The sequence below is a fragment of the Ammospiza caudacuta genome, chromosome 1, assembly GCF_027887145.1.
Source record: "Ammospiza caudacuta isolate bAmmCau1 chromosome 1, bAmmCau1.pri, whole genome shotgun sequence".
NCBI classification, from domain to species: Eukaryota; Metazoa; Chordata; class Aves; order Passeriformes; family Passerellidae; genus Ammospiza; species Ammospiza caudacuta.
Window position 1 is genome coordinate 119,405,073 of NC_080593.1, and position 288,358 is coordinate 119,693,430.

General features: G+C 40.0%; 2 protein-coding genes across 3 annotated transcripts; one reads left to right on the forward strand and one right to left on the reverse strand.

Moving 5' to 3' along the window:
* The first annotated feature begins 38,061 nt into the window (after window positions 1-38,061).
* BHLHE22 (basic helix-loop-helix family member e22) lies at window positions 38,062-38,961 on the forward strand. The gene has a single exon (XM_058818853.1). It carries the CDS (start codon window positions 38,062-38,064, stop codon window positions 38,959-38,961), a length of 900 nt encoding a protein of 299 aa, XP_058674836.1.
* Window positions 38,962-50,013: 11,052 nt separating this feature from the next.
* On the reverse strand, window positions 50,014-172,024 carry LOC131562528 (cytochrome P450 7B1). 2 transcript variants are annotated; one of them, XM_058812323.1, is made up of 6 exons: window positions 171,867-172,024; window positions 68,712-68,863; window positions 61,785-62,381; window positions 61,133-61,339; window positions 54,864-55,042; window positions 50,014-50,799 (listed from the first exon to the last, which is right to left on the reverse strand). In XM_058812323.1, exons 1-6 carry the CDS (start codon window positions 171,962-171,964, stop codon window positions 50,512-50,514), a joined length of 1,521 nt encoding a protein of 506 aa, XP_058668306.1. In that variant the 5' UTR covers window positions 171,965-172,024; the 3' UTR covers window positions 50,014-50,511. The 2 variants fall into 2 exon arrangements, with proteins under 2 accessions (XP_058668306.1, XP_058668315.1); XM_058812332.1 differs by lacking the exons at window positions 68,712-68,863; window positions 171,867-172,024 and adding an exon at window positions 67,171-67,225.
* Window positions 172,025-288,358: the final 116,334 nt, after the last annotated feature.

The following is a 288,358-nucleotide window of genomic DNA, read 5'->3' on the forward strand; positions in this document are numbered from 1 at the left end:
CCAGAACATCTAATCATCAGGCAAAACATTTCAAAAATTGCTTTATACAGATACATGATTTCTACAATTTAAGATATTTAGATATTTCAGTGAAAAAAACCCAAACATGGAAACAAAACAAAACAAACCAACCAAACAAACAAAAAATCAAAACCAAAAAAACCCGCATACACACAAAGACAGAAAAAAATCCAAACCTAAAACACAAGCTTTGGTTTTAGCCCCAGGGTTTGTGTTGGTTTGTTTGGCTTTTTTTTTTTTGTGGTTTCGGAGGAGGGGTTTGTTTGTTCTTGTTTTGTTTTGTTTTTTGGTAAGATTTTCTAGAGCTGGCACCTCACTGGGACAATGGATCCTTCCTGAGTGCCTCTGTGTGTTTTATCATTGTGTTCAGATGCAGGCAGATGTCACCTGTCATTCATCTATCTATCAAGACAGACAACACACAGGAAGATGTGATAAGCTCAAGAATTACAGAATGAGGAGCGTAATTCAGCTTTAGTTCTTCACCAAAAACATAAGCCATCCCTTTCCCCCATTTTATTTCCCTTTTAATGATCTGAGGAATCTTTGTTTTGTATGAAACATACAAATGTGCTGAATTTGAAAGGTATCCTAAATATCTATTCTGCTTGTAAACTTCTTAGTATCATCACATTTTTAAAATAAAATAAATACAATCTGCAGACACTCAGTGATTAGAGAAAGGATAAACATTCAAAAAACTTGGGAGACTTCTATGAAAATTATGTCATTTTGTCCATGGATATTTATAAATTCAATTCAGATTTATTGCTTTGAAAAACCTTTTTTTTTTTTTTTGTTTGCACATAAGTATTGCCTTTAAGTATGCTTCTATTTTAAACAAAACTGCAATGGATCAATAGCCATAAGGTTTAACAGATTCCTAACAAGAAGTTACATGTTCTGTGCTTTTATTCAAAATTTCCAATCTGAGTACATTCAAAAAACATACACACCAATCAAGTTACCTGGACCAGAATTGCAGACCTAAATATTATCTAAAGTTTGATCATCACACTACACTACACATATTTTGTCATCTTCTCACTCCTGTTCTGAGGCAGCAAAACAGTTATTCCAAATCTAAACTGTTAGTAGGCAAATAATGCAATTTACATCCAATTCCATAATTCAATTCTTCTTTGTGCAACTTCAGAAATTTTCCTCTAGAAAATGTGGACTTAGAAAAATGTGAAGATATTGACTGTGTAGGAACTTCAGTCTAAAATATTGATCCCTAAGTGGGTGAGTTGCCCATTCCTTTAGAGGTCATGGAAGCATTATGGACTTGTATTATTTGCTCAGCTAATGTAAACTGGAATATTTTATTCAATATGTGTGAAAACATCTGACCAAGGTGAAATGTGTCACAAAGTGATATGAAAGGATGTCACTGGATAAGAAGAAAGAACAAGATACTAATTCAAGTTCTTAAATGAAAACTATATTTAAACTGCATCTGTCTGTAATGATATTACTGTTGCTGTTACTGAACATTCCATTTTGTCAGTAAAACAGCAGCAGATAGAAGCTTCCCCTGATTTTAACATTTCCCCCATACCTCTCAAGCCTGAGGGTTGCTTTTCCCTTCCCACTACTGCCCAGGACCTCCCTCAGCACAACACAGGTTGTTCTGTTTCTCCAAGCAGGTACAAAATTGGGGCTGTCAAGGCTTCTTCCACCCACTGCTTCAGCTGACAGTCCTTCAGCTACAATTCAACCTCCAGCAGATGAACTCAGGCTTGCCTGGAAACCTACCTCCCAATTTATACTATCTGCTGTGGGTTTAAAAATAAAAGGTAGAATTTGAGGCAAAGTTTTCAGAAGAGATCTGTACAGCAGGACAGCTGATGCTGCCTTCCTTAGTCCTCATGCGACAGTTTGTGCCTCACTCAGCCTCAGATCACTTTCTTCCACAAAGCTGCACCTAACAATTACTTTTGGTGTCTGTTGCAGAGCTGTCAGCTCTGCATCAGCTGTCAGGAGGCTGAATTTCCCTCCGTCTGTGTCTCATCCCCACGGCCCTGACTGACAGGCGTCCTGCAGTGTGTGCATCTGACTGCCCCAGTGTGCTGCCAACCTGCTTCTCCCCAGATCAGGCTCACACCCTGGGGGCTTTAAGCTGCCTGGTGATGGAAAAATGCAGGTTGCAGTGAGGGCCAGCAGCGCAGGGAGGGATGGAACAGCACAAGCTGCTGACAGAGGATCTTATTCCACTCCTAGATCCCTGGGTACCAGCTTCCCTTTCCCCCCTTGTCACCTGAGCTCTGTGAATCAGGTGCACAGATCTCATCTTTGTCCCTCCAAACACTGCCAGGACTAAGCAGTGCCAGCCGTGCCACCCTCTCTGCACTGTCTTGGAGCTGTATGTCACAGTGACCTAACACAATATATTTTGTAGAGCTCAAGACAGCTTTTAAAATGATACAGTATTAAATGTGTGATGATATCACAATGAAGAGAATAAGTAACTAATTGCAGCATAGTCCAATTCTTTGAAAAACACTACTTTTGTCTTTGAGATGGAACAATTTTCTTTTGCAACTTGCAGAAAATAGGTGTGGGTTCTAAGCACTTGTTTGCACTAAAAATCTTCAGTATCAAATCTAGCTACATGCATAAAAACCACACAAATTATTGGCTTCTTGTGCCAATGACAGTCCAAAATGGCCCTGCTGTTCCACCTTACCTGTGTGACTCAAGTGACTCGTGAAAGACTCAAGAAATGTTTGTTGCTCTCTATTTTTAACAAGTAGGTTTCATTTGGCTGCAAATCAGATACAAAGTGAGATATTAGCAGGAAGGGAAAAAAAAGGCCACTCAAAATAACATGACAATGCTGCAAGCTTGTTCTCCTTATATCTATTTCATATCTACTACAATCTAAAGTCAAGATGCAAAAAGGGTGGGTTTAATTTTCTTTTTATATATCAGCGTACATATGCACCCATGCACACACATACACACATTCCAGTTTTTTTAAGATTGTGAAATATCAGATTATTTCTGCAAATTGGTTGTTAAGTATTTAAAAAGAAAAAATAGTAAGACAAATTTGTCTTCCACAGCACAGGTGAATTAAAAGACACAGGAGCCCTCCTCTAACCCCTGAAATCTCTCTGCTTAATTCTACACTAACATTGGAATTATTGTTTCCTAAAAGTGGCTCAGCTGTTATAAGAAAAGTAATAATTCTGTATCTCCAAATATAATTTTGATGTCATTATTTCAGAAGATGATTGAAATAACAGGAGAGAGCCCATTTTCAGCATTTAGTTGCATTTGCTGGAGATTTTTCTAACAAAAGAATGACAGCTGCAATAAAAATCATACTGGTGCCAAATGCTTTCATTGTTTGCCTTTTTTTGAAAAAATCTCTTTCAACTGAGAAAAGTAAGGCTAAAGTTGAAGAAAACAATTTTTTCTTTTGTGAATGAGTGGGTGTGTAAATTACTTCTCACTCTTCCTTAAATCACATTCCCCCCCTCTTTTAAATGTGGTGGGGAAAACCTTAAAATAACTGATGGGCAGGGAGACACCAGCTTACTCCTTTTTTTTTTCCCACAGTTAAGCAAGATTTACATTTTACTTCATCTCACAAATTCTATAGGGCAGCAGGGGTGGAGGCAGGTCTCACATGGGACCAGAATGGGACAAGTCAGGGCTGGGCAGGTGTGATTAAATCCAGTGTTTGCCACAATGGGGGCAGGACAACCATGCAGGAGCAGGGTTAGAAAAAAGGCCCAGACCCATCAGCTGCACTGCTCTGACTCTGGCACAGGAGAGGGAAAAGCAGAAAAGTCTCAGCAATTCCCTGGAATAGCAGGAAATTCTCAGCAATTCCCTGGTTGGGAAAGCCGAAGGACCTGAAGCTGCTGAACAATCCATACTTGATCTACACTGAAATCATACTTGATCCATAACTGAAGGGCTGTTTAATTATTTTCACCTTAAAGAAAATGGGTACAATGGAAAATGCTAAAAGCCCTCTTGGAATGCCTTTGGAATAAAATCCCAAACCACCTAACACACAGCCAGTTTGCAGCAGAGCTTTGGTGAATACAACAGTCTTGCTGTGAACTGGTGCTTTTCTGGTCAGCTGAGCTACTGTTGTCAGGGAGATCGAAGTGGTTTTCAGTCCATCTCCCTTTCCTAGTTCTTGCTCATCTTAACACCAGGCTTGCACAGTGCTCTGCAAAGGTGTTATTATCTCATTCTTGAAGATGGGGAAAGCAAGGTGTGGGCCAGCAGGAGCACAGGTCAGCAATGGGCTTTCCCCACACTCACTGTGTAGCTGTGGGTTTGGTTTGCTCACATCCAGACAGGCTTGTGAGACCAAAACACTTGTCTGTTTTTCTAGCTGTGCTAATATGGGCCCTTGCAGCTCATTTTTCACTCTTACCAGATTTAAATAATAAACTCTGAAGATCCAAGGCAGTTGTGCCCAGGGCTGCTGTGTCAGATGAATCTGGAACAGCACCAGAGAGAGCAGAAAAACAGGGCAGAACAAAGGGAATTGACAAATTAGCTCTTTTTCTGGGGAAAAAAAAAACTCACATCAGCTTGCATGACTTTACTTTTAAGCTGGCCAATTAAAATAAACAAACAAATAAAAACCTGACAGTTTATTGAATAGCTCTAGGCACAAAGAGTTGCAGTCCTCAGTTTTGACAAGTTTGGAAGAGAAACACTGATTCCAGATCTTTTCAGTATCTCCTCTCCTGACACATGGGACACTTTGTGCAAAACAGAGGTGAAAGAATAAACCAGAGTGATTTTTCAGAGGTGAAAGGGTCCAGAGGCAGAAGTTGTGGCTGGAAGATGTGACTTCCAGTGAAGCTCTTCTGAGAGCAAACCTGCAACAGCAGCACTTCCCTGGGGCTCTACAATTGCTATCCCACACACTGAGCCTGAACCAAGCCCTGTGGGACCTCAAACTCAGCAGTGCCAGGAAGCCAGGGCACCAGGCACCCCAAGCCACAGCCACAACAGGGCCACCAGGCACTGTCATGAGCCACCAAGGGGTAGGGCAGGACTGAAGAAAACAAAACAGGAGCTAGGAACATGATCTGACAGGCCTGTGAATTAATCAGCATCACCCACCTTCTCTGTGGGGTCTTCACTTTGCAAGGTATTGCATTGCTTATTAGAGGGGATAAGAAAAGGAGGGAAGCATTTGCAACAGGAGATGCAGCTTATTCAAGCTTCAGGAATGGCTTGCATTTGGGAACTACCATTAGATTTTTGCATCAAATAAGAGCCACTCAAGTCCCTAAGAATGATGTGGTTGTTCTGAAACACTGAATCAAGACTGGGTGGTGGGTTTATTTAAAGAAAGCCCAACCGTTGATCAGGAAAGAAACTACTTGGTGAAATTATGAGCTGGCCAGATAAACTGGTTCAAAGATTCCCTAGTGCCACTGCTCCTTTCCTTCTTGATCTTGGCTTCTGGATTTCTGCTTTAGTTCTTTCCCAGTACAGAAAAAGAAGAACTTCTGTCCAGCAGCTTCCAGAGAGGAGGACATGGCCTTTCCTCCAAGCAAAGAGATGGGTCTGAACTTCATCATCAGTCACTGAAAGGCCTTTGTATTTGGAATTAAGCCAACCCTTAAGTGAAAAGGGGTTGGGAAAACTGAGGTTCTACAACCCCTCAACCTCCCACCACTGGAGCCACAGAAAAGGACAGTGTCCTTCTCTATGCTCCCAGAGGAAAATGCTCCTTAGAAACTCTGATCTGTGCTTTACAGGTGCTTTTGTTGATGTTGGGTGGCCTAAATTCTTTGCTACAAATAATAGAGGAAAAGGATTTCAAACAGAGACTCAAGTATCAAGTTTATATTTCCTCTGCCATCAACCTACCACAGACCCTTCTTAATTATAATTTTATCTGAAGTTTCAATTAAGACTAGGAACACAGTGAACTATTTTTCAGGGTCCATTATCTCCCCAGCTTCTCACCAAGCTGCGGCCTTTAGAGAATAGGCTTTAGAGAATCTGGCCTTTTAGAACAGGCTGCCCAGGAAAGTGGTGGAATCCCTACCTCTGGAATTGCTCAAAAAACATGCAGATGTGGTGCTTAGGGACATGGTTTACTGGTGGACATGGCAGTGTTAGGTTAACGGTTGAATTCAATGATCTTAGAGGTCTTTTTGAACTTTAGTGGTCTTCTCAATAAATGCAGTGGTTTACAACAGAGAATGGAAAGAATGAGGCTGCAACTTTGTGAAAGCATAAGGAACAATTTGTAATGCCTGTGCAGCTTTAAAATGGCAAGGAAAGGAGAACGCAGGAATATAACATAGAAAATCAGCTAGCTACCCTGCAAACATCTCCTAAGGCTGCCTAGCTAACATGCACTGGAAGAGGTAATCTACAACATATGCCAGAATTTCCTAATCTTGGTCTGGCTCCACAATAGTAGTCCTATTTATAGATTGCAAAATTAGAATAGATCAGAATGATTTTTTAGTCTGATACTCTGTTTAAGAGAGATTTGAACATTCCCCTACATTAATTCTTGATACAAATCCAAGAGTCAATTTAGCTAGTCCATTAGTTTTCAACCTTTTACAATTTGCATACCTTTAAACTTTCCAATAGATTTGAAGATGCTGGGTGCAGACTGACAAGCAACATTCACGTCTGAGTTACCTCTCTAAGATCCCTTCACAGTCACCCCTGGACCACCAAGTGCTTACATTAAATGTGTTAAACACATTTTAAAAAACAACATAACCAAAAACCACAAACATGTATACCTTTAAAAAAGTATCCAATCTTAATTTAAAATAAATTAAATGAAAATTTTAAGTTGAGGAAGAAGGAGTCCTTCACAATGTTGTTTAAGAAATTACCATCATGGATAAAGGCTTTCCTTTTCTCAGGTGAATTCCTCTGGTTTCATGTTCCAGACAGTATATGCTGTGTCTGTTTGCCAGCTAGGCTGCAAAGCCCTCCATTACCGTGCTCCTCTCCTGATGTGGACTCTCAGAGTGATTGCATTGCCCTTTTGCCTTCCCTTTGATAAGTTAAATGGATTAAGCTTCCCCCAGCCACACTACAGGGCATATTTCCCCGCCCATTAATCATTCCCCATTATAATGTAAACAAAACCAAAATGTATTCAATAAATTCTTCGTTTTTCTCTGTTCATACTTATGTTACTGTCTGGTTTAAAAGACAATTTTATCTGACTAAGTTATAGATCATTAAGCTGAAAAAAAGTTTGCCCGTTACTGCTGTTTTACCATCTTGCCCCATCTTGTCTCATTAGCAGGAACTGATTGAGCATGAAGGTGTTCTCTGGCTGTCAGTAGATAAAGTAGGTGCTCTTGGCTTTCATCTGTTCTGAATTCTCCTTGTCTCATTATCTTCACAAGGTCAGATTCTTTGACACCAGGACTGCTTGCTTAGCACTCCATTCTGGTAATTACTTGCCTGGCAACCTTAACCATAAGTAGATTGCATGTATATGGCAGCAATGAAAGTATCAGCATACAGGCCAACAGCCATATATCCATATAACACAAATACCATTAGAAATGTGTTCGTTCTACTGATGTAATTGCTCTGCTTCTGTATTATCATACTGCTGCAAGCATGATCTACACATTAAAATGCATGGTTTATATTACAGCACTGAAACTGAAGTTGCAATTCAGTGCAATTCAGTCTTTTAGGACTAATCTCATAGCTTTCCTTCCACAAAACTCACAAATAGTTTATATGGAAAAGGTTAAGCTACACTTCTTCTCTGAATCTTCTTTTACCTTCTCAGAAAGACATACTCAACTTCTGAAATTATGAAGTTGGTAGACTTTGGGAAAGTCTGGATGGTGACAGCCATTACTGGTGCAAAGACTATCCTCAAATCAGTGCACAGTCTTCGACAAAATAAATGCACTTCCTTTGGTCTATTTATTGTGAGAAGGCAGAAAATACATTCGGTGATGGATGCCTCATACAGCTCTCCTTTTTATTCCATTTTACATTCACAAAATTACTTCTTCTACAACAAATCTTATTTACACAGTTCATCAATAATAGTCAAATTGTATTTGAGTCACTGACTTCTGCAAAGTTGTAACAATAATATATATGTTGTTTACGTTCAAAGAAAATCCATGAAGAGTATAAAAATGTGAATGCCTCACATTTTGGCAGAATGTCGAAATAAAAATCCCTTCATACCACTGCAGTTCAAACTCATTTATACCACATTTAAACACGCTTCTTTTGTTAATGCAGTTCATCATCTGATCACCTCTTTCTTCTTAATGTGACAGTGATGTTTAGATTAACGAAAAAGCTTTCAAATCACCTATTCAATGTAATTTCAAAGGTGGTGAAGTATCTAAATAAAAATCTGTCCATAAGGCACTGGGGGTAGGTATCACGTTGTACTTGTGTTGTACAATTTATTGATGATGGTCACATCATCCACATTTCACAGATGGAAAAACTGATGCCCGGAGAAATTAGATGAGTTGGCACTAATCACACAGCAAGTTAGAGATAAAAATTGTATCTGCTGCCTCCTAGTTTCATAATCTAATCAGTCTAGCTTGTTTTATTTAAAGACCTCTAATAGCCACAGCCCCATATTCAAGTGCAAACGCATGGACTCATTTCTTCTATCAGGAAGCACTTGGTTTTCTTCCAGCTGTCTCCACAGGTCACAGCCTTTCCTCCACGTTCAGAGCATTTCCTACCACCCTCTTCCCTGCTTACCACCTGCAGCCACAAAAAAATCCATCCTTACCTTGTACTTGTCTGCAGTAACAAGGATTGCTCCCCAAACAGAAGTCATGACCTCCTTCCACTCAATTCAAAAGTCCATTTAAAGGCAGCTGGGAACCCCCTCACAAATTACCTCACAGAAATCCAGGTTCCATTCCTTGTCACCTTTAGATGCACCAAAGCTCTCTAAATCAGGCTCTGCTTTGTTTACCAATATGGAGGTACAAACAGGAACTGAGTCCCTTAGTTCTCCATGTACAGGCTTTAGTTTTTGCCAAGTCTCTCTACCATTTCTTTGGAAATCTCTGCCAATTGTCTTTAGCACATTGAGAGCCAGAATGAGCCTTATCACCTTAAGCCCCAGCTGCATTTTTGAGAACCACTTTTTTCCCAGATGTAAGGAGGTGTTCATTGGAACATGGTCTGTCTGTGGGCAGTGTGTATCCTGACATCCCCAGAATCTGGTCCAGCCTTTAATGCCTTTCACTGGATGCACTGGTGCCACAAAGCACAGGGTGCATATGACAGAGAACACAGTCTCTTGTCTTATACTGAAAATATGTAAGCATCCATTACATATTCACAGAGATACTAACATATTTGAGGATTCTTTTTGCCTTGTACCTTTTCATGCAGCTTTTACTATCAAATAGGGAGATTTGAATTTAATCAGATAGAGGACAATATACTATTATCATCAATACTTAATACTAAAAAGATGAAAATTCTTACACAGAAATGTTTGGCAAAAAAATGAATTGTGAGACCTCCATGGTACAGAAAACAAGGTGTAACATGTACACAGTCTCCTGGCAGATGATCCACTTTACCCTCTGCTCTTTCCCATGGATCCTGAGGACATCACTTCCTTCTGTGCTCCTCCTTTGGAGACTAGCTAGCTTCAATCCTTCCCCTTCCCCACATCTTTCAACTCAGAAGGACTTCTGAATCCTTAATTCAGTCAGGAAGGAGTTTTAGTCTTGCTCACAACTGATTATCACATATCCTCTTCTGCCTTGGAAAACTAGTGCCCTGGGCACATGTTTTGAGTTTATTTTGGGGGTTTTTTTGCCACTAGCTAAGCAAAGTCAGCCAGTTAGTGCTTGGCAGTGCTTTAGGTACTCTATTATCACATACTTACCATCAGCCTAGGCAGCAGCCAACTCTCAGCATGAAGATTTTTTTCTTCTTTTAAACTTTACAGAAATATATACCTCTCTGACACATGGCAGCCACAAGAGGGACAAATATATCGTGTTTTCCTGAGGCTTTGTGGGATGGTGACCCTTGAGGAAACCCAAAGGCTGAGACAGGGAGCTAGGATTTAATCTGAATATATTAGAAGTGGAAAGAGTGACTTATATTAGGAAGAGAAATTTGTCAGGAACTAAAAGAGAAAAACTTAGGGTGACAGCCAAGGATGAACATTTTAATAGCTGCAGTTTGGCTGAAGAGAAGTCATGGGGAAAAAAAAAACAGTGAACTTAATGATTAATATGTTGCATGGAACTGTGTCAAAGGCCTAAGAGAAGTCAAGACATTCACATTTAATTTAGAGCTGTGCAAGAATCTCTGCTAATAGTCAATGAGATAATAAAATCTACTTTTTGCCTCTCAGTTCTTTTAGTCCAGGCCCTGTTTCAACACTTATCCTGAATTACAATCTCTACAGTAGTACTGCTCTCCACCTACTTTGGGAAGTTCATTGTGTCACTCCAAAGACATACAAATTAAGAATTAAAAACAAATCCAAAGAAAAAGCACAATTTCACAAAAATAGCAGGACAGCTTTTGCCTCCTGTCTTCATCTACTTTTAGGAAGTACAACAGGTAAACCCATGGTCTAATTCTGCTCTTATTTCCAAGGCAGGCCAAAAAAACTAAGCTAGCTATGATGGCAGATACTCATTCATCAGCAAGTAATGGAATATCAGCAACTGAGGTCTTTGTTCCTAAGAAAAAATACATGTTTTTCACCTTTATAGGTTTTGTATTAGTTAACACTAAAATTGTTGTCACAAAGGAGTCACAGTTCACAGAGGAGGAAATATGTGATTAGGCCTCATGGTGGGAATTTGACATCTCCTGAGCTCCCTGATAAACCCTTATCTTCCATTTCCCTTTGGGAAGTTGGAGTCATTCATAGTTGCAGTACAGTGCTGAGTTTTAATGGCTCATTGGCCATTCAAGGAGAGAGAGACAAGTGCTGATGAACCTCAGAGCTGTAGTCCTAAATACCATCACAAGGTTTTTCTATGAGAAAAATCTCTATGTTCAAATTGAGGGTTTTTTTTCCCTAATCTGAAATGAAAACTGTAAATGTTGGTACTATGAGGGAAAACAATAAAAGTAATTAATATCAGGAAAAAAGCGCGTATTTCAATAAGGTGTTTTTCTTTGAGATAAAGAGATAGAGCTCTTTCATCAGCCAAACTTTTGGCTATTTCTAGGAAAACCTAACATTCCAATGAGTTCTTTAGTGTCCAAGCCAAACTCAACCCCAAACTAGGGAATATTAAGTACTACCATACTTGTAGGTCTTCTTTACCATTGCATCACAGGAAGCCCTGAGCTGTGAAAACCGTGGTTTGTCCTCAATCCAGTGAGAGAAACACCAGAATCTCTGTCTGATGAGAAAACTGTGTCTCAGAATCCTGCTGCAGTGGCTAGATGTGCATCCCGTCTAAAGGCGTTTATTACAGGACCTTTAACTGCTATTCCTGTTCCCTCACCAACTGTAGAAAGATGATCTGACTGGGCTGCACTAATTGCAAAACCCTGGGATTGTCAATTCCATGGTGATCTGATCTGTAAGGCTGCCATAGATAAGATATTCAGCTCCTGGGAAGTCCAGACTTCCACACAGCCTGTGCAAAAACCACCGACATCACTGAAAGCAAATTGTTTCCTTTAAATCCTTCATAGAGGTGAGATCCTAAAGCAAAAGCTTGTTTTAACTGGAAATCTGAAGCCAGATGTGCTCTCAAACTGCTGAAGTCAGTGGGGTTTGTGCAACACAATATCATGCTGATTTCAGGGGAAGTTTCTCTTGGTCTACATTTCATTTTTATTGAGACAAAGATTGTATAAACTTTACCCATTGTGGTTAAAACTGAGCTCCTGTGAAGAATATCCATATTAACCTCACAAAACACCAAAGTTCCACTTAGGACACTTTGTCAGATATAAGTGATGCATGAGTCCTCTGGTGGCACTCTGCACAAGGGTCAGCTCATCCCACATAGCATTGATGAAGTGTGATCCTGTATCCCTAAGTTTAACCTGGAACTGCAGATCCAGCTATCTCAGCAGATTCCTTAGATGCTGCCTCTGCAGCACGTTAAGAGTTTCCCACCAGTATTAAAACCATTGACCCAGCCCAGGTTGTTTTATTTCCTCATTTACCCACGGAGAAAGACTCTTATATTTTTTTATTTTTTGTGAAGGACGATGTATGACAAGTCTTACTGGGTCTTCTTCAATGTAAACAGGCAATAACTCTTAAGGTCAAACAAGTACAGATTCTCAGGAATGAATAATTAATAGGGATATACAAAATGTCAGAGCTCAAGTTTCTAGGATTTGCTGAAACACAGACAAATGGAAATCTGACAAAAACAAATTGTGCTTAATAACCCTTAAAGACATGATTCCTGAAGCATCCTGCAGTACTCAAGTCTCCCCCTGTCCAACTTCTTTCATCTTCATTTACACCTGACAAAGGCTAGTGAAAATAATGTTTGAACTTTAAGTAATAAAATCAGTTATAAAATCACTTACTTTATCACACATTAAATGCATTTGCCCACTCTTCCTTCTTTTTAACCTTCCTGACTATTTTTAGTGACTGCACAGCACCACTCTCTGCCAAAGTAGCCCAATGCCACAGGGGTGGTGTCTGCAGGCACAAAAAAGAAGGACCTTATTTGACCTCTGCTCTCCAAGGTGATGCCAAACCTTGTGACTACTGATGACACAACACTGAGCCCCAGCTACCAAGCCAGAGACATGAGATAATTTATAGACTCTGGCTAATTCAGCTAGGTGGATTATAGTTGACTCAGAACCAAGGGCAGAGTGGGATCACATTATGGGAAATCAAAAACTGGTGTATAATTCTTGGCTTATGCCTCTTATGCTCATCTTTAAACCTGCTATGCTAGCCTGACGTTTGGTATCAGTCCAACTTTATCATCAGTCCATAAAAACTGAGCTGCTTTTGAATTATGTCAATGCCGAATTTGTCCCAATGAAAGTGCAGAATCAGGCCATCTACTTATAATGAAACAAAGGGAGAACATTTCACTGTTGCTATTTATTCCACACTGACCTTCTGGAGATTTCTTGACCAGATTTATAGATCAACCCTCCAACTCAGAGCTCTAAAACCAGAATATCCCATGGAATTACGTGGTTGCAGGCAGTGGGCAGTCAAACTGGATATGTACAAAGTAAAACTAAGAAATATTGAGAAACAAATATTCAGAAGGGAGATCACACATGTGAAGTCTTCTGCTTTCAGGAGAAAAAAGCCCCACATCACAAAGATGTCAAATGCTGTAAAAACTTACTCCTCGATATGTGCAATTTACCATGGAAGTGTATTTAGGCACATTTTGTACGCACTGCATTCAAGGAAAAGGCATTTTGTCATGAACATCACTTAGCATATGCATGGGAAATACTTGCCATACTCATCAGTATTAACAAAAGAATGAATAATTACCCTAACACAGGACCATTAAGAACAGAGAAATATGCAGAACATTCAGAATATCTAAGATGTGTCTCAGCACATGACATTGACAGTTGATCACCTGGGCAAATTCTACAGCATTTATCCCATGTTTTCAGCGCATAGGGTATAGGTGACAGGTTCAAGCAGCACCCTGGATACCAAAATCTCCTCTTGCTGTGAGCAGACACAGTTGGTCGGTCAAACAGCCAGCCAGTCAATCGATCACATATACAACCTATTTATATATATAGACAGAATCAGCCTTAGACCTTGAACTGCAAAATTGGAGGCTCCCAGGCAGAAAGTTCAATGAATCCTTGGAGACTGAACGATGCATGGAGCAGTAATTGTGGTATTCATTGTCCAATGCCCCACTTCCACACCGTGGATTACAACTGCCCCTCAAAATGTCCCCAGAACTTATTTTGGTTTAAAGACTAACCAAAAGTTGAGGAGACACATAAAGAAGACATAAAGGGTGATGTCTATGGGAAGAATAGTAACACTTGAGGAGAACCTGAGTAAGAGACAAAGCTTAAGAGCTCCATCATGCTCTTTCAGGCAGACTCTGTACTGCACAAGTGAAGCAAAGGCTCAAGCCCATGATCAGCCACTGTGACAGCATGTTCCTTGGTGCACTTTTGGTCTGTGCCCAGCAGCAGCAGCCTGCACTGCCTGGGCATGGCCCAGAGCACAGCACTTGCCAGGATGCATGCCCAGGTGGTGGGCTGGATATAGCCACCCCCTGTTTCAAGGGGGACAGGAATTCAGGCATGTGGAAGGGAATGTATCATGTTGTGTGGCCTCACTGCCAGAAGCCTGTCCTGGACTATTTTTCAGCAGTAGCAAAGGCATGGCTGAGTCAAGCTTTTGCCAAAAGATGTGGGTTTTTTCCACATCCTTCTGTTTGCCTTTGTATGTCAATATGGCATGAGCTCCCATGGTCTGCATCAGCTAGATGTGCAGTGGCAAGTCAGCTCTACCCTTCAGAGACTTCATACCTAATCTGGACCCCCAGCAGAACCCTTATCCTCAGTCTGTGACAGATCATTCCAGCAGTTGCTCATTAGCTCCTCTCAGATAGGTGACACTTTAGACCAGTATTTCATGTTTAGCAGTTACACAATTTTGAAGAAAAAAATATTTCTTCTCCCTTTTCTTGTTCAAGTCCTAGTTTCATATCTTCTACATTTCTGTTAGAAAACAAGGAATACAATATTTCCTCTTTTTCTGGTAATTCAAAATTACATAGAAACTGGAGCTCCAAACTGAAAAATATTCATACTTGAGATAAATAACTAATATGTTTACTTTGCATCATAGATTACAACATTTTGTTTTGCCTAGCTTAGGTAATCATTTTTTATGTTGTAGTTTGATTCATTATATTGACATCCAGATAAAGGAAATTAACATATTGGAATAACATAACAGTAAAATTTTTCCATGATGATTCCAGTCAATGTGCTTTTACACAGTTACATTGGTCAGAGATCTTGCAAGGCTGCTCAATTTCAGATATGGATAAAACTTTGTTTCCAGATGTCAAGGCAATATAAAGAAACAAAGTTTAACTTAACCAAGTGACAAAGAGTGCCCAAGAAAAATAATCAACTTCACACTAAATCGTGGGGCTTTTACTATTTATAAATCTGGATATTATTACTTCTATAAATATCCAGTCCTAGTTAAGTTGCTAGTCTCAGCAATATCCAATTACAAGTTCTACAATCTGTTACCTATTATTACTACTGAACATTTCACCTCACAGATTCACAGAATAGACTCTGATTTCTAAATTCATCTTTACCTTTCTAAAATGACTGTCACCACATTTATCATGGAAATGTCCATATCAAGGTTAGGAGCAGCCACATTATCACCCCAAAAGCAGGCAGGTTTTATATCCATCTCTCCCAAACTATGAGGGCTTTAAGAATGCTTAGAGGTGGAAAATATGGGATGAGTCTTGGATTTGCACCTTGCTCGGCCTGAGCCATGGGCTAACAATCTATTTTGGGATTGGCCAATTTCCAGTTGAGCTCTGGGATGGTCTCAATCACCGCCAGCCATGCCCTGGGGACATCAGCATTTCCAAGGCAGAGCCAGCCTTGGGCTGCTGAGTGGAAGCTCCTCCCTGGTAGAGCTCAGGATCAGGAAACCCTGGGGGTAAAGAGAGACACAGAAGATTTGAATCTGAATGGGACCCACGGAGGGAGCAGCGTCTGCAACCCAGTTTACTTTCCCAAGTCAGGGCCCCTCTCTGCTACTTGGAGGCACAGGTGTGCCTTTAAGAAAACGTTCACAGCTTCATTGCTGGATAAAGAGATGAAAAAAGATCATTTGCATTTGGCCCTGCAGACTAAACGTGGCTTGTTTTCCTTCTTCTTGCCTATGACTTATACTGACATATTATCTGTTAGATAATATAATTTCAGTTTTTGCAAGACTTTTAACCCCACTTGGTTTTCAGCATAGCAAGTGAAACACCAAGGCTCAAATGGTCCTACAGAAGCAGCGAACCTTAAAATCAAATTAAAATCCTGTCTAAGTACAGTTTATTCACTTTAAATAGTTATTATAACAGAAAACATCTCGGCTTAGTTGTTTAAAGCCCTTCAGGAGCTGGAAATGCCTGCTTCTTTATGAAAGAATTGTCTTCTGTTCACTAGCAGCAGTCTGGAAAGCTTCCAGACAGTAGCAAGAATTAGTGAGGAGGAAACATGTTATAAGAATGGGCCACAGATGTGAACGTTCACTTCTCCACTTTGGTGAGCTGATCAATTAAAGGTAGTTAGCAGTTTCCTGACTGGTGCTGTCTTGAACATCTGCAGGCCACAAATGCAGCTGCTTCCCATCTTCTCCACCCCATAGAGCAACCAAGCTGCTGCTGCTGTCTCCTACAAATACCAGTCATCAAAATGGTGTAGTATCAACCACCTAAATCTGAACAGAGTATTTAGGAACCGGTATTAAACTGAAGTGTTGAAAAGATATTTGCCTAAAGCATCTTTAGTTGAATGTTTTGACAGCTACATTTTATATTGAAGTCACTCATTCACCATCGATATGCTTATCCAGAAGGAACAGCGTCACCTGTAAGGGTGCAAGTAGACAGATGACCCATAAGTGTTTGTTTTGGGGAGGCTGACGAACCACTTTTTAGTGGTAATATTACAAGGAAATTATCAGTAAGCAGAAAAGCGTCTGAATCACACAGACACTTTTCACAGTTGCTGGAAGGCATTATACTACTGCTGCCTGTCTTCATAGTAATGTCAGCCCTATGTGTAAAGGGGGTAGTGAGAGATCTGTTTCCTGGCTCAAAGCACATACAGTACAATACCATATGCTCCCATCAGAAGGAACCGTGGGTGCTCACAACTAATCAAGATCAATCTCTCAATTAGGCAGATCACAGGGTTCAAACACAAAGGAGAAGTGGTAACTCCCAGCGATGCACTTACTCTCTTAGCCATGTTGTTTCTGTGTTACATTATTGCTGAAAGGCTTAGGTGGAGGAAAAATGTGTTTCAAGGAGGAGGTGTCACAATATGTCATTTATAAACAGCGTTTCTATTGCATGGTGTGCAGTTTATAATGCATCCACGTGGACAGGTGCAGATACACGCAGGCGGCTTGGTCGGTGCTCTCAAAGGCTGGATCCAAGCCAGCTCTAGTCTCGAAGCTGTTTAGACACAAACCAGCAATATACACAGCCTGTCACCAGGCCTCACTGACTTGAGCACAGAGCAATGTTAACACACTTCTATAGACCAGAAATGACTCATGTCTGGCCAGATCCGAGGATGAGGAGACAAATCTTACATCCACATCCACTCCCAGGAGGGAGCACCCATAGATTCACCTCAACCCCCTCAACTTGTTAAGGAAGACGACAACATCTGAGATACAGCCAATGAAAGAGGGTATTTTCAAACTCAGACAGAATTTAAAGTGAAGTCTTTGCTGTGGGGATAAATATCTATGTAAGTCTTATCTCCCTCTGAGGTGTGTGGACATAAATATCTATATACGTCTTAACTCCCTTTGAGGTTTGTCTTGAATTTTTACAATGTTCATAGACATGCTGATAGAAAAAAAAAATATCAGTGTTGCATGTCTTTCAAGCATATGGCACTCCTTAGAGCCAACAAGGCTTTTGTATGAAAGATGAATATGAAATCAGGACAAGATTTTAGTATACCAAAGTAAATTTCCCCCAACACTGTGTACAACAAATAAAAAGATAAAAGGAAAGGTTGAAAATCTGTAAGGTGATCAAGCTACCAGTGAGTTTAACTCAGGTCCACAGGCTACCTGAAATAAAAGATACAAAACAAATGAACAAACAAACAAAAATCCTCCTCAGAGATCGCACCAGTCAGCTGGCCAGAAAAAAATGCCAAAGCAACAGTGTACTGGTGCCATCTGGCTACTTCTCCTCCCTCCAATGGCTCCCTGCCATATTCCTGACCAGGATATTGGAAGAACCAGACACAGGCCACATCCAAAAAAATCCTCACAGGGTTTATACTGGGCCCAGTGGATGCTGGAACAGGTTTCTGGGAGTCATTGTTATATAAATGTCAAGCAGTGTGAACATGCCTGAAAGAGCTAATAGCTAGTACCAAACCTCACTACATTAAAGGCACACTGGGACTTGACAGCAGTAAAAGCAGCCCCTTATTGAAGAGACTTCAGGTTTACGGGCTGCAGCATGCTGGGTTTTCTCCTCTGTGGCTACTTTTCATTTCAAACTTCCCTTTCACACCCAAAATGGGACTCTCACCTTGAAGACAACAAGACCTGGGGTCACTTTGCCAGGAACTAATCTTTACCTTAGCTGAAGAAAACCAGGTTGTGATTATCAGACAGTTGTATTTATTTTGCTTGATATAAATGTAATCTAGGGATTGAAAGCAAAACACTACATATTCAGAAGATAATTCACAGTTTTAGATATCAACTGAAAATCAAAATATGCACCATTTGCAGTCAGCAACATTCGCGAACCACATGTATGGGGTATGTACAGCTGGTGTAGAATTTAATTTGAATGCTATTTATGTGCTATGCATGCTGCATATAAAGCAGACTGTCAACTGTTCATTTCCAAAAAAGGAAATAAAAGATACAAAAATTAAACCTGCAAATTCCAGAAACCTTGAGTTTCCAAAACAATAAGGTCAGTGTAATGTTTAATTCATTTTTCATTTCACTGATTTTTTTAGCCAGTTTAATAGAACCTTTTACTCTTTTGGTGTATTTCTCTAAAGCATAGTGCACTTTGTAATTGTTTATATGGGGTTATAAAATTCATAGCTCTCTGAGGCACAGGAATAACCCCTATTTAGTCAATATATATTTCTTGGATTTTTTCAGCTTCTAGTATTTTAATGCAAATAATTTATATCTTAAATAATTTTAGTGCTTTTAAAAGAGTGAGATTGCTAGATTTTTAAGAGAGAAATGTTATTTATTCAAACCGCATATATAGCACAGGCCTTTGCAGTGCTAGTGTCCTGGCACTGCTCTAATAAATTAACAAAACACAGTACCTCCAGTTACTGCAAATTTTACTCCATGCTCATTTGATCCCAAATAACACTACAGAAAACTGCACCCCACTATTTTACAAGCTGGCTTGAAATGACCTAAGAAGAGCTTTTACAATTCACTTTATTTAAAAATAAAAAAGAAAAATAAGAAGACAAAAACAACCTGAAAACTTTTTGTTTTCCCAGTCCCATTCTCTTTTATCCTCTCTACAATTATGAATGGAATTTAGCCCTATGAGGAGTCCATACCATGATCACCACTGCAGAACACAAGAAAATATATGGAAAGGCCTCTATTTAATCTAAAAGACATTGGAAAACCTCATTTAAAGACTTATACAGGGAATAATAATAACAACAACAACAACAGCAACATAGACCTTCGCAAAAATGAATTTTACTAGAGTCAGATGTATGGTATCTGTGACAGTAAATAAAATAAACCATGGCCATTTGATGACCCTGAAAGCAAATGGAACAGTGCAGTTTGTATCAATATGCCCAAACTCTTCTCTATCCAAAATGAGGTGGCCCATCCACAGTGCTTATTGGGAGTCATTGTCACCTGCCAAGAAATGCTAGACATTTGCTGCAAGAAACCCATTCCATGCAATGACCTCAGTGAGAAGGATGAAGGATCACTTTTTTTGTCTAAAACATGATAGATGACAAAATGGATCTTTTTTTTTTTTTGCCCATCCTTTGCAAAAGACATTTTATTATCTGTCTTAAGTTGATTTAAAAGAATTTTTACTTTGGCATAAACACTAAATATATGCTTGTAGGCCAAAACCCAAAATTACTTCCTTAAGCAATTACTGAATCTTGGTATTTTATTTCCCTAAACTATTCTCAGTGAACATAAATTTGGTAAATCTCCATAGGAATTCACACTCATTGGGGAAGACGACTAGCAGAAAAAAATCTGTTATTCAGAAGAGCAGGTTTTAATTTACTCTGATATGTTACAGGTAGGATCCTGTGGGTGGTAGCTCTGAAGGCTAAAGCAGCTCAGAAAGGTAGCAGGTCTTTAAGAACAACATCGTCTGAGAACAATGCTTCGCACCAATATTCAAGGGGGAAAAGGGTAGGTGTATTAGGATACGGGCTTGGCTAAACAGGGAACGTATCACAGAGCTCCAGAGCATAAAGGCAGTATATGAGAAGTGGAATCTAGAAGAGACTACAAAGGAGAAATGTATAAATGTTGCCTGGACATGTCAGGATGATGTTAGGAAAGCCAAAGCTCCCTTAAATTTGGCCTTCCTGAGGGATGTGAAGGCAACCAGAAGTTGCCCTGCCATTGTGTTATAGTAATAAAAGGTTGAACAAGGAAAATATGAGTCTATTTCTGAATGAAGCAGGTGATCTCATGTCAGTGGACACACAAAAGGGGCTGTTTCAACCTCCCCAAAGGAACAAAGTCTTCAGGAACCTCAGGCCTATTCAACAAGAGAGAAAAGCAAGAACAAGGAAGACTCTCTCTTGGTGAAGGAGGAACAGGTTAGGGAACACTTAAACAAATTAAACAGACACTATGAGTCCTGCAAGAACCAGCTGATTTCATCACAAGGTCACTCTTGATTATCTTTGCAAGGTCTTGTAATGTAGGTGATGTTTCAGCAGAATGGAAGAAAGGAAGTGTCACTCTTATCTTCAAGGAGGGCAAGGCAAAGGGCTGGGGAACTACACGCTGGTCAACCTCACCTCAGTCACTGAGAAGATGATGAAAATCTGCCTGGAAGCCATTTTCAAAGAAGAAAGTAATTGGAAGCCATAAGTATAGAATTATGAAGGGGAAATCATGTTTAACCAGCGTGATGGCCTTCCAGAATGAGACAGCAGGCTGATGGATGAGGGAAGAGAAGTTGTTGTTGTCTACCTTGATTTTAGTAAAGCTTTTCACATTGTTTCATTGTCATCATCATAGACCAACTGATAAACTAAAAGTTAAGAAAGTGGAAAGTGAGATGAATTGGAAATTGAGTAAATAACTGGGGCCAAAGAGTTACGATTGGCGGCATAAATTTCATTTGTGGTCAAATTATTGTCGGTATACCACAGGCACAATGGTGCCAATACTGTTTAGCCTCACTACTGACCTGGACACTGGAAGACAGTGCACTCATCAGGTTCACAGATGGCAAAAAACTGTGAGGTGTGTCTCGTACGTCAGTTTTACCATTCAGAGGGACCTAGACAGGCTGGAAAATTGAGCAGAGAGGAAAATGTTGAAGTTCAACAAGGAGAAATGCAAATTCGTGTACCTAGGAAGGAATAACCCCAGGGACCAGCACATGCTGGGGACAACCATCAGGAAAGCAACTCTGTAAAGAAGGATCTTGGGGTCCTTGGACAGCAAACTGAGTAGGAGTCACCTGTGAAGCAAAACCAGCCAACACTATCCTGGACTACATTAGGAAAAATATTGGCAGTAAGTTGAGGGAGTTGATCTTTCTCCTCCATTGAACATGGGTGAGACACATGTAGTAATTTGTCCAGATCTAAGCTCCCCAATAGAAGAGGAGATTAATTTACTGGAGTGAATCCAGTGCAGGGCCAACAAAGATGATCAAGGGTCTAGAGCATCTCTTGTGTGAGGAGAAACTGAAAGAGCTAGGACTGTCAGTCTGGAGATGAGAAGGCTCAGGGGAGTTCTTATCAACATTTATAAATATCTGATGGGGAAAAAAACCACAACAAACAAACAAAAAAAAACCAAAAAAAAAAAACAGAAAATAAAGAGAGAGCCACACTCATTTCAGCAACAGCCACAGATAGGGCAAGAGGCAATGGTTAGAAACTGAAAACATGAAACTCCATCTAAACACAAAGAAAGCTCACACATTTTTTTACTGTGAGGCTAGTCAAAGATTGAAATAATTTGCCCAGAGAAGTTGTGGAGTCTCTACCTGTGAGGCTACTCAGAAGGCAACTGGTAATGGTTATATTGCCAGTTATATCCTATAACAGACCCTGCTTGAGCAGGGAGTTTGGCCCTGATGACCTCCAGAGGTCACTTTCAGCCTCAACATTGTCTGATTTGCAAGTTTCAATAGCTAGCAACAGACACTGAACACAGTTCATTTAGAAGTTGTGTAAAATGTTAATGGTGAAGATAATTAGATTTTTTGAAAATTTTCATTTACTCTGATACCTTCTCAGCAGCTGAAACCTCTGAATTCAGTGAAAATGTAAGCTTGAAAAAGCTGCTTCAGATCACACAGGAATTATGTTATTTCTAACAAGTACAGAAAAGGAAATCTGCAGTCTAAGTCAAGCAAATTTAGACCAAAGTGTACAGCTTCAGAAATAAATGTAAGGCTGCTTCTCTTTCCTTCTTGAACTAAACCTGTTCTAGAATCCTCATAGACTAACATAGATTAAATTATGATAATAGTGTTTTCTGCTTTTAAACTCTGTGAGCAGCTGAACACCAGTTCTCTGGTCTGCAATGCATATTTAAGTATAACTTGCAGCATATTTAAAGTGCACATGCAAATCCCTGTAGATTTAGCAGGTGTATTTAAATGAATATGAATTCCCCGACACGATGTAGATGAGGGTTACATTGCAAGACATTTTGTGTAAAAGAATTTCAAGAGTTGACAAAGAGGCTTACTCTATTCTACAGTCTGTAAAATACAGGAAAGGTATTTCTATAGCTTGTAAAATACTGTAAAAGTTCAAGATTACTAAAACCATGGTAATATCCTGCCCACATCATCTTGAACAAAACTGATGAGTTGATTGTAACTCTGTCAGTTTGACAAAGAAAAAGGGATGGTTTTATTAAGGGGAAAAAATGGCCAGAGAGCTGAACACTGTTCCAAGTGCAATTTAGGGTCTACTGTAATCTTTGGATACATAAACAAGGAATATCGAGCAGAGGAAAATAACCTGGTATTCAGGCTCAGCATTCAAACAGCCAGTCAATGACTGATCCCCCCGAAGGAGTGCAGTGGGAGCACAGACTTCAGTTGTGCTGCTCCTCCTCAAGGAGGCAGCTAACAATACAGAAAGAGTTCAGCAACTAACCAGAAGACTCCCTGAGGTGTGTTTTATTATGATAAACTGAAGGGTTTGACTTTAACAAGTGGGAAGTTGACAACTCAATTAACATTAATAAGAATGGTCTTCAGTCTGGCCAAGAGAAATGCAATAGTGAAATGCTAAGGAGCTGAAACTAACCAGGTTCAAACCAGGAGAAAGTGACATATTTTAAAAAGGGAGAACAGCTATCATTGGAGCAATTTCTCTAAGGTTAGCCTGCATTAACAGAGAAATTGAAACATAAGGGCTTTCTTTTCCACAGACATGATCTAGTTTAAACAAATTAATTCACTGCAGTCTTATGCATTGCATGGGAGGTCCAATTAAATGCTTGCAGTGGTTCCTTTGAGCTTTTTAATCATAATCTGTAGTTTGTGACGCTCCTGCCCTCCCCAAGACTGTCATATGCATGTAAATGCTGCTCACACAAGTGCACATGCCTACCACAGCTATAGGAGGATGAATTGCACACTCCCTCCATGGCACTGTAGCCCACATGTTTTATGCTTCAGCATTTGACTTTGGCCCAAAGAAAGAGAGAACAGCTGTTGTTTAGGCTCATTAAGAGCCAAGGAGCCCAACAGAGGTCTGTTCCACGCACTGCCTGTGCGGGAGCGGATCGGTACGGCGCTACGGGAGCACAACCCAACAGTTGCTTCCAAAAGCCATGTGCCAGCACCATCTACAACACACTTCCTCACACCTTCCCTTAGACAGCACACACCATCCCCATCTTCATCACTGTCCTATGGTTAACACAGCAGAGACCTTCAAATACTTGCAAATGAGCTAGCAACTTACTTAGAGAATTGATGCTGAATTAGAGCTGCATATTTGTCATTTCAAACTCTGGGTCTACCCTGACACAGCCTTTTCCTGACTGTGCTGTATTTTGGGACTCGGTCAACTCTACCTGCTGGTCATTGCCTGAAAATGTCTTGTGCAAAACAATTGACTTAATGCCTCTTGTCTGCTCTCCTCCTGGCAGAGCATGTGTCCATCTGGATTTACAACCTCCCATGACCACCAGGCTACCTCTCATGACACAACCAATATCCTCACTTATACACAGACTGTTTTTATCAAGTGGTGGCAGCTCCTAGGGCATTCTGATTTTGCTTATCTCTCTCTTTTATTTTCTCAAGTATCAATCTCCCTTGGTTTATAGCAGATTTTTCTGTGTTGTTCTTGCAAGTAAAATCTAAGGTTGTATTAGCCCTGTTTCATTGCCACTATTCTGTAATAGAAATACTAAACATGGTAATAAAATGGCTGTGTATCCTTTTTCTACCAATAGGTATTTATTACTTGAGTGATAGTTCACAACAAATGGACTGAAGAAGAATAATGCTCACCTAAACCTGCACTTTACCACAAACTGATAAAGCCATATCCACATAGCTGAGACTGAGACTCTAAAATGTGCCTTCTGTTCCAGACACACCAGCAAAAATTACCTGAAATACCAAAATCTCCTGTTTAGTTGTAGCAAGGCTGTCTCTGAAATGGGAGAACAGAGAGGTTTCTCAAACACTTCAGTGAATAATCTGTGTCAAGTTTGATATAAAGGGATAAATCTCTGCACCAGCTGTGTCACCTGTGGGGATAGCCTTTATGTTCTTTTGCTTTAATTAGTCTTTATGTTTTGTAGAAATTCCTTAAGTGTTTGAACACTCAAAATTTCTTGGCAGCCATTAAAATATCCCTCTCATCTTTCTCCTGTATTTTCCAGTTCCAAGATTATTTCTTCGGATGTGTTTTCTTCTATTTTGATAAACCTTTTTCTGTAACTGCTGAAGAATCACAATACAGGCTGAAATAAAATCTTGTGAAATTGTGAATTAAATATTGTGAATATTGTGAAATAAAATCCTTGCTGTTTAGGTCCCTTCCTTCAACTGACAATAATTTTTGTAAATAAACTGTTCTGACTACCCTATGCTAATATTCTTCCTTTTTTTCTTCCAGGGTTTCAATGCAGCAGCAGTTCTGGCAGCTGTTGTCCACCTTCCATTTGAAATTGGATTGATTTCTGTTTTCCTGACAGCATAACATAAACATGATCTAGCACTAGACTTTGTTACACTGCATTTCTATTAACTACTGAACCTCAGTCAGGTTTGTATTCAAACTGCAGCATCACTGATTTGGAGCTGAGAGAACAATTTCTGTAATCCCAAAGTAGAAGGTGCCAGATCCTTCTTAGTGATGACAGTAAGCGATGCATGGTCAGTCTCTGATTATCATTGATTGCAAAGGTAAAAAAACAAAAATCCAAGGGCTGAAACCAATTACATTGAGTCTCTGTTTGTACCTAAATTTGCTGACCCTCTGTACTGTCTGGTTTGTCCAGTTCAGTAGTACAAAGTTTCCTTCATCATTTCACATCTTGAGGAAGTTGTGCAACCTTCACTTGTCAGCTGAGATTATCCTAGTGATGAAGGTTCAGCTTTAAGGCTGTATCTGCACTCCCAAGCAGAGGGAGTGGGAGTCCCTAGTCCCCCAGATGAAGTGGCACAGACTGATGGATACCCACACTGCTAAGGCCAAACCCACCTTCAACAGGATGGCTTCACCCAGGGCCCTGAGCCCTTGGCCTCTGTCTCCTCTACCCCCTGGTAGCCCTAAAATGTAATTGCTACTTTGTGTTTATTTTGCCAGTTTACAAAACCTAAAATAATATGAGAGATGCAGTATAGGCATCATGCACAGCCTGTGCACCATCACACTAAGAAAAAACCAGAGCATGCTGGCAGGTTTGGCATCTGGAAAGACAAAGCCTTCCAGGATGGCCTGAGATGGCTATCCAGCATGAAAGGAGCCAAAGCTGTTTGCAGGCCATATTACCCTGTGGGTATGACCTGGCAGGAGCTTCTATGGGACCCTTAGAACCACAGATTAGTTTGGGTCAGAAGAGACCTCTAAAGATCAGCTGATCCAACTCTCTCTGCCTTGAACAGGCACATCTTTCACTGGATCAAATTGCTCAAAAGCTCATTGAATCTAGCCTTAAACATTTCCAGAGGCACCCACAAAAGTTCTGGGAAACCAGTTCCAATGTCTCATCACACTGTTCACAAAAAATTCTTCCTTATGTCCAATCTAAATCTACCCTCTTTAAGTTTCAACCTGCTGGACACACTTCTTGTGATACAGCCCAGGCTACAGCTGACTTCTTGGTCTTCAAATGCTCTTTTTTGAGTCCTGTCCACCAGGACCCCCAAGTCCAACTCCACAGGGTGGTTCTCAATCTGTTCATTCCTCAATCTGCACTGAGATTCCAGATTGTCCTGACCCAGGTGCAAAAACTTGCATTTGGCCTTGTTGAACTTCATGAGGTTCACATGGGCCCACACCTCAAGCCTGTCTCTTCCCAAACTGGTTTGGAAGTGACTATCTGGAATGGTTGACAGCAGAAGCAGGGTGTGCACTAACAACTACACTGTGTGCACAGCTCAGGCTCAATGCCTGCCTTTTATTTTCTTTTTCCTGGAAGCATGGTTGGCCTGCTAAATATCTAGTGAACATATCTCTTGTATCTTACATGTATTAACATCTTTCCCTTAAAAAATAATTGGGGGGGACCCCAAAAACAAAAAGGCACTTTATTTATAGTAATGTATGTGAAATCTCTTTAGGTTCTGTGATCTATCATTTTCAAATCATCTTTGAGAACGATGTAGTAGGTGCCCCCCAGGCTGCCTGCAGCCACTAGGATTTCCCATCTGGCCCACCATCTTTCCTGCAGCAGACGGAGACCAGATGTTCGAGGAATTAAATTCACTGGGACAGCTGAACTCCAGCATGAGAGTCTTCAGAGCCCAGCTCAGAGAGAAGCACACCACCACTGTGCCCATGAAGGCTGGGATGAGGACAGGAGGGCTGATAGCATTGTTTCTACCCATGCCCAAGTTTGTATGTCAGCATCCAGTCTGAAATCTTAAACGTGCTCCTTGATTTCAGATTTGACTTCTGGGCACACAAGAAAGTTATCATGAGGCAGAGTGCAAATCACAATAACCCCTTGAGTGCCACCTGGTCCTGGTTGAAGCTCCTGATCCCAAACTGCATAGAAAGTTATTTAGTATTGATATAGGATGAGGCTCTGTAGCTACAGCTTGTAAACAGAATTGAAAAGATTCAAATGTTTCAATGTGTGTTCTATACAATATATTTTACTTTACAGTCTATTTGCCTCCTGCTAAGTAGTTGCCCATTTAAGGTTTTAGGATTTTTGCAGCTGATATTGCTGCTGCTGCTGTTCTTGTCAAATTATCTTTGAGCTCAACACACATCCCTCCTCTGCTCAGTTTTTGTGTGGTCTGACTTGTCTCCAAAGGAAGGGTCCTAGTCAGGCTCCTCTCTCTGCTGATGAAAAGCCACTAACACACTTAAGGGCTTCAAAAGCAGACGTGATTTATAAGGTTTGGTGATGTCTGCCTCCCTTTCTCCTGCCACCTGCTGCCTACAGATACAGAGTTTAACCTTCTGCAGCTGCATTGGGAAGAGATTCAGCTCTTAACCAGTTTTCTGCCTGACCCAAGATCCTGGGTTTGCCAAGGCTGCCAAAATCCATGTCATAACCATCTAACAGGGGGCTGGCAGAACTCTGCTCCTCTCAGGGCTTACGTCCAACTGCTTGTCATTCCATGCAACCACTGTACAGGACAGCCACAGGCTACCACAGGCTTGTGCCAGAGCTCTTAGAGACATACTCCCTTTGTGAAGAATGTGGGTTTTGGATAGGGTGCTTTGTGTACAGACAGGAGGGCAGGGCAAAACAGGTTAAAAAGCTCAGAAATGTTAATAAAACAAAGGATGAGGCAGGTGTGGTGTGTCTAACAACCCTTCCTAAACAAGCCCTATCTGGGGTGAACCTCTTGATGAATGAACCCAGCAAATGCAAGGCAGAGTTTCTTGGACTCCTGGATTGCAGGATTTCTACCCACACAGCAAAGTGCAGCCATGTCTCCTGCTGAAGGCCCCCAGATAAGGATGTTGAACATGGACACCCTTGGTCCATCCTAGAACCAATTTGATAATGGACAGATCCCAAATGCAATAAATTGCACTTCATGTGGAAGAAATGCTGTGAGAGCTTTAACTGAATGACATCAAGACTAAGAAAGTTTACTAGAAAGGTTCAGGAAATGTACTTTAGGGTAAAAAATAAAGTGGCTTAGTGTAAGATTCTGATATGGTTCCCCCAGGGTCATTTGCACATCCCACAGCCTTACACCCTGGGATTGTACCAGTGCCATCAAGTTCAGCCTCTGGCACCAGCTGAACAAGCACTGCTTGCGCCAGTTTCCTGGTGGGAGTGATTGATGAGAGCTGGTTGAGCTTGCTCTGTCCAGAGCAGGTGTGGAGCAAATTTGCCCTGACTCAGTCAATTAACTTTATCAGAGAATCAGAATCAACAGCGTGAATATGATAACAATGTGTTGCAGGGTCCATGCTTCTCACTGTGCCTGCTCTCATGCTGATGGAATAATTCTGAGTTTATGGCCAAAAATGAGGCCCAAGTCTTGTAATGTGTGAGCACTTGGGTCCAGATTCATCCCATGCATGAGCTTCTGCTGTTACACTGGATAATTCCTGCAAAACTTCCTATGACCACAGCTAAGAGAGGAAGGCAGGGAATCTCCCACAACCTATTTGGGAGTCTAAAGAAATGTGTCTCAGGGAACCTCTGGCTGTTCAAGCACACACCTCTCCAAGTCTGATGGCCTGTCAGACTGCCATAACGTTGACCTCAGTGATGTCTCAGAAAAACTGCATGCCATTCTTCACTAAAATCTTTATTTCAGGATTATAGACAAGAACTCAGGAACCAACCACTACATTAATGGTGGGCTTCTTTCCTGTGCTAACAAGGCTGATGTTTTGTGTAGCTGTGTGCAGGGTCAGGGATGTGAAAAGGGTCCATGCCCTTTCCCTGGCAGTCTCCCAGCTCACAAGTTCCCAGAAGTAATCTTACATGTTTTGTAGATCAGATGCATCTAGTCTTGCCTCCAGCCTTGCCACTTCTTTTCATGCCCATTTAAACTCAAATAAATCTGTTGTCCAAGCAGTTACCAGTGAGAGAAATGGGACAATTATGAAGTAAATCAGTTTGAAATATGTTCAGATCTCCATGCAAATGTGCCTTTGCACAACTGACTGTCACCTTGGTGGATTCAGCCTGCAGGTGCATGGAACTCCTTGCCTCCAGCAGTCCTCTTCTGGAATAATCAAATTACTCTGCAAAGGAAGCACTGGTAAGTCTCTGTGACAGCCTAAGACAGGACTAAGGATGCTAAAAGCTTTTGTCAGACCTCAACTATTCTCTGGTCACTCAACCTTACCCTCAGAAAGGAAGTTGTGTATAAGCTTAGTGGTACCTGGACAGTTCTTGGCAACTGAGGCTATGTTGCAAAATACTCTGAAAGACAAAGTTCCTCACAAAACTGAATGTTATGGGTTTTTTTCTCCATGGATAGCATGTGGTCTCTGTCTTTAGCCCACCTTGGTATCTGGCTCAGCTCTTCAGTGGGTGTACTATGCCTGGGTTTGAATGAAGGACTAACTGGCAGCAACAAGGCTGCCCCAGATGTCAGAACTCAGCAGCTGGACCTCTCAGGAGCTCAGCAGGGTCCACACCTCACTTGCTGATGCTTCCCTGACTTTTCTTCCCTGGTCCTTGAGGATGCAGTGAACTAGACTCCTTTAGCTTGCACCAGCAGGCCTCTGCCCACACAGTCAGCAAAGTGCTGGGACCATAGCTGGCAGCATTCTCCTCTCTGGATGGAAAAACAAGTTCAAATCCCATTGCAATGGTTTGGCTCAAAAATATTGTGAGTGTCACAGTGCTAATCAGAGCCAGGCACTGTTACAAGGAGCTTTCCTGTTGGTCATGATCACTGTTGTCATTAAAGGATCCTGTCACTTTTAAAATTAAGCAAGGCCATATGGTAAATGAAGCAACCAACCAACCAAAAGTAAAAAAGCAAGAGAAATAAAAAAAGGTAATAAAGAAAAAGACAGAAAGAGAAAGACAGAAAGAAGGCCAGCAAGCCGGGCAGCCAATGAGAAAGATCGGAAAAAGAGAAAGATGAAGGGGAGAGAGAGATAGAAGAGAGTGAGAAGAAAGAGAGAAAGAGAGAAAGAGAGAAAGAGAGAAAGAGAGAAAGAAAGAAAGAAAGAAAGAAAGAAAGAAAGAAAGAAAGAAAGAAAGAAAGAAAGAAAGAAAGAAAGAAAGAAAGAAAGAAAGAAAGAAAGAAAGAAAGAAAGAAAGAAAGAAAGAAAGAAAGAAAGAAAGAAAGAAAAAGAAAAGATAAAAGCAATGTTACTTCCCCCTTTTTATTACAAGCTGTTTCCCCAGAGCCAGCCTGTAGTCAGAATTGTATTGTACTTCAGTGAAGGCAAAGAGAAATACCACCCAGCAGAAAAAAATGTGATCTAAAAATGGGGAAAGTTCTCCTACCTTGTATTATGTGCAATTCCAGGCACTGTAACAGTGAAACATGAGCTGATATCTCTGTTTCTCTGAACATGCTATGTTTTAGAGGATGTTACTCTCAGAGCTTCTAAACTTTGTGACATAAACAGCAAACCTAATTCTGAAAAAAGCACCTACCACACCTGATTACCATAACCAGGATCACACACCTTTAAATCAAAAGTCAGTTGAGTTGGAAAAGGTTTAAGTTTTTTCAATAAATTACTTTTTATAATGACTATAAAAGTTATATAGTCCACAGAGGCTGGCTAGAGGTAGATACTTTACTGTAGCTGAATTGCTGGGAATACTTGCTGAGACATAAAGCTGACAATCAGACATCTGAGTGTGTTTGAAAAACATCATCTACCAAAAGATTAAAGTATGAATTTAGCAAAGTAATCCAGGAAGGAAATTCTTTGTTCTTTCTTGTTACTTATCATGGCAACTAAAGGGATATAATGAGAAATGAGCTTATACTTTTCTTCAGAAATACTTGAAATATAGGAAGAGTTTGAGAACAAAATTATTTTTCACTGTTAAATATAAGGATTTTAACTCTTACTGAACTGTATTTCAACACATTTTTTTATTTCATGCCCATGATAACTCATTAAACATATAAAATTGCCTTATTTATAGAGTATAAGAGCACTGCAAGTCATAGTGCCTCCATTTTTCAATGTAGCAACGACCTAGATATGTATAGATTTTAAATGATCTTTTAATTACAAGGGGAAGAATGGAATTGCTAGAAATAAAAAAGATTTGTTATTCTACGAAGAAGAGGGGGAAAAGGAGTGATGATTCTAAATTTTAAAAAGTACTAATTGCAATTTTTATGAAAAAGAAAGCCCAGTTAGGAAAAACAACCTTGTAGTTAGGATTGTTGAGAGAATGTCATAGGGAAGGTTGAGGGAGAGAAAACTAAGGATGTGAAACTGAGCATGTCCTTCTTATGTGCAGCATGGGGAAGAAAGGGAATTAACTAATGGATGTTTCCAAAATACTGACAATATTTTAATGTTCCTGGAGAATTAGTGAGCTCTAAGATGTCTGAAAAGAAAGAGGAGAAGGTTACTGATCTTTTAAAATGGCAAGGGAAGAGGAAGAAAAAGAGTGAACCTGTCATCTACCATCTGGTAAGCCTAACTTCACTCTGCAGTAATATAGTGGAAAAAATATTAAAAGGTAAAAATCTTAAGCACTTAGGGGAGAATGTATCCACAACCACTAAACAGCATGGATTTATAAGGAATGGAAAGAAGGCACGCAAAAGTATTTTTTTCTTCCTATAATTGCAAAGTGGTGACTGAAGGGAATACAGTAGGTGTAATATACATGCCTACTAACATATAGATTTGTATGTATGGGCTTCAGTAAATTCAATAGGATCTAGCAGTGTGACCAAAAAAAAAAAATCCAGTGCAATTTTTGGACTTACTTCTAACACAGAGACATGGTGTCACGTACCTGGGAAGTGATAGATGCCTCTCTCAGTGTACAATACTGATGAGATAGCATTGCCACTACTGCTTTCAGATTTAAGTACTTTCAGTACCAATAAAAGTGAACTGGATGGAGTTCAAGAAGCATGGAAGGAAAAGCAAAAGCCTATAGAAAGTGTTTGGTGATGAAATATTAACTGCAAATAGACATCTATGGCCTAGTCAGACAAGGGTGGGAAGAATAAGCTCAGTGCCACATTCCTTACAGTGGAAGGTTTTCAAAGGAAATAGGGTCAAGACTGAAAAGGAAAGGCTGACAGGGAGTAAATATCAATATTTACTGTACATGGCCAGAGCTCTGGCCCCTGCTCCTGCTGAGACTCAGGCAGGCATTTATTGGGGTGCACAAGTGCACATGGATGGGGAACTGTGTCCATGAGGAAAGAAATAAGAAATGGCTTGGAGGGCCTAAAGGAGCTTCTCTGGGGACAGGAGAGAAAAGAGAAAAGGGGAAGGAAAGAAAAAAAGAGAGGGTGGGGAGGGAGGGAGGGAGGGAGGGAGGGAGGGAGGGAGGGAGGGAGGGAGGAGAAAAAGAGAGGGAGGGAGGGAGGGAGGGAGGGAGGGAGGGAGGGAGGGAGGAGAAAAAGAGAGGGAGGGAGGGAGGGAGGGAGGGAGGGAGGGAGGAAGGAAGGAAGGAAGGAAGGAAGGAAGGAAGGAAGGAAGGAAGGAAGGAAGGAAGGAAGGAAGGAACTCCAACTTCTCCAGTATTGCTTTACTGCTTTATGTTAGGACCTTCCAGCCTTTCTCCACAAATCTCAGTGTAATGCCTCAGTGAGTTTGTCACTGCCTATATGTCCTGTGTTGTTCCTGAAACGGGGATACCATCAGGCTCTTCCACCCTAATCGGTTTCAAGTACATGGATTTTCTAGCATGTTTATAGAACTGAACAGAAAACACCTCCTGAGAGCCTCCTGACTCCTGTCCATCCTGTCCAAGCACAGACAGCCCACAGGTTTTACTTTCAGAAGGGACACCAAAGGAATAATTAGTTATCTCTCCATGCTGAAAAACGCTGAAGGAGTCTTTTACGTTTCAATGCAATTTCCTTTTACATTTTCACGTAGTTTCTACGGCTTCATGCATTCCCTCCAGCACTGCCGCCAGCCCCGCGGTCTCGGAGGAAGGCCCTGCACTTCTGCCGAGGCCCAGGAGATGGTGCTGTGGATTTTGGATCGGCAGCTCCAAAGGAGCGCTCGGGCCGGGGCCGGGGCCGGGGGCTCCCCACGGAGCCCCAGGGTCCCCACAGACAGCCGGCGTGTCTCCCGGGAATCCTCGGGTGCCCTGACCTCTCTGCAGCCCTCCAGAATTGCCCTTACACCTCCTGCGGTCCCCCCGAGGCTCGGCCCGGGCTGTCAGGGGCTGTTCCTCTCCCCGAGAAGTCTCAACCTCGCTGCCCTGTGGGCCGGGTTCATCAGCGCCGGTTTTGTACCACTCCCAGGAACGGAGGGAGCGCTGACCTCCGCTTCGCAGCCCCTCGTCCCACCAAAGCCCCCAAAGTCCCCCCGCCCTGCCCACTCCCCCCGGCACCGGGAGCTGCTCCCGGCATCCCAGGCCGAGAGCATCGCCCCCTTCTCACCCCCACAGGCACCCGGAGCCCCCCGGGCCTGCCTGCGGCTGGAGCAGCTCCGGCCTCCTGGGGCTGCCTCTGGGCGGGCAGGCACCTCTGAGGGTGTTTGCACCACGAGAGCATGCAGCGGGGAGGGTAATTTTATTTCTTTTTACTGGGTTTTTTTCCACACCTTGAACTTAAATAAAGTTTTATTGGCAAAGACAGCACAGCTGCAGTTGTGGCGAACGAAAGCGCTCTCCAAAGCTGGAGTCAGTGATGGAAAAGCCGGGCGAACGCTGCTTGGGGGCTGCCCCTGCTGCGCTCGGCGCTCGGCTCTGATCTCCCCCAGGCTCGTCGTGTCAGAGGAAGAAGAGACTTCGGGCCGAGGTGCTGGAAGAAGGACCGGAAAGCTGCGGAAGATCCCCAGCCCTCCTCTTGCTGCGGGGCCGTCCGGCTGCAGCAGGCACACGCCGTCCCTCTGCTCAGAGCAGGCGAGGAGAGACCCAACCTGTCTGCATTCAGCTCTTGGGCGTCTGATGGAAAAATTTGCAGTGTCTTTCATCACGGAAACTTTTCTGCAAACCCTACCCTGGGAAGAGGGAAAAGGGGATTTTACGTCTCTCACAGGTGGGGAGCCGAACAGAGTAACTCTCGAGCAGAAATTGCTAAGACGCCACAGAAAATCAGCAATCCCTGTGCTGTCCGCTCCCATCTGCACCCTGGGACCTTGCAGCGTCCTTGCCCCCTGCCCCTGCTTCCCGCCCCGCCCGTGCCCCGCCGCTCCCAGCGGAGCCCGGGGATGCTCCGTGGCGGCGGGCGCAGCCCTTCTGCAGCTCGGCTCCGGGCTGCTCATTCCCCGAAATAATGGCCCAAGTGTGGAGGAGCTGGTGGCAGAGGGCTGCGGTACAATTAAACCAGGTAACGAGACGCTGGGCAGATGTGTTTTCATTGCGCTGTAAGATAAACGCAGTGTTAAATGCCTGACAACTTCCCAGAAGCAATCAGCAAAAGTTTACGAGTGCATAAACCTCAAAGACCATTCCTCGGTATTTTTATAAGCGCCGCATTTAAAGCTTCTATAAATTCTTCCGCTTGCTTCCAAACTAAAGTTCCCGTAGACTATTAAACAGCCACTTCTTCGTGAGGTGGGGAGAGGCAGATCACAACAGGAGGGTCCAGGGAAAGAGAGAGGACTCTCTTTTCGTCCCCTCCACTTTGCTCTCCCAACTCCCTCCCACGCCTCCCACAAGGTAAAGTTTGTAAGAAAGTTGGCGTCTTTAGAGCACGGCAAGTCACAGAGGAGCACATCGGCAAGATGAAGGGATTTATTCGTGTCCCAAGAACAGGGGACAGACCCAGTAGGGAGAGAAAGGAAAGAATTAAGAGAAATGAAAGGAAAAGAGAGGTTGTCGAAAAGGCGGGATGAAGCAGGTAAAAAGAACACGAGCAGATCTGGGGGCAGATCGTGCACACTGACCGGTGAACAGGGAAGAGCAGAAAAAGCTTAGACGGAGAGGGAGATTTCAGACGCAGAGGGCAAATCTAAGGGAACGCAGCCGAGGGGGAGAAGGAGGCTGTCGCGGAGGTCGCCGCCGTGCCCCCGTTCCCCCGCCCCGACGGCGCGGCCCGGCAAGCGCCCCTCGCCCATCGGGGCAGCCCTGGGGCTACGGGACCCGCCGCCTGCCGAGAGACACTGTACGTCGTCCCCAAAGTTGCAGAAAAAACTAGACAGTGCTAGTGAACCCACAGATCAGCGGGAGAGATAAGCCGGAGCCCTCTGTCTTCACTGAAATAAGATGAGGGGAATGAAATGTTCCCACTAACCATCAAATTGTAATAACAGTATCCGTCATCCTTAAGTGACCACATGAGTTTTACAAGTTGGATATTAAACAGATTAAATAATAATAATAAAAAAACCCAAATCCCTGTTGCGAACATAAAGTCCTTTGTTTACGATCCCGGGGAAAATGAAGTTGCTAATTGAAAAACAATAAACCTAAAATGCCTTTGGATTAATAATGATAGAGGTTAACGGTGACATCCATCCCTCGGAACGGGGGAGGGGAGCGAGGCGCTCGGTGACTGTGCGCTTGGACGGCGACCAGGGACAGGCGCAGCAGCCAAATGGGGCCGGGGGGCGGGGGTGAGACCCTCCCTCTTCGGAGGGCTCGGCTTGTGTGTTCGCCTCTGATCCGGAGACACGGGGTGAGGAAGGTCTGTATTGTAGTCATGTCCTCGCTAGATGAAATCTCAGTCAATTACTCTGAAATCTGCAGCTTGGCTTCTTTTCATTCTTTCCAGGTGAAAATTCAAACGTTTTCTGTTGTCGCCTGGTCCTTTCTTTCCTGAAACAAGGCACCCAACTGTTCTGATATTACCATTCAAAAACGGGTTCTGTGGCAAACCTCATTTGTGAATCTATTACAGAGATTAATAGATTATTTCTCCTTTTTCAACTAATTCTCAGTGGGGAAATTTAACCATATGGTAAGGAGAGAATTAGAATTTCATCACATTAGAGCAAAATGTAATGAAAAGAGTCCAACACCTGGGGCCAACTCCGAAAGACACAATTAAAAGGTTTTTAATGAAACCAGAGAAACCAAAAAATTTTCATAGCCTTCAGTAATCCTGCCACATAAGAATGATTTGGAAGTGTTGGGAAATATTGTTTTTTTTACTGATATCATAAGAATGAAAACCTGCCACTAAATACTCTGAGTGCTAACAGAAAGGCGAGAGCGAGCTGCTCGCCTCAAGCATCACAGGAGTAGTGGGACAAAATCCTGACCGACCCTCGGGCTTCCACTTCAGCTTTTGGAAGAGTGCAGAGGAGAGTGTTCCCGGCTCCGAGGAGGAGCCCCGAGAGAGGAGCAGGGCTCGGAGTACCCGGGTGACCGAGGCCGCCTCGCCCCGACACCGGCGGCGGCATCCCTGCGTTGGGGACAAGAGCAGGGGGGCTCCGGCCGAGCCGGGCTCGCTGGAGGGAGGCAGGAGGGCACGGACCCGCCAAGAGTTGGTCAGTCGCAGCAAAAAATGAATTTTAAAAAGTTTTGTGGGTTTTTGCCCTTTCTCTTCCCGCTCTCTCTCTTCCCCAGATCCGTTCATTTTCAAGGTAACTGATGGGGCTTTATGTTTTTTATAGGGACACGGGGGATAATCACTCGCTAGCAGCAATCTGCTACTTGAAAAGGGATAAGGGAAGGAGGAGGGGAACCTCCCCGTAGTTTGGTCTCCGTTTGTTGGAGGGGGGGTGGGGAGAGGGAGGACTGGGGACCACCCGCCTCCCAAGGAAGCAAGGTGGACTTTGGCGGTGGGCAGGAGTGGGCACGACGGCTGGGGCTGCTCCGGGGGGTTTCAATTTTATGTTTTTCTTTCCCAGGCGATGCTTTTCGGGAAGACGGGTGGGGGTGGGAGGGAGCTATAAGTTAATGTAAATGCAGGGGGTGGGTGGGCTGGGGGGAGAGGGTGTCACTCCCGACTCCACGGCTAAGTTAGCAGAAGTCTGCTGGCAGCACTCGGAAGGAGAAGTGTTGAAGTGGGCTTTTCTGCAGTGCAGGGCTGTAATTTGCTGAAGGAGGCAAAGAACATCCTTCGATCTAAGTAGGGCTTTTAGTGTGCTCATTGATGAGTGAAAGTCGCCACACATGTCAAGCTAAAGGCAGTTGTTGGGTTACTAACAGGACACAACGTCTTGCAAACATATGCGTTAAGCTGTGTATACAGATGGCAGGGAGAATAATGGAGCAGGCGCCTCTTATAAAGCTCTAGCTGCTGCCTGTCTTCAGACCTGGGAAAAGAAACTATTCAGACTCAGGGCCAGATAGCGCCTGGGATTGTTTGTTACCGTTTTAATCCTATTAATTAAAACGTTAACCTGATTGGGTAGAAAGCTCTGTCCCAACAGGCGAGTCTTCTTCATAATAACCTACTCTCAGAGATAATGATGTAAAAGACTCCCCCGTCTGCGGCGGCTGCTGGTTGATGGGTCCGGAAATCTCTTGAAGGTGAATCCAAGCAAGATAAACGGTGGAAGCGGCTCCACTGGCAGCGCACAATGCCCCAGCGCGGCGCCTGCTGAGGGCGAGCCGGAGCCGCAGCCGGAGCCACAGCCACAGCCACAGCCACAGTCCGAGCCTCAGCCGCTGCCGGAGCCGCAGCCCGAGCCGGAGCCGCCGCCCGAGCCGGAGCCACAGCCGGAGCCGCAGCCGGAGCCGCAGTCCGAGCCGCCGCCGCCGGAGCCAGAGAAGGGGCAGCCGCGGCGCCGGGCACGGCGCAGCTCCGGCGGGAGCCGGGAAACGATTTCTGCCAGCGGGACGCCGGGGAGCCGCCCGCCGCGGCGCGGAGCCTTGGAGGAGCGGGCCGGGAGCTGAGGGGGGCGGAGGAGGCGGAGGCGAGCGGGGCGCCGATGGAGCGGGCGCTGGGGCTGCCCGCAGAAGAGGACCTCTTCCACAAGAGCCTCGCCGCCTCGGCCAAGCGCATGGAGTCCGCCTTCCGCTCGCCCCCGGGGCTCGACCTTTCCCACCCCCGCGACCGCCAGCCCTCGCCGCTCGCCTGCTACGAGGCGTCGGAGCCCGAGGCGCTGCTGCAGCCCGGAGTCGGCGGCGACCCGCTGGCGTTGCCGCCGGGCTCCGTCTGCGTCAAGTACGGCGAGAGCGCCAGCCGCAGCTCGGTGGCCGAGAGCAGCGGCGGCGAGCAGAGCCCCGACGACGACAGCGACGGCCGCTGCGAGCTGGTGCTGCGCGGCGCCGGGGGGGACCCGCGCGTGGCCTCGCCGGCGGCGGGCGGCGGCGGAGGGGGGGGCGGGGGGCTGAAGGCGGCCGAGGGCAGCTGCTCCAACAGCCACGGGCACGGCGGCAGCAAGAAGTCCAAGGAGCAGAAGGCGCTGCGGCTCAACATCAACGCGCGGGAGCGGCGGCGGATGCACGACCTGAACGACGCGCTGGACGAGCTGCGGGCGGTCATCCCCTACGCGCACAGCCCCTCGGTGCGGAAGCTCTCCAAGATCGCCACGCTCCTCCTGGCCAAGAACTACATCCTGATGCAGGCGCAGGCCCTGGAGGAGATGCGGCGCTTGGTGGCTTATCTCAACCAGGGCCAGGCCATCTCGGCCGCCTCCCTGCCCAGCTCCGCCGCGGCGGCGGCGGCGGCGGCGGCGGCGCTGCACCCCGCCCTCGGCGCCTACGAGCAGGCGGCCGGCTACCCCTTCAGCGCCGGGCTGCCCCCCGCCACCTCCTGCCCGGAGAAATGTGCCATCTTCAACAGCGTCTCCTCCAGCCTCTGCAAACAGTGCACGGAGAAGCCTTAAGCGCCGCCGCCGTGGCCGCCCCCCGCCGCCGCCGCGGCCCCGGGGAGCGGCGACAGCCGGCGGAGCGGTCCCGGGCCGGGGGGCGCGGAGGCGGCGCAGGGACTGAGCGCTGCCCGGCCCCGCCGCCCTCCGCCCGGACTCGCCTCGCCCTTGCCCCCGGTGCCGCCGAGCCGGGACCGCGGCGGGAGCGGCGAGCGGCGGGGAGGGGGCGCGGGCCGGGGGCGCCGGGCAGGGGGGAAGGCCCGGCCCGGGGGGCTCGCTGAGAGTCCGGACAAAGGAGAGGCCGGGAAATAGCAGGCCGGGCTGGGAGCCGGGGCTGTCGCCGGGGACAAATCAGAGAGGGCACTTGAACATAGATTTTTTTTTTAATTAATTATTAGCAGTATTATTATTATTATTATTCTGAGCCAGGAAACAAACAAACTTGAAATGTAAACTTATTATTTAAGTGACTCGCAGAAACAAAGAGACTGGACCATTGCTAAGGAAGACTTTGTATTTTTTATCGTCTCTAAACTTTGATCCTGTGAAAATGCGCAAAGTTTGGTGAGAGTGATTTAAAAAATCGAGAGAGTTAAAAAAAGACAAAAAATAACTGATGAAAACCCCTACTCCGTATCGCTGAAAGTATCGCATTTTTAAAGAAATATTTATGTGCACCTTGTTTCTTTCCACTTTGCAATGATGTATAAACAAGACGTGCTATTTATTTGTTATTCTTTAAAATGACCCTTCCACGCCAACAATATGTGTTAAGGTCATGGGTCTTATGTGCAGTTACTTTAAATGCTTCTAAAATTCTGTTTATGGATTAACTTAAACTGTGTGCCAAGTGTTTAAAACATTTATTTGCCAACAACATATAACCAGAAATGTTGATGTATCTGAGCTGCTTAGGTTTATGAAAGGTCATCTGGATTTTAAGTTGCATCATCCCTGTATTTAAATTGAGCTTTAATAAATTGCTTCAGTCCAAAAATTACAGGAAAAGTGTATTCTTAATTGCTCAACCAACTGATTTTTGAAAGGGTATTCTTTGCATTATAACAGGTAATAACTATTTACTTTTACAAGGCATCAGAGCAATAGCTGCTACAAGAACACTTGCCAAGCCAATGTTTTCCCAGGCGCTGTGTTTTCGAAGGTATAATTTAAACCGCTTTTAATGTGTATGTAAATTATTCTGACTGTGGATAATTATTTAAGTTTAAATACTTTAAATACTTTAGGCTGATTTACAGAACGCGTGGAATTCTTCTCTTCCTTTTTCAGGGGATGTGGGGGGCGGGTTTTGATTTTTTTTTAATTAATTTTTTTTTTTTTTAAAGAAAAATGAGAGATGAAAAGCAAGAAGTAGCTATTTACCCAAAGTGAGCCTTCAGTTTGAGTTTGCATGGCTGGGTGGCTGTCTCTCTGCCATTTGTAAATCAAGATTTTTTTTTTTTAATTTTCTTTTTTTTTTCTTTTCAAAAACGAGTCCTGCTTTTTTCCACTACTTGCAGATAATACAAATTCGGACTGTCAGGTTGGATGGCAAAATAGGAGCCATGATGGATCTCTTGGCAGGTCACGGATGTGTAAAGAGTGATATATATTAAATAGGTCAATCAGATTATGACAGCAATGTACGATCGTTTGTATGTGTATCTATGTCGGAAAGAATCTTTATTAAAATATTTTGAACAAACGCTTGTATTACGCTGTGCTTTGTTAAGCATATCCATCCAGATTAAAGAAGCTGGATGGTGGGGGTGGGTCGTTTTCTTTCCTTTGCCTTGCTCTGAGCGCGCCCCAGAACCCTCCTCATCACCCCACTCCCGGCTCCGGGTGTCCCAGGCAGCGATGGGAGAAGTTTTTCCTCCCTGGCTGCGTTCCTCCCGCTCCCGAGGCAGGCGGCCCCCGGCGCTGCGCGGCGGCCGTGGGGCAGCGCTTGGCCCTGCCCTGCCCTGCCCGGCCCTGCCCGCCCCGCGGCCCCACGCCCGCCCCGAGCCGCGCGGTGGATGCTCCGCGGGATGCGCTGCAGCACCGCCCCCCCGCCTCCTCCCGACCCGCGAGTGTTGGAGCCGCCCCTCCCCTGGCGGCCCCTCCGCCCTGCCCCAGAGCCGAGGGCAGCGGGAGCGGGCTGGGAGCCCCCCAGGCCGCCTGCTCGGCGCTGAGCCCGGGCCGGGGTCCCGGCGCTGCGGCTCCCCCTCCCCTCGGGCCGGCGCCGGGTGTCCGCGGAGCCGCCTCTCCCAACGGCAGCACCGCAGGCGGGGGAAGGGTATAAATATTTTTTGCTCCACTTCCCATCAAAAAAGATTAATCAGAACCTGTAACTTTTCAGGAAACATAACTGTAAAGTGCCACGGAGCTGTGGGAAGGCAGCCCAGAGAGGGTGGGCAGATCAGCCCCCAGGCGCAAGGAGAAGCGTCTCTCAGCATTTACTAGACAAAGGCTGGGTGCGTCTAATTATGATTATTAAAACAATTTCCATGACGATGTCTAATATTATGTTAATTTGAAAACAACTGTGTATGAAAACTGTCGACTATAATACCTAAATTCATTTAATGAAACACATCGTTAAGGCAATTAAACCTCCTGGATGTGATTAAGGAACATAATTACGACACTGTTCTGCGCCATAATTGGGTGTCTTTAATCAAGGGGTAAAGTGATCAGCAACACAGCCATTAGTTTGTATTGTTCTGTCTCTGCTGTCCATCATTCTGATTAGGAATTAACCACCGCCACCAGCTTGGCGTGGTGCGTGCCTGTGTGTGTGTCTGTGTGAGTGTGTGTGCGTGCATATGACATCGCAGGACACATTTGCTGCAATATTTACCGCCTAATGTCTCTGGCTACCGAGCGGGCTTCCTTCCCGGAGAGGTTCCCTTGGAAGGCGCGGGCGCTGCTCGGCTTTGCCCGGCCGTGGGGTGGGGGACAACAGGCCGGGTCCCAGCAAACTCCTGGAGCGGCCGGGACCCAAGGTGGGGAGGAAGCGAGGGGCTGGGGGAGGCCCAGCCCTGCCTCCCGGCTCCCGTGGCCGGGGACAGGGTCCCAAGTGTGCGGGCCGGGCCTGGAGCGCTCCCCGGGGCTCTGGGGAGCGATGTCTGGGGCACATGGAGAGAGCTGTCCGCTCTCCGCTCCCCGCCTGCCTCTGCCTCGAGCGACGGGACAGCGGAATGAAAATCTTTGTCATTGCTGGCTACCGCTGCCGCCCGACTTTGGGCTCTCTTGCTCCCTCTTCGACTGCTTCGGAGGGGGCGAGGGGTCCGTGCCAGGCAGGGGTGCTGCCACTGCCGGCCCCGCTCTCCGGTCGCGCTGCGCCGGGCATCCTCCCTGGGAAGCGGCGCGAAGCCACTGGGCCAGTCCCTGAGCGGGTCCTGCCAATGCAAGCGTGAGGTGTGCCGGGCTGGGGGGAGGAGAGAGGCTCCCCCGCCCGCCTTAAAGCTTCACTTAGCCAGAAATGAACATGTACCCTTTCAAAAGAGCTTCTTCCCCGTTCCCAATCGCCCCACGGAACCGGGATCTCCCTCGGCCTCATCCGGAGCTCCCTCTGCCCCCGCCGCCCAGCCTGGCTCCCTTCCCCGGCCCCTTACCCCGGCTCGGAGCCTAGATTGTCCCAGCATGAGTGACATTGGCTTTCCTAATGTAATGACTTATGAAAGATATAATCATGTGTTAAATTGAATCCTCCGCTTAACTGTTAATGGTGTGCTCTGGGCACATTTACGTATTAGATGCTATGGTAACTAATTACCACTAGAAGAAGGGATAATACACTTTCCAGACTTTGACAAATAATTATGAGTGTTCACATCCCTGCTAGCAGCAGTTGCAGCGGATCTGCTGGAATGAGTAAGTGAATAAATGAATGGGTAAGTGAACTTGTGTGCATGGAGGGGACTAGATAATGAATAGTGGTCAAGTGAGTTTTCTTATTAAAACCTTTAATGAAAATGTGATTTAGGGTGGAAGGGGGAAAAAAGTGCGACGCTGTCTCTAAACGTAATTAAATCGCGTAATATAAACATCAGAAACATAAATAAGTTTGCTTTTAATTAAAACTCAGCAGTCAGAGTAAATTATCCACGTGCTCGGAAACTTCTTCAAAGCAATTAACACTTCCTTTTTTTTTTTTTTTTTTTTTTTTTTTTTGGTGATGCTGGTGGCGGAGGGAGGTTGTTGGGGGGTAAAACAAACGAGCCGGCACTCCCGACTCTTTCCAGGATCATTTGTAACTGTGATCGCACCGTCCCTGCCCACAGGCCGGACTGATCCTGGGGCGCTAAGCAGTGGGCGAAGCTCCTTGTCGGAGCGGGACAAAAGTTTGGGCAAGTCACTCTGGGCCCCTCCGCGGATTCGCTGCTGCCCCTGGGCCCGGCCCCGCCTGGGAGAGCTCCGGCACCGGCGGAGCCCACGGAGGGCACAGGGCAGGCTCTCCCTGCAGCGCTGTGCGCGGCTCAGGGCGGCGCCGCAGGGGTTAAGCCGATTGTGTTCGCTCCGCGCTGCCATCCCGCCGGAGCCGGAGCCGGAGCGGGCACGGCTGCCCCGGCCCCCAGCCCCACGCGGGGGCTCCTCGCAGCCCTCCACGCCGCAGAGAGGACATCTGCTAAATGAGCACAGGGCTGCAGCCAGCCCCATCTACCCCCGGTCACTCATCAGCTCGGTGTCACCCAGCCCGCCCACACCCGCCCCCGAAGCGCTCCGGAGGGGAATCAGGTCTGGTTCGGCTCGTTCTCCAGCCTCGGGAAGGGTTAAATCCTTCCCCAAGCCCCTAGTTGCCCTTGTCCTCTCAACCTGATTCAGAGACGTGTAATAAAATAGGAAGCAAATTTATGGTCTGTTTCAAGCACTTTACTGCTGTATTTTTAAATTCATATATGCACATATAAGAACTATGATCTGTGAATAATTTGAAATGCTATAGGAAAATGATGTATTTTAGATCAAACATAACCGTTTTCTTACGTAATTGTCTCGGATTAAAATAAAAAAATAAAGATACATTTCGAAGAGAGACAAAGCTGAAAATCTAATGACAGCCATAAACTGCTAGACAGCCATAAATTAACGTCTTCATCAAACACTGAAGGGATCAGTGCCTATCTAAATCAACAATTATTTCTTCCGAGAAGTTGCAGAACAGATTGCCCCTTTAATACTATTTTTAAATCTTCATAATTGAGGATTAGGGAAAAACAATCGCCTTTCCAGAGTAAACCTCCTCTCCACCAGCCGAAGCCATCCAAACTCACCGAACACCCAGACCGCTTCCCTAGGAACCTCCTCGGGGGCCCCTTGTCCCACTGCAGCATCCCTGGGAGCTCGTGATGCTTTTAGGAAAGGGCACGCAGGAGTCTTTCCTCACCCCCCTCTCCCCTGATTTTTGTCGCGGGCCGGGGGAGGTGGGAGCGCAGGGAGCACAAGCCGGCGGCAGGAGCCCGGCGGGCAGCGGGCGGGGATGCGGGGATGCGGGGATGCAGGAGGGCGAGGATGCGGGGATGCGGGGATGCAGGAGGGCGAGGATGCGGGGATGAGGGGATGCGGGGATGCGGGGATGCAGGGATGCGGGGATGCGGGGATGCGGGGATGCGGGGATGCGGGGATGCGGGGATGCGGGGATGCGGGGATGCGGGGATGCGGGGATTCGGGTCCCGCCGCCGCCGCGGGCCGGGGGCATCCCGGAGCGGCAGCATCCCCCGGTGCTTCCAACAGCAGCTCAACTAATGCCCATCCGCTTTCCAGGTTCAAAGCTTTAGCGAGGCGGCACTTCTCCCAGCTGCAGCCACCTGCGAAGCCGGTTTTGCAAGAGGCTGCTGTAAAGAATTCATTTTTTAAAGGCAACTGAAAGATACGTTGTGAAGAGAGGCGATTCACTGGCTCGCAAGATGGAAATTAGACAGGGAGAGACTTGCTGCCTGTAGGAGATTAGCGAGCGACTAAACTGTTTGGAAGAAAGAGGTAGTGGGAAAGATGAGCTGATGGGGAAGAAGTCGCTGTCAAAAGTCATCACAGGGTGTTTGCCTACTGACTTTTACTCTCCCTGTAGCCAGAACTTAGACTTTTATTCAACTTTTCTGTACTCATAGCTACTGGTTTTGGGGAAAAGAAAAATAAACCGACACATTAGTGTCAAAATGGGTTTAACAAATCTTTGAAGATAGAAAGAATCCTGCAAGGGTTCTAGCCAGAACAGCTGAAGCTTAGGCTACTTTTGATTATTTATTTTGGTGTGAATAGTTTTGAAGACGAGCACATTTCTACTATTCTGAATGATGTACTCATACAACGTCAGTAAATGAGATCCCAGGAAAGCCTGATGCATAGAATAAACACAGAACTGGTTTATATGAGGATCAACACCCCACCACAGCTTCCTTGCTTTCACTTTAAAATGAAACATTGTCTACTTTTTTAATATGCTATTATATATATTTATTTATTTATTGCTAATTATAAACATAGACAATAACTTAAGGATCATGATACTTTCATAAACATACCTTTGAGGGGTGTTTTTGTAATGAGATAATTTTTCTGTTATGTAGTAGGTGTGGAGATGTGACTAGCCAGGGTGCATAGGCTGGTTTAGGTAGTAGATAGGAAAATACTTCAGTTTCTATGGTCTGGCAGCTAGAATAGTTCTATTCATATGAGTTAAGCATATGCATATTTTGATACCTTGAACAGTTTTAAAATACAGTGCTATACAAGTAAAATCAAGACAGTACCTAGTATCAAATCAAATACTAGATAAAATACAGTGCTAGGGGATCTCACTAACTCCTTCCTTTCGAGCTATCTTTCAGACCATTATGGAAAGCTCACTCAGAAATGTGCCCTTTAAGAAATCTCAAACAATGCCACTTTTTAATGTATAAATTTCAATAACTGCTAATGTAGCCTGGAGTTAGAACAATTGCACAGCTACACACACATTTACCAAACCCAGAAAATGCTGCAGGTCTGTCTTCTCTAGGAAGCATCTTCAGTAACCCTCACAGACATACCTGACAAGCATTTCTGCATAAAGGAATGGAGAAACACCGATGTCTTTAGGGTACAGCCTTCCTATTAAATACCTGGAGAACTCAGCAGCTACAGTGATACCTAGAAAAGCCAAGTTGTGCTTTGCTGGTGCAGTGCTGTGCATCGCAACAATTTCATTCATATCCCCTTTTAAAATGAATGATCTGTGAAGAGAGAGTATTTTACTTTAGGTAGTACATCTTGTACTACATGGAGGTTTGCAAAAGTAAAAGCCTAGGAGTTGTACTTAGGAATCACTAGTGAACTGCAGATCTTTATATTAATTTTGAATAATGTCCTAAGAATGTCAGAAGTACCACTATTTTAATCTCACCTGATAAGAATTGGCTTATGTTTCCTCGTGGGGGGGGTGTGATTAAAAAGACTCGCTACTTTCCAATATTCAGACGAGTTTCTGTATTTCACTGCTGAATTAAATGCTTTTTTTTTAAATTACAGAAATACCTGTCAAGATCAAGTAACAGAAAAATGTAGTATGTTAAAATAATAATTAAAAAATTAAAGCAATAGTTGTGAATCTGTGAGAAAAGCATAAGCATAAGCTGGAAAAAATAACACAGACAATCATTCAATATTAAAATAGATATATTCCTTTTTATTGTGCCCTTGAAATACAAAATTCCTTTAAGATGTTAGATTACTAAAATAATGAATTTTCTATTTTCTTGCTCAGGAGTACCTTAGTTGATCTAGGAGCCTGAACAATGGATATTAACTGTTAAAGTAGAACCTAGCCATTGTTCATCTATATACAAGTTGTGAGTTTGCAAAATTAAGAGCACTTCACAATCTCTTGAATGACCATTCAATAATGACAAAATAAAAGATCATGTAAAATTCTACAAGAAAAATTCACAGACCAGTAATTATTCATAAAAATAGCAATGCCAAAAATAGTCACATGCAGCTGGCTTAAAAGCATAAAGAACAACTCCTACATGGTTTTTTATTATTAATTAGGACATATTGACAGATATGAAAATCTAATTTGCAAACAGGTACAGATATACTAGATGGTTTCCTAAATAATGTAACATTTTAAAAAGTTTACAATAGCATCTAGCAGTACTAAGTGCCAGCATGAAAATGGAGAACATTCAATCTGTAAATTAAAATAAGAAGAATAATTAAAAAACTATGTATTAGCATTCACATTAGTTCATGATAAATTACCTTTCTTCTTGGGTGCTATAAAGGGCCAGAGTGACTTAATAAAACTATTTTTTTAAATGAGAAAAAAGGTGCTTATATATTTTTTAATAGCAGAAGATAGTATTGATACAGTCATAGACACCAACAACTCACAGTCAGAGGCTGGTAGTGACCAGCCGAGTCACATGTCAGACTGATGGGTGAGTGCACCAATTCCTCAGGGAACAGTAGAGGAATTCAGGGGTACCCATGTGCTCCTCCTGCCTGATCCTGCACCGCCAGGTCTGTGGATGCCCCCAGAAGGCATGGCTGGGCTGGCAGGGCAGAGCCCCCTGCTGAAGTGGAGAGGTGGGAGAGGGAAGCGCAGGTCTGCCTCCTCCCACCCTGCCCCGCAGCCCCACTGAACGCTGGCAAAGGGCACTGCTCTTTCTGCCTAGATGGCTTTGTCTCTTCGTGCTCCAGTGACAGACACTCAGAGCTGCACAGTCCTGGGTCCTGCAGCCAAGGAGGTCATCAAAAAGGGTCTTGTACCCTATGCAATGAAACATGCTCTTCTTGGCACAGTACCCTGCAGCTAGCTTGGCTCCAGCTGGGACTTTTGGGGATGCTATTCCCTGTTGTGCTGTCTCAGCTTATTGACCAGGAATACCAACACCATGGGCCTTTCAGTCCTGCTCCATGGAGACTGAGTCACCCTGGTCAGACCAGCTGCTGCCCCTCAGTATGTCCCCTCCTCAGTGGCTGAATGCACGGACCAGAAGGACTTAACCTCCCTGTCCACCTCCAGCTCTCACGGCTTTACATGGGGTGAGGCTTTCCTCCTCAGCAGCTGAGGTGTGCCAAGGTAGTGATGCATTGCTTACCAGCCAAACCAATCTGCCAGGAGCCTGGGTTACCAGGGACACAATTCCAGGCCAGGCTGGGCAGACCCTGCCTTGCATTTGATTATTTTGGTTCTTGAGCAAAAAGAGCAAGCATTTTTAACCCAGCAGAATGTTGGTCTCTTGTGTGGTGCTCTCTAACTCTGATGCAAGGTCTCCAAGCAGCTTCATAGAGGTTTCATCCAACTCCTAGAAAAGACTCTGACCCTTTTCTCTCTTTTTTTTTTTTTTAAATGGAGCATATCATACAGATTTAATTTGCTACTTTGGAGACAATCTAGTTCTTCTTTTAATTTCAGAATAGATACCATAAAAATTGATCAGCAATTAATCTGAAACTACTAATTATTTGCATGTACTTTTGGCACAGTCCTATTATGCCCTATCAAATTATGCAGCAGCCAGTGATACTCTAATTCAAAATCCGAAAAATAGAATACAATTATAAAAAAGAGGCTTCTGTTTAAAACAAATACCCACTGTTTTTTTTGCAGTTGCTTCAGGTTTGTTTTAAAGTTGGATGCCAAAAAGGATTCATCATAATTGTAGCATGAGACATTTTACAGCTTACATATAAGCAATAATGGAATACAATCAACAGTGTAATGATATCAACATTCCCTCTCTCAATAAACCAGGCTCTAATGTCCAAAGTGGATTGTGAGCTACAGCTGAGTACAGAATAGCTTCTACAGAGTAACCACAGGAGTAAGTAACCTGAGTACAAGAATGTCTCCATAAAAAACAATTTTACTTTGTGGCACAAAACAATAATCAGCTTTTGCTGTTGATCAAATGTGGAAGTAAAGTTAAAGCATTTAATCAACTGCAAAGTCCATTTAATGTAAGTAATTTAATGTAAGTAATGTCCTAATTTGTAGACATTATTGATATTATATATGAAGAGAAAATGTTTATACGATATATCTCAAAAAACCACTATTTCATTCATGGAGGACTTGGAATGTGGCTATAGCAACCTCTGAAAGTCTTTCTACTGATGATGACACTTATTTAGGGTATGTGCTTTACACAAATAACTGAACAGGCTTCTACAAAAATAACAATAAGTAATTCTTAGTATGTAGGTAGTAGTTTTCATCCATAAGCCATCAAGTGCCATATAGATTAGTAGAATTTCTGATTTTGAAAGACGTACTCTGCCACATCCCAAAGAGAGTTGTTTTTTTAGGAAGACAAGGCAAGGCCCACAGATGTGGCTATTCTGCCATTACAATTATCACCTTGGCAAACTGAGACTGGACAGCCACGGGAATCCTCATCAATCTCTGAAGTGATGGCTGGGAAGAGAGACAGAGTCTAAACTCTCAGATTTTGTGCACTAGGAAATTAATTTTCCAAACAAGAGCTGGGCACCCAGTGAAGCAGGTTGGGCAGCCAGTATAAACTTCTGTGGCTGCCCAGGGTTTTCACTTGCTCAAATTTTGGCCCCAGGGAAGGGCCTGTTTTCCAATTTGCAGATGGACAGGTCTGTTTCCAAACACAGGTCACACTACTTTGCCTAACAACTTAGGCAAGGTAAAACAATGTTAAAAAGCATTTTTAGATACCAGACTTGCCCTTGAAACTGTCTTCCTGTTTTGCCTTTTTGGAGAAATGAACAAACATAAGAAACGGTCAAAACAAATGCATGAACATGTTACTAAGAAACAGTGAGAGAAAGAGAAGCTAATTTTCGAGGTGATAATTTCAAATGGGCTTCTATATTTTCTCCCTGAAGAACATGCTTTTTTGGGGGGGCTCAAGAGCCAAAATAGATAATTTAGGCTTGATCGAGAGCCTATTAAAATCAACAGAACTTCTCTTCTGATGTTAAAATGATTGCAGGAAAGAAATCACATGTTTTAAATTTTTAAACTGCACCAAAAAAAAAAAAAAAAAAAAAAAAAAGGAAAAGGAGCAAGAAAGCAAAGCATTCACCATCAGTACATAAACCTGAAGTTAGAAAAGTGTTTTCAGTAAGACATTCTTGCAAATCATCCTCCACCACCCCACACTTCCATCACATCTCCCAAGTAAAGGGCTCAAGGCCATGAAAGAAATAAAGTAACTATAAAGTTAGGATAATAATCACAAGAAGCTCCCCCTTTCTTGTTGTTATGCTTCTATGAGCAGATGCTGATATTCATGTAAGTGGCCTGGATTCATCCTCCCTGTAAATCCTGCTCATCTCACAACCAAGAGTATGGGGATGCACCTTGTAGAGATGCTGGGCTATTTACTTGGCCAGACTCTGGTCACATCATCTCACTTCTCACAACTCAAGCAGGACAAATTGAGGCTGCACGTCCCTGCATCTGGTCTTTACCTCCAGCCCAACAGCTTTTCTCCTTAGAAACAAAGAGGAAGGAGGTAAAAGCAAAGAGGGAAAAGCAAACGTGTCCGAAAATATAAAGCTGAGTGATGAAACAGAGCAAACATGGAGATTAGTGGAAGGCATATAGGCAGCTGCTCAATTTCTTTAGGACCTTAGTTTGTAACGAAAGGCAATATCAACGTCTGGCAGGAGGATACCAAGGCCCATGCGACTGTTATCAAGTCTGACAGCTTTGTTTTCTGCTAGTTCTACATCAAAATGAGACAATAGTATGAAAAGAAACATCTTCATCTCATTCATCGCGAGGAACCTCCCTGGACACATGCTGATCCCAGAGCCAAAGGGCATTAGGAAATACTTCAGTTTTCTTCCTGCCTTGTAGAATGTGGTTTTCTTCTTGCCATTCTCTATGTATCGATCAAACTTATACTCCTGAAAATGAAAGAGAAAGAGAGAGACAGCGTGATATCTAACAAGGCAGTTACATGAGCTGCTTTCTTTGCACAATGGTAATGCGTCTGAAACCCAGAAAATAAGATAAAGAGGAAGACAAGGAGCTGACAGCTTCTTCTTTTTAGTTGGTTCCCTCAAGTTTCATTAACTCACATTACCTTCCCTGCAAAGAGCACTCTTTAAATCCACTTATTTAGCTTAGTCCTTTTACATCAAGCTCCTTCAACTTCCTCATCTCATCCACTGAGTGTCTGGCCTATATTGATTGTAATTAGATTTTGACCGCTTTGTAGCAGGGACAATGAACTTTAGTGGAAGGACAATTTTCTTGTAAAGCATCATACACACTCAGTGTGGTACATACATCATGAATAAGGATAATCTGCAAAATTCTGAAAATGCCTGTGAATAAATTAGTGCATTGCACCAATTTTGCTCTTGCAAGCCAGAGCAAAATCCATCCTTCTTTTGCACCGAATGGTGCAGATTATTCGAAAACTCCAGCACTTTGCAGTCAGTTTTCCTTTCAGTTGGAGATGGTTGCTGCTTAATTTTTACATTTTACCTTCAAATATTTTGCTGCAAAAGCTGTGAGCAAGGCAGGACAATGCCAGTGACTAACCATTACAAAGAGGGTGTTTTCAAGTAAGGCTTGAGGTCACACTTGTAACCTACATTCCATAAATTGAACATATTTCTGACTATTTTTGACTAGCAGGATCCCTGTTTAGAGATAATTTGTGTTTTTGAATGAAGGAGATCTGGCATCCTCACTCAGTCAATGGCAAATTAACCACTTACAAAACCCTCCTGCATGCTTTGAATAAAAATGACAGGCACTTCTTGCTTATGGTCACTCATTAGCATTTGTCCTGCTTTGCATACATCTGCTATAGCAGCAGCCATTTGGAGCTGGCTGGGAACAAGTCAGTCAGACAGAAACCGACCTCAACTGATTAAAAAACCCCACACCACCACTAAAAATACACTGATACTGATCTACCCATTAGATTAAAGGCTCTGAAAATCATTCACTCCAGGTCTTGCTGTTGAGAAATGTCAGGGGAGGTGGTGAGTGAGAAAGGGAACGAATACTAGGCGCACTGGAGGGGATGTACCTTTGGGTGCTGAAGAGCAAGAGCTTATTTCACTAAATGACAGAGGCCTGGATTTTCCACAAATATAAAGGTGATTCTATGTCTGCTTCCACTGACAGGTAATTCATTTCAGTCTCTTTGAACATCCCAGCCAAAAGGAAGCAAGTTTTTTTTTTGTTTTTTTTTTGTTTTTGTGTTTTTTTTTTTTTTTTTTTTTTTTTTTTTTTTTTTTTTTTTCTGCCAGGAAGTTATTGCTTCATTTGGAGCAGCACAGTAACAAAAATGAAAGCCCAGCATATCATAAGATTTACTTCCTGAATTCTAAATCCTGCTGGTCTAAAAAAGCACTGCTAAATATGAACTGCAATAGTTTAAAAACCCAACCCAGAGCTCTTCTCAAATGTTTTTACAAGGTGCACTTCTGGTATCTGGAGGAATTAAGCACTGTGTTATTGAACACACAGACACACTGGGTCAAACCTTATGCTTTCTTTGTCATATTAAGAGCTTTCTGAGACTTGCAATTGCTTTTAACAAAAAATAAATTGCTGTCTAAGGAACAGGGGAAACAGAAAACAAGTGTGAGACAGGAATGCAGACAATGACAGTGACATCAAACTCAGGGCTGCTGAAGTCCCTTGGGTTGAGTAGTGTTTCCTTAAAAGCTGGTTCACTGACTAATAAAGACCAATTTTTAAAAATGAAGGAATTTTCAGCCATGCACAAGGTCTCCTGAAAGAGACATGGTGGCTGACAGCAAGGAAAAGGTGAGGACACTGAGCAAAAGCAGGCAAAGAAGTTCTGTGTGGATGAGCTGCTACAAATATTATGAAAACTGAGTAATCTCCTGTGATTGATCTAAGTCTCCTTCTGTCACATACTGTATTTAGCTTTGTTTGGGAAGTCACCATAGAGGGTTTCCTGCAGGGTTTCCTGATTCTTACTCTATGGGTTTTGCAGAGTTCATTTACTGAGCTCTATAACTAGCTGAGATAGAATTTAGGGTTTCACTTATACACTTTATAGAAAACTGACTAATTTATTTAGGCCTTAATGGGTGGAGAAAGAGGTCAGAAATATATGCTTACACACTTACACAATATGGTGCCAAAGCACAAGATAGCTTGAACTTAAATTTATGTATCCAGGAGAAAAAGCATTGCTACAAAATTATCTCATCAAGCTGCCTGTTTTCCCAGGAAAAGTTTTCCCTAAATACATGACAAGCTCAAGACTGCACCTTTCAAAAAATTCATTCTCCATCTCTATCTGATCCTCAGTAGTTATTGTTGAAAGCACACTGCATATTTTAAGAACCAAACAGAACAGTGATTTCCCCACTTTTCGAGAGGGGCCCATGTGCTGAAATCAATGTACTGCAATGTGTGGATTGCTCATTCACTATCAAAAAGATAAAATATATGAACTAAAGCTGTACTGTGAAAGCTGAGCAGAGCTGATACTAAGCAGATATATTCAAGCAATGGAAATATGGTAATATATTCTGGCAATTATTGGATAAGGGAGGAGATCAGTTTCCACACTGATGCTTTTGGTCTAGGACCTAAACAAACAGATGGACTTTTGACAAATCAATAACGTTCTCCAAAATAAAGTGTTAAGGATAAAATTAAAAAAAAAAAGCAGCTTATTTGTTAGCTGTTATCTATCCTTTTTAAGGATAAAAATATTAATCAACTATTTGCCAATAGATGAATTATTTTTAAAACCCTGATTTTCTCTGCAGGCTTTATCTTCATTTTTGGGTGGGGACAGCCAGCAGAGCTCCCCTGAATGTAATTTTCATCCTCGTGGCTCCAGTGTTCATCCCAGTGACTATACCTTACTCCTGCTGACTCCAACATGCTCCACACCTCCTCTCACTGAGGCTGGCAGAGCTCCTACACAACGAAATGCTGTCCTGCACCAACGAGGCACTTGAATCTCATCTTTTCTTTGCAAGCTCTCATCTTTAAATTCCTGAAAGGGAGAGCTTCGTGGAGCAACGTCTCTAACACGGGCTTTCTATAAACATGTAAAAAATCCAGTTCCTTTCTTCTTTGGCTCAAATGCCAAAGATGGAAATCAGCATGGCTGGGAGACAGCCATTTGCTTAGGAAAACAGGGGTGAGGAATGGATGAGGTACAAGCTCTTGCCTCTCAGGCAGACGAGCCATTTAACAGCATCAGCGTGCACCCTTGCTCTTTCTTGCTCTTCCTCTGTGGCACCCTGGGCTGGGGACAGCAATCTGGGGAGCAACCTAGCCCAGAGGAGGACTAGTCAATTTGCATGCAGGTGGTGAACTTCTGAAGCTGTATTATAGCTGAGGCAGGGTGGATTAATTTTGAGTCTTTGATATTCATTAACTTGAGCGTCAGAGAAAAATACAAGGAGATGACACAATTACCCTCCGAGCTTCGCTGCAGAGCAACAGCTTTACAGTCTCAAGTTCACAACACTCTAATTGATCAAGAAGGGGTGAATCCCTACGAAGGGAGGTGAAAAAGCATAAGGCTCAAGCAAGACACTGCTATTATAGGGCTTCAGAGAGTCAATGATGCTTTGCGGGCACTTAGCTAAATGGCCCACATTATTTGCTATTTAAACCACCTTCTATTATTCAGCCCTCCTTGGGTATCAAATGATCCACTGCCAAACAAAGCCCACATTTAGCCTAAAGTTTATCGTAGTCAGTGTGCAATTGTCAATTCCTTTGAAAGCAGTCGCAGTCAGTCTCATCACCATATTTCTCTCTTCAGGCCATGAATCCTTTGACCTGCAGGGCCCTAGAAAATACATCTGAAACTAGGAAGATTTGTTCCACAAGAAGGAACAGCAGTAAAAAAACACAAAACAAAAAAAAACCAAAACAACCGCAGATCACAAAAGGCTTGGCTGCTTCGATGTGCCTGGAGTAGGAAGAGTAGCACCAGCTGAATGTTTACCTTAGGATCTTCATAGACCTCAGGGTCCATGTGCAAAATCTGCGGGTAAAGGGCTATCCAGTCTCCTTTCCTCAAAACGACTTCTTGATTCCCTTCAAGCTTGAGAACAAAATCCTCTTGGCTGATGCGGATGTTCATAGAGGACGAGCACATTCTTAAACTCTCGTTTAAGGCACTCTCTGCGATTAAACAAAAGGGGGGAGGGGGGAAGCATCAGAAATATGGGAGATGACTGGAAGTTATACATGGCTACGGCTGCTGATTCTCCAGGAGTTTGGTAGGGCAGGCTAAAGGGGAAAAAAAAAAAGGGAAAAAACCACACAAGCAAAACAAAACATAAAGCAGAGACCAGGAGGAGGCAATGCACAAGCCCGCAGGGTTGGGCTGGGGCAGTCAGGGATGCTGAACCTCCCGAAGTGATTCTCCCTGATGGTGATGAGAAATCCTGACGGTTGTAAGCAGCACCAGGTTTTGGGTGGAAAGTCATTATTCAGGCATCGTGTTGAAAACAACGCAATCAAAAGACATGAACGCTTTATGCATTTACATATATTTTGGTGGTTGCAAACAAGTACCAGCGAAAGTATCCATGGAGCTGTTTAGCTTGCTTTTTGAAAGTTGTTGGATTTAATGGTAAGACTATACATTAGAAATCATTCTGCTTGTTAATTCTGTAGTCATTCTGAGAATTTTTAAATGCATTTTCTTTTCAATGCACTATGCTGCCAAATTATAGTGTCTGTTGTGGTCAGAGTGAATGAAAGCAATTCATTATTTGCCTAGTAATTTTAAGAGAGAAAGACACTTCTAATTGGCCTAGAGGAAACAAAACATAGTCCTTTCAGGTTTGGGGAAAGCAAGATTTCTGTCTCCAGCATCACATCCTGGAAGGCTCCAGAAGCTGAATGTCCTTGCTTTCCCAGTGGCCTTCACCTTTTGCTCCTAGCACGACAGATTTTATGGCTAATTTCCGGCAATTTATCCTGGCAGTTTGAGGAGGAATTCCTTTGGGAATAATATGCATAATTTGCATAAATCATTCTGATAGCATGTATATCAGCATGTAGCTCCTGTCTAGGGCTGCATCTCTCACTTTGTAATCAAAACTGACTATTTTTCCACCAGTGTGTATGGGCACTGTTATATGTGACTTGATTCCTTCTAATCATTAGTGTGAAAAATAGCCTAAAATAGGGTTTCATTTGCATGTAATAATCCATTTGTGTCTGCCTTTATGTTTTGTGATATCAAATAAGCCTTCTCTAAGTGTTCACCAAGGCACTGCAATTGCTGCACCCAAAAGGTTAGTTTATTAGAGACAGTAGCTACCCAGTGTAGATGTTTCTGAAAAAAATAATAACAAACGTTCTTTCACTAAAAATTAAATCTGGTGCAGCATGCATAGCAAATAAAGTGGCCCTGGATGCTTTCTTGCAGGAGGTTTTTCCTTAAGCATGCATTTGTCTAAAGAAATGAGGCTGCGGTCAGCTTTGTGTGGCCAGTGCCGTGATTCAATGTGACGTACAGTGAGTCTGTGCATATTCTTTTGGACTGCCTTCGTTACTATAATCAGGCAGAGTCAAATCGGCTTGTTGGTGACGAAGCCAGAAAAGAACCCTGGTTCCAGAAGATGGCCTCTACTGCGGATAGCCACAAGGCACCTGACACGATAGATTTCAACTGGCAGCACTCTGGCAACAAAACTTTACGCGGTACAAAGGAAGGGTCCAGCCTCGGTTCCAGACTGCCTTCAACCAGCAGAAAATGAAAATGGTAGCTTTGTACCAGTCCACCATTTGGAAATGGTGGTGACATATGTGGAGACAGCAGAAATCAAACGAGGAAGAGAAAAGGAGGGAAAAAAAAAAAAGAGAAATAATTATAAAGTGTCACGGCAAAATAGCAGCACGTTTAACCACCCAAGCAATGCGGTCACATCCTATCGGCGGACATCCTCCCAGAAAGCGCGGCAGTCCCTGCCCGCTGCCGGATCTCAAATGACAATTGGGCAGCGTATCTTATGCAGAAGTTAATCACAATAATGGAGCACAAAGTGTGGCTTAGCGGTCAGATCGTAAATGACAAATCTGTTTTACCTTCCAGTACCAGTTATGTGTGGAAGGCGAGCTTGGCGCTCGCTCTGAGCGATCATGCCGATAATCATTAGATGACAAAAGTAATGAGTCACATTATGATCAACAAAGGAGAATGGAGCTTATATGGCTTTGCAGGCTCACATTAAAAAAATAGACAGTCAGCTTTCCACAAATGCCAGAGCTATACATTGAGAGGAATGACAACTGCACAATAAAACTGCAGCCTTTACTTGCAGTTGTCATAGTTCAGCAGACACCAGCCATCGCCGCTGACAGACCAGCTGGGTAGCTTGGGAGGCCTTCCATTCTGCACCGTGAGGTACAGTAAATTATCCAGCACGGTAGAGCAACATCTGTTTCTGTGCTTGTGCCGAACAAACAAGGCAATTTAAAGCATACCAAGGGATAACCAAGCAGCAAATGAACATGACCCTCATTTTTTTCCCCCCTTCTTACACACATGAGATGCTAAACTTCACTGTGCAAGCGCTACATAAAGAAGCCAGGCTGTTGTTTGATAAGGTGTTGTCAGAGAGATTTTACATCTTTTCTAGAGAGAGAAGGAGGGGGGAAGACAGAGATATATCTCATAGTATTGTTATTCTTAGAATCCTCCCACTTCTCTCTTCATTTCTCTTATACTAAAGCTAGCACTCAGCTTCCAATTCATTCTAGACTTTTTTTTTCAAAAAACTGTTTCAATATACTTATAAATATTCAGTCTTTAAACCCTAATTTGCTATACTTAGTTCACATGCCTTCAAGCATTTGTCTTCCAATTTCCACTGAATAAATGCGTACTAATGAGAAATAGAGCAAGCTGCTGAGGCAAAGCTGGGTGACTTGAGCCTGGCCTGCCACCAGCTTGTGATAGGCAGGCAAATTGAGTTAAAATGAAAAGTCTTGTCAGCTGAAATACAACATGGTAGCCAAACAGCAAGCTGTCAATCATCCAGCCAAAACAAGGGACTGCAGGTAATAAAAGGTCATTGCGAATCATAAGTGCATTTGGCTTTCGTAGGCAAGTTAATTTTAATTAAACATGATCTCTATCTGTAAATGTTTTATAAAACTTATTGTGCAGTAATGGATTGTTAATTTTACACTAACACAGAGCAGGTAATAGGGTGCAATAATTATTAGAGTGTATTGTAGGAAAATAGCTATTGAGTATGCAAATATTTGGGGGGGTCATTTACCAACGGGCATCATGGTGTGCCAACACAAACAATAATCTGAAACAAGTACATTTGCATCTTACCCAGAACTAAATGTACTGCCCAGCCCATTTCAGAAAAATATATTTATTCCTTTTAATTCAACCACTGATTTTAATGCTTAGCATTTGTGTTAGGACTACACATTCTGTATTAGCTCCTTTTGGGTCCCTACCCTTTCTTGTGTACAAAACAAATTTTCAAGCTGTGCTCTTTTTGCAGGAATATCTGGGATTCAGCAATGACCTGGGGCAAGAATACTTCACCATATAAATGAATGGACTAATATTAAATAAACGAACTGACTAAACATGCCTAGCACTAAACATGCACTAAGTACATCTCTGCTTTATCCTTGGCATTTCCATTATAACCAGTTTAACTGACAGACCATTTTCATGTGTCCTTTACCATATTAGAGCTCTGTTGTGAGCCATAATATCTAATAATGTATGTTACTCTGTGCACACAAATACATTTGGATTTTGGGATTGTATTGTGTTATGCAGACAATACAAAGGGTGCTGCCCCAGAAATGCCATCAGAAGAAGATGACCCTATCATGGCCAAAATTTGCTAGTTTGATTTTGGGTTGAGTGTGTTCTGCATTTTGGTTTAGTTTGTTTGGCTGGTTTTGTTTTTTTTTTTTTTTTTTTTTTTTTTTTTTTTTTTTGTTTTTTTGTTTTTTTTTTGTTTTTTTTTTTTTTTTTTTTAATAAAATAATCATGTACCTGAGCTTAGAATTTAGGAGTAAATCAGGCCATGTTGTTCCCTAGACCCAGCAATCTGACCATGATAACAATGCTCTTCCAGAGAAAGACTTTTAGCAATTTGTGCTTCTTCTCCATATAGCATGAGGGTTCAAAAAGACTCTTGTTATAGTAGACCAAAAAGAGGACGGAGAATCAGAGCGCTTAAAACAGGAGAATGAGATGACAAGGTGATGAACATGCAAGCATCCCACCTGGTCTGCCTCATCTGAGAGCAGGGACACAATCCCAGTTTCCTACGCTCTGGGTTGGCACAGAGGGAACGGAAAGAGGAAAAGCTCAGTCTTGGAGGTTTGGGGTCAGTGGCCTCCCTGAAAGAGGGGAGTCTTGGCGTGCAAGAAGTGCAATTTGGGACCTTTGTCCCTCCTACACATTTATTAACAAAACATCCCTTTCCCTTTCCACTGAAGCATGACTCTAATTCTCTTATGGTACAGATTTTTTCTATATTATTATTTTATGGGACAGTATCCAGCCCTTTATGACTTAAGTGCCAGAAGAATTGAAGTCTAGCTTCTGTTCATATCACATTATGTTTAACATGATTATGAAATTTAACAAAAGTGTTACAAGAATACTACAAAGTAGGATGTGGCACTTCCCTCTCAACACATAAATCAAATGCTACCAAGGTACTTCAAGATTTCAAGAAGCAGAGGAATGACACAGTTAATGTTTTTAAACTGTTCATACTTTTTGCACCAGATGGTTTTAGTGAACTACATGGTTTTATTTTCCTTATTGCTACACTTTTGGGGAGCCTTATTTTTCCCCTTTTTTTTCCATTGGCCATTCCCATCTCAGTCTATAAATATAAACTAAGTTCTCTTTTGATCTTCTTGATGCTTGGTAACTTATTTATTGGTGTATGCTAGCTCTGATGTGAAGTAGTTTTACTTGTGCTCCTTAGAAGTCCATTAAATGCTTAGAAAGTCATGTTACTCACCAGAATTGTCATGCAACACCTCCTCTACTTCAAAAACATTCTCCATTGGTTAGAGATAAATCTGCATCAAAACAGCCATGACTCTGGATGTAACCAACTTTGTAGACTCACGATATGTAAGATTAATATTAATGCTCTAACACAAAGGAAATGGACTCATATTTGTACTAATCAAATCAAGCTTGCACACGGATTCTCAAAATGTGCCACATTGCATGATCTTGGAGAATGGCAGCTATGACAAAGATCCAAACCAAGCACAGAATGCACTACTCCACCATCATCCCAAACACAGCTTTGTTTGAGAGTAGAGCATCAGTTCAGGTCATGAGCTACCAAGACCTATGGACAGGAGCTTGTTTTGAATATGGGATTGGTTTTGATATTTAAAGACAGTGGATTATTGAACCTTTAATCTTTTGTTCAGCTGTTGTCTGCCCTTGTAACACTACTTGTGGAGATTCACAGATGATTAAAAGTTAGGTACCTACCTGCTACGCCATCTTTCATCCCTTGGGCTATTTTCACCATTTCTCTTGCCAGTGTCCATGCACTACCAAATGAAGTGAAACCAAGAGCTGATGCTCTGAAGGTCTATACAGCTCCTGATTCAAACAACTTCCAATGACCACTGGCAAGGGTCTCCCTCTGAACCCTAGATCCAGAACCAAAAGATGTGTAGCTCCCTTAAAGCTCCCTCTTTTGAATGAAGTACTAAAAACACCGTTTCTCCTCTGCAAATTTTATCTTCTTATATTTCATTTGGAGTCATTGCCCAACAGAAGCCTGCTTTAGAAGCCTTTTTTGTTTTGTTAAAGAGAGAAAGAAAGAAATTGCTTGCAGATAAAATACATTTGCAGTTTAAATATACAATCCCACTTTAATTTCAGAAAAGGGTCTTTCTTGGCAGTACCATACAGAAGTATTTGAAATGCATTAACACTTCGGCAGATGCTCAGAATCAAACAACTTAATAGGCATCAACTTTTTTTCAAATAATTGCAAAGCTTCGATTTAGCCTTTTGCATACCTTGCATAGTTAATTACCTAGGCTTTAATGTTTACATGCAATGAGAGTATCTACAGCTATAAACTACATAATTTATAATTGATGTAAATGGGTGTTATTATGTCAATTAGGCAGCTGTGTCCTCCACCTTCTCAGTAAACAGAAATGAGTGATAAACCGAGTTTGCCGGGAGAGCCCCTCTCCTCTTCCTAACAGATAAAAATAAATTACCTAGGTAGATCAGGTTGTCCAATTGTTCTCTGGTGAGGTGGATGTTATATGTGGGCCCTCTCTCTTGACCTGTTGACTGCAGCAAATGGTCAATCTCGTCACGCACTGCTGCAAGAGCTTCTGGGTGCCGCAGAAGATAATACATGGCCCAGAATGTAGCTGGAATCGTGTTTCCCACAGAGGCCCACAGGAAGGCAAAATGATGTGCTGGGAGAAAATAAGTGAAAAGGAAGATTAATAGCGTTTATTACACTGATTAGATTTGCAGTGTGCTAATTAAAAGATGTTAGGACACAGACCCAGCCAAGGATCAGTGAATGCTAATGAGGACCAATAGGCTTCTGAAGTCTAATTTTCTGCTTAATGAGAATAGTTTGAAATGTAATGTCGGGGGGGTGGGGGGAATAAGGGGAGGAAATGCAGCTCAGTTATAATCTTTCTCATTATCACCATTAAGTATCTTGTTTTACCACCTCAGCACAAAAAAAAAAAATCAATTATCATAGAGGGTTGTTTCAGAGTAAAACATTTTATCATTAGCCAATTAGAAAGAACATAAAAAAATTTCAAGGTCGCCATTCTGCCTTTTTATTTCAAAGGTCTATAGTAAATTATTTTATTTTAGACAAGCAATCATTCATAAGTTTCCTACCTGCTTTGTCATAATCTCCAAGCAGCTCATATTTCTCAAATATATCTTGTCTGGCTTGGACCACTTTTGACCCTCCCAGCCATTTTGTCATGTTCTGAAGTAAAAAATGATGTATAAGCTCCTTCCGAACCTTCTTGGTAGCTCCTAGCAACTCAATTGGTATGTTTGCAGCTAAATAGGGAAAGTTGGCATCAAACTTGATAAATTTGTCTCTGATTTCACTAATAACTTTGTGGCCATCTGCAGCAGGAACTCTTCCATATAGTGTTACAAAACTGGCTTCAAACATTACAGAGCAGCAGAATTTGTACATTTTTTCTGTTTCCCAATCTGTTGCTTGTGAGCATTTCCATTCAAATATATCCTGGAGATTTTTCATCATGTGGTCAGAAATGATATCCAAAGGCTTGCCTTGTAGATACTGGTAGATTCTGTGCAGGTTTTCCTTGAGTTCAGGGAATTTTCCTTTTGACAAGGCTGGGTAGTCAAAAGTTTTGGATGCCATTTTATTTGCAAATTCATGAAATTCAAGTTGCTTGCTATTTCGGATGACATAGACATATTGAAATGGGTCCATGATAAAGGTAATATATCTACCTGAATAGAAGAACAGAAAATAATTAGAGACACGTGCACTTTTATAATCTGGTGACACTTCCAGAAGCAATAACTAAAAATAAGCTAAAGCCTGTGAAAAAATCATGCAGGAAAACAAACAAACAAACAAACAAACAAACAAACAAACCAAAGCAAAGATATGTGAATAAATCTGCAAAGAAAAAGAAATTATGAAACAAATATTATTTAAATTGTCTTTGTCAGGATGCAGATTCCACCAGTGTGCAATCCACACTTTGCAGGCTCTTCAAAAATCATTGTGAAGCCATTTTCATGTAGACAGATCTACTGTTTGTGCCAACAGTTGTGTGTGATCTCTTCAAATGTGGTGCTCTGAAATAAATAATTTTCTACTCAGGTCTAATTCATGAGAATACAGTGTGGAGTCATAGCAACATTTGGAAACTGTAGGTTTTCACTAGCAGAAAGCAAAAAACACACACATTTAACCTGCACAGAGGAAAGTGAATGACAGGGGCTGGAGTGGAAAACATGCCACCTAGGCAGCTTTTTCCAAGCAGATGACAGAGGAACTCATAATCTGCCAGCTGCAGCTTTAACTGCACGCTGCAAACCCCCAACATTTAAAGTTTTTCCTCACATCTGGCTCATTTTCCCTGAAGCTTTTCTAACTCTTTGTTAAGAATGTGCTTAGTATCCATAACATGACTACCTTAGTTTATGAATGTGAAGTCACGGCCTGTGAGGTAGCAGGCACCATTTTTAGGACAGGCTCCACTGTGGGACACACACTGTCCCAGTGCTAGGATCCATTGTGTCAGAGTGCACCACCAACTTCCTACCCTTGCCAGGGGCCTTAATGAGGTGACACAGTGATACCTTCAGCTCCTTGTACAGAGGGATAGGATTGCATCAAGTTAAAAGCTTTTTCAAATTGTCCCTGCCAAAGAAGTCCTGAAATTTCTCCCCAAACTTCAAGACAACTGCTGCAAAAAAGCATTTGGAGGAACTACCATGAATCAAAATGCTAACACTCCCAAAGCTCAATTAAATCTTAGAGAACCATCTTTATAGATGGTTCTAAATTTAGAGTTCCTGATTCTTACCTTGAATTAAGAGGGAAAAAGGGTGCCTATTAAAATGTACACTTTCCCTCTGAAATATCCCAGTCACAAACTCAGGGAAAGAGCAAAGCTTCCAGCACTTACAGTCTAATTCTGTCTCACTAAAGGGACAAATCTCCTTTGATTTTAATGGGAACACTACATGCTTAACTGCGGACCAAATTTGGCTCTGTGACAGATGTCCAGAGATAAAGTAGTCACTACCACTAAAAATGTCAAGTATCCATGGTTACTATATAGTGATATCTGAATTATCATAGTTATTTCATATTCTGATTTGTATACACACACAGTGCCCTATGGTATCTGGGTACACTCTGGACTTCCTCTACAATTGCCAGCTGCCATAATTCCCCTCCCTATTACATCAATTGCAATCCCAGTGAACTAGTAAGGAAATGTAAAGGACATATCAAGACAGAATTTGAACTCTTTTTCTTTTTTGTCAACAGTGTGTGAACATTTTTAAGATACTCATGGATTTTGTTTTACTGTAACATAATCAGCCATAGCTTTAAATTTAATTTTAAAGTATATTGAGAAACCAGCATGAAAGAGAGATCCTGAATTCTCAGTCCCCTTTTTAGACCTTCTATGACTACAGAGGCTAACAGGAATTTTTAGTCTTGACTTGACTTTAGTCTTGCAGGATCTTTTTTAAGAGCCCTAGAATTACCCTCTCTTTTTAGCTTTCACCTATTTCATGCTCTTTATTGAGGCTACCATCTTTGTGATCAAAGCTTGGAAAGAATGTCCAGTGGAGCAATTTTTAATAAATAGATTTGGAGTGTTATTAACCCTAAAGATGAAAGCTGGCTTCTTAACTTTGCATTTACAGGGTAAACAATTTAAGTTAAGATTTTTAATTAATATTAATTTAAACCATCTGTCCACCATCTGCTTATTTCTGATGCAAAATATGAGTTTCTTTGTGATCTTTAATCAGACACTTAGCAAACGCACATCAATTCTTATAATTTTTAAAGTAAGAAATTGATTTTCAGCAAATGAGTTTTCAGACAAACAATTTTAGTAATAATTTTAAATCAAAACTAACTCACCACTAGCACATACTTTGAAAAAAAAAGTCCCTGAGAAAAAGAATATTACAGATCCTGATTTTATTATTCTCATCAGGTTCCTGGTAGCAAAAAGTAAGTATGTAACAAAATATAATTCATTTTGTAGAATCAATTCAGGCACCAGACCACATCACTGCAAGTCAACAACATATATAAACACATAAACCAAAATAATAAAAATATTTCTTGTTGCTACATTTAGTAACGGTCTAGATAATCAGAAAAGTGGAACCCCCCTATAACAAAGGCAGTTTGTTTATGTATGCCATCGAGAATCTAATTTTAGATCTCTTAATTAGAAAAGTACTAAAACCTAGGGCTGATTATTGGCAGTTAGAAAGTTGTGAGAGTGGGTCTGGGAGCCTTTAACAATTACAGTCATCCTTGCACACAAATGCCCTACATGGCTACACTGCTTACCCCAGTCTCATCCATACAGGAACAGATTGCTAATTACAAAATTGTGCCCCAACACCTCCTCTACACCCTGAACAGCAAATATCCGAAGTGGAACAAACTTTCTCACCTCAAGTTACGATTTTAAATTTTTAAAGTGTCAATCTGGTCCTTAGTTTTGCTTTTAAAATCCTATCCTTGTCCCCAGTGAGGTTGCTTCCCACTGATCGTCCCTGGTGGTGTCAGAGACAAATAAATTAAAACCTTTCATAATGTTTTCAGTTATTATTTGGTATTTCAAAATGCAGTTTCCCCCTCTACTCCCATATCCCTCCACTGCAGCTAATGCCAAGACAATCGTTGGGAAGTAACCTTTTCTGAAATCAATTCAAAATCTGGATACTCATGAGTTTCTATCAGAGTACTAAAAAAGGTAATGCCAAATCAGCCAAAAATGAAGGCACACTACTATTTCCACAAATCATGTAGCCTTAAATATTGAAGATATTCATATAGAAACCACTAGAGAATAAGCCTTTCCCCGTTAGTTTGTAAAAAACCCCTTCAACACCAAAAACTAAGTAGGCATGTACATATAGAAATGTCATACTCCAATTCACAACAGTTTAAGCCACTGAGCTATTTTATTTAATACAGTAAAAACAAGTCAAAACAAGAGATGTATCCTTCTTTCTGCAAAAAGCCCTCTGATTTTTTATTTTTAATGGCTACAGAGAATTCATACTTCACGATCCAGTTCTTCAGTCTGCATTACACCCATGCTGCAAATAGCCTGGTTATCTCCATTTAGTTTCTACGATCTCCTAGAAATAGAAGATTGATGTGGAAAATATGAAAATTGTCAACATTGGTAAATCTGAGCACAGAAGCCAGTTTTTGTATGATAGTTAAGAAATTACTCTAATAATGCATTCTGGACCTTTTTAATGCTAATGATGAAAGACAAGCATTTCAGATGGCATCTAATGATGGATGTTATTTCAGTAATGCTTGGAGCAGGCTTCAGCCTGGTAAGGAGTTAATGAAAATTACCTTTTGCCTATGAGAGAAAAATGTGATATGCTACTCTAGGTGTATCACGCTTTAAAGAAAAGAATGACTTAGCAGCAGTATTCAAAACGGCAAATGTGCTTAGTCAAAACCACAAAAATTATTTTTTTAAAGGTGAGTTAGTCTGAGAGAGAATGTTGCAGGGTTCGTTACCACTCCTATGAACTTGAGAGGAAAAGGACACAAAGTTTAATCCCGAGAAACAATGACAAAACTGTTTCAAGCTCTTTAAGTTCTTACCTAGCCGTCTGCCTATGCTGCTGACCCTTAGCAAGCAGAGGGGCTTGGGAAGTGGGAAGTATGATCATCTCAGTGCCACAGACTCTCTCTCTCTCTTCCCCCTCCTTATTATTTCCTTTTCTGATATTTTCTTTTTTTTTTTCCCCCAAGACTATCGCATTTACGTAATCGTCCTCTTATTAGGGAGATTCTGCTGAACTGCTGACAATGATGTACAGTGGTGCTGCGCTGGCATGACGTTTGGGGAAAACGATTCTGCTGCACCACCACACAAAACCAATTAGAGAACTATTTTCTGCGACAGGTCAGGAATTTACATTGTTTCTCATAGAAAGATGTGCTTTTTAATTTCTTTATTAAGATGACATCCATGTCCCTTGCGACTTTTAGGGATGACAATCATTTGCTCATCACATGGGAAAGTACAATCAGCAAAATCGCGTTACCAGTACGGGGCAACGCCAGAAACTCCAAGCATCATTCTGCATTTTCCAAATGAACTAGTTTGAGAACCAATAATTATAAAAATATATATTGATATAATTTTTTGACAGGACCTTTAGACATCCACCAGGGGGGTAAAGTAATGATAGTCCACATACAGCTGGCTACGCTATGTTTGCCGAGCACAGAAACATCATCTTTGTCAAATCAGTAAGACAGAGAGAAATCCTGTATGCCTTCGGATCAGGACACGAGAGGAGACACTAACTAGCTTAGGTTTCCTCCATGACTTGAGGATGACAAACTATTTCTCTTTAGTGAAGTCCTGATGGTCAGCACTTTTATACCGAAAAAGAGAACTTAAAGTGGTGTCTCTGTTATGATGAATTCACAAAATCAAACATTTCCCTGCACAAGACTGGAATGATATCCAGAACTAACTTCATTTACCTCAGTCTTTATCGAGGGAGGCTTGGCTCAAAACACTTGAACATAGGGGATTATCTGAGATGGAATTTGGTTTATCCTGGAAATAGAAATTTCTGAAACTAAATTACGCTCATAATTGGTTTAACACAAACTTCTAAACATAGTCTTTCATAAAATAATAAAGAGGCAAAAGAAATAAATATTTGATTAAACACTTTTAAGATTCTGAAGTATGACTGTATCCAGCTTAATGAATGTACTAGTATCTGAATTATAGCCATTAATTGGTATTTGTAAGAAGCCAAAACTGTATTACAGTGTGAATTCAAATTAACAATCAAAAATACTGTATTTCAACAAGAGTTGATGTTGTACTGTGCCAAACTCACTTTCAAGTTGCAAAAGATCTGTTTATACCAATTTTCAAAAAAAGAATCCTGAATGAAATTTTAAAAAATACATATTTAATACAATAAAAATTCTTTTCCAAAGGAACAAAAGGACAGATTTTGTAAAAGGAGGAAAATTTTTATTAATTAAACACACAGGTTACAATTAAATTAATTGACTTTTTTTAAAAAAAATTTTCATTCCAAAATATTGCTTCTATGGAAATATAAACCTAATGCTACTACCCTAGGAAAAAAAAGCAAACTTTATACTTTACACTGAATATTTTTGTTTCAAACTCTCTATAACTACAGGAATAACTAAAAATTATATATATAGACTGAAGCTGATAATTTGAACAAGGATATTAGCATGTAAAGGTGCAGAAGATGATTATAACCAGCTATATTAATAAGAGCTTGCCTTTCTGAACACAAGAAAATAGTGGATTTTATACTGACTTTAGTAAAAAGTAGATCTTTATAGATAGATGTAAATTTATATATTTAACTTTCATTCAGGATTTTAGTTTTATTCTATGTTCTTCTTCCACAGCTAAGGGCCTATGTAAAATCACTCAAATGTTTGTATTCAATCTGGCTTAGTAATACAGTTATAAATACAGGAAACAGCAAGGTTATATCATACTTTATTATATTGTTATTTTCAGCAAGCATGATCAGAGTAAGAGGCTGGCAACGGGAAGTTGCTGTGTTCCAGTCCCGATTGTATCACTGAGTCAATGTGTCATTCATTCCCTTGTGTTCCTGTCAACCAGTTGTAAAATGTGTGAGAACAAATTCTGCACTTTTTTTCTTAAGTGTTTTCTAAATTTAATCTGATATTTCTCTGTGCAGTGTCAAGATGATGGTAGTTCTCCTTTCTCTAGGAAAAAACCCACCAATACATAATTTAATGTGCTGGCAAAATCTATGTTCATACAGTACATACCTACAAAATCTGTCAAAATACATATATACTTAGAGATGTAAATAAATCCACACATTGATAGTGATATTTTATAGATAACTATTATGCTTACAATATATGCAAATTTGAGGGATTTTTATGGGTCTATGCTAGAGAAAAGTGTTTTGGGTTAAGGAAGATTCTAAACTAAACATTTGGATTAGTATTTAACTTCACTGATGGAAAAAAATCAAGATACATACTAAAATATTTCTCACCAGCAATATGTACAGTGAAAATATCTCCAAATTTCTTTTGCTGATCCAGTAAGAATTTGTAAGCATCTTTTCTAAATATCAGAGCTTTCCCAAGGTAAGGAATCCAGCCATTTATTAGTGGGGGCTCTCCAGTCTTTCTGTTAAAAGCAGAAAAAAAAATAAACAGGAGTTAACTTTGGCATGAGAGCAACTAATCTTTATATCTATTTATATATTACACTTAGACCCACCATTTACATCTATAATTCCTGCAATGTATAATATGTTGTACAGAAAGTTCTTCAGATATGATGGCAGGTTAAATCTAATCACACCTCTGAGCACTGAAGGCTCCATGTGGTGATTAGGAAAAATAAGTGAGAGAAATTGAGACGCATTTAACTACAGGTCGTCCAGTTATTACCATCAAGTTATGAACACAGAAAAATGACATTCAGTAGAAAAGCTCCCAGCAAAGAGTCATCTCATTTTCAATATTTGGTGTGTCAGAGGAAGATGTATTGGAAGGCAATTATGACAGATTTAGGTAAATAGGACGCCGACACACCACACAAAACAAGTATCCTTACAGATAACATTTTAGTAATTTCAGCTTACTAGCACAGAGAACAGCCATTCTAACTAAATAACTTTAAAATACAGGATAATAATACAGGCTGAACATTAACTGTAAAAAAATCTTAGTCTCTTTATATTTATAGTCGAAGATAGAAATGTATCTGGACAGTTTAAGAAGAACGTACAGGTATTGATGTTTGCATCCCAGTTCAAAAAAGCAGCCATGGTGCGTTAGTTATCTTTACAGAATAGGATAAAATACCTTTTAAGAATCTACTAAGTTACATTTTTCTTTAAAAGGAAAGAAAGGTTCCCACACTGTTCTACTCCTGACTGCAAGTAAATATCTTTCCTTCACACTGGTCTTTAGTTGCTTGAATCTGATTTAAAACAAAGAAACATAAAGCGTGCTTGTTCTGGAAGGGATTAAAACAAATATTCACAAACAACTCTGCTGCTACATCCCATCTGTGAAGGTGACTTATACTACATGCAGAACAACTCATTCTGATTAAACACAAGATATTTACTAGCTTGGATCTAATCAAAGATCAAGGGATCACAAGCTTTACTACTATCATACACAGCATGGATTTTTATGTAGCTGGATTAACCCTATCATAGTCACATTCTCCCTTGAACTGCTGTAACACAAAAAAAAAATTAAAATAACCATGGTATGCTGTATTTACTTTGAATTTTACTTTCATAATTAAAACTTTTTGGGCAGAAAAATAAAAGCCGGAGATTTTCCTGCTTACTTAAAAGAAGCTATTATAAATTTAATTTACAGATAAACAGATATGGCTAAACCAAGCTGCGTATTTTGATCTCTGTCTAACTGACTACTAACTTCAAATTTAAGTTTCCAAGAACATCCTTCGTCCTCTGGAAAACAAATACATCTTCTTATCTGACAGTCTTACAGTCAACAGTTTGCTGTGCCTTTTTCATTTCCTTAAGTTTTGTGGCTTTGGCATTTTGTTTGGTTGTTTTGTAGTGTGTTTTTTATATTGAGGAGAAGGTGAAGCTCCTCTTTCTTCAATACCTCCTGGAAACCACTGCATTAATCATCCCCTTGTGGTCAAATAACAACATTATTTACTCAAATGGTCCAGAAAACTTTGTAATGTTTAATTTTGTATTAAGTGAATAAAAGCAAAGAACTAATCTGAGATTACATGAGTGGGATCACTAGCCCTGGAAGCATAGCAGCCAACTTGATACCCTCAATTATCCCTTCCAAGCCTGTAAAGAATCTGGATGATTTATCCATTTTTTTCCCCCCAGACTATTAAGTCCTGAGAGTGTCCGCCTTTCACTTCCCTGGCTGGAGACTACGTCCTGTAAGTAGCATCCTGACAAATATTTAGATAGGCTTTTTGTCATCTTCTAATTGAATGCATCTAATTTCACCCTCCATGTTCTGTCATTTGGTCAGAAGCTGTATTCTTCACGAGCTCTCCGCCGGGTAAAAAGAAGGCAGCTCAGAAATCCAGGGGAAAATTAACTTAATGCTCCAAGTCTTCGGGATCACATCAGGGAGACATTTTGCTATTGCAAAGACGTGAGGGTCATCGTTCACTTCAGACATGTTTAGCTCAGCAGCAATAAGCTTAACACTGTTAAACACTGTGTCAAAGCTACGTGGCTTTCAGAGAAAAATATAACACCAGTTCAACTTACGACCCACAGCAGACTGATAACAGAAATGTGTCTTCATTTCTAGCTTTCTGTCTCTTTGGGAGATGGAGGTCATCTCCACGCCTTATCAATGTCTGCTAACACACAGCACAGAAAAGAGCGGCCGCTCGTATTTCAGTGCCTCCCCAGATCCAGCGCCTTTCTGCACAAACCTTCAGGCAGAGCACTGCAGCCAACCCCATTTCCCGAGGGACTCTCACCTGCATCCTGGGTATCTCCAGAAGTCTTCATCAACTTTGGATGCTAAACAGAACCATTAACAAAACCCACAGAAACTTTTACTGCTTAATTAATTTGCTCATGAACTTTAACTCTGGACTCACGCTTCACAGAAGTTGTAAAATTTGATAATTAGGGAAAATATTACAAGCATTAGAGTTATATTTTACTCATGGCAAATATTTTGTTGTACCAAATGCAGAATATATCTAAGATATATAATAGAGCACTATGAAGTGTTTTGATGGAAATTTAGGACTGCAACTTTTTAATTTAAGCATTCAGAATGTTTTAGAGATTACATTTTTTTCAGGTCTAGTCTAACTGCTTAAATTCTAATGCATTTAACAAACTTCACGATATTACCAGGTCTTTTCACTCCACATATTGGGCTGGTTTTGCTTATATAGAGGAATATCTTTACTTGTCTGAGAAGCCTCTGTGAAGTCAGTAAGACTTAACAAACAAATTTCTCACATATGTGAGTGAATTTTACAAATAAAGCATCAGCAACATGTCCAATGCAATCTATAAGTAGACAGATCAGTTACAAAGTGGAGGGAGAGCAACACAGTTGTATCATCCATCATTGTTAAATGGATAATTTCAAATGGCATTATGCAAAAATCAGCTGGCTACAAATGCAGCCCATAAATAGAACAAACAGATTTTGATAACTGATTTTTCGTTGCTTTCACAGAGAAAAGATACTTTCTTGTTAGCAAGTAATAGAGTTGCAACATCTACTACACCAAAAAAGCAAAGTTTTGGAGTTTGTTTACAGTTTCCTTATGGGAATATTTTTCAGCTCACCTAAAACACAGAAGGCAGTAACTCAGGTGTGATTATTTAGCTACTGAGGTAAGGCAATACTAAAAAATGTGGATGTTGTATCTATGTCTCACTTATGCCAAGCAGCAGTGATGCAATAAAGCAGGAGAAAAATGAGCTTCAACATAAGTATTTCAGAAAATGTTCAATAAAAAAAAATAAATTCAATGTATCTAAACATTATGCTTTTATGTAGTGAAAAGGAATTATTTTGGAAATCCCAGTAAAGTCTTTTGTAAAGGTCTCTGTACACAACATCTTTTTTTTTTTTTAGTTATAAAGAAAATACCCTGAAGATTCACAAGCAAACAGACTTTGCCAACATGATCTCTCACAGAAATATTATTGCTTTATAAAAGCACAAGACTATTCTTTTCTTGGTTACACCATTTCAACATCACTGCAGTGTGAGGCATTGAACCCGTGTAAATGAGAGGAGAATCTTTCTCATCTCACTGGTTATTTGTATTCCAAAGGAGCAGATGCCTTTCAAATTATGCAAAAACCCACAGCGCATCTTGTACTATAGCAGATGAACAGGTTAATTTTTCTTTTTGCACATAATAAATCATAAGTGCTTTAACACCCATAGTCGCATTTCATGAACATAAACCTTCTGTTTAATAATGTCTGTTTACAACTAGAATCAGACATACAGTAATCTTTTGCCTGGGATAAACATTAATCCAGATCTGTCTAGAAAAATTATACAATTCATTACCATAAGTAATCTCTATTGTGCCCCATGCTTAACCTTCATCTTTTTTTCCTGTCCTATAATCTTGTAAATCCACTGGTGGTGTATGATTGGCATCTGGTGTTAAGGCAGCCCTCACTGCACACAGTGCAGCTGAAGCAGCCCGACAGGAACACGTCACTCTGCAGGGTAACGCCGGTTCAGCTGACCGCTTTTCACAACAACTTCCACCAAAGGCAGAGAAAAACCCTCCAGACCAGGAGAAAAAGGTCTAATAATAATATAAAATCACCCCTCTTTTGCCACAGAGGAATCATTTTCACTTTCCAAACCTTGCTACCATTCACAAAAGTTTAAGTCCGTGCTCTGAATTTTCCATAGTATCTTTGGACAAACCATCATAATACCATGTCCAAGCTGGAACACACCATGTCAGGGGACTTTAAGGAATGGAAATGGATTGGTACAGAGTAGAACAAAAGCTATTATGAACATGTCAAAGCAGTTAGAGATTATTCACAGGCTCGATCACAATATTTAAGCAACAAGACATGACAGACAGTGTCTTTCCAGGGGCTTATGAACACTCTAACTGTGAGGAAAAGAATGAGGCCAAAGGCTTCAACCCCAAGAAAGGTAATCCCCAGAAATGTGGTGTCTGGAATGTCTTCTTGTATTATGAGAGAGAGAACACAGGAAACTTAGGACAGGAGGAAGCCAGTGAGTCTTTCTATTTTTTTTTTAAATTTAGCAATTTTCCCCTAGACCTACTTATAGGTGTTCTACATCTATGAGGACAGAAAATAAATTTTTCTTACAAATATTTGGCCACAATGCAATTTTTGACATTTATAAAATTATGCATGTCTTAAAACCTCACCCAAATTATCTCACTCAATGATCTCCTGGAACTCTAAATCTTCCAGGTTGAATACATGCAGTACGAAAAAGCATTCCCTGCAGAACAAGCCAGATGAGGGTTTTAGCAATATACAATCTTTTACCCTTGGATTCTCAGCTTCCATACTTCCTGTGGAGGTAAAGGCACTGCTTTCAGGTTTGTGGGGAGTAAATGGATGTATCACCTTGAGAGAGACACGGGTTGACTCGATGAAGTGCGAGTCCCGGACAGAAAAACCTCACACTGCCACTGCCTACACCATGCCTAGGTAAAGTGGTTTCATACTGCAGTACTGATCACCATCTTGTTTTCTTTAGGATAAAAATCACTCATAAAAGAAAAGGACAAAGACACATAAAAAAGTAGAAAATATACTTTTGAGCACTCCAAGGAGAGGAGAGTTTATCTGCGCTCCCAAAAAGAGCAGTAGAGCAAAACAGACTCTAATGTGTTTGTGGTAATGTGAGACAAACTAGGAGAAATGCTGACAAAAGCAAATCAACCAACTAGTGAATTTTATAGTGATTTTTTTCCCCCCAGAAAAATGCAATCCTTTTGTTGAAAGCTTTTTGTGTCAAAAATTTCTGTGATTTTAATAAAAAATACATTTTTTCTCCTTTAAAACCATACAAGGTTTTATTGCTAAGATCTCCAACTGTAATCCATTCACCACAGGAGCATCTTCTTTTCTCTCTCTTCAAGCAATTCCATTTAGGTAATCCCCAAATACCCAAAAATACCAAGACTCAATAACTCATTCAGTAACTCTGAAATATCACTCTCTAAGAAATCTTATTCCTTTGCAGTTTAGGCTAAATTATATCAAGAATTGTACGTTGACATTGTACATAGCAATTCTTCACACTGCACACTGTGTTGAAGGACACATCTATAAATTCTACCTCTATTTCTAGTTACCAGTTGGGACATTGCCTGAGAAGCCAAAAGGCAAGTAAATACCATGGTGGGAAAGTAATCTGAACAGTTTTAAAATGGAAACCCACAAAGAAAGAGCTTGTGGCTCAGGCTTTATCAGATGCTCAACATTCTGAGACATTTTACAATACCAAATGTAATGTAAAGTTTCATTACAGGCAGGATAGGGGGCATGGTGAAGACAAGACCTGGCCTATGCAACAATAATTCAGCAGTGTTAAAAGTTAATACAAATTTAGGGCTCATAGCCTTCATTTTGCAATCCCACTTTGCTTCTGCTCTGGGTAAAGGCTGTGAGAGCAGCCAAAACTACTCAACACTTTCCCTGACCAAGCCCAAGGTCATTCTATTAAATTTTACATTTGAGGTTATTTGTCCAGTCCAGGACTTCTCCTTTCTTAATTCAGCTTTAATCAAAGAAAAATAGGCTAGGCAGAGATGATGAGAGGTTACTGATTTCATACCTGGTACCCCAGGTAGGGCGCTGTGCATTGGTATTTTCCTTATATTTTCCTATGCCCTTCTTGAAGACAGACAGTAACAGAACAGAGTCTTTTCAGTCTCCCCAAGCAATCTGCTTCACATCTAACCTTTATCTTCATGTACCTCAAGCCCACTACTTCTCACTCTGTCTACAAAGGAGAATAAATTATTCCCTTCACTTCTGCAGGAACACTTAATGCATTTAAAGGTACTTATTATGTTCTCATTTAGTCTTCTTTAGGTTAAACAACCTCCATTTCTTCCAGTATTTCCTCATAACTATTTTCTAGACCTCTACATACTTGTATAACTTCTTTCTTGATTTTCACACCTTTCTCTATGGCAGTGTCTGCACTGAGCACAGCAGTGCAATTACCTATTCCATCTCAAGGGTGACACCCATTGCTTCCCAGCACAACCTCAGCTTTCTGTGCAAAATCACCACCGTGTTGATAAAAATCCAACTTGGGAACCATTACAGCTCTCAGCCTTTTCCCAGTGAAAAGACTGTGCTCCCATCCAGATGCTGTTGATTAGTCCTCTGTGTTTTCCAGTTCGCCATTTGGAATGCTAATCCCTCCTTTGCAGGCTCGCAGACACTCCTCTTTAGGTATTATCCACAAACACAAACACTTTTCCTCATATTCATGTGAGAAGGATGGGATCGGAAGATCCACCTGTATTTCCTTTTACTCCTATTAGGAACATATTTATGCTGCACATTAACTGACTTTACCAAAGAGAACCCAATGATTTTTGTCTGATATCCCTCTCGTCCCTAATTCATTTCTGCACTTCAATATACTGCTTTGCTGCATTTAACACATGTTAAAACTATACACAGTAAGTAGCTCATAGTAGGAAAATCATATTAACCGTCTGGCCTGGAAGTGACAAGTGAAGTGTGGATAAGAATGTCAGCACTCCCCACAGAAATATATTCAAACAGGCAGAAATCATTCCATACGTAATAAAGAGCAAACAAATAAATTCAGGAAATCTCAGAAACAGTGGTGGGACATTATCACATTTTAAAATCCCTGGTAACAAGGAAAGAGAGGAGAATGCTGGATGGAAAAATATTGCGGCTTCTGTATGCAGCAACAGTGTTTTCTTTGAGAATGTAGTATGTAATTTCAGCAGTAAAAAAATTAATTAGTGCAAAAAATCAAGTATTGTTTTCTATAAAACTGCACGCTAAATAATGCAGGATGATTATTAGGACAAAAAGGGTGATGAAAGTAGACCCTTCATTTAATGTAACTGAGCCTTCCAGAAGTTTGGAATCTTGGTTAACCAGACACCTCTATAATCACCAGAGAGAAAAGGAGCTTTTTGGAAATATTGGTCTTTATTAATATACAGATAGATTAGAATTGCTCATCAAGGTAGCTCCGCTAGATTTCCTCTAATTCTGTCTTGTCTTTTTTCATATTTGTTTTTTGATGTCAGTTCTCCTGACCCACTCATATGAAAATCTTTTACTCCTGATTCTGATTCCTCTGCATACTTCCACCCTCTTGGGATGCCTCCATGAACTGCCATGACCATTGAGCCCCTTTCCCACCCACTGTTTACTTTCTTCTCAAACCAGATCTTCCTTCTCCTGTTCAGATCTTGGTAGCCTTTGCTCTTATCTCTTGCAATGTGTTCTTAGTCCAGGTATTGTCCACCTGCTTTCACTTCCAGTTCGCCCTCAGCCAAACCCCTTCTTGACTCCTGACCACCACTGTCACCTCTGTGAACCACACGCCCTGCAGTGGCACAGAGAAGAAGCAAGGCTGTTGGTGAGTCCTGTCCAGTTTCCCCACTGTGCTCTCCTGTCTTCCCACACCCATCTGTTGTCTCCTGAATTAGGCAGAGACAGGAACAGCCTTTCTACAGTGCATGTCTGCATTGTTCACTGCAAAAGCGATCCTCAGTTCTGAGATCAAACAGTACCAATAAAATCACTCTCTCTCCATCTCCCCTTTCAGGGAGTATTAACCATTTTCAAGAGGCAAATGCAATTCATTCAGGATGCATGTGTGTGTGCACACATGTATTTATCAATTATGTGTATACATCAATCAGATTATGCATATTAAAACAGATTATGTGTATATAAGCATACTTCTATATGCACACACATATGCATTTATGTGCACATACTTCTATATGCACACATATGCAAACATCATAGGAAAAACTGAGTGGTGCCATAATTTCATTTTTTTTGTTGCAGTAACACAAACACAAACAGTTTTATTATAATATTTTGGGGTTTAGCTGTAAGCTTCTAATGTTATAGCCATGGTGGCATTGTGAGTATCAGTACCACCCTTTTGACCTGAGTGCATTATATACCATTACTGACCAGCAACAGACCACTGCAGAAAACTGCTCTGTCCCTCACTCTGTCTACCATGCATAGAATTTTCAAATACCAGCAACCCACCCCTGATTTATTGAGGTAATTAACTAGAAAACGGGGCCACTTACTGTGTCTAAAAATCTCCACGTGCATGGCTTTAGAAGAAGAAAAGGTTTTGCATTTTATCTTTTTAAAAAAAAGATGAAATACAGCTAAGAAGATTTTTAATTAACAATTTCATGACTCCCACAGTTACGGCCATGCATTCCCCAAGTGGAAGCACAGAAGCACATGGTGATCTGCAAGCAATTTCCCTCCTCTCCCCCATGAGCTTCAGATGTCAGATATTTCACAAGTTGTATTACAGAATTAATGGTCAGGACATATTTTGCTCAAAAATGTATTGAAAAACTCCAATGTGTAGTCTCAACAGTTGGATAAACACAAAAATACCCTAGGTACCTTATTTAGTTCACTTATTTGCAAATAAACTGGAAGTTGATATAATGAGAGAAGGTAACTAATTCTGTCAGCAAGGCATGACAGGAAAACAGCATTTGAGTACTGTACTTAGGTGAATGTTTCAAAAGCTTTGAAGTCTGTAAGATAAACACAGTACCAGTAGGTATTCTTCTCTTTCAAAGATTATTCAATTATTCATATTTTCTTTCCAGATACTTCTTTTTCCTCTTTTCCTTCCAGTGCTTCAAGTCTATTGCACATGTTAAGAGAAATAGTCTTCTAATGGGATTCCCCACAAACATTAATTCTCTCCTGCTTCATCTCTTTCTGCCACCAACCTAGATTAACACCTCAGTTTCTCCTTCTGAACTGATTTTTCTTCTCTCAGCAGAAACTGCAGGTGATCTATTTCAGCAGAAAGCATGCAGCAATCTTCACTCTTTATCTTTGGCTTTTCACTAGCTGCAACAAGTCTCTCCTCTTTTCCCCTTCCTAAATGTGCTTCTGCATTCTTTACTCTTCTTCCAAACCTTCTTTTCCATTTCACTTGTACCTTTCCCTCCTTCTCTCACCCTGAGCTCTGCTCCAGCTCTGCCCCTGCATTCAACAGCATATAGGCCTTTTTCAAATCAAACTTTCTCATAGTTCACATTGGATAAGTCCTATCCCTGCCTTAACAAGCTGCCACAATTAGGGAGCTACAAATCCAATTACTTGCAAATGTATTTTCCTAGGTCTGTGTAGTGATACTTTTCACATAAATGCACATATGAGCAGCACCTTTCTATAATTCATATTTTGCACTATGAAACAGCAACCTGATGGACTCTTGGGTCTGAAGTGAGTGGATACGAAAAGTGCAGTCTTTTACAAAGCAGTCTTGGGTAGGACTAGACTGAAACTAGATCTCATTAGGAGAGGAATTCTGAAGTATCTTAAAACATTTTTATTTTTAAATTAAAAAAAATAGCCCCTAAATATATTTCCCACAAAACAGCTGCTCCTCAATTTTATTTAGCAAATATCAAAATGGAGCCAGTCACAGCCTTCTCAGCTTGCCCACAGCTTTTCCTAGGATGCTGAAAGGACTTAACGACAGGGATGGCGGTGCCCTGTCCTCCTCGGGCGGATTTGCAGAGCAGCTTGCAGCCACCCTCAGCCACACAGGCTCTGAGTGTGGGCCGCGTGTCTCACAGGCAACCCCTGCCCGACCTCCCCCTGGGCTGCTCTCATCTGCTTCTCCCTCTCCTGAGCCTAAAACTCTGCTAAGCCCATAACAGATTTAATATGTATTAATTTAGGAGCATCAGTGCATTGCCTGAAAACAATGGTTTGACGCTTGGAAAATATATTCCTTTAATTGGTCTGTGGCTGCCCTTCTTAAATATTTATGTAAACTCTATTGTGTTCAAGGGCATAAGGGTTAAACCTAAATGAAGCCTTGTATTTGTGTGAGTTCTCTCAAATGTAATCTCTGTTGGTTTAAGGCAAACTAACTAATTCCAGTTTCAGGTAAATCAAGAATACATTTTCATTCTGCAGTCACAGAAAGTAAGATATTACTAAGTGAAGATAGAGTGACTGGGACACTGTAGGGTCTGAACATGTTTTAAATCCTTCTGCTATGAAAAAAAAAGGAGAAAACATAAATAAAATTCTCAATTTTTTAAATTAAAGTGAGCAAACTTGGGGACTGTAATCAGAGACATTAGAAGTTCAAATGAATACCTGTTTAATTTTTTTCTTAACTTGATTCCTGCACAAAAAAAATTAAGGTTATAAAGGATCATCTTTCTGAAGAATCCAAGATGGCTATGTATGAAAATATATTATCCTTTTATTTTCTTTTTTCAAAACCAAATACTGTCCTACTGAGTAATTTCATAGAATAATGGAGTCATTTAGGTTGGAAAAGACCTTTAAGATCATCACACCTAACGATTGCCCTAGCACTGACAAGTCCTCCACTAAACCATGTCCCCAAGTGTTGCTTACACAAGTATTTCCAGGGACTGGGACCCAACCAGTCTTTCCTGGACAACCTGCTCCAATACTTGACCACCCTTTTGATGAAGAAATTTTCCTGACATCCAATCTATACCTCCCTGTGTGCAACTTGAGGCCATTTCCTCTTGTCATATTGGTACTCAGAGAATAGACTGACCCAGTTTCACGGAGTTGTAGAGTGATTAGGTCACTCCTGAGCCTCCTCTTCTCCACCTCAGCTCCTTCAGCCACTCCTCATAGGACTTGTGCTTCAGAACCTCCACCAGCGTCCTTCCCACTTTCTGGACACACTCCAGTGCCTCCCTGTCTTTCCTGTAAATTCAATACTAGAGCCCAAAACTCAGCCAACCCATGATGAAAAACGGGTGAACACCAGGGTTAGAACCAGATATTGATCTGCTGGCTCTTCCTATTTTTCCCCATCATTCCCTGCAAATAGAGGAGAACACTACTTGTGCAACCGATCCTTTAGCCAGTTGTCCCAAGCCCTGAGGTCTTTCTTGAGTGCCCTCAGACTTCTTGTTGGGACCTTCAGACTGCCACCTGAAAAATCAATAATGGATGATAATCTGAAAGCCACAACAGAGTGGGAAGGTTTCTCTTCACATCTTTAAGCTGGACCCAGGAGGCAGCAGACTTCCCAAATAGGTGTGACCAGTCTGCATGTTGGGCCTTCTGTTCCCATCAGAAGAGAGTTTCCTGTGACAGTGACCTGTCTTCCTGCTTTCTGGAAGTGGCTTTGACAGAGGATGTGGTCTGACTTGACCCTGGCCACACCTCCATGCTGGATGAGCCCCTGCCCTCACCATTGTCCAGCTACACTCACAGAGCCTCACCCCTGTTAGCGGGGCACCTGGGGAGGTGGGGCAGTCACACAGGTGATGCTCCTGCTGCACAGGTGATGCTCTTGCTGCTCCTGCAGGAATTTATCCTCATTGCTCCCTATCCTGTAAGTCACTGTGTTCAGAGAGGAGAGGGAATCCTCCATATCTAATGGGCTGTTGTCTGTTGGGCCTGTCTCGGGGAAAACAGGATGAGATTCCAGTAGTCTGTCTGTCTATCATACTCCCTGATGCTCCTCAACCTGTTCATCCTGTCTCATTCGAATTTGAAATTTTATTAATAAAGTGTTCAATATTTTTCAACCAGCTGCTTCAACTGGGTACCATTATAATTGTTTTGGAACCCCACATAATGAAATTATGATTCCCAAACAGCAAATGAGGCAGCTGTCTATATTTGGGACACAAAATTCCCAGAAGTGTCAAAACTTAATGAAATCTTAAAAGCTTAAAGCATTTCTGTTGAAGAGATAATGAGCTCTACAGGTTCTAATGAAAAGAGTGTAGATACAGACAAAGAAGGAGACTAAGATTTAGAACATCTCATCCATGTTAATCCATGGATGCAAGCTCAGGACGATAGACTGGTGACTCACCCAGTCATTGCCTTTGCTTAAAAGGTTTCAAGACTGGCTTCACAGCACTCATCTAGCACAGAAGGCTGTAGGAGTGGGTGTTTTGAGTACATTTAAGGATGGACTCTCATTTGTCTTGCTATGTGACCTAGGAGCCAGACCATTAGCATCCCAAACTGTGTCATACGACTGGTGCTGAATAGGATAAACAGCATGGATTTTGTCCTAGAAAGTACCTCAATATTGCTTGCCAGAAGACAGTTCGATCTGTAAGAAATCTGAAAATCCTCCAGCTCAGGTTGTCAGTAAAGCTGATATGAGGTGCTGGGTCTTGTGTATGCCCTGGGCATCAGATCCTGCTGGGATGAGCCACCTCTGACTGATCATAGATACAGCACTCAATCTTATTTCTATCGCTATGCTTGAATCCCAAAACATGCATTCCCATTGTCCCAGTGTTTAAATATTTGCAATTTTGTCACATTCTGCAATTTTTGTTTGTTCTTACTGAAAGCCATTGTGTGTTAAAAGTGTAAAAACTTCCTTTATTCCAAAGGATAAGTGGGTATCAACAGCGTTATAAACAGCTGGAGAAATATAGACTCACTGAAGTCAATACTACTCTGAATATTCAGACTGATTGTGGAAAGATTTCATACCCTGTGCTGCACCAAGAAGTCAAGCATAAGATGAGTCCTGAATTTCATAATCTGCATGCTATCCCACTGCTCATAAACAGCTGGTGACATCATAGGGGTGATGAGGAGTGCATCAAAGGCATGGCCAAAGAGTGCACTGACCATGCTGAATTTTGTATTGAGTGTAGGCAGAAATCATAAATTTTCATAGCTATAGCTCTACTCTGGTTATAAACTTGAGTTCTCTACTACCAATAACTGTTCTGATTTTATGCTGTATTATGTACCTTTGCTATTTTTAAATTATGAAAAAATTATAAGAAAATGAAAATTAGAAACAAAAGGTTACCGTAAAATTTTTTAACATTTCAATTCCAAAGATCTGCACCATTCTGATACAATGTAGCCTTCTGTTAATGATGCATCTGTCATTTTATTGACACCCTTAAACAGCTTTATTCTCTTTTCTAATTAAGAGACAAAGCTGATTATGTCAAGCTATGAACTGGCATCTGAGTGCTTTTGTTAAAATGTAAGAAGCAATGAATATGACTATTGTTATGCTAAAACAAAAAACTTGGGAATTTTTACTGGAAAACCCAAGATAGCATAATATATAATGGCTAAATTAGAACAGATTCTTCATATTCATGCAGATGCACATGTGATTGTATTATATAATTAAATGAAGATACTGTGTGAAAAATTAATTCCCAGTAATAGAAAACATAAAGCAACAGTGATACATTATATGCCTGACTAAAATATGTGAGGAGAAATCATCAGATCATAAAATATCAAACAAATAAATGACAGACTAAGCTATCAATCCTCAAGGAAAAATTAAGTTATTAAATAATCCAAAATGCTTGCACATCAGGACATGATTTCAGCTCCATCCTGCTGCTAAATCAGAGATGCCTACTCAGTAGGCTCTTTTAAGACAATACTGTGGATGGGATGAAAAGCTTACCCTTGTAGGTAGGTCTTTGTGTCTGGATTGTCACAGGTAAGACTCTGGAACAATCTCCCACACACCAGCACAAATTACTGCAAACTGTCCTAACCTAAAAAGGCCAGGGAGAAGACAGCAACAGGGAACTCCCACAGAGTCAGATGATATTCAGTGTTTTGGGTTGTCAGCAGTTTTCAGACTCAAAGATAACACAAAACAGTTTTCCACTCAGTTCTGATCAAAGGCAGCAGACAGAGGTTATGTGTCTCTTCTGGCAGCACTAGATCTTCAGGACCACTACTGGTGCTGAGCTCCTGGCAGGAAAGCACTGAATCCTTTCCAAGGAACTCAACTGATTCCATGCTTGCAGTTCTTGCTGATGGTACTGGGTGTCCTCAGGACAGAGCTTAAAGTACTGCAGTCTGACACAGCTCTCCTGGCATCAACTGAGCTAAAAGTATTTACACCCTGAAGATTTAGTCTTCAGCTGCTGACTCTGTCAACCAGTGTTGGCATACATCCAACTAGCACATACATCTTCCCTCTTTTTCTTTAAAAATTTCTGTTCTAAATTATCAGAAAAAGCCAAGACATTATAAGCTATCATATCAATGGCATTAAATTTAGTTATAGCTTCTGTGCTCCCTCACATACACACCACACCTGTGGCTGCAAACTACCATTCTTCTACCATTTGCTCATCAAGAGATCATAGATTTTTGTCTCAGATAAACTACAGGCAGCAAATGGCATGTCCATGACCTTCTACTTTGACCTTCATGGAGGTTTAGTCCACGGGGGAAGGGAGCTCCTCACACTTTTGCTAAAAAACAAAAAAAACCAGCAAATATAAACTATAGCCTTTATACTGTATATATGCAGGTTAAGAATACATCTCTGGATAACTTATGGGCATGTCCATTACTTATAAGACCAATGGTCTTGGCTCAGTACTTCCAAACATCACTCTACTTCTATTGCACATCATGAAATACCCAGCTGACTGAAAACAAAATTCTGGGAATGGTTTTAAGGAACTATTAAAAGGGGTAATAATTTTTCCTCTGTTGTAGGATCTCCTCTAAGAGTGCACTCAATAACCTGCTCTGACTAATCAGTTTGGTAAATTTCCATTTGGACTACTCACTAGTAAGGCTGGGCAGTTCTCTGTTTAGTGAGAGAAAGGGAAGGTTTTAGTCCTTTGGCTTGAAAACAGTCTTTTAAGAATGTAATGGTCTTCTTTTAAACCACAAACATTTTGTTCACACTGAAGTAGCAAGATTGAAATATTTACATAAGAGTTTGGAAACAAATTACACTCTTAAACTGCAGCTGAATTATCCTATATGTGAGGAATGGTCTTCACATATAGGATCATTCAGAGGTGACTGACAACAGCATCAAATCATCCCAGTACAAAATGCAAATATCTGGAGTTAGGATTATTGACTGCTGTTATTTGTTCCTAATATTATTAGGAATTTTCATCTTAAAATAACAAAAAAAGAAATAAGCAAATTGAATTACAGCCTCACTTTCTTCTTACAAATTGGAGGATGTTTTTAGTTTATAAGAGCAGGTAAAACCAAGTTACAATCAGTGGTATAAATCCACATAGCAGTGTTAACTTGAATACTGCTATTGCTAGGCCAGATAGTACTTGATAGATATAATATCTCACTAACACTGATATACTAACAAAAACTACAATGGTGGTCATAGAATGCATACACTTGCACATGTGTAGAACTTACAAAGCAGTCATTAACAGATGAGAGTCTCAGGGAAAAGGGACTCTATATTATCTGAAGAGCTCTCAAAAATGCCTTTGAAAATCAGATTAATAAAATCAGACCCAATCACTGCACCTGTTCATGGCCCAGCCACAGAATTCTAGCCTGTGCTGGGATCAGTTCTGACCACAGCCAGCCACTGGACCTCTGCCAGCCAGAGCAGAAGCTCTGGTCTTCCAGCAGAACGGGCATCACAGCCACTTCCGTGCTTTTCCCTTTCTTGTCCCCCGACTCCCCCTCGCCCCCCTCCCCACAGCTCCTCAGGATGGGCCAGAGGACATGGCCAAAGGAAGGGAAGTGCAGCCAAGACTCTGCTATGCCCCAGCAGCCCCTCTGCTGCTGCAGGGTCACTGGCAGCCAGAATGATTTAGAGCAGCCTTCAGGCTATTCTAACTTACAGTGAGGGACCTGACTGACTCATTGCTGCTCCAGGACTGTGGGAACATAAAGCTACCTTAAAGCCATTTCAGTCATCCCTGCTTCTGAGCTGCGCTATTTTATCCTTGCCTGTGACTGAAAAAAAACGGAGAGTGCGAGTTGTTTATACATCTTGCAGCTGCAGCAAGTGGTGGTTTCCTTTGCCTTTCTCCTGGCTTTATTTGTTGGGGGTTTTTTTGTGTCTGTTTTGGCTTTACAGACAGCTCTGGTAGTGTTCATAGCCCCGCACTCCATGTGAGACGGTGATTTATGGCAGTCTCTGCTCTATTGATTGGTCTTCCAAAGCTGAGGCTCCCGTCAGCTGCAAGGCTGTGGGAAGGCATGCTGTGCTGGAGTTTGCTGTCTGCAACTAGGACAAGCAACATTCTTGAGGTTCCCATGCGTGCCATACCCATCAAGAATAATTTTGTACTTTAGCATCTTAATTTTTACAGAATCAAATGCTAGTGACAAGCTCAACTGAAGAGAGATCAACTGCTTCATCTCATTGCTTATCAGCTTTGCTTACATTTTAACTCTGATGGTACTTTGGATTAAATTTCTGCATCGATAATCTGTTTTGTTAGGCACAGAAAATATTAAACTACATTTATTCTACTAATTCCTGTAGCACTCATGCACTTACATATACCTTCAAAATTCTCTTTCTTTTTATATTTGCCATTTTAATTTAATGCTCTTCATTGCAAATTTTTCACACTTACCCTCTTTGTCCTTTTCTTCTATAATGCCTTTATTAAATGAAATATTTAAAAAAAAAGTACTTCCATTTTTTAATATTATTGCTTCTTCTCTATCACTATCTAGATTTAACATTTCATTGAGCAGAGAGTTTTAATTTTCCATTTCTCCAACTGTTCTTTCATTAGACTATTTCTTAAGTCTTTCATTTTATTTTTCTCTTCTGTAATTTGCTTTTAACCTGCCTAATGGACTTGTCTCTTTTGTAATTTGCTTTTATTCCCTGTTACTCTCCTTGTGACTCTCTTTGTTGCTCAGTGCTGACAAGTGTTCTTCCCCATCCCCTGTGAGTGACAGTGACAGCATTTGAGTGGTAGCTGGCAGATTTAGGAACAGTAAGTATCTGTCTGAAAAGATTTTATTTGGTTTTATTTTTATTTTGACTGTAAAATCAGACCTCTCGAATCCTAGAGCACCAGGGGGCATTGTTTCATTTAGAAAATAAAAATTGTCGTGATAGCTATTAACTTCCCAATAAGTCCACTTCAATACCAAACAGAGCCAAAGGGAAACAAAAATGGAGCTATTAAGGCAAATGCAGCAACCAAGGAGGGTTACAGGTCAAACATTTTAGTGCTTAAAAATGGGTATTATTCTGGAAAGCTGCTCTACAGTGAATCAGAGTTGTTGTACCCCTGACCTCTACCCCTCTATGCCTCAATGTTCAACTACAGCATCAAAGAGGAAGTAAGGAATTGGGAGTTACACTGACAGCTCCTGAGCAGAAACATGAATTTAACCAACAGTGGAAAATATTGACTGAAGTATCGAGAAGGAGCAGGCAGTGACAGCCAAGGGAAATTACATATAAACGTAAAGAAACTGCCTGAACTGCCATTAAAATGAATGGAAATGTACAGCAACAGGAGAAAGTGGAATGTCCCACAGGTCCAGCAGCTACATTTCAGTGAAATAATTAATAGGCAGTATTTCATAACGAATTGCAGGGTAATAACAAACATAAGTGCAGCTTCACAGCTGACTAAACTCACAATAGCAACGGCAACCCTATTACCACTACTGAAACAATCCTGTTTGCCAAAGAAAAAGAGAAAAAACAAGGCAGCAAAACTCTCTATAATTATGAGGGAAATCATCTATGTAACAACTTAACTAATGCCCAGAAGCTGAATGACTCACAGCATTAAGAAAATTAGAAAGGGTGCTCAGTAGTATTATATAATTCAGGACACGTACATTAGAATACCATAGTTTTACCATACCAGAAAAAAAATTTAAGCACTATGCAGTACAGGGCTCCAAACTCTGCAGATCACAAGCAAATGCTTAATTCAAAGCATAGAGCAGAATTAAGCATGTAGCTATGTACAGATTATGGATCTACATGTCCAAAGATGGATTTTTGTTATTTGGATGAGAGGGATTGTTTGTTTGTTTGTCAGGTTTTGTTTTGCTTTATTTTGTTTAGGGGGGAAGTTGTTGCTTGTTTTAGTTTTATTTTCATGTGATTTGATGCTTGTGTAGCTTCAAGAGCTCCTGCTCTAAGTGTGTTTACAAGGAAAATTACATGAAATGCAGCCCCATCTGAATTGCCTGCTGCAGGTGAGGACCTCCTGATGGAGCTGATGGACAGCACGGTCTGAAACATGAACTCTGCTCACACTGCCAAGCCTTGCTACAGCTCTCTTAGCTCAAGTCATCTTGACTAAAGCCCAGGGCCAGGCCACATACAGACCAGAAATATGAACTAAGAACAAGCTTGATGTCATTTAGCTAACCCACTAATTTCCAAGCAAGTAAATTCAGGTAGAAGATGACCCCATTTTTAGTTTGGGCCCCATTTATACAAGAAGAATCACAGGTGCTCTTGAGCAATACCTGCTGAAGCCCACAGGAGCTCCTGCAAGTTCCTATTTCTCCTAGGCAGAGGTGGAACCCAGGAGATACTGTGTGTGACCCAAGGTGAAGTCAGCTGGAAGGCAGCAGAAATCAGATATCAAGTCAAAATTTGTACAGCAAAGTTTTTGCAGAGCAACTATTTCATAAATCTCCACTCCTTTATGTTGTCTTCAGCTTCTGAGCCCCTGCTGCTCTGCATCCCAACACCAGGGCACCACCTGGCACACTGTGCTGCTCCTCCAAACAGCATATTGATTTTCCATAGAAAGGAGAATCACACATCAGAACTTCATGGTTTGCTGTAGAGACTTCTAAAGATTAGAGAAATTTATGTCTATGTTTATATAAATTCAAATAAAACAACAACCAACACATCAAACACAAAAACTTCCTTTTATCTTCTATATGTCACGATTTAAGGATTTTTTCCACTACTTGCAACAGATACATTGTTTGTTTTTTTACTAATAAAGATAATTTATAATGATCTCTCCTTTATAATGAATAAGCAACAAAGCATACATTCATATTACAAATAACACATTATTACACACACCTATACTGAGCTAATTAAATTCCTGCCATTTCTTTATGCGCTGTATTTTACCTACTTGTACATTATAATTTTACTGTGGCAACTCATATGACTCTAAATGCTAATTTTCTTGTTACATTATAAGCAACCTGTTGGTGTCTAATTGAATACCAGATAAGTAATTTAATCTTGAGCTTCTACTGCCATCTGTAATATTAGGAAAATATTGTATGTAAATCATAACCATATACCCAATTGGTTAAGAGTTTGAAGTCCTTCAAGAAAACATTCAGCAAAACAGCTTGCAGCAACTCTGTATTATTTTCCATATATACACTCAACAATATCTTTAATTTATTTTCTTATACATTAGCATTTTAAAAATAAGTGTTTATGTTTATTGTTTCCTTCGTTAAGATTTGTTTTGGAAATAATATGGCTGAGTTTGAAATACAATATTTACAATTAACAAAACTCCATGTTCAGTGAATGTTTACCTGTGGAGCTAATGTATGCAAAACACAGGTTAAAGCTCAAAAGCAGGTGGACACAGCATCATTAACCCATCATCTAGATACAAATCCACCTGTGAAATTAGGAAGCCTTTGGAAGCATTTTATATGCAAAGCCTTTGAATACATTTAGGGTGAGTCTTAACATTTCTATCTGAAACAGCTTTTAGGATATTTAGAGAAAGATCTTCTGTGAACAGATCTGCATTTTCCAGAACTGCTCTGAAATCTCAACCTAGGCAACTCTCAAGGGCTGCAGTTATGTTACATCTGCCGTGTGCTAGACTGCAATGATAAAGAGGATGTTATTGTTCATTTCAATTTAATGTGTGGATAATACTGTCCCTAGGCACCAGATTTCTACCAAGGAGGTTAGATTATTGTAATATCCACATAATTAATTGCATTATCAATTTTGTTACTTTTTAAACATTTGCTTTTGGTTAGAGAAGATTATTGTACTGCTTCTAAAAATGTCTTTACAATTAATTATCTTTCACTGCAGCAAGCAACAAGGAAATGGATACTAATCATATAAGACTTTCTCAAATTGCTGGGATTATCTCATTTTTAATTACAGGTGGCAAAAACAGTTTGTGCAAGAAATGCGGCAAAATACCAATAGCTTCTGTAATATGCTTTTTTGCACTGAAATCAGTCTGCTTTCTTATTTACATAAAATATTCCAGTGTGCCTTGGAAAGGCTCTTCAGCCTTCAATACTATCTGTGGGAAGTTTCACCACAGAAAACAAACATCAGCCATCAGCTCAAATCTGCCTTGCAGCCAGTGAGTCAGGGATGCCTTCCTAGGGGCTTTAAACCAGTTGTGCTCCCAGACAACACAGAACAATGCCAGCATCTCATTTCCAAGACGTAACTGACACATTAAAGGCCCATGATCCTTAATTAGAAGCACTTATTGACTCAAAAATGGAGCTGATAACCCCACCAAAATGCCTGTTTTCTAACCAGCAGAACATCCTTGGTCCACCAGGGAGGTGCTTGCACTGGCTTTCTCCCCAGTGTGCCTGCAACACCCTGTGCTCAGCCAGTGGGTCCCATCTCCACTGTGTGAGAGCACTGTGTGGGCTCAGCTGCCTGAGGGGAGCTCCTGGAGAGGGAAGAAGGTAAAAGGAGAGGGAGAACAGGATCCAGAACAAAACAAAGAGAAACATCGAGCTGAAAAAGAAAGGAATAGATTTAGAAGTCACCCAAAGACCTTGGAAGACAGAAAACAAGAGTAAGAAAAATGCTGAACGTCAGTGAACAAGCAGCAATATCTCAACCAAGTTGGTCCCGACCTTGTGGATTTTAAAGAGCTGGCCTTTAACTAAAGCCTGGCAGGGTGCCCATGGAAACTAATGTAGAAATTAAGTTTGAAGTGCTAGCCATGCAGCAAAATCCATCAATGGAAAGTTTAAAATTATAAAAATACTGCTCATAGGCCAGAAAGCCCGAGTCTCTGATTCACAGAAAGTGCAAGAGGCAAAAGGCATGTGTCTGTGCATACTTCTCCTGCCATGCCCTCCCTGGCACACACCTGCTGCTGGCCCTAGAGCCAACAGGAAATCTAGCTCTGGGAGATGTCAGTCTTACCTAGACTATTCTTTTCTATAAAATTACAAACAGAAAATGTTAATAAAACACATTTCTAATCTGGGGAGTGAAGGAAGGAAGCCAGAAGCAGACACAAGAGAATACAGTCTTCATTCATATGTACTCTCAGACCAAAAGATTCTTCATTCTTTATTAATACATTATTTAAAATCTATTTGTGAAAGAAAAACAGTAGATAAGAAAACACAAGCTAATATAAGCTTTTTTGCAACTAGTGAAGCAGAGGTCTGATCTTGCAGCTATGGTGCAAACTATACTGCTTTCATGTATGTGCTTACTGCTCACAATGTGAATATTTATATAAACTCATCCCTATCTAGCTTTTTACTTCGTCAGTTTTGACTGAAGTTTTAACACTATTTGAGCCTTACACAAGAAATTGAATTTACCAATTCTTCTCATTCTTTCAGATTTTGGTATTCCTGGATAGCTTCTGTGCAATTACTTACTTGTTCATCTTAAACCTAAGCAATTGTGGGTTATATAAATACTCTTCCACCTAGTACCATCTTCCAGTTCAATTAGCACAAACATGTAGCCTTCCCACTGCTGAAACCTGCACCACCTCCAAGAACAATTCTCCACAACTCACCCCAGAAGGTGAGGTGAGTTGTAAGCAATGTTTCTCTTATGCAAACCTGCATTATTTTTCTCAGAAAATGCCGATGTCTCTCTCAGCACAGGATGAACCTTCTGATTCTTGGAGGTGACACCATCTGCAGCTGTTCTAAAAAAGTTTATGAGGCAGAATTCCCACTGAACAGCCTTTGCTTTCTTATGTCATCTCCTTCAGCTATTTCCTGAGTCAAATCTGCTGTAGGTAGGACTTGTTTTCACTAATTCAGATCTTCAACAATGAGCTTTTCTTCAAGCAGACAAAGAGAATAGATAAAATATTGCTACAAAGGAAATGAGAGCTATAGGAGGAAGGATGATGGGGATTGAGCAGTTAAAAGCAGTAAGGCACATGAAAAGGAGTATGGCTCATGCTTTCAAATGAACTTGAAAGATTACACAGAAAGAGAAACTGCAAAGAAAGCATCCTGACATGAAGTACAAGACAGGTGAACTGTAGGATTCTACAATGGATCCATTGCACAAGACTGCTCTAATAAAAAGCAAGATCCTGGTCAGAATTACTCTGAAGTATCTATCCAAAACAGTTTGTACACTATTAAATGTGCTAGCTGGAATTTAAATTCAAAGCCTACATCTCTTTCACAGTTACTATGGAAGCGCCTACCCTCTGTATATTTCAGATCTACAGTCTTAGACTTGGCCTTCTTTGCATATTAGATTTTAACAAAATGTTGTCACTTCTTCCCAAAAATATCTCTAAAGACTGACCTTTCCCTTATTTCATACATCAAGAACTCTCATCAAGTGGCCATGTCATCTTGCCCGTCACAGCCACTGGACATCCTTTACTAGGGGGTGCTTCTTCATTCTGAGCACCCCTGAGATGGGATGTTCTGCTGGGGAAGAAGGCCATACCTGCTTTTTGGATTCTTCTCTCCTCTGTGTTGGGTGCAAACCTAGCTTCTCCACTAAGATTCTTTATGACTTCCTGTATTCTTGTGGAAAACTGAGTTTTTAACTAAAGCTCCAATCCACCAGCAGTACCACCCCTCACTGTTCAGGTGTCCCTTTCTTGTTACATTACCAGCAGTTGAGAGGAGAATGCTCCATGCTCCCAAGGCCCAGGATGGTTACACCTCAGAGAACAGGGATGGAGACACCTCACTTGGGCCACTCCATATATTTCATTTTGTAAAGCTAGACAGAGCCCAGCTAAGATCAGTCTGCTGCTGATTTCTACATAAGGTTATAGGCTCAGCTGATAATGAAAATTTTAGTGACCTATTGGCTGTCATTAGCTAAGAAAAAATTAATTTGCAGCTTATTTTTATCTAAGAGATGGATATACATCCATAAACCCACCACCACACAATGGAGGTGACTTTTCATGGCAGATGTACAGGACTATGTGCTTTATGTGCACATTTAATAAGGCTCTCATGAAGAGACCTCCCTCTGCTGAACACAAGTAGCTGTGAATAACTGATTCCAAGCTGTAGCAGTTCTGTGGAGTAACAAAGCACTCAGGCTGTCTGCATCATTTGCCACAAACTCTGGAGGTGCATAAACAAAAATTACCCATAATTTTACCCATTCACATTACAATTGCATCTTTCCCTGGGTTACATATCAAACAAAGTGTCTTTGCTGAGGGTAGGACCATACCATTCCATAAGATGTAACCTAAGATCTTTTCCATTATGGTACAAACCAGATTTCTATGGTGTTCATAAATATGATCATTCTAACATTATGAAAGATTACCAAATGTTTTTTTTAAAGCAAAAGACCCAGGGCAAAGAGAACTTACTTATTCTTGTTGAGAAAAAAGCAAAAAATTCCAAATTGTTTGGCAAAAGTAGACCTAAAAAATCACTGGAAGTTAGTAAAAGGAAACATGGAATCTATGATATTTCCACATCCCCAATGGTTATTTATAGAAGAAATATCCAAACACGTAAGAGCATATAAAAACCTTTATGAAATAGGTAGCTCTTTGTAGGAGTACACAGGACATAGTAAAGGGAGTTAGATAACACGTTACTCAAAATAGACCAGAGCTAAATATGCCGGCTCTGCTCACTTTCCAAACTTTTTTAAAATGCTGACCAAGCTCAGCTGGGCAAGACCTGCTTAGTGCAGTCATTTTCACATTCCCACTGAACATATCAGCTCTGACAATATTTTTTTTTAATCTCAACAGCAGAAAGTAATACATAATTCCCTCTAACTCAGCCAAGGAAAAAAAAAATCAAACATAAGAAATTAAAAATGCAGATACAGTATTATATGAAATTGCACCAAATTTTACAAGGCTCTGATGTTCCTGATATTTTTATCTTAACACATCAAGGGTGATAGAAGCTTCTTTTTGCTGTCAAAGTGATCAAAGAGAGGTTGAGAAAGAATCTATAAACAGATGCTGCCCAGTGACAAACCTTAAAGAACAAGACTGTGGGGCCAGATGTTTGAGTGACCTTCGGACTACAGAACATGTTGGCATGGTGTTGATTTAGATAGCTGTTGGCAGGGGCTTTCGATCCAGCAGCTGAAAAAAAAAATCTAAATTATGGAAAAATTTTTTCTCATCTTTCCCCTAACTATAAAAACTGAAACTACTGGTCAGTGGGGCTGATGGCTGTCAAAGAAGTTGAATTCACCACACAACCCTGCCAGTAGGTATCACATCAAAAAGGAGTTAGCTGAATGAACAAGAACATCTTCAGGCTGTGCCATTTTGCATCCGCCTCAACTTTCAACAGCTGTTTCTTGAGTGAATACAGATGCAGAATAATTATACGAAATGTTTTACATTTTCAATATACTACATCATGTAAATATGTAATCTATGATTACCTATGGGTGATGTAATATAAACCACCATCAAGAAAGGGGTTGGGATGTGGAATAGGAAATAGAATAATTAATTAATAATGGTGACTTTCCTAAATTTTGTTCTTCACCCATTCTATATTTGTAGAATTAAAATTAAATTACCAAAAAAACCCCACAAAACCCAACAAAGTAACAGCAACAAATGCAGAGATAATTGATCACATACATGTTGTTTTTGTCAAACACTAGAACACCCTGGAAATTATTGTTACATGTAACTTTAGCTGTGCTGCAATTTTCTAGATCTGTCTCAGCAAGTGCTTCCATTTTTTAATCCGACTGAAGGAATTAGTCACGTACTAGGAAATACAAAAGGAAAAGAGAAAGTCATCAATCCAAAATTCCAGCAGATACTCAGGTCTGAGCCACTGCACATTACTAGAACAAATGGAGAAAGCAGAAAAAGTCTTGCTTTGTAACATTAAATGTGATTGAAGACTGTACAGTTCTTCTTACGCTTTTAGACGTTTTGTCACTTTACCTGGAGAAATATACACTGCTTATTCTGAATTGCTGCTGATGTCCAGCACTTGTCAAAACCGCTATCTGTCAAGCACTTCACAAAGTGTTGCAAAATGACAGATCAGGATGTCTGAATAGATGGAGCCCCAGGAAAAACAGAACAGATAGAAAATTCATGACTCTAAACTACATCAAAGCGACTTCTGTCAACATCATGTCAAAAGAAGGAAAAAAAGAACTGTTCATTTTAGAGGGTTTTTTTCATTATATAAACACTTTTTTCACGTATGAGCTAAGTGTAAGGAAAAATTAACTTGGTGTACAGTATGATCATTTGAATGTGCCAAAAATACTCTTTAAATAATCCAGGAATAAGGAAACTTCTAACAGTAGATACTGTCTGGCAGTTAAAACCAATGACATCCAAAAGAAATGCATGAAGAATCTATCAGCTTAAAATAGGACAAACCATCTGGCTCCAAAGAAATAAAAGTATTCTGCTGTGCGTGTTTGTTGGGTTCACAGAATCCTACAACTGGATTAATTTTGTATTTCCTCTCCAATCAGTTTTGATCATCTCTACTTAGTCTGTCAATTGCACAACCCTAATTCACTGTTATATTGCAGGCAGCAGATTTAGTAATATCAAGACAATACTGTAATTTAAAAAAAAGGAGCACCATCAGCATAATCAGGCCTTCCATTACAGAGAAATATTTTAAATTGTTCCTCAAAGGTTCCAGAAAATAAGCAGGCTATGATACATGACTATATACATTTAAATTATACATAATCAAATTTTGAGAAAGAATCACACATAGAATATTAGGAGTAGTGAAGAGCTAGAGATGCTTTCTGTCTCACATACCTTTCACCACAGGCCATCAGTACTAAATTCAGTGAAGTTTACTAACGCTGTATTGACCTCCAGCAATCAAGAGGCTAAATGACCCTGTACATTGGGCTTGGTGGCTTTTAGAGCACTGGGAAATACAAAGCACACACACTCATAAACTTGGGAAATGGAAAGTGGTGCTTTGTGCATGATCAAGTGAGCATTAGGAAAGTACAGAACTTGCAGCAAATTTGGAAACCTGCAGTGACTGACTTTACTGTCTGTGTCATCTTTGCTTGCCAGTCTGGCTTGTGGAACCACATGGAATGGGATGGGTTGGAAGGGACCTTCCAAAGGCTGTCTGCTCCAAGCCCCCATCCTGGGCAGGGACATCATTCTTCCGTCCACTTTTTCAAAGGGCCTGTAAAGCTACTGCTGGCTCTGACATGAGTGACAGCTGATCCAGAAACTGGCACTTGCTCACTGGCACAAACATGCTCCAATTTTCCTTGGAGAAGATGCCCATTAACCACTGGCCAGCAAAGTTTCACTAGCTTCAAAACATTTGCAAGATATAAATGAGGATGAAGAGGAATAGCACCTTCTGGTTCAGGAAGGTGCTTCAGGACATCCTGTTGAATGTGTACACGACTGGGAATTGCAATCTATTAACACTGGAGTACAGTGAAAGGCACGTCTGCTGCTTACTGTATGCAGAACTCAATATATCTTGCTTCCTACTTACAAAAAGATGTTTATTACCTGTAACTGTACAGAGGTGTGTGCTTCACAGCAGCAGTGATTGGTAATAAGCCTCCTTTTCTCATTTACATTGATAGCAAGCATTAGTGAAGATATATGCATTTCATTTCATGGTTCAGAAAGAACAAAGTATATGTATATGTGATAGCAGTGGGTGGTTAATGAAATGGTCTGACAAACATAAGCTAATACATAATCATACCAGAATGTGGACTGGAACACCTGTTCCTGCTTCACAGGCTTACAATTCTTAAAGAAAAGTTACTATTCTCAAGAACTGAAATCACTACTATTTAGACATCAATATGCTCCGAGGAAATTTTAGTCATTTTTTTTGCAAACACTAAAGGGGGGAATTTTAATGATATCAAATCTCTTTTGCTTGTGTCCTAAGAGTAATGAAAACTTCACACATGCATGAAGCTCCAGTAATTATTTTAAACTGCCTTCTGTTGTCCCCCTGAGGAACACGGTGGTATTTGTTTGATGCAGTTTAATTAGTGTCAGGGTAATTAATGCTATGCTATCTACATGAGATCAAACCCCTTTCTTTGTAACACTCTGGTAACTAAGAACTAAGAAAAGGAAGTGGTTTGAAAATGTGGAAGCATGATAGGCTCGATTCAGAAACAAATCAAATTGCTCAAATCTGCATTTACGTACCCAAAATATTAAATACATCCAGCCTAGTCAGAACTTACAAGTGTGAGATTGGGATCATAATGCATTAGAACGGTGCTGTAAGACAGGAGACCCACTGCTACCCATGTAAGTGAAATGCTTTTTCTATGGATGTAATCAAATTAAGTGAAACATTCATGGACACCATGCACCTTGTAAGGAGTTTAAATCCTTTAATAATGAAATTATATACTTTTGCACAACCAGATCACCATAGTTATTTATAAGCAGCATGTGGTGCTACCATGTGCTGATATATTTTCTTAAATAAAAGCATCATTTGAGTTTAATGAATGAATGTGATTCTGCTTTAATGCCTGAATAAAATTTGCATTTAATTGAATGTTCAGTCTACACTTCAAAATAGTGTCCTCTACAAAAAGGACCAAGGAGGCACCAGAATGCAGAAGTTGGAACATACAGAAATTCCAAACACACACACTGCACACACTACATAAATCCTTTTTGACTGTTTCTTTGGTAATAAGGAACTGCAGTATAAATCTCACAACACACAAACTCGGGGTGATTACAGGCTTAAGGATATAGCTCCAGTTATCTTGACTGGATAAACTGTTATATCCTAGAGATTATTCTCTTTTTTTCTAATAAAAGGAAGGAAGGAAGTGTCGGAAGGAAGGAAGTGTCGGAAGGAAGTGTCGGAAGGAAGTGTCGGAAGGAAGGAAGGAAGTGTCGGAAGGAAGTGTCGGAAGGAAGTGTCGGAAGGAAGTGTCGGAAGGAAGTGTCGGAAGGAAGGAAGGAAGGAAGGAAGGAAGGAAGGAAGGAAGGAAGGAAGGAAGGAAGGAAGGAAGGAAGGAAGGAAAAGAGAAAGCTTCTGAATTTTTTCTTTGCAACCCAAGAAATTGCGGGCTTGCCATAATACCTTTCACGCTAGCATATTTTATGCAATAGTTTCTATGAAGCTTCTTGCAGAAAAGAAAACACTGATTTGAAGACAAACAAAGTGGCTTGGTCTTTAACATGCATGTCCTGAGGGCGCAAACAATAAGAGCTCTGTTCAGAACTTGCAAATGTTCTACCAAAAAGCACAAGCAGTAGCCCTACAGCAGTCTGCAGATTGTGCTGGTATCCATTACCATTAAATTCATGTTTGTCTTTATCACAAGAGATTTCACCAGCTTATGCTGGTGGCACAGCAGGCTCTGAGAGTCTCTGCAACACGCTGCTTTTGAGGTCATCCATGACCCAACAAACCCACAGATCAGCTGACCAGCAAGTCCTTCCTCTTTCCAGTGCTGCTTCCTGAAACTTGGTTGTTTACCAATTAAAGCCATAAATATAAATTACTTTAATAAGGCAGGCAACGTCTTAAAGCAACCTGCCGAAAGTTTGCCATAAGAAGCACCTGCAAAGTTCAACAACTGTGAAAGAACTATTAAAAAGGACACACAAACAAGTGACCTTGACTGACAAGCGCACTTCATCCCAGCAATAAACAGCGGCGGGGCTGATAAGTGTTCATTGGCGCAGAGAGTAATTACCTATCTGTCAGCGTTGCTGGTGTGTGCGAAATAGTATAAATGAAACATACATAATGTACAGCAATAATATCGGGCATGCAGAACCTAATGCATTATCATCATTCTCAGGGCTCAGGTTTATGTGGCTGCCACCACTGAGTAAATGCCTTCTAGCCATGATAATTTCATTCTAATCTCTGTTCCATATTATAATTTTCATAGCTAAAAGATACTGAGGAGCAATACGTTTCAATCAAGGGCTAAATAGAACACAACCTGTAACTGGGTATTTTATACACCTATATATATTTTTTTCTTTCAAAAAAAAATTTAGTCAATTTATGAATAGACTGAAATAAGCTGTAAATTTATGGATGACAAACTCTGTCTGTAGCAATGTCACAATGTCTGGAGACAGGCTTTACATATCCTCTACAAGGGATGCCAGCTTTGTCTATCATATCTCACAAAAGAATCCAACCCTCTGGAAGAATAAAGGTTTCTGTACCACTTCCTAGCACATTATCAAACAAGGTGAACACTTAAATGAATGAAAAAGGGTCCTATTGAGTTAAAAATACTAATAAAACAAGCTGTTAAGCAATTTATGCAATTATTTTAAATGCTGTTTAAAATTTCATTTTATTCCATAACCTCCAGAACTAAACCACAACTGTGATGAACAAATATGCCTGCTTTCTCACGGATGTCTATTTTACAATAAAGCTTTCATGTATTTTGAAATTATTTGGGGGATCCTTATGAAGAAAAACCACAGTGATTTAAAGGTACACTCAGGCCCCCCTTCCCTCCCCTCCCCATCTTATGAGGAAAAGGGAGAGAGAACATCACTCACTGGTTTATCAAAATCCATTTGACTGCGTCTTAGTACTGGGGGGAAAAGTGCAGTGAAACATGCACTGGAGGCCCTGTGGCACTAACTGGAGCCTGTGTGGCACCAGTGGCCCTATCCTTACAAACTGTTGCACTGCCAGCATCCTTCCCTAACTCCCTAAAACCAGAAGGATGTATACACCTGACACTCCATGCTCAAGAAGCCTCAAAATGGGGCTAGAGCTGAGTAATGTGCATCCAGCTGCATCTAGAGGGCAAAATGGTGCTCCTGGGAAGCACTTTAGGGTGAGGGTGACTCCCCAGGGCAGAGGTGCTGGGAGCAACCCTATACAGGCTAGAGGAGAGGGAGGGAGACCGGTGCTCAGGGGCAGACCCCAGGGCCCCACCATGGCCCCCACCCCACCTCTGGAAGGATTTCTACAAACCTACTCTTGCCCTGGCCAGCCCCCACATGTGCTGGTACTCATTACACCAACACCCATCCTCATTAGATAAGCGATGCATGTCTGGGAAGATAGGCAAATGTGAGAGCTCAATGATTAAAACGAGCAGGGGTGGGAGGTTTATGCAAACCTTCATTTCAATTTCCATTAGCAGCCCGTCTCATCATTTGCTTTTTTGACCTTCCACCTGCGAGAAACTCAGCTCTCTGCCTAGGCTCACCCAGACCCAGCCCTGGTTTGCCCAAGCCTTCCAGCAGTGTCCATAGTGGCAGGCAGAGCCTCTTTTGGAAAGCAGCCACCTTCACCATCAGATTTCATGAGCAACCTCTTTGACAAACACCGATGAAGCTTCAAGCAGTACAGAAACCTGAAAGCCGGCATGTTTTGCCTAGCTGGGAGTTTCACTAGAGAAATTTCACATGGTTCTAAATATAACTCAACAGCAGTATTTATTTTATTTAAATGTCTCAGAACATTGCATTTGACAGAAGACAACAGACTGGAAAATTGCTTATACAAAATGCAAGAGGTAGTTGCAGTATTTTCTGGCATGTGGTATCACTTTGCACTTCGCTGACATCCTTATGGCTGCAGCCACCCCTCACCTTGTCCCATCACCCTCTCACTCTCTGCTTTCTTACATGACTCTTTCAACCATCATATTTCAATATTCAGGACCCAGGAGATCAGCAGACATGGGGCAGTATTTGGACTGCTAAGAGTTGTGTTTTTACCATATGCTGACAGCCCAAAGTCAGGAGGGTCAAACTCTCTACTGAAGTCAGCGTTGGATCCAAAGATGGACTTATCAGAAATATATAATGAACTCAGCCCATAACCATAATGCTGGTGATCTGCCTTATAAATTTAACAACATGTTATCAATACAGAAATATTACACATTTCTTGTGAAGTCAAAAACAAACAAAAAACAATGTCTAAGGCAGGTTTCTGAGTACACCATACGGTAATAAAACCATGGCTCAAAACACTGCTCCTCCTGGAATTAAAATCAGGATGAAGTTTAGAGAAACAAGAATTTAGAAACAAAGGATTTTTTTCTATCTGTTTACAACAAAATAAAACAGTTTCTTGGAGAGGGAGAGAAAATAATAATGGGGAAAATTTTTTCTCTGAGAAATGAGGTGAAAATGAAAATGTTTTTTAATCTAGCTCAGCACGCTGGAGTGAGCAAAACAAACCTGGAGCTACACTGTCCCACTTGCATTACCTGCAAAGCCAAAACAGCATCCTAACTAGAATACAACCCCCCTCTTTGCAATGCTTGCTGACATCCAGACGGTATACAAAATTTAGTGCCTTGCTCCCGAGTACTGCTTGCAGGTGCAATAAAAAGGAAATACAGCATGGTTAAAGGCAGACAGAGGCAGGGTCCCCAGGAGCCACCACCCCAGCAGAGCCCTCTTCTTTGCAGACTGTGTATCAACCCCATGAGCAGCCAAATCAGTCAGAAAGCAAAACCATCCAGAGCTCAATACACCCTGTCCCAGGCTGCTGCGGTCTCTCCCCTCGACTGTCCTGCACTCCTCCTTTGTTTCTTTTTCAATCCTGCTAGATAGGGCACTGCTCAAACGTGATGTGCATGCCCCCCTGTAATAGCTGGTGCCTAAAGGATAAAAGGCTTATTACGCTTTCAGCTGAAGTTGTTAATCCCCTAACAAGCCAAAACAGCGTGTGTGCCGTAGTCTCGGAGGCTGGAGTTGGGAGGGCCATCATCACCTACATGGGAAGTTGTTGCTACAATGGCAAGCAGAGTGCTTCCTTTGGGCCCTCTGAGAATACAAGGGAAACAAACCCAAGGAATGAGACTTTAAATCTCAAATTAAAAACATCTTGTTTTATCCAGCCTAAAATTGGGAAGTATCAGAATTAAAGATGTGTAGTGTCAGTGTATCCCTTTCTTTATATGTTAGGATCCAGCCATCACCTGCAGGCTTGTTTTCTTCTTCCACAGCTTCAGTGTATCATAATAGTAGATATTTTTCAGGGGGCAAATTGTGCAGTAAATGAGAGTGTTTTCAGCAAGGCTTCTGCCTTTAAATGGATCTCAGGGTCAGAAATTTTCCAGCAACAGAGAGACAAAAGAAATTGTGTTAGAGAAGTGGAGAGAAGCACAGGTGTGGTCAAAGGAAGTGAATGGCACACACCAAAAACAGCCCTGCACTTCATGCTCTCCTAGAATTCTTATGTAATGAATGGCAAGGCTATTAAATTAAAATTTTGGCAGACATCTTAACAATATGTCTCATTCACTGGATACAGAATTTGTGACACCTGGAGCTTGAACTTAAGGAGGCTTAAGGCACTAACAATGGGCATAGGTATAAAAAAGTTTGGAAATGCAGCAGTCCAGCAGTAAAAGATCATAGTTTTCAGCTGAGGAAGAAGCCAATGTACCAGTTAGGAGGTGTTCTGCTGTCATTCTAGCTCCACTAGTGGTTCACCACATAGCTACCTGAAACCATCTCAGTTTCCCCGTTTGTAAAACAGGACTAATGAAAATCCTCCATCTCCCAAAGGAATCATAAGGATTAATTAACTTCACATTTAATGACCTCTAAAGTACTGTACTGAAAAGTATGAAAAAACCTCTGCTAAGTCTGGGTTGGTTTCAGTTGCTAATGCAGTGAGGCATGTTTCCAAGAAGTTCTTAAATCATCCTCACCTCTTCTATCACAAATGAACCAATTACCTGAAAATCAAACAGCTATCAGAAATCAGACAGCTATCACGTGGCAATAAAAAGCTCATTATTGCTTTGCATTTAGCCTTCAGGACTACCTATATGGAACTGAAGAGAGTCAGGAGGGCTCTGGGAGGCTCACAATGCCCTTTGACGTGTTAGCCCTGCCTTTAACAAGACATGAAAGGAGAGGCAGCACCCATGAGCTGATGGTGTATTTTAGCAATGGTAACTTGAAAGCCCAAACAGGTAAAGTTGTAAAGGCACTCTAAACTCTATTCTTACTGGAAAGGTGTACCAAGATTTAGGCTGGTTCTTTATATTTAAAACAGAATATTCAAACTGCAGAGTATTTTTTTTATTGAGGTAAAAAGAAATATTCTTAGCAATCCCATTCCCTAAACAGAGCATGTGAAAAAACAAGAAAATGCAATGGAGAAGGATACTGCTATCCTTTCATGTTCCTCTTTGCAAAGTCACACTCTTCCCAGTATACAGCCCAAGCAGAACACATGACTCATTGTTAAAATAATGCAGTGCATTAATATCTCCCCCTAAGCTGAATTATGTCAGAAGGATTCCACTGTTTTTATTTAATTATTGATAATTCTCCAATTGTTAGTATTGCAGAAGCAAAGAAAAGTCCAATTAAAATTTGGAGTCCCTTGTAGTAGGTGCCTTCATACCTGCCTCTCATGTCCTTTTGTGTTACTGTCAAATGCTGAATTTCCCCCAGTATAAATTTTCCTCTTGGAAACCACTGGCATCCACCCTCCTAAACAGCCTTGTCAGAGAGTGGACTAAGGCAAATTACATTGAAGCCAAGAATATGCCTATTCTGGCTATATACTTATTTAAAGTCAAGGACATTTTAAAGAGCAGCTCCAAGCTACTGTAGAGATGCCAGCCCATGATATTTTGTGATGTCTATGGAGTAAATAAAAATAATAATCATAAAAAAACCTAGCACATAAATAATCTTTAATCAGAGACATTACTCATTATACAATACCACTGAAAATTACTGTATATGCTAGCTCTTATTCTGAAAATAGAATATAATACACTACAATTAAAATGTTCGAATATGCATTATCCATCCCCAGAGATGAATTATTTAGGAAATTAAAAAAATCACCAGTGCTTTATACTGTCACAGGAATAGTTCCTTCTCCTGAAGTAAACAGAATTACTCTAGTGAGCAAGAATGGCACTTCTAGGCTATACATTTGGGGTTTTATTAACAAACATCTATGCTTCTCTAATTCTCTAAAAGGTAATTTTCTTGATAAAAGCTGTCTTGTGCAGCTTCCAGAACTGTAAGAATTCCCAACTGACTACTGTGATATTATTTTTCCTCCAGGAGAGAACGATTAATAAAATATTGCCTCAGCAATGAGAGATTATAATACATTTCCAAAATAAAATAAATACATAAAATAATATTTATTTCACACAGTTTGAGATACCTACTGAAAGTTGTATCTCATCTTGTCTAGTATATAGGTGTTCTGTCACCTATACCATGCACCAGATCATAATCGCAACAATGAAAAATACCAGAGCTTTTCTCCCAATTTTTGTATAACATTATTCAGATCTTTGTAAATTTCTGATAAAAGCAGAGCGTATGGCACAACCAAACATATCTGCAAAATGTCTGAGTTATGGAGCGTGAGAGAAACATAAACATGGAGCTGTTCCACTTTTATGAATTTATCACTTGGTATCATTTGAATGTATGCTTTATGGTTGGATCTTTGAAAAAGGCCTCACATGATCTCTCATTTCACCTCCACAGCTTAACAGTGTTAAATTCAAATCTGTACCCATAGTATGTGGAGAAGTAGGGTTATCTTATCAATATAGCTGGCTGTGCTTTTGAGCATATGTTGTACTGAACATCCAAATGACATTAGCTACATCCAAGTCTAGCTACTATGTAAAAAGGAAAGATTAAGGGTTTAAGGTTTTTAAAACAGACAATTCCCTTCCCTAGTATTTTTATTATTTTTAAAAAATGACTATGAGTATATGCATACACACATTAACTCTTCATATATAAATAAGTGAATAAACAGCTTCCATATTCCTGTGAGAATGCTCATATAAAATAGTTGCATTAATTTCAATTGCTGTGTTTTGAAATAGTTTAATTTAATCAAGACAAACCTATTGTTTTAAATATCATAATTAATGTTGAAAATATATAAGTTTTGTAAATTTTACAAAGCAATAATCCCACATTCTGACATTTAATATAACAGAAACACTTTCCAGCTGAGGAGAGGCATGCACAAGAAACCATGGCCATGCCCTAGTAAGGACACAGTTTAAATCACTTGTTTGTTATCAGCCTGCAGCTTGGCATGAGTTTGAACCCAGTGGCTGGAGGTGAGAGATCTCGGCACTAATTTACTACATCACTGAAATGCCTCCTAGTCTCCCTTCTGTGACTCCAAATTAATTTGAATCTGTCTTTGTAATTTTTTTCTCTTATCCCAACATATTCAACAACAGCTTTTACTAACAATGAAGATCTCTATTCTTCCTCTGTTAACAAAATGGATCTGAATGGATGTCAGCATCAGCTGTGCTCCTGGGATAACAGTGAATTTCATCCTCTGTACCCAAATCTAGGGTGGTGCAGCAGCTCACATCTGCAGTTATGCAGGTTACCAGGAGCACCTTGCCTTCAAGTCAATATATATAGTTTGCATTTACTCCATGTTTTCAAAACCTTTGAGAGACTTGCATAGTATTCACAGAAGACAGCCTCCTCTCCTTTAAATGTCAATGACTCCTGACAGCTGAGCCCCTCAGGACTTCTGAATCCTGAAGGATGAATCCTATGCTCTCAGAACCAGGCTCCTTCAGTAACCAGCTTCCTCCAACAAAACAAGCCTAACATACAACCTGTGAGCATTCACATTAAAGGGAAAAAAATAAAGTGGAGCCTACTTCTCTCTAAAGTGGAGCCTACTTCTTTAGAGAGAACTATCAGGATAATTTTTCCTTAAGATGCAACCATCTTATGCTTTTTCTTTTACTTAAAAAAGTACCTATAGAGCTTTATAAATATATGTGTACATAGTATGTGTATATATATATATATATAAAATATACACAGTGAGTTTTAATACCACAGTATGGAAATGTGGAGGAATCCTTTGTGTTTCTCCCCAAGCTTTATGGTGATTTCTGATGACAAGTTGTCTTGTGCTCAGTTCCAATAAATCATTATATCAGTTCAAGAAGTTCCTAACCTTGTAAAAGAAGGAGCAGTAGAAACATCCTGCAGCATGCCATGGATTTGCAGCAAACATTTCACCTGGCCTATCTTCCTTAAACCATCACCTGTGGTTTGTTTTCGTACCAGATTTCATTTTCTTACTGTATGGGAAGATGACTGAATTCCTTTGGGGATATCTGGGCCGTACTGAAGTCAAAACAAACACCTTCAAAAGGCATGCAATCTCTTGGTTTCCTGGCCATCTACAGGACAAATGGCACTGGAAACAGTGTACGAGATGTTACTGCACAAAGATAAGAGTCTCCTGAGATGACAGTTTTCTGGGCCTTCAGTTTATTCCAGCACAATCACTCCTCTGAGCAAGCAAGCCCCTGAAGTGCTAGAGAAAGACAATTTCAGCCCAGAGGGTTTTTGCTAAACAGCTGGAGCTGGACAGAATCTGGGATTCCCAGACTAATTCCAGACCTGGGACTAACCCCCTTCTGCACAGGGAGAAAGGAAGAGCCATCCAGTTCATCAGGAGAAAGGAAAAGAGTGGTATATGCAAATTGAGGCAGGGTGGGCTGGGTCAGAAGGGATGATCTGTGGATTTACACTCATTGATGTCAAAGGAGCTCTGCTAATTTTCAGCAACAGAGGTCCTGTCCCATTTATCTGAAAGCTTACTGCATCTGAATTTTGTGTGCACTTATCTCAGCAGCAGATCCATGTGAAAGTGTGAATGGGTCTAAGGCAATCTCTTTACATGTACATTTATTCAATGTGCATGCCTTACATAAACACACACATCAGCAGATAAGTGACACACACTCTAATCTTACTAAGTCTCCCCAAAAAGTAATCGTTTTCAAAAAAACACAGCACACTCATCAAATTTAGGAAATTTAAAAGCTTTGCTGGTAATACACATGTTCTCTTTCCTCTTACTAGTTCTTAAGAATCCCCCCACCCTCTATTTGATCATTTGTAGCACAAAATCATGATGACACAGTGAGGACCATCAGAAGCATCATCATCTTGATTTAGGTAAAAAACACATTTATCATATCCAGCAGCCCATTGCTAAGGTTATTCTGATAAAGAAAGAAACTGGGCCTTCACACCGAGAATGCAGAGCCTGCCTAATCTTTCTTCCTCTTTTGCTGTGTCAAGAGGCAGATCTTTCCAACACAGATCCTCACTGGACTCAAAGCTATCGCAGGGAGCTTTAAAACGAGATATATGGGCCATTCTGCTCAGCTCCTCTGAAGTCTTTAGGGCCTTGTGTGCCTGCCAGATTAGAATTTGCCTCTGGCAAAGAGGCCACTGTTTTTGAGTTAAAACTAAAATCTGTGTATAAGAAACTATGAACTAATTTTCTAGGTAACTATTCTGGTGATGCCTATCTTGTCAAACAAAGGCTGGAGTATCAATCAGAAAAAGTCCAAACCAACAATAAATGAATTTGGGATTTCTCTTTGTTATCCATATGAGATTGTTCAAAGAGGAGTCATCTTTACATTCAGTCAATTAAGAACATGATTAAAAATCAGTTTCGTGGGGCAGATCTGCCCTCAAGACAATTTACCAATTTTGTAGCTCTGCAATCAGATGTGTGTATTTTTCTTTAGAAAATACACCCAACCTTCCTTCTGTATAAAAGGCACAAATAAACAAATGTTAAATCTGACTAATGCTTCACTAGCTTCAACAGGCTTTGAATTCATTCTCACAATTTCCTTCAGGGAAACAGTCTAACAGTTTATAAACAAAGTACTATAAAACATAAGCACATGGAGAAAAAATATTTTCCTTTTTTCCAAGACAGTAAACTGCCTTGGAATAACAACAGAAATGCAGTCTATATTGGTGGTGTTCTTTATTTTTGTGTTCAGTAGTCCTGAATATTTATGGAAGGTTTTAGCTAGGGATACTGCTACTTTATAATCTCAGAATGATTTGTTCTGAATTTGAAATTTACAGGACTTTAAAAGGTACTGCTTGTAAGTAAAAACTATAAAAAGGACAAGACATAAACAGTGCTATTAGAGGTAATCACTAGAACAAACTAGTTGTACTTTATTATTTTTGGAACTGTGTCTATAACCTAAATCATGGATCAGAAGCCCATTGCATCAGGTAGTGCACAAAACCAAAGCAAATGAAAAAGGCATTTACTTCCTCAAAGATCCTAGTTTAGACAATAGATAGCAGCTGTTTAAGGACAGAAGGAATTAGTACAGGAAAAGCATTTAGTTAACATCAATTAGCAGTCATCTTGGCACATAAGCAGATAAACTATTTTCTGTGTAGTCACAAGGAAATGCAAGCTCTGAAAGTCATTTCTCAAGGGCAATATCCTCAATATCCTCAAAGATGAACTGGCATTCTGGGCTGATAAGGAAGAGTATGTAAATAATTTGGATACTGTATGAAAGGTTATTTGAATCAGTGAGAAGCCAAACCATGAGAGACTGCAAAAATGCAACTAAGCATGTTGCATTTGATGGATTCATCCCCAGTGGTCATATGCTGAGGTGCAATAACTAAGGCATAACAGACCAGGGAGCCCAACAAGCATGTGAGATACACAGACGGAGAGGAAAGGTGGTCTCTTAAAGACATTATGCAAAATAATCTGTGAGATCTGGCATAGTCTGGCTAGAAGACATGAGCAGATGATAATCATGTGTTCATCATATACCTGATTCACCAGAAGACTGGTGGCAGGGGATACAGCAATGGAGAAAACAGCAACAAGAACAGTGTGGTTGGAAGGAAGGTTAGATGAATGTAAGCCTTTTTTGTATAACAAGGGCAGAAATCAGAAAATGAGGTAACCCAATTAAAACCAGGCATGTGCATTTTCATGCCTTTAAATAAAAAAGTTCAGTTCTATGGCTGGTGTTTAGGTAGTAAGGAGCTGTATTTGCCTACATAACCTAGATAATTAAGTGATGCAAGTTTTTGGAAAAGGTAATTCTTTTCTGTCAATAAAACACTGGTTGTTCATCATAAGGGCAACAGTAATAAGCAGTGAAGCACCAAGTACTTATTCCATGGCAAGTAACCTTGCAGCGAACTTGGAAAACCAAATTCATACAAGATGCCTCCTAATGCACATAATGCCACATCCATGTTTTGTGTCCAAGGGATCAGACAAGGGACAGTTTCTCATCCAAGGCGTTGTCATTTATCTTAAACAATACTGGCATATCTGGGCCCAGTTTCTGAGCCACCCCTATGATGCCCCTTCTTTACCTGATATAAACCATGTCAGAGAGTATAAGAGACAGTGTACATTCAAGTGGATGCAACAACCATGTGGGGTGTGCTCTGACTTAAATAAGGATAAAATATATCAGATAAAGAGAAATGAATATGATTATATCAGCAGAAACAACACAGATATTTATATTAACAGTGTCCATTTTAATTCTACTTTCAGTTCATCCCAATTATCACTTTCCTTTTGAAATTTCCTGATCTTAATTTCTGTCTGAACATACTTTTAAAGGAACGTTTGAGCATCAACATCTCAGCCATCCATGAGAAGTGAAAGCAAGTCTTGCCATAATGAAAAAAAAAATTGCATCCTTGCTTTAAATAGCTCCCCAGTCAAGATGGCCACAGTTGGAGAGCCAGCATTTGGCAAGAAAATTTCTCTCAGTGGGAAGATATCTTGGCTTCTTTGAAGGAAAACTTGCTTTGATTTGGTATCTTCCTTTCAGTACATACTGAAAGTTCATGATATAAGGTCTGCTGAAGAGAAATCTTGTCACTGAGTTTGGTCTTGTACCAAGTGCCAGTAACTGAGAAGCTATTTGGTATGTGAGGCCACTTGTGTACTCTCAAACATGCACAGAAAAATGTGGATAAGTCACTTTGTGAAACAGCAGGGACACCAAAGCTTGAAGAAAGAGCTCCTACAGCTCTCAGAAGTACTCCTGTCACCTTCCATGATTGAAGGAGTTGTAACAGCTGAAAGAATGGCTCCATGAATGTTCAGTTACAACGTTACACTGAGGGCTTGCATTTTAAATATTATCTTACCTACAAACAAATGAATTTATTTTAACATCTCAGGAAACATCTGTCTACTCAAAAATTAGTGAAGTCCCACCAATCCCCCTCCCCTATTTTAATACGTGTGGTTTTTCTGCTATTGAATCAAAGAATCCAAAACCCCTTGTATCAATTTCCACTGAGCCAAATCTTGTACGCAACATTTTGGGGGGATACAAACTATCCCCTTTTAAAAAGAAAGTTGTAGTATTTTGAAAGCAGAGGGTCCAAAATAAAAGCTGATATATCTCTATACCTATATCTATATCTATCTTTAACAATATTACCACCCTTACATTTTGAACCCTTGTAGTTTGCTAAGCTTCAAATTTCTCTGTGCCTTTGGGCTTTGTCCTCTTGCATATCAGCTATGCAACTGTTGCATTCAAACTGATAAGGAATGGTTACTCCCCTACATAAAAATCCATTCTCCTCAAAGCTCCACTGCAGAGACCTCTGTAGGTGGATCTTCAGTTCTGCTGTGAGCACAAAACCATTGCAGAGCAAGGAAAACGGTGCTGCAAGGTGTTGGGGCACGAATCACAGCACTGGAAGGGTGCCAGGAGCCAAGAGAAAACTGCCTTCCTGACACCAATCATTTTACCTGTCAGTCTCTGAAATGAGACACTGCCTAGATGAAATTAAGGCTTAAGAGGATGCTCAAAGCCTTGCTTGTTTCTGGAAGACAAACATAATCTAACTCCTTCCACCGCAGCCTTATCATTTCTCATCAAAGTATTTTTAATTTCCAGACAGAAAATTTGATGGGCAGGTTGTTTTGCCCATAAATAACATTTTCATAGAGGAACTAAGCCTTTCTTCTTAAGGGAAGAAAATACAGGAGATGTGGGGTTTGCCCTGAACTTTGAGGAATAACTCCTGGATCAGTGAATGTGTCTGCCTATCCTAATCTCATACCCCGTTTCTGTGTTTGGTCTCCATATAGCATGTCCTACCTTTTACCTCCTTAGTTCTCTCAAGCTGACAAAGAATTGCTTTGAGGAGAAAAGTCACCACAATTACCTTTCCTGAGAAATATTTTTCTATTTTTCCTCAGCACTAGCTATAATTTACACCCTAACAAAGCATTCTAAATAAAAGGTTTACTTATAAATCTTTTGATAACATAAAAACATTTGGATCTAATGGGGTATAAATCAGCAAGTTTTTAGAAATCCAGATCTTGGTACAGAAACCAAGCTGCCATGCCCAGGAGCACTTTCCTTACAATTAACTTAATGCTGAAATGGTGTTACCACACTCAACCAAAATGGCAAATGTGCAGTAATGCTTTTGAAATGTTAGAATGCATCAGTATTTGTTTCTTCAATAGCTTGCAATGAAATCCAGACCACGGTAGAAACTGTTATTTCTAAAAAGCACACCTTAGAGCTGAGTGGGAGGGGAGAAAGCAGAAAGTACTGCTTCCCTTTAAGCAGCATACTAAAACCAGTGGCATAGAGGTACTGGGCTAAGCTCCATATTAACAGGCTATCCATCAGGACATAATCAACAGTTTGAATGGAATACACAAATCGGGACTTCAGGATGTCAACACACACTGGTCTCATGGACACTGGACCAAACAAATTCAAACATGATCTTACCAATGACTACTTACCACCATAAAGGCAATTTAAAATATACACCCCAGACTTGCAGTTCCACAGGAACACAATTCTCAGAAACCAAGGTATTGTGACCTATTGCATCAGACCTACAACCACTGCATGAAATTTAGACTTTGCTGATGGCAAAACCAAGCACCTATCTAGTCAGAAGTGCAGCTATGTATTTACATTGAAGATGTCTAAAATGCACTTTTCCTGAGAAGGTCGATGATAAAATCTGTGTGTCTCTGACAGAGGAGTGCCTAGTGCAGGAGCTGATGTGCTGTGAGATGGGGACACAAGTTAGATGTTCTCTGCTGGGATAAGCTGGGGGACAGGAGGAGATTGGGATGGTAAGGAGGAACTGGAGAAGTTCCAGCTTTAATCAGCATGGTCCCTTGTTTCCCTCACATGCATATGCACAAACAGGGACAATAACCAACCTTGTCTGGTAGGAAAACAAGGCCTATCAGGAACATTTATATCACAGGTCCAGACAAAGCCTGCAGATGCAGTCTGCCATGGGAAGGGTTTACTGTCCATACTACAGCCTGTCATTGTTAGTGACTATATAGGTACTCCACAGTGATAAATTAACTAAAAGACAATCAGCCATGCTTAGGATGCTTAATTTCAGAGATACATTATCATGGCTGTAAAATGCTTCTGAACATAAAGCTCAGAATTGGTCTGTGCCTTAAGGCACTTCTACTCTGCTTGAGCCCTACCTAACTAAGACACCAAAATGTACTTTGTGACAGTCCAGATCAGTTAATGTTTCTGTGCTAGTCACTCCCTGGTTTTAATGCTGACAGCTCTGCATTTTCAATTCCTTTTAATGAAGAGTCAGGACTGTGGTAAACTGAGAAACTGTTGGCATTATCTCTTATAAATATTATGAGAGCAGCCATTTGCCTGCCCAGGTTTGCTCTGATTCCTGTTAATCTGTGTGATTGTGCTCAGAATCAAAGGAACTGCAACAGCAAATAAATAAAGGAAAGCTTAAAAAATAATTGCAGCTACAGAACTTCTAAGGAGGGAAAAATAGCCACAGTTGTTTATTTTCAAGCTGCAAACTTCCAGAGATCAAGCCTGGGATGGACAGAAACCTGACATCTTCAGAGGCTTGAGAAGGGAGAGGGATTTTTCTAGGCATGCCAGAAAAATCACAGCATATGTCAACGAAACAGCCAACAATTTGGAAAAGCTGAACACCAGAAGTATGTTGTGGGCTGAACAGACCTTTGCAGAGGGATCTGCACAAGCTGGATTGATGGGCTGAGGTTCAATAAGGCCAACTGACAGCTCCTTACTTGGGTCACAACAACCCCATGGGTCTAGAGAGCAAGTCCTAGGAGCAGCTGAGGGAGCTGGAGTTGTTTAGCCTGGAGAAAAGGAGGCTCAGAGGGGACCTTATTGCTCTCTACAGCTGCCTGAAAGGAGGGTGTAACCATGTGGGGGTCAGGCTCTTCCCTCAGCCAAAAAGTAACAGAACTGGAGGAAACAGATTCAGAGGAAGTTCAGGTTGGACATCTGGGAGAATTTTTTCACTGAAGGGGTGGTTAAGCACTGGAATTGTCTCCCCAGGGAGGTGGTGGAATCACTATCTTGGAAAGTGTTCAAGGAACAACTGGATGTGGCACTAAGTGGTTTAAACACGGTGGTGTTTAGATGTGGTCAAAGGTTGGACTCAATGATCCTTTCCAATCTTAATGGTTCTATGATTCTAAAAGTAATGTAATATAGCTTCTTATTTCACAAATGGCATTGCTGCAGCTAGCAATTGTCCCTAATAATCCATACATACAGCATGCCCATGCAGATGAGGAGGACAAAATAGCAACAGAGATTTGAAAAAACAAGAAAGGCATTCTATTTTACATTTGCAAAATGAAGAAAAATATACATAATTAGTACTGGACACTATCTTGATGGGCAGCTTGGAAGTCTCTGAAGAATATAACCTGTTAAGGTTATGCCACAGACTAAACTATTAAAAGACTGCCATTTGCTAAAATAATTCTTTAAATGTATGCTAGATCCAGACTGTATCACAAGAAAGTCACCCACTTAAAAGAATAGAGTTTTCTATGACTTCTGCCTAACAAAATTTTGATTGAAATCTAAAGTGTCAGCACTGAGAACACAGGGTTGACATAACAAATGCCATAGCCAATTTGAACAATTATGAGCCCAAATCTGCCATCATTTACATATACATGTGATTCCAGCTGGTGAGCTCAAATTATGTATGCACAACCAACAGAGAATACTTTTTTATATATCTCCAAGTTTCATCACAAAAAATACAATGGATATTCGAGTCAACAGCATTTAAGAAAAACCAAAGATGCTTTAAGGAATATGCTGATCACCTTTTCTGGTGTATCTGTCCCAAATACTCTAAGTTTGATAGTGATGTATGGTTTGATATGCAAACTTGCACTGTAAATACAAAATGAATGCAAAAGGATGCACTAAGGATGTGAAATGCAGCAACAAGTCAACATTTTTTTGTATCTCAGCTGTTGTATTGCTGTTTGTCTCATTATTGCTCTCCTGCAGGAGTACCCAGCTCAAGCTGGTCACCACAAGGCTTCCCAAAAGAGAGCACAACTTGTGCAAGTCTCTTTGGTGTCCAAAACAGAACCAAATCATTCTTGAATATGAATGATTCAGCCTAGAATCTGAAACAATCAAAGATGATCATGACGTGCTTCTGCTTTTTCTTCCAAGTGGGAGATGGAGGAAGTTGTGTTTACTCTCTTGCTTGAGCCAGTTCTGTCCATATGAAGTCTGACAGTCCCATGACAGAACTTAAGCAGCAATGCAGTTTCTGGTGTGCCTGCCTATTCCTCCACAGTTCTCTACAGCCACAGAAATATCAACCACACCTGTAAACACCACCACGACCACTACACAATCAGGAAAGCAGTAGCAGCTCAAACAGCATGTGAAATAACACTGGACTCGACATGTCAGGAGCTTTCAAAGTATAATCCCTGAATCTCTGCCAGTCGGTGATTTGCATCTCAGGTGTCCACAATGGTTAACTGAGAAAAGCAAGTCCCTTGCAACCAGAGGATGATGCCTGCATCCCCAAAGGAAAAAGAAGATAGGTGACCACACATCAAATACTTTGAAATGGTCTAACTGGCTCAACTTCACAGAGCCAAGTAGGGGAAAGGGCCCTATGGTAAAAAGGGCTCTTGGAATGTACATGACAATAATGTGAGGAACTTTGGTGTTTTGCTTCACATATTAGTTCTTTGACATATTCCTCTGTAGGAAGAGCTGTTAATGCTGTCTACAAGTGCCTTCCACTTACTTAACTGAGAGATCACAAGCCTTTCAAAATTAAATGTTTAAACTCATGAAAAAGATTGATCCAAACAACATTCATAGAATTTGTTGTTTAGGACTTCTCAAGGCTGAACAAACTCAAGTCTTCTTAGGAGAGATGCTCCAGCCTTCTGATCATCTTTGTGGCCCTCCTCTGGACTCATTCCAAAAAGACCTAGTCTACTTAATTTAAGAAAACCAAACCAAACCAAATCAAAATATGAAAGGGGAACTCTCTTTTACTAATAAGAACATACAGTTTGAATCTATCTTTTAATTCAAATAATAAATTCCAACTTCAGATCTCACTTAAAATGGATCACTGCATTTTTGTTTTCTTATGAAAAAGTGTAAATCAGCCAAACAAGTGTAACACACACCTATCTGCAAAACCAAGGCATATATGAGCTGATCCTTTCTGACCAGTGTCCAAGTCTAGCACAATAAACCAAATGCAATACACTATTCTCCCATTTATGTTACATCCTTCTTTCACTGCTTTTTTTGATCACTAAGTGTCTCAGCTCCACAGACTTGCAATATTGGTCTCCATTTGCTGATCAGCTTATTCTCAAGAAATGGACAAAACAAGCCATGGTCAAAAAATTATAATCCATCCCAAAGAGAAGGTTTGGAGCAGAACATAGAATGGGAAATGGTAATATGGAATGGGATTCTGACCTGCTCTGTTACAGCACATCATTTGCTCTTTTGCTAGCATACCTAGAAATACATGTATTGAGAACAAGTGGTGCGACCTTACTAACAGTAGCACCAGAGGGAATCCTGTGTTGTTTCAGAACTGGCAAACCTGTATATATCATCATTGTGCAATTTGTCCTTATTTTTCTTAAAAATCAACTACCCCAAGCCCCTACATTACAAGCAAGCTAACAATTTCTTTTTTCATAGCATTGTAATTTTAAAACACTATGTGTTTGTACATATATGTCAACACTTTCTGGAAAGGAAATGGTCTTGCTTGACACCATGAGGGTAAATGAAGTTTATAGATGTATAAATACAACCCAAAAATTACTATGTTTATAGTGTGATACAATAAAGGAAATCAACCTTTCATGATTCATGATGAATAAATTTACTGAACTACACTTTTTAACTTATGGGTACGCACATTAACCCATGAAAAAAAAATATTCCTTAGCACTATAATTCTTTGAAGTGAAATCTCAGAAGGATCTACTCCTGTAATCACATAATTTCTAAAGCTGCAAGGCTGGGGAGCTTAAACAGCAGCAAGGGGCACATAGAGACAAGACTGAGAGATTTTCACCCTTTTAAGTCAACAAGGGAGTGTTCCAGCTGACATATGCAGCCTCTGCTTGCCCTTTGTCATGTCTGTGTTTCACCTCAAAAACTGTCAGTGACTTGTCAGAATCAATCAGAAAAGCTAATGCAATTCTGCAATGATGTACAAGTTTGGACAGCATGACATCAAATTTCTGGTAGTGTGTGTCAAGTACCATATGAAAACAGATGTCCTCATTACTCCACTGCTTTGGTACAAAAGAGTACATCTTACCTTTTTGACCCGTATCTGGCAATTGGGGGATTACAATAAAGGACAGCCAGCGATTACAGCCTCTAGCCAGTACTTTTATCATATAAAGCGAATTCCAATCCTCTTTATCTTCTGGCAAAAGAAGTTTACTTTAGCAGGTACAGTTTTCCTACTGGATGCTGCTTTATGTTCCAAAGACTTAGAAGTCAGCTGTCAGTGCTTCAATGACCTGACAAAACCCATCATCTTGCTTGATGCAACATGGGGTTTCAGACTTCCCGTCAATAACTGTTCCAGTTTGACCAGAAAAGACAAAGTCTGTTACTAAATGGCTGTGCAGCTCCCAGATGAAGCTGGAGCTTGGAGCATGATTAGGGACCTGAGATGCAGCCTCAACAGGGGTTTACATACAGTGCTGTCCTTTCCTACAGCCAAAGTCCTTGCTCCTAATATGTTCCATAGTTCCCAAGTGTCATAGCTGCAGGTGAAGCAGGCAAAAGCAAGTATGGCTGAAAATTTATTCAAAATACAGCTGATATTCTAACTGCACATTTTTAATTATGTTATATGATGAACAGCAGTCCTCCAACAACCCTCCCTTTTGGTAAACCACAAAACCCAACTCATGCTACACTTCTCCTTTTTGATACTTGTCACCAAGCTCTACTGATGCTGTATCAGAGAAGAGAGCATTTTTTTTAGGAAGGAAGTAACCTGGGGTACCAGCAGACTCTAACTGCTGAGCACCCTTTTGCTCAATGTGTAACTGCTGAAACTGGTAAAATGCCCAGATGCATTAGTCTGTCCAAGGCAAAGCATGGATACAGATGCCCATCCTTCAGAGCATCTTTGTGAAAACAACCTTCAGACTCTCTGATTCCATTAGTAGATTAATTAAAGGAATTCTATAATGTGAGGTATATTGGAAGGCAAAAGAAACTTTATATAAAACTGATTTAAATGTAAAATAATAAATTCCTACCACATGCAATTAGAGGGATAGGAATAATTTTTTCTCATGAGGAAAATGCAAGCACACATCCCTGTACCAGAAATACCCAGGAACAGATTCATAATTAGATGCCCTAGGAAGGAGAATCACTCTCCCTGCTCAGAGAGAGCTCTGTAATCTGAACCTTGCCAGAGAATTCTCTTTGTGCTAACCAGGATGGCAAAGTGAGTCTCTGTTTGCTGGTTGTGCCTCTCTCATGCTCAGTGGGTTCTCTGGGGTGTCCAGGCTGCTCTTATTTGGGATATCTGTACAGCCCCTCTCAGGGAAAGAGCTAGCAATGAAGCTTCAGAGATGGGCAATGACAAAGGAATGAATCTCATCTGCAGGAGTCCACACTGCACATTCCCCAGCAAGGAGATCTGCTTTCACAAAACCACTCAACATAACATAATACAATAATATCCAGAGTTTTGTACCATTATTCCTGTTTAAATCTCTAAGAATATTACAGACAGGACACAGAAAGCAGTAAGATCTGGTTCATGAAAATGGATGATCTCTGTTTTACTAAGAGGTCATGCTACCACCTGTCCCTAGAAGACAGTATTCTTCCACAGCAATGGACTGATAAACGCAATATGGATAGAAGTGCCATCAATTGGAGTAGGATGGTAGTAAGCCTTTGGATCCTTTCAGTCAGTGGCTTTGTGAGAGGCAAAACAGATCCTGCACACTGCAAATGATGGTTAAGTTCTTTGTGATTTGTGCAATTAGGACACTCACTGGCACAAGGGCCTGAGCATCTCATCTTGGGTGCTAAAATTTGGTTAACACTAAATTAGCCTGATCTTCAATTTGCCATGGAATTGGCTTCATCTGTGTCCACTCTTCACAGACATTTTAGTAGCTGGCTTTCCTCCAAGTATTGCAGAGCTTATTACTCTAAATTCAGCCTTTTCAGCTACCCACATCCCAACAGTTATACACAAAACATTTTATTCCACTGCAACATCTAACACAGGGTTTGATGTGTTGCCATGCTCTTGCAAGCATGTGTTACCATGCTTGCAAGAGCATGGTAATACCATTCGGCACACAATGTATTATTTACAAAAGATATAAGATCTTTATGGCTATGAAGACCAGGGTCAGGATATTGCATAGCAGTTGTGGCTACTGTACTGCATGTACAGTAAAGGGTTTCCATACGTAATCAAAATCCAGTCCTTAAGCACATAGTGGTGCAAAGTTTAGGAGCACCATAGCTAAAGTCAAGGATTCCTTGATGGACACTAAATGCATCCTTTTGACCTCCCACACCTTGTACATTATTTTCCTGTACCACTTCTTTTCATAAGGCAAACTTCCACCAGGAGATAGACAAAACACAGGTCACCTAATGAAAGAAAATAATGATGAAGATGGAATTTTCATCCCCATCAAATGTACGAGTGAAGAATGATGAACAGCATTCAGTACAGTGCCCCCTAGTAAAGAAATGGTATAAATATTATCACCACTGTATTAACATTATTACTATTAAGACAAATTGTGATTTTTAAGGCATAATAAGTATACACCAAAAATATTTTCTCACCTTCTCCACGTCCTGTATATGAGAGGATGTTGCTTTATTTACCATTGCAGTTTAAAATATCATTATTACAGCAGAGGAGTTTTTGGTGGCCAATCTGACCTCTACTCCATATGCAAGCTACATCTTTCTCCTCTCTTTCCTGAAACACATTGTAACAAGGAGTACTAGAACCTACACAACCATGCCTACCAGAACAAAATACTGCACAGTACACAAAAACTTGCCATTGTTTAAGTTGGGAGGGACCTTCTAAAATTATATAGTCCTACCCACCTGCTCAAGCAGGGTGATTTATAGCTGGTTGTCCAGGACCATGATTGACAGATAGGGACTCCATAACCTACCTGAGCAACCTGTTCCAATGCCTGACCACCCTCATGGTAAAAAGGTGTTTCCTTGTGTTCAGATGTAAGGAGTAACTGAGCATACCACACATGACAAATACTAGCCATGCTACTTCACGAAAGATGTTCTGATAACTAGATGATGAAGAAGAGTAAGAACCTTGGAAGGTTAGGAGGGGCTGATCTTAACTGACCTTCTTGCAAGTAGACAACTGACATTCCCAGAGAAACCTCCCTCCTGCTTCCAGCAACCTTGCCCTTTCCCTACTGCAATCCATTGCAATGGTACTCACACCTGAACTCCCTGCATTTTCCCAGGCAGTCAGGATTTCTCACCCCCTCTCTTTCCCTTTCACCCCAAGAATCAGGAAATTCCAGAAAACACAATGCCTCTAAAGCCAAATATCATCCACTGCATCAGCATGACACCTCCAGCCACTAGCTACCACACTCCAAGTACTGTTGATCGGACAAAACCAGTTGTAACACAAATGTTGAACAGATTTTCTTCTTAAAATTGAAATGAATGACATTTCTTGAGTAAATATGCAGAGTACTTTAATTGAATTTTTATTTGCTCTTCTGTTCACTGAGTCCTCTTTGGACCAAGTGACAAACATGTCTGGCTCTAAGACTGCTGTATCTGTTAAACAAGTCTCATTTATTATTAAAAACCCTCAAACCTCTAAGTTAATATCCTCTTTCCTTAATATAAAGAATATGAATAATCTTGGAGTTCTTCTGCATTTGTGACTCTCAGTGATGTCACAAAAACATTTTATTAATGTCCTCAAACATTAGCACAGGCTTTCAGTTGTTAAAATTTTTTTTTCTGATATGTGCTTTGTAAAAACACAATCAAGGACAGCACAATTTAACTCCTGCAAACATCAATTTCTTGTGATAAATCAACAGGGCAGCAGATACATGTATTATGAAGTTAATGGTCTGTCAAGATATTAACAATGTTGATTCCTGAAGAGAAGTCTAGAATTTAAAAGACAAAACTGGGTTTATTGGATAGGACAGATTGCTGCTTGTCTGACCAACTTAGTCTGTGTGACAGAGCTACAAGCTGCCTTTGGGTTCACAAGTCCTTCAAAACCGAAGATTCATGGTAATAGAAAGCTTTTCAGCATAAAACACCCAACAATCAGAGTTAAAGTTTTATTTATTGGCTCTGACCATCTACTTCTGTTATCAACCATAAGGGCCCATACACTTCATCAACTCCCAACAATAGCCGCAAGCTTGGACAATCTGTCTTGTGTCTTCATTGGGTAAAACTTCAATGGAGCAGCATCGATTAAAGAACAGCCCACGCATAAAATGGAAACTCATTAAAATAAACTTTTTCAAAGGGGGAAGAAACTTCAGTTCCAATTGAATTGAACTGTTTTTATTTCAGAGATGAAAGCTCCATTACCCAGCTATACATTCATGTGCTCATGGCTTAAGTGCTTTTTATTTGACTTAAACTTTTGGTTTCTTCCCATGTCTTTTTGGAGGCTTGAGAAACATAATAGGAATTCAGAGCTTATTGAGCTTGATTGGAACACAGTATCTGTGAACCTCATCATAATACCTCCTGGACCTTTATGTTTATCGTCTCTCTGTGGCCTCTTTTGTGTGTTTTCCTGGCCTTTCCTACAAGAACAATTGTCTCCTTTCACACATATTTGCAGAAACTTTTTTAATGCTTTAAGCATTTTTAAATGAGCGGACAAAAAATAACAAAGAAATAAAAATAACGCAGGTGTAGTCATTTACATTATAGATGGAAGACTGCATAAGCCACTGATGTCAAGATGGCTTTTCTAAAGTGTTTATATGAAAACTGACTTGCAGCTTACTGCCTGAAAATCTCACCTTGAACTTATTATGAGGGCAATAATAATATGAAAAAATACAGATGGTATCCTGTGCTATCTGGAAACTTCAGTTTAAACAGAGGAAGCTTAATACATGGTAGATTACTCATTTATATCAAAACTAAGTGTTAATATTCCAAATGCTTTGATTTTAGATTACTGAACACTAAATGAAATGAACTATATTCTTGGTTACTTACATATACTGAATGTCAAAAGAAATTTGTTTTACACTGCAAAGCTATACAGAAATATTCACTGACTGTGCCACCAAACACCCTGCATTGCAGAAAACGAGCCCACAAATGCTTTACAAAATTTTATCACACTTTTGCTTTTGCCTTCATACATACTTTTATGAAATATAAAGTAATCTAACTCTATTAAAAATATAAGCAGATATTTTTTAGAGCCTTCTTCTTAAATAATATCACATGGCTTGCATAAAGATTAACATACAGAAGGCAAATATGTTTGTGCTTCAAATTCACCACCAATATTTTTTTCAACTAAATTATCATTTGGGATGAAAAATGTCTAATCACCTTTGATTTCAGCTAGACACAGATGCACACAACAGAACTCGGTTCCTCAAGTTTACATATGGTCACACAAAGACTGAGAAAAAAACAAAGGTCTATTAACGAACATCTCCCTGGAACACAAAAAATGCACTTCATGCAGCACATTACTTAAAAACAAACAATGTGTGGGAATCAGACAGATTTAAGACCTGTATTATTCTAAATTTTTGCATAAAGAGTCAGTGTTGATTATAAATTAGTTTTTCTTATCAATGTGTTCATTCTCGCACATTTAATTCCTGAGGCTGATAGACATTAGTCTAACACTTAAACAAGACAAGGAGAGTCTGAATACTCAAGAGAAAGCCATGCAAATCTGGGAGTCTGGGACTCCCAAATCTGAGCGTAATCTCACAATTTCTAGATTGCATTTGTCCTTCGGATACTGAATGAAGGTACAGCTCACAGTCCAGTGAGGCAAACCTCAGCTTTCAACTTGGTGCTACAGACAACATCAGGGAAGATTTTCCTAGGCTGCCCCAAGTCCATGTGCCGACCACTGCACTGCCACAGCCTCCTCACCCTTCACTGCTCTCACCGCAGCTAAATTAAAAGTGCACCGTTATGGCAGCTTGTGCTTCAGTTGTCCCATAGAGATGCCAATCACTGGAGATACATGCTTAACCACCCCAGAAAGTCGAGTTTTGCCACCTCTGCCTCAGTTTCACCAGCTGTAAATTTAACCTGCTCCATGGTGATCCCACAATAATTAGCCGGTGCTTGTACTTAAAATAGGCAAAACAATGTATAAAGAACAATTCCCAAAAATATTTATTTCAAGGGATTAATAGCTTTTTTCCTACTCTAAAAGCATTTTTAATACCTGCAAAATGTCTCAGCATTAACAAAATATATTTCTTATTCAAAATCTCAATCTGTAAAGTCATTTGAGAGAACAACCCCACATTAATCAGGCCATCAGAATCTGCAGCCATGGATTTTCTGCACAGAAAGTCACATTAGAGTAGGGTGGGAGTTTGGGTACACAAGAAATGTGGGATCATTGGCAGATAGTTTAGATTGCAATGTTACTAAACAGTTTCTAATGAGAAACTCAAAAGGCAATTTAGAACAAAAAAGGCATACATCAAATACGGACATGCAATCTGCATCAAAATCAAATACAGAATAGGCAAATTAAACATATTTGGAAAATAGAACATTATTACTGGAATGATGAATATTTCCAAAGTATTTCTTGATGGACTTCACAGTTCAAACACACTTATGTCAAAAGTTAAACATTCAAACGAGACCAAAAGTCTATAAAACTGAGCTATGCTTCTACATTGCTGTTCCTAGAGTTTATGTTCAGTATAACTCACAAGAATTGCTACTCCCTATCAGATATTCTCAAGCGAATCGGAGAGCTTATAAAAATAAAGCAGAAAAGAATAAAGTAGGATACAGAATTCTTGCTTATATTGTCTTCACAGGCCATTTAATTATTTTACAGGTCATTGCAATCTGCATATATTTTGCAAAGGTAATATTAGATATGGTCATATTCAGGTTCAAAAGTGCCTTTTATAGCCCAAAACTGAATGCTGTAGTTTAAAAAATAAAATATGAATGCATCAAATTGTTATAGTTTAACTTGAAACTATTCTTTTTTTCTGTTCTCATAAAAGACAAACTTGCACTACACACACACACACACACATACACACACACAAAATCCAAATATTCTGAAAAGTTTGCTTATATTATTATTGTAACTGCTGGCATGGAGCTCTATCCCAATTAGACCTTAAGGAAATGTACTGTCCTATTATCTGAGTGTGTTTTTGGAAATGGCAATCAAAGAAATATTCTAACATGAACAAGTGTTTCTAAGTGCTAATTATTCATGGTATCACTTGCTGATTGGTGCCTGCGGCCATGAAAATTTATTTCTAGGCTGTATTTACAGTAAAACCAAAAGTGCTTAGTGGCAAGTAGCTTAATCAAATTTAAGAACAGCAGACAGATAACATAGGAGAATTTTTTTTTTTTGTTGCTTTAATCCTCTCATTTGGTTTTGAAACATAAGGCCCTGTTCACTTCATTTAAGTCTCACAATGACTGGAAGCCTGATCAATCTGTCTTGTGTCTTCTTAGGGTGAAACTGCAATTGAGTGGAAGCAACAGATGAACAAAGCCCACATTCAAATCTGTAGCTCATTAAAATAACGTTAAAATAGGGTAAAATCGCAATTGTAAGTGAATTGTAGTTGGCTTCTTTCAGCTACATACATTTGATTAATAAACCATACATTCATTAGCCATGAACCACTGGTCTTTAAAGTAAATTTAAATGAATGACCCTGCTTTTTTGATCTTCAGACAGTTTTGAAAACAGTTATGAAATAAAGCTTAAAAAAATAGGTCAAGGGCTGTTTCCTACAAGCCAAAGAGCTAATGGGATACAATCCGTCAAATCCCATAATCAATTCAAATTCTGATACAGAAACTTAGAAAGCTGCAAGTTTACAAGAGACATATTGTAAAACAGCTTTTCAAGAGGGAAAAAAAGAAGTATTGTTAATTTGCTTTAAACTCACAAGCAGTTCAACACTTCCAAGAACATTTAAAAAAAATACTGTAAGAAGGCAACCTTAATTAAGGTTACAGCAACTCAAACAGCAATGAGGGAACACAGGGATGGAAGAAACCCTGTAAGTCATGGAGCTGAGTATCCTGCAGGAATTTACCTCAGACCATCCTGTTCAGAAAGTTAAACAAGAATGATTCTGCCTTGAAACATGGGTAGAAGTTAAACTAATATTTTCATACAGACTTTCTGTCAAGATCATAAAATCATAGAATGGCTTGGGTTGGATGGGACCTTGAAGACCATCGAGTTTCTATCCCCCTGCCACAGTCAGAAGCAGCTTCCACTAGACCAGGTTGCTCAGGGCATCATCCAACCTGGTCTTGAACACATCCAGGGATGGGGCAACCATGTCCTCCCTGGGCAACTCACTCCAGTGCTTCATCACCCTCCAAGTAAAGAATTTTTTCCTAACAGCTAATCTAAACCTGCCCTCTTTCAGTTTAAAGCTATTTCCCCTTGTGCTGTCACTATCTGCCTGTATAAAAACTCCCTTTCCCTCCTTTTTATATGTCCCCTAAGGCACTAGAAGGCTGCATTGAGGTTTCCAATGAGGTTTACATCTCTTCAGGCTGAACAACCCCATCTCAGACTGTTTTTGTAGGAGAGATCCTCTATCCCTCTATCATCTTTGTGGCTCTCCTCTGGACTCACTTTAACACGTCTTTTTTGTTTTGAGGACCCCAGACCTGGACCCAGCACTCCAGGTGGGGCCTCACAAGTGCAGAGCAGATGGGCAGAACCCCCTCCCTCGATGTGCTGGCCACGCTCCTTAGGATGCAGCCCAGGATGAGTTTGCCTTTCTGGGTCTGTAAGTGCACAGTGCTGGCTCATGCCCAGCTCTTCATCCACACGAACACCCAAGTCCTCCTCTGATGAGCTGCTCTCAATGGCTTCTCCCAGTCTGTACTCACACCTACGACTTACCCTGACCCAGATCCAGCACCTTGCACTTCAACTTATTGAACTTCAGGAGTTTCCTGTGTCCCATTTATCAAGTTTGTCCAGATCCCTCTGGATGGCATCCTATCTTTCTCTGGTGTCTCTTGCACCACTCAGCTACATGTAATCAGCAAACTTGCTGAGGGTGCACTCAATCTGTCTGTGTCATCAGGAATATACTGAAGAACTCCAGTCCCAAGACCTATTCCTGAAGGACAACTCTCATCACCAGCCTCCACCTGGACAGAGAGCCACACACCTCAACTCTGGCTGCAACCATCCATCCAAATCCTTATCCACTGAGTAATCCATCCACGCAATTCATGTGCCTCCAGTTTGGAGATAAGGATGTTGTGTGAGGTACATATCAAAGGCCTTATGGAAATCTAAATAAATTATATCTGTCAGACTTTCTTCTTCAACCATTGCCATCACTCCATTATAAATGGTCACCATATTTGCCAGGCACAATTTGCCATTGGTAAATGAGTGGTGGCTGCCTTGGATTACCTCCTTGTCTTTTATGCGCCTTAGCACATAATTAAATAAAGAGCAAAGCTTTGTCCCATGAACAGAAATCACTGTTAGATGATAAAAAGAGTTACCAGGAATTGCTCCTAAAGAACATTATTTTATTCTAGGAACCCTTTGGTTTTCCTAGGAATTGATCAGTGGTTTCCTTTACACTGGAATAATTACAACTGTCTGCCACAATTTTTTTAGGAATTCTGCATGGGCAAGACTCAGGCTGCAGGACATGGTGATAGCTGGAATAAACCATTGTTAATCCCATACTTCACAATGAATTACCAGGTCGCGCTTTTGAAGAAGATGAGCAAGAAAGTAATTCCTAACTCAAATTCAACACTCACCCCAACATCTGAGCCAGCTAGCCACCAAATCTGTTTGATGTTTGCCTTTCTCCCTAACACCACTGAGATATCACTCCACCCTTCTTGCAGACTCTTTATTATACTGGTTTTACATTTCAGGGATTCTCTCTGAAGCTGTAACAGGAAAGAATTCAGATCCTGATTTATCTGTCTTAAATTAAAACAATCAGTAATGGTCCTCCTCTCCCTGCATATCCTATACAGCTCATGGAAAGAGTAGTTCCTAGTGTGAATTCTAATTCAGGTGCTATGAATTCCTCTCTAGAGACACCTGTCTTGCATCCACAGCATAGGGACAACTGCAGTCTTCACTTCTGTGTGGTCAGGTGCATAAACTTTATATGGGTGAATGTATCTTACACTTCACTTATCAGAATTTCACATCTTATTTAAAGATGAGTTTGCGCCACAAGGGCTTTAGGCTGGTAGTGACATGACAACAAGTTTCCAGCCTCCATCCCGTGTACCAATGAAGACAGTAAGCACTCTGCTTTTGGTTGTATGTTGGTTTCAGATTAAATTTTAGCTACCAGAATGTAGGTATGTAATTGCTTCATCTCCCTGTATCCAAATCAGTACCATCAGTGGAGCTCAAACTGATTTATTTCACCTGAAGTAAACAAGCAGGGCTCAATTCAGCTGCCTCAAGACAGGCTCTATCTAGAACTGTGGGATGCTCCACGGTATTTATTTCACATTCACACATAGTGGCAGGTCTGACACTGCCATGGATGGAGAATTACATCCTTCTGGGCCCACAGCTGGAGGCCTCACAAGACAGACATCTCTGTTTAGGAAAATGAATGGCGCCCTTTATGTCTTCATTACAAGTGTGTCCCTGCATCATAAATGATTTCCACAAAACCATTAACAGTATCTCAGGAGAGGTGACCGGGGGAGAACAAAAACAGAGTACAAATACACTGGAACTGGTCTCATTGCCCATTTAGATGTGCCAGCACTCTGAGGTACAAATATCACCACACTCAAATAAGGAGTCTGTACACGTGTCCCACTAAGCCCCAGGCAGGGGTCATGCTGAAAACTGGACATCCCATCTAGACTATATGGAGCAGCAGAGCACTCTCATTTACATGGCAGCACTGATTTTATCCTTTCATAAATTAAACACTCTGCCCCGTTTTCTGACAGCAGCTAAATAATGTCAATGCCCATTTTTGGAGAAGTTACTGCAACTGTGGCAACCATTTTTAACTCTCCCTTAACCACCACCATAACATGCTGATTCTCTGAAAGGCAAATTATCCAGTCTGATCAAAAAGTGTACCTCAGTTCAGCTAGGAAGTCTTGAAGTTAAACTCATTTAACATTTTTCCTATACTGGCAGCATAAATCAACCCAATCAACTTTAGTGAAATTTCTCACAGAATTAAGGAAACAGTAAATGTTACTGCTAAGTCTATTTAAAAGAGGCAAAACAACTCCGTACTTTTTTCTTTTTAATTAAGCCAAGTATTTCTTTTACTACAGCTACCATCCATTGGTAACTACTGTTATTACAGCATTCTTCATCAGTACTTTATATTTGTGTATTCAGTGGAGGAGAGAAAATGGCTATAAAATACTGGTAGAGGTAAATATTCATAAGTTAAAAGCAAAGTGATGGTAACAGAAAGCTTTTGACCTAAAATATTTCATATTCTGGACCTGTTTTAATACTTTTCTTTTGTATTTATTTAATGCATGAACTCTGTTAATTTAACTGTGGTATTAAATTAAACTCTAATTCACTCAATGCTGGAATTAGAAAACTGACATGTTGTTTAAGAAGAAAGCCTGTACTTCAAGCTCTAGGCAGAAAACACATTCTTCTTTTGATACTGATTATCACTATGCATATTGAGGACTGAACATGCAGTAATTGTCTGCAGTGAGTACTAAACATAAAATTTGTTCGATAAATTTATATACAAAAGTTTCCATGTCTTTAGAAGTATGACCTACTTTCCCAAATAGATAGGAACTGAAAGGGCATAGACTCCTCCTAATTAAACAAGAGAAAGTTACCAGAGAGCCACCCTCACTCGAGGAATACAGAAATAGCTTCCATTTTGCTGGTGGCCAGCTCTGCTTTAAGGGCTTATGCCACTCAGTTGCACGAGAGCCACAGCAGTGCAGCCACTCAGAAACCACTTTCACCAATCTGGAATTAAACAAAAGACAGATGAGGAGATAAAATAAAGACTGCATCATCAAATGAAACCTAAAACAAATATTAGTAAGGGAAAGGTATTTTCTGAGATGACTGGGATACATGACTTGGAAGTAACCCAAGAATTGGATGAACATACCAGGACAAAGATTTCTATAGGATGTCCTAATAACCAGAAGCAGTTTCCTTCTTTTAAAACTCATTTGCAAGGAAGTAAGATAGTTTTTCTCTCAGTGTGAATGGCTTCATACTTGTTGGCTTCTACTTGGAAAGTAAGAAAGACACTTTTCAAGACAAACAAGTTTCTGAATGAAAACTAGAAATGGAAATTTTGCATGATAAATTGCTGCATAAAACTCCATACAACATCCATAAAGCACAATCAAACTTCATTTCCAAACACTGAAAAAAAGGATTAAAACTCAAGAATAATCTGCTTTGGGAAAAAAAATCATGGCACTAATCTTTATTGAAATAAATACACTCTTCATACAAATCATGAGTCCCACAGTATAATTATGACTCTTTCCTCCTAATTTAGCTATTAGGAAGAAATTCCCTTACTGTGAGGGCAGTGGGGCATGGGAACAGTTTGCCCAAAAAAATTTTTGGCTGCCCCACCCCTGGAAAGTTCAAGACCATGGTTGGATGGGGCTCTGAGCAACCTGGTCTAGTAGAAGGTGTCCCTGCCTATGGCATTGTGGGGCTGGAACTAGATTATCTTTAAAGTTCCTTCCAACCCAAACCTTCTATCATTCTATGATTCTGTGGACCAATATTTTACATTAAAAAACTAAACCAGCAACACCAGAAATTCTCAATCTATCTGGAACTCCGCAGAATATTCCAGTAGTTACAAGCAGTTCTGGAAGCAGCTGCCAATGCCAGTAGTTTACACACTAAAAAGAATAATTCCTATGGGAAGGAGGATATTAGTGAAGTACTTAAGGGACTGTCTTCAAGGTTAGTTAGGTTTAAAATTTCCACCAACAAAATACTAAATATAAATGTGAATGTGAAGTCAACTCACCAACCACAAAAAGAAGGACCAGAAATCACAAAGATGAAATATGGGAAATCAGTAATGAAAGAGCTGTTAACCTTAGTTGAGAGGAGGTGCAGTTCAGGACAGGGACAAGAACTGCTGGGTGCTGTGCTTCCACAGCTGAAAACACAGAGGGGGCCAAGGACCAAGAGCTGTCAATTTTTTCTAGTAATGAAACCCACAGATACAATAGTACTGTCAGTCCACACACTGTCAACAGAAATTCTTGTATCACCCCCAAAAAAATCTCTGATGAAGCCTCACCTAAAATGCAAAAAAAATTTAGTGGACAATAAAATAAATAAATAAACTGATTGAGTGATTGATATGGTATGGTATAGGAGTGAGACCAGTTCTTTGGACAAGCACTTACTCATCACAGTAAAACTGCAGCTTCCTAAAAATACACTGGGAAAAACTGGAAAGTAAAACCAGCAGATTTAGTTAAGCTAGAATGAAAGTGTAGCCAAAAATTACTGATTAGCCTATTTGGCTAATTTTTAGAGAAGAAAGAAGTCTTATTTTATGGGTTTTACTAGCTTTTTTCATCTTTTTCTTCTCTCAACCACAAGTCAAGAAATTTGTTTGTGTCCTTACTAAGATGAAATACCTATTCAAGCAGTTCATTTTGTAAGCTGAATCATCTGGAGAAAGATATAAACCAACAAACCCAATCTTCCCCATTTCCTAAAATTTGTAGCAAAATGACAGCTTGCCCCAGGAAGAGTGGAAAACAAATCTCTGTAAGAGAAGTCCTTCCACGTCACAAATTAGGGTTGATAAATCAGATGCCTTGTCATACAAGTTTTGAATTCATGTGCCAAAGTGGGGGTAGCAGGCAGGTCTGCCTTCCCACCGTGGTGAAAACCTGTCTCTGCCTGAAGACCACGGGCGATGTGAGAATTCTTAGCCATCTGACAGCTAAAAACGTGACCCACCTTCAAAAAAGAAGCATATGGCTTCCAGCACCCAATTCTGACAACATTTTGTCCTTATTCCAATTTTGTGCCAAATTCTCTAACTCTACTACATTTTCGCCTAACATATTATTCACCTTGTGAAAGGATGTTAATCAGTACCATTGTCAAAATGCTTCTCTGGGAAGAGATATTTCCACCAGGAAAAGGAGACTGCTTAAAAAGCATTTTAAGGGATGTAAGAACATGTCCTAAAACAAAAACAAAAACAAAAAAAACAAACAAAAAACCCCAAAAACTAAACAACAAACTCCCACCACAAAAAACAAAAAAACAAAAAAAAACCCAAAACAAAACAAACAAACAAAAAAAACCAAAACCCAAAAAAGCCCCCACAGATTCCGATTTTTATACTAATGCAAACTATAATCTGAAAGGAAACAAAGTTGAAGAAGCTTTGTTTCTGTGTGCTCATCCCAAAGAAACATTATTAATATCAGACTATTTCACTGTCCCCTATAGGATGCAGAGAATCTAAGTCTTCACTTGGTCTAAAGAAGTAATTCCCATTTTTCCCCTACATACACACAGTACTAATAGTTCTGCATTATGGTTGCTTGCAACTCTTTTACAACCCATGTTCACAATTGATTGTAATGCATAGTAGACACGTGGGCATTGGGTTCACCAAAGTAGAATCTAATCCAACCTGAGACCACAGGTGAATGATTCCCTTCAGTAACTGCAGCATAACACTACAACTTCACCCAACTGCATCTCCACAGTTTTTCTGTTGAAAACTGGTATTGAGACAAGGTTAAAGTGCAATACACTAGCGATGTATTATTTTTCCAAGGCTCTGATTTCTTTCTATCTATGTATTTATATTGGTCTTGATCAGAAGAACTATAACCAAACACTGATATTGTGCAGCACCTGTTTGTGTAATGCCATTCGAAGTAAAGCAGATCAAGGAATTGCACTTGGTAAAATCTCTGTATTTAACTGAACTGTAACTTCATTACACCAATATTCATCAAAGCTAAATACCATTGGAAGTAGGCACTGGAGTTAATCGCTCAAGGCATATAACAAAAGGATTGCAATACAAGCCCATGTCCAGAAAACTGTGTGTGAACAAAAAAAAGGATTAAAAGCAGAAGGAAACTGCTACTGCTTGAGAGAGGCTGGGGCTCTTTCAGCAAAGGAATGGGCCTTATCAGTACTTTGTGCAACACACAGCTAAAAGGCATCCTTGAGCAGATGACTTCAGACTCTACAACACAGGATGAGGCAAACACAGCCCTGAGTCTGTAACAATGAGTGACATTTTCAGAGATGTGACAAAGAAGTCCCCGAGAGTAAAGAAAAATTTCCAGGATTCCTCCACTCCACCCTTTCCAGGAGGTGCAAATAGCAGGTGTCTTGGCTCCTCACCATCCCTGAACTTCGCTGGTGGTGCAGCATTCCCTCTGTCTCTCTCTTGCTCAGAGGTTTGGTCCTCTGGCAACCAGCAAGTAGGTGTCTGATACATTTTTTTTAACTTCATGGCAAGGATTGCACTTTGTTAATACTGCCAGACATATATGATAGCTGTCAAGCTGGTGAGTTATTTTAACACTTGGAGAACTGGCTCTGAAACAGTCAGGTAGCAAAATGCTAATGAAAAAGAAGCAAATGAGTCAAATCAAGTATGCTGCACTGTCTGTCTTAATGTTGCTTGGACGTCTGGAAAGAAAAACAAGTCTTTCTACAGGCCAAATTCATTTTTATGACACCAAATGCCTTCTACAATTCACTGACTCACCTCACTCATAGGTATCTCCCCTGGAGATAATTGCAGGTGCGGTATTTGTTTAAGTACTAGAGGTTTTATTTCTTCTACTCACCTCCAGTTTCTCTCTGTGGAATTTTCCTGCTAAGAGCCATGAACCAACATGCACTTAGAAGGGTAAAAGTTTCTGAAGAATATTACTCTTCAATATTTAGTAGAAGAAAATGGTTAGACTTGTTTTATACACTGTATGTGCCTGAAAAAGAACCAGTAATGCAGAATTTTGTCCTCACACAGGAAACTGGACACTTCTTGAAGCTAGTACAATTTACTGCTTATCTGCTTCACCATAGTTTTTTTTTCTCCAAACAACTACATGATTGAAGACTTCATTTACAAAAAAAAAAAAAACAAAACCAAAACAATGCCCCCCCCCCCCCCCAAAAAAGGGCCAATCTAGTGCAATAACCATCTTATTCAAGGAAATCAAGTAGTTTTCTTTTTCTTTGTATTAGTTACTAGTCAATTGAAAATTCAAAGTGCTGCAGCAACTGGACATTTATACATCATGGAGTGTTCTAAAAACCATTAATTCAAACAAGAAGGAAGCTCAGGAAGGAAGCACTCACATATACTGCTAAGAAAATCACTCCCAAATACCTTAATGATGGTGCCAGGGCAAAAGGACAAGGTCACTATTTTTACTCATGTTTTTCACTTTTTACACAGAGGCTGATAGTGGTTTAGTAACAGTTTAAGTTAGGCTGGGGTGTCCCTTCATTAAATTATGCAAGCAGCCTGAATAGAGAGTACAGATGAAAAGCTGCTCTGAGCTGTGAAAAGAAACATGTTGCAGCTGGTGCAGGTGATCATCTTTTCATCCAGGCTGCCATCCTCTTCTTGTTTGCTTCCTTCCTACATGCACATATACATCACTGTTAATTTTAAAAAGACATATCCTTGAATGCGTTCCCCCTGCTGATTCTTTACTACCTCATCATTTCCATCCATGGATCACAAAGTGAAAGGAAAAAAAGATTCTTACACAAAGAAACTAATATTAAGCTCTATGTGACTGTGATATGATTCTTAAAGACAGCAGTCCCCTAACCACAGTTGTTGACAATTACATTTTCTACAGCATAATCACAACTTAATTGTAAGTTTATATTTTGTAATATTACAAATAAACAAAAAAGATGTATCTATGTATTGTAATTGGCTGATCATACAAATACTTATTAAATATAAACACATATGGTTTTGTAGATTTGTTAGAAAGATTCGTTAATTGCTTAATGAAAGATGTCTTTCAGATACTAATTCCTTCATTTACTTCGACAGATTAAATTTTATATGAGGAGATATTAGCATGCATGCAATGAAGTGACAAGGACAACTAAAAAGCTTAAAATGTTAATGGATGAAGTGCAGCTTTCCCAGTTACTTCAAACTAAAAGCTATAATCTTCATTACATGCACTAAAGATCATATTTTCCTCTACGTTCTGCAGAGATAAGACAGCTATATTTAACAGAGAAACGAACACCACAATATGTTTCGATTCAGCTGCTATATTTTCATCATCATAAATAAATTATGAAAACTTGAAACAGTGCATGAATGATTCTGCATAGAAAACAACAACAAAAATGCAATTAATTTTTATAGAAGAGAAAATTGATAGTTGACATCCAAGCAATCCAATTGCTTCTATATTTCATCGCAGTAGCTTTAGGTAATTATCTTCTTGATAATCTCTCTTCACAATGTGCTTTCAGGAAAAAAAGCAAACAAACAAACAATTGGCTTTAGATACTGAGGCACTACAGGGTTAATGTCAACCATTACTATAAAAAAGCAAATTACTAGCAATACCAACAGTCCAGATCCTTCCTTTTTGCTGTAGACTGAAGTTCAATCTGGCATCATCTTTTCTCTGTCCCCAGTAGGGTGCAGGGAGCCCTCTAGCTTCCATGTGGGATTCCTACTGTGGTACATATTGGCCGGCATACAGCTGCTCTAAACAACTATTTGCATCTACAATGCGGTCATCCCACCACCTTCTTTTCAGATCAATATGATTGGGACAAACAATAGTTTGATTTTGATTGCTCTATAGTACGCTTGGGTAGAGCTGCTGAATGCAAGCGCATCGCTCAGAGACAATGGGCTGGTTCATCATCCAAAGCGTCCCTTTTCAAACAGCTGCCTCTGCCACACTCACCCTGACAAACGTCCAGAAAAACAGATGGTTTCAGCATTCATGGGCAGTTTAGTGAAAGCCCTAGAGTCAACTATTCAAGACATTTTATCATCTAGCTGATAATAGAGCACTGCTTGGAGATAAAAATTAAAAATACATTTAAAAACTCTATTAATTCGCACCCACGTGCAGCCCCTCTTGCACATACAGAAAGCAACTTTCTGTATGTGCCCTGTAACACTGCAAAGTGCAAGCACTAAAGGAAGCTTCAGTCTTAATTCCTTCTGTGGAATAGAGGCACCACTATGAAAAATGACAATCAGCAGGAAATCTCACAAACCACATATACTGCAATACCCACAAACAAAAGCAATGAATTAGTAATTCAATGGGAAGTTTAACTTTGAGCTGCCTGAGGCTTGCTGTGTATTAAACCAGGTCCTGCTATATTTTTCTTTTTTTTCCTTTTTTTTCCCCTGTTTTGCTTGTGTGTATCTAAGAAACAGAGATATTTTTTGCTTGCTTTTTTCAGGCTAAACCACAAATGCTTTTGAGGCATTGTATTGAGAAGGGCACAGGCTGCACTATGATATAAATTCTGCTCATACCTATGGACAATCGCATCATTTCCAACCAAGTCACTGGTATTAAACAGCCTTTAATAGCACAGCAAAGAAGCTGTGCTGTTAGAAAGCTGAGGGTCTGTGCTCTCTTGAACATGGCTGTGCCACACTTGTCTGGAGGGACACGAAGGACAATGGCTCTTCAGCTCCACCAGCCACAAAGCCTGACCTAGAGATGAGAAATGGGAAGTATTATCCTTCTGGGCTGTCTGGGCAGTGTTATCTTTCACAGGATGCATTACTCCAATTTGTTCCACAAATCCCTACAACTTTGGGGAAACTTAAATTCCTTTAAGTCACACTGAAAAGTCTAACTCTTCTTGAGGGTGGATAAAAGGATTTGGCTTCTGTGAAAAAAATGGTGTTATATTTATTATTCTTCACTTAACATTTTAAAAAGATTCATTATTACTAATCTATTAATTTGTTGGACCACATGATTTTTCCACAGCAAAGATAAATGCCATACTTGCTTTTTAATAGCACTGCATTAGTCCAATGAGCTGAGCTGCTGCACAGTCATGCTCACTCTAACTCTGCTTTTCAGTGGAGCACGTGGGACAGAATCTTGGAAATGCTAGGAACTTTCTGGCAGCTGTATGCAAGTATGTGTCATACAGCTCTAAAGAAAAGCAAAGAAACAGAAAGAAAGGGTCAGCAATCATCTTTGCCAATGCCTCAATGTCTAAAAGATACAACTCAGCAGATGTATTTTAGAATTGAAAAATAGTCATAATAGAAAGACAAATCTGACCATATACTGTGAATGTGAACTTATTTTCTTCTTTAAAATGTTTGTTTTCTAAAAACATTGGGCTTAATCTATTGCTTTCAGCTCAGGGAAATGATATTCTGAATCATATCAGAAATCTCCAGCAATGAAAACTTTACTGAAGGAAATCCCTGAGTGATGAGACATGGTACCAACATGTAAAAATGAAGATATTTTAGTCCATGTGGCCATACACAAATATAGTCATCATGTAAAAAGTAGCTTTTCTCTACACTACTAATGATGTCAGTTTTGAACATGGGCTTGTATTTTCCCAATAAACTCTTCCTAACTGCTGAACTTGCACAGAGACCCCTGAACCCACTTCTAGTGTCTGCTTCCTCTTTCAGAACCTCTCCCTTATCTCTGCTATAACTTCAGCTGTTACGGAGGTGAGCATGTTCATTGGATTGATGGTATTACAGTTAGGACAAGAAAAACAGAACTCTCAAACACCTCAGGAGATTGTTTAACCCCCCTGCTGCATAAAAAGGGGCAAGGGGCAGAAATATTCTACACAAAACTAACTCCTTGAACTTTTCATTTTAAGTCATACTTTTAAAATTCTTTATTTCCTCATGATTTCTTTTGGAAACTCTCCAACTTATCTACATCTTTCTTTATATGCAGTCCCCAAAACTGGATTCAATACTCCAGCTGAGGCCTCACCAGCACCATATGGTACAAAATAATTACTTCCCATGTCTTACACATGACACTCCTGTTAAAGAATCCCGAAAAAAGAGGTGCTTTATTTGCAATAGCATGTCCTTTGTGAGTTGTATTTCACTTGCGATCTCCTAAACCTCCACTTTCCTGCCTTCCAATTACTTCTACCTTTTGTCTTTATGCATTTACTGTATTGTGGGCAGTATTTTGTCCTTCTTTATCAAAAATTCACCTGGTCAATTTTTACATAGATGCTTCTGAACCAATTCATTACTCTGAAGTGTTGCAAACCTCCCTGCCCACCCCTGCCTGACTCTATGAAAAAAAGAACATGTATTTTCTCATTAGCATTCTGAATGATAGATTAGATGGACCAGAGAGCAGAACTTTCTGTGGAAGAGCCCACTCAGCAAAGGCAGGTGAGGGGTCCCTATTGCAGCTGGGAAGGGCACCACCAGCAACTTCTCCTTGAGAACACTTTTCAACTGCTTTGCAGCCACTTATAGTGATTTCATCTAGGCCATATTTTTCAAGCTTGCTTATAAGAATGTCATGTTGGACAGTGTCAAAAGCCTCACAAGTCAAGACACATCACATCTCCTAGTTCTCTGTTATCCACTAGGCCAGTTACTCTGTCAAAGAAGGAAATGAGATTGGTTTGACACAATTTGCTCTTGACAAATTCATGCTGGCTGGTTTTTATCACCTGATTATTGTCTAGGTGCTTATGAATTGTCCTAACATTTCTCTGGGGGACCAAACCAGGGCGAAACTGGACTTGGCAACTGGAAAAAGGAGTATCCAGGGAATTAATGACAAGCCTGACTTTCTTCAGCCCTGCCATGCTGCTTCTGTTTACATTAGGGCTTACAGCTTAAGATCAAACCAACAAACCTGGCCAACTTCTACAGTAGGACCCTCTTGCAGGTAAACACACATTACATTGCTACAGTGCAAGAATCATTTAGATCTAGAAGAATAATTCAATCTAATTCCTGTCCAAGAAGCTGCAAGGCTGAAATCCTACTCCCACTTTCTCCAATAAGGCCAGGACCTGGTCTTGCATCTTAGGATGAATTACCCCAGACTTCCACTGCTCAGACTTTCAGGGCTGGCATTATGTCTCCTAGTGGCACATTATTGCAATATGCAGACAAATACTTAGTTTCTTAGCACATTTAAAATGTTATCCACTCAGTCACATTAAAAGGAGTCTTCACATTGCTTGTAACAGCCTTTGAACCAAGCTTCAAACAGCCTTTAAACAAGGCTTCAGAACACAAAATTTATCATCTTTCTTTGTTTTCCTAGCCTCTTTCCCAGAAAGGTCCTGACCTTGTTTGAGATTTTGAGTGGTACTGCAATAAGAGTAATAAATATTATGGGAAAGTCATAAATCCCATCTCAGCTTAGAGAATGAGAATATGTTGTGAAATCAGGGGATATTTAGCCAGAAAAAGAATTTTTAAAAAAAGGGTGGGGGGTGGAGGGAGAGAGAGCAGCAATCTGGGAGCATTCTGTTGCCAAAAAAAAAAAAAAAAAAACCCCCCAAAAAAAAACCAAAGAAAAAAAATCACAAAACAAAACCCAAACAAGAAAGCCCTTTCCCTCTCAGTTTTCTCCCTTCCAGTTTAATGTTTCCCTAGTAATCTTTCGCAATTCTTTATATTTTCTTAATATTCAAGTGAGCTCTTTCTCATGCACATATCTTTATGCAAGAGATAAACAAGAAATTATTTTCTTTCTTTCTTTCTATCACTTCTTTTCAGCCTTCCTCTTACTTTTTTTCCTATTTACTCCTCTCAGTTTCCAACACATCCATCCTCCCCCACAGACTCATCTCTCATCCCCTGTCACGTCTTTTTTTTTTCCTGTCTTACTGTATAGAAACTACTTCTCAGCTCCCTACCCTAAGTCTTTTTAACCATCCAGGTTTTCATACAGGTATTAAACTAAGTGTTGCACATCATTCTGCAGCTATGTCTGGGATATCTCAATTCAGCTTCCCACGCTGCTGTTTCCATTCATGCCTGCTGCAACACCTCTCACCCTCTGCATCTTTCTTTATATGCAGTCCCCAAACTTACAAGGGTTACAGGAGAGGAGTAACAGGGCAGGGCCATGGAAGCAGCTGTGCCAACACCTCTGAAGGCAAGCCAGCCCAGACGGAGAACACCAAGCGTGGGAACACACAGCAAGGGATGTGGCTTCACCAGGAGCCTCCAGAGCCCTGGAGGACAGCTCACACTTGACTCTGGTCACGGCTTTCCTTGTTTAGATGAGTGATTTGGCTACTGCTGGAGACCCCAGGTGGTCCAAATACCGTTTCTAAGGAGGATATGGTGGACAGCTAACATATGCTACATGGCAGCCTATATGTACTAGGGCCCTCACTCTTAAAAAAAAAAACAGATAAGCTAAAACAGCCCTACTAGTTTTTTTAAAGTTTTTTTTTGTTTTTTTTTTTTAACTGAAAACATTCAGTAAGACCTTGTTCCAGTACTCCTTCATTCATGAAAATCTTTGACCTTCTTTAGAGCAGTCCATTCCTGTTCTTCTCTGTTTCCTCAATGGCCATCTGTTTGTCTTGTTTTCATGATGCAGTTTCTTGCAGGAGAAAGTATTTCGGGCTTTTACCATGCTCAGCACTTATATAATAATAAATAGGTTTGCATTTTGAGGCAACACTTATAAAAAAAAATAGATTCTCTAATCTCTGTTTACTTTGTGAAAAAAATAATTAATGTAAAAAATTCACTTAAGAGTTTGTGCATAAAAGTATCATTTTGTTTAAAGTCTGTCTCAGTGTTAAGCTGCATAAATGGATTTTCCACTGCTTTTATAGCCTAGTAGTCCAACACAGGACATAAAAGTCATTAAAGAGGAAAATATAACCGTAGAACTACAGAAACTGGCAAGGTAACATAGAAATATTTACTGAAACTACTAGCTCTGTTTTTTTATGAAATTACTAGATTTCAAGTTGTCAGTGCAAGTAATCTTGAAATTTACACTACAGTAGTTTCACTATCTCAAGTCAAAGACAGAAAAATTAAAGGAAAAGGTCATTTTTGAAAGCTTATGCATTAAAATGTTGAAACATATTTGCTGGCTTGATTAAGGTTATTTCATTATAGACAGAAAAAACATTTTTTAAATTAAGACTCATATGGTTTCAAATATTTTGCTGCCATATCATTACTGTTACAGAACAACACACAATGAAGTATCTGATTTTCTATCCAGTCTGAGTGCTGTGAAATCCATGAACCTAAAAGCATGAAGCAGAAGGTTCAGATTTTATGCTTAGTATTTCACAGGAAACAAAGCACTGGATGATTTAGGAGTTAAGCACAAGATTAGAATAAAGTATATCCTGTAAATTTTGTATATGGTATAGGCCGCATATGGACAGTTCTTCCATCTGCCTAAATGACTTCAACGAAGACACAAGTAGATAAAATTGAAGTTAATTTAGTAACATGTACCCACATGATAGCAAGTCCAATTTTGATTGAAATCATTTGAGGGTTCTAACATTTGCATCTCTTCAATCAGCTTTCATTTCTTACGGAGATTCATCTTAGTATCTAGCTGGATTGCACAAAAATATGGACCTCCATTAATTTCTAGAATGAAAAATTGAAACTAATCCCAGAGACCATCTGGAAGGCATGAGTAGCAGGAAAATTCAGCTCCTTGCCTGTAAGGCCACAGCTTTTCCTTAAAAAGGACAAAAAGTAATCCCACAAACTTGGTTTCATTTTCAGCTGCAGGTGTGACTCAAAGACCTCGACATCTCAGTCACACACCTCTTGCTCGGAACAAAGGCAACGTGCCACCCAAACGCAGAATTCCAAAGCCCATGAAGTTGAAGCTGGTAGCCAACATCTTTCAGAGTCTTCATTTCTTCCAGCGGGAATAGTTCTGAAATCTAACAAAGACTTTCTATTGATGGATACAGAGAGGACAAAGTGAACGCAAACCACATATTTTGGGATAAATCTTCAAACTATTTTTGATCCTAATTAAAGGTGTCTATGTGAACATCAACCTTGCCAGAAAAAAATGGAACTGTCAAGTCAGAGAAAGAAATGTTAGATGACATGACCCTTGTCTCATGTTACTGCTTCTTACATGTGTAGCTTCACTGTAGCAAGTTTGATTATGAATATGAGTTCATATATGAGTATGCACACTTACAGGCAAAAAGAAATTTGCAGTATTTTACAGAATCAATATGTATTTTTTTATAATTCATTCTCTTTACGAAAAAATCTCATTACAAGGTTTTAAATGTGATATATCATAACAATATTAGTGATGTGTTTATACTAATTTGTTTCCAGAAAATACCCTGCCTACATTTTGTTTCAGGGCTAAAATGTATCTGGGGGAAAATGAGCTCATTCAAAATAAATGCTTCTTTAAATCCACTTTAATTTTTTCTGTTGAGCTAATCAGATATGACACTGATTTTACCCTGTACTCAGAACCTGTTAGGTATTCTGTCCAGCTGAAATACAAACACTGTTTCAATTACAGAGGAAGGCAGGTAGGAATTAAAAGAGGCATTGCTCCTTTAGGTTTAAAGTCGCTTGGCTAGTCAGATCTTCAAGAAGAATCTCTGTTACTGAGTTGAAGATTTAAACAATCGTGACTTTCAAGAGTGTGTTTCCACACCATTAGTGATATAGTAGTTCACATCAGAAAGAACGACTGCATTTTACAGAATTCAGCAGAGAAATGATTCTTATCTAGTACTTGGTAGAGGCAATATTTCAGGTTTTTTATGCCATGGTTTTTACAATCTAAACACAGAAATTAAATGCCTGTAGTCATAACTCATATCCTCCAATTGCTTTAAAATGGACATTTAGCTCCTCAAAGGGGTTGACAATGTCTTTTTAAATTACTACTGCTGATTTATAACACGGTGATATGACAAAGTAGACTTACACTCCTCAAATATGAAGATAGAACAAATATTCTTTGCACATAGTAGCGGGCAAAGGTTCTTCAGAAATAAAATATGCCTGCCCTCTACTGACCATCTAAGAAACTCTTTTTTTTTAAAACAGTATTCGCACCAGTAAAATTTTAAAGGAAATTTTAAATTTCTTTCCTCATTTAAACCATCTCATAATGTCATGACTCCAAATTAGATTTCCAATCTCCATGTACTTGTTGCGTCCCTCCAGAAAGCTCAAAGGCTGATGGTTTGCACAATATGTTACATGTATCCAAATATTTTCTTTTTTTTTTTTATTCCCTGGTCCCTTGAGAAAGTCAAGAAGAAAGAATGGAGTAACCCAGAGTTTAAAATCTGAGTGTCTGCCCAGAATTGCTAATGTAAAAGACTCCTTTTTTTGCAGCAGCTGTTATAAATCAAGAAGCAATTGTACCTGGGACATTCACACAAAATGAGTTTTACCCTCAGGAGAGCTTAGAAAAACACAAAAGTGTTTGCAAAATTCATCGGATACCAAATTTCCAGGGTAATTTTAATTCAGTTTGAAACACTCTGCACATGTGCTATCAGAACGAACAGTTTTTAAGAGTAGCAAGAAAAACAGATTCATAGTTAGATGCGTGTGGCCATTCTGCCAGAGACACACCAGGGCACATCTGGATTAGCTGTCTCCTTTTGAGTTGCAATTTGTCTAATTTGTTTTAGACTTACTTAAAATGAGATGAACAATGGTTTAGAAGTGTTCCCCTCCCCATATTGTACATGCAGTCAGATGAACCTTGGGGAAGGTTCTCTGCATTATTTACAGAGAACACCAGCAAACCACCAGCAAACATAGCCCACGAGGAGGAATGAAAGGAACAAAGGAAATGCTCCTCTCCTGGCAAATCCAAGGACACAAACAGCTTCAAAGTGCAAGACGAGGAGTTCAGTCCAAAGCAGATTTTACCCTTGGACTCTGGGGATTAATGGCATTTTAGACTATGAAGTTACCACCATTCCTTTTGGGCCAGGTGGGACCAGTACTGACCTCAGCATCAGCCAGTGCTAACTGCTGCTGTTTTCGAAAGCTTTCAGAACCTGTCTGTGTACAGTCAATATGCACAAATTAGGCAATGAACTCTACACAGACCAATTATTCCTGTTTAGTTCTCCATGTGGGCACTCAAGGACAGGAAAGCATCCAGAGCACAAGCTAACCACCTGAACTCACAGGTGGATCTAAGGGTCAGGCTATCCAGTCTTGACGCTGATTTTAGCAGTGATTTCAGTGAAAACTTACCCAAACCAACTTGTAAGTGCTCCTAAGAGCCAGAGACTTAATACAGAATTAAGCCATTGCTCTTGTCATTGTAAATATATATTCTCTAGGTACAGTCCTGTGCTAATGCAAGGCTTACTATGCTTTATTTTCTTCAATAATGCTGACTTCCTGTAGTCACCAGAAAGTGACTTCCCAGCTTGGAAACATTCCAGTCCAAGTTTTCATCAGCCTTTGAAGCAAGTTGCCATCTTCAGAAACTGCAGAATAGCTACAGGCACAAAACCCTGAACCAGTATATAAATAGATTAGTAGAGACTCTGAAAAAAAACCTTCCATTGAGTAAATAGTTTTCTTTTCCTATTTATATACCTAGCTAACCTATGAAGAAGAAAAGCAACAGAAAAGATAGTTGTCCACATGGCTTATTAGGACCTTATTAAGGTCTTAATAAGCCATGTGGATAGCTATCCCTTTTCTGAATATCTCTTTCTCTATATAGCACACAAAGATAGAGAGAATATGTACAGATATATATATTTCCCCAGGTATATATGTTTCCCCAATAACAATAATAATCAATAGCTACATTTTTATGGAGATGCACACTGGTGGTGCTTTTGCTACTGCTGTTAGACAGCTGCCTAATACTTGTGGTTTGCAAACATCAACTGCTTGAGGATGAACAAAAAGAAATATTCCTGGAGGGGAGTATTTTAAAAATGGAGTCACACGCTCATGAGTGAAGTTTGAAGAACAAAAGCTTTCTTTCACAATCAACTTTCCACCTATCTGGGCATTTGAATATTTTTGTCATCACTGCCCTGTTTTGGAATCTTTTTCTACTGGGAAGCTGAGGCTCTGCTCTGGAAGTCCACACATCATCATATAGCCACTGGAAGTCAGTCTCTGTAGAAATGAATGTGGAAAGGAGAAGACACACTCACAATACTTCTATCATCTACTTAAAGATGAACTTTCAGTAAAAAAATCATAATGGCAGTAGTGACATTGTCAAATATGAACAACATAGGCTATACTCATATTAACTACGTCTGGTTCTTAAGATAGACCAACAGCTCATGACAGAATATGCTTCAAATAACAAAAAAGTCATGTTGACCAAATAGTGATCATACATAAAGCATATATGATCCTCCCACACAAGCCCCAAAAGATTATTTATGCAAGTAGAAGCAATAGGCAGCAATTAATCCTCACAGTATTTACAGCAAAATTAAATTTCCTTTGGGAATTTTTCACCACTCTTTCCTTAAGAACAATCACAAGCAAAAAGGTTGGTATTTTCCCTTTCACAAAAATTAATAACAACCCTTAAAAAACCCTAACTACAGCAACACTGAAAAACCAAGTCCAGAGACATCTTCAATATCTATTTCTTTGCTACCAACTTTGCTATAGATACCATAACAGAGACAGATGCACAGTATCAAGAAAAGCACTCTGAGCGCTGCCGCTGCCAGACTATTGAGCCTCACAATGTACATAAAAAAGTGTTACCCCTGAGGCAAATAAACATAGCAAACACAGTCCTCCAAGAAATACTATACAGTATTGGAAGTTTTATGCTATATTTAAATCTTGTCCTCTCCTTTTAATAAGGAAATATTGATACTGAGAGAGAAAATTATTCTTCCTGATAATTTAAAACAGTCTGTTGATTTTCGCAGTAGGACTGTTAAGTGTCCTTTTGAAGTTCCTTAATCCACAGAGTCTCACAGAGACAGGACATATCTTTGGAGATGGAGGGTGAACTGAGCAGAAGGACACAGCTCTCTTGCTGACACTAGAGAATTTCACATTCCCTTGTCTCAGAGGTAAAGGCCTCTTTCACCTTACCACTAAGACAAGAGCTCCTGGGGTTTCCTGCACAATCAGGAAACATGGGGTTTTGCAAGTGGAGGAGCTAGGGAAAACTTAGGTACAGCAGCTAGATGCCATCTCCTAATGAGACAGACAATCAAAGAAGGAACAATAACCTGCAATTTATTGTTGAACATTTCCCAGATTAAAAAAAAAATAAAGTCGTCTCTTTAAAAACACTTTCCATTTTACTTGCATAACAAGTCACAAAACTAATTGGTGTAATGCCCTGTCTTCAAAACTGAAAAGATCTATCATGGTAGCTTTCCCTTAATGTTAGTTTTGTTGTTCAACTTCTCTCTTTTCCTTTTTCATTTCAGTTTTCTGAAACCATCTGCTTTCTGTTAAGATGAATTTTTAAAATCCTCTGAGCTGCTCATATGAAGCGAGTAAAAGTTGGGTTTTCTAAAAGAGGCCGAGATTTGCAATGTAAACAACCTATATGCAGCTTATATCTTCATTCAGGTTTATAGCAAGTGGGTGGATGCATTGCATAACTACACTTCAGGAGAGGTAATTAGGTACTGAAATATGCATTTGCTTGTGTAGTGAACCAAGTGCACTAACCCATACAAACTTGCTTATTTTTGCGCTCATAACTGTGTTTCTCTACCTTCTAAAAATGTGATTTGTTATGAGAATGAGTATTCAAGGTTATAAGGGCCCACAAATCCCTTTCACCACTGCCTATAACTTCTGAGCTTTTCTGTCTCCAGTTACTCTTCACCACTTAAGAGACTGTAGAGCCCCATTAAATATATTTCATGTGGTTAGCTAAGGTTGAAAAGGTTTATTAACTGTTTCGCAAACACTAAAAAATAATAATACCATGGCAAACTGTGCCTGATTTGCTTTCTTTAGGTGCATTATATGGCAAACAATCCAGCTGCAGCCCAGAGGCAGCCTAGCTGAACTTACACAAGAGCAGCACCTGCCAAGATTGTCTACAGGCAGGTTCCTGCCTCAGAGCTGCACGGAGTATTGCATGGCCTCGTTAGCTCCCACTTGTTTAGACAGTGGTTGGTTATTCTTGAGAATTAATTGAGATGGTCTGCAGGTTACAATAATAAGACAGCAAACTAATAAATGTTAGGATGCAGAGGCCAGTGCCCATATCTGATCCAATACATGGGACTGCCATGGATTGGCAATGGATCGGACATGGCTCCTGTGTTATCTGACTGTGACTGCACAGCCGAGCCCCGTGCTAGTCCAGAACCATTCACTTCCTTCAACAGCATCTTTAAAGTCTCAATCCATGCCTCATTCCCCTCAGCAGTGGGTTATGGCCAATAATGATGTCTAGCCCAAATTACTGTGACAAAATCATCAGAAAGGAGGTGAAAGATGATTGTATAACATTACTAAGTACTGCTTTATTCTTTTTTGAAGTAGATGGAGCATAGATCATGTTAGCACTTTAATCACACGTCTTTTGCTCTGACACACTGGCCTAGTTTAGCCTAAAGTTAGTGATAAAGAATGTTTTTAGGTATCTAAACCCCACTAAGAAATCATTTAAGGTCTTTTGCTTTTAAATACAGACAGCTACTTCTGTTTGTCCTGCAAGGAGTGGATCATATTTGCAACATGGTTCGTCCCCGATTACCTTAGAAGATCTCAGCAATGGTATTCAGATGTTGCAGGCATAGGACAAGTTCATACCCATAGCTGAACCACAGGCTTACACAGAATCTGCACCTCTGATCTTGGTTTGGAGAAGAAATAGTACAAGAAGGTTGGCTGCATTTTCAAAATTTGAATCAGTAGCTTGCGACTCAGCCCTGGTGAGGCCACAGTTGAGTATTGAGTGCAGTTCTGGGATCCACAGTACAAGAGAGCCATGGAGCTCCTGGACCAAGCCCAGTGACTGAAAGGGGACCTCCTTAATGTGTGAAAATATCTAAAGAGTAGGTGACAAGCAAAAAGACAAGAGGCAACAGGCAGAAACTGATGCACAGAAATTCCACCTGAACTTGAAGAACTTCTTTACCGTGCAGATGAGCAATGGAACAGATTCAGAAAGGTTGTGGGGTCTCCATCACTGGAGATACTCAAGAACCACCTGGACACAATCATGTGCCACATTCTCTGGGCTGACCCCACTTGAGCACAGAGGTTGGACCAGATTACCCTCTGTGGTCCCTTCCAAGCTGTCTGATTCTGTGATTCTGTGGTTGTATTGTCAAATGCAGACATGGGAAAGTCATGTGGTCTGTTCCACAAATGATGAGCACAACAAGTCTGACCCTAAGAAAAGAACAGCAGCTCTGAGCAAATGATGTCAGGATGGTAAATACAGCTCTCCAGAAGAGAACAACAAATCCTACAAGGTGATATAATCTATGGTCCTGGATCTGCACCCCATTTAGTTATGCATTAAATATACAAAATCTGAACAACCGTAGAGTGCTGGTTTCTCGGCTGTTTTGATGACCCGGGAAGGCTCGGTAATGGCCTTGGGCAGCCCGCGCTCCAAAGGACGAAAAGAGGCTTCAGGTGTTTTCTCGGTCTTCAGTGTTTATTAGTTATTTATCTAAAAGATTTTCTCTCGGCCCGACAGAGGTCTGCACAGCAGCCAGCCATGAGTACACTGACTGCCCCTGGGGCGGTCACTTATCTTTATACTCAAAACTACGTATACAATATTTACCTATTTCCCCCAATACCTTTTACCCTTATTGACCAGTACACCTTTAGTAATAACCAATCCCAAAGTGCCAACATCACCACAAAAGATGGAGGCCAAGAAGAAGAAGAAGGACAGGACACGCCCTGATTCCTCCATCTTACTTCTCTAAACCCCCCTGTACAGAAATCCTAAACCCTGTGTTTCACACTCCAATTAACTTATCCCTTCACCATTTACCCCAGTGAAATCCTCCCATCCTCATACAGGTGTCGTCTCCCGTGTAGGATCAAAGTCCAGGCACCAGACACTTCTGGCAACATTCCAGGACTCCCGAGCCCCCCAAGGGTGGTCTCGGTCACTCTGCACATCAGTCCTGAGGTGCTGAGATACCACAGTAGAGTGTCTGAGTTATTAAAATGTCTGTGGTGTGATGTACTCTGGAGACACTCAAAAGGTTACAAGCTCAAGCACAAGGCAAAGCACTCCTTTTGCCACACTAATTGGTCAATGCAAAAGCACTGAAGTAGGTATGTCATGCTTTCAAAGAAAAAATTGGGAGTTGTGGAGAGGGAGTTGTTAATAAATCTGCCCTTTAATAAGGATAGTCTATTACAAAATAATTTGTAAGTATATTAACCTGTAAAAGCAAATTGCTGATGGGTTAATGGGTTTAAAGACCTTGTTAGGGAGAACCATTAAATATGTAAAAGAGTACTCACAATAAGGAAAGGCTGAAAAGTATAGATGGAAGTAAAGACTGCATTTTTTTCCATTACATCAACAGCACACTTGCGGGTAGAGAAGACAATAATTTATGATAGCATTTGCATTTTGTTCCCTGTTTTATAAATTTTTTTAGCCCTTCTTCCCTCTTCAAATTATGTGCAGAAAAACCCCACCTTCCTTTTTAACATATACACATTTTTTCATGGTTTTAGGTATAAATACACATCCTTTCTCTCTGAGAACTTAATGGATGACTGGAAAATTGGTGGGACTGTAACATCAGAGGTTTGAGCCTCACCAATGTGCAAAACAGATTTCTAACCACACTACTGAATGCTATTTTTCGTTCAGGCCCAATTAATTAATTCATTCTACAAATTAGATTTTTACAATCAGACCAGACACTTCCTGTTAAACTATGCCTTATATAACTGAGATCTTTATTCTGGGATATTCAAGAATTCTTCCAAGGCATTTTTTTTTACCACAAAAAGGTCAGTCAAGTCCCTAACACATATTTGACAGGAGGGGAAGTGAGGATGACTTAAGGACTGGAAATCTAAAAACGGGGAATTAAGAACGAGAATGCTGCAATACACACTGAAGTTTTAAGGTGAGTCAAAAATAAATACTGACCCAGGAACCCTAGACCTGACAGCTGAGGAGATTCTCACATATAATGCAAACAGTGTAAGGAAATAGATGAAGGAAGACAAGCACGAAGAAAGAGTCCAGTGACACAGACGTGATAGCAATTAATCAACTAGCACAGTTTCTAGGTCCTAACTCAGAGCTGAGACTTTTCTCCTTAATATTCATCCCATGACAAAGACAAAATGAACAGGCAGCTAAAGACACAGCTGTGTAGGCACTTCTGGCCTGTAAGTTTGTTATTAGCAGCATTTATTACAAAGGCCACTTTTCCTGCAGCATTCCCTAAAGCTCAGAATGTCTCGTATTTGCTTTGTGTCTTTCCTGGGAGTATTTTCTGAAGAAAGACCCACCATTTCCCTGGAGCAGGCCACTTGACCACAATTCCCACTGCCAAGGGAAAACATTCCATTTTCTCTTTTTTCAGTGTTTTGTGCAAACAGACGAAAACAAGAAAGAGGCTCAACATAAAGTAAGTAAATCCCAGAATTAACATCAGAGTAACTTCAGTTATTCTGATAGAAAACCGTAATAGTTAATATTGTCATGTTTGGGGTTTTCTTTTCCTGGGACACATGGTCTCTTCCCAATTTTGTACAGATAGCTGTCTGCACCAAACATGAACATCCTCTGACCAAGCACTGTGCTCTGATTTCTCTGCAAGTGGAGAAGTGAGATAGAGAGATGCCATTCTTCATGGCATGGTTCCAATACCAGAGCAATCACCAATATATATTGAAAGGATGGTAGTGAATCATTTTTTGCTATGAAAAGAAATGCTACTTTGCCATGAATTCCTTTGTTAAAACAAAATTTATTTAGTTTCTGTGCTTTTAACAAGCAAAATGTTCTAAGATGGTATTTTAGAATTTGTTTATGCAAATTCAAAGGAGACCTCTTGGACACACTTCATCATTTCAAAATATACACTTTACACCTAAGAAAATGTATCAAAGCCACAAATGCTTTGGTCAAGAAGTTTCACCCCTCTTGAATTGACTGATGATATCATATGTTCTAGGAATATTTTTATCATCTGGCATGTTGCTCGGCACCATATGGCACAGCACACTGACAAGAGAGAAAGGACTAGTTTTAAATATTATATATATATAGGTAGATAAAAATAAATGTTACACTTCTATAGAAGTATAAAAGCACTATTGCCCATTTCTGTAATTCTTATTACAGTAGGGGTCCATTGTGGAAGGTGTGTTTTTCATCCCCACACTGAAATACAGAACTACAGAAGCAAAATGTAAAATAGTTTAAAAAAAATAAATGCAACCTCTCAAAAAGAGCTTGAACTGAATGCAACACTTTTTTTTCTCACTTAGCAATGCTTCTTTTTCCAAGACTTGTAATTATTGTAATAATGACATATTAACCCTTTCTCATGGAATTAATTTTATGCAGTTAATTCAGATAGACAGGTCTTATAGTCACTTTTAATTTCTATATAGAGCATTAGCTCCAGTTCTTTCAGTACTGGAGGGAATAAGTCTGCTGTTTTTTCCAAGAAAACTTTTTAAATGGAAGCTCAAGTCATTTGGCATTAATACACATATATATTATCTCTCAATTTTTCATCCTTATTTGAGGTAAATGACATTATGAATTGCACAAAATACTGTAATGAATATTTATTTAGGTAGAAATAATGTGGATTTTTTTCTATTTGGCAAAAAAAAGTGAAATTCGGGGGGTTTTTTGTGAGGTCACTAACTGAGTACGATAGAACATTTAGCCTAGAAAACTGCTCACCATATTATTGAAATTCCTCTTTTGTTTTCCTCCCTGATATCTTCTTTATAATTTTTCATTTGAACTCGAATACAGCAAGATCTCATCTTCTCCTCTAACACAGCAATACCCCAGAATGTGAAAATGTCTCTAGAGAGACAGAAAGTTAAAACATATCCTGTGCTAATGCAAAAGCAACAAAATGTCCATGGCCGCCCCATAGTAATATTCTGCTGCAAATTTTTCCTTCATAATTCACCATTTTAAGAAGAGGATACTAAACTGAGCATAAATCTTCTCAGGTCTTTAGAAACATCTTCCTGTCCATCCCATGTCTTCACCACACAAATATTTGTCTGTTTGGGCTTTTCCAGAGTACTTTTACACAATCCCAAGCCTGTAGGAAGTCTGAGCAGATAACTAAATGTTTATCTTCCTCCCACCTCCCGGTCCTCCACTTTCACCCAAACCCATGCACAAAAGCCTACCCCATCTTCAGAGATACTTGTGCATATGACACACTCTTTTTCAACTTTACTACCATTCAAATCTTTACTAAAACTGTCACTGCCCTCAAAGAATTGGTGCATCTCATAAGGTGCACTACACTCTTCTCCTGCCTGCCTATCCAGGCACTGGCACATTCCCCATCTTTACACCATTCTCAGTTCCAGACCTTGGAAACAGTGTTTCACTCTCTTCCTCACTAGATCTCCACATCATAAGAGATCTTAAATGAAATTACTGAGTTTGCCTTAAAATTGTTTCTATTATATCTGGCATTTGCATACTACAGTGCAAAGCAGTGCTCTTAGAACTTTTCCAGTGCCACCTAACTCTTAGAAAAAATACAGTGCTCTTAGAACTTTTCCAGTGTCACCTATTCCTTAGAGCTGATGGTTAAATTACGTACATTATACAGTATCCATAGAAAAGCAAAGTCTCATTTGCAAGAACTACAGTTTCCCTGACTCCCACCACTGAAGACCAAAGAAGATGGAGGGCAGTGCAAAGCACTGGAACTGCAGGGCTCAGAACGGGCTCTGGCAATCAGCAGGGCAGATGCTGACATGTCTGAGAGCTCCTGAAGGCTGCCTCTGTGCCTGCTCCATGCCCTCAACACCCAGCTGGGTTCCCAAGGTGATTCTTCATGCTGGGCTCTGCATCAGAAGCACAGAGGGTGGAGGGTCATGGCTGTGTATAGTTTGCAGATCCCATGGCCCAAAAAAGCCACGGTACTGCCCAGTCTCACTTTGGTTCCACAGCTACAGCTCTGCACCTGAGTGGTTTCGGGATGAAGGGGTGATAAAGAAACTGTGCATCATTAATAAAGCTGTTCTCACACTGCAGGGATGTACTCATCTTCATGCACATCCAGTATGTGAAATGAAATTATTCTGCTGTGAAGGGACTTTTCTTTGAGAGCCAGGCAGACAGAAAACACCATTAGAGTGTTTCACCTCTTACCATCAGTAGAGATGCCCTGCTCAAGATAGAGTAACCATGCAGATGTACAGAGATGTAATAAATCACTGGGCTGGAAGCTGGTGTTGCAGTAATCAGTAACCGTGTCCTGGATTATGTCCAACATGGACAGTTCCAAAGTCAACAGCTTTAAAGAACAGTTTCCAAATGTTACAGAGAAGCCTAATAGTTGTAACTCAGGAGGGCAAAATTACAAAGAGAAAATGCAAATGAAATTTAGAATTCTTTGAGAGAATTCCGATTTCTATTAGCCAAAGTGCCAAAGGCTGAAAAACTCAGGGAAAACTTGGGTCAGTCAAAAACTGAAAACAAGATTTACTAATGGAAACTAAGAAAACAGAAAGGGATATTCTATGGATATGATATATAAAATACACAATCTTACTTTAAAGATTATATTATCCACACTTCTAATGGGTATTCTCTTTTGCACTTAATAATCCTCTGTAACTACGTCTCTCAGCCCCAGAGTCAGTTAGTTTATTGCAAATGGGCATTTGGAGCCCTCACAGGAAAAAAATTCAAAACATGGTAATGGTTGGTAAGACTAAAGATTAGAGGAAGCATATTAGAAACAGTGAAAAATATAAAAGGAAAGCTAAACTTTCTTTGAAAGCATAATGGCTTGGAAATATAGGGAAGGGTATTAGTTATCAACCAAGGAGGGCTTGGATTCAATCCTACATAAACAGGGCTTTAGCCCAAAAAAAACTCTTACAAAGACACTATCTCTAAAGAGGGAAGGGAATCAACCACCACACAGGTAAATGAAGAAGCTTGCAAAAATTCAGATAAATGAAAAACTGAGCAGGCTTTCATCTTAGAGAAACACATAGCAACCACCAGTGACAGGGAAACAACAAACTCTTGTTATAAATATGATATTTTAAACAACAGGATGAGGAAGAAAAGGAGCTTGCTTCCAGGAAAGCACAGGGATGGTCTGGAAGATGTATACTCTCCAAAGACATGATGGTATTGGACCACCAAGTGAAATGCTAAGGCCCATTTCTAGAAAAGGTCAGAGTAGATGCTCTCCCAGACACTTGGATTTATAATCAAAAAGGTGACAAAATCAAACACCTTATACTCCAGAGAGGCCTAATCATAACCAGGCAACACAGAAATGTCTTCTGAAAAATAGTAAGGCAGAAATAACAGCACTTTATTTACCATTCAGTCTTCCATGCACTGTTAATTGTCAAATTCCTTTGCCCCCAGTCCCTCCCCGTGCCACCATTTCTTCAGTTGTCCCTCACTTTGACTAATAAATCCCACTATCTTTCCAGTATTTGCTTCTGATGACTTTTTCAGCCCACCCCTAGGGAGCTCCAGTTCCCTGTGGCTCAGTTAGGCAAGGAGGAGGGGTGATTTCACAGGTAGCTATCATGATGAAGTCCCTCCACAAACTTCAGCCACCATCCATGCTTTGCATTAAAGGACACCAAACATTTCAATATTTAGTTTTGTAACATAAGATCACAGTTGACTCAAAAATTAAAGTCTCAAGTGTGCATTTACAGAACAGTGGAAAAGAAGCCAGTGTGTGACAAACCTGTTCCCAAATTTTTATAACTTAGCACAGAGTTATGTAATGCTGGTGTGCAAATAGCTACACCTTCTCTCAGTTAGTTTTTAAAGTGATGGAGGAAGGCTAATGAATTGCAGTTATACAGGAAAATAAAGCGAGATTACTTCATTGAGTATCATGGGTGCCCAAACTTCAGCTTTGTTTCAGACAAGAAACTTTTGTGCATGCCATGACAATTAGAGGATAATGGGAAGAACTGAGCATACTAGAGAACCAAATTCATGAGAGGTGGAGATACATCAGCTCACTGCAGTGGCCAGTGATGCAGATGGTCAGGATTTCAGCGACAAATTATTGAATTTCTTCTGTTAAAATCACTGGCAAAACCTCATTTTGATCGATAACATGAACACTTCCAGCCTCAAGGAATTTTATTTATAAAAACTATGCAAAAAATCACAAGAAAGACTGAATAAAATTTTTCAGTGGATTTAAGTGGTTGTTCAAGGGAGTGAAAAATCCATCCATTTGCTGAAATGAAGGACAGATGCATGGTAGATAAAACTCCGTGAAATACTCTGCAAATCTATGGGTATACATTAGCAACAGAATAAAACACTCCCCTCCAACTTCTGACAAAACTGAAAACATGGATATAAAGATGTTAGTTAAACAACCCCCTTCTGGAAGAATGCTAATTAACTTTTATAGGTTACATTTTCTTGATATACCGAAATCAAAATGACACAGCCATTTGTTTTCCCTGGCAAAGTCATGCACATCACTGATTATTCAGGTTTTGAAAACTGTGTATAATACATACTACCACCTACACAACAGCACAACGCTGACATTTCAGCACAGAACATGTTGAAGCAGTATTTCTGTACTGGAAAAAAAGAACAACTAACAAAGACATTTCCTAGAAGGTATCCATCGAAGAGAAGAGAATAATGTATAAAACATGGGCCTTTTCTTGAGAGCCTGAGGTTACAGATGCCTTTTTCACCACATCGTGTTCCCAACATAATAAATCTGGCAGAAGAACCAGGTTGAAAAAATGGAAGTAATTTTCATTTTGATTTTGCAGAGCAAAAAAGACTTATCAACTTCTTGCAGCAATTTTATGTGAGGCAGAGTACATTTAGGGGAATTACAAACAAGTTGCCTGAAGGTCTTTACTCTATATTCTTTCCTGATAAAAAAAATGTATAAATTATTGTTGCAGTCATCACTTTTAATAAGACAAGATGAAATGACTGTATTCTTAATACTGTACCAACCTTCTTCTGTTGCTCCTGCTTATGAGAGTGACACTACTTTTCTTCCATGAGAAAATCCAAGCCATCCTATCTTGTACACAAGTTTCCCCCGATAAGTTTCTATCTACTTTTTTTTTTTAAAAAAAATGTAAAACCTCCTTACACAACAGGATGCTCCCTGCTGAGCAATGGAGGCACTCCTTGTTCTGTGAGATGCATCCAGCATGCACCAAGTCTACTGTAAATGGCAACTTCAGTGAGGTCTCCAAAGTCCATCAGTCCAAAAATAGTGCCGAGGACATAAAAACGAGACTGGATCCTCACAGCACCCCTGGCATTAGCATGAGGGTGAGGAACTAGCTAGGTGCTCTCACACACAAAGCCGAGAAACAGCAGATGGCACAAAGTGTGGAATCCCAAGTCTGGACGAACTAACTGCTCACTGAACTCTTGACTAATCAGCCTGTAAAAAGAGGTAAAAGTTTCTGACAGCACTATATGACAGTGCAATAATGAACTAAATTTTGCCATGAAATTTAGTGCTGAACACTCAGCATTTTTATTTATACTTCAGTGTTGAAGTAAAAGTGATTTAAGCCCCAGTGTGGCATCACTGCAGTAGCAAAGTCAAGATGACCTTCAGGTACCAAGAATCAGCACAGCCCACCACAGATGACATAATTTAGAGATCATCAATACAGCACACAAACAGCACCATTCCAGCACTGCCAAAGCTGCAGCCCCATAGTCATGCTGGGGAGTCAAATTACAAATTTGAAAAAAGCCAAAGATTGGTTACAGTTTGGTTGCCTAACATGTTTTGTGGCTTAAGGGGAAAAAAAAAGGGGAAAAATGCAAGCTCAGAATACCATAAGTGAACTCTGCAAACACATACATTTCAACACATTTATACAAAACAAACTCACTTTACAGAAGTTGTACTGCGCTTTCAGTTCCAAGATCTCCAAGTGTCTGAATTGATAACAAATGCTAATTGACACTAAAGAAAATAGCAAGCAATGGAAATCAATTTTATGGAAAAAAGAAGAGATCTTTTCCTTTCAAAAGTCATTGTCATAAAGCTGTAGGCTGACAGGACCTATGTTTTGATAATTTATAAAAGATATATCCCACGAAGCTTTTAATGATATTTTTGGCACGAAACCGTACAGGTAAATGAATGCAAAACTTAAGATAAAAATAAGCACCTAAAATAGTATCTTCAGGAGTTAAACCAGAGTTAAAGGAACACTGCTTACTGACAAGCATCCATAATATATCAACTGTGGTTAATTAGCAGGCTAAGACTGCAGCAATGTTTGAGTCTGATAGTAGTCAAAAGAGAGTAGGGGTTTTCAGTCTGCAATTTTCTTCTCATGAGCTCTCTTTTGTTTCCAAAAGCTTACCACCTATTCTACCCCAATACAAATACCTACCCTACACCTTTCTCATTTTACCCTGGAGTTGTCTTCTCATTTATTTCAATCCTCATTATTTTAGGAAAAAACACCTAAAAAAAGGAATGATTTTAAATTTGAAGTAGAAACTGCTAGTTAAAGATTGAACATCAGGTTTAGAAGTGATATTCCTGATAGTAAGGAAAAACAGCAGAGCACTCACACTCTTCATGATTGCAACGGCATGAATCTGATCACAGATGAGGCAAATGCTCTTTTTTTGGAAAAAAAAAAAAATTAATAATTAAGCTCTGTGTGGCTCAGTCTGCAGAGCAGGACAAAGATTGCTTCCCAGACACTGACTGGGTCCCATGACTCACCCCATGAGAGGTGATTCCCGCCAGCCTACCTTCCTTCTCTCCTCACAGCTGGTTTCTGTGGGAAGACGTGCACAGAAACACAGGCACATTTCACAATAGGAAGAGCCCATTATTTTTACTACCCACAGACTTTCGTTCATACTATAGAAGGAACTATATTGTACTAAAGTGACCACAAGAAATTCTTAAAAATTTGATAGTAACAATCTGTTCAGCTGGAGGCTATATGAAGAACTTCCCCTGGGAAGCTCTCACAAGCTTGGGATAGATTTTGTTGAAGATGTTCTATCTTAGTTTCTAGATGCCCAAAACAAACAAAAAACCCCTATAATATCAGAAAAACTTTGTGGGTCAAAAGCCATTTGTGACATTTAGCAACTATGTTATTAGTTTCATCACAATGATTAGAGAAAATTCACATCTGATTGGTTCACAGCCAGAAGACAGAAATCCTTGACTCTGCATCCCATTGCTTTCAATAGCAAAAAGGCTCTAAAGACTTCAGCCTTCTCAACAACTCAAACAGAGTACTCTTGTTCTGTGTAAGTCAATAGAATTACACCTCCTCATATTTTTCATGAAAGAGGAACAAGCTTCAGATTGGTTTAAAAAAGTTAGTATCCCACTGGGAAACACCAGATTGGACTCGTTAGCCAGTGTGGTTAAGCACAAGCGTGCCAGCTCATGGAAAGAAAAATAAAGGGTGAGTTTAGCAGAAGCGCCAACTCTGTCTAGCCACAGGCAGCTGATAGCATTACAGACCCAGGAGGGAGTTTGAGAAACATGTCACTGCTTCTTCACATTTTTGGGAAGGAGAAAAGAGGTTGCCTCATGATCAGGGCCACGTGGCCACAATTACATGCAATCCATAAATCCAAACATAAATGGTGTTGTATATAAAAGGAAACCTACAACCAGCCCCAGACTTGAAAGCTGTCATCCTGCAGGGGTATGTAGATGGATGTGAAAGTGTTATTTTTAATTAACCTCAGTTACCAAGAAGTGGTCTCATCCTCAATGAACTTTGAAATTCTGTTCAAAGCATATTATTAGAACCACATTCCCCAGAAATCATTAGCACGAAGGAAAGGAAATTCTGCTGTACAATCTGTATCATACCATCAAACCAGAAATTCACATTTGCCTCAGCATGAAAGTGCTGATATGTCAAAAAACTTGAGCTTCTGCTCCACTTAGAAGCTCAAGTCCCACTAAAACCAAAACTATTCAAAGACTTATAAAGAACCACCACTTCATCAATTCAATGAATCAGAATGCAAGGGGACTTTTGTGAATCCAAACTAAACTTGCCAAGTGTTACCCTTTACATGGTGAGGTAAGTCCCCACGTGTAAGCGCGGTGAGATGGTGAATTCCAGCAAAAGCAAAGAACTTGTGCATGGTCAGGCTGCATGTCTTTAGCACTAAGGTTTCCACTCCTTCCTGTATGGCCTGGTCTGCCCTAATCATCAGTAAGTTCCATGTGAGCAAACATGTCTCAAACAGACATGCAAAGGTGGCTCCTCAACCAGAAAGAGCTACCACGGCAGCCCCCTGCATGCCCAGGTTCTGCTGCCACTGCCGGGGGCTTCTGCAGGCACAGCCCTGGTGGGAGGACAGACCACAAACCCAGCTAATGCAGCCGGGTTGGAAAATTTTTGCTGGTCTTTAACATGTCACCGAGAGATCCAGAGTCTGCAGTTATCCCAAAGAATAGTTAATCCTTAACTACTGTGTATTTTCATCCTGCAAAGCAAAATTGCAAATCCTTCCTCTGTAACAAAATCCAAAGCCATTTCATGGTAGAAACAGCACTTCAAACCAGAGCATTTCTCCCTTTTCTGAAGGCTACAGCAGCAGGATTTGCTGTGATTTTGAAAATATTTTCTTGCTGGAATAGTATTTCAGTTGTTATTGATGTGCTATGAACCACAAAAAGGTTAAATATACACACACCACTTACAGAAGAGATTTCATTTGGCTGTATGATTAAGATGCAGCTACCATCAAAGCTCTATGCTGTGAGTAAATATCTAAAAGTAAAATCCCAGGTTTATTGAAATTTGTGGAAAATGTCAAATGTCTAAAGTAAGGCAAAAAATTCATGTTGAATGCTGAAATAATAGAAAGTCTGATAAGGGTCTGTTATCACTTGTTAACTGCCTTGACATAAGATTAGAAGAATTAAAGATCTAAAAGTTAGAAAATTCCAGTGTAGTAGATATTTTATAAGAAAGGAGATAAGCACAGGAAAATACAAAAGGGACTTGAGATTTAAAAAACTGTTACTCTGAATGACAGAGAAAACTGCCAGAAAAATCAAGGAAGACCTAAATGCACTAATTTTTTACTCTGTCTAAAACTGTTGAAAATCAGTTTGATCAGCCAGTCAAGAAGATTACGCTGATGTCAAGGCAATGACAGAATTATATAAATGAAGAGAATAGCAATGGCTCTAATCCTTTCCTGCAAGGAGTCCTGCAGAAGGCAGGTATGGCAGAAAAGGCAAGAAGCTCTCAAGCTACTCTTGACAAAGTCAAAGATAATAAAGGACTACAGTAGAGCTCAAGGGGAAAACTTCAAGCAAGACAAAAAAAAAATCCAAATATATCTTGATTTTACATAAACCTAGCGAAATTTATAAACATCAATAATTTAAATTACTGGTTAATAAACTCCATTAGGTTCAATGTAAATTTTCTTCAAAAGCTAGAACACAGGTAAACCCAAGACTCAAGGAGGCTGTCACCTTTTAGATACATTCAACTAATAGCTGCCATCTCATTTCTGGGGCTTGAAATTAATTCAATTATACTTTTCTAGGAATTTCACAAAACCTTATGCTAGCCTCAAGCTGAAAATAATTATATGATTCTGGGGTACATGAGTGCTAAGGGTGATGTTCACTACGGTAAGCAAGACTTGGGGAAGGAGATGGAGACAAACTGATCATTGGGAAAGCAGAGAGCTTTTGAAAAGGGGAAGTGCTGAAGTCCTCACCCCTTAGGTCTGCACCCTTAGTGGCAGGGTCCTGGCGAGAGCTGAGCTGTTAGGGAGCAACAATAAAAGTTATGAACTGAGATGGGAAGGGATCGGCCACAACCACAGGACAGGGCAGGATGAAATTTCCCTTCCTGATGCATGTTGACCATCCTAATTTCATTCTTTTATTTTTTTTACTGCTGACTGGAGATGCACTCCATCACAACCTGCTTTCAGGTTTCATCCCATCAATTGAGAAATCCCACACAAGGAAAACAGAGAGGAAATAAAGGGCAATTAGAGGCACTGGGCATTAAGGAGTCACTCATGTTAGCTGACAGCTATGTTGAGGATCCATGAGGAATTGCCAGGTGACTTACCAACAAAAGCACTTCATTTTTTTGTTGTCATTTTGTCCACAGAAAATCCCCTTACAGGTTCCAGTGTGATAAAAGCAATTAGCAAAACTCACTCAAATGAAAAAAAAGGGTCTCATTAGCCTAGCTTACCCTCTGAGCATGGCAATGAGAATTCGTGAAGACAATTACTAAAGAGCACAATTAATTTTGTGGACAGTAAAAAAGTGAACTGAGAGATCAGACCATAAAAAGTACTCTAATATCTAGCAGAAAAAAAGGGATGATACAAAACATAAAATCTGCTGAAAAAGTAAGGAGTGAGAAACACAGACTTTATCCTTTAGTGACGTAAATCTAGTGCAACACTGCAGCCACACTCTGCAGTCAGGTTGTAATCACTATGAAAAGATTGCAAAAGAGCCTAAGAACCTTACCCATATGATGCAATCCAACTGTGCCATTGCTTCCCCCTAAACAGAACAGTTCTAAGAAATTTAGCATGCAAACTCTTATTTACTGAGGCTGCTTTGACCGACCCAACCCTGGAAAATGAAAGAGATGTCCACTGAAACAGACTGCCCAAGGATGGCCAAGATTCCCATCCCTGGAAGTGTTCAAAGTCAGGTTGGATGGGGCTTTGAGCAACCTGGTCTAGTGAAAGGCGTCCCTGTCCATGACAGGGGAGCTGGAATAGATGATCTTTAAGGCCTGTTCCAACCCAAACCAACCTATGGTTCGATGATTCTATGTTATTCCATGTTGACTTGCAGTAAAATTCATACTTCAGCAGGCAATTAACTAATTTATCCCTTCCACAATCTTAAGAAATCTACTGACTGCCGTGAGCAGGAGAGACTCTCCACCACCCTGCACCTTTAAGGAGATGATCTGATATTTGCCACAAAAAGTAAAAAGGAGGATCTGACACAGCAGGGCTGAAGACGCAGCTGTAAGTGATCACTGCACCTGGGACTAAATAGGATACCAGAGGTACAAATGGTCACATGTGGCAACAGCAGGGGTTTTGTCACCTAGAGCCTTGGATCCTGAACACTGAGCAAAAGCTGTGGGGGTGAAAATGCCCTGCACACATGGGAATACCAAGGCAGTCTTCACCTTGGAATCCACCACCATCATAGCACACGTGGGGATTTCCATCTTGCAGTCACTTCCAATGCCCCAGTCATTTGCTGAGAACTGAGCCAAGTGTGCAGTCATCAATCCAATGACCAGGGGACCAAAACTGTATCTCTGTAGGACATTTCCAACGCCACCAATTACCTACAAAGTTGCAACTATATGCACATATGGAAGGGTTTTTCACATGGTCTAATAACAGAAACTATCTGATGTTCCAAATCAGCACATAGAACTTGTGCTAAAAACAATTACAAGAAAAATCTTCCTGGGTTTTATTTTGATGAAACCAACTGTATCACTACAGTTTAAACATCTTTATACCTCACATTTCTACTGGGTGCATTTCTACAGTGCATTTGAGAACAGTGCATCTAGAACTGCTGCAACACAATTTGGAGGCATGAGATAACACATATGCCTCACTCCTAAACAATAGTCTCAGAGATATTATTAATAACAAGATATGCTGAAATAGTGTGCAAAACAAAGCAAACAAGATTTTCTTTATGTCTAAGCAAAAAAATGAAGCTCTGGTTCATCTGGTCCCATTTGAATTATCTCTGGCTTTCACAGTCTTCATTAAAATAATTAGCTGATCTTTTTTTCCCAAAACAATGAAGCAAGCATGCAATGCAGAGACTACAGAGCAGCAGCAGGAAGCACACATAAATTGGTCCACCCAAACATTCTTGGCAGTGGAGGAGAAAGCATATAAAACAAGTTGCTTCAGTTCACACTAAATTGCCATTGAGACAAAAGTAAAGATGAACTTGCATCAGATGAACTTGCCCGTGCCTTTAAATATATACCTGCCTTTAAGCAGGCATTTATTTGCAACAGCAGTATTTAATACTTTGAACAGGAGATGAACTTGTTTGTTTGTACTGGACGACATCTCAGGACATTTTTCCTAACTTTTGCTTAAATCTTCTCAATGTTTCAAAGGATATATACATTCACTAATGAGAGTGAACCCACCCTCTTTTCTAAAAGTGAAAACAGAATGGTAAGAACATCCCTCAAACTAAAAAATAAACCAAAGGTAGGACATCTTTCCATGCACAGTTGTGTTCAAACACAACAACAATTTAATATAGCAAATGCAGGAGACATTGTGAAGGACTAGACTATGTAGGAAGTTAAGACTGGATGGGTCATAATAACTGTGCTTTACTAGACTTGGGCTTCCAAGATAGAAACACAAAGCTTTCCTTCTGGAATGGAGATCATGAAAGCAGGAAACCTGAACTTTCCTTTGAGCCCAACAGATCTCAGCATTGTCTTATTTTAGCTTCTTACCACTGAACATACAGCCCGCACAGTTTTATTTTAAAGTCATCATAACAACAGGTTTTTAAGGCTCTGAATTTATTATAGCTGATGTGGTTCTATGTAAGGAAGTCCAAAGGTTGTGAAAAAAGTCCTTCACTCATAAGGTGGCAATACCAAGTAGGATCTAGCAGAGTTTTCACTACATAAAGATGCATGAAACTAAATAGCTTATAGAAGAAAAAATAATTCTGACTCATTCACATATGCAAGATTTCTTTGAAGTTGATTACGTTTGTCTCTTAAAGCAGCAATGCCAGAAATTGATCTGTCTGTTCAACCACAAAAGCAGACACTGCGCAAGCAGCTGTTTCCCAAGCCACTGAGCACTGACATACAGGGGGAACCTCTCCAGTCTTGCTGTGAACAATTCTGTGTCAAGCCTTAACAGTGACAGATAATTTAACCTGGCTTTAGAGGATATTACATGCAAGCTGCTAGGACACAAACTCCAAGATTCCCTGATTTGGCCCTCAGAAGGAGCCGAGGCCTCTGACCACAGCTTGTTGCCCTTGCTCCAGGGCCTAGAAATGAATCAGCATCAGTCACAGACACTGTGATGGCAACTGTCACCGAGAGGCCTCAACATCTTTTGTGTAGTCATGCACTATGGGCTCCATTTCATCATCAGATGCACACATCTAAGCCCTACTGCTGTTCAATCAGAATCTTTCAGGCATGTACTTAAGGTTAAAAAGAGCACCACATACAAGCCAGCTCTCACAGTACTTTCATTTTTCCTCCCAAATATCAATTCAGTGGGTTCATCATGTTTTACAATTGGTTCTTGGATGACTCCTGAACTGAGACATTTTCACTTCTGGCACAGCTACACAACTGCTACTTTTTAAACAGGAATGGCAGATGAATGTTGCAGCACGGGCTCTGGCACCACGCCTCATCCTCAGCTGTAGGTCCAGGAAATTTGCTATTTAAGCACAATGGTTATGCTGAAAGTAACCTAGTCATCTTAAAATCTTTTAAAAACATTAAAAAATCTGCTCCAATAGACTAACAGAAGTTTTTGAGAGGGATATGGAGGAAACACATAATGCACTGGAAGCAGTGCATCAAACTAGTACCTACCAAAAAAAAAGTAAATCTTCCATGGACATTTTTCGGTCTTAAAGAAGTATCAGTCTGAGCTAAGTAAATATTGCAGATCAGTTCCTGAACAACTGAAGGGAAAAATTATGTTTTGCCATCAATCCACTCTTTGAGCTATTTTTAGAGAAGCTTCCCAAATGTGACTACCAAAGCTTCTCATGCTGAAAAACCAGCTGGAGAGAATTAGCATGGCTATGATCTATCTCACACCAGAAGCTCTGAAGACAAGCTATTGTAACCTGAAAAACCATGCCAGCACTGAAGAAGAAACACAGAGCAGTATGTTCCAGCTAGGGATAGTGACCAAACACTACTGTAGCATCAGGTGAGTAGACTGGCAATGGAAGTCACTCCAATTCTCTCTGAGGAGATAGTAGCAATTGTCCTTCTTTCCTAAGCATCCTGCTTTTGTTAACCTGATTAAATGGGAATTTCTAAATATATTTTTTGGTTTTCCTTGGGTCCCTGTTAGAAAGCTGGAGACCATCCCTCTGAAGCCTTCACAGACTACAGTAGCACACTGTGACCTAGGGGCAGACCCACCCTCTTGCTGGCATACACAGTGAAAGAAAGAGTACAAAAGGACTGAAAATCTGACTTCATCAGTTCTGCCCACTGTGTTTTAAGAGCAATAGTCTTTTCATGTTACGAAATATTTGGGTTGGTTTTGGTTTTGTTTTTTTTTTTTTTAAATAAACAGAGCTGCCAGAGCTAATAATTGCAGAACTTCTGCATTCTCACACCATGCTGAAATTAGACTATAATTTTTTAAAAAATACTTTATCACTTTAAAAAGTAAAGAAATGTGGCAATTTTCTGTGATCATTTTTCAACATATCATTGAAAAATTTATAATTTTGCCCAAATAATTTTAGACAAGGGCAAATTACATAAAAATTTGTAATGACCACTCAGGAGAAATCTGGGGAATGATCTTATGAGAAGCAAGAGAATGGGGTAAGGAAAGAGCAGAGCAGACCACTAAGCAGTTTCCTGATTTTTTGGGAGTCACAATAAAACAGACAACCACATTCACAGTGCTGCACTCTGCCTTAGCCATCACAAGCACATTGACTCATACAAGAGCTCAAAGGGTGCAGAATAAGGCTGTCAGCAAGGGAAATGAGTAGCTTGTGACAAACACACACAGGGTCTCTGACAGATCCCTGGGCTGCCATGGGCCAGGAAGGAGACACTTCTTGAACCGCCCACTATGGATGTGAGTCTACAAAGTGTTGGAGTCCAGGTTTTCACTGCAGTGTCAGAAAGGGGAAACTGGATGGATGGTGGGAGGGTACTCCTGTAACACCCCATTTTAGCTTCATTTTGCTCATCTGTTCTTTCTTCATGTGCCTCCATGGGCTTGAGCAGGCCACTTTGCCAGGACTCCATGCATTATCCAAAATCAACAGGAAAGCATCCATGGCATTCGGCTAGAACCTCCTACCACTAGGCCTACAGTATGAGAGAGCATTATTTTTTTAAGAGAATTGGAATACTGCTTAGGAAACTACAAGATTAAATCATGAGAAGCACAACCATAGCATTTTTGTGCTGATTTGAATTACGAATAGAAAGTACGAGCAGTTAAGAGGAAACAAGATATGTTCTATACAAGAGCCAAGATTTTTTTTTCCTGACATGTGCCAAACAAGAAGAAGAAACAGAAGAATCTGGCACCATTAAAAACAGTTTGTGGAGAAAGGGACTGAATATCTACAGCCAAGATCCATGTGGTTTGTAAAGAGGAAACTTTTGTTTTATGGGACTCTCAGTCAGCCAAAATTCACCCAGACGGCATGCAAATGGATATTAGCCTAAAATCCTACATGCTTCTTGTAAAAGGATCACTAAATGATGGGGAAAGAAAAAGAACACTACTGAAGTTTGAAGTCACAATTCAAAATCTGCCTCATGGTTGAAAAAGTTAGTTTACCAGACAGCTATAATGTCATACATATATGGTAAATGTCTTGGAAAGAAAAGGCAGCAAGTTAAAGCACAAAACTAGAAGTCAGGAAAATGTGTTCCAAGTCTGGCTCCAATACCAAAGAGATCTATAAAATTTGGATAAAAGAGAAAAAGACTGCCAACTTAACATTGAGATTTTCCTTAACTTCATATAGTGTATTAACATTGCACGTATGCTGTTTCCTTTAGCTTCTGTATTTCCCCCACTCTCTGGCATTACAATGCACTAAGTTAAATAAGTGACTAGATGGAGTACTAAGAACACTTATATTACTTTATCAAAACAAGCCCTGTTCAACTTCTTAATCAAAACACTTGACTGGAAAAAAAAAAAACAACAAAAAAAAACCAGAAAAAAACCCCAAAAAACCCAAACCAACCAACCAACCAAAAATTTTATATGGGACCATAATTCTCATAACTGAGCAAAACACTAAAGTGTCTGGCACAATTCAACAACTTAGCTGACTATTGCAAAAATACAATACCTAAAATTGTATTTCAGCATATAGGAGAAAGAGATGGACAGGCAACAGTTCCTCAGCATATGTTGAGCAGTTATACCATGCAAGAATTCTTTTCAGCATCTCTGACAACTCTCTGAGTGCCCAGTGAAGCATTTGTCTGTGTTATCTGTAAATCAAGAGACCACACTGACCTCCAATTTACAGTAGGGGAACTGAGGAGGAGTCCACAAGCAAGACTGCAAGCTTGGGACTTAGCCAAGTCCCTGCATCCTAGTGACTCCTGCCTGAGGGAGCTGAGACCCAGGTAGTTTTGTGAGTCAAGACTCCAGGAAATCCTGCAGTCACCTGATGATGCAGCTCTCCAGTTACATTACCAGTTATTAAAAACATCAGGGGGCAAATTTCACCATCATGCTCAAAGAAGTAGCTCATAGCTCATGTAAGGGGACACTAGGATTAGGATTTGCCCCTTTTTGTCTTCCTTCACATCAGCCTTTATTTGTAACCTTTCAGCTAAGATTTGCTGACCAGCTTGCTTTCCTCCTCTAAATATAGTGGCAAGCATGAATATAATTTTTGAAGCACTATGTATTCATGTGGGTTGTCCTCATTCATATCTTTGGGACTATCAGCTTGGAAGAGGAGCAGAAGGGTTAATTGTTCAGAACTTTCTGTAAGCTCTGTGTGTTTGTGTACAGCGCTCTAGATGGACACTCCATGCTTCATGTTGCACTGGAATAATAAAAAGAGCTGAAAGTGATTCCTTTTAATTCTCATCCTTTAATTTTATTTGCTCCAAAGAATAAAGAACAGAAGAAAGCAAAATCAGTAATCTGAAGGGAAAAAAAATTATAGGCCCTTTCCACAGAAACATGAGGAAAAAGCCCCATGAAAGTATAAACTATTGTACTTTAGTCAGAAACCAGAAGCTAGCAGTTCTTATTGCCACTAAAAATATCTCCACCTCGCACGCATATACATTTACCAGGATGGCATCTACTGATGGGTTCTGGATGCTGATCAAGGCCAGAACCAGGTATAAACTATAAAGCTGAACAACCCCCAACAAAGTAGGTCAAGAAAACTGGGAGGGAAGGGAAACTGTTGCTAGGTGGCAGTGTACCTTAAGCAAAGAATTCTGTAAATCAGAGATCACTGAGAAGGTTCATTATCTTCTAAAAGAGGTCTCATTTTATTGTCATCTTCAAAGTACTGGTAGGAATTGGAACTCAAAATGTGCATGACACACATGCTACAAATCAGAAGGATGAGAAGCAGAACAAAAAAAAAAAAAAAAAGGAAAATAAAAACCTGTCTTGAAACACTCTACTGTGCAAGACCCATGATATAATGGCTCTCCAGGTCTATCAGACACATAAGAAAAACCAACAGCCTGTGAATGGAGACTTGTACACCCTGAGAAGGTTAGTTTTGCTGACTTCATTTTATTCTACCTTCACTTAAGCTCTGACCAGTAGAAGCAAGCAAAGAAATAAGCTTCCACCACATCTTGGCACAGCAGTGAACAGTTGACAGAAAACCCAAGTGTGATGGTGAGAAAGAAAGGTTTCCTAAGGCTACTTAAGAAACAGAACTGTTACTTTTCTGCCTTAAACAGTTTCAGTCTTCAGTCCTTTTCAGAGTGGAGTAAGAGCGGACAATGACAGTAAACAAAAGGAGGTCACGAAAACATGTGCACTCCCTAGAGGTCCAATCGAAAGAATGGAGAAAAAGGCCTCTGCAGAAGGCCAAGGTAAGAAGGAAGAGGCCAGATTTTTCTGGTATCCTTCTATCTGTCCTTCCTGATGTTCCCTCCAACTGAAAACTACCTTAACATATTGCCTAAATTAGCAGAAGTGGTAAAAAAGACAGGCTGATGACATCTTGTGAACTACAATTCGCTTGGTAAGAGAGCTGTTAGCAAGCTCACAGCTTGTCACAGAGAAGGATAAGATGTTCTTGAAGGCAAAGACAAAATCTATATTCTTTTCAACAATATCTGTCTGGGTTCAAGAGAGCAATTTTGGGGAAAAGTATCTTAGATTAATGTAATTGTATAGATCAGAGGTATTTTAAAATATAGAATAAAAGGGAAAATGAAAGACAGTGTGCTTCAACAAGGTTTTAAATCCATAACTCAGGTCACAGCAAAGTCCTTTCTGAGAAATGTATCATGAAATTCTTCTTATGTTGACTTCAATCTACAATTACACTGTATAAATTTGGAGGTTTTTTAATACCACGTTCTGATGCTTTAGAAACTAGTCAGAAACAATCTATTAGAAGGTACATGTCCCATCCAATGCAGCACAGAAATTCCTATACTGGTGTAATGTAAAACCCACAACATGTGCCAAGTACCATAGCATTCCTCACATGCAATCCTGACATGAAGACCATTCCTAATAATTAAAATACCAACCCTACAAAACTACAGAATCAGGGAACAGTTTAGGTTAGAAGGGACCTTAAGAATCATCTAGTTCCAAATCCCTGCCATGAGGAAATTTAAAGCCCCATTCAACTGGCCCTGGAACACTTCCATGGATGGGGCAGCCACAACTTCTCTGGGAAACCTCTTCCAGTGTCTCCTCAACCTCATCATAAAGAACTTCTTCCTATTATGTAATGTAAATCTACCTTTCATTTCAAAGCAATAGAATTGTAGAGGGAATAATTTTTACAAACCCTGTCATTGATGCAGCTCACATCAGACGTGTGTCAACTTTCCAAGCAGTTATAAACCTCTAATGAGGAACCTTTTTCCAGGTTTGGTCTTTATTTTCTTTATCTGAAAACTTTGGGATGCAAACCTTAGGAGAATTCAATTTCAAAGGATAAATAGGGAAACAACAATTTTTGTTCCACTTCCCTCCACTGTCCTTTTCCCCTAAGGCAGTGGTTTTAATCTGTGGTTAGCCTAAGCCTCTTCTTCCTAGTAATTTGCAGCATCTGCTCTTCAAGGAGGGAGTCAGAGAATACCATTTTCAGTCATGTACATGCAATGAACACTAGCAACCAAAAATATGCATCAATCTGAGCAACAAAAAGTGGAATAGTACTACACCTATGGAAGTTAGCAGGAGACACAGCCCCTGAAGATCTCAAGGGCCCTTTTCTGACTTGGGCAGCATCACTGCTGGAAGACAAATGGGAGTCAGCTTCACCTGACATCTCACCTCCTGTTCCATGAGACTGTGTACAGCTAGTAGAAAAGCAGTTTGAAAACACCAAAAAAAACCACCACAGGCTTTTTTTTTTGAGGCTGGGGCTGAAGTAAAACATGAAGGCAAAAGAGAATATAATCTGTACAGTCTCCAGGCTAGGAAATCATCAGCTTTTGCCATAGTAGAAATACTTTCATGCAGCAGCAAGATGGAAGTGCTGTCTGGAGAAAACACATTCCCCAGCAAACAGCCTAGATGGGCTTTTCTTCACTAACCAGTGAGAGGGAGATCTCTCTTAGCATGCAGAAGGCACTGAGACTCATTTGACATTGAGTTTAACTCAAATTAATTTTTTTCTGTGATTACAGAAACTTTTGTTCTACTTCTTTTTCTTCACCATCTGTGATACAAAACCTGGCAAAGACTCCAATTAGTTTCCCTTGTGTTATTACTGCCACAAGCACTCAAATGATAAGCATTTATACAAAAGGAAATTCTTCTTCCTTTCTACTCTGTTGCTGAGAAAACTGGTACTGAATTCACCCTCAAATCTTGTAATGTCAAGTTATGTCAACTGCATTACAGAAAAAAGCAACAGCAGATTAAGTCAATACAACACCTTTTCTGACAAAATTTTAAGTCAATACAACACCTTTCCTACTCCAGTAACAAGCACCTCAGCCTGAGAGGAAACAGAAGGGAAGGACCTTATACCAAAAAAGGTGAAATCCTGTAACATCTGCTTAAGGAGCATCAGTCATGGATTTAGGAAGTTATCTTCTCCAGGATATACAAACCCTTGTTATGCTTCTAGGTGTGTAACTCTCAAAAGCCACAAAGGTGATTGTGCTTCACCTCAGTCAAGCAGGACAGAGGCATCGCCCAGCAAAACAAACACACAGAACTCTGAAGTGCAAGTTAGTGGTGTTTACTTACTTAAGCTCTTCATTTATATATACACACACTTGCCTACTGTGGTAATCTTGATGGAATCCATGCAGGGCTGTGGTTAAGATGTCAAATTTGATCATTCTGGTAAAGTTTATCTTGGTATCTTAAACACAACCATTCCCTTACACAGGGTTTGCACACCGCTACAAGCATACCAACATTAAGGCAACATATTAACTTGTACAAGAGCTCATGCATGCATGAAGTACCAACATTTCTTCTAGCACAGGCAAGCTCCACATTGTCTGCTCTTCTGTCCAAATGGCTATGATCCATGACCAGGAACATAGCCTTGACTTGGGCATTTATTTATGGAGTAATTTGCCAATACTCCCCATGTGGAGAACACATGGGGATGGATAAACTGATAAGCAAAGGGACATCACAGATTTGCACCATATTTGAGAAACATGAACTAAGCTCTAACCCCATTCTTTAATCCACTGCACCTTTAGAACAGCTTTTCTTCACAAAGATCAGAAATGGTTGCTGAACATAACAGGCTGCTGCTAGGCACCTCTACAGACCATGCATAATTTCTTTTCTTTCTTTATGCTAAAAGAAAGAGAATTAATTGCACATTTTACTAGGGCAGGATAGTACCTAAACACCAGCACCTTCTGCTGAGGGCTGTTGATAGGTTTTACCATTTGTTATTTGCAGTTGCTTGCTCACTAGTGCTTTGTACAGTTCTCTGAGAAACAGCACAGGCTTTCAAGTAGTTAATTAATCAAACAGCAGTTTGGTTTTTGGGACAAGACAGACACCTTCTTGTGAGGTCTTCTGTATAACATCATAGTGCTGTGACACAAACCATTTTGCTGTAGACTCTAAAGTGCACTTGAAAAACTCTGCAGCCGTAAGGGGTATGAAAATAATTCAGAATGGGTTCTTTGATCCTTTTTTCCCTACCACTCACATCTGGCTGAAAACTTTACAACCAACAGCTTTGCCTGTTTCCATTTTCAAAAATTCTTTTACAATTGCCCTAGAATTTAAACAAATGACAGGCACAATTTATAATATGGCTGAGGCAGTATAATATCTTCTAGCCTTAAAAAGACACCCAATCCCATTTGCCGTCCTGCTCCCCATTTGTTTTATGTGCTGATGTTCTTTAGGGAGCTAGACTGGCAGCAAACTAAACCTACCAAAAACAAAAATAAGTTTTATGTGTTTAACTCCCAGAATAAGCTTACAGAGGGTCAGAGGAGCAATATGGATTATGATGAGGAAGAGTGACCTGTCGAGCAGAATCTGTCCATTTCATAAACTGAGCTGAAGCATCATCACAGACTACTGTCAAGCAGTTTGTGTTATGGGATGACCCCACTCAAACATTGGGATGGATGTCTCACTTAAGGAATGGATTGGGCTCTCTAAGTCAAATCACATGTAATAATGGTTCCAAACCAGATACCATGGAAATAACCCATCCATGTTTTCAGATGCCTTCTGGGATCAAAACATGAACTTTCAATGTCTTAAAATTCATTCTATACATGGTCTCAAAGTCAGGGATATTGGTCTAAAAAGGGCCAGACCGCCCTTCTAATTTTTTTAGAACCTAGTAGTGCAATTTATTTTTTTGCATTGCTTGTCTGCATCTTGCAAAATAACTTACAATTACTAGGAAAAGGAACAGTTTACTACTCAGAATTACATCTATTATTTTCTATGCATCTCATTTTATGAATTAAAAATAAGCAAACAATCCAGTGAATACTGATCCCTCCCCTTCTTCACACCTCCTCCGTCAGCCTTTACACACATTTATTCATCAGTTGCAGAAGAGACACTGAAGAGCAACAAGTATTGGCTTCAGGTAGCCAAGCATTTCACTTCATCAAGTGAAAAATACCTGGGAAAATGTATATAAAGTAACAGGTTTTCAGAAAGTATAGTTCAGACAGTGCTTTTTTTTCCCCATCAAAAAACCTGAACGTTCTTCTTGAAATGTCCCAGAACACGTGTGTACCTTCTTTGAGTTTATATAGATTGTACACTTGAAATAAACTAAAGGCAACAGCATGGGTAACACCAACAGAAGTCACTAGAGCGCCTGTAACCCAAGCTATTCGGCACGGAGAGAAGGGCAGCGAGGGCCGATGTCGCAAGCCCCGGCAGCAGCGGCTGCAGGCTCGGCGGGCGCACCGGGGGCTCCGCGGGACAGCGGCCGCGGGCCGCTCTGGGGCTCTGCGGCTGCACGGAGCAGCAGGTCCTGAGCAAACCGCCCTCGCACACGCCGAGCGGCCCGGGATGCGCTACGTGCACAGTTCCTTTCCGAGCACGGCATCCACGCACCCCCGGGAGGCGAGACCAGAATCCCACGTGCCAGCGGCCGCCCCCGCCCGAGGTCAGCCGAGGAGCCGCCGCCCCCCGCCGCGCCCCCCCGGTTCTCCCTCAGCTCCGGCGGCGCGGCTGCCGCCCGCGGCCCCCGCGCCGTTGCCGGCCGCAGCGGGCCCCGCCGCCCCCAGGGGCCGCCATCCCGCGGGGGCCGCCGCCCCCGGCCCGGCGGGCGCTGATAGGGCCGGCCCGAGCGGAGGGGCGGGCGGAGAGCGGCGCGGCCCAATGCGCGGCTCGGCGGCGCCGCGCCCGCCCGGCAGCCCCGCTCCCCCGGCCCGGCCGTGCAGGAATGCGGCGGCCGCCCCCCGCCCCGGTACCTTCTCCTCCTGCAGAGCACGCACACGGCCCAGAGCAGCAGGGCGGCGGCGGCGGCCGCCCCGCCGTAGGTGCCGAGCGGCAGCGTGTCGGGGCCCATGCTGGCGGCGCTCGCCTCGGCGGCTGCCGGTGCCTCGCCGCCGCCGCCGGGGAGGAAAGTTTCGCCCGTCCTCCCGCTCCCGGCAGGAGAGGCGCCCGGCCAGCCGTCCCTCCCCGCCCACCCCGAGCCCAGGGGGCTGGGTTTGGCTGCTCGGAGCCGGACTTGGCGAGCGGGCCCGGTGCGACCCGGCCGGCTCCTCCCCGGGGAGCGCCCAGCGCGGGGAGGGTCGCGCCCGCCCGCCCCCGCCGCTTCCCGGCGGCGGAGGAGGGGGAACCCCAGCCTTCGGCTTGCCGGGAAAAGGCTCCGATGAGGCGGGAAGGTGCCAGGACGGAGACCCGGGAATGGTGGGGGCATCTCAGGGCTCCCCGCCATTCAATCCCTTTCAGCCGTCACGGCACCCTGGGAGGGTCTCGGTGCCCCGCAAACGGGGCCTCGGTGGCGGAGTGGCCATGGCGTGTCCCCAGTGCGAACGGTGCCACACTCGGACAGAGAGCAACTCTGGCCTCCGCTTGGTTTTCATACAGACATCCGATGTCATGTATGTGTCCCCTTAAAAAGCAAGGGGAGTATTTGTATGAGAAGAAATAACTATATGAGAAGAAACTGGGTCCACTCCTCGTACTCTGCCAACCTCTCTGGTTTGTTACGTAGAGTACAAGAAAGGAAGGAGGAGGTGAGACAAAATCCAGGCAATGGGGAGATCCCCAGCGCGAGGAGCTGGGATGAGGTGGAGAAGCAAAGAGGTGCGGGGAGTTCAATGCTTCATGGCAAGGCAGGGACTAACAAAATACCAGGGCGGGAGCAGTACTTTACTGCTCCACTGCCATTTGGGACAAGGTACACTCAAATGTTGCTGTGATGTAAGACACTCTTCAATGCGTATTCACACTGAGAGACGGAGTAAGATCCTTCAGGTTTTGGAATTGTGGTTCGGTTGAATGCTGACAGACAAGTTCATGCTCATTTTCAGCCGCATGCAGTATCGTATGTTGTATGTTTCGCAATGCTTGGTGGTTTATATATTCCTTTCATCTTGGAAACAAACTGTAGAACACCGGTCTTCTGACTTTTCCTTCTGACTTGTTGGAAGTTTTTTTCGAAATTGTAGAGTCCCAAATGTATCTTAGCAGATAAAAATGCCAGTTAACAAAGCACCTTCCTTAGCAGATTTCAGGATTTTTGAGAGCCTGAGGCATATCTGAGGTTTTGAAGTCATCAGAGCTGTGTGTCTTCTTTCTCAGACATTCCTTTTAATTGCAGTGAAATATTTTAAAATGCTATTGTGTTAACCAGGAAAAATCTAAGTAGTGTGTCCCACATTAAAAGTGACCCAAATCTGAGCAACACTGCTTAAAACCATCAGCTGACTATCCCTCCTGAGACCAAAAAATCAGACACCCTTATTGTGCAATATGATGCATGGAGGAAAACTATAAGAGAAACTAATGTTTCATTTGTAGTTCTTTAGAACTTCTTGCAGGTAGCTGTATTTGAAATCCCCAGCTTGGGAATCCCAAGAGGTTTCTTACCTAGTAGTCCTGTAAATTCATGGAAAAGGACTAATTCAGAACTGAAAAGCATTGCACTGTAAGACATTACACTGTAAAATATGACTCATTTTACGAGTGACCTCTTCTGTGAAAATTTAGTGTTTCAGTTCAGTTTGGTGAGAAATAAATGTCCACATACAATTAAGTAGCTGTGGCAGCTAGAGTAAGCCCTCACCCATGATCAAAACATCAAAACACCAAGATTACTGTAGTTCCGCCAAAGGGTGTGAAGAGGGTTACAACAATCTTTTTTAGTTTGCACTTTTCATGTTTGTTGAAAGTTACTGTCTCCGGTCAATTGCAGATGAAAAAAAACCCATCCCCACACCTGAAACCATTTTGAACCATACCACAAACACTTTAAAATACAGGGAACAGACCCTGAAACATCTTGCATCCTTAGGAATGCTGAGTACTCTTCTAGAAGTGTCAACCATTTAAGAAGTCCAAGTTGATGGATTAAATTCTTAACTAGTGAAGGAATCTCAAAGAGCTGGAAGCTAGAACATATTAAGGTTTGATGTCTTATATATAGTATGAATCACGTCAATGCAAATCCAACCGGATGATATTTACACATAACGTACCAGTTAAAATTATAATAGATGTATCCATAGATATTGGCATCTCAGCTGACTGGAGAAAGAGGGTGAGGCTGAACAGTTGCCTTTAACAAAGCTCTAGCAGGAAAGAGGAACCTAATTTTCAGAAGGTGCAAGCCTAGGCTTATAGTGATGTGGTCTCTTGTTAGGAAAGTAGTTTATTAAGAATTGGAGGGATTTTCAGTTTCAAGCTCTCATGAGCTCTTTATAGAGTTCTTGCTGCAGCATGGTCATAAGTGAGGAGAAAGAATGCAAATACTGTTATATTTGGAAATGGATAATGTTACTCCTCAGCTGGATACAGCTGTGTCCAGTTGCTATCCTTACTGGTGGGGTGTAATTTCTGTTGTTCCATCACAGTAGTAGTGGCTCCATTACAAATTTCTTCAAGTGTCCTTTGTATGTATTGTAAAACTTCCAGAAACAGCTGCAGGCTGGAGAGAGGTGGAAGCATTTCCAAGTACTTATGAGTTTGGGGTTGGGGTGGAGAGGGGGAGGGATGGAGAATTCTTAAGGTAAGCTTGGAGGGCTCTTCAGTTGGAAAGGTTTCAGAGAGGTTCCTAATACTATGGTAATAAGCCTATAGAGATAGATAGATTAGATAGATAGATAGGTAGATAGATAGATAGATAGATAGATAGATAGATAGATAGATGATAGATAGATGATACATGCTGAGCTACATTTCTCCTGTTTAAATTGTGAACATTCTGTACATATGCTACAGTTCAAAATGCATACTGTGTGTATGTTTCATACTGCCAATGTTGTAAGATGATATAGATCATATTTTTTGTCTTATGAAAATGCAGAAGACTCAAAATAAACTTTGAACAGTATATACTGCAATCTGTACAGTATTTTACACATCACAGTGTGATTTTGCTATATGCAGCACATGGACAAATGCCTGTTCTACTGGGTAGCTTTCATGTGCACAAGGATTTAAACTCCTAGTCTTAGACAAGAGCAGATTCTCTACATTGAAACACCAGTGACATATGTGTTATAAGCAACAGCGGGAACAAGGCTTACTTACTTTTCCACACACCCAACACTACTCATTCAAAGGTTATTTTAAACGGCTTATAGCTTTGATCTGCTATAACCATTGCAGTTGCAATACTGCAAGGCCATTCTTGCCTTCAGTTCAAGTGTGCATGAATTATTTCAACCAAAAAAAATTGATGTATTTTTGTGAACAATGCTAAAGAAAATACCCATGGTAACATTTTTAGTGATTTGAGAAATGGCAGTGGCGTTAGACTTTGAAATGGGGTCAACAAATTAACCTCTGTGTCAAAGATAATCTGTCCAAATTTATTTAGGTTATAAGCCCCACAAGAAAAGAGGTTTTGTACACTCTAATGACCTGCTGGACCTTTGGGGCTTCATTCTCTGAAGATGCCCCTGGAACTGGGTCTGCTTCCAGCTCTTAGCTCAGCAGCTCTTTTCTCTGGAAGTGAAGCTCTGAGCTAATAGAGATCATGCTGAATTCAGGGCAATGAAACTAAAAGCCTTTTTGTTCCCTGCTCTCCGTCTCCTTCCTGCTCGAATACAGGCAAAGGGAAATGCAGTGATTTAAGTGTAGAACGAAAAGGCTTACAGACCTCTTAAATCTTGCTTGATTCAAAACTAATAACCTGATTCTCACTTTGTGTTCTCTCCTTCAAGCACACACCAATCTGCATTTAATGCTTTTGTAAGACAGCACTGCAGGCTCTCTCCCATGGCCTCCTGTGTCAATCACAGCTGATCAGCCTGAGCTCTGAACAAGATCCCATGCTGAGATGGCTGAGAAGTCCCATTCATCCGTCCCTGCATGTCAAATGTCTTGGTCCCATTTCCCACTATCATGTGGGATGCCATGCCAAACACATACTTGCTACATACAGCAACATATGGACTCATCAGAAAATAAAAAAAAAGGACGTGAGAGGTATATAGGGATGAGGGCACGAACTGAATAAACAAAGAGATTATGAATGGGAGCCAGGAAGGGGAAGAAAGGAGGATTAGGAACATATGAGGGGAAACTGAGGATGAATGGGCAAGATGAAATCTGGGACCCAAATGAGAGGAAATGACAGTAAGAATAAAAAAGATTTTGAGGAGGTATGTGACAGACTGGCAGCTGTCTCAGTGTAGAGATTAAGATGTGGAATTGTGATATGACTCAAACATGAAATCCAAGAACAGAGGTGGAATAGGAAATGAGTGGGAATGGCCGTGTGGGAGGGGAGAAGACAAGAGGACTTAGGTATAAAACCTCTGAGATGGTTCCTACAATTTGCAGGCTGAGTTTTACTGGGAAAGAAGAAAGGGATTTGGGTCAAAAATTGACCCTGGGAAAACATAAAAACGATGGGCAAGATGATCAAGATAAGAAGGGCCCAACAGAAAATGCTACATCTTCCTGGCTCCAATTTTACTTTGTACAATTGCAGAGCCTCAAAAAACATGGTCCTGTTTCTCCATACTGCCATCTGTGCCACAAGTCATACAAGCCCATCTTATCCTTTCTGTTATAGGTATCACAGTGAGATCTGTTATTTCCTAATCTGGCATAAACTCATTCACTGAAGGAGAATAAGGAATAGCTAGCATGTCACCAGATAAGCCATTGATTCCACTCATTCTGAAGCTGAGTCTTTACCTTTGCAAGAAAAATGGCTGGCAATCTAAGATGTGGACTATGGGAAAGTGAGGCATCCTGTTCTTGGAGCTTAATAAAAAGGGACCTGTGTTACAGATGCCATGTGGAACAATTTTCACATTTTCACTCTGGATTTTTAATGAGAAAACTTTAATATATACATATATCTACAAGGAAGTAATTTAGGAATGAGCTTTACAGATGAACCTAGATTATGTAGTCAAAGAGACTGGAGAATCCCTGCTTCTTCTTTGTTGTAGATGGAAACCTGGTGAGGCAAGGGGATGACTGCTAGAGCAGTGGCTGTCCTGGCAAAGTTAACTAAAGATTCTCCTTCACAGTTATATTCCATCTATTTCTGTGGATTATTTCTATACCATCATACCATGGCTAATTATCTGATAGACCCTCATTTTCTGCAGGTCAATTTGAGAGCTTAGGCCTGACTTCCCTAAGTGCTAAGCCCGTCAAAAGCAATACACAGCTATAGTATCTAGCTACAAAACCAGTGGTGTATTAAGGACTTGCCCTTTGAACATGTAAAGCACTTTAGCATAAAAAACCCCAGCATTTGAGTTCCCTGCTAATGAGCATCCATGAAAATATAAATGCTGGTGTACCCTAAACAGGATTTATATTTGCAATATAGTAAGGTACTCAGTTGTATGCACTGAGTAACCTAACAAAGTTTTGAAGAATGCTGTATTCCCTGCACAAGATTATATATTCAGATTCTGGCAAAATTATGGTAAAAAAAAAGAATGTAACTACATGATATTTACCTTGATTAAAGGCCTACAATTCTGGGATTTTTTAAACTTTCTAATAACTGACTTTGTAACCTTCAAAATGCACTTTTTATTTTCCAATGCTATAATTCAGTTTCATTTGCCTTGGGAATACTGCAGTCTTTGCTAGCAGCAAATATTTGGGACAACTAAAGAGTGTTTGTACTATTATAAAAACAAATATCATGTATTAACTCGTTAGCTGGCAGGTGTATGTATATAAACAACATCTGGACATTTTTCATTCCTCTGGAGTACTGAACATAGCTATAGCTCCAGTTGGAAGATAGGAGAGGTGATGGGAGGAGAGAAAAAGGAATGTATGTAAAGAAAACATAAAAGATGCAGCTCTCACAGTCCTGTCCATTAGGACAGTCAGCAGTAGGGTGAATATCCTGTTGCAAACAGAAACATTTCAAGAGAAAGTCAAAAAAGTACATGGTTACCCAAGTGAGAAGAATGAATAATTAAAGATTGTAGATTAAAAATCCCAGAACTATTAAAAAGTGTGTTATTGACGGACTGTGATGTAAGACTATTGTATGAGCCAAATGGTTAGACACAGAAGCCGTGAAAAAGGAGACAGTAAAATCCAGACAAGTTTGTCATGATGATCAAGTTTGTCAAGAATGATCGTACAACTGTGATTCCACCCACAGACATTTCTGAAACCCCACACAGGGAAATGCAGGAAATACTCTATCACAAACCAAATAAAGTCAGTGGTTTGTTGCCCTAAAGTGAGTAAGCATTCATGTCATGAATGCTAGCCATTGCAAAACAGGGCAGATACATATGGCAAATGCATTTTAAAAAATAGAAGTGTTTAAACAGGAGACTAGACCTCCTAAAGTGAAATAAAATCAGTAATACACTCAAAAACTTGCGAGCTGTCTTGTCAAGAGCAAACAAGGTAGAGTAGTGCTGATCAGATCAAAGTGCAGTGGAAAATGTTTCAAGAGTAATGCTGAGTTACTGCTTACATAGAAATTAATTAGCAATAAAACACAGCATAATTATCAACTAAAATTACGTGTTATGCAAAAAAAGTGGAGATATGCAGCAGTTCCAAATGCATGTTTGTGTTTTAAAATTCACACTGTGAAGAAATGCAGTTAACAAATAAGATTTGAAAGAGGAAAAGCTCACATAGACTTTAAATGTGACTTGAGTAATATGACTCAGCCACACAATTTCTAAATCCTGCTATATTAAACTAGAGCTGACAATGATTCCCAAGGTGCTAGCTATACTCCTGCACAACCATTTTTTCTTATTATTTATAATTTCTGGACCACAGTTTATCAATATATTAGTGTTGCAGCTTTTTAAACCATGCCTTTAAATTTGTGCTCTTTGGGTTCTGTTAACTTACTACAGTGCTTGTTCCTCTGATATTGCATGGTATTAGTGATCTTGCTGATCTGTCGCATCATTAAGATATTATTTAAAAGATTTGGGTTTACATTTTATTATAGTTAATATTTTGAATTACGCCTATCCTTGTGAAAAACAAAAAGCAAAACATTGTAGCACAACAAATTTGAAACATATCTGGAGAGTCCAAAACTTGGCTTAGCAGTCAGTGGCTCAGAGTTAATGTGCAATCAGTTAAGTCAAAGGTGCTTAGTATTACCCAGCACTTTTTATGATTGACTTTTAAAAAACAAATAAAATGTACTTTAAGATGGCATGTATGTTTCTTCTTTCTTTTCCAATATTCTCTGTGTTTATGACTTTAACTGTTTCTTCTCCTTGGGACTGGCTTCATTCAAAGCCATTACAGAATCTCAAAGCTCACCAGCAGATTAAAACCTGGAGTTGCTTTCTTCTACCTATCTGGGACATTTTGGACTGACCCTCCCATTCTTGAGGTGAATACTTTCAATTTGCCCATGAATCAGCTCCTGATCCACCAGTTTTCAATTGCCCATTTCAAAGTAAACCAAATGGGAATTATTCCTTTGATATTAAATGAGCAAGGCTCAGCTTGTTCGCGGGACAGGTACCATCTTGTGCCAGAAGCCTTCACGGCAGGCCTGGGGCATAGGCTAATGGCCCATCATTATATTGCTCAGATTGTGATCTTGGGCTGCAAATCTGTCAAAACCTGAAGTCAGTAAAACTGTTTTGGTTGCTAAACGTGTGACAACCCTGTGCATGCATGGGGCACACCTATGGGAGGTGGCGTGATTAGAGGAATTGGGTGGAGTATGTGTAGAGTCTGTACTTTGGACTTTATCCTAAATAGATACTTTTGCTAAATCAACTGTTCCAGTACGTGGATAGACACTAAGGCAGGTTTGAAATGGGACCTCAGAAGTTACTTTATCTCAGTTTCTTCCTAAAGAGTGAAGCAAGCACAGATTCTTTAAAAGGGGAAGTTGGAAATAGGTGTGCAGCCAGCCCATGCCCACAGTTACTTTCGAGGTTTGTTACAGGCTAACAGGAAACTGAGGCCACGTGTACTTTGTTACTGAAGTCTCTTTTGGCTGCTCTCAGACTTCTTTTTTTATTATTTCATTGTTGCCAGTGTGAACAACCAATAGTGGATAGTAATTAGAGGGTCTTACTAGACTGGATTGATCATTTTCCAGTAATATCCCTTGTCCCAGGCCCTGGGAGACAGCAGACTTCCCTCTGAGTTGGGTCAGGTCTGCATATCAGACCCTCCATTCCCCTTGGAAGGGAGTCCCCTATCACAACTACCCTTCTTTTCCTGTTAACAGAGGAGGTCTCTATGCAGGGTGCAGGTGGTGTTGTTTCAGGAGGCCCCACCATCCCAGAAGGATCTTGCCCCATCTGATCAGTTGTTTGGCCTTCTAGGTCCAGAGCCCCACACCTGTTGTAAAAGGTACCAGTCCTACTTGCCAAATTCAGAGAAAGAGGAACCTGCTGTGATATGTCTCCAGCCTTCATCTTCATCACACCCCAGCTAACAGTCCTCTGGCTAATTACCCTGCAGGGCTCTGAGTCTGTCTGAGTCTCAAGACTCCTGGGAGTCTGAGACTGTAGCATTGCAGAAAAAAAAAAAAACAGTCTATCTCTTGCTCATTCACTCAAACATTGCATGGTCTGTTCACTTCTTCCTGTAGCTCCACCTGCAACACAGCTTCTCAAACACAGCATGCTTTCTGCAAAATAACTCTTTGTCATCTCAGCCTTGGAAAGAAGCTTCAGGCACTCCTGCTAGCCTGTGACTTGGAGAGTTACACCTACCATCAGCAGGTCTGGCTGGCTGGAGCCTCTGACATGGCCAGGCCAGTGACCCTAGCAGCTACAGGGGATCAAGCTTGTTGGCATGTCAACACCTCAACTAAGGATGCTAAACTGGAGCTAAAGGGATCTCTTTGCTCTTCCTTACCAGGTACGCAGTCCATTTTCTGCCTCTATTGTCTCCACACAGATGGTTGGAGAGCCCTTCCTTTGTGAATTGCTGTGCAACCTGATGTGCCGCACTCCAGGTTGTTCCCGCTCCCTGGAACCATTTACATCTCCCATAGTTGCTCCTGGCCCTGCCCCATCCTCGCCTGATTGGCTGCAGAGGGCTTCCAAATCCTGGCAAGGCTGGGGGCTGCTGCAGGTTTTCCTGAACAGAGGAACCCCCCTGTACAACTCAGTCTCCCCCCTGGACTTTCCTTCAGCCACAGCTGCTTTGTGGACTTACCCACATTTTAATTCAAATGAAGATTTCACACTTTGAGTTATACTCTGCAAAAGCTGGAGGAGTCAAAATAACATATTATCAGTTGCAGATGTCAGTGTTTTAACCAAAGCAGCAGAGTCTTCTGTTCATATCCCACATGAGTGTGGAAAACCACGCCAAAATGGAGCTTACAAACATGAATCAAATAAATGGCTACTATAAATGTAAGCAAGTGGGAATAAATAAAAAAATTCCTAAACCAGAAAAGAAGTATTTTAAAAAGTAAAATAAATGTTTGCCTTGAAAAACATCTGTAATCTTGTGACTTTTTTTCCTTATGGGAAGGAAAATTGGTGGTGAATGGGTTACAACATTTTCTTGATGCAAACCTTTTCTCTACAGAGAGCAAAGACCTGATTTCCAGCTCCAACTAAAATTGGGTGTTTCCATTGTTTGCATTTCCAAACCTTTTTCTAGCCATTATTTTGTTTCTTCTGCCAGGTCCACAGTTCCCTGCCTTTGCTCTCTGTTTGATGTTCTGACTATTTCTCATTTGCAGATCATAGAATCTTAGAAAGAGTAGGAAGTGGCCTCAAAGATCATTTAGTTCCAACCCCCTTGCTGTGAGCAGGGACACCTTTCACTAGACCAGGTTTCTCAGAGCTCCCTTCAACACAGCCTCGAACACTCAGAGGGATCACAGCTGGCCTCTGTTTCCAGAAACATCCAGCACTCAATGGTATCTTCCTGCCCACCTTCCCTAGTTTTAATTTCTAGGTGAGCTGTGTTTTGGGCTGTGACTTCCTTTCTCTCCCATCACTCCAGAAAATAGCATAACTGCTCCAGCATTTGTAGGAGGAGAACCTGTGAAGGTCAGTAGTAACCAGTTGCATGAGCTCCAAAGATGTGCCATCCCAATCCATTATGCCCTTGTACTATATTCACAAGCACTAAATGGATATATATATTTAATAAGCCTTTATAAATTTCAAACTTGTATATGTTCAGAATACAAATTATCATATTACTTTCCTTATTTTGGAAAAGGTCCCATTTAAATGAAAAACAAGTCTTTCCCATTTGATTTCCTGATAACTTACAGACTTTTTTATCGCCTTTTATTTTCTATCACCAATTTTATATTATAGGACAGAGGCTGGTTGAAAATATAATGATACCATGATAATTTTCTGTTGAATTCATTGTTCACTTCTGTTCTGAAATTCAGCTGACACCTATTTACATTTCTGTGGTATTATATTGGAATTATCCTTAGAATTTCATGCATTTTTTCCTAAATAAATTAGAATTTACTTTTAAAAAGTAAAGGAACTACCTAATTAGTGGTACTCAATAACTGATAATTTTGTGCTTCTTGAGCCTCTCTCAAAGTTAGAGTTTACTTCTATTTCCATTTATATTTCTAACCCAGTGCTTGGCCTTTGGAGTAGAACGAAAAATGTTTGCTTAAAGGACGTGTTTATATTAGGTTACTTGTTTAAATATCCCAATAAAAGAATTCATTTTGTAAATTATTAAGTTCTATTTTTCACTATATATATGTTTTAGAAAAAAGTTGGTATTCATTCCATTTATCACTATCATTATCTCTAAAAGCCTGAATGGTCTCATTGAACTCAAATTGAGAGACTCTTGAAGTTCAATGATACAGTGAGAGGCATCTGCTGGAAATTTTGTTCTTTTAACAGATACTATTTCAGCACTGAGAAGAACACCAAGGACTTGAGACTATTTGTCTTTCACATTTAGAATTCCTACCAAAGTCAGGGGAAATCTTCATGAAGCAGAAAAGTGTAATAGTATAATTATTCATCTTCTGGAAAACGGCATATTATTCTAACACCTATTAAAATTGATACCTTTGTAAGTTTCTATCTCAACAATTTTGAAAGCAGTAAAATATGTGCAGGAATTGTTAAGTATTTTTTTATTTTCTGAATCATAAAATTTTGCCCTTAAAAGTTTACAGAAAGTCAAATACTAGGCAAATATTTTCTCCATAGTGTAGTATCCATCTTTCTACACTGTGTTTGTATGAAAAAACATAGGAAATGATAGAAAAAAACTACTAGAGAAAATTCAGTGCGTCAATTCACTTATATTTAAAAAGAAATTTAACTGACACTAAATCAAGTCATTTTATGTTGTGATTTATTGGCAGTGCAACATGTTGAGCTTCAAGTGAGCTGTTTGTCTCTTGAAGTGGGCAGGAGAAAAGACACTCTGAAATTGCACCTAGATGTGAATAACTCAGGTACTTGTCACTCATTCATTGCTTAGTGTTATTTATTGTAGATATGAAAATAAGGACTTGTGTTGGAAGTGTTCTCAAATAACTTTTCCATTATCTGACTAATGTATCATCTCTAGAAAACAGCAAATGGAGTGAGGCAGCAATCACTTTGTTCATCATCTGGTATGCATGGGAGTGTCTCTCTCTCTCTCTCTCTCTCTCTCTTTTTCTCTCTCATCTCCAATACAGCTCTGCCAGGATGGGACCATGATCCAGAACTCTGAAAAGTAGATATCATCATGCTGGCTATCACAAGTGGCCCATTCATTTTTTTAGGAAGCCATTTCTATCAAAATGTAGTGTAAGCTATTAGATCCTTGCAGAAGTTGGTTACAGAATAATTTGTGTAAAGACTGTCTCCTGCTTCCAAGGGATATTGTGCTTCTGCTTGGAACAATGAGAAGGTGTAGTCCTTCCCAAACACCTGATTTTACTGTAATATTTAGTATTGTAACTGTGGACTTAGTTATTATTACTACCCTATTGATAACCCCCTTATATGCTTTTATAGGTCCTGTTAATGTATAATAATGTTTGGAGTTTGAAATGTCTGATCCTGCTAAACACATGACCCTTAGTCTTCACCTTGACAGGTTTTTGTCTGAGCTTCGAGCATATGAGTCCAAAGTGTACCTGTATTTTGGCTCTAACATCTTGGCAAAGAGCTGCTCCAGCCTGAGGGCTGGGTGCCTCAGCTCCACTTTAAATCTTTGGGTCTGGTCCAGCGTTGTGCTTGGGAAAGGTGCCAGATCAGTGTCACCCAAGGCTTAAGTTCTTTCTCCATGAAAAGGCAATACATGGGTCATAGCAATGCTAGACTTTTCACACATCTCAGCAGACAGTGCTGTACAGAAGGAGTTGTGTCTTCCCTGACAAAGTGCTTCAATCACTGGGGGGTTCAGATTGATCCAAAGAGTCAAGAGCCTCAGTTCTTCAGCTTAGACTGAGCAGTCCAAGTCCACTAATTTGTTTGATGTTACACCTCTACAAAGAGCTGCTTAGCACAGGTAGTGCTTGTTTTGACCAAGAGGTAATATAGGGTCAACAAAACATGGAACTAGATTCCAGATTACTCAAACCAGTCAAAACAAGTGTCTTTCCTAAGGCCAGCCTGCACTGTCCTCCTCCCTTGCTAAAAGGCTCCTCAGTGCTGCAATTTGGCAGTCAGCAGACTGTAGCAGTGAGAGAGAATTTCAAATCCAAAGATCATCCTGATCTTAAAATGTCAACAAAACACTTGCTCTTCCAGTATCAGGAGGCCACTGATGAACAACAGATGCCATTTTTAATTATGTACAGATTACTATATGGGTAGTTTAAATCACCTATGTCAGTTTTTTTGGTGTAAACTTATGAAGCAGTGAGTGCTTATTCTGCCAAAACACTCAGGGAATGCCTTTTAAGACAGGTTACTGGTAATACTCAACAGCACAGACCCAGCAGTGCCCTGCTGTCTTTCCTGTGACAAGCAGAATATTGATCCCCAAAATCTCCACTGCCTCAGTCAGCCTCTCTTTTAGATGTATGGCATCTAAGTAACTAACTAAGATGTATGGTAACTAAGTAACTAAAGGCAGTAACTAACACTAGGTCAAAACCAGATAGTTTATTGTCTCTGACAGTCCCTTCTGATACCATTCACAGGATGGAAATGCTTGTGGCACAGGATTGTCAATAAGTGCTGTGTGCAGAAGGAGTCTTTAGTTGCAACGAGCCTGTCTGTGTCCCTTTGGTTCTACCTGACTTTTGTTAATCAAGTGATCTGATGCTTGAATTGTTCTTACAGGCTTTGCTTTCAATAATAGAAAACAAAACAAAACACTTGCGTTTTGTTTTATTGAAAGCAAACAGTAAATTCAAGCTGTGGCTTGGGGTTGCTTTTCAGGAAGCAGAAGAGTAATGAAGCAGTGGTAGAGGTTATAGAAAGAAAACAGTTTATCCCACCTGTGGAGATTTTGAGCAGCTGTCTGGCCTGATCCTGAGTCAATGATAGTCCTGTTTCAAGTGAGAAGCCACAGTAAAAAATGTCCATAAGTAACTAAATAAATAATGTAATTATTGTGTCCTTTTTGCTGCATTCTTAGGATAACTGAAATTGCCATTCTGATTTGAAAAAGCAAAACAATTGTTAAGCCTGGATATTTAAACTGAACAAAACGTTTTTCCAGTAGCCACAAACAAAAAAGGAAGAACAAATATAGATTTTAATACTGGTATATTAAAATGAAAATTTACATGGCCACAGAGAGCTACAGTGAGAATGTCTCCCTCCTCACCAGCCCACAGAGGTTTGCACATATGGTAGCCCACTTTGCATTGCTTGGAAACTTTATCACAACATTTGCAAAAATTGATTTGTGTTTTGGGACAGTAATTCATTTTTTAGAAACTTTCTTTTTATTCACTGCTAGAGGTGGGCTGGAGCCAGTTGTGCCTGAAATGAAACCAAAAACCTCATGAGCAGATGGCCTAGCATGTTCAGCAAAAGGGCTATCTGGAAAAGTGATATATTCTTTGCTAATGAAGAACCTTGAGGACTATCTTCTCTGTTTACCATCAGCTTCTGAATGTGTATTATTCCCTTATTCTCACAGGTACTGCTGCAGATGAGATATAAGAAGCAGGAATAGCACTAAGATTTAAAAACTACTTTTTTTCTATATTAATGATATTAGATTTGTTTTGTTGTTGTTGTTTTCTTAATACCTACCAACACAAATACTTCTAAGTGTTGACTTGTCTATATACATGAACTGCAATATATCTGCATATGTAAATTGAACCACACTAAATGGACATTATAATATCCCTTTCAGTGTCTTTAGTGTAGGCTACCTCACCTGATTTTTCTCCCAATTTAATCAGTGTAGGGTGGAGGAAGAGAAGGAGACACAGTTCCTACATGTTTTCAGCCATTCCCAAGGTTAAAACTTCCTTCTCCATCCACTCCTTTCCTCCAGTTGATATTTGCCTGGCTTGCAGTGTCAGATCTCAGTGTGCCTCCTGCCACATCATCATCTGCCATTTCAACACATCCTGTTGTGTTCAAGATCATTTAAGTGTGTTTTAATGGACAAAGGTGAATATCAGTAGATGTCTACTGATAAGGTGGATAGTTAAACTCCCTATGAGAAATGGTGACAACTATCTTGAAATGGACAGGCACTAGCATCATTTGTTCTGGGCTCCACTCAGCATAGCTCTTCAGTAAGCACCAAGAAGCACCAAGTGGACACTGAAAAGCAGATGTAAATGCCTGCAAAATAAGTTTAAGGTATTTAAGTATGGAACTGAATCCCACCCTGGTTGATTGCCAGCAGTACTCTTCCCTTCTCCCCAAAATTGTCACTCAGTCTTTTTGTACTTCCATTTCACTTGTTTACCTGCTCCCCTTGCTCCTATGTGTCTTGTTTAATTCCTTGTTTTGTTGTCTCATGGCATCATTTGTTCTGGAACAACATGTTCAAAATCTGTTCTTGAACAAGACAACCTTTGTTCATACCTGGTTGAACTGTCGCTCTGATAAAGTGCCTTCCTCCTCCTGACAGTAAGTTTGACATAAATAATTTATCCTCTCACCTCAGCTTTATATTTAATGTACAAACATCCTTGTTTGTTTGTTTGCTTGTTTTCCAAGGGAGGGAGATTTCTCATTAAATTTTGGTTCTGTTAAAGGAAAGTGAATTTTTAATAACTGATTAGTGTTTTAGCTATCAGTTTCTAAAGCAACACTGCCTACAGTCTTGTTAATATGCCTGATCCTCAAGCATGACAATTTTTAAACTCTTTACAATCAAAGAGAGATGTGGAAGTCTAATTTTTGTGAAGGGTTTCTTCCATGGTGGTTTCTGACTGTGTCTATATGAACAACATGAAAACAGTGAAACAGAATCTGTGTGCAATGCACAAATTATGACGATAAAACTGAAGAATCCTCACATTCCCCCAGTTGTAGCTCTCCAAGCAAATGTGAGAAGGCTAGCTCACATACAACAAAACTATACACTGTATTCTAAGCATAATTTTGCTAGTTTAAAACTGGAATGATTTCATCTGCTTTACTCCAGCCTGAGATCAGGATATGCCTGTATGATCAATACAGTAGGCACGTTGACCTAAACCTTCTGGAAATAAATAAATACTGTCAGGAACAGTCCTCTTGCAGGGAAACAGACAAAACCACCTGACTTTAAACAGACTTTTAAAAAACACATCTCTTATGAAAGCTCTTGGGAGCAGGAGTTCTTTTCAGTCTCCCAGGGCATAGCAAGCAAAGCAAGGTAAGTTATCTTGACACTGAGTCCTCGAGCAGCAGATCTTTTGGGGAATGAACAAAGTGCTCTGTAGAGCCAGCCTGGCTTATCATCAGAGTCATCTGTATCCTTGAAAAGTACAGCTGGGGTTAGGGAAGCTGCAGAGAACACTTATGTTGGACTGACATGCTTCTCCAAGCAAAGGAATCATCATCACTTCTGTTTCAAGCTAAGTATTTTTAGTGTTCTGTGCTACTGAGGGGAGTTTCAATCATAATCCATTGATTTGCATGGAGCTTATTGTTAGATATGACTGTTGGCTTGGTATTTTTCTTTAATTTTTTTTTTCCTCAAAAAAGAGAGAAAATATTTTAAAAAATTCCATGCTTTTCAGGAGGTTTCCTTATTACAGTAACCCTGTGTGAGTTATTTCCAGCAGTCCCAAACTTTGGACTGGGAATCTTTATCATATTAAATAGTTACTATGTTGTACAAATATATATATATATACATATATATACACACACACACACATATATATATATATATATATACACACACACACACACACACACACATACATATATATATATATATACATATATATATATATATATGAATGTGAAAATTTCAAAAACTATTTATTTCCACTGTTTTGGTAATTTCATGTAATTCACTGACGCTTTGGGAGTCATGACAATACTCACTTGACCAGTCTGTCAGGAGAAGTAAGTATGTATTGTAAAAAAAGAACCAAGACTATATTTTTTTTCCCTGGTTTTCTGATTCCTCATTAAATAGTAAGTTACTTTTGACAGCTGTTCATTTTTAATTTTGGCCATATGGAGGCAGAGCAGAAGGATGTTTCCAACATTCTACCTATCCAGGATTACTAAAAATGAAGGAAGCAAATGTTAAATCCACAAAACCATACAGAAATGAATTTTTCATTATTTTTTCCCCCAGAAAAAGTAAAAAAGAGAATTTCCCAAATGTATAAACTGAAATTCTCAGAAAACCTAACCAGATCCTGCTAAGTGACTGCAAGCAGGAAAAACAATTTTAATACTGTGGTGAATCAGTAGGATTTTGAGAGGTGTTATTGGTTCAAATGAGGGTACTATTTTTGTACTTCTCCCTGCAATTAATGTTTACAAATTCATCTTTACAAATTAGTGTAGTTTTGCACCAAAACTCCACAGTTTTGATTTTTTCTTTTTAAAATCATATTTGTATAAGCTAAACTAGGAGTGTACAGGCTGGAGAGTGGATGGCCTCTGCTTTCCTTTTACATGTGCTGGCAACAGAGAAGTTCACCTGTTTTCCAAAAGAGAAAGGAGAAGACATGTGGCTCCACCAATACTTTCAGGCTGGTATTCCTGAAAGAAGCAATTCAAAAGCTAATATTTCATCTGTTTATTTACTACATGCCAGAGTCTGGTTTTCTCAGTTGGTTGTTAAACAAAACAGCTGTCTACTACACATCTGTTTACAAAACATAGTACCAGATTGTGCAATGAAAGATTAGGCAACTTTATTTTAATTTGAAATTAGATGGTGCATCAATCTTAGATCCAGTATCTGTCCCTGAATCTTTGCTTTGCTGTGGAACAGTGCTGACCAAGTAACCCTCAGTACCTTCCTACTGTCTCTTTAATGATCTAGACCACATGGCACCAGCCTTTGGTCCTGTCATTTGAAGCTTGGGGAGACCAGTAATGAAAAAACAGGTCAGTGGAAGATTTATCCTAATTTGACAAATTATAGCAAATACATTAACTAGCTACTTAAGTATTTTATAAATCATGATTGAGAAGCCTAAACATGTGATTCAGAGACTATTGACAAGAGGAACATTGTTGTGCACAATCTAAGCCTCTTCTTTCACCATGGACTGAGGTGGGGTAATGAACCTTTCCTTTGTCATGGACTAATCATGTATTCACAGACGGTTATTGCCCTTCAGCTCATACGGGATAAATAAAAAAGATGCAAGAATCTCATTTCTGTTCTCAGTTCTGGAATATCTGAGCCCTGAGTTCTGATTTGAGCCTAGCTTCTATTTGTGTAGCTTCTGACTGCCTTCTTTCATTTTCTCCAGACTTTTGCATGGGTAGAAAATAATTTCTTCACTTGTGAAAGATATTCTGCTGAAAAATACTTGCAAGGTCTTTGAAGATGTAATGCACTGTTCCATTAAGAGAATGACCCAAACCCTATTTGATCAAAGGCCTATCTGGATGCTTTATTTTGGGTGGTTGTGTTGTGAAGCCCTAAAAAACCCCAGTCATTAGAAAGCTCTCAGCAGCTGTTCTCTGAAAATCAGAGCCACTGAAGACAGTTGCAATACCAGTTGTGTTCAGCTGGTTGTCAAAGCAGATCTGACAGAGCTTACTGGAGGCAACAAGAAGCAGTGACTTTCAAAAAAAAAACAAACAAACAAACAAAAAAGATAAAGGAGAAAAGAAAACAAAATGTTGAATAGTAAGAGATAAGAACAGACCTTATCTACTGTAAGTAAACTCATTTGATCTGGACATCTTGAAATGTGCACGGAGAGATATAATCAAACTGGAATGACTCTTGCTGGGACAAAGTTTCTGGCTGTGTATGATAACAATTATTTTTTAAATATGAAACTTACTCTTTTATGTCATGAAAAATTCCCGTAACTACTCATGTCTCAAGGGGAATTCCAAGCACACCAAGTGAAAATTGTTTAAAGGAACATCTGTTTTGCCTCATAAATTATGTGAAAATATCTTAATAGAAACACAACGTGCCTGTATATATTTCTGTGCTTTCATCCATTAATTACAGAGAATATTAAGGTTCTATTTTACTGTGCTTAAAACATCTGGTGCCAGAAGAAGCAGCAAGGAGAAGGGAAGCACAGTTATGTTATTAGACTCAACAATCCCAAAATACTGATCAGCACTCATTACTGTCTGTTGCTTCCATATTAAGTTAGTATTTAATGTGCAACTCATTGAATATGCATATATTTAATGAAGTATATATTTTAAATAAATATATGCATTCTAGCCTATTGTACAGGTGTTCTAGTCTGTTCTACGAGTTTTTTGATAAACTCAATTTGTAATCATTAACAAAAGCATCATGTAGTTGAAATTCAGTCAACTTTTATAACCAGCTTGGTAACACATCCGAATTCTAATCTGGTGTCCCAGAAAACACCTGCAAGCCTTTCTTAGAATCCAATACTGCACCAGGAAGAACATTGAAGTCAAGCTTTTCATTCAGTCCTGTGGCCTCCATGTGCTGAACACCCAGCAGGTGCAGAGCAGTCAGCCCTGTCCCAGAGGGAGCAATGCCCCCACCAGGTTCCTGGTGACCACAGCCAAGGCACAGGGCTGAGCACTGTGTGAGCAGCACTTCAACACTCAGACCTGACCACAGCAATGCCAGGCGAGAAAAGCAAAACATTGGGAGTACCTACAGGTTTATAAAGGAAGGCTTCCACTTTATGTAAAACTAAAACAGCTCCAAATTCCAACATCTGTTTTTATGCTTTAAATTACCCCAAGTAGTTTCTTCATTTTCCAAAATTGCACTTCCTTAAAATGCCTCCTATTACACTATTACATTTTATTGTGCATTAAACATCTGGTATCAACAGCCTAAACAACAAAAAAGCATGATTATGCTGTCAGACTTAATAATTCAGAAATATTAACCAGCTCTTATACTATCAGGAGTTTGTCATGCAAAATTGGCCCTTAATGTGTATTTTGCACTTATGAGACTTTGCACATACCAGCATAAGATAACAGTGTTCAATCTTTCATGTAACTAACAGAGTTAATTTGCCTAAATGAAATCACTTTATCAGCAATACTCTTGCCCTGCAAAAACCAAGGGATTATCATAGTCTGTTAAAACATACCAAATTGTGATCTGGAAAATGGGGGCGGGAGGGATTTCTTCTGTGCAATAATAGATTAGGAAAGCTATTTAGCCTTAAGCAAACTTGAGAGCTATGGAAGCTGAACCATGTGGAAGGAGACCATAAAGCTCCTTGCCTGTTCAGTAACCAAATGACTGCTGCTTAGTTAGCTGTAAGCTTCAGTTTGAGACCTTTTGCTCCCATATTTAATTAAAACATCATTGTCATCTTCTGTGAGTACTGAGCTGTAATACTGCAGGCCTATTCAAGATCTGTTTCTTAATTGGTCTTAAATAGGTTAATTGCAATTCAAAGAACAAGTCATTACCAGTGGGATGCAAGTGCATGATGCAATGGGACAGAGCATGAGCTATTGGCTGTAATGCCTGATGAACAGCATAGTTATTATTTTAAGGTTATGGTTGGAAACATTTTTATTACACAGATTTCTGGAGTTTCCTTCACCTCCTCCTTCCTACTTTTGCTCTGTGAAATCTACCCCTGCAGCTGTTACAAACTTCACATTCACTGCTTGTGAGTCTCTGCACTAATGAAAGGGCTGGGAACCTTTGGTGAATGGCATAACGCTGATAATGGGGGGTTTAAGAGACCTTTTTCTTTCCTTTAATAATCAGTTGTAGACCCAAGACAACAAAACCAATGTGAGTACCTATGAAGTCTCACTGCCTACAGAAAACAGCCCTTGAACCCCCACGGGGTCCCCAGGTTGTCTGTATGAGAGTGGTATGAATATGTACCAGGGATTTAGTGGCAATGCATTGCATTACAAACACTAACAATCGAAGCATTTTAAAATGGCTCTGCGAGTGTTTTCTGACTTGTCTAATATCACTTGATTGAATAACACTCTGCAGCTTTCTTTCTCAGTTACACAAACAGATACTATTAATATATTAATGTTTCTGTCTTGTGGGCTCCAGATAGAGAGCCTTTTCAGGAAATCTTGAAACAGTGCTGAATATGGAAAATGTACAGTTATATAACCCTCAGAAAGCCTAAGTAATTTAGGCATTCAACTAGGCAGATACAGATTTTGCATTAATGTTTCAAGGAAAGTTGCATTTTTAATCCTTTTACTGGCTTCTAGTCCTGCCAGGCACATTGTAACATCCCTTGGAAATTGAACAGAGGCTAATGTAAACCTCTTCAAGATGCAGCTAGACTACTATCTTCCCCAAATAACCTGAAGCACCAGGGGCTGGCATGTGACTTGCCATGAGGAAAAAAGAAATCTGACTAGCTTGTCTGGCAGTTGCCTTCACTTTCACTCATATCTGCTTCAGCCAACAGGTCCTGGTGTAATTATACCACCTTCCCTCTCAATGGCTGTAGTCCTGAGAAGGAAAACTCTCTTCTGTATATTTCAGTTTTATGCCACTCACAGAGGTCCTGGCATTATATGAAGGCATTTGCAGTAGCAAAGTGCAAAGAGGTATTCAGGGAATCTCCAAAGCATCTAAGGCCAAAACTCTGTTAGGGTATGGCTTTCTCAGATAAGAATTTGACATGCAGAAAGTGAAAGTGTTCTTGTGTAATGAAAATGTAACACAGATAAATCGTATATTTTAGGCTGAAAGGCTGAGAGGCTTTCCCATGGCTTTTTGAAACATTTCCTAATGCTGTTTTCCTCTGAGATATCTGAGATATTGTTCTTTAGCCAGATGCCCTGAACAGAGAACACTGTGTCCCCAGCTTCACTCTTAGCTTTCTGGTCAGTGTGGTCTCTAAAGAGATTAGCTGTCAGCAGGATTCATAGATACAAATTTGATGCAACTTGGGGTTAAACCATGAATTATTTTCAAAATTAGGACAAAGGTCTTAGTTGGCATTGAAAAATGATATCAGGACAGTGGAGAGCTGAAGTGCAATTCTGTGTTTAGGAAGTTCCCGTCTCCTGCTATTCTCACTGGTACTTTACTCATTAGTAATAGCTCTAGACAATAGAGTTTGCTGTCATGACTAGATAAACCTGTATTCTTCCCCTTATTCTTGCATTTAACATAATAATTACCTAAAGAGCTTGTTTTCAAGGAGGTACAAATAAAGTATGTTTAACATGCCTGAGCAAACACCCCAAGCATGCAGGCAGTGGAAATGTAGCAAGTGGATAGCAAAAATAAGGTTATTTTAGGACTTTGCAATAGCTAAATCTGAAGATTCAAAGCATGTCACATCGGTCACTGAACAGCTGTTAGACTGTGAGCACTCTCAGTCTGCATTCAAATCAGTGAGCTGGAGGTAAGAGAACAGATTTTCAAATACTGTATATTCTCCTTCAGCTGCTTTTGTTAATCATAGAATCATGCAAACATGAATGTTAAAGGATTGGAATGGACATTAAGGATCACGTAGTACCCCCCCCTCCATGCGTACAGATACCTCACCAGACCAGGTTATTCAAGGCCTTATCCAACCTGGCTTTCAATACTGCTAGAGCTGGGACACTCACAATCTCCCAGGGCAAGCTGTTTCAGTGTCTAGCCAACCTCACAGTGAGAAATTTCTTCCTAATATCGAACCTAAATTTGTCCTCTTTCAATTTGTACCCATTGCTCTTTTTCCTATTGCTGCAGCTCCCAAAGAAGAGTCCCTCTTTGGTTTCCCAGCAGACTCCTTCAGATACTGTAAGGTTACGGTGAGGCCTTCATGCAACCTTCTCTTCTCCAAGCTGAACAGCCCCAACTTCCTCAGCCTGGCTTGGTAAGGGAGGTGCTCCAGTCCTCTTAACTTTGTGGCTCTCCTCTGAAGTTATTCCAGAATTTGTGTCCCTATGCTGGGGGCACTGGAACCGTGCTCAGAACTTCAGGTGAGACCTCACAAGAGCAGAATAGAGGGGGAGAATCACGTCCTTTGTCCTGCTGGCCATGCTGCTTTTGATGCTGCCCAGGATTCAGTTGGCTTGAAGTATTAAATCTCTGAAATTCTACAACAATTGAAAGTTTTCAACCTGAAAAAGTGTCAGCCCACACTGAGTGGGACTCGTTTGACCATACAGATATCTGCTGAGGAGACTCTATGTATGAGATCCTTGCCTTGACCCCTTTGTTAGTGACAGAGAGATGTCCTCTTTCAAGCTATGATCCATCCCATCATAAAGCAGATGTCCAAGATTGGTCAAATACATTCTCCTTTTCTCTTGATCACTGAAGAAGCCAAGAAAAACAATCCCAGATATAGCCATTACTGTCAGTTAACATCATTAACATCAGTTACTGCAGATGTCCAAATTTTTTGAGATTATATGGCCCTTACACCTATGCTAAGAAAGTAACAAGGACCACATTTTTTATTACATTAATGTTCAGGGAAACTGGATCCAGGAGAACATTAAGTAATAAAACACAAACAGAAAGTTTTCACCAACTAAATAATGTCTGTAGAGGTTCATTTAGATGGCGATAGCAATATGGGGATTGAAAGAAAAACTGAGTCTCAAACTTTCCAGAGAAGGTGAAGACAAATAAAATATCATTAGTCTTCAGTCTTTGGGCAGTGGGAGGATCAACATCCTCCAAAACTGCCAAGAAAACAAGTGACAGAATTATTGCTGATCACTACCTACAGAGATTTCACAAGTCAGAGTTTGCAGGCAGCAGTAATATCTCCCACCACAACAGCTGAGAAATCGCCATTGAGAAAAGTCATTGAGAAAATGATGAGATTTTAGGTACACAAGCCTTTTCTCTAAAGCATTCTGCTTTTTCAAACAAAGATGGGTCAATTCTGAGCTAAATACAAATGGAGAACACTTGCCTGGTTCCACCGTACCCACTAAATAAGGCCATATTTCAATGCACATTTAATGGTACACTATTAAACAGCCTTTCTTGTATCAGTTTGTTATTTGTGGAATATGGTGCTATGGGAATTTTAATCTCTTGCTGATAAGTTACAACAATATTCTCTCAAATATGAAACTTTTACATAGTCACAGGAAAAGAACAAAAGGTTGACAAATGTGGTTAGAAACAAATACAGAAAAAACATTACAGTAAGTCAGCTGTTGAAGAGTCATGTAACTTGGACACATCCATGTCTATGTGAAAGCATTTGCTATATTTTTCCTACACATTTTCTGTTCATATTTCCTCATTTTCCACTATCCTCCACTGACAGAGTCGATTGAAACCTGTATTGCAACTTGATAAATATCTCTTTTTAAAAAAGTAACATGACAGAAACAAGGCCTTATACTTGGAATCTAAGCACCTGTTATGTCCAGTTCTTCCAACTACTGTAAATTAAGAAAAAAAATTAATCTAGAATTTTAAGTTATTTCTATTCAGAACAGGGTTTCAATGTTCCTAGCCCAACAAATCATTTGCCCTTGATAAAATTTAAAGTGTAGTATATACTTGGGAAAAGTCAAACAGAATTTTTCCTACAGAAATCCAAGGATACATGACCTTATCACCAGTCCTAATTTGGCAGATGTAAACTGTCTATGTTCTCACAAGGTAAATGCAAGGCATTTTTATATTTTCATCTGCTCTTTTCCATTCATCCACAGGTTGGTAGCCTCTAACAGGAACATGTATATTACAGTACTATCTACATTCTTACTTACAGCTGCAATTTTGTAATTTTATAAGTCAATTACTTTCCTATTACTCTACAGATTCTCTGCCTTTCTGAATTATTCTTTATATATTTATAATTGTTAACTTATAAATAAACTTACGTGCACCAAGACATAAGTTGTCCTGAAGGTCGGGAAAAGAATAGGGAAGAAGAACATAACAGAAAAGGCAGTTAGGAAGAGAAGGCATTTTTCAAGTTACAAGAATCATTCTTCTCACCAAGGGTCCAGAAAAGGGGGAAAAAAGGCATAAATTCTATTACTGTGAATGTAAATACTAATAAAGATAGGAAATGAAAATATTGAAAACAATTTGATAAAAGTATAAAAGTAATAACAAGAATGTTTGTCATAACAGAGAAGAAATTGTGTGGAACAACTTTTGAGGGCTGAGAAATTACTCAAATATGAATAGAGCTGTCAAGAATCAAAATGCAATAGGAAAAAATCTGGGTGAATTCTCTGTGTTGATGGCTGCTCTAGAAGAGGACACACAGGATCTTGTACAGGAACTTTTCTGTACAAGGAACAAGTTATAGAAAGAAGTATGAAGAATCCCTGTGAGGAGAGAATGCCATGACAGTCTTGCAGGGAGTCTCTTCTAGAGGCTGGAGAAGAAGCCTTTTCTTTTGGAATTATAAATAATCTGGAAAGAAGGGTGACAAAGTTAGAGATGATTCAAAATCATTCATGGTAGTAAATGTCTACAAGGAGTTATGAAAGTATCTCATGGTACTGAATGACTAAGAATAATATAGGAAATTCAGTATCCATAAGCATCAAATAATGTGCAGGGGGAAAACAATCATCAACCATGCATACACAGTGAGATACTTTCATTTAGCTATTACTGCTCAGCAAAGAGATCCTCACTCATTGTGGGTATGAAGATTTAAGCTTATTAGTCAGAGGCATTAAAAAAATCCCATATAGACTGTTAGAAAATATTGGGAAAGGAATCAAAAACAAACCAGAAAGATCATTACGCAATTGTGAATCCCTGTGTGTCCCATGAGTTCTGCATGCTGCTGGTTCCTTCCATATCAGAAAGGACATGAAAAAGCAGCAGAAAAAGAGGATGAAAATGGTGATCAGAAGAGCAGAGAAAGGCTTCTTTCATGAACAGAGATTAAGCAGACTCAACTCTGCTCAGTCTGGAAAAAGGACAGTTTGAGAACAAGTCTGTAAAGTCACAAACAGCATGGAGATGAAGAACTGGGAACAACCAATAGTTGCCTCTCTCCATGATCAAAAAAAGTGCATAACCAGGTGGCAAAACAAAAAGACATGATTTTTTTTCACAAGGTAATTAAGTTATAGAGCTCATTTCAAGGATATCATAGACTCTGTACATGGGTGTAAAAATGGGGTTGTTTAAGTGGAAAGATGTGGCAGGCACGTCCAGCCCATAAAGTACATAAGACTGAACAAAATGGGAGTGTGTTTGAGGGGAATGTTGAGATGTGCATGCTCTAGCATTGTCATATATCGTTAAAGAACACATACCGGATAGAACAAACTGGCCTGACCCAGTATGAGGAGATGTACGGGGTCCAGAACATCCCAGAATCTTTCCAGGCTTTCTCCTTCTCTAGTTAGTATCAGCTGGTGCCTGTCTGGTAGATACAAGTGTCTGGAACTAACTGGGGATTTCTCTATTTGAGAAACATCTTTAAGAAGCTACACTGCCTTTATGTGCCACATGGGATCACTCAGTGATAGTAAAGAAGAGGCTTTTATGAAGAGAAAAATATTAAGAGTGACTGTTACTGACCTCATCTGGGGACTGGATGGAGATTAGAAAATCTCTAAAATTTCAGAAAACAGACTTTTTTTTTGCTCTCTTAATAAACATCCAAACTCTGTAAGGCAGTAAGTCCTGCTGTAAGTTATGTCCTACCTATCTCTGGTAATAGATGCAAACATCTCTCCTTATGGTCTGTCTTAATGATGGACATTCTTCTTTGCAGACAAACATTTTGCTCATTTCCATTTTTAGAGATGTTACAAATCTTACTTCATGCTTGGTGCTAAAACTGCTTGCAGCAGGAATGGGAAAACAATGGTTGCAGAAAAGATTATGCTTTAAGAAATTAAACTGACGTAGTACCAAAGCCTTCTGTAGCAATAATTTTGCTCTGTCCCAGTATTTGGGATCTTTGTGCTGTGTTATTTCCCACATCTGGGCCTTGGCAGGTGGAGAGGTGCACTTAACTTCCTTCAGCTCCGTGCCATTACATTGTATTTGTTTTCACTGTTTGCACAGATGTAACTGTAAAAACTTTACTTGAATGGGAGCTGTGAGAGCTTGGGAAAACCCACCTGGAAAACCAGCTTTTTTATTTTTTTTAATATATTTTTGTTCAGAATTGCTCACCAAACTTGTAGGCTTAGGGAGAGCTTAAAGAAAACCAATGTAGAGTTTGAAATGGGGGAGAGGGGAAAGATTCATGAAGCAGAAGTACAAAACCATACTAAAAAGAATAGATGGCCAAGGGTTAATTGGGAGTCAGAAGCAAATGGTGCCACTCATCATTGATTTTGTGGATGAAATGTATAAAGAGCATAAAATGGGACAGTGGAACCACCAAAAGGTTGAGCAAGAATTTGTCTTACCCTTCTGCCCTGGAAATGTTACACACCCACTGCCCTCCTGCAACCTGCTGCGGCTGCGGGAAGTAGGCTGGACTCTGAAAAACGGCAGTCTAGGACCAAGGGCTTTGTGAGACTCACAGATTCAACATGGCACATTTTGTGTCTACTGATGACAAGTGAAAAGTGTCTCTTTATAGCTGCAAGCTGTGAAGACACTGTGGCTTTACAGCAGCAGCAGTGCAGACACTCCAGGCCAAAGATGGGCTTTCAAAGTCACCATGAAGCTCTTCTCATGTGGAGCAAGGCTGTACAGATGTGCTGTGGAAATGAAGGGTCTGGAAAGGTGCACAGAGAGCTGTTCCTGGCAATGATTCACTAGGAGGAAAGAGCAAAGTTTCAATGTTTGGAATGAGTCAGCTTTCCTGTCTAATCAAATGGTGCAGGAGCATCTCCATATATTCTCTGTGCAGGGTTACTGTTATAAGTTCAACATGATTGGTCAGAAATATTTGCAAAGAAATCTGTGATAAGGTCATAGATTGAGAAGTGAACAATTTTTGCTTTTGTTTCATTTGGAAAAGCAATATTCACAGCACCCTAGATGTTCCCACATTATTTTCATCTTGAGGAATCATCTTGCTTCCCAAGAGCAAGGGCCTACACTCCAAAACTGAGCTGGATGCCAAATAATAATGAATAGAAGGAAAAATTTTCCAGCAATGTCTACATTTCTGCAAACTTAAAACTAGAAACACTAGCACTTCCCATCTTCTTTGGAAAATAAGGTGCGTTCTAGGATGAAATCTCTAAAGTATGAAAGTGTGCCATTCATTTCTGCAAAGGTCGCTTTATTTTATAATAAACCCCTTGTTGTAATTTATGGAGGGTGTGACTATTTAGACAATTACTGGTGATGAAAATGAGAAACCCAAAGCCTCAGTAATTTTTAGCCCTTAGGGAAAGAACAAACTAAACTGGTACTATTTGCAGTACAGAATTAGCCGAACACAGGCATGAACACACTTGCAGAAGGGCATCAATGTCCCAAAGAACTAAATGTTGATGAAGATAGGAAAAATAATATTCATAATATAAGGAAAGAGTTTTTTTTCCATCATAAATGAATAGAACTGATCATTTCAAGGATTTGTTGGGGTTTTATAATGCATGATATCCTTCATACTGTCCTTTGAGTAAATTATTCTTAGTTGGATGATTTCTTAAAGGTTTGAAAACAGAAAACAGGTTTGAAAACTCAATTTTCCACACATGATTTAAGTAAATGTTTTGCAGGTGTAGCTCAGTTCCATACCTGACCACAGTGAGCAAAATAAATAAAAAGAAACAACAAAGAAGATGTAGGTTAGAGGCCAAGTCCCAATGCAGTATAAATGGATGTCACTTCTCTGATTTGAATTTCGCTAAACAACTTTAGATCTAGCTATCTGGGAAAATGTTCAATCTATCGTGTACTTAGCCTGAATTTAAAAACTAGGCAAACTTGTTTTTCTTCCAATCTTATTTCTCCAAAGCATCAATGTGTGGTTTTTGCAAAAGGAAATGAAAACTAAACCATAAGGTCACATCATCCTATTCATAAATATGCAGCCTCCAAGGTCATGATCTGCCTGGAATTCTTTCTTGTTGGTGTCCCTTTTGGGAACAAATCCCCTGAATTCTTAGTATAAATTATGTCTTGGCATACCTAGAATTTTGTTTTTTTCTTTTGTATATTTACTGACCCATTTCCCAAAGCATGGATTTGTCAGGTTCTTGCATTGTCTGTAGTATGGAACTTAGAGCATCTGTTATTGGAGGTGCTTGCTTTTCTGTCTATACCTTGCTGCATATCAGGATGTAAACTCCATATCAGCATGTGAACACCACATCATTTTCATCCAAAATAAAAGCATGAATGGTAGAAATGAACCAGAGGAGCTTGAGGCATGTCCATAGCAAAGCTCAGAAGGTAAGTAAAGAGACAAGCCTAAGCCAGATCCAACTTGTATAGTGTACATTTGATGTTCACAAAAGAGTTACAATGGATCAAGTGAATTTATTACTGCTCTCCTGAAAGTTGTCAGAAGAAAACCTATTTGGTGATATGAATCTGTCACTTACTTGTTTGTGTCATGGCAGAGATAGATATAAGCAGTTTCTTAGTGCATCTTGACTCTACTTATTCTTAAGTTTTACAAGCTAGAGATGGGACTTGGAGCAAACTGGTCTCTGCAGTCAACTGAATTGCATAGAAGGAAATATTGTCTGTGTTAACAGAATCTAACTCATTCATTTCACTGGCATAATTCACATTTTCAGTGACATGATTTGGTAGAATCAGTTTTAATGGGAGTATTTTAGGTAGTCTGGAGTACATACAAAATTTAATCCATGTGTTATTGTAAATACCTTACTGGGAGTTAAGGAATGTATTTTGCAACAAAACATTTATAATAGAAATGAATCATTGGCAAACAAATCTGCTTTACTGTATCACTGAATGCATTACAATGTTATGCAATTTTTACCAGGAACAATCATCCTCCGGCTACCATTAAGGGCATAAAATTATTTGGTATTCTCCTGAGAGAGTGATTCACCCATCAGAAAAATTTCCTTTAACCTAATTTATCTGTTGCTGTCAAAAAATACATATTTTTAAAACTTTATTTCTAGAGAGTCATTAAGTGATTAAAACCAAATGAGAGGAAAGCAGACAGTTGGTAGCACGACATAAATCATAATCGAAACCATCCTGGTAGTATAACACCGCCAGACATTTTGAATGGTTTGCGAGGCTCTGAAGAGTTCCACGGTAGTATGGCTTTTTAACATCCTGCTCAGTAGTTAAAGGGTATTCAGCCTGATCTGCTTTTGTTGATAGCTGATATTATTTGACATTTTAACAAGGTTCTGTATTTGCAGAAGCATCTTATGGCACCACTCTCAACATCAGAGTCTATCACAAAAAACATTTCAACTGTTTTGCAAACAAACTTTCTTCCAGTTAATAATTAAACAGAGGAACAGCTTGCGGTATATGCTTGGAACTAATTTTACTATATATAGTTGGAAATGACAAGAGCACATGAAGATGTGACTGAAGCCTGGTAGCATTTAAATACTCAGTACTTCCTCTGTTACCTTGACTAGTGTAAAGTTGGTTCCCAAGGTAAAAACTAAGTGGTCTGCTGGCATATGGTATAACCTCCATTTGAGCGCTAAAAGCTGGATACTGTTTTTGTGAAACAGATGTTGTTGAGTGCAGCAATGCACAACTGACTCTATCTAACAGCTGGGAATCCTTCGTGACCCATATAGCTAGAAATAAACATGGTCCTATGCTTGGCAAAAGTGTAAGGACGCAAATTTTCATTTGTTAAGGGCTTATCAAAATGAAGAATAAATGTTTTTAGCCATAAACTGATTTTATTCACAAGAGTAATCTTTCCAGCAGCTTATGCGATGGCCTCATAATATTACAGGCACCCTTTGCCAGATGAAGGCTGCAGTTGCACTGACATATAGTGCAGATGGAAAATAAACATCTGCCTCAATCAAGAGAGAAGACCAAAGACAAGGTTGACGAATATTATCTGGCATGACTATCTTTGCAGGAAAGCATATAAATGCTACAGGACCAAAACCACTGGCATCGTCTGGTGTTGTCCTTATGTGGTTACTGACCATGAAGAGAGATGATTAGTATGCACTCTCCAAGGAGGAGTAGTGCAGATGCTCAGGATGATATGATTCCAACTCACTAGTATGTGTTTTGTTATAGCCATACTGTGCTAGCAACGGACCAGTTTGAAATATTTTTGCTCTCAGCGTTTCAATGACATTTTGTATCCACAAACGTACATCTTTTTGGGAGGTGTCTGGAAAGAGGATGTTTACTAGCAATTATGTTGTCAAGTATAATCTAAAAAATAGATAAAGTGTCAATTTTCAGCATTTTTTTCCTTAAATAGGTTTAGGAAAATAATAATTCTGTCCTGCTTTGAACACAGCATTTTTAAGAGAAAGAGTTAAATGTAAAAATCATTCAATTTACAGCAAACTCTTTGATTTATTCCCATTTTACCTTTGTGAGAGAGAGAAGTACACATTTAAGGTAACTCTACATGTGTGAATATATGCACAAACCTACTGAGTCAATATGGGATTCCTCTGATTGATTCTCCCACAAAGGATTACACTGCAGGATGGCTGTAGCTTCACAGGTTTTGTTTTTCTAGGAGTGTTTCTTTGTCAGAGTAAAATAGGAATCTTACCAGTTTTTGATCATTTTGATGGCATCTGATTTCATATCTAATTTTTGAAAGTATAAGTTCAAACTGCCTGTAATTTGCTCCAGAATAGGGTTACCCAGGAGGGGCATATTAATAATTGTTCAGTCTTAATTAGTGGTTTTAATCTGGTAAGAATGACATGCATGATGCGTACTAGCTAAATTAGTGGGAAACTTATTAAAGACAGAAACCAAATTTAGCATGAGGATGAAGGTGTAAATTTGAAAGTTGGAGATTTCAGATCTAAACAAATCCTGGCAAACAACCAGAAGTGTGCCCAACAGAGCTAAAAAAACCCAACAACCTCATAATATTGAACAATGTTTCCATTAAGCCCCAAACTTTGAGCCAGAGAAGAATTTTTGTTTTCTTTAAGAAATAATAATATACTTTGTAAATGGTACTTAAAAGGTGAGCTTTCAAAGAAGAAAGAAGAGGGGAAAAAAGGCAAAAAGAAGAAAGGAAGAGGAAACAGAAAAGGCAAAGAAGAGGAAGAGGAAAAGGCAGAAAAGGAACCAGCATATACAGTCTCAGAGTGTTTATGACAGTCTCCTGCTTGTCTATCTGCTTTCTTAGTCTTTTCTATTTTACAAATAGAAACATTGGGAAATGTTTCAGGAAATTGGAATTTGACTGGCAAAGTTTAATGGGTGCACCAAGCTGAACTCAAAATTACCTTTCCCATACGTGATGTATCAAGTGAAAGGGTGCAGCTACAAAAGAGACAACAGAAGCACCCTCTGTGCCTCACCTCGCCAGTGTATCTCTGTCAGCAGGAAGGATGCAAACCCTAAAACATTTGCAATTTTTGTTAGTTTCTTACCAGCAATTCTCAGGTGCCAACCATAAGAAAAATGTGTAGGATAGGTTAAAATTGTCAAAACCTCAGTTTCCGTTTGGGATATTCAAGAGGATCTGGACATTTTTCCCAGCTTTTTTGTTTTGTTCTGGGGGTTTTATTTGTTTGTTTTTTCTTTTTTTTTTTTTTTTTTTTTTTTTAACGAGGTTGCCTCTCACCTCTTGCCTGCCTCGAACAGCAGTATGTTTCCTTTAGGCAATTTTCTTCCCTTATGTGCTGTTTTTATTTCATAAACTAGTCCTCAGACTTGTCTTTCCAACTGTAGCCCCAGCAGACATCCTCTCTAATGCTCTAGTCTTAAAAAATTAATTTGAAGTAATAGACTAAAACAAGCTTGTTAAGGATGGTGTTAGCTGAGCCAATCACTAAAAGCTCTAGTTTTCAAAAACATGTACACATCTATATGTGTGTATGGCACAGAGACAATAGGAAAGTGACTTTCTCTGAATGTGCATAAAGCTTCACAGGCCATGGCTGACTCCAATATAGACAACAATAACATAAGAGTACCCCGAATGTCACCCAAATGCTCCACAAATCATTTTTGATGACAACTGTTTGCAACAATAAAATTCTCAATATATGTGGCAATGAGACAAAGGAAAACTCACATAATCAAGTGAAGGAAAGCAAAAGGTGGGGCTAACAGCAGCATTGCAAGTGAGGGCAGAACAGCTCTGATGGCTTCTCTAGATATGAATAAGACATGACTTTCTGGATCACAGTCCAAAATACCCCTAAACTTGTTCAAGCACCAAGAGTCACGGAATGATCTCTAAACTATTTCAGTCATGTTGCCATTTGGCATTTTCTGCAGTTAAAGCACTCACCACAATACTTTCTTCTTGGCTCTTTTCAAACTTCTTCATTCTGTGTTGGATTTCAGCGGTTTCATCATTTCAGTCCCAGATGAGATTTTCTTTCTGATACCTAATCCGAGAATTGACAGACTTAAGTGGCACAACCAACCTTCGATACTCATCAGTAAAAAGTGCTGTTTGGTGATTGATATCCAGATGTGATCTTTCCTACTTGCCCAGGCAAAACTTGGAGTGTGGAGTACAGATTTCAATCTTTTGTACAGTAAATGCAGAAGGAAAGGGTCACAATGTTTCAATTTTTTTTCAGTTATGTGGGTTTTGGGTTTTTTTTAAAGTAGTTCCATCACAGCTTGAAAAATAAGTAGACATTTCACTACAATTTTGCCCTGTCCTGATATTTTCTGAATAATTTTATTCTTTCAAATTTTTCTTTTTTTTTTTTTTTTTTTGCTTTTGTCTTCTACATTCCATAGGCTTTCTGTTTGATACGACATAGCAGCACTAAAAAAAGTGGTGAGATGCTGATAGGGTGAGATGACAGATTTTTGTCATTCCTAGCACGTTAGTCATTTGTTTGGCCTCGTATTTCTGCCTAGGATACCAGTATGTTGAATGACTGTGGGTTTCATACAGGACACAACCTCCATCTTAAATCTCAGTGTTTCAATCCATCACCTGCAATATCTGTGTTTTCTATCAAAAAACCAGGCTTTCAAAATTAACCATAGCTATTTCATAACATTAACAGCCTTGTTTTTTGTGGGGCTGAAAATGAATTATTATTTATAACTTCTCTGTATATTTACAGTTTGCACATAATCTTTATGTTTTAAATACTGTTGAGCAACCTAAAAACTGGTTTCATTATGTCAATGCTACTGTAACTTATTCCTTAATTTTAAAATAAAATGGTCATTTAGACCCCTGTATACTCAGTGGAAGGGAAGAATAAATGTTTCTAAATGGCAGTACACTACACCTTCCTAAACAATGTTCTGCAGATGAGAGGAAGTGCTGTGTTCAGGTTCAGCTGGTTTAGACTGGAGAATTACTATTTAAGCAGCTTAAGTTCACTCAGATAGACAAACTATGCAGCTGAACACAGCACACCACAAGTCATCACACATGGAAGACACTTTCTTGGCTCCTCATACCCTCCTAGACTGGTAACATGGCAAGTATTGAGTTCAAAATTTAACATGGAAATGAGAAAGGACAATTTCTTTATTAGGAGTTTCAAATACACACAAATGTGTGTGTTTATACATATGCACAATATGTGTAAAACAAAAAAAACCCCAAACAAGAAAACCCTGAGTGGTCTTCCTAAGACTATGGGTTTTTTTACTTGAGACTGCTTAATCCCATTTTGAGCATAAAACTGCACCTAGGAAAAACTCTGAATTGTTACAATCACAGAATGGAGTGTTCCCAGCTCTGCCTTGCTATGCTTGGTGCAGAGCTCCCCGAGGAGCAAAGCGTGCCCAGCGTCTGCCCTTGCACAGCCATCCCAAGGCCACTTGCACAAACCTCATCTCACTTCTGCGCACAAAGCAAAGACTGCACCCTTCACACGGGGAGAGGCACTGGAACATCCACACCAGCTAAGCTTTCTCACACAGCCTGTTTCAGCAGATTGTTCAAGGCTTGTCCTGCCATACAGGTATCGCTGCCTGGATTTCAGTGATAAAAACCCCGAGGCAGAGGAGTGACAAGCTGCTTGAAACAATGGGATGAGTTAGTGGCAAAGCAGGTTTAGGAGGGCCATTCTTCAGTGCCTCAACCCTCAAGATTATGGCTTTCCTGGTTCCTAAAAAGCCATGGTTTGTTGATTATGTTATTTTTGCCAAATCATGTTTATGGGACCTAAAATGTCTCTGCGTTACACCTATCATCATATATATATATGAAAGCCTGAACACGGGGGAACTAGTTCTACAGGCTATTTGGATTTCAGTGAAATAAAAGCATTAATAAAATAATTTCAGGGCTGTATCAGAAATTCCTTTCACAGGAAGAAAAGGAATAAACTCAATAGTAACACATAGAAGCACAATCTTTTATTTTTAGAAAAATGGTAATATTTCTTTGAAAGTGACGCCTGATTCAGCAAACTTATTGAATAAGGTCCATTACGTCTGCTTGAAAAAGCTGTAAGTTGAGATATTTTAAGTTAATCAGATTGTAAAACTGCACAAAATTCTTACCATTAAGCTACCTCACCTTCATTGAATCTTGAATTCTCATTACAGTTAATCATATTTCCATGCAAAGTAAAAATAATTCAGGTACTTGAAACTTGGGTATATTCTGCTCTCAATAACCATGTACATCTCCTGCTAGCAGTAATGGTAGTTAGATACAAAGTGGGAAATATATATATATACACACACACACACACACACACACACACACACACACACACATATATATATATATATATATATATTTATATTTATATATACACATATCTCCCTGGTTGGCAGGCGCAGTGATTATATTTGTGAGAAGAAGAAATAGTAAAAATACCTATATATTCCAAACACCAGTTCGTCTTCACAGTGCAGGTTTTAGACAGTGTTTATTTAGCTCCAATTGGCAGCACAGCTTTGCAGGGGATGGGATTTAATTCATTTAACTTAAGCCACTAAAAGTTAGATTCTCTATCTAAGCTAGTTGTATAGAAAAGCCACTTTCTTTTCACCATCTTGGGAGCTGAGAGGTTTAGGATCTCTCTCCCTTCAATACATCTTAAAATTTTAAATAAAAATTAGATGAAGCACCTGCTAGCCTAGATATCCTTTAAAAAATTTATATGTATAGCGGCATCTTCATGTGAAGTAATGGAAGCAAAGAATGGGGGCAATCTCCAATTTCTAAGTGAAAAATAAGAATTTGTTTGTCTTTTTTTTTACTTATTTCACCCATTTATGAAGACTGATAAAGGAGAGAAAGGTAGACCACTTGGCAGAGCCAAAAAGATGAGATGCATATAATAGCAGTTATGTGTGTCTTTGCAGCTGTGGAATCTCATTTCCAAGGTTTGCCCTCATATGTTGGTCAAACAACTAGTTGAAAGTAGGATTTATTATTAGCTTCCTTTCTGGGAACCAAGTTGTTTCAGCCCCCTTAGCTGCTATCAAAAGGAAATCAGATACAGCATTCTCAGCTGCCTGTAGCTCTTGTCTCCTTCATTTGCTGCATATGACTGGTCGGTGAAACTATTCCTAAAGGGGGGATTCTTGAGGTAAACCGTCAAATTTGTTGAATTTCAAATATATAACCTCAGTTTAAAAATTAATTTCTATTTCTACCTGATATATTTCTGATACTTTTCTTCTTGTTCCCCACTAAAGCCTGAAGCTTGGTCCTTAAATGGCATACATTATTTATCTGCTGAATGCATCTCATCATCCACTTAAGATTTCCCAATGTTTTTATTTGTTTACTTAGAGCATTGATTTTCTCAGTTATATTTAGATTAGTGAAGGATTTATTTGAGCAGTTAATTTCAGCTGTCTCTGAAGAATTTATATCCATGTGATGCTCTCATGTTTAATACTTTTGGGAAACTTAAACTTGGCAAATGGGTTTTTAGTGATTTCAGCAAGGCTACCACACCAAAACCCACCTTGGTGTTACGGGGTGCTTTCAGGGTGGAACTCAGAAGGGAAGTTAAGACCAACTCTCAACTGCTGTCGTCCATCCTACTGTAAACAGAGCTGCACTGTGTAGTCTTACAAATTCTCTGGTGGAGTTGACATGTTTATTTTTTTTTGGCTAAAAGGAAACATTTTTACGGCTGAAATGGAGCCTTCCTGTCCTGCAGCATGGCCGAAAAGAAAGCCAAGCTGGGTAAAACCAAAACAACACAATGAAACCAAACAGTGTGCAGCTGCCTCCTCAGGAATATCCCTGCAAGGCAGACAAATGGATACATTTATTTCCCAGATTTGTTTGCTAATGTAAACATCCCAGCGCAAGCATTAGCCCTTCAAATCATTATATAGTTCTGTGGCAGTCTTGTGGGGAGTTGGATTTCATTAAAACAAATCAGTCATTTGAGATTGCACTACCTATATATATATATTCTTGTTTCAATATATTTCCTGATGCAGTGCCAAAGAAACCATCCTTCAGACAAACAATAGCTATGCATCACCTTTCTAGATGAGCAAACTGGGCATAGTACACAAACAAAAGCTTGATCTCCTTATAAGTTTGCACTTCTGTTGACCAAATAAAACAGGCAGCACTTTCATATTTTCAAAAGATTTTTCAGTGGAAGATGAACAATTGTACGCTACTTGACAGGAGAAAACACTACATTTACCAATTTAAAAAGAGGAAATGGCATTTTCCCTTGCTATTAGCACTCTGACTTGCATGTCTGGCAGCAAGCAACCTTAGTGTGAGGTGTCACTTCCACTGCAGCCAGAGGCAGTGGCTCAGCAGGGCATGGGCTAGAGCAGCACCAAGGGCACAGCACCCTTCCCACCTCCCTGAATTCACGTGGGCTGCCTGTTGCCCCTCTTCAGTCCTTACTACCCATGGTATTGGCTCTTTCAATGACCCAAAACAGCTTCAGTTACCAAATTCAGCAAGGTGCTGTCACCGGAAGGAATTGTGTGTCCAGGCTGGTGACTGGGACAGCTGCACAAAGGCACTTCACGCTGCAGGCAGGAGGGACATGGCTTCTCCGTGCAGGGGGCGGTGGAATCAGGCTGCAATCACAAGCACTGAAGCTCATGGAGTGCCCATGCCACAGCCTGGGCTTGTGTCCATATGCTCATTATAATATTACTATAGCTAATGAAACCCAAGTCCCTCCAGAAAACATGTTGGAGAGGCTTAGAAATCTCCATATTAAACCACATCAGATTTTTAGTAATACCTTTTTAATGTACCATCCTCAAGCAATGGAATGCTGAGGGCCAAAGTGGTTTCGCCACCACTGTGTGAGTGGGAAGGGCAGTTGAGACAACCAGTGAATTTTTGACTGCCCACATTCCCCATACTGGCAGGGCAGAGCCCTTCAGCCATTGTTTTTAATTAGGTTCTGGTGCCTTAATTTGGGCAGTCTTTGTGAGTAAATAAATCCTTCCCTGGATTATCTTTAACTCTGCATTGTTTGCTCTACATAGGTGAGACATTGCCGACGCTTTATCATTTTTTTTTCATGATGTTTTATGGCCTGTAACACTGCAGTGTCTGAGATGTTGCATGGTACAACCTAAACTTCTGCTTTCTGCCCTCAGTGCAAAGCTAACTGCATTCCTCAGTGAGGATGCAGCACGCAGGCAGAGGCACAATTTTCTCTGACATGGGAACAACCAATTTTATTATAAAATACATAGATCAGAAAAAACCTCAAATTTCTTTTATGGCTTCTTTTTGTGAATTAGACTGTTCATGTAGTGAATTTGTGAAATTTTACAGGGATTAAATTGTACAGGCATTCAGAATGGAAAAAACCCTTTGACTTAGACCGGGAGTGTCAGATCTCAGTCTGTGTTAAAGGGGGTTTTGATAAATGTGCTGCACAATTTTTGTGCATAATTTCAAAACCTTGCAGAATGTCTTACTCTACCTAAATTAATAAGGTGTAAACAATGTTTAAATAGATGGGCAAAAAAGCAAGCCAGTGACTAAAAACCAGGCTCCAGCAGAAGGATGAGGGAGCACAGAAGTTTAGCCAGCTGTTTCCATGAAATGCAGAAAGAAGGCAGAATGCCACTTGACAATTTTTAATTCTTCTGGAAGAAACAGTTGGAGATCATATGCTCTCTAGCAGTTAGAATACCAAAATAAGTACTCCTTTTGCCAGCAGCAGTAGGAAAACACGTTTTTGTCCCTTCTGTACTTCGTGCTGTGCTTCCTAAAAATCACATACTGATATCACAGCCGTGTTCAACCTGTGAGAACACTATTAAGCTGAAATTTTAGGGTACTGCTGTCTCATGGGCACAGTCTTCTTGTATCATTTAAAAAGATATTAAAAAATTAAATATCTGCTCTTTTTTATATGCCTGGAATCCTTTGGAGAAAGCAGTTCTTCAGAAGTGCTTTTTTGAGTCCTGAGGGTTAGTCACATCTGGCAAGGATGGGGAACCAAATGTGGTGTTTTCATCAGGAAAAGGGAAATAGACTAGTTTGGGTTCTTGGAAGTTCCCAAGCATTCCCCCAGCAAATGACTGAGCTGGAGAGTTACAGAAATCCTCAGTGTGTGCCACCAGAGCTGGAAACTTCATCACAGTGTCTTTTGTTATATGTTAGTCACATGAGAGAAATCACACCAGAGCAAGGAAGTGATATTTCTCAGTTGCCCTTAATTATGTCACCTATGACTAGGACCAAAAACCTAGCCCTGGAGAAGTCTTTCTTACATTTTTCAGACAGATAAGGCAAGGACAGAGACCTGAGGATAGAAACAGAAACACTCCCTTGATTTTCAGGAACCACATGAAAAATCCAGATATTTTTCATTACTGTCTGCCAGGACCCTGTTATTACAGTAAGTAGTGGTTTGCTATATGAACATTTCCTGAAATTCCCCTGCTTTTTCAGACCTACCTCGTTCTGTTTCCGTGGAGGCAGTAAATTGCAGCCTACCTAAAGGAAAAATAAGTAAAATTGTACACTCTCTGATTATGGAAAATCAAAAATAAGGACAATTTTGGCAACATTATTCAAATAGTGGTTTGACATATCTTTTTGTTCATTCAGAAGCTGACTTCATCATCTGACTCATGCCTAGATTGCTGCTGACAGTTACTGAAGCCTATTTAGCACTTGGGGTATTAGCTGAGGCAGAGAGGCATTGTAAGCATCACAGGGTGCTGCTTAGGTGGGACAGCTGATTCAGCCTGGAGGACCACGTGGGAGCATGGCAAATCTTCTAGCACAAAGAGAACTTGCCTAGTCTAAAAACTGGTCTCAGAAAATGTAGACATTCTGAAAGCCATTTTACAGCAGAAAATCAGCAAGGTGGAAGGGAGCTCTGGAAGGTTTACAAAGCTGTGTGCTAGCAAGTGTCGTTTCCCACCACCCCTGGTGAAGGTTGGTATGAAAAGTATTTTCTTTCAAAAGATTCTTGCCATCAGGTAATGTTTCCTTTAAGCTTCCAACCATTTGCTTCTCCTTGACATTCCTCATGAGATGGTATTTCAGGGTTAACAACAAAGAACAACTTCTAACTGAAAACATCTGTGGAAATGGACACAGTCTGCAAATACTGCATGACACACAATAGCTGATTTGTACCACAAAACTTAAACAAAAGTCACGGGGAGCCACTTGTTTTAGTGCTTTAAGCCACAATATGAATTGGCCTTGTTCCCTGTCCAATGGATTGCTAAATTACGGCTTTTTTAATACTACCATGTTTAACTGTAAATGGATCAAAAGTGAGTATTTATTGGTTTGAAATCCATATTCTGGGGCTGGCTTGTTTTGTTTGTTGTTGTTGTTCTTGTTGTTGTTACTATTCCACAAACTGAAGAATTAAAGAAATGATTTCCTTTAATAGAGTACCTCCCCTAATTCTCACATCACTCCCACCACTGCCTCCACTTTTTCCCTAATTTTCATGCCATAACCCTAGGCCAATTACCTCAAATGGCCACATTAGTTCCTTGAATAAGTCTTTTCTTTATTAAGCAGCTTTTGACAGAATGAAAAAAAAAAAAAGCAATATTGAGGAATGTCACCATAACAATGTAAATTGTATGCCTGCATTTTTTATTAATAAGGTTGGACTCTCTGAGGGACTAAGTTACATTGTTTTATGGGATTAAATTATTAGACCTGGAACTGAGAAGGGCCTTGTCCTATTGTTGAAGAGGCTGCTGGGGAGCATGGAACTGCAGGGAGCATTGGCGAGTCATGGTGAGATCTTATTTCTCCATAGAGAACTAATATCCCAGCTGCTCCAAATGCACCTGAATGGGTACTAGAGAGCTGAGGAAGCTAACTTGTGGCAGATGGGACCAGACCAAATGGTCAGTGAAATGAGCACATTCAACTAATGCACAAACCATCTCTAAACTGTTCTCCATCAATAATTTAGGGCCTTATGTCATAGTTTGTTAAAAATTATCTTTGATTAGTTATGTTATTAATACAATATGCACATTACAATAGTGTCACATTTTCTATTCATCAGAGTCAGAATAAGTCAATATGAGTGCATCAATAATTTATATTGGGTATACTAGTCAATTTTCTGCATGCAATAACATTGCCTGCTGGCAATTACTGAATGCAACTGGTGCTTTTACCTCTATATTTTTAATTAGGTCATATTCCTTTTCCAAAATACATGCAATACTGGAGTATTTGGGGGTTGATGATGATTTTTAACTGTGGAAGTGAGGTTTTTTTGTGTATGACTCAAAGCAAAATGAAAGAGAAAGTGCATTTCAGAAATAAAAGCAGACTATTCGTGACTTCCTGCACTTTGCTTCCATAAAATCTAGCAAGAAGCAAAACCCTCTGTTGTTTTTTTCTGGTACAAGTGTAAATAGAAAGCAATATCCTTCATTTGCATGCATTTACAGTATCACAGAACCGAATCTGAACCAGTGGTTTGTGACCCTTACATATTGAGCTTAAATGTAAAATAGCAACCCACTGAAAACCTAATTTGCATGACAGCCTCCGGGGAAAAAATAGATACAACTTTTTTAGGGTTTGTAAATATCTGTTTTGGGTTTGTTTTTTTTTTCATCCTTAAGGAAGCATCTGTGGAAATCTACCTTTGAGGAATTAGGCCCCTCAGCTGCAAAGGTCAAGTCATTCTGTAAGCCTGTAATGCAACGTGCAGAGTAAATATGTTTATTCTGCTCTATCTAGAACTGAGGGTACTGCTGTCTGTGTCAGTGCTTGGATAATCTAAGACTTATTTTTTTAAAAACAAATATTCTTTCCTTGTGATTCAACAAGTTGTGAAAACTTATTCCTGAAGGAAAGTTGTGCATGTTGATAAGCTCAGGCATTTTCTTCATGACACTTTTTCCTTAGTTTTGGATGCTTCTGTAGGGATTTTCCCTTTTTCCACTCACTCAGACTTTGACTTTTGGAAACTAGGAGCACTTCATATGGGTTATGGTGGGAAGGTACTTGTGTGGTCCCATGTATTATATACTAAACATGCAGGTCAGTAAAATAGAAATCTGCCAGAACCAAATTCTTTCCTCTGCTTTTTCTTTTACTTTTTCCTTAGAAAAAAGCAAGGGGTGGATTGTAGGGGCAGAAGACACAAAGCCCAGCAGAACTGCTGCAAACCAGCAGGTTTGCCTGGTGGCATTACTCATGGATGTTTGAGAATTCTCTCTTGTAAGACAATTAAAGAATCTTCAGAAGCAAGTCCTCTGGGCATATACAACTGTATTACACAACTACACAACTAGTGTTACCTGATCTGTTGTTTTATCTTTAAAATAGAAATAGAGACTCAGTTATTGTCTTTCTTTTACTGAAGGAAAACTGATACAGATGAAGAAATAAAAGAGGAAGCAGTCAACACTATTGTCTTAAATGAAGTAAGTTAAATTTACTCAAGAACTCTGTAGGGTTAGCTACTGAAACTAGTTTCTCGTCATTTCTCTCTCAATATACCTCTGTAGCAGGTAGCTCAGCAGCTCAGTCATTACCTGTAGCATAGGCACAAGTGAGGAAATAATGCAGAATTTTTATTGAATAAAGAAGATGTTTCCATTGTAACAGAAATACTCTGGCAGTCACAGCCCATACCCCAGTGATAAGGGATCTACATGTCACTGCAGCAGCTCTGAGCTGCCCCAGGATCCACTCTGGTTACAGCTGCCTTCTGCTGCTGCAGCATTCGACATGCTTGAAGTGGGGTTAAGGTGCTTGGCCCCCATAGCTTCCCACCTGCTCCCTGAACATTTGTTTTCATACCATCAGCCCTATGCTTGCTGCTCCCATTGTACTCTTTTCACTCCGAATGGTCTTCACCCTCCCCGCCACGAAACATGACAGAGTTCAGGATACCAGCTGACACTTGCATCCATGGAGCTTTGGTAACTCAACTTAAGGAGCTTGTTCTTGCTCTCTCTTTTACTGCTGGGATATGAAGCTTCCCAGAAGTCATCTCCTTTGTCTTTCTTGTGTCAGGTGTGACCTGAATTTCACACAAGCCACAGTAACCTGGTTTACGTGTTAGAATTCCCCAACTTAGGAGCACTGCATCAATAGCATATGTTATCATCATCATGCCCATCAAAAGCGGCATGTATTTCCCTATAAAGGTAGACAAGTGGTGTGCAGCAGAGATGTGCAATGCAGCACCTACCTCTCTGAGACCTGGAGCCCCTTAGTCCCATGCTGATTGCTCCGACTACTTCATTTTGCTTGTACCAGAATCGTCCTGTAAATGAGCTGGAGGCCTTGTGGCATGAACACCAAGAAACATGGAGTGCTACTCTCTGTATCAGACTAGAAGCACCATACTAAGCTTCCATTTTTGCAGAAAAACATACTGCTTAAAAATATTTAAGCAGTTTTTAAAGCTTTATGACAGTCAATTTTCATTTCTGTCGATTACAAATGCAAAAATGAAAGAAAAGAGAAATTACCTCGAAAATAAATGATGAAGCTTAAGGATTTTTAAAACTCTTAATTATAGCAAAGCTATTATCATCTAGGAAGTAGAAAGAGAAAGATGAATCCAATAAATGGCTCCACATCAAATTTCTGTAATAAAAATTTGACATCATCATCCTGTTCTAGTCATCATCATGAAAAGCCACTTAAATTGCAGAAAAATATCCACTCAGGTTCAAATTTTGGCCAAGAAACAGAGTATTCCTGTTCTTCTGTTCGTTTCTATTGATCACCAGACAACCTGAGGCCAACCTTTCCAAGGCAGAGTATGAGTATTTAGAACACAGTGGACCAGTCACCTTGGTCACAAACTCAAGATAGGGGCATGTACTCTGAAGCCCACTCTGAAACTTGCACTGCAGGGAAGAAGGAACGTCCTATGAAGAAAGCAAATTATGTACAGCAGAAATCTGTACCTCTCCAAAGCCCCTATAAAAGCAGCTGGCTTCATTGTTTGAAGTAGATGCCAGTTGTATCAATAATCTCAGAATTAACCTAATAATTTATGGTTACAGAATCAAGAGTTCTCATAGCAAGGGGAAATTAGGTCTTCAGCTGAAAACAGCCATTTCTATTCTTTCTACTTGTCTGCAGAGCATACAATGCCAGTTCTGGATCTTAATCAACATGTATCAAACACTTTTATTTCATCAGCATTTTATATTTAAGGGACTGTGCAAAGCTGGACAACCACAGAGATAACTGTCAGGAAAATGTATTCTTAAAATAACTCCTCAGCATATACTGTAAAAGATCATAGGGAGTATCAGAATATTTTAAATTATTTGGTTAAGTGATCACAATTCATAAGCATACTATTCCTCTCTTCCACAAAGATGCTTCCTCTAAACATCTGCTAGTATGAACCACACTATAAAGAAGAGCTATCAACAGAAGGGAATTTTAATAAACATTGTTCTTTGTTCCCTGTATTTTAATGACATATAATTAGAATGAAGGTTAAGGGAATATTTGTTTTCCTTCCCCTCAGGGCTACTTTGAAACAGTTTGACTTGCAAACAGCATTTCAAACTCTTGCAGCTATAATGCTTAAGCATTCTGATGATGTACAATGGGGGGAAAAAAAAAGAAGAAATGCTTACACAGCAAGAGCATCACCCAAACTCTTTGAATAGAGCAGAGGAATACATAGAAATTAGCATTCCCATACTCTGTTGGCACAATATCCCCTACAGATCCAGCATTGTAAATCTCCCTTCCACAATATAGGAAATGATGATACATGTTCCAGAAATATCTTGATGCTTGGTAGCTTAGGTTTTTCATGAATTTCATAGTTGGAGATGACCTGCGAGTCAATACTCATATTCGCTTCGATTGGTAATTAAAATATGATATTTCACTGAACAGTTTAAAGTAGACATCCTCTTCCACTAATTCAGACAAACTGACATCAAAAATGTGAAAATACATTTTCTAGACTTCATCATGAACAGGTCAGAGACTGCACATTCCTTCAAAACAGCCATCTTCATGAGAAAATAAACACTTAGTACAAGCTGATCCAGGAGAAGTGTGGAATCACAGCCACCTGTCAAATTAGTCACAATACAGATTTCATTTTGTCCATATTTTTTATGAAGGTCTGTGGCAGCTGGGGGACACTAGATGATGCCTGATTTAGCAAGCTGCATGCATAGACAGTGCTTGATCTGCCATAAAACCTGCTGTTCAAAGACAACTCTTCAACAAATTTGGGAGATTCTGAACTGGTCAAATCAGTTCATACTACTTCAGCACTTCTAGAGTACCCAAAGTTTGCATTCAGTCAAGACCCAAATCCTTAGGCACCCAAAAGCTGTGAATCACTATCAATCTCTTTGGAATCTGGAACTGGATCCAGCATCGTACCTAACTTTTGCATCCCTGGCCTGCAGATTCAAAAGTCTAGGTTTTTCTCTTTTCTGGCTGAGATCTTCACCATGAAGATATGGAGAGCTCCACACTTTTCTAAATGTTTTGAAGGTAGAGCTATCCAGAGAGAGCTATCATTTGGCCCTACCAAGTATTTATACTGAAGTACATCCAGAAACTGCCCATAGGTATGCAGGGTAATAACATACCCTGCATACCCGTGTCTTATTCTAAACCTTTCAAGAGCTCTTAGATGGATCTTGCATGTCAGATAGAGTTAGTGGGGACAGAGAAGAACAGACATTTCTGGAGTGGATGGTGCCAGCAAGATCTACTGGTTGTTGTTAGACAGTTTGTCAATAAGATCGTCAGGGGGGGAAATAACCCTGTAAAGTGAGGGGTAATTTTGAGAACCAATCCACTACAAAGCAACTTAAATCAGCTGGCCAAGATGCACAATAAGTAAATACTTTTCCAAGGCTTTAAAATTACCATAAGCCAAATAACACAGCTGGATAGAAGCACAGAAATGCAGCTTGCAGCACTGGGAACAAATGTAGCAGAAAGCTCTGCCCTGGAATGTGCTCAAGCAACTCAGACAATGTTCTATTTCCCCTTGGAGTGTGAAGAGATTCCTTCCTTGGGTTGGGGGTACCCCACAAGATTAAGAAAAAGAGATCTGCCCACCAGCATTGGCATGGTGACTGACATCAATCTCTACTTAAAACTTGTTTCTTTTTGCTGTCTTTAATATAATTGCTGTGATACAGCGCAATATGCTATCCTACACTATACACTATTAGTAGTTCTAGGTTTTATACTGTGCAGTAAATAATCCTGATTAAGACATTTCATCTAATCATTCACCATAATAAACAATTCATTTTATGTAAATATATATGAATTGCCATCTGTAATCTGGTAGAATGTGGTTACTTAAACCATTAGCAAACTTTGGGGCTAAGATAAGATCCAGCTGCCCCAGACTCCTCTCTGAGAAGGAGTTTAGAAAGCAAGGGAGACCACTCTGCACCTCATGGCTCAGTGGCTGGGCTTCTCTAACAAACTTTTAAACTCCCACTCCCACCCACGACAAAAGCTAACTTATTGGAGTCATTATAAAGGAGGTGACAGGCTCCCACCTCCAGCAGGAGAGGAGGCAAGGATTTGGGAACATGAGTATATCAAATTCACTACAAAAGGCTGGAGATATTGGGGTGGGAATGCTGTTATAAATAGACTAGACAGGAGAGCAGGTGATGCCAGAAAGAATGTTTCTAACAGTTTTCTTCACATACAAGAAATTTTGGGTAATTTGATAATTGAACTGAATAGAGCTGACCCCTTCCCATCCACTCTGAAGGATCAAGCTCAGTGCCTTGCACTAGTGGTTGGCTGCTCCATAGAAAAAAAAATTGTATAGTGTATGTACAGTTCATTATAGAACATTTTCTTCACAACACCATCTTGATTCATATTGTCAGAGTTCCACTTCCTGGACTTACTTCTATGAAATTATATCATGAGATGAACAGACATTTTTGTTGTTGTTGTTGTTACAATATTTAATCTGTAGAGATAAGAATCATCATTTGTTAGCTCAGTCCTGGGTTTTGGTCATCATGATAGTCAGGCAGTACTGTACCTTACCTGATACACAGAACACAAACAAAAAGATACAAGGACACCAAAAAAAGCAGATACTAGCAATCACTTTTGCAATGAAAAGGAAAAGAAAGCAGTCCCAGGATTTTAGTGGCTCATATTACTACAATATTACACAAGATAACTGGGAATCCTCCAACCTTTTCAGACATCTCCAATTTTTGCTATCTGATACATATGTATACAGTGAATTTTAACTAAATATCAAGAAACAGGTATAGAAATGACCCAGTGGTTTTTTTTACTGGGGTAGTATTCAATGTATCAATGCCAAATGTGAATTGCTTTTGTTTCTATTTGGTACCAAAAATGTTGTTTATGAAAAGGCTTGGTATGAACACTCCTAATCTAAAGTCATGTCCTTTATGTGTGATAAACATTTATATTTGAGTCTTGGAGTGAGGGGCAACATTTATTACTGAGAAATATAAAACAGCATGTACAAGTTGCTTCATAAAGGTGCTCTGAGAGCCTGCTGAAATCAGAACCTTCACTATTTACAGTACAAATCTGATGCAGTTTTCCTGCTTGCTTTTAATAGAAGTACTTCAGCTTCCCACCTCACTATCCATTTGAATCAATTTTTCTTTCATATTTAAGCAATCTATGGATATGGTTTATGTTTTTAATCAGATATATATTATTAGTCTCAAAACTACAATTGAATATTTCTCCTGGATGTCAAGACCAAAGTCACTGCCATCTGAAGTAAGCAAAATTAACTCCAAAACAGCATCAAGGAATGGCAACATTTTGTCAACGTTTCCCTGCAGCCAAATCTGCTGGAGCGCCCCTGAGGTTAGTGTCTGGGGCCACCTCACACCCCAACTCTGCTCACAGTCCCTGGGTGAAGCCCTCGCTCGGGGAAAGTGGAACCCAAATAATAAATAAATAAATAGTGGCAATATCAGGAGGAGCTCCTAAGAAACAGCATTCCCAGCATCCCCATGCTCAGCTGGCAGCTGCACAAGGCTCATGTGCCTTGTGCTTGAGCCTCTGTGGCAAGAGGTCTTTCCCTTCCAGCAGATGGTTGTTGCTCGGGTCAAACCCTGTCATGGTGCCTGTGCTGCAAAGTCCCTTCAAATTTACAGGAAATTAACAAAACCAGACATAAACATAAGAGAATTAAATGGCTGAGTTTAACTTCCTGGGTTTAGATTGCACTTGCCCTCCTGGCACAGACCTCACTGTTTCTTCTCTGGGAACAAAGGCAGCAATTTGCAGGATCCTTTCTTTTCCAATCTGCCTGAATCCTTTGCAAATCAAGCCCTCCAGAAACACAAAGGTTTCTCCACTTCACCCCATCCTGTTCATGATAGCACTTTCCTTGGTCCTGCAAAAATCTGGCCAAAACTCTATGGCAGGAACAAAGCTGAACTTCAATTATTCTAACTTTTAGAGATTACATTACATCGGTGAATCCCTACTGAAATATTGATGGCCGTGGTAATTTGTCAGTAAATGTTACTAAAGGCATGAAAAGGCTGGAAATATCTTCCAGTAAGATCCCATCAGTAATACCAACGGATTATTGCTATAACCAATGCTTGTACAGTCTCTTGGACTTATTAATATGTAATGCCTCCACTCAGATTCAGATTAATATTTTTACACAATGTTTTCATGGGACATTTTAAATTGTGTGAATGACAGATGTTGTTACATTTATAAGAGCTCCAGCCATGGTTGGAGTAATGATAATTGCCACCCAGCATCTTTTTAAAGAAATTTCAGCAATTCATCCAACACCTGAAATTGGCTACACACAAATAAAATCCCAGGCCAGTGATAGTCTGACCCTACTTAATAACAATTTTAAACTCTTATCACATAGCTGTGATAAGAAAACATAATTTTGCAAGAACATGATGATCTACCCGGCTTATGTTCTGAAGGGTGTTTGGTAAACACAGCCTCCTACTTTAGATATTTTTTTTTCTCCTCCTACAGAGTGGCCTGAAAGGGAAATTCCAAAAGTTGCACAAGACAAGTTGTCATTGCTTCACCATAATGTAGCAGTGTGACCTCAAAAAAACGCAGTCCCACTTTTAATATTTTGTTGTTTGGATGTTTTTATATGGAAGGCTGTAATTGGAATATTCCATTCATTTTAGTTGCTGTTGGGGACAATCTGCTAGCCACGATTTCACCTGGCGCAAACTTGCATCACTCTCCCAGGACTGATTCATCTTCTCTGGTTTGCAATGTCTGGAAATCTGGGGGATTTTCTCCATTATTCCATCCTGATTCTCCAAAGTGCTCCGCAGGGCTGCTCCCTGTGGGGACCTCTGTGGGTTTGTGACCCCTGGTGACACACAGCTGGCCAGGCGTGCAGCTGGCCCCTGGGGCTCTCCCCCTCCCTCCAGGCTCAGCTTGGCTTGGAAGCACTGCTTGGATGGTGTCCCGCTCAGAGGTTTTCTTCGCACTTTGCTTTAAAGCAGCTCAGTTTCTGCTATTATTTATGCTGTAGCATCTTCCCTCATATACCTCGGGCTACTGGCATGAAGAAGCATCACTTAAAAAGTAATTTAGCAAATAAGTATACATTCCCTAGGGTGCAAATAAGAGGAAAAGTTGTAGTAAATAGCTAATGTAAGCAAAAGGTGCCTTGGGGGAACCCTAAGAATCACTTCTTTGAAACCAGCAATAACTTCTGGTGCTATTGGTCCTGAGGCAGCAGCAGTCAACATTGTTTAAAAAAGCTCCCTTATGGTGTACTCATTAATTAACTGCACTGTTTGTTGATTCTAGATTGATTCAGTTTGTTCTCAGGAGAGCATTTTTGGAAACTCAGTAATGCCTTGATGCAGAATTTCATCTTCAGGCCCTAAATTCCCAGGATGATGCTTTACTGGGACATATAGGAGATGAAGTAAAAAGGAGAATTTGTTAGACAAAAATGATAATAAAAATATTTTAAATTCAGATGTAATTTTTGAAGATTTTCCCCACAGAGCTAAAAAATTACCTGCAGCAAAGTTTGACTGACAGGCAGGCTTTATCAAACAGAGAATAAGACAAATGGTATGCAAAACAGAGAGGAAGGTATTTGCTCCTAATTACTCGAGAAAGCATTTTAATTAAGTTGTTTGCCAATTAATGCCTCATTTTTACCATTCCATAAATATTTAAACACATTTCATACACTTTTCTTCACATGGAAACACTTGCAAATATTGTTAAAGAGATTCTTGGGGCTCTCTTAATGCAGTGCACTTTACGATTTAGGTTTTATTTGCTCTTCTTGTGAATAAAAAAAGCAAACAGAAAAATAGGTAATTTCATATCAGAAATGGCATATCTATTTGTCTATATCAAGCCTATATCAGGAAGATATTTAAAATATCTTTATGTGAGGACTGCCTTGTACAATATGTATGAGAAACTGGGAAACATTGAACTTGAACTAGACCAGGAAAATGCAAAAGCAGATAAATGTAGATACCTCTCTTTTTCCATACTACTTCAAACTGATCACTCAGAGCTATTTATAGCCAGACCTGCTGCTTAAAAGTATTTCTGTTCAAGAAAAGTTAATTAAGAAAAAAAATAATAAGCAAGGGGCAAGGAGAGTAAATGGAATGATCTCAGTAGTGCTGAGGCTTGATTCAGCCTTCATCTTAACACACACACAGCTCTACCCTTCATCCACAGGGACTTGCTCAGGCTGCAAATTGAACCCTGCTCTCATTAGAGCAAAGACCTGCTCCTACACTCTTGTGCACCAGGAGTGGAAATAAAAGTGTCAAAGCTCTTTTTTTCTGCATACCGAAAACAAATGCCTCTTTCTTCCCGTATTTTAAAGGCTTCCTGTTTTTACAGAACAGCTGACACTATTTAAAACTTCACACAAGCTCTTTATCTGTTTATTTATTCATCCATTTATTCTCCCCAGAACTTTCCTTACTCATCCAAGGTTTGTTTGCTCAAATGACCAGAACTTCCCTTATCTCAGAGCTTAACTTTGAAACCCAGATCCTGCCCACCCCTTTGCTGTCATTAGTCATTTGTGCCTGGACCCAGGCTCTGCCTCATTACACAGGAGCGACCCAGCCTGGTCTGAAGCACCAGGGGTCTGGGTCAAAGGGGGCACAGGCAGTGGGACAGGACCAGATTGAGGGAGAGGAGAATGATGCAGCTGGGAAGTCAATCATTTGGTGGATTCATCCCAAGGGTTTTCCCAGCCCTCCAGCACTCACTGGGTCAGCTCTTGCAGAGACTGGGTCCCTGGGGCTCCCTGCCATCCAGAGCTGCTGCTCAATCTGTTTGTTCAACCCACAAAACAGCAGCAAACTCTGACCCCAGAGCAGGAGGGGCCAGGCATGGAAGGAGGCACTGCAGAGTCACCTCTGTGTCACTGTGTGCAGACAGGGATCTGCAGCTCCTCAGCCGTGACTGGGTCATGGACAGCACAGACTGTCAGCTGTTCCTTCAGCAGTGCTGGACTTAGGGTTTTCTTCCTAAAGACTTGACAATCTATAGCAATAATAAAATTGGAGCACAGTGGAGCTGGCTGGTTTCACTGCACTCAAGTTTTTCTCAGCCTGCACATCGGTACCTTGGAATGAAACCCTGGAAATAACATTTCTTGGATGTCTCAGGCAAATTTATAACTTGCCCTCTCACCTTGCAGTTTTGTCTCCTCCAGTTCCTTACTCGGGCTTGGGGCAATTTATACCTGCAATAAAGCAGCCCTCAGCTGTCTATGGACATAGCCAAGTTACAAAATGAGAATGAAGATAAGTTTGCAAAACAGATTAATAAGTTATTCATTAGTTCAGAGGGTAAGTTTTACAACCAATACTCTCAACGTCATAAGGGAGTCAAGCAAAAATTTCCAACTAAAATTGTTTATTCAGAAAATGCCTTTAAAAAGAAACAAAAATCACTGCTCATTGAAACAGTTTCCTATTAAAAAAAAAGATCTCAAAGGAAATTTTCCCTAGCAGGGGGTGTTCTTTTGTTCTTTGTAACTTAGTCACCATATAAAATCCAGGAAACACGTTACATTAAATATTTTTTCTATTTTCTCTACTGATTTTCAGAAACAAAACAAAGAAAGAGGTGGCAAGCCCCTGAGAAAGAAAGGAAAAAAAATCAAACAAAGTTGAAAAAAAGCCAAAAACAGGAGAGGAGACCTTTTAACAGGTAAGCAGGATAAAGGACAAAGAGTGTTTGAATGAAGGTTTGCACAAGGGAGCCCTGAGGCTGACTTAGGCTCCTGGGTCCTGACATACTATGAATATTAAACAATAGCTTATATTTTTCTCTGTCTTGAAACACACAGCTCCTCTCAGAGCCCTGCCAGGGGAGATGCTAAGGCTCTTGATCACACTTAGAGTCCAGAGAAGGCACATATTGAAAGAAGAAGTGCTACCTTTTTTTGCCCATGACTCCTAGTGGGGTGTTACCCCCACAGAAATCAGCAGCTTCTGCCCAAATTGTCCTCAGAAAGGGACACAGATGGTCTCCACAAAGGGCCTGAAGCCAGGCTGAACAGAACACCTCACTTCAGAGCAGCAAGACCTCCCTAACCAGGGAACATTTTAACTCTGCTCTTTAGAGCTCTGAGACCAAAAGCTGCAGGACTTCACCTACACTTCCTAACATTTCACTGCTGAACTTAGCCAGAGAATTATGTTCACATCTACCAACTCACAGATAAAATATTCTGACCAAAGGACAGAAGCTCACAATACCTGATTACCTCAGTATTTCACTGGGTATGTGATTCTTGCTTCTCCCAAGTCTGTGGGAGGAACTTGGTGAGGCTGGGGAGATGGGGGAGAAGCAGCTGTGCTTGATCTCAAAAATATGACTCCCCTTTGAAGACAATTAGAAATAGTAGAAATACACAATAATACAGCATTCACAATTTTTCTTTTACCAGTGTCATGTGGACCCGCCAGCTGCTGCCCGGTGTACTGCAGAGCAGGGACTGCCCGTCCTTGGTGTGGTTGAGGCAATCCAGCCTTTCTTCCACTTCCTAATTTGATTTGCAGCTCCAAGCAATGAGCAGTCTCAAGTGAGAGGGAAGCATGGGGACATCCATATTTGTGTATCAAGCACAGATTTACCACAAGGCAGAGAAACAAGTTTTAGTGTCAGGCAATGCCTGTCTGAAGCCTTTCCTTCTCCTGCAAGAGCTGTATGAAAGTGACAAGTCCTTTGCTTAAGGATTTGTTTTTCTGAGTCTGGATTTTTCTCATGGCAATAAGCCAAGACTTCAGGTTTGGAGGACTGGTTTTGCGTGGTCCTTTGAGCAGAATGAAGAAAAGTCACACACAGTTTGCAAGATTTTGATAAGATACATCGGAAGATCCTTTCCGTTCTGTCACACACTGTGCTCATCGATGTTGGTTTTTTCAACCTTCTTCAACCATTGGCTGGAATTCAACAGAATTCAAGGGGTTTAAGAAAAGAAAATTGCTGTGTGTCCTTGTCATCAAAGCTAACCCAATAATCAGTTTCACAGAACCACAGAATATTCTGAGTTGATGGCTGAAGCACAGCATGGTAGCAAACCAGAGATCTTTGGCCCCTCTCACACATTTGTTACCTTTGCCTGCATTAAGGAAGACAACTATGAGAATCTGGAGTAACTCCAAACATTTGCCAGCTGGTTTTGAATGTTCTCAGCTGTGTGTGCTGTTGGATAATCTTAGACTTATTGTGTGCTGTTTGTTGCTGCCAGATAGTGTTACTGTTTAATGACAGTGTTAGAGCAGGCAAAAGTAGGTCCAGCTTCTGAGCTAGAAATAATCCAACATGGCTCTGGCTGAAAGTTAATGCAGTTTGAAAACAGAAAAAAATAATTCTCCAGTGCATTCATTTGGCTGGTCCTCCTAATACTTGTGGGAAAATAAACAATTTTCAAACCCTTAGTTTTGGTTTTCTTCCCTGCCATTATTGAGGCCAGTACTTTTCCCTGATGTGAAAAAAATAGAGACTGAAAGCACTTGCAGAACTTTTGTGAGATCAGTCTGCTCACCAAGAGAATTTTCTTGGTTAGTTCAAAGACTCACAGACCCACAGATTGGTTGAGGTTGAAAGGGACTCTTGGAGGTCATCTGGTTAAACATCCCTCCCTTAACCTTACAACAAATTTTAATGATTTTCCATCCAGGTTTATGGAATTTTTCTGATGTACTTCTAGATCCAGATAGAAACTTCATAGGCAGTCAAATAGTCCTGCCTTCTGAACAGTTACCCAGCAGTTCAATGACCCACTATTATTCTCTCTTAAAAATAAGATGCTCCATCTTGACCCCTAAAGTCACAGTCAGCTTCTTCCCAGCACAAGGCCTAATTAAAGACACAAGTGATCTGATCAAAATTTTGCCAAGCTCTGTGAAAACTGCATCAAGATTTGCTTAGAAAAGGAAATGGTTTTATTCAGTGAATTAATTCAAAACAGATTAAACTTTCAGTTAAAAATGCCATGAGTCTGTTAAAAAACTTATACTTTCATATTTTATCTACTTTTATTTTTAAAAATTCCTGCTCAGTTTGGTTTTTTAAAAATATCTCCTTCAAATTCTCCTCACATTTTCAGCTATCATTTTTCTTTGCCTTATAGAAATGTTCCACTCTCTTATTTTTAATATAGAAAGTAATCAGTAATTTGGATATTATTAACCTGTTCACACCTCCTCAGTCAGTCTGATCTGTGGGAAATTCATGTCACCAAAATCTGTAGTTAGCTGCCAATAATTAACTCACATTTCTACATCAGCTGTGTTTTTGCTCTCTGAGTCCAGAATTAGACTGGACTCTGTTTTTCTAAACCTAAAACTTGTGGCCATGTCTGGGCAGCTAGATTCTACCAGTAAATAAAAATATGTCACTTCTTCCCAGAAGAGAAGCATTTCATTCCAGATCTCAGCTGTTTTGGGAATGCTGGAATGTTCCTTTTTCTTCCTCGGAAACAAATAAACAAACAGATGTGAAGTCCGTACACATTTCAAAAGCCTTTTTGATTACAAATATGTGATAAACTAACAATAAAAGATTCAGTATGTGGTTCTGAAAATATCTGTATCTTTTGAATCTATAGGTACTATTGACACTGACTTGAGATCCTGTGACTCTGCTGGATGAGAGGGCCTGTTAAGTTTAGAGAAGAGAAGACTGAGAGAGGATGTCATCACTGCCCATGAATGTTTCAAAGGTGGTTGTGAAGCAGATGGTACCAGCCTCTCTTCAGTGGTGCCCAGTGACAGGACAAGGAGCAAAGGTGATAAACTAAATCATGAGAAGATCCATTTCAATAGGAAGAACTTCTTTACACTGAGGGTGGCAGAGCACTGGAATGGGCTGCCCAGGGAGGTTGTGGAGATGTGGTCGTGTCTGTCCAGAGACATTCAAGTCCCACTTGGAGGCATTCCTGTGTCACCTGCTCTGGGTGACCCTGCCTTGGTAGGGGGCTTAGATGAGATGATTTCCAGAGGTCCTTTCCAACCCTAAAAATTATGTGAGATAGTTTTCAGAAGGTCTAGAAGTGCCCTTACAACTGGCATTTCACTCTTTCATCTAGGATTCTGAACAGCCAAGTAACCACCATGAAGGAGCACAGTGTTTTGCAAAAGGGAGATTCTCTCAGGGAGACTTGAAATTGTAGTTGTGTGCTGTCCTCATCAGCCTGACACAGGCTTAAGAAATGAATAGTAGTCCTGTTCAAATAAAACAGGAAAATGGTTCACTACTGAAAGTGTTCAGATCACTGCATAGACACCATGAGAGCTTGTGTGTGCATCTGGTGCTCTGGAGATGTGCAGCTGGTGCAGGGGGTAGGACGAGCAGCAAGCAGCTGCTCTCCGAGGTATGCTCCCCTTGGGACTGAGCATATCTCTAGTCAGAAATATGTCAGGGAGTTATTCTGCCTGAACCAGAAGTCCCACCCTGCTGGAACAGCCAGTGGGGACTGCCTGCATGCTACCAGGGGAGTCACACTGCACAGGGATGGAGAAGACAAGGAGCAGCACTGGATGCCTCTGTGTGAGTGCAGCCCTGAGTTTCAGACTCTTCAGAGTGTTTCAGACTCTTCAGTAGCCCACCTAGACCATGAGGGGCAGGAAGGACTCAGCCCGTCTCCCCCTGGGCTCTCCCCATTACCCTCCTGCTAGTCCCTGGCACAGGGGAGCTTTGTGCCTGGCAGCTCAGCCCGTTCAGCACAAACCCCTCATTTGAAATGGTCTCACCTGCTAAGAAAAAGCCCAAGCATGCACAGTGAGACTGAAGAGCACAACAAAAATCCTGACCAACCAAGAGGGGGAATTTAGGGATCCATCAAATGAAGGAAACGTGATGGACCTAAGCCTCACACTTGCCAGCTTCTACTCTGCCCCAGAAAAAGGGGAGAAGGGAAGTACCACCTTCTCCAGATCCTGTCATTTAATAAACCTGTGCTCAGTTTCGCTGTTTGAAAGGAGACCAGATCCCTGCTTTCACCAGACACTTCTGTAACCTGATGCTTAGGATTATTTCCATCTGTGATGTTCCCTTAGTTGTCTGGGCTTAAAATGTTGCACCATGACTTCTCTCAGCTCCTTGCTTTGAGCTGTGTCTGTTTTAAGCCCCTCTCCAAGACTTCTGACTCATCCCACTTACCGCATTTGGAGCCCAGTGTCTTCCCTACCTGAAGGCCTCTGTCATTTTTAGATGCCATACTAGACTTGGCCTGCAGGCCAAAAACTATAAACCACAAATGGGCAGTTTATCCTTCACCTTAAACAGAAACTTCTTTTACCTACCAAAGGAAGCTGGATCTCCTATGGAATAAATGCAACTTTAGGTAATTGTAGTTTCCAGTTTAGATGTGCTTAGATCAGTGTAACAAAAGAGCCTTCTAAGGCTGTCCTGCCTCATTAGCAAAAAGAAATATTGTGCAAAGGGAAAATGAAAATCCATGCTGTTGCATGTAGTTTTCAGTCAGTAACTCACAGAATTGCAATAAGGCTCCCATGTCCCAGCTCTCATTAGAGGCAGCTTCCAGTGGTCCCACACATAACGTGGATTTACTTTCCGCTCTTCTCTTCTTAAACTCTGGTAGATATGATTATTTGGTGTTGTCCATTTCAAAAGATAGAAAAGACTAGAAGATGCAGTATATAGTTTCCTTGGCCCTCAGCATGTCTCCCAGATCCTCCTGGTTTTTAAATTGCTTCACCTGTATCCATTGATATATGGGCAAACATATGTCAAGATAAATCTTCCACCTTACCCTCCACTGACACATTACAAAGGTAACAGCTGCCAGGAAATTTCGATTAACCTTTTTAAAAGATTTTTTACTAACCATCCCCAATCCAAATCCCCTGATGCTGAGTGTAATTTGTTCCATATCCAGACAGCAAAAATATATATGTTTTGTTGAAATGCATCTTACATAAATTAAAAATTAAGAATTTTCAATTTGATTTTAAGAACTAGGTGTAAATAAAAGTGCTGAAGCATCTGTAAGTGCAAAGGGGTCCCCCATCTGCATCCTTGTCCTTTAAAATCTGTCCCCTGGGTCTCTTAGGTATGGCTAAAAAAGAAAATATTTTATGCCATATCTGCATATATTAGATTGCTGTCTGGATTTTGCTAGTGAATACAGTTTTCATTTAAGCTTAGTTGAGAAGACAAGCATACATCCATTTTTATGTATGTCATCTACTTCTGCAGGGATAAAGATCAAAATCCTTAATATCCTTCTTCTAGCCTTCTTTAAACAGAGACTTACACACAGATTTATTTCAATTCCAGTTGATAATGACTTGTAAGAGTTTTGATGTCTTTGGAAAAATCAGCCTTGGCAGTTCTCCATTGACCCCCATAGTCAAGAATACCACATCAGTTTGAAATGGCTTATTTCTGTGCCTGAAAAGAAAATCCAATCTACTTATATATTAGGTCAATTATTTAAATTAAATATTACCATAAGTCTTCCTTCTAAGTGTGCTTGGCATGTTTTGGGTTTTTTATTTTCACAAGATATCAGCTAAATATTTATTGCATTGTTATTTGTATTTAACATAATCTGCCATCAGCACCAGGGTTTAATGGATTTATGCTTTACATTAGGGGAAACCAGCATGTGGGTTGTATTTCAGCTACAGTAAGTGGTACTATGCTCGTGAAATACCAAAAATTTTTGTGCAGCCTAAGTTATTTAGAGGACAAAACAAATTAATACAGCGTAGAAAATAAAAAGAGTAAACGTGCAAATTAACTCCTAGCACATATTTTGTTCTGGGCTGTAATACTCCTTTTAAGATTGCCCCTTTTTAATAGCTTTCGAAAGAATTTCTTGCATAATGGCATTTTAGTCATCATGTTAATGTCAACAAACAAGGCAGATTAATGCTTATAATCCTGAGCTGTCTCACACTCTGCTTATTAGAACTGTAGGCAGATCTTCATTAGGATGAATGACATCTGAATCTATAAGCTCATCACAACAGAGGCACCTTCTTGCTGTGGTGTCACCCTGCAGATGACAATGTCGGCCATTATGAATGACACTCCACAATTCGTTGCTTCCTGCCTCAAATTGCAGTTAATCTTTCATCCAAACTGTACACATGTGCAGCTTTAAGTGGGCTATCACAGCAAGTACCCAGTAATGCTGCAAGCACATGGAGAATGACAGAAGGTAAATTGCTTGTCAGGAGGTCTGTATTTCAATTCACAGCATATTCCAAACACGTTGTGGTGAAAGCTCTCCACAACAGCTGCTTTCATTGCTAACTATTTTTGATGTAAATGTCAATAAAGCTCCAGGCCCTTTCATATTTTTGGCCAAGACTGTCCATCTTTCCCTATGCAGGCTGGCAGGTTGAGCTCCATTTATCTACTCTTAGGAACATGTCCTATAATAATGATTGTCTCTGGAGACCGTTTAGAGTGATTGAAAGCAGTGATTGGGACAATAGGCTGCTGAATTTCATTGCTGGATTGGGTTGACAGGTGACTGCTTTTATATCCTCTGGAGGAGAGATGGAAATAAAAACACTTATATCTAATCAACAGACAGACATCTACCAATTTTAAATCTATACCTTCAGTTTACCCTTCTCATCAGAACAACTTAACCACAAATTATTACAGGCCTCTCATATTTCTCCAGTGGTCAGAGGGTTTTCAGAAGAAAGGAAGATGGGGAAGATATGTGTTGCCTCACTAGAGGTGAGAAGTAGGGAAGGAACACGTCACAGGCCCTATAGCTCTACCAGTTTCAGTGCCAGCTGCTGCTTTTAGTAGCTGCAGTTAAGATCTTCATTTTGCTTTAATGAAAATCCCTGGGTGTTACAAAAAGAAGGAATTTCATTTTTAATCAAAGAGCCATGAATATTATACATTGCCTGTGAATTTCAACACAATCTACCAGTGTCCTTTTTTTGTTCTGCATTTGAGCAAAAGTTCTGTAAACTCATTAAGCTTTCTGTGGATATTTTTTCTTTTATGAAGCTGATAATTAACATACCACTGGGTTTTCCAAAGGAGATGGGAAGACGATCAGGTAGAATTCTGAAAACAGTATGGCAAACAGTCTAAAATATTCACTCTGCACCAGCATCTGGCTCTTTGGCAGACCCCAAAGACTGTTGTGCTGGCACCTTTGAAATTCCCTATGAATCCATGTAGTTGCCCATGGTTACACAGCAGCTGGGATCTGGCTTCCTCATCTTCCCTGCTACCACATTCCCCCCACCTCCATTTACCTTTGCTTCTGCAAATCACATCCACTCCTGTCCATCAGTGGTGCCCACTGCAATGTTGCATGCATTGCCCTCTCTAATTTGCAGACCAGAAGGTAGAGGGTAAGTAGGAGTTTACCCTTGCCCATTTCCTTTTGCCTAAATCTGCATCGGTGTAGCTTTGTTCGCATTTTACACTGCTTTTTGTTTACTAGAAACTCTACAATACTGAGCAACTTTCTGTGGCTCTAGGCAATGCTGAAACAAGTTGTGAGAATAATATGATTAAAAGCAGCTAACTACCCAGCTGTTAGAGTCACATCTCTAACAAAAACCTAATTCAAAAAACTCAGTGCCGTACTATCTGAGTTCTAGCCTTCAATTAAAAAACCCCAAACAACTGAGTGTTTTTTTACTCCTGTAAGCATTATATAACAGCAGTTTTATTTTGAAATTTTGGGGATGTATTGGGTTTGTATGACAAAGTTTTGGTTGGAAGGGGGCTACTGGGGTGGCTTCTGTGGGGAGCTGCTAGAAGCTTCCCTCATGCCCAGTGAAGCCAATGCCAGATGGCTCCAAGACGGACCTGCAGCTGGCCAAGGCCAATCAGTGACGGTGGCAGCACCTCTGGGATAACCTGTTTAACAAAGGGAAAAAGAAAATCATAGAATCGGAGCAGCTGGAGAGTAAGGATCAGGTTATGTGAGAGTAACATCTCTGCAGACCCCGAGGTTGGTGAAGAAGGAAAGGCAGGAGGTGTTCCAGGTGCTGGAGCTGAGATTCCCCTGCATCCCACAGGGCAGCCCATGGTGAGGCAGGTGTGCCCACCTGTGCTCCATGTGGGAGCGGAGATCCATGGGGGAGCAGAGATCCACCTGCAGCTCACAGAGGACCCCACAATGGAGCAAGTAGACGTACCCAGAGTTGGCTGTGAGCCCATGGGAAGCCCACACTGGAGCAGGGTACTGGCAGGACCCGTGACTCTGTGGAGAGAGGAGCCCACCCTGGAGCAGGTTTGCAGGCAGGAGTTGTGACCCCATCAGGGCTCACACTGGAGCAGTTTGTGAAGAGTCTGTGGGAAGGACTGATGTTGAAGAAGGTCAGGGAGGACTGTCTCCCATGGGAGTGATGCCACGCTGGAGCAGGAGCAGAGAGTGAGGGGGAAGGAGCAGAGACAGCGTGTGATAAACTAACTGCAGCTCCCATCCCCCTGTGTCACTGAGGGGGAGGAGGCACAGAAATCAGGACTGAAGTTAAGCCTGGTGAGAAGGGAGGGGTGGAGGGAAGGAGTTTGAAGATTTAGTTTTTATTTCTCATTACCCAACTCTGATTTGATTGGTAATAAATTAAATTAATTTTCCCCAAGTCAAGTCTGTTTTGCCCACGATGGTAATTGCCAAGCAATCTCCCTGTCCTTATCTTGACCCACAAACTTTCCATCTTATTTTCTCCCCACCTTCATGCCAGCCAGGGAGCAGAATGATAGAGCAGCTTGGTGGGCACCTCCAGCCAAGGTCAATCCACCACAAAATATCTACTTTGTGACAAATATTCATAGAAACCTTTAATTTCGCCGTGGAAATAAAACCAGCTCATTTGAATAAGGCTCACATTATAGATTCAATGCAAATTTTCTTTGCAAAGAGAAAAAGAAGCAATTCTTTCCAATTCTTGAATAACAATTTTATATATACAATTTTATGTACACTATTGCTTAAATTAATGTAGCTGATATGTTGCCAAAAGAACGCATTCTAGTTTAAGGCCCTAAAATAAGTTTGGAATGTTCAAAACCTGATTAATATTATAAACACTGGGACCTTTGTGTCCGCTCCTCAATGCCAGCTTACCAGTTTGTGCAGGCTTCCACAAACTGGGGGTAGAAATACTCGATGTCTTGCAGGCCACGTGAAGAGGCTGGATTGCCAAAGAGCCTTATGTTTTGTTCTTTTTATTGAATGTTTCAGTTTTGTCCGGGACAGAGCACATTTTCTTCTTAGCATCTGGCACAGTGCTGTGTATTTGGATTTAGTATGGCAATATTTGTAAACAAAGGAAATAAAGCACCTGAAACTTTGGTAAAGCTATGCAAAGAGGCTATTACAAATTTCTTTTAATATATTGGTTGAACTGACAGACTATAAAGATCAAAAATAAATTCCAAAGCAAGGAAATAGATTGTCCACAAAGAGAGGATACATGAAACAAATAACCCATGCTTTGTTTACATACCAGTTTGAATCTCTGTGCAATGGGAGGTTAACAGTTGGGCTGAGAGAGTCTAGCAAGAGGAGCCCATTTCACACATCTGATAATGCAGCTGTCACTCAGGCTCTGTGTCTTTCCTCATCCTTACCCCAAAGAAAATTGTGTGTGAATCCAGACCTTAAATCATGTTGTATTTTCCTGTATTTTTCTTTTAAAAAGTTGTCATTTCTTTCTAAAAAGGAAACTGGATGCAAGATTGATTGCATTGCCAAGAAATGCACTAAAAGCCACTAAATCCATAATATTTAGAAGTCAGGAAGTTTTCTGCATGCAATAACATCCACTAAGACATAAAAATAGAAAGTTCCTGAGTCTCACTACCTCCCTACAGAGCAAAAGCATTACAGTAAAAATCCAGAACCCTGTTCTAATTTATTGCTTTAAAAAATTAGTTTTATTCACAGAAGTATGGAAATACATGGTCTTTCCATCAGGTGGGACCAGATTGCCCTAGAAGGAGACTCAAAAAGAAGGAAAAGCAGGGAAATGAATACCAAGTTATTTAAACAGAAATGTAAAGTCATTTTGGTAATTTGTAGAAGTGTAATTTTTTTTTCAAGTTATGGTTTTTAGAAAAATATTGCCCAACCATTTGCAGTAATTGTTCTCAAATTGTTTTTGTGGGCAAAGTACCAAAGGAATATGGCCAGCTGAGGCAATTTCCTATTACTTTGGAAACAACTTAAAAGTGAAGAAGCTGATTACTTGCTTGCATTTTATTTTATGTAATCTGAATAATGTCAGATGTCTTTTGCAACCAGCATTCACCTTCGATGCTCTCTGCTTATCCAGAGCGATATACAACTAGACTAGATAATACCTGTGATCTCTGATGGTGGTGTCCACGGGGTGAAATATGTTGGATAATGTATCTGTGTATCCCCATACCTCTGATAAAAGGTATCTGTTGCAGTGTTAGTAAAAGTCCAATCAATTGTCCTCCTCATCAGAGGAGATCTAATCTGGTATTTCAATTGTTAATAGGTTTAATAGTTAAATCTCCTTTAATAGTTACAGGGTCTTAAATTTTTTTTCAGAATGTCATCAAATTTCAATTTAATTTATCCCACGTACCTTTGGCACCTCACTGAGGCAAGTTAGGCTCAGTGGATGGGAAGAGAGGCAAGAGAAGGGAAAAGTTCAAGGTTGTGAATCTCAATGCACCAGCACAAAACTCAGTCAACCTAAGTTGTAGGGCACCTAGGCTGCTAACTTAGTCACTTCAATGACACATCCAAACTTAAACAGAATGAATTGGCCTCAGTAAAGTAAGATGTATATATAGATGGAGATATAAACACACTTTGCAGCTCCCTGGCATACTGGGGTGTCACAGGCTAAGCTGATGTGAGACGTTGTCAGCCCTGAAGAGAGGGTGTTTGATGAGCATTCCATACTCTGCAATGAAGCACTGAGTGAAACAGCAGCCAGATGCACCATACCAGATCTGCAGTTTCCTGTTAAAAACATTTCTCTGAGGAAGACCAATATTTGTGATTTTTCCAGGTATGGAACTCCACCTGAATAACAGCTAATAAATATAAAGTGATTGATTTAAACTTCTGTGTATTTTGATTCTTCACCAGAGTTCACAATGAAAAAAGTTCAGTAAAAATATTCATTGTGTAAAATGAACTCTGGCTTACTAAAATATTCAATAAACCAAAGAATCTTTAGCAGACCAACTTGTAAGTCTGATAATAGTCTGTGTCACATCAGAATGCTGTAGGTACAGAAAGAGCATTTGGCTTTTGGTGAGTGTATTTAGCTCGCAATATTAGAGGAATAATTAATCTAAACTTCTCTTAAAGAAAGCTGCAAGGCATAGCCTGGAAAATGTCACAAGCAGTAAAGCAAAATTTTGATATATGAGGATATGAAAAAGTCTGTTAGGCAAAGTGTGTAATAAGGACCTTTTATTTACAGTAAAGTGACTTTTTATTGTCTTTAATTTTCCCATTTAATTGTTCACAATGGAGGAGTTAATGTTCAAGAGAGGAGTTCCAATTAGTTCACATCAAAAAGTCAGAAGGAGAGTTTGTCTCCAGAAAGGTGTATCACTGTCCTGCAGTTCCTGCAATACTCCAGTGCTGTGTCAGACGCGAGTCTCCTGAAACCTCAAATCAGCTTACTGGAAACATGTCTGCCATGGTCCTATAACAAATCATTGAGGAGGCAAATTTATGCAGTAGTGACTGACTGTTACACAATTAAATGTGATGGCATGAGGTATCAGAGTAACATGGAAAATTTGTCCATTGCTATACGTTATGTAAGGGATGATTCATCCCTGAAAATATCTCAGAGAAGAGGTGCAACTCAATCATCTTCATGCCAACTGCACCCCTGACATGATTATTGCTCCTTTGAAAGCAGCTGAGTTCTTTTCTAGTGGCATCATTAATTTGTGCTATTATAAGGCCAGTCTGAAATTTATGAAGACGAGTTGGCATATAAATACACGTCCAGAAGGAATGTGAAAAGGAAATACATTGAAGTAGGCATGATGTCAGGCATGTATTTCATTAAGTAGGGCATATCTTGAAAAGAACATTTATGAAAATGTTCCAAATGGTGATTGCTGGGGCAATGGTGGCTTGGTGGTTTTTTTTCCTTTTTTTTTTTTAATTTTTTGGTTGCTGTAATTGGCATGATGATAAGGAAAAAAAATGAAGAAACATGAAAGGAGAAGCACAAAACTGACAGCCTGTCTTTTCTAACATTGATACATATATTTGCTATACTAATACTCTATAATATATTGCTACAATGGGAATTTCAATTGGTTCACCCATTCACACATGTGGAGTAGGTGAATTTGAATAGTCTTTATTGGAACAGAACATTGTAAAAAAAATTATAAAGCCTGTTTTCATAACCAGGCAAAGTTTTAACTTGGTAAAGTCTGCAACTGGACTACAGTTTTTGACTGCAGCATAAATCTCTGCTGGAAATATGCAGGAAAACCCAAACAATGATTTCAACTGTTTTGTTTGCAACATCCTAATGAAGTTTTCCTGCTTTGCTGGTTAGAGCCCTTTTAAGATTACCCAGTGTCAGAGACTGAAAGTAGTAGAAACATTATCAGATAGAAAGCTTTAAGTTGTTAATGTTTTTATAAACATCTTATAAATATTTTATAAGGAGGTCTCAGACTCCCATGACCCATTCACAGAAAATCTATGAGAGAGATAAAAGTCACCCTGTGTGAAGCATCAGGAAAAATGTAAACCCCAGAAAAATTCTAGTTGGGTTCTGAAGTTCACAGTGTCTCAGGAAGACCTTCTGTGTGAAGCTGAATCACAATTAAAAAAAAAAAAAATAAAAGCTCTACTGCATGAATAGCACAGTAATTGACATTATCTATTTATCACTGCTTGCAAGGGCTTTTGTTTTCAAGAAATGAACTGTACTGAAAGAGTACTGAACTCTGATTAGAATCAGTGATAGAAATAGGAGAGAGCAGGCATAAATAATGTTTTGGGCATACTCTTTCTTCTAGGACATAAGAAAAGGTAAGACACACACTTTTTGCATCCTGCTGGGATATTGATCAACCTTTTGCATCCTGGATGCTGGGGGCATCACAATAAAGCATTTCAGTCACTTTTGACTAGCAAAGCTTCTGGCACGGGTCAGAAAGACCAGGCAACAGATGCTGCACAGATAAGGTAGAGTGTGCTCCCCACAAAAGAGTGAAAAAGTTTAAAAGCCCCAAAGGAGAAGTGAGAGGAGAGAGCTTCCTCCTTGCTCAGCCCATGGGTGCGAGTGAGTCAAGCGAACACACAGCGGGAAGCTGCTCCTGATTTTCCCAGCACGCAGGATCGTGTTTATTAGCAATTCCTTCTCACTTTGTGCGGGCACCAAGGCTGGGCTCTGTAGCTGTGTGCCAGCAGGGTGTGATGGGGAGGGCAGGCTGCAGAGGGGCAGGCAGGAGCCCTTGCCCCGGGATGGTGGCGTGGGGCTGCCAGGAGCGAGCAGGCGTCACCGCAGACAATCGCGGGCAGGGGAGAGAACACACTGCTCTCGTGGCTCCCTTTGATGCCTGGATCAGATCGTCTCTTGGACCAGCAAACTCTAACACCTCTTCTGAAATCAGCTCCAACTGGTGATGAGCTACATCTGGCCTGTGAAATGAAAATAGCAAAACCTTTGATTGAGTCCAAGTTAAGTGGATCTTCATCATCTGCTCAGTCAACTTTTGCCAAGATGAATGATACTATGACAGTATTCTAATAATTTCTGAGGTGGTTTCCCTCCTTTTTTCGTCCATCTGCAAAGAACAAACGGCAAACACTTTGAAAATTTACTGCTCTCTAAGGGAGAAATTTTGCTCTTTTCAAATACATCCACAGCATTTCACTAACTGAAATGGAGTGTTACATTTAAGCCTGAATCAGCCTAAAAACACAGACCTCAGTGTTGAAAGATGAATCAGATTTTTTAAATTTTCACAGTGCCTGTTTTTGACATAGTTTGTATGTCAGTGTTTTTCCTAGAAGTTGTTGTTACATTTGACTGGACTTGGATATTTTCTTTTCAAAGAGGGTAAACTAGCCTGACAGAAAAATAGTCTCCCTTTGCCACCTCTACTACAAAGCAAATAAAAAGATATCTTCAACAATATGTTCACAATGGAAGTTTTTAAATAAACAGAAACTTTGGCACTTGCCAGGCAGCAGTACAACGATCATTTGTGCTATTCTGCTAATTTTCTGGAAAACACTGGATTTCTGTTCTTACTGTACAGTGCATTGACTCTCCAAGTGCTGAAGGTAACTATTAAATGGCTCTAACAATTTTCCATGTGTCAGTATTTCAATTCATTAGAATATATTCAGCAGCCATGCAGAGCAGACAGCCATGGCTTGCTTGCCACATCTCCTGTCTGTGGCAGGCACAGAACACACCAGGACTCTGTTTCCCTCCTGGCCTTCCAGTTTCAGTGTAGGTCCTGGTATTTTTCCAAATTAGGTACCCAGACATCTACATACTGACAGGAAAACTCTGACATCTCCTAAATACAAGAGAGTGTGATACCCTGAAACCTGAACTTGTCTTTCCCTCTGAGCTCAGGGAACAGTGGGCTCTTCCCCTGCCTCAGTTCTGCAGAGAATTTTGCTTCACAACACATTTAATTTAGGACAAAATTAAAGCTACAAGAAGTCAAGCAAATCAATACAGCTGTCTTTTTGTCATGGAGCCATGGTAAGATCTACTTTGTCTCAGCTCCCCACCTTACTGAAAATTAAGAATTTTACCATTCTGCAAAATAGCAGCCTAGCTGCTATCTCTTTCTCCCTGTCCCTCATAGTCTGATGTCTACCCTGACTGGTTGAACACTAGCAGCTTTTTCCTGACACAGGAGAGTGAAATAATGCTGTAGCCTGTAACAGATTTCAGTAATGGGATGTTCCTTTTGCCTGCATCAAATCATGTTGAGCTTTGTTTTCCTTCAGCTGGTGTAAGAGATCAGTGTTGTTGTCTGATTTTCCAAATAGCTCATTTGACACTATCTTTCCCCATATCCATCCTCTCACTGGCTTTAATTCCCTGCTTCCCAATTTTTTTTCTGTGTTCCCTTTCCTTTCCACTTTCTCTTCTCTTTCACTCTTTCTTAATCTCTGACTTGACTACTTTCACCTTCTCCAGCCCCACCTGCTGGCCCTGTCTGTCTGAGGCCATTCCTCAGGTGCTGCTGGCAGTCCTTTTCCTAAGGGAACTATAACCATGGCCTTTATTTACTTCCTCCTGCCCAAAAGATGGACTGCATCTGACTTCCAAGCTTGTGCTATTTTCTTTTAAAGATGCTTTGCTGCTGCCTTATGTCAGCATTTCTCCTGGACCATGATTTTCTTATGCCATGAGCTGAGATGGCACATCACCAGAGGGTTTAGTTATTTAATGATGTTAGAATTGACCCAAATTGCTTTTCAAATTTTGGGGATCAGTTGGTGGGTTTGGAGATGTGGGTAAATGCTTTGAAGAAAGGAATGACAGCTTTGAACAAATCAGATTTTTGTTAAGTTCTAACCTGATATAATGCAGTCTCCAGCAATAGCCATAGAAAATTGTCTTGTCTTTTCTTGTGCCTGGCCTCCAATACTTAGAAACAATAGTATTGATAGATGGTTAAATAGTAATGCATTGCATTTTGTTATGGAGATGGAAAATACGGAGAGAAAAATTTTCTCTCTGGGATTATTCAGAGCCAGATTTTAGAGGGAAAGAATAGTAATTAGTCTCAGTTTAATCACTGGTGGGAGATAGTTCACATTACCAAATGATTTGATGTTTCAGCACAAATGACAAACTGTGTTCAGAGAGGTCCAAGACTCTGTCAGCATGGCTGGAGACTAAATCACCTCTCCTCTTTATAGTAGATTGAGTTGTCCTTCCAAATCAGGGTTAAGGTCATTGGCAGGGCAGTCTGAGAATGAGAGCATCTGTCTGAAATATACCTGGACTGTGGATGTATTCAGAAATTCAATTTCTGACACTGCCAGTCCCTTGACCTTCACAAGCACAAAAAGCCTATGAAAAGGAAAAAAAAAAAAAGAAAGAAAAAAAAAGCCTTGATATTTTTATTTGACTCCAGGTTCAAACTCCTGAATGGGCCATCAAGATCTGCTGGATATATTACAGAGCCAAAAATACTCATGTGCCATGAAGAAAAAAGTGCATGCATTTAATGTCAATTCTAGCATAGCTGCTCTGTTTCCTTTCTCCACATGCACACACCCCTCTGTCCACCAATTATTTCAGGTCCCTTCATGCTCCACCGATGACAGCTAGACATTTTCTGAAGTCCTTGAGCAACCATGCCTTGGAGTAAATACGCTGAAATCGCCACACCAAACAGGCCAGCACAGGAGCCCTAAACACGTGTTTGAGCATTTTCCCCCACAGGCTGAGGCTGGGAGGGATGTTCTGCATGTGCTGATGAAGTGCAGGGTTCCAGGTGCCTGGGGAGCCGTGTGCCCCGCAGCCGAGCGGCGGTGGCCGGTCCCAGGGGCTGCAGGGCTCCCGAGGGCTCTGCTCCTGGGGAATACCTGCTTCAGCTCCACGCAGCAACAGCGAGAGCCATATGTGGAGCTGCAGGAAAACAGATGCTGTTTCTCCATTTGTGAAATCAAGTCGTTGGAAAGTAGTCAGCTTTCCGATGTACAAGAGAGAGCTCATCCGATCAACCTGCAGAGACAGCCTGAGCTTTTTTTTTCAGGAATTTTTGTCAAGATCTCCAAATTAATGGTGGATAGAACGGTGTAAGGAATAATGGTATGGAAATAATGAGCTGATAAATAGCTTTGATAATAGGCAGGTGATGATTTTGATGACCTGTGATTTTCATAAACAAAGGGGCCATGCGACCTGGATTTGGTCTGCCAGATCTGCTTCCAGGCATACATTTCTAGATGTACTGTAGGTTTACTGTAGCATTTTGATTTATTATATAACAGACACAACCACCCAGTTTGATTTCTTCTTACCACCAAAACAATAACATTATTCCTCTAGAATAAAATGGAGAGTGTGTTCTCAGAGAAGCTTCAAACATCCTTCTCCTAAAGCCAAAATAAATAGCTTTTCTTTTATTATCAACTGAAAATGTGTGCTATAAGAGCAAAATGCCTAATTATTAAAAACCCTAATAATCTGAAATTATATTCTAAATCACTGTAACATAGTGAAACATAATTGTGTGCAATTTGTTGTCCTTATAATATGTGTTTTATCTTATCAGAAGTGCAAAGATTTAAAGTATCAGCTGCTTCCAGAGTCTCCAGACCGATAAAAATTGTCTTTTCTATTATTCTGGTTAACAGGATAATTTAAGATACTAGACACAAATAAAAAAGATTTACTGGAAAGTAGCAAACAAAGAATTTTACCAGGATTATATTCTTTAAGACTCTCTGCCAAGATCCCTAGGATATTTTGTCAGCATATTAGGATCCTACACATTTCTCTGCAGTGTATCTATTTTCCACTGGTTCAGACCTATGGGAATCTGTCCTAATTTTAGCATTAGGTCTGTCTCTTTTCAGCAATATAGCTCTTCTGTTGATTGTATAAAGAATTTAGCCTATAAATTGCTCAGACCACATCTTGGATGTGGTCACATCTAAAATAAATGGGGTAGCAGGTATGTAATCAAAATCCAGACTCCAGTTTGAATTTGTGTCAGAAGGCAAAAATTATACCAAATTTAACTCCGAAAGATTGATCTGCATGAATGCTTTGTCCATGTCTTTAGAATTTATTTAATTAAATAAATTGGGTTGGGATGCAATCCTTGCTAGAAGTGAGGATCATAGCCACACCAGTGCTGATTTTGTGTTCAAACATGGACGTTTTTACAAATCATAAAAGGTGCAACACTTCAGCTCACCTTGCCTTGGCTCCCAACCAACAACATTACAAAAATTGTGTAAATTAAGCTAATTCAGCATTAGTGCCTGGCATAAAACTCCTCTAGCACAATAGAAATTTCTATTGAAAGGATAAAAATCATCTTTGTAGAGAAGGAAGTGCTTTCTGTGGTGCTGATCTGACACCAAGGAGCCTCAAAAGCAAATCCTTGCATTTGGTGAGCAAGGAGCTTCTCCCTGACTTTTCTCCTCTATAACCAGCAGCATGTTCACTCTGGGGAGGAGTGTGTGGGACTGCACGTGGGTTTATCTGTTTCTCTCTCTTGGATACACACGTGTGCAAACATGCCTGCAGCTAAACAAAGGGTAATGGCTTTAAACTGAGCAAACATAGGTTCAGATAAAATATTAGGAAGAAATTATTTACTGTGAGAGTGGTGAGGCACTGAAACAGATTGCCCAGAGAAGTCGTGGAAATGTTCAAGGCTCGGCTGGATGGGGCCTTGAACAACCTGGTTAGTGAAAGGTGCCCCTATCCACACAGCTGCAACTTCAGTCATCAGTCTGGTTACACAGAGGTCAGGGGAAATGTGAACCAGTCACTTGCAGTGTAAGATGCATTTTCTCCCGGACAGTGTGTTCAGGGCTCACTTAAAAGGCAGCCCATCTGTCAGAGTACAGGGTGATTGCAGTCTTTGTAGCCAATTACAAGTCACTTGTAAATGAAATTATTGTGTCCATCCCAAAAATGCATTAAAAAGATTTAAACAATCCCATGAATGAGTCACTACCCTTGTGTGAGGCTACACAGGGTAGGTAGAACTGGTAATCTCAGTCAGAGCGCTGCTCTGTGCACTGTCTGTGCCAAGTTACTCCTGAGGATTAACTCTGACTTATAGAAATATTCTTGACCTTGACTAAAACTCTTAGATTTTGTTTCTTATTGTTGGGTGTGCATGGGGTCGGTTTTTTGTTGTTTTTCTGTTTTAACTTTACATCATGTTGGTTTTGGGTATTTTTTTATCTAATATGAAATAAAGGAAAAACAGTTTGAATCATGTGTCCTGTTGTGGGGACCAAGTTAATTAAAATCCTGATGTATATATACAGCTGATACTCCTCACCCTAATGAAGAACACTAATTCTAGAACATGTGTGGCTGTAGTCACATTGCTACAAATTACTGGACTCTTTCCTTTATCTGTTTCCAAGAAAGTCTCCCCCGGTTAGTTAGGAAAAAAGAAAAATATGATGCCTTAGTTCTAAGCAGCATAAATTACATGCATCAATCAGAGGAAGCTTAAATTAAAATACACATTTGGCAAACAAATATGAATATGTTGATCTCATCTGTGAATCAAAATGATTTAATGCCAGTACTGACCCCCCACTGATCAACATGAAGGTCACTGCAAACTGCTTGATTCTCATTGAGAAATGTTGTCGTGTCTGTTAAAGATGCAGTTTTATACATTCCCTAATGCTCAATCTAATCGGTAATTCCAATGTAGCAGAATTGATTTATTTTAGAAAGAAAATACTGAATTCATTTTTTTTATTTATGTAATCCAAAACAGATAGCTAAATTAAAATGTTAAAAAAATACATGCGGTGGATGGGTCTGGACTGAAGGCTTTCCAATGTGTTTATGATGTTTTCTAATCTAGAGGAATACTATTTGTTAAATAGAATGCTACACCTTTCAGATACCAAGTGACCATAAATCAGTCTTCCCTTATCATCCCGTTCATGTGTTCTGGCTACAGGAATAACTAGTTGTTTAACTCAATTATCAGGTGAAATGTGGCTCTGAAGGGATAATCCAAGGCCGGTTGGGTTGTCATTGCTCTCCAAAGGTCTCAAGCAAACAGATGATTAGGACACCAGTTTTACTGAAACTTGAACCAGTTTTTGCCTTTTAAAATCTTTTTGCCTGAACTTAGAACTTTTTGAATTAGGGATGGAGAAAGTCATCATGGCCCCAGGGTAGATGGAACTGGGAAGGAGAGGGGCCACATTGTGGTGGGATGGTACACAAGATCAGGAGGCCCTGATGGCAGCAGAAGCAACAGGGAACCACATCAGAATTCACCCATGGGGACAAAGTCAAAAGTGAGACATAGGAAAAGAGGTCGGTCCAGGAAATATTCTTGCAGCTGACACAGTGGATAGAATAAATGATGTTAAGATACATTCGAACATGTATGGAAATTGGGTTTTCCCATAGGTATGAATGTTTTTACATTGTCGTTTGTGAAAAATTACACTTTCTAAGTAAACATTTCACACCTCAGCAGCTGGAGACTACAGCAGTGGTGAAAGCCAGCTTCTCTGTTCTGCTAAAAAACAAGGTCCTTTTTTGCTTACAGTGGGAAATTAGGACTTTGTATGTCCAAGACTCAACACTTCTCTTTCTTAGATAATCCTTGTCAGTGTTTCTACTTACAAATTATTTCTGTCAGAGGATTTTTGCTATTTTTCTCCTTCCTCTTCTCCATGTAGGGCTGACACATTCTTTCAGGACATTCAATAATCAGGTCTTACCTTCTAAAACTCCCAATAGCCCATCTATAGTGTGAAAACCTTTCAAAGCATATTCCAAATTAAACTATCTACTGGGAAAAAGCAGGAAAAGACATCTTAAGAATGAATTTTGCTGGGAACAGATCAGACGTTCACTAAGGAAAAAAAAATTATTTTGAAATTATTGTTCCCCTTGAACAAAGCTTGATTCTTGAATCTTTGGCATTTGGATGATAATACACAAGAATTCACTCACCTTTTGTTTTAAAAAATAAAACCATCAAAAGCAAATGCTACTGTAACATTAAAGTGCAAGACACAAATGAGTTGGCTGCATCTTGGGGTTTATTTAGGTCTCACTAGCCCTGATGAAATTCGCAAGTAAAGTATTGCAGAGCAACACTTTATGGAGGGATGATATTTTTGTGCTCTTCCTACCACATAAACACACACTGCTTAATATAATAAACCATAAAATTATGAGAACTGGAATTTATCACACATATTTGATTGCCTTTTCTAAGTTCTATTTTCTATTTTAGGTAGTTTCTTTCCTTGGTCCATCAGTCAAAAATCCCTGAGCAGCTTCTAATATCGATTGGATACAGAAATATTTTTCATCTCTTGATAAAGAGAGGATTTTGTCATTGTCAGCCTGCAGATCTGTACATAGAAGTCAAGCTGGATGGCCGCTGTTCAAGCGAGGCATCTCTGAGTTCTAGGGATAATGTTTGTTTTGAAAGTTGGAGAGCATATAGCTATGACTCTCAGGGTGCTCTCTGGCACTTGCTTTTAGACAAAGGTATGTTGAAATAGCAAGCCACTTGAAACCTGGCCTGGATTGCTAAAAGGCCATTGTAGACACAGCTCAGCAACAAGAAGAAGTAGATACACAATACACATGTCTGTTCTACCCCTTTAGGCAGAAAGACTCTGTTAATAAAGAAATCAAGCATGAGAATCCACATGTGATGACAGAATGAACTACGGCATTCTTGGACCACTCATCCACACCTCAAGTTGCTTCACATTAAAGTCTGCTGAGCCGAGGCAACTATCCCCTTACCTCAGTGCCTCAGAAAATTTCAATGTCCATAAATTCCAACAATTTTAACAAACCCAAAGGTCATGAAGGCTATGCAAAGCAACACTTTTCTTATCTGGGTTTTGATCAAAGCCACATATCATAAATGTGCATAATGCTATTTCCAGCTCTGTGTCATCAAAGCCAAAGCTCTCCCATTACCAAGCTGTCAGGAAAAAAAATCGGGCATTGATTATTTGTTAAAAGTCATTCTTTGTTGTCTGTATGGAGCCACTCTGGTTCAAACTAATCCTACTTCTAACCCCGAGGTCTGAGCAAGCCTCACTGTTCACCAGCAGCCACATCTAATTGACCTCAAATGAAGTGTGAAGACACAAAACCAACTCTAACAGGACCATGGTGTGGACACACCAAATTTTCTCTGCTGCATTTGCAAAGCCAGGTAGAGAAGCAGAGCTGGCAATCCATTTTTTCCTTTGAAACTTTACTTTCCTTCTCTGAGGAAGACAGATGACGTGAGAAAGCATTCCTGATACAATCATGCTGGAGCAGAAACTGATGGTACTTCTGCACTCTGTGCTGGAATTTGGTGTGGTCACACACACAACTATGACAAACTAAAAGATCTGACCACTGAAAGTGAGACAATCCTTTGACCATGTACATCAATCCTTTGAACTGCACATGTAGAAACCTGTGGTCTTTGCCACTGCTTACACTTTAACCAGCATCAGTACTGGATCCTTACAGGAGCTGTATTCTTGTTGAAGCTTAAGATAAAAGTGCCAGAAACTAGAGACAACATTTCAGTGTATAGATGAAGAAAGAAGAGAGAAAAGAAAGTGGCAAGTCAGTAGTAGCTTGCAGGTGACTTTGCTTCATGAAATTCTACAACCTTGTCAAAAGTAAAATTGTTGTAATGTCAAATGTCTCTACTTTTTAATCTGCTATGGTATAAAAAAGGAAAGAATCTTTTCCTCCATGTCATTTAGTTTCTTTCAAGAGGTTCTAGTTTAGCTATTATTGTCTTTGTTAGCCAAATTTCAGGCTTCGTTCAAAGCAAGCTTTTCTGTCTTTATTTGCAAGAGGAAGAAGAAAGATAGATTTTATCTGTTGCAACGTATCAGGGTTTTTGCTGAACAAGAGCCACAAAACATCATACTAAGATCTCTTTACTCAGCAAGTTGACTTTGGGATGAGATGTGAATGCTTTCTGTTTGCTCTCAGTCATAGATTTAGTCAAGAAGATAAATCCTCACAAAATAAACATTATCACTTGCAACATTGATGGATATTTATTTATCAGTAAAAGGAACATTGCGCTTTTATATATGCAGATTAGCTCCTAAATAATAAACAATTTCCCAGCTATGCAGCTAGAACTGGTTGATCAGAAATAGTTCTATGTTTTCGAGTGAGTTGACCTTCATCTATTGATCAAGGGTAGTTGGCAAGATCTTAAGTAATAACATTCTTGGCTTCACACATCACTTTCATATTGATAGGGTGGAATTGTTTCTGAGTCCAATACTTATCTGCTGGTGAAATATGGGAACATATGAGTCTAGTCAGTCACACCCAAAATATTGTGGAAGCTAGAAGCAACATATGTACTTCCTTGAATTTCTCCCACTGGTATGGAGCATTTGGAAATGCAGAGACTCTTTGGAGAGGCGCTTGCTCAGTATCTATCTCGTGTGTGGCATCCCCTGTTAAAATCTGGAAATTGCTTAAACCGTTGTGGAAAATCAGCTGGTTGAGTGACAACACAAAACAAAATGAGTGCCCCAGCTAAAGCTTCATTCCCAAGCCTTTAAAAATGTCTCTATTAACTCTACAAAGGCAAAATGAACTCCTAAATGCCTCAAAAAAAAAAGGAAATAGGACCACTCTTCTCTTGGGGTGCAAATGCATCCTGCTAACAAGGGTTAGCTGTCTTCTGTCACCTTCATCCTCAAACAGACTGTTCTGTAGAGCGGTTTCTGTGCATTGCTGGGCAATAAACAAGCCTTCAGCATCCCACCTGGCACCCACACTGGGTAGTGGAAGAGGAAGAATTGCTCTGTAGAGTTAACTTCTTACCCCTTCCTGTCTTTTAGCAGAACAACGTCACCCTCCTTCTTTAATACTGCATAGAAAACATTTTTTTATTTGTTCCAAACTCTCACTGAATACAAATCAGGGTAAATAGCTCTGCAATGGCTCTACAGCTAAGAGCTATTATCTATGTGTTTTGATCAGTTTTAACAGCAATGGTCTATAGACCTCAATTTCCTGTTCTGAAGTGCTAAAACTTATGAAAATAAACTCCAAGGCTTAGCAAGCACCCTTTAATCAAATAAAATTGTCAGTATGGATCTACCTATGCTAGCATAACCTTATAAAAATGTTTGATAGTAGCTTTTTGCACTGTGAAACCTAAAACTCCAGTACACTACAAATTTTGCCAGATAAATTTGATACATCAGTGGTGTTTTGTGGGTTTTTTTCCTTATTTACATCATTTTTCTTCTTTTCTGTCTGTTTTACAGTGTTTTCTCATCCTTCTCTCTGTAATCCTCACCATTTTAATTATCTGTGTGTTTTATAAAATCATGTCTAATTAGAAAATTTTAAATTCCTCATTACAGCACATTCTCATGCAGAACTTGAAATAGGAATGATTATGAACTGTTTTAATAAGCACCAGCTTTGCACTCTTTAAAAGATTGGAATTGTTGTTTATATCTGTATGCACATTAGTTTACCTCAAGATGTGCTAGATTACATTAATTATCTTTGCATCTGTAAACAGAGAACATCCATGATCGATGCCAACCTCATTCCTCAGAATTTTTGAAAAGTTTTGTGGGTTTTTTTTCTTGACAACGTGTTTTTGCCATACAGGGAAATTTAAAAGGGATGGACAGAGCTTGCTGCTGGAATCTGCAAGACCACTGTGCTTCATTGTGCTGCAGACTAATTGTAAATACATTCACTTTTTTATAAGGTGGGTGAAAAACTCTGATTTTGCAACTAGCTGTACTTTTATAACATTTCAATCCTGATCTGTCTCAAAAGCAGGCAGATTTATTGCAGCAGTGTCCCCATGTGGACTTCTACCAAAACAAATGTGACCAACTGAATTTTGGCTCCAGTTTTGATGCAAACAAATCCTTACTAAGCAAAATACAAATAAATGGTTTAAATAGTTTTTAACCAAAGTGGTTTAAGTAGGAATTTAGAGAAAATAACTGGCAGCCAGTATCTGGAATTAGCCTTCTGGAGCCTGTGCTCAGTCCCTGCCTGCTTAGTTCAGGCTGTACAAATCCTTGAAGCTCCTGTTATCAGAGGCAGCATTTCTCTTATACAGACAGATCAGCTCACCTAAGGACATGGTTTTCACAGCCTTGTGTAAGTCTTCACAGCACTTGGTGTAAGTCTATAAACAGGCTCAAGATACAAGGAAAAAAATTTGCTTTACAGCTCATGAGAGTAAGCGCATCTTTTCAGCTCCTTCTGCCTGTGGCCAGAAACAAAGGTACTGCATCAAGACGTCAAAATATTTTTCTTTCCTATTGTTGGGCATTTTCATGGCAAAATTTTTATATTGCAGATTGAACCAATAGTGATCATCCCATTGAAACCAATGGGATAAATTACAAAGGAACTTGCTGCTCATAGGATCCAAGAGTACAGCAATGTAAACCCTAGTCAGCACCGAAGAACTTATTTAAATCATTTTACTGTATTTGCTTTTTTGTGAAAGTCTGCATTCAGACTGTAATTCCACAACATTTATTTGTTATTCAAAGCAATTTGATGAATAATTCTGTAATAATTGTCTCAGCTTATTGTGAATATTCAGGATTTGAAACATGAACTGTGATTGCTCTCCTAAATCAAATGCTGTTTTATTATTCCTGCAGTGAATGACAGTCTTAGAATCAAGTGAATGACTGGGGGAAAAAGAAAGGGAAAGAAGAGAATTAAACTTGAATATTATCCAGAATTTGCATAAATTAACTCTTGTGGTGGGCACTCCTGCCATGACAAAAGCAAGCTTGTTTATGAGAAGCAAGCATAAATGGCAGGCATATTGTTAAAATGCATTTGTTCAGCAATAGTGTGTGTAACCTGGAATTATACTGCTTGTTTATTTATTAGCTAAGGCCTAAAATTTGGTGGCAAATAAAAAGGGGAAAAGACAAGTAACAGGTCTGAGGAGGCATTTAAAAAAACATTCTTGAATCCTCTGTACAGTTAAAATCAGTTTAGATATTTCCCTCAGGCTCTGGAAAACATTACAACATTGAACTCAGGAATTTTGGTGATTTACAAATGGAAACATATATACACTCTAAATGCAATGACCTCAGAGGCAGAAGCTCCTGTTTGGCTGATTTTTACCTCCTGTTTGTTAAATTTCTAATTCCTGCATGCTTCTACAGCAAGCCTTCCACTATTTTCTGGATGACTGAAAACTAAAGCTTGGCTGATCTCTCTTGAGCTTGGCCTGTGAGCTGTGACGTGCTGATGCTTGAGGGTGCAGCTGCCATCACTGCAGCCCCAGAGGTGCTTCTGCTGGGTGGGCACCAGGCTCAGGCCAGCCTCCCACCACCCTCTGCCCTGGGGAGGAAACCAACTGCGTCTGTGTGTCCTTCAGCATCCCTGGGCTGCACCAGAAGAAGCACAGTCTGGTGGTTTAACTCTGGCTGGATGCCAGGGACCCACCAAAGGTGCTCTGTCTCTCCCCTCCTCAGCTGGAGAGGTGAGAGGAAATGTAACAAAAGGTCCATGAGTTGAGGTGAGGGCAGGGAGGGATCACTCACTGTTAACTGGCATGAGCAAAACAGACAACTTGGGGAAATTAATGAAACTCATTATGAATCAAAACAGGAAAATGAGAATTAAAACACACCCTAAAACCACCTACACATGACCAGCACATTGAGGGAGATGATAAACCTCCTCTATTCTGCTTTTGCAAGGCCCTGCTTGGAGTAATTTGTCCAGCTCTGGGGCAACCAACATGACAAGGATGTGAACTTGTTGGAGCAAGTTCAGAGAAGGGCAATGAAGATGATGAGAGGGATGGAACACCTCTCTTATGAGGACAGGCTGGCAGAGTTGGGCCTGCTCAGCCTGGAGAAGAGGCTCTGGCTTTTCTAGTACCTTCCAGTACCTAAAGGGGCTATGAGACAACAGGAGAGGGACATTTTACAATACCATGTAGTGATGGGACAAGAGAAAATGGCTTTAATCTGGCAGAGGGTAGGTTTATATTAGATATTTGGAAAAAATTGTTTCCTGTGAGGGTGTTGAATACACACAGAGCAGGAGATGCTGGCTGTCAGGACTTCCCATGGAAGCCTATGAGACCAGAGTTGTGCAAAACGTGCTGCAGACTGGATGTGGCCCAGGAGTTTTTGCACACAAAGCTTCATATGCTTTCAGAGCATATTAAGGCAAACAGCCTTCTCACAGTTTAGATGTGATTTACGGTCAAAATGATGAGAGCCACAGAAAAGGTATGACCAGGTAGCAAGTCCCTGCAGCAAACCAGTGACTGGGACTGCTGAGGACACAGAGACTGAAGAAACATCTCTGACAGCCTTTAAAATGTGTTACATGATGGTGCTTGTGACCCTGCCTTTGCCCTAGGCTATGCTATAGCTGCTAGAATTTCAAATCTCTTTCAGTGAGTGGTATGGGCAAAGAAAAGAAATAAATAGGTTTGGACATTATACATTTTCCATTTGGGGAAAGTTAACTTTCCTCAACTTTTTTCCCCTGTGCTTTATTTTCTTTCTTTTCCTTTTAATATTTGAAAGCCTTATTTTTTCACATTTAAAAAGTCATGTAATTACTGCTATCTCAGGTTATAGAATCCCAATGGCTTAAAATGGCTTCATCTGTTAAGGATGGAGACTGCCACTTTGTCATCAAAGCCTGATAATATTCAAATATTTCAATTTTTCACACACACACACAAAAATGGGCATCCACATTTTCAAGCATATTTTATTAAGACCAAAACACCGACTTTGAAATTGAAGGTCAAAGTTTTTCTGTTAAAAGCCAGGAGAGTGACACAACCAACATGATGGAAGCACAGCATATCTTGTACCATGCTCTGATTTAATCCTGCTCCTTTTATACACACCTTTGGGTTTGGTTACATTAAGTGGTGATAGATTTGTGTGGAGAAGGGGGCAGAAGGCTGGAAGGAGTGGTTTTTTTCATTTTAACAATAATATCCTTCTTCCATAAAAGATATGAAGCAGAAGACCGAACAAAAAATCTAGCTATTTTATTGCCCCAAGGCATTATTCATTTTCGTGACACATTATGTTTTTAATTAAAATTGCACATGAGTTAATTAAAATGTTCATTCAGCTTTTTTTTTTTTTTTTTTTTCTTGCATGGGTGCCTTGTTACTTTCCTAGCATTTCAGTAGAAGGCCATTACATTTCAACAAACTGCTGGCTTTATCAGCTCAGACTTCTACTGACAGACTGTCATATTTGCTACACCTTTTTATCTCAGATGTTCTAATTTTTTCAAGTACCTTCTCTAGTCTGGGGGCTGGTTGGTTGGGTTTTTTAAAATGTTGTTGTTGTTTTTATTATTATTATTATTATTATTATTGTTATTATTATTATTATTATTACTACTACTACTACTACTACTACTACTACTACTACTACTACTACTGTCACTATTATTACTATTACTATTATTCCAGCACCTTCCACTAGTGGTTTGAGCTCAGGTTTCTTAAGGAGACATTGTCAGGAAAGGGCAGGAAGGTGAACAAGAACCTGTGAACGCTGTCAACGCTCACTCTTATGGAACCTGCTCAGATTAATCTGCAATACAAGTGCACTGCAACACCAGTGCACAGTACCTTGGGAGCAACACTGAAGAAAAGGGGCATTCAGAGAAAGTAATCATCAGAATCCTGCAGACACCTAACTTAGACTGACCTATGTGGAATCCTTCAGATTTGTGGGTTACAGGCACTGAATTTTTGATCACTGCTTTGGAAAAAGGAAATTCTAGAAGATAGAGACACAGACTTTTGTCCATCTTGTCTAGTCTTAAGCTCTATTTTTAAAAGGTATAGCAGGACTTAAACTGTTTGAGAAAGTGTTTCTTTTTAGCTGAAAATGTGGTATATTAGGAAGGGCAGGAGAGATTTCTTAGGCTGGGGACTGGCAAAAACTGCTTTACTCAGTTTTCAAGGAACCTGTTTCTACACTAAAAATTCCTAAGTCATGAGTGGAAGTCTGTTCTGCTTCCTTTGTGCTGGCTACATAGCATGGTGAAATGCAGTTATTTCCTCCAACCAGATTCACCAGTGCTGACTTTGGGAATGGAGCCACTGTAGGAAGAGTTCTGTGTCCCAGGTGTCAACCAGCTCCTAGAAAGGCACAGATTTCACAGATAGATCATCTATGCTTTCCACAGAGGTTGTAAACATACACAGTGCACTTGTTAAATTCACCCTTATTGAGCGTCACAAGTCAGAAACACATACAAGGCCAATAAACCATAGCCAGGGTAAAAGGTAGAAGGCATGTCAAACAAATGTTTTCTGAAGAGGTGTACAGCAAGCTGTTGTGCCTTTGCTGAAGTCTTCAAAGCCTGCAGAAACACATTGATGTTTGTAACTAACACCTTGTATCCTGGCTGCTGCAGTGGCAGGTGCCTGGACAAAACAGAGCCTTTGAGCAAAGATTTATGTTGTGTGCAAGTGCCACACATGCATTCTAACAGCAACACTGAAGCCAAGTTTGAAAATCAGACCTCAAAGCAACAGCTCCCATAACTCAAATAGAGAAGGAGGGATGGGCTATGGGGTTCAAACTTTGGGCTCAGCTAATATGCATTAGTGCCATTTGCTTTTTTCACACAGCATGAGTTAAGGACAGGCTGTCAGCTGTAACTTTGAGCTTCCTGGATGCTGTCAGCTCTTTTCACAACCTTCATATTACTGAAGTGAAGCTTTTTACATTTTATTCTTTGACTTCTTGTTGTAGTCTTCATGAGAATAATGTGATTTCGAGGGAAGTGTTGAAAGGTTTGAATGTGGTAACTAAACATTTACAAAAGATCTTTAGCCTGAAATATGTAAATATATTTCTCTCAATGGTTCAGATAGCAGTGTTTCATTTTGCAGAAAAATTGCAAGGGTTTTTAAAATTTTTTATACTGAATTTATGCTCTGATGAAAAGCCCTTCAATTCAGGAAGTAGAAGAAATTATTTATTTTTAAAACTGTCTTAATATGGCAACTTATATATCTTGCAAAGGGTGTGAAAGATAAGGTTACCAGTCAGGAATAATGTTTTACAACATCATTACCCTGATATCACCCAAAGCAGCTTTCTTTGAATCATTTTGTTTGGTATATATCTATATTTTGATTCAAATAATACCCTCCTTGGTTATACTAATATTGCTGTGTGATGTTTACTTAGGCATCAAGAGCAACTTCACTGAAACTCAGCAAATAAACCCTATTGGTTTCTTAAAGGTCCTTTAGTTTAAAATATACCTTGATATTTTGTGTTGCCAGACTATACTTAGTTCTTGCTACTCAGCTTATTAAAAATTTGCCCCTTTATTACTTTATATAATCTATAAATTGAGTAGGAAAAACCCCCAAAAGGCACAGACATGAGAAACCTTGAATACTCTCTGGAGTTCTGGGCTCCATAATTTAAGAAGGATGTAAAGGTTCTTCTATGAGCCCAGAAGAGGTCAGCCAAGCTGGTGTGAGGGTTGAAAGGCTGTAAGGAGCAGTTGAGACTTTGGGTTTTTCTGCTTTGGAGGACAAAAGGAGGCTGAGGGGTGGCTCTCTCCAGCTTCCGGAGGAGGGGAAGTGAAGAGCGGGGTGTGGATCCCTTTTTTCAGCGAGAGAACACGTGGGAATGGTTCAAAGCTGCACATGGGGAGGGTCAGACTGGACACTGGAGGCATTTCTTTACTGAGAGAGTGGTCAGACATTGGAATAGGCTTCCTAGGGAGGTGGTCAATGCCCCAAGTCCATCTTCACGGCCTTTCCATTTTCCACTACTTTCTGACTTGTGCAGTAGAGGTGGTTTTTTTCTTTCCTGTCTCTATTTCCTACTTTTACTGCAGTCTTCTGATCCTAGTAAATCCCTAGCCCGTCACAGACCAAATGCCCGTCCCTACCATAGACAACTGTGTGAAAGTCTTACAAATTTGTGTCAGTAAAATTCAAACATTTTGTTAACTGCATTTTTTTTACCAAATTGTTCATTTGGGAATGAAATTAAAATGTTTTAAAGGTATACTGGATCAAACAAAAGTGGTTTTTTTCATAATTTTTAAACACAAATTTGAGTTTGTGGGTTTGTAATAATTAGTTCTTGGTTTAAAATTTTGTTTAACATCAGTGAAAACAAAGGTTTTATCCCACAATTTTTGTAATAGTTCATCATGCTAACAACATATCAGAAACACTGGTTTTGAAATGGTCTGGAACATTTTTCCAACATTTTAAAGGGACTCTAAAATTTAAAAAAAAATCCTTTTTATCCTTATTTTTACACCCTGTAATCTGTGTACCTTGAACTTCCCACACAGCATCAACCTTTTGTGCTTTCATGTAGGAAAAGTCAACATTTAATCATAAAAGGGTTTGAGAATCTATATTAAGAATACAATCTAACTTGGTAGCTGCTGTTTGAGATCCTGCACGCTATGAATTTCATACAGTAGAAATTAAAATCTGGTATAATTTCATGACCCATATCACCTTCCTTCTCACAGATTCCAACAGTGTGAAGTTATTTCCATAAAGAAATGTGGGGATATTGTAGGAAACAAACTGGATTTACCAACAGTTCAAAGCTGTGGTGAATATTACGTTTAAAGCCAACTCCTCTTATTATAGATATGTTTAACACTTCCTGAAAATTCCCTTCAAAAAAGTAACAGTAATTTTCATCAGCTCTGGGAAAAGAGTCATCAAGTATCTCCAGGTGTAATGTATTTTTAGTAGAACCACCCAAACTGTTAGCCACAGTTGTGAACTCCGCTGAGGAAGTCTCTCGGCGCTGCGGTGGCAAGCTATCTGCCCACAGGCAGTTTCAGTGCTCCAGATAGAGGTGCAAGACCTTAAAAAAAATCTAAAGCCATGCCATAAACAGGAAGCCTTTATAAAATTAATTTTCTCCAGTTTGGAAAAGGATGGAATAATAGAAAGAGAAACAAACTGTTCTGAGAAAGGAGCAGCCTGAGGAGACTGGCTTTGCTGCAGGTCATTGGTCCTCCCCTGCTCTACCTCTCATTTTCTCATATGGGCTCTTACCTAATTCTGGCCCTGCAGAAGCCCCTGGGCATTTCTCTACTCACTCTCAGTCTCCCTCACTCCCTTTATGCTTTCCTAACAATTCCCAGGAAGTTATTTCCAATAATCACCTAATTTCCTGCATGAAGCAGCACAGGATGCCCCAAGACTCCCATCATCTTGCATGACCACTTTTAGCCTGCTCAGACTTGTAAAGTCCTGCTGCTCTCTGCCCTTGTAGACACAGAGGTTAACAGAGACTAAGCAACTTTTCTTAATTGTCAAACTCCAGCCATTTAATTCCTGAGACTGGGAAAAAAGGATTTCTAAGAAGGATATTAACAGCCCTCTCACATTTTCCCCCATTAAGGGGCAGATCTGAGATGAGAAGAAACTCCAGACTGGCCCCAAAAGCTGAGCTCTGTCAGAACAGATTCCTTTCAGAGAAAGTTTCCTCACCTAGAAATATAGGAGAGCAAGCAAGCAAACAAACAAAACTGCAGCCACCTTGGACACATTTCCTGCACGCTCACAGATCATCCTGCCCAAGCACAGCAGTACTGACGGCCCCTGGCCAGGCCAGGCAACACCATCCAGACCTCCTGGAAATGCAGCAGGTGGAAACCTCTGCAAGGGAGATAAAGACTTGGAAATGGCAGTGATTTGTACCCTATGGAGATAACGCAGACTCACTGCTAAGAATGTATTTGGGCTTTTGCTCTATTTGTTCACTCGCCTTGAGTAAAGCCATTTGGGGAGCTTTTTGTTTGCTTTTTTCTTTTTATTTCATTCATTCATCTTCATAATTCAAAACTAAAGCCTTGCTAGGAATGAAAATATGAAGCTGAAAGCATTTTTTTTTCTATGCATAGAGTGACAGAGCCACTGTGAAGACTTGCAGCTATTTCTACCTATATGAAGATGCAGCAGGACCAAAGGAGAGCTGTCACCCCCTAAACTCTCAAGCTGTCAGTACAAATGGGTTTGCTTCTATACTTAGAGAATTTGGGGTTTCTGTGTATGTATTTTCATCTTTTAAGTTCTCAATAAATGTGGATGGTCTCAGACAAGTAGAGAAATAAGACAATTAAATATCTGGTTTGCTGTTCTAAATTTCACTATGTATAGTCTTAAGGCCTTGCTGCATTTCTTACTCCCATCTATCCCCCCACTCTCCTCAGTAGGTGTGGACAGCAGGTTTACTCACTGACTTGCCAGTTGTATATGTTCAACAGCTCTAACTCAATGACATCACTTATTAGGGAGATAAATGAGGGCAATTAAGTATCATGGCCATAACTGGTGAAACTTTCTGCAATGAGAGCATTATTAAAATGACAGAGTGCTTGTCTGTGCCTGCCCAAGGTGTATGATTCAGCCTCTCTCCTTTGCCTGGTAAAGTGACCCCCAGCAGCACTTCTCACATGCATTGTTTCTACAGGGCTATATATCACCTCTGGTGTAAACTGGCAACGTTTATTGATTGATGCCCATTTCATTTTTAACAGCCATCTTCTTCTATGTTATTTAGAGTTAAACAGGACAGCTGATAAACATTACAATTTAGTTCATGTTTGTTAAACTACTCCTCAGATGCTGATAAATGGCACCTTCAGAAAGAATAGCTGTTACTTTTTTGCATAATATACTGGTGTTAAAGGCTTTTAATAGTATATCATACACGCAGCCTTGCTCTGTCATTCAAAAGCCAAATGACATTTTATTAAAATTTTTCATTTTAAGCCTGTTTGGCTAATGTTTCCAACAATTTTTAATACTGGATTTGAGCAAAGAAGGGAATTTGCCATTAGAAGTGGAAAGTCCATTTTGAAAAAACAGAAACTAGGTTTCAAGCTAGAGCTTGTTTCCCTAAAAAAATTAGGTTCTCTGTTTTGGGCAGAAATGTGGCTATAAAGATTTGGAAAAATAAGACCATTGCAGGAAAAAGAAACAAGTAGGAGTAATACACAGAGAGAGGTAAAGATGGTCAAATATAGTCTGAAGAAGCAAGAAAAAAAAGCAGAGAGAGAGGACAAAACCTAAATATAAAACAATTATGATGCAATGAGAAAACACAAACTAGACAGGGTGCTCCCAGTAGCACCAGGATATTATAGGACTGAGCTACGGGACAGCATCCTTGCCAGTCTGGGGCATCCCTGCCTCTTCTGCCTTCCTGCAGGAGGGATGTGATCTGCATCCTCATGATAGAAAACTCCACCCTCTCACAGGGGGGATGATCCCAGCATGGGAGCCCTGTAGGATTTCTTGGGAGCCCTGCAGACATGCTAGGCATGTATAGAACACACACAAAATGCACATAGATGAAGCAGCTGTGATGGCAGATCCTTGTCCTTTTGAAATGTCATAAAGTAAATGTATTGCACAGGCTGTGATGTGGCTGGCAAGAAAGTGGAGATGATGTCCCTCCACTTTTGGATCGAAATGTTTCATTTTATGGAGCACATGATTTACCTGTGCTTTGTATCCTAGCACACACTGCCCAGAGCACAGTGCCCAGAAGGCTGTTTCCAACACAGCTCCATCGCCAGGAACATCAGGGAGGTGGAATGGGAGCCAGGAGCAGTGGGGGAGTGCAAGCTGAGGCCAGCTGCACCCTGGCCCCCAGGAGCTGCCTGGGAGAGGAAACCTGAAGCAAAGCATCACTTCTGAGGACTCTCTTCCAGGTGTGTGAAGAGGGATATAACCCTGGGGTCGAAAAACAGAGAAGAAGAAGAGACAAATGAAGGCTGGGCTTGAAAACAGACAGGCACCTACCTTAGAAAGATTTTGCAGATATGTTCAGCAGAATTTAGAGCAGCCGTCCTCTTCCTCTGAATTGTTGCTCTGTTTCCTAGATGCTAGGAGACTTTGTATGCATTTATTGCCATTCTTTGCATCCCTGCCAAGTCTGTTACAGTGGCAAGCCTATGGAATTACGGTGCAGAGAAAGATGAAAATGAGTTAATAATTTATCTTTTAGGCTGATCTTTAAATGTTGTTTCACAGAGTTGAAAGGTGCCAAAAGTTAAGGAGAAACATACAAAGGGACTCGAGAGGAGGTGGGTTTAGACTGTGACAGGAGGCACGGAAGGCAATGGGATAGGGGCAGCTAAAGTGTCTGAAATAAAGAATGTATTTTTATGTGCTCAAGAATGTGCCTAAATTATGAGAAGGATAATGGTAAAACAGACAGAAAGTTAAGAACCATCATAAGGAATACAAGAATAACCATGCCACATCAGACCAATTGCCCATCTAGTCGGCTTCTTACATGTCACAGCAAGGTTTAAAAATGCATATTAAGCCATCTCCTGCACTGGAAATAATGTGCTAGCCGAAATGATCAGGCAGTCACTGTAGCTCCTTCTTTAAGATAGTAGTGCTCATACTGTTAGAAAATAATTTATTCTAATGCAATGTGACTGCTCTCAATAAGCACAGAAATATTTTATACTCTTACTTAATCCTGCTGATGTTTGGCTCAGTGATATCTATGAAAGGTGTTACAATAGTTAATAAGGAGTTACATAAAGACAACATTAAACAATTAACTTTGATCACTGTTAAACTATCTGCAATTCAGGTTCATTTATTGCTCCCATTTTATACTTTTGAGGAAAAGTATAGAAATAAATATTTTTTTAAAGACTGGACCAAATGTGTTTGTGGGGACAATGTTGCTTCTCTAACCTCCACTTTTTGCTTACCCCCCCAATAGTCATCTTTCTCCTCAATAAGCCAGAACCTCTTTGCTGTCCATGGTCAACAGATTTCTTTGCTGCTGACTTCAGCCAAATAACAAAGCCAACTCAACACTTATGTTTCTTGACAGGAGAAAACCAAAAGGGTAGTGGTTGTTGGTAGTGGTTATTTCATTGAGGATGCTATTCATATTTACCATATGGTGCTATAAAAATGCAGAACCCCATAATATGTATCTTTATTGCTTCCTAGATGAGATGATACACTGGGAAAAAAATGTATTCTTCAATGACAGCAAATATACATGTTTTGTGTTTCCCTGAATCTGTGGCTTTGGATCAGACAGCCTCTGTCACTCAATGAAAACAGTATCATGATGTCATAGGTTAACAGAATAACAAAGAAAATCTGTTTAGGGAGAAGTAGAACATATACATTATTTTAAGTTTGTAAGAAGGTTGTCACCTCTTTACTTCTATCACATCTTTAACCTTGGGTGGTACCTGTTACGTCTCACTTGACCTGCACTATAGAGGAGTTCCTGCTCCCCAAAATCTGATGAAGTTTCATCTTTCACCTGTGAAAAAAAATGAAATTAGCTATATAGATGCTAAAGGATAGATACTACATTAAGTGCCCAGCTTTAAAATGGCACAGTAGATAATGGGACCATTTCTCATATGGACATCCTTCAGCTGAAGGTTTTATTCTTATTCCTATAAAAGGAAAAAAAAAAGGTTGGATTATTCTATTTCAGAAACAGAATAAAAATTCAAGCCCAGAATACGTAGGTCTCACAACAAATTATAGCACAGGTTATTTCATAGAGAGTTTATTCAATAACAAAATATAATATTCTAGTACCAATCCATCACTTTATCACATACATTTTTCTATGCAGTTAGAATTTGTCCTGTGCATTTAAAATTGTCTTTCACAGTGAATAGATTTTCATTAAAATATTTATTTAAAATCTTATATTTTCTCAGGAGCAATGAGGAGAGGTGAGTGTCACATTTTGCATTTCACCTGCATCCTTTTGCATTTTGATGTAAGGCAGCAGAATGCTTGCTACTATTTAATTAAACAGGAATCTGGATTAACTCCAGCTGTGGGCCGTGTAATCAGGCCTTGTGAGTGTGTTCAAAAAGGGGTGTTTTCCCTGGCTCATATTTCATTCCTGCATGGAAATCTGCTCTCACTCAAACCTGTCCACATGCTGCAGTAAATGATTTTCCCTCCCTTCTGAATCATATGCTTAGGCACCCCCACTACAATTCTTTGAAAAGAAACAAAAAGGCACAAACAGCTTGACTGGTCCACTTACACCAACTACTATTTAATGACGAGAGGCTTTGCTTGTTCATGTATAAATCTAACATTTATTTGAGTTTATACCGTAATGGCTGTAAGATCTATTAAATTGTTTTGTGCAGATTTATGTTATTCTCTCCAGATGATGACAATTTAATTGCTGTTGCCCATGGCCTAAGATGAGCTCCATTCTCAGAAGTAAATTTACCTTTCCTTGAGCATGCATATCACCATCATGGATGACAAACACACTCCTGATTCTTTCTACTTCTCTAAGTACTTTTGCTGCCATTCAAAATGATAAATCATACATAAAATAAACATGATAAGTCTGGTTGAAACTACAATTTTTTTTTGTCCTAATAGAGGTCAATTATCCCAAACCCATGTATATATTTTGAGAAGAGTTTACCCCATCTATGAACATGAACATGTTCAAGTCTGAGTATAAATGAGCGACAGTGAAAATGTGTGTATAAATTCATGAACTGGCACATCTATGAGAGTTTGTAATCATATTTTATTTTCAATAGTCTTTTCTGAGTATGCACTTTGCCTCTTTAGATGTCATCATTGATCTATGGTGGTGCTTTTGACAGAATATATCTCAACCAACATAAGAGACAATTGTCAAATAGATGTTGCTCATTGTTCATTTCCATAGGCTGGACATCTTTTTGTGGTAATTTGATATGGCAAGTTTTCTCAAGCTATCAGCAGAGATTCAGACTACAGATGATAATGAAAACTAAATCAGAGTTCATCATGCATAAAAGATTCTGAAACTTTGAATTTTTTAAATTTTGTAGCTTGTGTGGAGGTTACAGATGGGTAAACTCAAAAACGTTTGGCCTTACCACAATATTAGATTTGCTGGCCAAACATCACCTGCCAAAACAAACTAGAAATAAATGGCTCTCCATTTTCAGCAGAACAGAGCCATTTTCCCTCCCTTTTTTATTTCTATTTTAGACTTTCTTCCAATCCACCAGCATGAAAAGACTGTTGAAGGTAATTCTGGAAAATACATCCAAATATTTTAGACTTTCCGATAAATATTCTCAAGGAGATTGGAAGTGGCAATTTTGATCACTACACATTGCATATTTGAGTTATACAGAGTCTTATAGAGACAAATAGTTGCATGTGGCAGGATGTTTCTTTGTCTGCCATATAGTCCTATAGTCATTCTCTGGGGAAAGAGAAATTTTAGATCTCACTTTCTTTCTGTTCCTAGGGATTTTTTTTTAATTGAAGGAGCAAAATTAGTCTACATTTTCTTTTTTGTCTTCAGAATGTTATCTCATTTATTATCTAATGGTGTTCTTCACTGCTTTTCCACCTACCTTTCATGCCAGTCCTTACAAAAAAAACCAAAATTGCAGTACTTGTATCTATAATGTTTCTCGTCAAGACAGTGGGTGAGGAAGTTTTAATGTCAGTCATAGAATATTCTCTGATGAGATTCTAATTAAGTTGCCAGTATAGAGAAAATTAGAAAATCACAGCAGTTTAAAGCTTAACCTTCAAGGAAGCTTGAGCAGATATGAATAACACTGTTTCTGAAGGATGGCATGAGTGCAGTTGCAGGCGCTAATGTGAAGCGATGCATGTTGAGTACATCATCTTTCCACACTGTTAAGTGGAGCAAGTCATAGTGCAAGTGTATGTTTAAGTCCTTGAGGATGTAAGATATACTCTTATTCTTGAATGAAATGGTAGTGACCAAGGTAGTTTAAATGAAACCATATGGTCAAGAATACTCTCTGTTCTTCTTATTTCTGCCTCCAATCCAGGTCACCTACATCATTTCACTGTTCCCTGTTCTCACCTGCCATAAACAACCAGAGAAGTTTGTATGACATCTGAATTTTTGCAGCAAACTCAGATTTATGATTACACATATATCCAGTTTCTCATTCTGGATGGAGAGCTGCTTGTCTCAGATTTTATATTATGTTCACGATTCTAATATTTAATTGCATATATACGTAATGCAGCAACTGCATATATGCTTACATTCCACTCATTTGGAGATCAGGAAAGCAAAGTGAAAAACTGCTCATACACACATTTTTATGTACTATCCTTTTATCTTTCTTCTGAGTGAATAAACACAGGGACTGCTCTGTGCAGATATATTTCAGCAATAACTTGCAGCTTTAACAACATTCCAGATTTTTGCTTCCTCCTCTCTTTCTAATACTGCTGTGCTTTTCAGCCTCAAAGACAGCACAAGTCAGCCAGGCAATCCTGTGACAAACTCCACTAAGGACTTCACAGTTAACAAAACAATGAATGAAACATCATTCTGGCACACAGAACAGCTTTCTGCTGTCTTCTGCCGCCTTTGATTTTTTTTTCCCCAAGTGGAAAAGCAACTTCAAAAACAAGGTGCTGTCATTTTAGCAAAGGAGAATTAGGACTGTGAAAGGATGAAGTGTCCTTGCACAGAAAGACTGCAGCTAAAATTGTATCAATATTCCTGTTATAAACTGATAAACACAGAGCTCCGTGAGGTCAAGTTGTACATGCTTGAGCTGACATGCCAATCTGCCAGCAGTCATATGGTTCTCATATGGCGACACGCCACAGATGCCAGGAAAATGTGAGAAGTTTCTGGCTCATTTCATTTCACTCTCCTGAATGCCATGTTTGCCTGCACACACACACACACACACACGCACACACACACATACACACACACAGAGTAGATTTTCTGTTTTAAATAGAGCTATTGTAGCCCATGTATTCCTATTTTCTTAAAAGGATTTGCAATAACTCACCCAAGCTGATTCCTGAGACTTCATAGCAAGACTTGTCTTGGAAATGAGAGCAAGTTTGTTGTTTTCTTTTTTGGTGGTTTTTTTTTTTTTTTTTTTGCAAGCCTTCAAAACACTCCTCTAGCCATTTTTAAATGACATCAAAAGACAGAATTAGAAAAAGAGACAGACAAGATAACAACACATCATATGTGGATGATTTATAATATACATTTAGGGAAAGAAATCTGAAAAGTTTCAGTCGTCTCAGAACATGACTTCTTCCATTCTCTAACAACATTAAAACAGCTCTTATTAATGCTTGAACAGCAGCAAGTATTTCTTCCTTTGGTTCTGTTTCTTCAATGTGCATTTTTGTATCAACAGTATAATGCCTCTGTCGCATGGACTGACATGATAGTGCATTAACAATTGTCTATATTAATATTTGGTAAATAGACCACAATTATTCATTGAGTATATAATGCACAATTTACAATTTGTTGAAATATGTATTTCCACATCAGACCATCTTTCAAGCTTTTACAGCCTTTTGTGTCAGGTTCAATTGTCTTCAAGAGGAATTGTTTTCCTTTTCTTTCTTTTAAACTGTTACTAAAGGGAAAAGGCTGAGACAAATATAACTACAGTTATTTTTAATGAAAAGGCTTTCTTCTATGACTGAGAGCATGCACTTCACCCTTGCCTCACCAAATCCAGATACTGTCATTTTAAATGAACCTAATTCAAAATTTTAATGCAAAAACATAAACTGGTCTTAGGCTTAAAATGTGAAAGAGGAAAAATGCACAAAATGTGTGTATGTGTGTACATGTGTGTATGCATATGTTGCACCCACACATGCAACTGTGCAAGGAATGGTGATTTCTCCATGCAGGACAAAGTCTGAAGATAGCACACCTCTGGCACCTCACTTACCTCTGGTCAGAAATCTCTCCATTCAAGAACATTAAAAATACCACATTTCTGGCAGCTTCAAACACATGAGTCTACAGGAAAGTAATTTTTTTCTTTTCTGGTATTAAGTTTTGCCTCCTTAGGCTCACACTTTATAAAAGTTTGAGATAAGGATTCTGAATCAGGAGCAGGCAATAACTTTCTCATGTATAAATAGGCAGGATTTGGTGCTATTACCCCCTAAATTTATAAAACCAAGAACAAGAAATAACAGAAAAATTCCCCTTGCTGTGAAGATCTGTGCATTTCAAAAAAATATATTCAGATTTTTTTTTTTTACTTCCATTTACATATCACTTTTAAATCAAGGGAGAAAGGTCAGCTCAGACAGTAGCCTACCTTTGAGGAAAACCAATTTTGAGTCCTAGCTTAACCTGCACAATCCTGTTCCTAAATCTTTAATTAAAGTACTGCCCCTCATCCCTTTCCTTAAACCTGTTATGTTTTTGCATTTGACCTCTAAATGTAGGGAACCAGGAATGCTTCTGATCTTGTGGGCTCAAATGAATGTCCTTTCTACATCCTGATGCTGGAGAGATGCTCATATTGCTGTCTCCAGTGCCCTAAGTTTCATGGGAAAGTGAGAGCAGCTGCCAGTGCGAGCACAGCTGGGCTCTGGTGAGGTCCCACATGTTGCCAACAGGAGCCCATGACCTCAGGACAGGTCATGGCAGAGGTCAGAGCACAAATACTAACATGCCTCACATGGATGCTCAGACCAAAGACAATAAAAATGTGATTTAAGCCCTCACATGACTTCTATTAAGTACCTGAAAGACAAATACTGACTGAATTAAAACTAAGCCAAATAACTTTCCTATTCAGAAAGGGAGGACTGCTGGAATACGCTCTGGCGACAAATCCCTATTTTCCTTCCTTAAACCCCATGGGTTTAATATCACTTGCAAGGTCTTTCTATTTTTACAGGTTGTTGCCTAGTTTCTTAGGCTTTAGTCAAAGTAACTAGCCCATAGAGATTGCTTTAAAAATGAGCTATTCTCAATAGACTGATGAAGTATTTTGACTTTCAAGTGTCATCAAAAAATGGAGTCCTTAGTATGTTTGGAAGTTCTTGTACATCTTTTTCCTGAGGTCAATAACTGTGAAAAATACCACAAACTTGGATCTACATGTTTTTTTATAAAACATTTTTTCAAGTGCTTTTACTCAAGGGATCTTTATCATGGCAGTAAGTATAACAAAGAAGCTGAGGAGCAGAACTCCAGTTTGTTTGTTGCTCCATAAAACACACACATTTGCACAAATGTTTTTGAATAAACATTTGTGTTTGTGCTTGCACAGCAATTAACAGATTGTAAATACCATTCAAAGTACAGCATGCATTTAGACTTATTGTATATACAGCCCCTGCTTGGATTTTGGTACATGAGTCCCGACTGGATTTCACTTTCCTTTTTTTAAGATGTCAGTGTAGATAAAGGACTTCTTAAATGGAGTAGTCTGATTTAACTCAAGGTACTTGCTCTTGAAATTATATTAAGGGAATCAAGACAGCAGCAGTCTCAAACATTGATTTCAGCATTGTAGACATTGTATATTGTATATATGCTGTCAATACTATGATCTCCTTGGAGTGATCAGAACAATTTCTGTCCCCAAACAAATTAAAGCATTAGAACATAATTCAGATGACAACAAACATTGTACATGTAGCTCTATCTTAATACTCAAATCTTTTTTTTTAAACTTAATTTGTCAAGTTCATAACTATCACTTAGAACTTGCTGACAAGGAACCTGATAACACATCATATCAAATTCCATTTTACAACTGTTTCCTTGGAAACACAGGCATAAAAATGGGCCATGCACAATGGAATGAAATCAAACAAATTAAAATTAACCTTAAAGAATTCCCACGAATCACAAACTCTTTGCATTGTTAAAATTCATGCAAAACCAGGGATAATGATTCTTACGATAAGAGCATCGTTAGTCCCACATTGTCAGAGACTCTACTTGCTTTGGCCCTGATCCATCAAATCCCTTCAGCATGGAGGAAACTTTAAATGCATGGGGTATCTCACTCAACACAATGAGTCATGTGGTTAAGGTTATTCATGTACTTAAGAACTGTACAAGAACTGTCTCCAGAGGCTCAGTAGTTATTAGTGAGAGCACACACACCACACACACACACAAAATATATATGTGTGTGTGTGTGTATATATATATATATATAGATATATGTGTGTGTCCATATATATATATATATATATTTATATAAAGCACTCAAGTCTTCATATACCATAAGTTATGACTTCTGATTATTTAAAACTGTGAGAAGATAACTTGATAAAGTTAGGAAGACATTAATTTTGAACAATCTGTTTATATAGGGGTATAAATTTTATTTATTGTAAAAATTACATGCCAGTTCAAAGAAGAAAAATTACTTTTTTTTTTGTTGAATTTTGGGATTTTATTCCATAGGTTTGAAGTGAATTCAGAGTAAGATTACAGGTGACCTGATAAGAGAACTGTCCCGAGATTTACAGCTCCCTTCCTAAAAATACACATTAAATTTGTTTTTTATAATTATCAAGCAAAGCAAGAATTTTCTTCCTTTTATTGTAATAATTAAGATGGATATGTAGATCTTGTGCTTACATTTGAGACTTAGTGCTTCAAACTTAAATGGCAGGACTATCAAAATGCAGATATCATGCTGGAAAATGTATTCTTTCTCCCATTAAAACACAGTACTATTGACCAGGTACCATTTTAATTCTACTACTTCTTGCACAGAAAAACCAAAAAGCAATGTGGCCAGAAGATTTTCATTCAGAATACCACTCTTTTATTTTTTCCCATCTACATTTAGGTAAAAATGTCATGGATAAAGAAGGAATTTGTCTTGGGGGGATTATTCCATATTGTACATCACACAATATCTTCTGTTTTACTCCAAGATAACTGCTAGCAACAATTCACTACTAACTGTTAACTAAGCCTAGTTATTTTATAGTTATTTTAAGTACTTAACTAACTCTCATGCAGTCTTTTGTCCCAATAATTTTGTCTCATTAGCATAAAATGTGGAATATTTTAGTAACTTTTATAACTCATGAGATTTCACAAACAGATATATGTTTGAAATTTTTTTGATAGTACATATCTCATTTTTCAGAGTTCAGACCCAGTTTCATCAGTTTTTTCATATCAGTCTGGACGAAACCAAACTTTCATTTACCTAAAACCACAACTATCAATTTTTCCTTCAGTTTTAACTATCCTTTGCATAGCAAGTTGACACTTGAACTTCTGAGGATAAAGCTATTTCTCACTAAATATTTGTAATGTCTCCTAGCTCTCACAACATTTCCTTAACAAAAGCTAATGCATAAGAATTCATAGAATCATTTCAAAACTCCAGAATGTCTCAATTTTTTTGTCTGGTATTATGTTTACTTCCACTACAATAGCAGCTACCTGAGGGAAATCTGATTTCCAGAGCTTTAGGATAAATGATTAGAGGTGTAAAACATCTCAAATTCTCTTGAAACTGAGTTGTTTATAATATATTCCCTTATTCCTGTGTAGAGTGGTATGCTATTATATGCTCTCAAATCTTTTTTACTGCTGTTTTCCTCTCATGATTTCTTGCAATATTTGTACATGGAAATGGAATACTGTATGGTCTTTGCAAAAGTTAAACCTAAACCAGGCATAAATAACATGAAGGAAATAACGAAATACACTTTTTATCCCTGTTGACATAAATTCAAACTGGCCAAGAAGGATGCACAGAAGAGTTTTCTTCTCCACTGCCCTCACAGTTAAATGTCACTTGAGTGTGGTTTCAGGGTTTGCTACCTAAAGGTTTAGAACAGGATTTGAAATTGTTTTATAGAAGTTAATAGGAATTCTTGCCAGCTATAGAGAGAATCCTCATAGTGCCCCATTTCTTTATTTCATGGGATCTAATTTTACGTAAGATTTCATGGCCATTTTTGGAGATCTGCTATGAGCCAAGAGGACGTTATGGCGCTTGCACATTAGAGCAATGCTTTTTTATTTCTTGGTTACTAGTAGGCAGAATTAGCAGTCAGACTGAGGGCTCAACCCATGGATGTAGTTTTAGCAGTTGCTAAAATATGGGCAGAAGCTTCAATGAGGAATGTATCTTTTCACAACTGCACATGGCTATCACAGTATTGCAACAAAAGTTACTGGTACTTGGAGATAATTTTGTGTTGAGAAATGTGCAAAAATCAGCATGAATATTCTTGAATATTTCTGAAAAATTGCAAAATTGAGCCCAGTTAAATTACAGGATTTAATATAGAGCTGCCATCTCCTACCAGGGACTAGAATGGTTTTTTCTGGCATAGTGGCTTGTGGACTGTTTTTAGTTATTGACAAATTTGATCCTACACATTTGTGCAAATAAGTAAAATTATGTGTCAGGAGGCTTTAAATTATGTAAATAGCTACAAGTTGTGTACAGCAGGTCTCTGTAAACCTCGTAAGGCCTTTTTTGAAAGCCTCTCTGCTGGAAGTCCAACAACAAAGATTTTAGGTCTCCTGTTGCAGATTTCAGTCTTTTTTTGAGAATTAGTTTTACTGATATTTCTGTTGGCCCTCTTTCCTCACATTGTTTCTTCCCCTTCATCTGATTTATATCTCAAGAGCATGTGACTTTCCCCACCTGTGTGGGCAGGGTTAGCAGTGTGAAGGCTGCCTTACACCTCCTGATCCTGAAAAATATTGATTTTCCAAAGTCTCTGCAGGTTCTGCAAGGTAGTGATGTGGCTGCCCAAAATTTGTAGAAGGATCTCCAGTGCAGGATACAACACCAGCACAGTGTAGAACCACCAGCAAAAAAATTTTCCAGTGTTTAATCTTGCAACAAGACCCCAGACTTCTTGGTATGACACAGAAGATAACTGCAGTCACTGCCCATGACCATCAAAAATCTCACCAAGTAAAATGTAGTTGATATCACCAAAATTATACATACACCTTTTTTGTTGGTTTTTTTTTTTTTTTTTCAGTAACCACTGCTTCTCACACCTCTTTTGTTACTTAATTTTTGAACCCTTTTCCTCATCTCATGGTCCTTAGGCATTTATCTGGTCACACCTTAATGAGAGTGATGCATGGTGACTCATAAAGCCAAAAGTCATTAAATTACTGAAGGACTGAAGCATTAAAATAAAATCTTCCTGAAGGTTGTTGATTTCTAATTTTATATACAGAGAGGAGGAGCAGAGGGGAAGGTTTTGCTTTTCCCTTAATTCTGCCATATTGTCTGATTCACAGCCGGAGACAAACTGAAATGGCCATCTGGTTGATGTGCATACAAAAGGAGTGGTTTGCCAGACAAAGAAAGTACCTTTTATGATACAAAGCAATGAATGTCCTCTTATCAGACTTCCACTCTGTGGCTCTGGTGGAGCTGCAGGTATGTGGGAGCAGACCCTACACAGCACTCAGACGTAGCAGCTGCTGTTAAAACAGTAATGCAAGTACCGAGGGCTCTGTGGTACATTCATAACATAAAATACACTGCAATCGTTCTGAATATTTTCAGCTCCTGGTTTCTGATTTTAGCTAGACCATTTCAGTTCACTAATTTGCTCCCATCACAGGAGAAAGTACAGCATTTTCTGCTTAAATAACAATTAGAAATCGGCAACCATTGTGCAAATGGACCTTTTTAAACAGGAGTATGGGTTTTGCAGCTATTTAATACCATCCACAAATGCATCTCTCTACTTTTTGTAATGTTAATTCTGTGTCCACACGCCTGAAAGAAAAAATTGCTTGCAAAGCATCCCCTTTTTGCCCATATCAACTTTTGCATTCTTAATAAACATACCCAAACACTTCCAAATGGACACTCCATAGTAGTTTGATTTCATCTCTATTTCAGTTCAAACTGCTGATCCCAGTGTATCCACCACCCAGACTATGTTAAACATTCCATCAATTTTAAAAGAAAAATTGACAGTAGAACATTATGATAAACATTCCCCTTTCCTGCCCATAGCTGTTCAGAGGAATGCAAGAAATTTGTGTTATTTCACATGCACAAGATATCTGCTGTGTTTATGACTCAATTTTTCCCTTCTGTGAGGTACCTTCATTAGATGAAAGACAGTCATATCTATGAAGCACAGACATTGTTGTTCAAAAGCAATCCTTTATTTCAATTTTCTCATCCTCTCCTCTCCATTGAAACCTCCTGCTCTTGATGCTGGACTCTGTTGACCTCCTCTTAAGGGGGTGTTTCATTGCCTTTGCTGCAATGATAACTATGGAAGTAGAACATCCTATTTCCCCATAAAGCTGTCCAGGGAAATGGAATGGAAATTGCCCTGCACTGGCAATGGAAAAGACTCCACTCCTGAGAGTGGGTTGTTCTCTGCTGCTATTCCCCTTCTCCTGATTTCATTCCATTTTAAATGATTTGTAAAAAAGATTGAAGCAATATGGTTTTCTAACTAGAATGAGGGTCAAAGAGATAAAGCCAGCAAACAAAAGGAGGGTAAGGAGTGATCCCAGGTTTCTAAGCATCATTGGGAGGTTCATTTCCCTGGTATGTGGCAGGCATGGCAATATTATTAAATGTTCCCCAGGCAACGTTGCTAGGCTCCAAATTCTGTATTTTACTTCCAGAAAACAAAACACTTTCCTTTTACAGTCAGCTATCCCCTCCATCAATACGTAACAAAATACCCAGTATAAAAGCTGTTTCATTTCAGACAGTCACTTTCACTGTATTTATGCTGTTGTGGTATAAGGTCATGTTAAAACAAGGAACAACCAACTTAAACATTACTCACAGAATATGGAGGTGTGATTGTAGCAAAAATATTCTAATAAGGTTTTACAGGTCCAATACATTATTTTGAAATAAACGTGCACAAAGGATGCCTTGAAAGATGGTACTGAATTCTAAGTGTCAGTCATGCAAGAAGCAGAGATTTAAAAGCAGTCTCTGTATTCACAGGTCCATGACACAGAGTCCCTATTTGGAATAAGATGAAAGAACATTCAAGGACAAAAGCCTTTCTGGCCCTAAATTTCCCTTCATTTCATTCAATTATCTAGAAACCTATCGTTTTTACCTCCTCGTAATATATGACGTCAAATTTCTATGCATTAAGTGAATATTCCCTCTGTTGGGGAAAGACCTCCAAATTTCTCAGCCATGCAGTGGCAAATTGCAATTGGGCCAGTTTTTTTTCCCCATTGATCTAATGTACATGTGTATTGAAATCATACATTATATGCTGTGCATTCTCACCCACTAAAAAATAAATAAAACCATTTTTTATACTCAAACCAGACTCCGAAGGTGATTTCACATTCAACTTCCCATGGAGGGAGCAATTCAAGACTCTTCTCCAACAGGAGGTAAGAGAGAGACCCACTGGAGATCATGGTAGGGGAAAACGAACTCTGTAACGAGGGGTCTCCACAGTGTAGCAGTGGACTGGGGCTTGTCAACTAAACCACCTGATTTGGTATTTGCCCTCTTTAGCAAAGCAGATTTCTCTGCTAATCTCTGTGATCAGCATGAGAAACAAACAGAAAACAAAAAAAAAAGAGAGGAGGCAGCCCAAGACAGAAAGCTGCCAGAGTTTAGCTACAACATAGAGAGGTCCCAATTAGATTTTTCTTGGTGCAAGTGCATTAATTTTTCAAAATACTTGGGTTCCAAAATCTTAGTGTCCAAATGCCTAAATGTCTATGGTGGTTGCCATAATAAAGATGTTAGGTATTCAGATGTTTTGGCAAGGTCTACATGGGAACCTCAGACTTATAATATTATATTTATTATTTTACTCTGTTATATTGCTCTGTTTTGGGAACTGTACCATAGAAAATGTCTGTGCAGTTCTCCAGTTCTGGGAGAGGTTGTCAATATACCTGTCCTGTTGTGCTTTCTATTACCATATGGCAGAAAAAAGCAGACTGACACCTTGTAATCCCAAATCAAACTTCTCAACAGAGAGAGCAGAAACCCTCAGGAGTTTATCTCTAAAACTCCTTCCTCATTCTCCTAACAGCACCTCTTGGTCAGATCAAGGTTTTGCCATTATCTCTCCAACCAGAGAGGTAGTGACAAAATAGAGCCCTAGAGCAACAAAATACCATTTTGCCTGGTGAAAACAATAGCCTGACACTGGGCCATTTCTGTCACAGTCTCTTGGCACCTGTGTACTGGTGAGAGGGAGCACAGCTCTTCTCCCATGCATGTAGTGTCATATTGGTAGAGAGGAACAGAGGTACAAAGGCAACCTATTTATTTGTTTTGCAAGCATAAAATGTGCAAGACAGGATGGTCAGCTATATGTGCAAAATTAATCAGATGGAACAGAAACCTGGAGTTCAAAACATGACCCATGCTCCACACTGAATCAAAAAAACAAGATTTTTCAAAATTGCCTTTGATAACGCTCTGTTTTACAGAGAAATGTGTGCCAAGGACTTAGTCAAACACAGTGAAGTTGTTGAAAAGACTCACTGCTGTTGAAAGACTTTGAACCAGGCCAAAAGACTTTCTAGAATATTTCACTAGTAATGAAGATAAAAACGAGTAGCTGGAAAGGCTAAGGGCTATAGGGACGTTTTAAAATGTGGTAGTAGAAAAGCAAACATGCAGGCGAGCAGACCGAGGAAGACAGTGACCATCTGCCGCACGGAGCGGGGACACAGACGTCCATCCACTCCTCGCACCAAAGCAGGCCAGGAGGATCTTGGGGCTGCATCCTGCGGGCAGGAGGAAGGCTGCCCATCCTCTGCCTCCTCTCAGCGTGTCCTTCTTGCTTCAGCCTGGCAGTAAAGCTTCAGCCTGGAAGCCCCCCATGTGTGAGCTTGAAAACAGCAACAGCACATTATTTTACCTCCCTTAAAAAAAAAAGGGGGGAGATGATCAAGCTAAGGACACCATAAAAATAAGTATAAAAAGTAGAAAGAATTAGGAAAAATAAAGAAATTTATATGTTTCTTCACCAGCAGTTCCAGGGAAGTTCACCTAGGACCTTGGCTACTCATGCAGTAGGACAAATGATGGTAAACACCTGATGGGTGGGTACTGCCCTGCCTGCCCAAGGGAGAAAATTGGGCATTTGGGGCTGCTAGTGGTGTGGGTGGTGGCCAGGAAGGGACAGAGCGTTTTGAAGAGTCTGACCCATGCAGGCAGATCCTGTAAGGTACTGAGCCACCTTGTCAGGCACGTTGGGAACCTTGCAGGATTGGGCCCTGAATGCCTGTACTTGATAAGCAGTCATGGCAAAAATGTTATACTGAGATATTTATCCAAAACCAGGGAAACAACACTCACTGTAGTTAGCAGTGGAATTTTTAGTGTAAATGGGAAAACCCAGCATTTAATACATAACACAAGGTCCATTTGCAGCCATATAATTGCTGTCAGCTAATGCCTGATAAACCCTGCCTAAATTGGGATTTTATTATATCTATTTTATTATATATCTATATTTACTCTGACAAAAGTTGGACAAACTTGCCCAAAAGACTAGGGGTCCATTTTATGTGCTTGGGTGTCCAAGCACCTGCCAGCTGTTTGTCCCTTGAATTGAGGACATCATGTTTTCAATTTCCTTCAATAAAGCTATGAATCTGGCAATTTGCTGGCCTGCTTCAGCTAAACAGAAAGGACAATTTGAGAAAGATCATAGTTCAGGCTCAGTCAGACGGAAACGATTGAAAACAGAGAGCTGGCTGCTATGTTTCCCCAATGCAGCTTGCTGTCGCAGTTTGACTGACAAACTGACTTTTTTGAGGTGCTCATGCCCATTTCAGTCAGAGTTTATTGAAGGTGATTTTGATCTTCTCCATGAGGCCACAGCAGCGGCCATGCCATCTGTCACCTTGATTGCATCGTGGATTCTCTGGAGAGAGTGCGATGGCTCCTGATCATTTACAGATTGTGCTGCTTTCGCCTCCATAAGGACCACATGCACAGAGCCAGATGGTGAACATACACGCTTATTATAAGTCTTTATCTCTGTGCAGGAAGGAGAGGCACCATTAGATCTCCCTCAGGAGCTCCGCTCCTCTCTACCATCATGCTGCTCTTCAGCAAATACAGTCTTCTTCAGCTGTCATCAGCCTACCTCTGAAAATTAAAAAAATAAACAATAATTCCATCAGCGCAGGCACGAGACGTACAGACAGTGCCACAAAGCAGCTCCCCCGCCCCTTCCCCCGGCACACACACACGCTCGGGCTCCTGCGACTGTCAGCGTTAGGTGGAAACAAGTTTGTTCGCGAAAAGACAGTTAATGTGCAATTAGGAGAGACTTCTTTGTGAAAATAAAGCAACGCCATCCTGGTTGTTCTTGGCACATTTTTAATTCAGCGCGTTCTCTCTCTTTAAAGCAAAGCCTGAGCAGGCGATTGCTGTTTTTCCAAAGGCAGCTTTGTGTTTGTGTCTGTGTTTCTCCTGTCGGAGAGCGGCGATGGGGCTCTGGTTGCCACGGGCTGCGTGGCTGAAACCCGGCTGTCGGAGCCGGGAAAGAGGAACCGGGGCTGCAGGGCGGGAGCTGGGGCCGGGGCCTGTGGGGTGAGGGAGCACTGCGGATGCCGCAGAGGCGAAGGCGAGCTCTGAGCCTGTCGATGGACCGCTGTACAGGGATTTATTGGGTGCTCTCTGCAGAGAGCTGCCCCGCGATCCCTCCTGCCCGCGCAGCCCGGCCCGTCCCCCGCGAGCCCCGCAGGCCTGACCCGGCCCGGGCTGTGCCGGATTGCACAGGCCGAGGCTTCTCTCCCTTCGGTTTGTGCAGCTCCTGCGTGACAAACACTTCATTGCTGCTAACGTGGTGGTTATTTCCTTGCTAGCTGCTATGCTCCCACTGAGCTGCCGTTCCTCCTTTAAGGAGCTGTAATTATTAAATTTCAAAATCTTAGCAGAAGAGCCGTTGCAGACACACATTTCTGGGCTTTGCCAAGCACAGAGCATCCTTCAGAGTGAAAACCTGGCCTACTTCCAGCTACAGTGTCTTTCCTGAAGCACATGCAGATTAATTTGTTTGTTTCTTTCTTAAAAGTGGTTCTTTTCTGAAGACTGCAGATCAGGGAAATAAGATTCAGACACGAGACTGACACCTTCCGAAATGCTTCAGGAACTTGTTAAGGTCACTATCCCAGAAATGGGGAAAAAATCAGGAAAATGAAAAATAATGGCTTAAAATGTAGAGGCTGATAGATGAAGATAGCGTCATTTACAATCATTATTCTTTGCTTTTTCTCTTTATATTTAAAAAGAGGGATCATATAAATGCCTTCCATGATTTCTGTCTATAAGTTGTTCATAGAAATACTACAGTTTTCAAGCAACTTCTACTGCAGGAAAACCTCCGTTTCAATATGCAGAGATTCCACCCTACTTTTCCCTTTATTCAAACCATGTGGAAGAGAAATGCATGTTTTCTTTAAAAATAGTAGCTTTCTCCACAGGTGAAGCCGTGTTTAAATACTCGCTTTGGCAGCTTTCACAGATGACAGCAAATCCTTTTTTTTCTTCCTACTTCCAATTAATTTACTGTATCAAACTTCCAATTTTGCCACAAAGCTTTTAATATTTTACAGAGGTGTTCCCCACACTTTGTGTTTAAGATCCTGGATGCTGTGGTATCAAAAGACAGGGGAAAAAAAAAAAAGAACTCACTACAAATTAAAAACAAGGCTTCAAATAGAAAATTACATAAGTAGAAACACACACATATATTTACTGTACACCAATATCTCAATCTTATATCAGAGCATTGTTATCCTTCTTGCAGTATTGTGTAGGCTACTATCTGGTGATAATGCTGCATTTTGTGAATTTGTAATTCCAGTAGAAAATATAAAGTCTCTATGTGGTATTACAAGTGCAGTAAGTAGAAAAATCCCTGTGATAACTAGCTATTTTTTCTATACCCTTTTGTCTGGGTCTGTCCATCCCTAGTATCCCTTCCCAAATTAGGCTAGCATGTGGCTATCATGTATCCCCTCTGTGGATAGAATTATATATTGTGTTCAAAATCTCTATTAATCTGATTAAGCTACTGAGTGACTAATCCTTTAATCTCCTTGAGAGCACTGTTATGTCTGCTGTGTGTCAGATTTGTAACTAGTAATCAGTTAAGTAAATGCTAAAAGTTAAGCAAAAACTACTTTGGACCCACTTTAACAGCTGCTTTTGGTTAGTGACCTTTATAGTTGAAACTGTATGGAGAACATGAGTGAAAAGAAATTGCTTGTGGTGGCAAATCTGCTGCTCCAAGCATACCAGTTGTAAGGACCATCTTGCTACTGTTCCCCCAGTCTTTAGTTAATTATAAATGAACAGGTAATTTCCCCTTTGCTTTGTTTCTTTCACTCTGGAAAGAAAATACATAGAATGGTTTCTGTGTTTTTGTAATTTGGAAAGGAAATTCTGCTGCCAAATAATTTCCAACTATTTGCTTTATTCCTTCTTTTCATTAAAGTCATCATTGGTGGTTTTGGCTAGCATAGAGTTAATTTGCTTTGAGGTAGCTGGTATGGGGCTGGGTTTTCATTTGTGCTGAAGCAGTGCTGGTAATTCAGGGCTGTTTCTGTTATTATTGATCAGTGCTCACACAGGGTCAAGGCCTTTTCAGCCTCTCACCCACCCGCCAGCCAGGGGCTGGGGGTGCACAGGGAGCTGGGAAGGACAGGACAGCCAGGACAGCTGTCCCAGCTGACCACAGGGATATTCCTTAACATATGGTGTCACACTCAGCCTGTTGACATGGGGGAAGAAGAAGGAAGTGGGGGGCACTCAGACTTATAACACTGATAGTGTTTCTCTTCCCAAGTCACCATGATGTGTTTGATGAAGCCCTGCTTTCCTGGGAGTGGTTGAGCACCTCCTTGCCCATGGGAATAGATGAATGAATGCCTTGGTTTGCTTTGCTTGTGTGCATGCAGCTCTTGCTTTACCTATTAAACTGTGTTTATGTCAACCCACAAGTTTTCTCTCTTTAAATCTTCTGATTCTGTCTCCCATCCCCCTGTGGGGGGAGAGAGTGAGCAGCTACATGGGGTTTAGCTGTTGACTAAACCACAATTGCTAAACCTTTACCTGAGCAAACACAGGCACATTTAAAAAGCTGCACTGAAAAAAAACCCACAACTGTTTTACCTTAATAAAGGGAGACTGAGTGGAAGGAGATTTGGGGCAGGGGAAGGAAAATGTGCAATCTTCATATAAAAAAAATGTGTAGACCTATTGCTGGCAGATGTAGAGGCATCAAGTCAATATGGTAACAAGGATCAATATGCCCTCAGGCAAGATATGAGTATGACAATGCTGAATGCATGTATAAATTTCCCACTCCAACTAGCTGCCTAGGAATAAAATGAATTCAAAGCAGCCGTGCAGAGAGGAGTAAATCCTGAACCTGGTATCCAGCTCAGAGGTGACCAGGGCACCAGGAGACAAGCAGAGGGGCCAGTGGGAATACTTCCCAGATGAGCTGGCCCTTTGTCACCCTTCCTTTTGTCACCCCTGCAGCCTCAGGTCCACATTCCCCCCAACAGCACCCATCAGGAATGCACAAGATATGTTCAGTTTGATTTTCATGGGGGCTACAGTGCTAAACTGGCTTTCCCTGGTATTTTATGTTTGCAAATGACTTCTCTTTACTCCCAGATTCCTTTACCTGAGTGAAGAGAAGGTGTGTTCCTGAGTCACAGAGGCAGCAGAATGTTTACTGAATGTCTCTTTTCAGGCATTCTTTCAGGAGGGCAGCATCTGATGGGCAGCTGAGGATTGGCAGAATTAAACTTGTGGGGAAATCACCACGTTTGCTTGATGATCTCTTAAGGGATCTCTCTCAAAAAAACTCAAAAGGCTGCAGAAACACTAGATTTCTGTAAACCCATTTATATAGTGATTTTCAAGGAAACCTTGGATAAAGAACATCAATTAATTATAGTCACACATAAATCTAAACACCTTAGACCTAGAGGTCTTTTATATATTTTTTTTTCCTTTTTTGTAAGTTTATCTTTAAATGCAGTCATTTAACCTCAATTAAAAAGAGAGTAAGTCAAGCAGACATGAGAAATATCTAAGTAACAAGGAATATGAGCACAATAGGTTTTAGGCCAGATTCCTCTTTGGATGCACAAGCTGGTCTCCCACAGATTTCTATGACAGACACATTGACAGCAGTGGGAATCAGGCATACTCATCCAAGGGCATAATTTGGCCCATAATGTATGAGGTTTGTCCAGCTTATGAAAGCAGCAAGCAGTGTATTACAAACACTGCCTCTGTGTAGCTTACTGGGGGTTTAAATCCTCAGTGGCATTTCCTGTGCCTCTAAAATTCATTTGATAAAAATAGCTGAGGCTGCTTGAATCAATACCTGTTGAAAGAACAGACCTGCTAAAAAAATTGAAATTTGCTACAACAAGATTATCCATTTAACAGGTTTCTACTTGAATTATCAAACAATCCTTATTTTATAGCCTACCTAAAGCCATGTTGCATCCAGTGGAGAAAGTCTGATATTTTCCATCCTTGATTCTTAAGCCTGTCTTTGCAAATGTTTTCTTGCCCTGCACGCAGCAATTTCTTTTCCCCTGTACCGTGGTAATGGCTTATGTAATTATGACTTTGTACATGAGCTGAACTCCCCATGGGTGTTTAGATTCCTATTATCTTTAACCTCACCCACCTCTGCCAGTGAACTCTCACCTTGGCAGCTTGTTGGAGGATGAGCTGGTGGCTGAGAGGAGAGCAGGGGCTCTCAGGGGCTGGGAGCTGTGGGCAGTTCCTTAACCCTTGTGGGGCACCACTGCCAAGGAAGGGAAGGCAAGCAGCAGCCCTGTTCTCTCCAGTTCTGCCCAGCTGACTGGCATCACTAGAAGCCATTTGCAGCCATCTCTGAGAAACCAGTCCTCTCAAAGGTGGGATTGGAGGTTAAGCTCAGCAGGCTGTGCTTTTTTTTTTTTACTAAGAGGTCCCATTTATTGCTCGGGACACTTTGACAAGTCTATTTTAAAAAAAAATTTGACTTTTAATTTCTGTTGCTGTTTTTTGCAGCTCCCCATAAAATTAATTGTCCTTCTTTTCCTTGCCCACATGGACTGGACAAGAAATTCAAGGCGCTCTTACTGGTAACAAATGCTCACCCTAGGATGCTATTTGCATTCTCCTTCACCCTTCCTTTCTCTTGCATATCCATTCAGCCTATACCATTAACAGCAGAGGTAGAAGAAGTCAGTGTGCCCACAGTGCAAAGGTAAGGCTTCCTTCTGGCTAAGAGTGTGGTTGGGAAACTGGTGAACTCAGCACAGGCTGGTCTTTGTAACAGATGGAGAAAAGTCCTGTCACTGTGAGGGACTGGCCCCGCAGTTTGACCTGACTGTACTGAAGTCAATGAGAGAAAGTAGGTCTGAGTCTAAATAAAGCACAGTTTAAAGCTACTGAATGGAAACCCATGGAAAATTTTTCAAACCCTGCTGAGGCTTTCTGCAAAACATAGTTATGTTTTTAATTTCATTCTGAGGGTTATCAGTTCTTTTAAAATCATTTTCCTTTCTTATAGCTAAATTACCCATTATATAAAAAATAAAATCACAGCAGAAATGTTACAGTAAAAGTTTTCTGAAACTGAAAAACCACAGGAGGTGTGATAAACCATCTGTAAAATTTTGACAATTAATTTGAGATCTCAGTCCAATTTCTTCTGGCCATATTAACATGGAGCTAAGTAGAAATTTTCTTTCCCAGGAAAAAAACCCACCAAGACTGAAAGACTGGAGCTTAGTTAACAGGGACCCAGACTGCTAAGATCCAGCTTGTTTGCTGAGGCCATTTCTAGTCCCATTGAGCTGCTGGCATTTTTTCGGTCACAATGTATTTGCTGGTAGGTTTCAACGTTCATCAGCAATTCTGTGTTAGTGGATGAGTTCTAACACTCATCCTTTTCCACGGGATTTTGAAACTGACGCTGAATGCTGATTTATAACATTGAACATAAGCTACAGGCATGGTATGTTAAGTGACCATTGAACCAAATCTCACAGTGATTTAAGGTCCAGGATTTCACCAAGGTGTGCCCTCATCCATATGGGCAAGCAAGATCTAAAGTCAATAAAGAACTTGCTGTTTTTTCTTTTGGATATTACTAAGCTTTGGATTTTGTGTATGTCACCAGAAAATGAGATCAACAAAAGCAGTACTGCCTGCATTGTGTTTTCACACTGTTAAGGATATAAATGACCTCTCTGTATGAGAACCACCTGTTAATAAATTTTTGGTAGCCCAAATAACTACTTTTGTTTTCCAAAGCAAAAACAATTCAGCCACAGCAACAGAAGAATGAAGTCAATTGAAACTCTAATCACAGTATTGACCCATTTGGATATTGTTAGAGCAAACCCCCTAGATCAATTAAAAAAACACAATTTGGTGCCCCGTTAAAAAACCAAAGCCAAAATCAAAACCAAAGAAACAAAAACCTCATATGAAATCAGATTATGCCTAGCTCCCTTAATTTAACAATTTACTTAATTTTTTTCACAACATTTTTCTTCATATATCTTTATGCAATTCCAGCACTGGGTTGCTCTTGTCCTCTTACTCAAGAATGAAGCGTGCATACCAGTTTTGCATGGATGTGTAGGGATGGCTTGGCAAACTGTTTTGGGATGAACACAGTGCATTGTGTATAGCATGTTCTTTATGGTGGAATAAATAGTCATGTCTTTAGATTTGCTTTGTGCATCTCATTCTCTGATGAGATTAAATGCCCATCACTGGTGCAGCAAAGATGGTTCATTTCCCTATGAGGTTCTGCTTTAATTGCCAGAGAGGTCTGTGGTTGCTGTTCTCAGAATTTCTGACCCCAGCAGGATTTCCTTCTGAAGCACTCACCATCTCCATGTGCCTTTCCTCTTTCCTAGCAGTTGTGGCTGTTCTCTTCTGAGCACTAGCTGGATGCAAGAGCACTGCAGGGCGAGCAGTAGCTCCAATACCCAGTGCTGATATGTGGTGTCCATATGGACAGTATAACTTTACATTAAGGCCTTTCTTTACTGAGTTTGATCTTGCCCCATGAGTCAGATTCTAGCTGTCAAGGGATTTGTTGTAAGTAATGGTCATTTGTGTTTCATAATTATCTTGAATAAACACAATTAGTTCCACATTCTGCTGTTTTCTTCCTAAGGCATCTGTAAACATTCTGTACTATTCTAGCAAATGGCTTTTGGCAATCATTAGAAAATAAAAAACCCAAAGCAAAATGGTTCTCAGTGGATCCTTTTAATTTATTCTAAGGAGTGTGCCCAGAGGAGTAATGAGACCTAGTAGACAGTAATGGCAAAGGGATATTATCTTTCACTTAGTTAACCATCGTAACCCGCTTTGAAGGGTCTCCAATCACAGTCCTCATGTGGTTAAAACAGAACATACACTCAAGAATTTTCACTTCAGGGTTGCCCCAATAAACCAACCTAATATATTTGGTATAGGAATAATGTAGGCTTCTTCCATTCTTCCATTAAAAAGGATATCCAAAAAAGCTAGCTGAAAGTGTTCATAAAACAGCAACAAAAAAACCCAAAGCAATCCCCTCACCAAAAAAAATCCCGAAAACCAACCCCAGACCAAAAAACAATACTCCCCCTCCCCAGCCCAAAAAAAGGAGTGTAGAAATTTTTGACAGTACCAGGCATGCAAAAATCTGATTTTTTTCTACATGCTGCTGATTTTTTCTAGACTTGGGGCACTGGACAATTTACTTGTCCTCTCTGTGCCCCTTTTATTCTTTCTATGACATAAGGATGCATAGCATTTGTGCACTTCTGCAATTCTCTTTAGATTGAAAGCATTGCAAAGTTGTATTAATACAATTCCCTATATAATACTGGCACCAGGTTCATGTACAAGTTAATTTAATAGGATAATATTTCTTCAAGATAATGGACCTTTTTTTTTTTACATTGTACATTAGAGAAACAGAAAATCAATAGTCTCAGTCTATTAAAAATAAATAAAACATTTTAAAAAAAGGCTAATTGAATGTGGAGGAAGAAGTGTTGTAGTTCTTGTTCTAGTAAACAGGCAGTTAAAACTAGGAGGAAAGTGTCAATTGGTAAAATTAGCTAAAAAAGTTACTTTGAGTTTTTGCCCTACATTTGGACTATCAAAACTGAGGCAAACTTTTCAAAGCAAATTGCTGAGGATTGCCAAGTTAACAAGCTGTTCTGTGCTGCAAGGGACATATTTATGGACATACTTTCAACAAGACGTACCTAGTGCTACCAAGCTGTGCTGTACTAAAGAGCAGTAAGTATCAGATAAACTGATTTTTTTTTTTTAATAAAGGATTTCACACATGAGAATGATTAAACACAGCTCAAATATTCAGAAGTGTACAAACCTTTCCCTCCCCCAAACCCACTCATCTTTTCTGTTACAATGGTGTCTAAACAAAGTAAGAAAACCCAGGAAATTCAAAGATAAGAAGATACAGAGTTTTATAAGAATTTTATTAAAAAAAGGCACTGCAAGGTTAGTTATGGGAGTATTAGGTCTTCAGTAGTAATTCTTACTTTAGTGGGGCTGTGTTTAACATCTTCCATGACATTTCAGAATATGCCTTTTAAATCTATCAGTTCCTTAAGGGCTGTGTTTTAAAATGTTTCACAACCTCTTCTCAAAAAAAAAAACATTCTGAAAATTATTTCTAGCTTACAAAACCAACAATACTAATATGGAAAGCAAGAATAGCTTGGCAAAGGGTTTACTTCTGGACAATTTTCATAAGGAGAAGGGATTTTAATGAAAATTTTCTTCATAATCAACCTTTTATATGCAGTGGGCCAAATTCTAACTACCAAGGCAAATGCTATTTCGAGACACAGGATTGTTTTACACATTCAGGTTCCTTTGTAGCTCCCAGCCCTCAGGAACATTGCTGTTCACAGAAGGGTGAATTCTGGATACGTGTACCTTTCCCATTGCTGGGAGCTAAGGATGTGCATGAGAGAGCCCATTGCTGGGAGGACACTCCTATTCAGACATTTTATGTCTAAGCCCACCTGTGGCATTGCAAAACCTGCCAGAGAAAGTCTACATAGCTCATAAAGAAAGACTACTTTAGCTAAATGTATCATTTGTCTTCAACTTCATTTCTGCTTCCTGGTTCAAATTAGAAATGGTGCAGTGAATAGACAAAGATTTGTGTCTGTGAATGTGTTTCAAAGCTAGCTGGGCATCTGCTTTGTCCAGAAAGGCTGTGAGCTTCACTAGTATGTGTCAGATCACAATCTTTTTCCTAGCACATTTTTCTGTCTTAGAAGAGACCTATTTTCTGTTGTTGTGCTTCTCAGAGTATTTTGCAATGTCCTTCACTAAAGTGCAGGAGCTCAAGATGAAGCTTATTCCAACCAGAACCAGAATGTCACTCACCAGGAGGTAACTCCAAGATATTAAAAATGCTTGGAGTGATTTTTTTTCCTGTAGTCACTTTCTTTCATGTAACCTTTGCCATGTTTCCAAGTATCTGCATTCTCCCATGCCATTTGTACATTGGAAGTACCATATAGAAAATCTATCTGTGTCTTCCTTTAGCCTGTTTATCAGATGAAGTAATTTTATTCAGTACACCATTAAACACTTCATAAAGAAATAAATTTCAAGCCCAAATAATATCAAAATTTTGGGCTTGTGAATGTATTTCAGGTTTAGTTTTCATTACTTTAAACCACGGAATTCCTAATAATTGATAAGAAGCAAAAAAAAAAAAAAAAAAAAACAACTAAGAAAGAAAAGGAATTTGAATTACAGGAGTGTAAATAACAGAACTTAATCTAAGTAAGTGATCTGCATGCAACACAAAGCCCAGAAAATTGCAGAATATTTTCACACTTTCATTCTGGACTCCTACTTTCTCAAAAAATGATTTAGTATTTACCTTTAAGAGTAACCTTAACCTTCGGGGCTTTCAGGGAGATATATTGATTTAACTATAGCAAAGATAAGAACATCCCTATCTGAAAATACATTTATTCCAGGGCCTGAAAGTCAGATACCTTCTTTTTAAGTACAAACTTGGGTTTTGGAGGATTTTTCCCTCCTAGTTCTGGTAAGAGATATTTAAGCAGAAAGAGCAGCTTGTTTCCTTGACAGCAGAGAACCAACTGTTTTGGTTTTCTTTGTTCCATGTCTGTTCAACATACTGTATCCATAGAAATAGCTGCTGTCCCAGAAGTTCAAGCATTTTGTATTATTTATACCCACAGATTGAGTTAATGCTACCTTAACTTTGCAGAGTTTCTATCATAAAATTTCAGAAAGGAAAAAAAAAATAAAAAGGAAGCAAAGGTTCCCAAGGCAACATTGTACATTCTGTATGTTTTCTGATTTATATTTAACATTTCAAAAATATCAATATCAAGCTACACATTTAAGAAATAAAGAAAAATGTGGGGCTTATAAGCCACGTTCCTGACTGTGACAATGGAAACTGCTGCTTTTGCTTTTGCCATTTTTGTGACATATAATGTGATGAACTGCTAGTTTTCAGTAGACCTAATACTTCACCAAATATTTCCTCTTGTCTCAGAAGTGAAGAAATATGAAAAGAAGCACTCTAAGTTTTATATTTGAGGACCAGGGTCTCACTTTTGAGACAAAAATGCAGCTGATGAACTGTGGCTGTAAGCAATGCCCTATCTTCCCTCCCCCTTCTCAGCCTCATGCACCACCCAGCTCCAACCCTGCACATAAAAACCATGTAAACTGCAGCTTTTTGCACTCTGTGAGCTGAGGGGACAAATATTTCAAAGATAAAGATTGGAAAGGTTTTAGCCAAGACAAGGGTGAGAGCCTTGGGTTCCATGTTCTCCTCTAACGTGGCATTTTACAAAGACACCTCCTAGCACGTGACAAGTTTTGCAGGGAAGGATGACTCCCAAAGAGCTATGAAACAGTGAGAAGGGATATGGCAACGAGGTTATAACTGAAACAGATTTGTAACTTCTGCTCCCATCCCCTTTGCCTGTCGTTGTTTACAAAACACTGGGTGTGCATGTGGAAACCACAAAAGCAGCTCCTTCCCTCCTGAAGAAGAAACCACCCTCCAGGTTTCAGAATTCAGATCGTTCCCTGTCGTGAGCACCCAGGCTGCTCCGTGATGGTTGGTGTATGGAAGGAGGCTTAATTAAACCACAAATCACACCATTCCAGGATGAGGCCTAATTCCTCTTTGACTCAGAATAGGCTTATTTTTCATTCTCCTCCAGAAAACAAGCCACCTCCCAGCGCTGCTGTACCCAGCTCAGAGTGGTTCTCCTGGCGACCCTCAGGTGATGAAGCAAGGAGGGGGATCTGTGATGGGGCCGGCTGTGCCGTGGGAAGTGTGAACCCCTGTGCACGCCTGGCCTTCCTGGGCTGGCGAATATTGATGAGCTGTGAAAAAAAAACAGTGAGGTTTGCTCCTGTGATCTGCTGTGCCCGCTAGCTGTGTCTCTCTGTGTAGATGTATATGTGTTTACGTGTGTGCTCGTGTGGGTGTAAGTACATATTCGCAAAATATAAATAAATGTAAATAAGCATGCGTGCACATATCTGCACAAATACTTATACAGATTTTTTTAAAAAGCAAGGGGAAACAGTGATGGAAATCAGTATTTTTGTTCAAAGGACCCACTCTGCACAGGGGAAAATGTATTGGCAATGGATTTTTTTTGCCCTGAACCTCAGCTCAACTTCACAAAACCCGATTTCCAGCATGGCCTTCATACAATTGCTTTTATCCCTTTCTCTCATTGTGTCCTTATGTACAAGGGTAAAGACTATTCTACTGCATCCAAGTACAGTGTGCTAAAGGGAGGGTGAGCAGTGGGGAGCCGTGCCTGTGCCACTGTCCTTTGCCTGTTCCTGATTCCATGGCCTGAGGCAATGGTTTGCATTTTTAGGACAACAGCCGGCTATCTGCAAGCAGGAGACCACTCGTCAGGCTTCATTACTGCACACAAAATGACACTAGTGAGCCTGTGGTCACAACTGTGCTTATGGTGCGCTGAAAAGCCATTACATCTCATTGCAACAAAAAACTGCACGAATGTACAGGCTGACCAGCCCCATAAATTGCCAAAAACCTGACAGGTCAGCTTATTTATGCAATGTAGTACCTGCAGTAAAATTTTCTGGATAGAGCAATAGTAAGGGATTAGGAACTAAATAACATTTTCATCTAAGGTGTTATAGTTTAATGGGCAATGCTTCCGTTTCCTTTATTCAGCACTGTGAAAATAAAGAATTTCATTCTGCTGCATGCTTGCTGCATTAGGCATGGTCAGCTAAAGTGTCTTCCCCTTCTTCACATTAACAACCCTAAAGCATAGTTAAAATCTAATGACTAACATGAATGGATTTTCATGTTTGATGTTATTTTTCATTGTTTAAATTTTTGGTATTATACAGATAACATTGACATATCTGACATACAGCATTTTACTTAACTGTAAGTGAACTGGTTTCTGCTATAATTACAGACATTATTACTTGTTTAAGTCGGGCAGTGAATATATCTAATAATGTTGCATGTAAAGAGTAAATCTGAAGAGACAAAGAAAATGCAGCTATTAGGATTCTGGAACATTCCCTTCTAAAGGAAATTCATATTGTAATGTGGCTAGCATTTATTTATCTTTCATATAATTGGTACTCATTGGCAAGTGCTGTAAACAAAGGAATTCTGGGCCAGATTCTGATCTTGTGTGCATGCTTATGTACACATATAAAGAGAGAGAAGAGGGTATAATTTTATCCTGGTGAAGCAAGATAAGAAGAAAGACCAATTGTGTTTTGGGAGGTCAGATGCTATAGCTAGGGAAAGCAGAGGGACTTCCAAGTCCATGGTGGCTTTCTCAAGTGATCTTACTTCCTTGGCATAATTTGTTGATTGTAGTTATAACAATGTTGAATAACTTTAGATGTGTGATGGAATTGTGTCAGTGCATGGGCATTGTAATTGAGCTCAGCAACAGGATGTTTCCTTATCAATAAAACTGTTCCTGTACCCATCAAATGTTAATACATGTTTTCCTTTCCTCAAAAATATGCTCCTCTTCGTATTCTAGGCTACAAATGTTCCTAAACACGTGTCTGGTGATTGTGATAGGGAAAAACTCATTATTGTTGTCAAAAGTTCTAACTGTTTTTTCCAAGTGGAGGGGTTTAACCATAAATTTCTTAGTGGATGGCAGAGCTCTTTAAAGCACATATTTCCAATGCAATAATATCTGGCCCTCAAGCTGAGCTCTTCACTTTCTTCAAATGTAAAGGACATTGGGTATATTAAAATATGGGGGAGGGGAGTTGTCTGCAGAAAATACTTCAGGGGACTCAGCCATGTGGA

Bases quoted from the DNA above. Each gene is read 5' to 3' on its own strand.
- BHLHE22 (XM_058818853.1), top strand. From the start codon at position 38,062: ATGGAGCGGGCGCTGGGGCTGCCCGCAGAAGAGGACCTCTTCCACAAG.
- LOC131562528 (XM_058812323.1), bottom strand. From the start codon at position 171,964: ATGGGCCCCGACACGCTGCCGCTCGGCACCTACGGCGGGGCGGCCGCC. The intron at 62,382-68,711 runs GTATGTATCTTG...TCTTCTATTCAG, and splicing joins TGCTGGTGAGAAATATTTTA to GTAGATATATTACCTTTATC. The intron at 61,340-61,784 runs GTAGGAAACTTA...ATTTTCTCCCAG, and splicing joins TGGAGATTATGACAAAGCAG to CACATCATTTTGCCTTCCTG.